This window comes from Heloderma suspectum, chromosome 16, assembly GCF_057233095.1.
Source record: "Heloderma suspectum isolate Gila_16-S chromosome 16, 16-S_ref, whole genome shotgun sequence".
In the NCBI taxonomy this organism is placed as follows: domain Eukaryota; kingdom Metazoa; phylum Chordata; class Lepidosauria; order Squamata; family Helodermatidae; genus Heloderma; species Heloderma suspectum.
Window position 1 is genome coordinate 2,212,983 of NC_139473.1, and position 214,377 is coordinate 2,427,359.

Sequence of the window (214,377 nt, forward strand, 5' to 3'; positions counted from 1 at the left end):
GGCGAATGCAACACTGAAAACAAACCTTGCAGGCCGTGCCTGCCTTTCCTTCAACACTGGAGAAATTGGAAGCAGCTTTGCGGAGGTGGGGTTGGAAAGGAGAACAGCCAGGCCAGGAAGTCGCATCTCATTTTGAGAAATCGGGTGAGGCACAGGGACCCTGCATGCAGCTCCCATTAGCAAGCAATGAGGAAATTAAAAATGAAAAGATCCAGAGGACACACCATGTGACGATACATTACACTCGTTAGATACTACAAGAAAATTAAAGAGGGCCCCCGGGAGACATTATCCTACTCTACATAATGGCCAATTGGTGGGAATCAAATAGCAAAATGCAAAGTTAATCTAGTGAAGGTTTACTGCAATCGGTAATCCCTGGGGTGCAGTAGGGGGAGGGTGTGTGTGTGGGTGGGTGTCTGTGCCGGAGGGCACAATTCTCTTGCTTGTGAAACAAAGTTGGAAGAGCCCCCATCCTTCCTCGCTTAGGAAATCTAGCAGGAAGTGGCCTGCAGCATGAGCTGATGGAGGAGTCATCGTGAGATGGAACTTCCATGTTCAGTGGCAGTATACCTGGAATATCAGATGCTGGGGACAGCAAGTGAATAGGGAGAGCAGCTGGACTTATGTGCCACTTGGAGGAGGCATCTGGCTGCCCCTGTCGGAGACAGGTTACTGGGCTTGGTAAACCCTTGATCCAATCCAACGAGGAACCTAATAAGCCAACACATTCTGGCCACTTAGTGACAATCCAAAAGGGCAGGGCATTTTATGTACACCAGTGGCTGGGGAACATGGGCGGGAGGGTGCTGTTGCACTCATGTCCTGCGTGTGGGTTTCCCGTGGGCATCTGGTTGGCCACTGTGGGAACAGAATGCTGGACTAGATGGACCTTTGGCCTGATCCAGCAGGGTTCTTCTTATGCTCTTAGGTTTTAGGGTCTGCTATCCTCCATTCTTGACATTTCCATTTTATCTGTCTCAGCTACTGAACCTGTGCTGAGATCCAAGCCTTTAAAACAGGGGTGCAGAACATCTTTCAGCCTGAGGGCCCAATCTGATTTCAGAGAAGCTCTCGGGGGCTGCATCCCAGATGTGGGCAGGGCTGAAGCAAAAAGGGGCAGTGCCAAAAATATCAGCACATTTTAGCTTAAACCTCTTACTGCCAGTAACTAAGCTTTGGAGGTGCATTTCAACCTTCAAGAATGGGGCGGAAATGTACCGGCAAACCATCAAATGATTGGCAGTCAGGGGGAAAGGGAAGGGGGTGTGGCCAATTGAGGAATTTGTCCCTCAGGCCTGAAGTTCTGCACCCCTGAGCTAGCAGATAGTTCACAGCATAGGTCCATGGTGGTTCCACATGGACCTATGGCCTGACTGGAGTCGGCCCAGAGAAGAGTCTTCAGTGTGGTGGCCCCCTTTCTATGGAACTCCCTGCCTCTGGAAGTCAGGCAAGCACCAACACTCTGTTCTTTCTCCTGAAAACATATGTACTTCAGAGAGTCTGCCTTGATGTTTTTTATCCAAATTCTGTTTTTTAAAAAATAATAATAATAATTTTTAACATGGAGTTTTATTCTTTTATCTTATCTTTGTATCTTTTCTTGTCCACCACTCCAGAACCTGCCTAGATATGGAGAGGTATATAAATGTTGTAAATAACTAAATACAATAAACAAACATCCGGACACCACTCTCCTTTGCTCCACCCGCCCTCATTCGGGGATGTCAACCCATCTGCTAGACCCAGGAAGAGGCACCCACAACTCAGCACCCCGCATCTTGTTCCCGTTTGCACTGCACGTCGACTGGCTCTGTGACGTCAGATGGGATACATCCATGACCTGCTGATGATTAACCCATCACAACTTGTTCACGGGGGGGGGGCACTTCTTGCAGCAATAGATACCTGCCTGTGTGAAGTTAGTTTGCCTTCTTCCTCCACCCCACAAGCTACCACTGACCCCTTGGGCCTGTGGGGTGTCAAAAACAGCATTGGCTTCAAGCATCCGCTCTGCCGTCCGCACCTCAAAAGGTGGGTGCAATTCGGCAGCATGCTGCCCAACCCCCCCTCCCTCTCCCCGCCCCCACACCCCCCCCTCCACCACTGTGCCGCAGTGCCCTCACGCACTCCTAGAAAGGGAATGGAAAAGGCTTTGCAGCAGCTAAAGGTGCAGGGATCACAAGTGACAGAGAGATTGCGTGAAAGAAATAGCGGCTGCCGGTAATGGAACGTTCTCCCCCATCACCCCGTTGCCCCCTTTGCCGTCACCTGTTTTCTGGAAGAACCCTCTGAATTGCAGTGCAGGTAACATTTCCAGGAGGCTCCAGGCTGCCTGTCAAGGGGTGCCGGGCTCTGATAATTAAAAAGGGGGAGGGGAACACCAACCATTCGTGGGCCGCACCCGCAGGGCCCGCCCAGCTAATCTCAGCTTGGCCAGAATCAGCCAGAAGGGAAATTGCCGGACTCGTATTGCCGGACTCGTATACCTTGCTGGGTTGTTGTAATCTTTACAACAAGGTAACGTATTGGTACCTTCTCACTGGTTCCAGGCAGCTTGCAAGAAGAAGAAAATACAATAGAAACACCATAATACAGAAAGACCAAACAAGAAAAGGCAGCAATAAACTAGGTAAAAGGACAACCGCATTAAGAATTGGCATCATAAAAAGCCAGAGTGTAAAAAAAATCCTCGAAGGACAGCATATTATTATTTAGTTTAGAAAATTTCTACATCAGCCTTTGTGCCCCAAAAGGCAGCTTCCAAAAACACAAAGATACAATAACAATACAGTATAGCAATTCCCATTTCTTTCAAAAGGAGCAAATAAAAAAATAGGAGGAAATTTTAAAATAGAGCAGAAAATTAAATGTACTTAATACTACCTTAATACCACCCCCAACTCTGCCAGAGGCGGGACACTGGCCACTTCAACATGCCTCATGGTAGGGCTGGCCCGGAATATGCTTTTCCTGTTCTGATTCTTCGTCCTTCCTCGGCAAGGCTCTGAGTTTAGGGAAGGCACTGCTCCAGCTCCCCAGGGAGTAGAAGCCAGTCCAGTAAACGCCCAGGAGGGATCCCTTCTGCCCTGGAGGGAGCGGGGAGAGGAGGTCAGGGCAGTCAACCTACCCCAGACAGACAGTTGAGTGAGCAGTGCCGGTTTCACATTTTAGAGGCTCCTTGGGCAAGGCCCCCCACGGGCCCCCTCCTTCACTGCATCGACCTTCTCCCCGCCATGGTCGCCAGCCGCTCTTGCTCCTCCATGGTCGCCAGCCGCTCTGCTGCCACTCTCCTGCTGGCAAGCAGGCAGCCGGGGAGTGAGGAGGCCACAGCATCCACTGCTCCTCCTTCTCACCACCTCCATCACCTGGACCGGAGGGAGAGGCAGGTGAACCAGCCGGTTGCAACAGGGAAGCACAGGAGCAGGTCCAGGGGGCTCTTGGCAGTAGGGATGTGCAGAGCAGCAAACCCGGAGTGTACTGAAGTGCTCCAAATTCCCCCTCAAATCCCGTTCCAACTGGATTCCGTCTCAGACTGCGGCCGGTGTCTTTTTTCTTCTCACATGAAAACCCGTGGGCATTTCCGTGGGCATTTCCCCAAATGCGAGCATCCATTGTGCACAGCTTTGAAATGCACGCATTCTTCTCCCAGTGATGGAAGCGTGTGTGTGTGCATTTTTCAAAAGTGAGCCTTTCTTCACACACCTTTTCCAAACACAGCTCTTTGGGTTTGTAAATTACGTCACAAGCTCAGAAATGTACGGACTTGGGCCACGGATCGCGTCCGAATCCGTGTGCGACCTGGGTACATCCTGATCAAAAACAAACTGAAACGAATTTCTCAGACATCCCGACTTGTCAGTGGGCCCCTGCTGGGGTGCGGGCCCTCGGCTGGTGCCCAACCATGCCGACCCTTGACGCCGGCCCTGTTGGCAAGCCGTGTGGTGCTGGAACCAGACATTTTAGCAACCTTCTTGCGGGATGCTTATCAGAGGAGGACCCTTGTCACTCCAACATTTATCAGAGCAGGAGCTGAATGTGTTCATTTCTGCTGGCCATTTCCATTTCCATTTCCCCTGTGACAGCCAGCAACCCCCTCGGGGCAATTGGCCACCACCAGCCACTTTAATTAAGTTGGCACTTAAGCAGACAATGGATTTGCTTGCTTGCTTCCTTCCTTTGCTGCGGTATAGGTTCTGCTCCCAGTGTATATGCATGTGAGTTATAACAACTGCCTTATTGTCTAAGACTTAAGGACTTTTGACTCCCAGCCAGCCTGATCCTTCTGGGACATTTACAAGCTGGGCGCAAAGACAACAGTTCTCCCATCTTTTTTTGTTTAAACAGAGGTAGACTATTTCTGAACATGGGGTTTCTATTTGGCCACCATGGTTAACATCCTTCAATAGATCTATGTTCTGTGAAAGTGCCTTAGGGAGCAATCCTATGCATGTTTAGACAGAAAACCGTCCTACAACCATGCTGGCTGGGGCATGTTGGGAGTTGTAGGACTTTTCTATCAAAACACATGTAGGATTGTGCCCTTAATCCCACCTTAAAAAGCAAACTGACCTAGAGGCCATTGCCGGATCCTGCATGGCTATGAGATCTCTCCTCTCCTCTTCCCAGGGAGAGCTCCTGACTTCTCTCTCTCTCTCTCTCTCTCTCTCGCTCTCTGATACCCCTTCTTTCTCTATCACTTGCTCTCTGGCACCCCCTTCTCTCTCTTATGCATGCACTTCTTTCTCTCTCTCTCTCTTGCTCTCTCTCCACCCCCGTAGCTCTCCGACACCCCCTTCTCTCTCACTTGCTCTCACTTGCTCTCTGACATCTTTCTTTCTTTTTCTTTCTCCCTCGCTATGACACCCCTTTCTCTCTTGCTCAGTCTCTGATAACCCCCATCTCTGTCTTTCTGGCACCCCCTTCTCTCTCTTACACATGCACCTCTCTTCCTCCCTCCCCACCAGAGGACTGAAATGGAACTGATCCCTTGCAGAGAGCTTTTGAAATGAGACTGAGAGTTGTGGGTAGACCTAGGGGGCAGGTTGCCCATCGCTGTGTCTAGTGACTGCACCAAGACATCAACCCCCAGGGCTGGGCTATGGAGATGAACGCTGGCTCAGCTCTCAATGCCCCCCATTCAGTTCTATGGGGTAACGGTTGCAGTCTGGGCGACACTCCAAATGGCTGATCTTAGTAATTCCACTGAGTGCACAGTTTCACTTTGTACAAAACAGACAGCTGCTGTTCACTTCTATGGGACGGGAAGACATGCCCCCTTCCCAACAGCAGGTAAGTTGTATCTCTTGATAGGTTGCACCTGAATAACGCCAAGCCGGAGGGATGGAGAGGGACCACACACCAGCCAGCTGTAATCTTTAGTCAGACACTGTCTCTAATTACTTGCACATTTTCCAATCTTGCTTGCTTTTTAATTTTATCTTATCTTCATCTCATGTTCACACCCTACAGCATTTGTGAAAATGACTGCCTTTCCCTCAAGCCTCATTCCTTCCTTCTCATCCTCTTTCTGCTACTCTTCCCAAGCTGGTTTTGTTTTGTTTTTATTTAAAAAAATTATCATAGCCATTTTCCCCTTCATGGCCCTAAATTTCACCATTTTTTTTTAAAAAGCAAAATGAAAAAGATGCGATTAAAGCGCTTCTCACCACTTAATAAATTACCAGGAGATTAGCTGTTCAGGGCAAGAGAAATAAATTATGATATTTAACATTTTGTAATAACAACAATTAGTTGCTAAATAATGTCTTTAAAAAAATAAAAAGCAAAAGGCAAAAATAAATTAATTCTTCTAATTAGCTGTCAAGCATCAAAGCAAGAAAAGGGGGGGGAAGCAATGTGCAAATGGGTGCATATACATATTAGCACGCACTGTTGTACTTCCATTCCAGAGACTCACACACTCAAAAGCTGCCCCTTAAGTTTTTGTGGAGAGGGGGAGTGAAGACAGATGTAGCGTAATATTCCTGAACAGTGGCCATAGCTGGTTTTTCGCCTATAGGGTGATCCCAACTTTGCAACTTTTGCCTGGCATAGTTTAGTGCTGGATTATCTCTCAGACTTGTTCCTTTCTACCTTAAGCTGGATGTCAGTCCTGTTTTTAAAAGCATATATCATTAAGTAGCAAATAATTGCCTGCTTTAGTGGGTGGGGGGGGGGGTCACTATAGTATGGATTGCACCAGAGGGCTGGACTAGCTGAAAAGCTGTCCAGCGGAATCCAGCAAAGGGAGGTGAGGAGCTGTCCTAAAGTAATGTTGCTCTAGCAACTGCCACGGAGAGATTGAGGAACCTGATCACACACTCAGCTGCTCTTCCTCAGGTTCAGTGGGGTCCCAGTCATGAGCACACACAACTTCTGGCCTCCTCCTCCCGAGCAAGGCTGGTGGAGAAGAGCGCGGCCAAATGAGCACTGCATCTCGGATGCTGTGCTCTGGCATGGCTCCATGGCCTCTTCTCCTTCCATGGTCTTGGGTCTGATGCTCTAAAGCGCTGGTGGGCAGTCCCATCAGGGGACACAGAGTCCCTCAGCAGGGACTGGTGGGCAGCCCTCCAGGGGCAGGGGGTGGGTGTTTCAGGCTGCCCCTCAATGGGTGTTACCCTTTCATGATGCTAATCTGAGCTATGAACTGTGGCAAGGTTCTGCTCTGGTTCTTTGATGGAGGTCTCATCAGCTCTTGATGCATACAGGTGGCTCCTGGCAGTATCTGTTTGTTCACATATACACCCATTTACTTTAGCTCAAAAAGAAAAGAAAAAAAGTCAAACATTTGAAAAACAGTTACAAAATTGGTCCAGAGACTGGGGCGGGAAAAAATATATTGGTGACAGCATGAACGCTAGCCGATAGGCATCTACTACAGCAGGCTTTTCAAGGCTGGCACCAGGGGGTGAAGAAGAAGTCAGGCATTTGCTGGGGAAAGACCCCCACTCCACCCCACCAGCACCACTACCCTAACATTGCACAGAAGACTCAGGAGTAAGGGTAGGCAATCTTTTGGGGCTGTGGGCACTTTAGGCAATTTGAGAAAATGTTCTGGGCACCACCACAAAATGGCTGCTGTGGGAGGCATGACAAAGGACAAGAAACCTGCCCAAAAGACTGAGTTCAAGGCAGAGCTGGTGTCTGGGCCCGCACACGCTCAACAACTCCTTAGAAGAACCCACAGTCTTGGACACCAACAAAAGTCTATTTCACAGATTTTTACATGCATTTTTCGAATGCATGCATCTTTATACACATTCACTCATCGACTAAAGCATGATTGTGTGCATTTAGAAATGAGCATAGCATTCTTTGTGCATGTTTCAAATGTACACCTGTTAACGGACACAGTTGTTTACTTTGTGGAATGCATGACAAGCTCGGAAACGGACAGGGTTCTGACTGCAAATTGCATTTGGGCCTGCGCTTGGTTCAGGGACGTATGAATCAGGTATATCTGTACAATAAAATTAAAATCTCAACCAAACACATTCCTTACCCATCCCTAATAGAGCGACATGCATGCAATTATGGTTTTAATTGTTGTGAACTGCCCAGAGAGCTTCGGCTATTAGATAGTATAGAAATGTAATACATACATACAAACATACAATGTCCCCCTGTCTGCTTCAGGCGATGGGTTTGGCTATGGGTCAAATTTTTAGCAGGGGTGAGGTTTCAGGTGTGCAAGACAGGAAGATATCAGCACCATGGAAAGCTATATGTGGTGGTGGTGGTGATGATTTATTACATTTCTACGCTGCACCATCGCCGACTCTCTCTGGGTGGTTTACAGAAGTGATGGGGCTGGAAGCCAGATAGGGTTGTCTGTATGTTGCTCCAATGAAGAGCAGATCAAAACTGAGCCTTCAAGAAGAGGTGAGTGCATTTCGGCTGGTTGGCTCCACCTCTACACTGGGACTTTTTTCCTTAAATGGGCCTGTTTTAGCAGCCTCAGGCTACAACAATGTGGGTGTGGCGGTGGCATGTGAGCGTCCTCATGGCTGGAGTCCTCAGGGTCCAAAGATGGTGAGGAAACCTCCTCTAGATGCAGGAAAGCTAGGATTTTTCTTGGAAACTGGATTCTGGGGAGGTGAAAGCCCCATGATGTCTTTCCACAACTAAATCCTCTTCCTGAACTATTAACTCATGAGCTTCTTCTGACGATGGGGGTTTGGGGTTGTGTTCCATGACACTCTTATTATTCAAGCTGGTGTTGCTCACAAGCAATATGGTTTCCTCGCTAAGCATGGATCTAACACAAATGCACATACAGAGAGAGAGAGAGAGAAGAGAGAAGGAGCTACTCCATTTCATGAAATATATAGACCTAGCAGCTGGAAAGAGCACATCTTGGCACAACCCTTGCCAGGTTCAGTTCATAAATTAACCAGTTGGCAGTCCAGAGACGTTGCTCCTTTCATCTAACACTTTTAATTACAGCTCCAAGAGCTTCAAGGTTTGATGGTTTGAGGTTTTTTTGTTCTTTCTCTCCCTCTCCTTTAAAAAAACAAAAAACCCCACCCCTCTTCCCAATAAATTTAGCTTTTAGAGGCCTCACCGACAAGCGCATTGCTCATAAATGCTCCATCACCTGACAACAGACGAGCTGTGTGCTCAGAGGGGTGTGTGTGTGTGTGTTGCATTTTCAACAGTCTCCTGAGGCAGAGCGGGCCAAGATCGCAGAGAGGGAGATTTTTGTACAGGCCTGGTAGTGTGTGTATGGGGGGGGGGGGCGGCTGTGTGGGGACAGACACTTTTTTTCACCTTTTCTTACAACGCTAGGATCAAAATGGATCAGCAGGACATTCGGACTGATGCTTTGATTGTAATTATTGTATTTACTGAGAGACGGTGTGGTGTAGAGATTAGAGTGTTGGACTGGGGCTTGGGAGACCCGGGTTTTAGTCCCTGTTTGACCATGAAGCTCACTGCGTGACTTTGGGCCAGTACCTGACTCTCAGCCAGGCCTACCTCACAGGGTTGTGTGAGGATAAAATGGAAAGGAGGTTGATCATATACAGTACCCTGGGTTCCTGGCAAGAGCAAGCAAAGGCGGGATATAAATGTAATAATAAATTTTAAATATTTCTATTTGGCCCTTCGATTCAACTTTTCCAGGACGCTTTACAACCTCTAATAAAAACACAATTTAAAAATAATGAAAACGTGCACACATACACAGCAACACACTCACAGCTCTCATTTACTGAGAAACAATGACCGAAAACATGTCAACGAAAGGGAGCCCATCTTCATGCCGTGGTTAGTGTCTGGAACTGACAGCCACAAGTTGTGGTCGGGTGTCTTTGAAAAGGGATCAGAGAAATTCACAGAGGAGAAAGCTGTCAATGGCTGCTAGTCAGGGTGGCTGACGATGTCACCCTCCAGTGTCAGAGGCAATGTGCCTCTGTATGCCACTTGCTGGGACTGCTAGGGAACACAAGTGGGACGATGCCATTGCATCACAACCTGCTTGTGGGCTTGCCATCGGGCAGGGGCGCTGAACTCTTTCTACCCCATTCTGAAAGGCTGAGATGCCTCCCCTAAGGCAGTAAGGGCTTTAAGCTGAAATATGATGGCTATCTGAGGTAGTTTTGGCCCTGGCATGACAGCCTTTGCCTTCAGCTCATTCTTCTGCCTGGCTCAGTCTGATCCAGCAAGATCATAGGTTCGATGATGTAGTGCAAAAATCTGCTCTTGGGCCAATCACTCTGTGCACTCCACCTTTCTCCTACAAGGTGGTCCCATCCTCCACCGCCATTCCCATAGAAGTGGGACTCAATCAGAATTGCATCCCTTCCTAGTTGTTTCAGCCCCGCCCCTTTAACTGCATAGCCCTGCCCCTAGTTCCACTTCTTGGTCACGTGAGGGCACCTAGAAAGTGGCCACGATTGCTCATTCTTTTCCTACTTTCCCCTCTGCCTCAGTTTGCCTCAGTTTCCCTCACCTGCTGTTGCCCCTTCTCGCCATTTTTAGATTTAAGCCCCCTGGGACAGAGACCTGTCAGACCAGTCCTTTGCAAAATGTGCATGGATGGATGTTTATCTTTATTTATATAAATCAGTCCATGATGCTCCTCCTCCCCAAAAGACCATCCCTGGGCTGTCCATCTTCTCCGTCTAGCAATTCCATTGTGGAGAAGCTCTCGGGGGCTGCATTCCAGTGGTGGGTGGGATTTGGCCCACAAACCTCAGGTTCTGCACCCCTGTTCTTGCTCTTGGCACAGATCCTGTCTCCATTTGCCTGCCTCCGCTCCTGTCCCATCTCTCCAGCATGCTGTTCTTTTCCTACTCACATCAAAGATAACTGACTTATTTTTCTGTGCCAGGATGGAGACAAATGTTTTGATGCAGGGCAGAAGAGCTGGTATCTCTGCTGAGTCATCAAGCAGAACTGAGGGTGGTGAGCACAGGAGCGACGGTGTCACAGCATGGCAGCAGTGTGCCAACCACAGCATGTGTCACACGCCTCGCTTTGACCTCGGAACATTCCCTCTCTCCAGCCAAGCACATGCCGATCCCAGCGCCCTAAGGGTCGGCTTGAGCTGGGCCAAGTCCAGCAGCAGAGGCTGCAACTTTCTCTCTGGTGGGCATTTAAGCACACAAAACACTGCCCTCCCTGACCTGCCAGAATTGGCGCTTGAACCCAGAGGCTGGAGTGCCAGCATTAGCAGAGACAGCCACGGAGGTGCAAAGACGGCGGCTTCATTTGCTACAGAGTGGCGCTTGCTATTTTATGTCAGCAGCTCAGGCGAGAGGTATAAATATCCAGCAGCCAGGGCCAAGCTCAGATGGGGCTGATCCCCAGTGAGTAATGAACGGCCTTAAATCCAGCAGCCGTTTAAGTCAGCCAAGAGTTATGGCACAGCAGTAGCTGTGCAGCCGGGAAGGCCAGGTCCCAAAAGCTCCCTGAAGGAGGTGTGGGCTGGGGCGGGGGGAGATAGAGACTGAAGCACACACTCCTTGCTTTTGGGGAGGGGGAGATGGTTTTATTGGCTACATTAGTTATGAGTCGTTTTAAAAAGATTACTGCATTTCATCGTCCTGTGTCGTAGCTGTAAGCCCCTTTGGGCAGCTCCTAGGAACTGGGGAGAAAGCAGGATGTTAATTGGGGGTGTTGAACCTCCATCAGACCAAGGGCCAAGTTGCATGTCAGGGAAGCTCTCGGGGGCCACATTCCAGGGGTGGCTGGGGCAAAAGGCAAAAGGGACAGGGCTTAATACCAAAACTACCAGGGTGTTTTCGCTTAAACCTCTTCTTGCCAGTAACTCACCCCTTGGAGAACATTTTGACCTTTTAGAATGTGGGGAAAACTGCACTAAAGCCAGGAAACCAGCAAGCAAGTATGGGGCAGAGGAAAGGGGGTGTGGCCAAGGAGTGGGACATGGCCATGTGATGAACCCTGGGGGGCCAGATTGGTCCCCCAGGCAGCTCTGCTTCCCTGGGATGCATGCTCAAGTCTTTCCCTGCACAGTCACCATTGCCTCTGTCCAACAAAGCCGTACATTTTTTTTGAAGCACTATTTATATATTTTTGAAGAACCTTTGAAACTTTGTTGACCAGAGATGGTAGTGCCCCCCCCAAGTACATGCCCAAGTATTCAATGATGGCGCTTTTGTACCTCCTCCAACTGTCTGGAGAAGGGCAGGGGTAGGGGAGAGAAAGATTGCCTGTTTTCATCCTAACAGGGGATCACGTCCAAGGCAGCCCAAGGCCCATGTGGATTTCAAGTGGGAGACTTGATGGTTCAAACAAAAACAGAACATCAGAAATGGATCAGAACTTATCAGGGCATTGGTGAGCTCTGAGGGTCCCCCCTTGCCAGTGAATCCAAAGCAATGCAGCGGATAAAAAGGGCAAGAGGGAGAGGAGGCGAGGAGGGAGCAGGCGGCAGCATCAAGACGCACTTGGAATCAAATGAGAAGACGACCACAGGCAGAAGGCACTTTAAAGAAAAAATCTCGCTCACAGGCCTTAATCAAGGGTGGAGGTCTATGTCATACAATTGGCCCGATCTTCCTATTTGACACGGGTGGCCTTTCAGAGAGACAGGAAGAATCTCAAGTGCTCATTATATTTAATATCGGTGACACCAAATGAGACATTCACCGAGGCCAAGTTGTAATGAAATCAACTGGCAGGACCCAAAAGGAACAGAGCTTGACGAAAGCGGGGAAGGGAGATGAAAAAGAGGGAGGCCATGGCGCCAAGCAGATGGCCAGTCAATGACCCAAAGTCTTCCAGACTTGAGGCACTGTGTGGAACAGTGGAGGCTGGCAGCTTCGATGTCAGTGGGCTGATGGAGCCGATCCAGGTTTCAGTCAGAACCAGTCAGAACTCTAAAGGAGCCCCCCAAGGTGCAGAGACTGGCATGGAACATTGGAGGGCGCCTAGTCCAAGCACAGGCAGCAATGCAGGTGGGAGTGGGTAGCTCCCCCCCCCCAATTTCTGGGAAATCCTGAAAGATCATCCTCCCATATCAGCTGGCCCCTGTTTTAGGATCTTCTGGGGAGGCCCTTCTCTTGATCCCACCAACATCAGAGGCATGTTTCAGCGGGGATGCAAGACAGGGCCTTCTCGCTGGCTGCTCTCAGGCTCTAGAACTCCCTGCCCAAAGGGGTGGATTCACCCTTCTCTGCTGCTCTTCCACCCACAAGAAAGATGTTTCATCCAGGCTGGCCTTTGGCATGAAAGTTGGTCTGTTGCTGGAGCAGTTGGGTTCAGTGCTGTTTTTATTTCTTTCATCAATATGGTTTTCTAAAAGGGTTTTCTTAATCTATTTGTTCTTACAATTGCTTTCACTCCATTTTATTTTAGCCTTGGTTTTCTTGCCATCCGCTGCCTTGAGCGCCACTTTTTTCCCCAGGTGGAAAGGCGGGGTAGGAATCAAATCAACCAACAGAAATACATAATAAATAAAAGTTAGTGTTCACATACAAGATTTAAGGTGGAGGCCTTGAATCTTCCACCTGCTCACTGTCTTCTTGACAGCAAACCCAAGACGGTGGCGAGGGCGGGTCCACGGTCTAGCCAGGAGCCGGGGGGGGGGTCCTTCCCCTCAACTGGCACAGTTGTTCGGTGCTGCAGCCGGAATTTAGCATTAGGGTTAGTCGGCGGAGGCAGGTGGTCCCCATGTCAGTGGGCGGTGAATCCGCTCCCGGTTTCAGTTGGGCCCAGTCAGAGTTCTAAAGGGCCGTCCAAGGGGGCCGCGCTTCCTAGAGGCCCATTAACACAACTGCTGTTCAGGGCTAGACTCGGAATGAGGCAGGCGCGCATGTCGCCCTGGTCTGCCTGTCGAAGAGCCCAGGGCTGCGCCGTGGATCCTCGGGCACGAGGGCAGGCGGCGGACTGGCACAGACCTGGGCGGCCGCGTGTGCAGGACCGCAGCCAGCAGCCCCGCAGCCCAGGCGTGAGCCCAGGCGCCCAGCGCTGTCGTGGCGTCACTACCGGGGCCGGGTGGGCCAGGCTGGGCCAGGGCAGGGGAGCCCTTCTGGGGCCTCCGCCCCCTTCGGGGCGGCCCCCGGCTTTTACAGTCCCAGCCCCCTCGTCTGCGGCGTGGGCGCCTCCTGCGGGGCAGGCGGGGGGGCTGGAGCGTTGGCCTGGGAGGAGGATGCCCCCCGCCCCCCGGGCATTCCTGCTCACTAGAGGAGTCTCAGGTCCTGGCCGCTCAAGGCCTAATTCAGCGCAGACGTGCGGTGCAAGGATCAGGAACGCCTGGCTCGCAGGGGGGCCGTCCAGCAGGGAGCTCAGCCAGAGCAGTGCTGCTTCCGCAGGGGCTAAGGGCCAACGAGGCCGTTTTTGGGGGAATGCTGCTGCTCCACCCCTTCTCGGGGTGTCATCGGGGCTCCAATCCAGAACATGCTTCCTCCTCACAAGTAGCGCCTTGGGCTCTGGGCTTCTGTCCAGTCATGCTGCTGTCTTTGTTCCTGGGGGTCCCTGGGGGTGATCTTCGTGGGGGTGGGACCAGTCCAGAGGGTTTGGTTGTTCCAGTGCCACCATCTCCTCCTCAAGTGGAGCATCGCTCCTGGGGGTGGCCTTGGGAGTGCTGTTGGCATGGTCCAACCGCTCCTGCCCCTCCGAACCACTAGGGCCAAAGACAGGATCCTCCTCCTCCTCCGAGGTGTCGTCCCTCTCCACAATTCCCCTGTGGGAAGGTCATGGGATAGGATAGGCCCACTCCCCAGATGAAAAGGGCAGCAGCATATTCCCAGGATTTAATGGATGGGGAGCGAGATCCAAGTGGAGGACTGGACCACTTCAGGCCGTAAGTTCTGATGATGCTCTGAGACATAGCTCAGAGTTGCAAGGTTCTGTTAGGGATTAGATCTGGAGCAGGTTGGAGCAGGTTTCTCAGGAAGCAAGGCAGAAAGAGATCAGCATCACAGAAACCTCCGAGTGGTGCTGGAAGCCATACTGGGTCGTCTGTATGTTGCTCCAACAAAGATCAGAGCAAGACCGAGGCTTAAATAGGAGGTTGCTGGCCTCTAGGCTGCTTAGGTCCATCTCTACATTGACTGAGACTTTGAACCTGAAACGGGACTGGCCTGTTTGAGCAGCCTGAGACTGCAGTGAAGAGGGAGTGGTTGTGGCCTGCTAATGCCTTCATGGCTCAAGTCCTCAGAGTTTGAGGAGGAGGATGGAGCCTCCTCTAGACTCATGAGAGCTGCCCTCTGTGCTTCCTCTCAAGAACTGGGCCCCAGGGAGGCAGAAGCCTCATCACGAACATAAGAACATCAGAAGAGCCCTGATGCTGGGTCAGACTGAGGTCCATCTCGTCCAGCATTCTGTTCAGCTGTCGGCCAGGGACCCGCAAGCAGGGCATGAACGCAACAGCATCCTCCCGCCCATGTTCCCCAGCCACTGGTGTACATAGGCTCACTGCCTCTGGTACTGGAGGCAGCACATAGCCATCAGGACTAGCAGCCATGGATAGCCTTCTCCTCATCACTACGTCCTGTGGCAGCGAGTTCCACAGTTTAACTCTGTGCTGTGTGAAGAAGCCCTTCCTTCCATCTGTCTTGAATCTCCCACCAATCAGCTTCATAGGATGGCCCCATTGGGTTCTAGTATTTTGAGAGAGGGAGAAAAATGCCTCCCTATCCACGTTCTCCACACCAAGCATGATGCTGTACACCTCTATCATGTTTCCCCTCATGCACCTTTTTTCCAAACTAAACAATCCCAGGTGTTGCAACCTTCCCTCATAGGGGAGAAGCTCCAGCCCCTGGATCATTTTAGTTGCCCTTTTCTGCACCTTTTCCAGCTCTACAGTATCATTTTTTAGGTGTGGCCTTCCTGTAACTGAATCCCCTCTACAGAACATTCACTCCAGTGTCTCTTCTTCTGAGGACGAGGAGCCAGGATGCTCTGAGGATGAAGGTTCATCAGGGTCCTGGTCTGTGACACCTCCCCAGAATAAGAGGGCAGCAGAAGAGAAGGTTTGAGTGGATGGTGAACATCATCCAAGGTAGATGGCTGTACTTGGGAGGGAGAGCCAACTGGGTCCAACTCCTCATTGGAGCTGTTGGAGAATTTGGACTCAGAGTTCTCCATCCTCGGTCATGACAATGATCTGTCAGATTCTCCCATCAAGCATGTACACGCTGTGACGAACCCGACTTTGCTGCTGCGTCATGTGTGAACTGCCTCCTTTGCAAAACAAAAACAAAACCCTCACACAACCCTCTTTGTATACATGAAAAGGAGAAGAGGAGGCTAATCAATCAGGACTCCTTCCAAAGGAAGCAGTTGACAGCTCAAAGCAAAAGAGCCGAGAAAGGGCCGGCACCATCGGTTGATGGGGATCAAACACAGTTTGTGAAATGTATAAATGTATTATGCATTCCCACCAACGAGCTGCAATGGGGGCTTTTATTAAAAAAGAAAGAAAAATAATTTTAAGAAATCAAAAGGAGAACAACACACACACACATACTGCAGGCACAAAAGCATGCGCCATCTCCGGGGGATTAGTGTGTCTACAAAATTAAATCGGGTTGAGGTTTTTTTCCTTCCCTGTTTTGCACCAACGAGGGAGGGGAGTGAAGTCATATATAAACATGTAGCATTTGTTTCAGATCTTGAAGACTTCAAATCACCCCTGTGCCTGACGCTGGGCGTGCAGGGGGAGGAAACAGCGATGAAATGCTTTATGGACATAATAAATTGCTGTCAAAGGCAGGGGTGGGGTGGGAAGAAAAAAGAGAAACGTTTCCCTTGAAACAAACGGCACAGCTTTCCAGTCTTCAGACAAATGTGCTTCTGGAGATAAAAATGTGAGCGTTACAAACGACCCCCTCATAAGGCCCATAAGAAGCGCAAGCAAGGCAGAGTGCTGAGGAGGGGGAAAGCGGATTTATTGGAATCAATTTACCCTTTTATTTTGGTCACCCACTTCCTCTAATCCAGCCTCCCCCAACCAGGTGCTTTCCAGATCTGTTGGATTACAACTCCCATCCTCCACAGCCAGCATGCCAGCACTCACTGGGGGTGTCAAGTGCTGTACACCAAGATATATGTAGGGCACCAGACCGGAGAAGATGACTCCAATTGCATGTGATTCTCTCCACCGGCAGATCATCTGGCACTTTGCAGCGTCACAAGATTCACTTTTTTTTTTTTAAGCGTTTGCGTATTGTATCATTCAGGTGACAGAACGCGCCCCCCGGCCTGGAACGCTTCCCCCCAATTTGAACATACAGATGCGCGGAAGTTGGCATGGATTTCGGAAGGGGATGCCAAGCCCGTTCGGAAAATCTGTTTGCCCAGTTCCGTACCTGAAAGCGTGAAAAGACATTGCTAGGATACAGGCCCTGGGGGGAGTGGGGGGAGAGAAATGGGATACATGAATTTATACCAGCGGCATATCTATCCATTAATATTTTATGCAGGTCTCGCTGCGTCCTCTTGAAATAAAAGATCTGGAGAAGAACTGGGGAAGGTCCAGAGAACAGAAAAAGAGGAGTCTTCTTTGAGCAGAGGAGAAAGAAAAAGGAGAGAGGTGTTCTTGGAGCCAGGAACGCGACCGATGAGAATGTTTTGAACCTGGGAATGCAGAGATGTTTCCAGGTTCAAGTCCTGGCTTCCCCAGGTAGTGCTGGCAAAGACTCCTCCTAGCCTGAGATCCTGGAGCAGGTGTGCAGGTATGTGGTGGCCCAGCTTCCCTGCCATTTTTCACCCATTCTAAAAGTTTGAAAGACCTTTAAGCTAAAATACGCAGACAGTTGGGGAATTTGGGCCCCAATCCATTTTTGCCTTTGGCTCCACCCATCACCAGAATGCAGCCCCTGAAAGCTGCATCCAAAACGGAATCCAGCCCTTGGGCTGAAAGAGGTTCTACACCTCTGCTCTACACACTCGGCTCACAAGGAGTACTGGAGTCAGGGTCCTTCAGTCTGGTCGGACCCCTCCCACCAGCTGCGGAACTTGCCTCATTGCACCCAAGCAGCAGTAAGTGAGCCATTCGTGTGATGCGGTGGCTAAAATGCCAAATGTGATCTTCAGCTGCGTGAACAGAAGCATAGTTAGAGGAAGTGTTCCATTCTGTTCTGCATTCATCAGGCTGCATTCAGAGTACCGTGTCTAGTTCTGGGTGCCACATTTTAAGAAGGGCATTGACAAACTGGAGCACATCCAGAGAAGAGCAACCAGGGTGGAATAATAACAATAGCAATAACAATAACAATAACAATAATAGTTTCTGCTGCTCATGTCCTAATTGACAGGCATGAACAGCTGCCCGGATCTGTCTGGCCTCATCAGCAGCTTGCTCAAGCCCTAAAATTAGGGATGTTGGAGAAATCCACAATGGATTCAAATGAGTTCAGGTTGCTATTAATCCAGCCTGCAGGTTCTGCATCGGACCGGCTTTTTTCAAGTCACATAGATCCTGCAGACTTGCGGAGCTGTTTTACACTTGTGTGTGTATGTGTGTGTGTGGGGGGGAACTGGTGCCAATTTGCATTAGCATTAATGCGCATCAGTGAAAGTGTGCATCGGCGCTAGTGCGCATCAGTGTTTACGCGAATTAGCACAAGTCGAACAAAATTCTGTTTTAAAAACTCCGATTCCATAGATGAGCAGACAACAGGACGAAAGACACCTGAGTATCTGCGAAACACAGGTGGAACAGATTTAACACAGTACGTACATCCCTAGCTAGAATACACCCATTCTCTGTCCCCTGCAACTGTGCACTGCAGGAGATCATGAACAGTGCTGGGGGTAAACTGCCTTTGGGGCAAGAGCTCTCCCTACAGAACTGTTGCACCAGCTACTGTCAGGGAGCGACTGGCAGTTTTATAGATCCATAATAGTCCACAAGCTTCTGCTGAATGGAGCTCTGGAGCCCCTGAATAAGCTTCTGGGGAACCTCAGCAGTTGAAGGCCACCATTTAATCTGCACGTTGGTGTTTTGCTAAGCTTTGAGGAGTTGGATTTTGTAGTGGTCCTAAGGGGCAGGCCTTGTATGTCTGGTGTAACACACACACGCACGTGTGCACACACACACACACACACACACCCCTTTGCATCATCAGGTGCAGCTGCTTGTAGAAGCTCACCCTGCCATGCTGGCTGGGGATAATGGGAGTTGTAGGCCAAACACATCCGGAGGTCGCCTGGTCCAGGAGGGCTGGTAGCTCCACTTGGAGAGGCGGGGCTCCAGCTGAGCTGCGAGGGTCTTCTGCTGAGCAACCAGTGTGGCACGTCTGCTCCTGACAGGCGGAAGAGTTCTCTCTCTGCTGCCTTTTCCAGCTGGTGCCCTGCTTAGTGATTAGCCGAGACCGGAGGGCGCAAACTCAGTGGTGCAGGGGTCGCTGCTTTCACGCTCAACATCCCACGTCACAAAAAGGCAAAGGGGGAGATTCCCGCCCTTCCAGGGAAGCAAGCGAAAGATGGAGGGCCTGGGGTTTGCAGGGCGGAGGGTTTGGAACCTGTTGGGTGGGGTGGCATAAGAAGGGGCTTCCTACATACAGTCATTCTCTGCAGAATCAGATCAATGCTTCAACTCTCCGGTAAAGAACAAGACCGTTCCTCCCCTCAGGTGTACAATCTCAAAGGCACAGCACAAAAGAAATAAGGGGTGGGGAGGGAGAAGGGAAAAAATCAAGCCCAGGCACCCATTCTTAAAGTCACCATTCTCATAACAACTTCGGGGGATGCGGAAGCCAAACAGCTTTGCCCTTTCCCCCTCACTGCCCCGGTTGCCTGAAACATCCTCCTGGAACACCAGTGTGGCGCTGCCTCTCCCCCTCTTCCTTCAAGTCTTGGTTCCTCAGTTCCAGCCACAATGAACCTGAGACCATCATGTCAACATACGTCTCACATCCACCCCTTGTCACCTTCCGTGTCGACCCCCATTGCATCTTCCCTCCCACTGCCTACATTTAGACAGGTGCTCTCTACTGAATCAGACCACACCTCCCATCATCCCCAGCCAGATGATGGGAGTGGTAGTCCAAGTCGGGGGAGGCTGATTTAGTCTGCAAGCCCTTCAAGACTGGAAGTAGGTTTTTTTCCTTCTTAGCTGTCAAATGCCGTCCTCACTGAGGACGATGCAGAAATAATAATTATCGTGGCCAGATGCAGTGAGTCACGTCTTAAGAGATAGTTGGGTCCAACCCTGGTGTCAGCAGGAAGCATCCTAGGGCAATCACCAAGGCCCCCAGACCTTGGTGGGGGACACTCTGCCTGATCTGGGCCATCTGTCAGGAACGAATCTGAGCATGTGGAGATATCCGGCAGCTCAGATCCTGAATCGGGATGGAAACAGCCAGAACAGAGGGAGGCCCCCTCCCCAGTGAGCCCAGATGCAGCAAGGCTGTCTTCCCAAGTCCTTGACACACAGATGGCCCAGCCTGAGCGCCCCCCTTTCCTCCACCATGAGAACCCAGGTCTCGGGGGAGGAGGGGAGCGACTCGAGGGGCACTGGGGTCCGTCGCAGAGCAAAGCCGGAAGAGCTGGAGGCAGGCTCAGCCGCTCTGCCAGTTTGGCCACTCCTGGAAGCCAACGTGGGGGGAGCCACCCTACGGGGAGGGCACCCTGCGAAGCATGTCTGGCCCAGACATTCTTGCCCAGACTGCTGGCAGCTTATCTAACTTCCACTTCGTCTCCCCTATTGATGTTCGTAGCTGTGTGGAGTAGCTGGTTCTATGCAGTCTGAGAGTTTCCTAGAATCTGCATTTGTAAGGAAGCCAGTCATTTACTAATGAAGTAGTGTTGGCCTGAAGCTTTGTTTCCTGGAGTGTGTTGACTGCAAAGGGAGACACCGCCTAGGCTTGGAGAGCAGCCATTGAAATGTCCCACAATCCCCCCAGGCATAGCGTCACTCTGGGGCATTGTGGGAGATTAACATGGCGGCTCCCAGAGCCACCTGGCACTCCTCAGAACATTGTTCTTGGCCACCGCCGCCGCCGCCACTCCCAAGGAAACCCACCTGGGGGCAGCGGCTCTGATAAAGGAGGGGCCCACCGCTGGCCTCTTTGCCCCTCCCGCCTGAAGCCAGCCTTGGCTGCAGTTCTAGGCCTGCTGGGCCCGCGCCAATGGCGACGCCACCCCTTTCCCTAGCGCCGGCCACCAGGCCTCCCTTCCAGACACGCCACTCGTTTCCATGGCATTTGCCAGAAGGTTTGGAGCTGGCAGGAGGAACGGTTCGGAAGAGAGGGGTTGACCGGGGGCTGTGACCACTCCTCCCCCTCCCAGGCAGCCCACATTTGATCAAGAGCTCCGCTCCCCACACCTGTGGGGCGGCCGCCACTCGCTGCCCCCCCCCCCCCCCGGCCGGGCGTCGGTGCTAAAAATACCCGGCGCCACCTGCAAAGCTGGAAGGAGCGGCGTGGCGGGCGAGATGAAGGACGCGGCAAAGCGGGGCCGACAGCGACAGCCACGAGGAGGGAGCGCTCGCTGCCTTTTTCTCCGCGGCCTCTGGATTTGCAATTGTAATAGCGAAACGCTCGGGAGCCACAGGCAGAGGGAGGGAGGGAGGGAATGCAAAGACAGCGCTGGCTGTCCGAACATTTTTTTCCCCGGAAGAGAAGAAAGCAGCTTTGAGAAGGCCGCGAACTCTCAGCCCTGGTCGCCGGGGCGAGAGGACCGTGCGCCACGGGGGGGTCTGTATTTTGCCAAGGGGGAATTCCTCACAACATCCCGCTGTCTTGAAAGCGAACGGAGGCCGAGGGGGGGGAGGGGGGCCAAGCGCCTCCAGTCCAGTCCCGATGGCACAGGAAGGTGAGGGGGAGCCTGGAAAGCACAGGTGACAGACGTCGCGGCTGCGAGGGCGGCCTGGTGAAGGGAGAGAAGGGCATGGCTTCAAAACGCACCCGCCCACCACCTCTCTCGCGCTGGGTGTCGGTGTAAAAGGGGAGAGTGGGGGACGAGCCCGGGCACACAGACACGAGCGTTCGTGAGGTCAAGGGAGAACTCGGGCTGCGCTCCCCCGCACGTGGGACAGAGGCTGTCGAAGGATCGCGCGAATCCTGTCACTTTGCCAAGGCAGGGTAGGTAAAGCCTCCCACTTCTCAGGGGAAGGAATTTGTGCCTGTGGCATGTAGTGCATTAACCCATTTCATGTGCTTATAAAAAGGTCCCTCACTTTGTTCAATCAGTGAGTTAGTCAGAAATACAGCTGTGGACCAGTACGTGGAAGGAGCTTCCCAGAGAGGCTCGCCTAGCACCTACGTGGCCCTCTTTTCGATGCCTGTTGAAGATCTTTTTATTTTCCCAGGCATTTTAGTTTTTCAGTTTCTGCTTTAAATCCGGTATTGTATTTTAAATCTTGCATTCCTCCTAGGTTTGATTTGGTTATTATTTTTATATTTTATACTGTAGTTTTAAATTTTTATATTGTATTTTATCATCCTGCATTTTATGGTTTGAACTGTTGTGAACCGCCCAGAGAGCTTCAGCTAATAGGTGGTATAGAAATGTAATTAATTAATTAAGAAAGAAAGAAAGCCAGCCAGCCAGCCAGCCTAGCGCGGTTGTGCAGAACCTAGCACAGGGTCCCAATCCGGCCCTCCAAGGTTCCCCAGAAGGCCCCTCCCCCATCCCCCCAACCACCAGTCACACGCTTTTTCATAGCTGGTGTGTGTCCCCTTCTCAAGGGCTGAAACGCCTCCCTTAAGGCTGAGTGGCTGGCAGGAAGAGCTTGAAGCTAAACTATGCTGGTATTTCTGGCTCCACCCCTTCTGTGTTTGGCCCTGCCCACCACTGGAATGCGGCCCCCAAAAGCTTCTCCACCATGGAATTTGGCCCTCAGGAAGAAACAGCTTCAACACTCCTGGGCTAAACACAGGGAGAAACATCCTAATTGTAAGAGCTGCTCAGAAGAGGAACAAATTGCTTCCAGAGGGAGGGAGTTCCCCTTCTCTGGAGGCATTTAAGCAGAGACTGGATGGCCCTCTGTCAGGGATGCTGTGATTGCAAGGTTCCTGCATCAAGCATGGGGATGGACTAGGTGACCTCTGAGGTTCTTTCCGATTCTAAGTTTCTGTGACCAGCACACCTTGTGTCAGGCAGTTCCATCAGTTAACCACATGGGTGTGTGTGTGTGTGTGTGTGACAAAGCAGCATTCTCTCATGTCTCTCGAATGCCGTGCTGATCGCTTTCGCTGGATGAGCTCAACAGCTGCAATACAAGAGCGGGAGAATAATTCCTTTCCGCCCCCTCACCCATTCTTCTGGCTGTCTTCTCTGGTAAACAGGGTTTTTTTTTAATGCTTCAAAATACTCTCACTCACAGACACATTTGACTGGCAATGCCAGCAGGACAAAAGGAGCAGGTTCACCCAGCAGAAGAACCATGGCATCTCTCATGCCACCTTCAACCCTCTTAAAAGCAAGCGTCTTCTCTCCGCAGCTCTGAAGCGAAGATGCAAACACAGCTCCCAGGAGGAAAGCAGGGGCTCCCCCCATCCTCCAAGATCTGGGTCAGCTGAACACTTTCGACCCCCTGCAACCACCATTCAGTGTTTGGGCCCCATCTGTCTAAAGCAGGGGTGAGGAAGCTCTTCCAACCCAAGGGCTGCATCGCTTTTGGAGAAGTTCTCGGGGGCCGCATTCCAGCGGTGCCCACAGCCAAAGGCTAAAGCCTTGAGGGCCATGTCAGTCAAAAGGCTGGGCACAAAGCCAAGAAACCAATAATAAATCAATGAAAGGTGCTGAGGCAAAACACACACACACACAACCCAGCATATTTGAGCTTGAAGCTCTTCCTGCCAGTAAATAAGCCGCAGGAGAGGAATTTCAACCTTTTGAATGGGGAAAAACATTAACACAAAAGCCAGGAAACCACCAAATGCTTGTTGGCTGGGGGAAGGAGATGTGGTCTTCTGGGGAAGCTAGGAGGGGCATATTTGGCCCCCAGGAGTCTACCTATATGAGCCTGCATAAACCTCTGTAGACCAGACATGAATTTAGAAGTTCTGCACACCTGCTTTAAGCTCTTTTCTGGGTCCCAACAGTGATGGAGACATGGCTCATGGGGAGATGGGATAGAGCCTTCTCTGTGGCTGCACCCGAGGCTTACTCTGGAACTCCCTGCCTCAGGAGATCCATCTGCCCTCCACTCTCCTAGCTGTCCACTGTCTAGTTTTCTTTCTTTTTATTCCAGCAGCCATTTGACCTGCCAGGTGAAGGATCTCCAGGGCCTGGCTCCTTGTTTTTAAGCTGTTTTTACCTGCTTTGCTGGTCTTCAGGTTTCGGAAATACTTTTATGGAGATGTTTAAACATTTTATTGGATGGTTGTGTAGCTGCTTTTAACGTGTTTTAAGCCAAGCCCCCCTTGGCCAGTGTGTCTGCCCAGGAAGGGCAGCGTATAAGTCAAAGTGGTTTTGCTCTTTAGTATTTTTAATGGTTTGTGAACTGTCCAGAGAGCTTCAACTATGGGGCAGTATAGAAATACAATAAATGAGATGGTGAGGATGAGGGTGATGTGCATATCAGATTTGTGGGGTGACTGCCTCAGGAGAAGCTTCTGTCCTGCAAAGAGAAGTTCCTGGAAAACAGAAACTACTTCCCCACAACGTCCACTCTGTTGGAACTTGTCCAAGGTCATGCAGCGAGTCAGTGGCAGAGGGGGAGAAAAGGGATATATTATTTTACTCTGGCCACTTCCTAATACGATGGCTGTTGTTGCAGTTTTTGTTGCTGTTTCATTGCTGGTTTTGTTGTTGGGATTTCTTGTTGTTTTCCTTGTGTTTTTATTGCTTTTAATATCATATTGGTTTTAGGTGTTTTACTGCTGTACTTTCTGCCCTGAAAGGTGGCCAAGAAACATTTTAAATAAATAAACAAATTTGGATCCAGGGCTGGAGACAGAAAATAGGGTTGCTGTTTTGTTGAAACAAAACGACACAATCTTGTGTCACCTGATCTTGTAGGTACTACAAGACTATTCGTTGTTTTTGCTGCAGCTTCCTGTCTGGTAGTTGCTGGGGGTTTGTTTGTTCGTTTAAGAGGATCAAAGGTAGTTTGAAACAGGGACTTGCTGCTTACCTCCCTTTCACCCCACTGAACAGTTTTGGCAGGTTTGAACTTGTTTAACCAGAGGCAAAAGTGGAAAAGGAAGCCTCTTCCATGCCTCTTTCAAATCTCTCGCAGAAACATCATTGTCTGTTCTGTGGGTTGCAGTTCAAGGATCCAACTCATCAAACTGATCTTTAAAATTTCCCCGAGGGAGAAATTTCTCTCCTGTAACGGTTCCCTCCCCACCTTCATTTATATTGTCACCCTCATCACCACCACCTATATACTCATATTCTCAAGTGTCTGTGGTAGCTAAAACAGCACCACGCAAGAGGGAGGCATCAGCAGGCAAGGCTTGCAGAAGTCGACCGAACACAGGTGGGAATGGAATTTAGTGTCTGGAATCCTGAGCAGCAACCATTGACGCTGCAACATTTTGGACTCCCAGTCAGAGGACACCTGGTCGGGGAGGGCTGAGACAGAGTGTTGAACTAAGACTGGGGTTGCAGGGGGCAGGGACTTGGGTTTGAATCCCTGCTTCACTGGGGAGCTCTGTGGGCGCACTTTGGGTGGGCACTATCTCTCGGCCTGACCCACCTTGCAGGGTTGTGGAAAGGATAAAAGGTGGAGGGGGAAACCATCTCCACGGCCTCATACTCCTCGTGGGAAATCAATGATAACGTTGCAGTATCGCCTCCACTAGGGACGGGCAGACAAGCAATGTCGGGGATCGCTGGCCTTCTCCAAGCGGTGCCTCGCGACTCGGCTCGGGCCCGGCTCCCGTCCGCGCCTGCAACTGCCGCTCGCTTGGCACTAATGGGGGGATTGCACAAATTGAGCAGCGGTACATGCAATATTTATTATTACTATTCATTTCATTTCTCCGCTGCCCAATAGCTCTCCCCAAATTTCTGCTGCTTTCCTGACTTGCACAACTTTCCCCCACAGACAAAAGCTGGGCTGATTCAGTCTGAGGGGGAAATTTGCACAAAACCAAACTAGGGAAAGGGGTGCAAATTTGAGCACAAGCACATGCCTGGCCGGCCGTGAAGACTTTCCGTGGACACATGCCCAGGCCTGCACCCCTTGCAGGCCTTGTAAGCAGAAAGGAGAAACTCACACACACCTGGCCTTCATGCCCTGTCCTCATTCCCACCTCACCCTCTCTCACATACTATTATTATTGTTACCATTAAAATGCATTAGACACCTTTCTCTTTCAAAGACCCCCCCAAAAATGTCTTACAACAAAATTATTAAAAACATACAAATACAAACCAGCTAAAAACAATTTTCATTGAAATGCCACAACATGAAAAGAGGTCTGTGAGAGCAATCTCATGGCCCCTAGGCAGCATCCGGGAGGGCATAAGATAGCTTCGGTTCCTAGACCCAAGGTCTGAGACAGCGCTCTGACCTTGGACCCAGGAGTCTGCACTCCCACGCCTCCCCCTCCCCCCCCGGCATGGAGAGAACCGCGCTGGCTGCCTCCACGAGCTCATAAAAGCGACCTCGGAGAGGAGGGAAAGGGGGCAGTTCGGTTGGAGGGGAGGAGAGGGAGGACAGGGGACTGGGGAAGCCGGCTTAGGAAGAATCCTCCAGCCTCCCCAGCATATTTCCCTCCCGCTCCACAAACTCCAGCTAGATAGGAGAAAACGCCTGTCTAGCCAAAAGGCAGAGCGGGAGGAACGTGGAGGCAAAGGTGGCCTCCACACTCCTCCCACTCTGCATAGGGTGCCCATCAGCCTCTGAGTTTGGAAGCTGATGGGTGTCCTGATAGGATTGCGCCCTAAAACGTCAGAAGAACCCAAACCTAAACAACTGATGCATAACAAGCCCTTGATTCTGCTCTTGTGTTCTTTTCACACAGAGACTTGGTTCACACAACACAACCCAGAGTATGGGTTGTAATTGAAACTAGGAGTGTTGTGTTGTGTGAACCCAGTCACGCTAAGAAACAAAACATGGTTTGTTACCCACAAACAATCCAGAGTGATCAGCGCACCAACAAATCATGGGTTTTCTTTGTGGGTTGTTCATGGTTAACAAACCATGTTTCATTAATGCAGCTGGGTTCACACAACAGAACAACCCATGATTAGATGACAACCCACAATTCAGCAACAACCCACACTCAAGCCATACTCTGGGTTGTCATGTTGTGGGAACAACCTCACAGAGAGAGGGGTGGGGTATCGGTTTTCTGATGTCACCCTGAAAGAGGAAGCAATAACCCCCATCATGAATTCTGCACAGGTCTAGGATGTTCCATCATTGTGGCATCCTTATTTCCCTCCTCTCTCCTTACTCCCCTGCTGGCATTTAAAAACCATACATGCCAAGCAAAGCAAATGGGAAACTTGCTCAAAGATGAATCTTTTTCTCCACGCACCTTAGTATTGTAAAGTATGAAAGCCATCTCTCTTTAAAAAAAATAGTGAAAGAAAGAAGAAACTTCCATTCCGCCCCCCCACCCCTCCGTGGGCAGGTGCACCCCAGCCCTCCTTCACTGTTCAATTAGACTTCTGAGCCCATTTTGCCACATTCGGGAGCTATTAAGACGCTGATGTGTAAACAAAGGGACAATTGTTCTTCCTTCCTTCCACCTCCCAACAATTAAACTGCAGCATTATAAAAGAGAGAGAGGAGGAGGAGAAAGAGCGAGTAGGCAATTAAAATACAAGTTGCACCACTTACCATTTCCGTCTGGTGAAGCATCGATCCTGCTGCCAGCGCAGAAGCTCCCCCAGGCACACCTTTCTCTTGAAACGTGGCATCATCCCAGGATCGCTGGCAAAAACCGGAGACCCCCGCAATGTCAAGAAGAGCCCCATGGGGGGGGGGGCTGGCCCAATCGGGGTGGAAGGATTGGCTGTGCCACCAAGGGCAAAGGGGTGGCACCCACCCATGCAGGGGGGTCCTGAAAGTGACAAGCCAGAGGGCACATGCCCACATATGCGCTGGAACAAATGTGTGGCTAAAGCGACTGAGCACTGAACCAAGATGTTGTGAGTTCCCATCAGCTGCTTTTCGGCCTCAGCTCCCCTGTTCCCTCAATCTGTAATATGGGTATAATGGTATCGATCATCCCACCTTACAGGGGTATTGTGAGGATCGCCAAAACAATAGCTGCATAGGGCACTACCGAAGCCCATTGAGAAATTCTCCTGCCAAATGCCAAAATGAACACTGAGGGGGGATCCAATCCATCAGTCAATCTGCCAACCTGAATGGCAACCCCCAATCCACGGCTACAGGTATAGCGGTCCACAGGAAAGTCTCCTGCACAACCAGCCTTTCAGTTGGGTTTCCACAGAAGAGCCCCACCCCTGTCCTGCAGGGGCAGAGCTAGAGAACTGCAGACCCTGGGCTTAATGGTCTTGAAAGTGGGGACATTTAGGTGGCTATGTTGTATTGCTTCAGTTCTATAGCACACAACAAATATTTCTCTTCACCCACAAGCACCATCCCATGCTTTACTTCTATGTTCCTAATATGTTAGAGTAATAAACCATCAGCAGTTTGCCAACCAAGATTAGGGAAAGAGAAATAAAGAAATTCTCTGAGCATGTGCAGTTTCACATTTTAAATTCACTTAGGGCACCATCTTACGCATGTTTAGGATTGGCTGGCTGGGGCATGCTGGGAGCTGTAGGGCTTTTTTTCTGTCTCATCATGCATAGGATTGTAGGACTTTTGTCTGTCTAAACATGCATAGGATTGTAGATTTTTCTGTCTAAACATGCATAGGATTGTAGATTTTTCTGTCTAAATGCCAGGGTGGAAACTGAGCCAATAGAGCCCCAGAGCAGTTCTGATTCTGAGGAGGAACAGCAATCCGTGGGAGAGGAGCCAGCTCATCTCTCACAAGCACAGCAGCTGGCAGAGATTCCTCCTGCCAGCATTCCTGGGATAGATAATGACCCTGGCAGTGAGAGAGCGCTGGAGGGGGGCTTGCAGGACGCTCGGTGCAGATGCCGGGAGCGATGACAGATGGAGGGCGAGAAAAGGAGGCATAGCGCTCATTTGGTGCGCAAGCAACGGTCGCGTCCCGTGGACCCAAGGGAAAGAGGGAGGATCTCTCCCTAGCCCATAAGTTCAGGGTCTTCCCATGATTCTCCTTCAAACAGGGACCAACTGCCTTACGTGGAGCGTAGGCTACTCTGCTATCTTTCCCCAGTGCTGTTCCTTGCTTTGGCGCTAGTGATTAGTATTCTGAAAGAGCCATAAAGTAATAAAGGAATAAAGTCTCGGAAAGAATTCCTCGTCATCTATGTCCTGAGTTGGCTATTGGTGGGGACTGCAAGAGGCAGCTAGGGCGCTCTTGACAATAAACATGCATACAATTGCACCCTTAAATCATAGCACCATCATAACTTCAGGAATAAAATGGAGTTTGCTTCTGCTGCCTTCATCACCTGCAGTTCTCTGGGCTGGCAGGGGGTGGGTGTCCCTCGGCCTAGCTGCACCTCTGCCCCCATGAACTGCACTCCATGCTACCTGGATGCGACACACATTTAAAGGCAATAAGTCCTGTTTTGTTGCTGGAAAGGATAATCTATTTTCAAAGTAAAAATCATAAAATGAGCACCTGCAACCAGGTACATTGCTTGGCCAACCATCCCCTGACCATAAAATGTTCCTTTAAAAAAATAGAAGAGAGGAAGGATGCTGTGGTGAGCTTGTTTGCTGCTGCGCCCTTTCCTTGCTGTTTAGGCCCCCTGGACATGAGCCTCTAGGTCCAATCCTAGCTGTGCCGCGGTTCCTCCTGACGCAAAAATGCAGCTTCCCAATGAGGCAAGAGAGGTTTGGCAAAACCCACAATCTGGTTGCAAATGGCCAGTGGTGGCCTTTTAGTACACAGGGGAGAAGGGAGACCTCCCGGCCGCGGCCTGCCTCGGGCCCCCAGAGGTCCCGCACACCACGAAGCCAGTGCAGAATGAGAGGCTTTGGGAACGGCGATGAGTCAGAAAGGCTTTTAAAAGGGTTTTAAAGGGCAACTGTGTGGAACAGCATCCCTGGAACTGGGAGCAGCGAGGCCTCACGCAGGTAACACAGCTTGCCAGGCATGCAGCAAAATGGCATGGGTCGGTTTTTGTGCATTTCCTCCGCCCACCTCCCTGCTTTCTGCCGAACTTCTCCTTCCGGGCTGGAGCCAAGAGTCGCCATGGTCAGGCACCTGTCGAGGGCCCACAACCCTGCAGGGCCCACTGCCAAGAGCCCCCTGGGCTTGTTTCCCCTCTTCCCTGCTGGTTCACCTGCCACTCGCTCTGGCCCAGACAACATCAGTGGTGGAAAGGCGGAGGAGCAGATGCCGCGGCCTCCTTGCCCCCGGCTCTCTGCCTGCCAAGCACGCAAGTGGCAGCAGGGAGGAGGAGGGGAGGGGGAGCATCTGACAATGGCAGTGAAAAGGCAGACTCACTGAGGGAGGGGGCCCAAGCCCCCCCAAACCTGGAGCCAGCACTATTTTCCCTGTGTCTGAAGGAGCCCCCAATCCCTTCACTTCTACAAGCCACTTCTAGGCACCTGAACGGGAGAGCACGCAGAATCAAAGGCCACCACGGTGCATCGGGCTCCGCCCCACCCTCAGGGCCGCCCTTTTAATTCTGGATCCAATTGGTAGCCTTCTACAGGGCAGTACCCCTGCAATAGATCCCACAGCCATGAGGTCCGCAGACCACAGCTCCAGATGACTTAGACCAAGATGCATTTCGCGTTGCACACGCTGTCTCCGACCCATCGAGGACGCCCTCTTTCCAGTCCTGTAATTCAGACCTGAATTGCAAAGCCCTGCCAAAAAGCTGAGTGGCCAAAGCGGGCCAATTCCCCAGCATCCTCCAAGCCCAGCCTCAGAAGGCAGCGAGACGGGCAAGGGGGCGTGATTCGCACCATGGTCCCCAGAGACACGACGGCTGTTGGAACAAGGCAGGTACCCCGCCACCTCCCACATGCCAAGCTGAGAATCCAAAACCTCCCCTCCCCATCAGCACTACCCCCTACAACACTCGGTCATGTTGGAAGGACCGCACAGCGGAAGACCCTGCCGTGCCTGGAACCAGAGGCCAAGAACACGGGGGAATTCACATTTTACCGTCATGCCGCCGCGCGAGGAGGCCTGGTACAATCCTCTCACCTCCAAGTCTCTCGTTGATCTGATTATCTCCTCTGCTCCCAGCGTGCCTCTCCTCCTCTCATTTCTTGCCTGTAACACTGCGTGCAAAATCTTATTAGCTGCCTTTCCAGTGACACCTGAGGGTGGCCGGGGTGGGGGTGGCATCAGAAAGGGTTCTGCAGCCCCTCCCTGTTTTTCATTAAGTTTTCTCATAAAGGCAATCGCAGTTGTTACACGGGCAGCAATGTTAAGGCAGCCACTTTGCCAGTCGTGTCGCAACGCCAGCAGCAAGGCTGAGCCAAACTCAAGCTAAGCAGCGGAGTGGCCGCCAAGACCAGATGCTATGGGGATGGGCAAGCAGAACTCACCCCCTCCCCCGCCACTGCCACTCTCCATTCTCAGGCAGCCATGGGGAGGAACTGGTATGGCCCAGCTGGAATCCAATCCAAATTCTTCCCGGTCAGAGGCCTGCCCTCTCCAAGGACCCCTTCACCGCATGGATGGGACAGATACACTGCGCTAGATTTCTGCTTTGAAATCAAACCAGATTCAAAGCGAAGGTACAGCAGGAAGCTATGCGGATGCTGCAGTTCGACAGGAGTGGGGGGAGGATGAAAGTGGAAGTGGCCCAGAGTCTCAGCATTCATTTAAAACAACAACAAAACCCACCAAGCTCCTAGTCCTTTTGGATGTGAAGATATGCATTGCTGTTGTTGTTGTTCAGTCGTGCCTGACTCTTCGTGACCCCGTGGACCACAGCACGCCAGGCCTTCCTGCCCTGCGCTCTCTCCCGGAGTGTGCTCAAGTCCATATCCATTGCATCGGTGATGCTATCCAGCCATCTCACCCTCTGCCGTCCCCTTCTCCTTTGGCCTTCAGTCTTTCCCAGCATCAGGGTCTTTTCCAGGGAGTTTTCTCTTCGCATTAGGTGGCCAAAATATTGGAGCTTCAGCTTCAGTATCTGTCCTTCCAAGGAGCAGTCAGGGTTGATTTCCTTTAGGATGGACTGATTGGACCTCCTTGCAGTCCAGGGGACTCGTAAATGTCAAAAGGAATGCCTGAATAAAACCTTTAGTAACCCATAGGTAGGCTTTTCATGCCCAGTTAAGGAATGCGAGAAGTGGCCTTGCACTGAGTCAGGCCCTGCACCCATCTAGCTCTGTACTGTGGACGCTGACAGGCAGGGGTTTTTCCAGCCCTAGTTGTAGATGCTGCTGGGGATCCAACCGGGACCTTCTGCATGCACGGCGGGGGCTCTGCCACTGAGACGCAACCCTTCTCCCATGGCAGTGAGCGGAAATCCTAGGGAAGATGCAACCAGAGTGTTGTTGCCTTTGACTTCCCTTTTCCACATGCTGGGCCAAGGTCTGACTTGGCGTAAGTCGGCTTATTATGTTCCTATTCACATCAGTCAGAACCATGAGGGCTGGAATCTTAACTTTATTTGGTGGGGAAGGACGAGAGGTTGGTGTCAGAGCACCTGCAGATTCAAACCCCGGCAAGTCCAGGCAGGGCTGGGATTGGGAAGGATTCCCCTGTCTGGATCTCGGGAGAGCTGTTGCCAGTCCGCGAGGAAGCTATTGATCTAGATTTCCTTCAAATGTTCTGTGCTAGAATCCCTCACACAGCAACACACACACCCCGCCCCAAACAGGCGTGCAGCAAGTAATAAACAACCCTGCCGAAGTTGTGGGCCCAAAGCGCCGACTCCTAGAGGAGGCTGCCCGCTGTCTCTCTCGCTGACTCCCTGTTCTGGGCTTGCTGCCTTTCAAGCAGCCCCCTCCGAGGGTGGGTAATCCTTCCCCCCCTCTGCTTTGAGTCTGATGAGTTTCCAAGGCAGATCCGGCAGAATTCTCTGTCCCGCGCATGCACTGAACACAGAAGGAGGGATACCTCAGAGGGCAGGCACATGCAAAATAAACACTTTTGAGGGGAGGGTGTGAAACTGAAGCAGCAGCACCCCACCCCCCCGCCAGCAGTCAGACATGCGGTGGGGGGAGGGTTGCTGAAGCAAGACCTCTCCAGCCAGCCACACTTTCCCGGGCAGGATGCGTGTGTCTGCATGTCTCTATGTGCCTCTATGTGCTTCTTTCTGTGTATGTCTCTAGGTGTGTGGGGGTGTGTGTCTGAGTCGGTGTGTTTCTCTGGTTGTGTGTGTCTGTCTGTGTTTCTCTGTGTCTCCGCATGTTTCTCTCTGTGTGTGTCTCTATGCCTGTGTGTGTGTGTTTCAATATAGCAGCCACATCCTTTTCATAAATCTCTCCCCTCCCATTCCACTGGGGCTGGGGGGGGGGCTGCTTTTAATTCCTCCCCTTCTTTTTTTCCCCTGCCTTCCTCTCGATATTTTTCTTAACTCTTGATCTTTATCGGGGGCCCTATAAATCAAGAGCCGGGGGGGGGGAGAAAAACTTTATCAGCTCTCATGGGCCGAGGTATCTCAGTGGCCAGCGGTGGGCAGCCCAGCTGTTTAATTTTCTGCCTTGACTTTTATAAATGTGGCAAAGACTATCGGGGGATCTAAATAAATCAAATTGTTTCAGAGAGGCCCGGCAGCCGTTCCAAAGGGCTTTTGCAATTCTGCTCCTTAGCTGCTTTCAGGCCTCCTTCTGCATGCAGCATTTCGAAGGCTCCAGGAGGAGAGACGTGGTCTGAAAAAGCTCTTTCTGTGCCACCCTCCCCACAACACATCCTGTTGTGGAATTTGGACCTCAGGTTGAACGAGGCTGAAAACCCTGGATCAGCCTGGTGCCATCTAGATGTGTTGGCAAAAGCAATGGAGAAAAGAAAATGGAGAAATCCCAGGTGCCTACAGAAAAAGGTTTATTGTAACTCTTTTATATTGGCCTGACACGTTTCAAAAATATTCATTTCCTTCTTCAGGGCCTATCTTGTAGTCAATATACTAAGACAGACAAACCTCGCCCATTTGTATTAGCTAATACAATATAATAGTCAATATAAAAGAACTATAATAAAGCTTTTTTTTATAGGCACCTGGGATTTCTCCATTTTCTTTTCTCCGCTATTTTTTCCTGCACGCATGCCTCTCCTCCTTTTACCCTAGATGTGTTGGAAGACAACTCCCATCACACCTTGCCAGCATGAGCACGAGGCTGTGCTGGCTGTGGATGATGGGAGCTGTAGTCAAAAACACCTGGTTGGGGAAGGCTGTGCTGTGCTGACTGGAAGCAGCTCTCTGGGGCTCAGAAAGGGTCCTTGCTCATTTATTTATTTGATTTTTAATCCGCCTTCCAGGAGAGATGATCTCCCCTAGGCGACTGGCAAACAATCAGTCATCATTGTAAGGCTGCACAAAAATGAACGTTAGAATGGCGACATAAGATTGCACAGGAAAACTGCTGCGACGGCACATCCATCGGCAGCGAGATTGAACCATCTGATCAAAACAACATCAGAGAATCAAAACAACATTAGACTAAGGCAGCAGGTACAAACAGTTACAGCCCCACAATCATTCAAAAGGTGATTTAAAAGGGGGGGGGGTTAGAGCCCACCTAAAAGTTAACAGGGGATGCCTGATAAGGAGGGTATTCCAGAGGTGTGGGGCCCCCATGGAAAAGCCCTCATCTCTGGTGTGCACCAGCAGCACTTGCTGATGATGCAGAGATCAGGGCCTGCAATCAATCGCAATGCCAGTGTTAGGATTCGGGCATGGTGTGCACCAGTGCCAATGAGCCTAGCTGGAGATGCTACCGGGGATCGAACCTGGGCCCTTTGGCATGTGAAGCAGGGTCTCTGCTACTGAGCTACAGCCCTTCCCCTAAAAATAAGCTAAGATTCCAGTCCTCATGGTTCTGAATAAAGGGCTGATTTAAATATCAATATAGGAAGCCACCTTAGACTGAGTCAGACCCTGGGTCCATCTAGCCCAGTATTGTCAACACTGACTGGCAGCTGCAACTCTCCAGGGCTTCAGGCAGGATTCTTTCCCAGCCCTACCTAAGATGCTGCCGGGGATCAAACCTGGGACCATCTGCATACAAAGCAGGGGCTCTGCCCATGAACTGCAGCCTTTCCCCAGTCCACATAACACTCGTCTGCATGTCCTGTACTTGTCTTGGCAGTTGCATCCCTAGAGGATCTGAATTTTGGATGGCAGCCCCCCCATCTCCTCTCTCTCTCATCAGACAACCCCCCTGCGAGCTCGGGGAAAGCAGATTGGCCTTTTCATCTCCCCCACCCCTACCGCGCAATGCTTTGATCCCGGCGTGACTTTGTTGAATTTTTTTTTAAGTCACAGGAGATGTGGAGGATGACTTAAACTCTTGCTGGCTCCCGCCGCCCGGTGGAGACACACAGACCACAACAGAGAAACGTCCCCTTTCCCCCCATGGGGTGGGGGGAAAGAACCAGTTGAGCGCAACTGGGTAGCTGCAGGCTGCCACACAGACTTGGAGCCCATCACAAAGAGGGGATTTTAAAAACTTTTGTCATTGCTTGCTGACATGGCCAGCTTCATTTCTTAATGATAAAAAGAGAGGAGGAAAAAACTGCTGAGCACATTGGTTTGGAGGAAACCGCCTCCCTGCAGTGTGGTGACATCTGTCTTGAAGACTAATTGGAGCGCTGTCCGCGGTGCTGAACACACAACCCTTCTGCTTTTGCCACTGGGGAGAGCGCACTGTAGCGGAGTCTGTCTGTGGAGGCGACTGGGGGGAGAGAGAGGCCGGATCCTGCTGCGGACCAGAGGGGCAGCTCATCCAGGGCCTCCATGCACGCACAGAACCAGGAGCAGTAGAGGTGATGATGACACAGGAAGACAACATGGGTATTAGCCGAGCTCAGGGGTGTACAGCAGCTGCTTTGCATACAGAAGGTTTCAGGTTCAATCCCCGGCATCTCCAGATTTAAAAAGGATCTGGTTAGTGCAGGTGAAGTCCTCTCTAGGGATGGATGAAAATTCCGTTTCAGTTTGGTTTTGACAAGAACTTACCAAAATTTGCAAGCACTCTCCATATTCCAGACACTCCGAGACCCACTGTGGTATAGCGGTTGGAGTGTCAGACTGGAGCTTGGAAGATGCGAGTTCTAGTCCCCTCTCGGTAGGGAGGCGCAAATCAGGAAAACCCAACCCTGCCAAAGTTCTCCAAATTCCATCTTGAAGTTCGTTCTGACTGGAGTTTGTATCAGATTGTGGGCTTTGGGTTTTTTTCTATTCACATGAAAATCCGTGCATATTTTTGTCAATATTTTTTTCAAATGTGCACATCAGTTACGTGCATCTTTGACATGCATGCATTGTTCTCCCATTGATTTAAGAGTATGTGTCTGCATTTTTCAAAAGTACATATTTTTCATCCACTGTCAAATGTGTTTCCTGTGGTTCATGGATTACATTGCAAGCTCAGAAATGTACAGACGTCAGCTGCGGAATGTGTCCAAATCCATGTTTGGTGTGGATGGTTCTCATACATGGCTACCACTCAGCCACAAAAAGTTCCCTGGGTGACTTTGAGCCAGTCACCGCCTCTCAGCTTGGCAGCCTCACGTAGTGAGGATAACACAGAGGAGAGGTAGGCACGCCACCTTGGCCTCCTTGGAGGGAAGGTGGAATATAAATGTAACAAATAAAATAAAATGGAGACAAGGAAGAGCATGTAAACAGCCTTGGGTTCCTTGCAAGAGGAAAAAAAAGTGGGATAGAAATGTAATAAGAAAGAAAGAACTTGAGATCTTAAAGTACTTGAAAGGCTGTTCCAGAGAGGAAGGCCAGCAACTCTTCTCGATCATCCCAGAGTGCAGGATACGGAATCATGGGCTCAAGTGACAGGAAGCCAGATTCCGGCTGAACATGAGGAGAAACTTCCTGACTGTAAGAGCAATACGACAATGGAACCAATTCCTGACAATGGAACCAATTCCCTTGGGAGGAGGTGGGCTCTCCCACACTGGGGGCATTCAAGATGAGGCTGGACAACCATCTGTCACGGATGCTCTGACTTGGATTCCTGCACTGAGCAGGGGGTTGGACTCCATGGTCTTGTAGGCCCCTCCCAACCATACTATTCTATGATTCAATGAGATTTTAAAAACCCGCAGGCGGGAGAAAGTGAAACTGAGAGATCTGCCCATTGTACCTTCAGGCCAGCTGTTAACACCCAAAGGTGCCTCATAAGACTGGTGCTCAGGACCGCCCCCCTGGTCCAAAAAAGCCCTGCTCTGTCATTCCAGATGTGCTGGGGCTAGTTGGAGCTAGTCAATCAGTGGAGGCTGGTGGCTCTGATGTCAGTGGGGCGGTGAATCCACTCTGGGTTTCAGTCAGAACAGATCAGAATGCTAAAGGAGCTATCCAAGGTGTATCTGGAATTTCCTTGGAATTTCAGGGGATGACTGCAAGAGAGAAATCTTTAATTTCTCTTTACAAAATCCAACCCCGTTCCCCCATCCATTACAAACCAGCCAAAGGAACCTGCCCCCTGCAAAAAATACCCCATATGACAGTCATTGGTACAAAACTTATATCTAACATGATTCTACATCTCTATAATATTGTGATTAGAATGTATTGGCTGCTGTTCTACTGGGGGCAGGGGGAGGGGGAGAGAAGTTGACACTCCAGGCAATACATAAAGAGAGGCAAAGAGCAACACACAGCAATATCCCTTTGTTGCACGCATAGTGACTCTACAGTCTTGTCTCCTCCTCCACCCCCCTCCCGGCAGATGCTCCATGCCTTTAACATCTGCATGCTTGGCTGAAGTTCAACAAGTGCACCTGTTGAATATCTACACAGTACACAGCTGCTAACAGCCGAGGCAGGTGTGGGGGGAAGTGGTGAAGCTCAGAAAGAGACCGTTTTGCATTCAAGGGCTGTTGGAGTTCCACAGAGGCTTTTGCCTCTCTGAAACCCCTCCACAAAAAGCCATTTTTGCAGCAAGGCCTTTGGCTTAACCCTTGGATCCAGCTGGAAGACCAACCCATAAAATGCACCTGATCATGTCCATGTCTCGCTGCTGCTATTGCCATTTCCCTTTGATTACTTCTCGCTATCCAAATTCAGACTGTATGTTCCTTGGGAGCAGTTGTTGTTGTTCAGTCATTAAGTCATGTCCCAGTCTTCGTGATCCCATGGACCATAGCACGCCCGGCCTTCCTGTCCTGCGCTCTCTCCCGGAGCATGCTCAAGTCCATAGTCATTGCATCGGTGATGCTATCCAGCCATCTCATCCTCTGCCGTCCCCTTCTCCTTTTGCCTTCAGTCTTTCCCAGCATCAGGGTCTTTTCCAGAGAGTTTTCTCCTCACATTAGGTGGCCAAAATATTGGAGCTTCACCTTCAGTATCTGTCCTTCCAATGAGCACTCAGGGTTGATTTCCTTTAAGATGGACTGATTTCACCTCCTTGCAGTCCAGGGGACTCGTAAGAGCCTTCTCCAGCACCACAGTTCGAAGGCATCAGTTCTTCGGTGCTCAGCCTTCCTTCTAGTCCAGCTCTCACAGCCATACGTTGCTACTGGGAAAACCATAGCTTTGATTATACCTTTGTTAGCAAGGTGATGTCTCTGCTTATTACTATGCTGTCTAGGTCTGCCATAGTTTTCCTCCCAATGAGCAAGCGTCTTTTAATTTCATGGCTACAGTCACCATCTGCGGTGATCTTGGAGCCCAAGAAAATAAAATCTGTCACTGCTTCCATTTCTTCCCCTTCTCTATGCCAGGAAGTGATGGGGCCAGATGCCATGATCTCAGTTTTTTTAATGTTGAGTTTCAAAGTAGCTTTTGCACTCTCCTCTTTCACCCTCAACAAGAGGCTCTTTAGATCCTCTTCGCTTTCTGCCATTAGGGTGGTATCATCTGCGTATCTGAGGTTGATAACTCTCCCAGCAATTTTAATTCCGACCTGTGATTCATCCAACCCGGCGTTTCTCATGATGTACTCTGCATATAAGTTAAATAAGCAGGGTGACAATATGCAGCCTTGTCGTACTCCTTTCCCAATTTTGAACCAATCGGTTGTTCCATGTCTGGTCCTTACTGTTGCTTCTTGACCCTCGTACAGGTTTCTCAGGGGACAGGTAAGGTGGTCTGGTACCCCCATCTCTTTCAGAATTTGCCACAGTTTGTTGTGATCCACACAATCAAAGGCTTTAGCGTAGTCAATGAAACAGAAATAGACGTTTTTCTGGAATTCTCTTGCTTTCTCCATGATCCAGCAAATGTTGGCAATTTGATCTCTAGCTCCTCTGCCTCTTCGAAACCCAGCTTGTACTTCTGGTAGTTCTCGGTTCACATCCTCCTGAAGCCTAGCTTGTAGGACTTTGAGCATCACCTTGCTGGCATGTGAAATGAGCGCAATTGTACAGTAGTTTGAACACTCTTTGGCGTTGCCCTTCTTTGGAATTGGAATGTCAACTGACCTTTTCCAGTCTTGTGGCCACTGTTGAGTGTTCCAAATTTGTTGGCATATTGAGTGCAGCACTTTAACAGCATCATCTTTTAGGATTTTAAATAGCTCAGCTGGAATACTGTCATCTCCACCAGCTTTGTTGTTAGTAATGCTTCCTAAGGCCCACTTGACTTCACTCTCTAGGATGTCCGGCTCAAGTTCAGTGACCACGCTATCATGGCTATCAGGGACATTAAGATCTTTCCTGTATAGTTCTTCTGTGTATTCTTGCCACCTCTTCTTAATCTCATCTGCTTCTGTTAGGTCCCTGCCTTCTTTGTCCTTTATCATGCCCGTCTTTGCACAAAACGTTCCCTTGATACCTCCAATTTTCTTGAAAAGATCTCTAGTCTTTCCCATTCTGTTGTTTTCCTTGATTTTTTTGCATTGTTCATTTAAGAAGGTCTTCTTGTCTCTCCTTGCTATTCTCTGGAACTCTGCATTCAGTTGGGTATATCTTCCCCTTTCTCCCTTGCTTTTCGCTTCCCTTCTTTCTTCAGCTACTTGTAAAGCCTCATCAGACAGCCCCTTGGCTTTCTTGCATTTCTTTTTCTTTGGGATGGATTTCGTTGCTGCCTCCTGAACAATGTTACGGACCTCTGTCCATAGTTCCTCAGGCACTCTGTCTATCAGGTCTAATCCCTTAAATCTATTCCTCACCTCCACTGTATATTCATAAAGGATATGATTTAGGTCATACCTGAATGGTTTAGTGGTTTTCCCTACGTTCTTCAATTTCAGCCGAAATTTTGCAACAAGAAGCTCATGATCTGAGCCACAGTCAGCTCCAGGTCTTGTTTTTACTGACTGTATAGAGCTTCTCCATCTTTGACTGCAAAGGACATAATCAATCTGATTTCGATATTGACCATCTGGTGATGTCCATGTGTAGAGTCGCCTCTTGTGCTGTTGGAAAAGAGTGTTTGCTATGATCAGCGTGTTCTCTTGGCAAAACTCTATTAGCCTTTGTCCTGCTTCATTTTGTGCACCAAGGCCATGCTTGCCTGTTATCCCAGTGATTTCTTGACTTCCTACTTTAGCATTCCAATCCCCTAGAAGAGGACATCTTTTTTTGGTGTTAGTTCTAGAAGGTGTTGTAGGTCTTCATAGAACCGATCAACCTCAGCTTCTTTGGCATTAGTGGTTGGGGCATAGACTTGAATTACTGTGATGTTGAATGGTTTGTAGATACAATAGTCACCTGAATTAAATTTGCCCGTGCCTGTCCATTTTAATTCGCTGATTCCCAAGATGTTGATGTTCAATCTTGCCATCTCATGTTTGACCACCTCCAGCTTACCTTGATTCATTGATCTTACATTCCAGGTTCCTCAACAATATTGTTCTTTACAGCATCAGATTTTCTTTTCACCACCAGACACATCCACAGCTGAGTGTCCTTTCGGCTTTGGCCCAGCCGCTTCACTCTTTCTGGCGCTACTTGGAAATTCCCTCTGCTCTTCCCCAGTAGTATATTGGACACCTTCCGACCCGAGGGGCTCATCTTCCGGCGTCATCTCTTTTAGCCTTGTGATACGTTCCATGGGGTTTTCTTGGCAAGAATACTGGAGTGGGTTGCCATTTCCTTCTCCAGTGGACCACATTTTGTCAGAACTCTCCGCCGTGACCTGTCCGTCTTGGGTGGCCCTGCATGGCATAGCTTATGGCTTCACTGAGTTATGCAAGCCCCTTCGCCACAACAAGGCAGTGATCCATGAAGGGGTCTTTGGGAGCAGAGACCTATCTATTTCTTGCATATGGAATTCTTAAAGCTCCCTTCTCCAATCTGTTGCCTTCCAGATGTGCCAGACTACAACTCCCATTCTCCTGAGGCACCATGCCTATGAATGAGAAGAGGGACCTGTGAAAAATATTGCAGCGCATCCTCCCCCCGAACAGGTGTGCTCCATCTCCAGCCCGCCATGCCATTCTCCAGGATACGGTATGAGCAGTAAGAGCCGCCCCGTTTCAGGCATTTTCTTCTTGCTGGCTATTTTGGCAGGGGTGTGGGGCTTCTGCCAACCTCAGGGCTCCCATGAGCATGCAGAGGCCTCCCTCTTGTTTCTCAGTGAGCCCTGTTTTGGTTCCATTTCCCTCACCACCTGAGTTTGTTATTAGAGGGAGCCATTGAATTAATTAATTAATTAATTAATATTTATTATTAATTAATGAGCCCGGGATGAAAATTAAACCCCGGTGAGATGCCTTTCCTGTTTTATTATTGATAAAATGCAGTAAATGTATGCGGCACAAAAAGCTCACATCTCTGCCCCAAGGTGCTTGCAATCTAAAGTTTGTCACTTGGAAGGGAATAAAGTATATGGGGGGGGGGGAGAGAGGTAAGGATGGGAGTTGGGGGATAGCTATAAGAGATTAATGCAAACCACGCCTTTATACCAGGGGTATAATCCTTCCTTGCCATTGGTTAAATTGGCTAGGGGTGGAGTCCAACATGATCTGGAAGGCTACACGTTCTACACGCTTGCCTTGCACACATGTAGGAGTTGTGCATGTTAATGGAGGAGGAATATTAGAGATGGGGTTAGGCCAAATGCTACATGCACGCACAGATCCCAGCTGAGGAGGCACATGAAGGAGAGGAGAGGCACGACAGCCAGTAAAGCAGACTAACTCAGCCTCCTGCCCTCCAGGTGTCTTGGACTACAACTCCCAACACTCACAGCTGGGGATGATGGGAGCTGACATCCAAAACATCTGGAGGGCCCCAGGCTGGGGGACACTGCAGTAGAAATCGAGCAGTGATCAAACAGCAGATTTGCACAAATTTCCCCAAATTTCCTAATTTGCGCAATTTACCCCATAGACTAAAGTGGGGCTGATGCAGTCTCCAGGGGAAATGTGTGGAAATTAGCAGGTTTGCACAAAATTGAACCAGGAAGTTGCGCAAATCAGACACGCGAACAGATCCGGCAATTTGCGAACATTTCTGTCAGATGCATGCTCACGTTCAGGGCTTTGAACAGGGCACGCTCGCATGTCTTGCGAGCAAAAAATGAAATTCTCATACATGCCTAGCTGGGAGTTGAAGTCTGAACTTCCTGGGAGATCTACTTTCTGCCCAGCCTTCTTTTAGGCAGCTGAGGGAGTCGAACCTGAGGTGTTTGGGTCTGTTCCTTTCCACTGCTATTTATCCACATGGGCTTTATCAATATTTTCAATGTGCAAATGACTTGGCAGACTTAAGGTACAATGTTATTCATGTTCAGAGACGGAGAGAAAAGTCCTACAACTCCCAGCATTCCTCCAGCAAGCTATGCTGACTGGGGCATGCTGGGAGTTGTAGGACTTTTTTTCTGTCTAAACATGCATAGGATTGTGCCCTCTAGGGTGGCTCTTCATTGATCCTGAATGTGGCATTTGCCCATGGACAAGTTCACAGGGGCCAGCTTCCTGCCTTGGGCAGGGCCAGAGGCAAGACATGCTGGGTTTTCATACACAGGCATCCACGGATTCAAACACTTCCACGCATGCACTGAGCATGCACCGGTCCACAGGTCGCAAGTTCCTCTCCCTCCTTGTAAAGAGAAAAGTGACTTGATTTGGCAACTCAATTTTTTCAGGGCAGGGAGGGAACAACGGAGAGGGAAGAGTTAAAGAGAAACCCAAGGCTCCTGCCTGATCAAGGGGGCAGGCACCAATGGGCTTCTGCAGAGCTGCAGCACGTCCACAACGTTGGATGCGCCTCAGGGCAGAGACCTCCTGCACAAACCTGGGTTCTGCACACAGTGCAGAATAGCAAACAACAACACGTCATCGGCCTCCCCACGGAATCACTGGGAATCTGGCAAACAACCCCAACAACAACCACTTCTTCTCTCCAGAGGAGATGTTTGCTGGCATCCCTGCTTGGAGATGGGTTTTGAGTTCCCCTCCCCTCCTTTGTCCCTCTCCACCATGGCAATTTTGTGCTCAAATACACCCCGTGCTCTTTAAACAAGTTCTCTGGAGGAACTTCCCAGCATGTGCGATGCTCCGCAGAGTCTGGAGAATTTTTTTTATTATTTATTTATTTATTTATTTATTTATTTATTTATTAGCTCCCTAGGTCCAGGTAGACTCAATCTCCCTTCAGTTTTTCCTCCAAGCCCCACGTTTGACAGTCAGAAAGCACAGTATTTCCCCAGCATTGTCCGCCCCCCCCACCCCATTTCTCTGCCTCAGGCCACAGACCGCAAATTCCTGACTACAGAAGTGTAGCGCTGTCACTTCCCCCTCCCACCAGAATCATCATCGTTATTACTACTATTCATGCCAAAGAACCCGATTTCAAGGATGTAAAGGAAAGGGGAGGAATTAGAGACACAGAGGGACACTGAGATGGGCAAATACCAGCCAAGAGGCAAATGGGAGGAAGGCGGAGTGGGGGGGAGGATTAGCTTTGTGGAGCAATTTCAGAGACGCTCCCGCTTCCTTTACAGAACTGCAGGTCTATTTTCCCCCAGCAGCATTTACGCATCCAATAAAAATGAGATGAGAAGCATCTTGTTCTGAGCGTAAAGACAAGGTTGTCAAAGTTAGTCCAAGGTCACGGCCTGCCTTGTGGCGCTGGAGGCGTGCAGCTGCCGGGGAGGGGAGGGAGGGGGTGCCTGCGAGCACAGTTCTCAGATCTCCGACTGCCAAGTCCATCTAGGCCAGGAGCGCAGAACCGCTTTCAGCCTGAGGGCCAGATTGCATTTCAGAGCTCTCAGGGGCCGCGTTCCCATGGTGGGCGGGGCGGAAGGCAAAAGCGGGAGGGGGGAAACACCAAACTTCCAGCATGTTTAACTTGCTGGTTAAAAATGAAAGGAATGTCGCCCTGAAGAATCCCAATGGCGGGCCTTCGCTGTAGCGGCACCCGCCCCCTGGAAGGCCCTCCCCTGCGCAGTTCAGGAGGCCGAAAATGTGAATGAACAAATAAACAAATGCTGCCTGTAACTCAGCTTTAGGAAAGGCATTTCAGCCTTTTAGAATGGCACAAAATGCCAGGAAATCACCAAATGAGCAGTAGTCAGGGGAAAGGTGGTAGGGTCAAGGTTAGTTGCCCTAATTCTGAACTCGAATGATCTCTAATTAAGGAATCAGATTTTCTCAATCTGTCCTTTTCTTTCTTTCTTTCTTTCTTTCTTTCTTTCTTTCTTTCTTTCTTTCTTTCTTTCTTTCTTTCATGTATTTATTTGAAATATTTATTTACCACTCCACTTGTTTTGGCTCATTGCTCCATGGAAATCACCTCCCATTGTAATTTCCGCTTCAGCAAAGCACATCAGATTCTTTTTTCCTTTCCTTTTCTTTTCAAAAAGAGGCACGCAATTGACCTGAACGGTGAGCAGGGCCGTATAGGCTGAGGAGATGCTGTGTTCCTGAAATCTCACCTTCCTTCAATTGCACATATCTTCCACCCCTTTTCCAAATCTAGAATTGGCATTAATGGTAATTGCCCCTTTCTACTTCAAGGAACATAGATGTTGCTTATATATTGAACCTTTCAAGTAACAAACATTAATCCTTCTCCTCTGGAAAATTGAATTCTCTCCTTTCTTCTTCAAGAATTAGGCACTTATTATTACTTTTTTGTCTTTTAATGCCACTATTTAAGCTATTTACATCCAGAGCTCAAATTCTCAGTTCATCTCCTGTGCCTTAAACAACAAAACAAGATAGATAATGTCACAAATTATCCCATTCCCTTGAATTTAAGATTCTATAAGTCATTGTAATAGATGCCCTTCTATTTCCATATCCATTATGTAGTGTTTCACTGGTTATTTGTTATTCCCTCATTATGCAAATTGTTCCTTAATACTTCCACTTTGATCCAATGCATCAAGGTTGTTTTGTGTGTAAGACCCCCCCCCCCACAAAGTTATGCAGTTCATCTGCCATCTCCATTTCCATTTAATTGTGCCCTTCAATTGGAATCCTCACCCAGAATGGATCGTTGCCTTGAGTCATCTTTCCATAAAATATTGTAATGAGATTTGGGGGGGGGGGATTTGGATAGAGTGATCTCTCAAAGATCCTCTCCCTCCCCCCACCCCCGCTTGCGTCTATATTTGGGGAAAGCGATTGCTGGAAGCAGTGTCGGGCAAGCCCACGCATGACTGTGGGCCCTAAAACTTTGGAACCGGGGTGTGATTCAGAATCAGACCAGGGTGATTTAGGAATCCAGTGCAGTTGTGGGAGCTGAGGGCCTGGGAGTATGGGTCAGCCTGGCCTCACCGCTGACTGCAGGACGAGAGAGGACGGGGCTGCTTTTCAGCCCCAGCTGCAAGGTCAGGCTTTGAGTCAGTCCTCTGATTTACAGCCTAAAAGGGTGGGAACCAGGCAGGAGGGAGACTCCGCAGGGGAGCGGGTTTGGGGGTGTCACCCAGGCTCAACTCAAAAGCGTGGAGCAAAGATGCCCTGTTGGGCACAGTTCTCGTTTATGGGCTAGATTTCCCTGTCATGATAGGTCGTCAGAAGAGGGGTCTCAGCAGCCTTTCCCCTGTAATTAAGCTGGTGTACAGGCTGAAGAGGCTTTGCTGAGAACGTCTTTGGTGTTCGGATTACTTCCTTGCCCGGATTTCTCATGAACTGTAAACTCTTGCCTGCTGTGACTTTTGTAACATGGAGACTCTGACTTGCAATTGTTGCTAGGATTAGGACTCTGTATGAATTCCAGCCTTGGGACTGTGCCTTGTCCAAGGCACTGTGCCAATAGCTTTTGGATAGGCTGTTTGATTTACTGGGGATTGTGAACGCTATGAGCTCTGCTACAGGACTCTGGGGAGCTGCTCCGTGTAACCTGATCTATTGCAATGAAAGTGTTGTTGTCAACAGTGATCTGTGTCGACTTCCCAGAGGGCGCCCGAAAGTCAAGCCTGACAAGCGGTCGTGTTGGTTGGTCAAGGTTAGCTTGGCCCCCTCTAGATCTGACCTTGGGTGTCTCTCCCATTCACAGATGTGCAAACTGAGGAATCTGCAATTGTGTCTGGGGATAAGGACAAAGAAAACAGGCAAGTTAGAGAGCAGTTGGGGCTCGAACTGAGTCCGAAAGAGAGGCTGGCTCTGCAGAACATCGTAGGGCGCTATGGGTTCCCCTAGAAATCTGAGCGGGAACAGGGACCTCTGTAGCTATGTGTAAATAAACCTTATATCACAGAAACACGATAAGCAATCTCCTTGTGAGGCAGAAGTGTTGAATCTTGTTCAGCTGAAGGGCCAAACTCAATTTCAAAGAAGCTCTCAGGGACTGGAGGAAGGGGGTGTGGCCAGGGCAAAGGGGACGTGGTCACCTGGGGAACACTGGACAGCTGGAATGGGACCACAGCTTGGCCAAATTTGTCCTGTGGCCATGAGGTTCTGTTCCAAGGAAAATGAACCCTGGATAAACACTGGAACCCCTGAAACATCTCACCCTTCAGACAAGTAATAATATATTTCAAGATTCTTTCTTTGATATCACTTCGAATTCTAAGAATCTGAGTGAAACTAGATTTCCTGATCATCAAGGTTTCTGTCTCAAAGACACACTTTGGGGTTGTACTAAATAGCTTCATCTCCCCCAACTTAGGCGTACACTTTTCGCCAACTATTACCCAGCTTGGAATGAAGGAGAGCATGGGAGCCAACTGTGCCCAGTGAGAGAGGGGAGGTGGTGCTGGTAGATCCCATCATGCCCTCTCATGCTGGCTGGGGATTATGGGAGTTATAGTTCAATGCACCTGGAGGGGCACCAGCTTGGGGGAAGGGAGCACTGTAGACTTTAGGGCTCCAAGATGGTCCAATGATTTCTCTCCCCTCTTGTCCCATTTTGCAGGAGACAAGTTCTGGAGAAATCCAAAGCCCACCTGCTCTTTTGTTCTGTTTCAGTTGGTCCCAGTTCAAGGGTTAAGACTCCCTCCAGTGCATTGGCTGCAGACCAGGGTTAGGAAGGAAGGAGGGATTATTTCATTTCATTTCTTACATTTCTATACTGCCCAATAGCCGAAGGTCTCTGGGCAGTTTTCAAAGATTAAAACCTTTAAAATACATTATAAAAACCATTCACATACAAACACATGATCAAACAGCACAGACAGACACACACATGTATTTAAAACAGTTTTAAACAATCAACACCAAAACAAATCCAGGGTTACAACCTCACCCTGTGCTGCCAAATGCCTGAGAGAAGAGGGAGGTCTTCACCTGGTGCCAAAAAATAACAATGCTGGTGCCAGGCGAGCTTCATTGCGGAGATCATTCCATAATTGGGGGCCGCCACTGAAAAGGCTCTCTCCCTTGTTCCCACTTTCTGAGCCCCCCTTGGAGGAGGCACTTGGAGCAGGGCCTTAGACAATGAGCATAGCATCCAGGTAGGTTCATGCCAGGAGAGGCACTCCATCAGATATTGTGGTCCTGAGACACGTAAGGCTTTATAGGTCAAAACCATCACCTTGAATCAGGCTCTGAACCATGCAGGCAGCCAGTGCAAGCGGGCCAAAGTCAGTGTTAATACGTTTGGGTCTCCTTGTCCCGTTATCAATCTGGCTACCACATTTTGCACAACCTGCAGCTTCTGAACTGTCTTCAAGGGCAGCCCCATGTAGAGCACATTGCAGTAATCTAACGTGGAGGTTTGCCAGAGCATTGACAACAGAAGCCAGGTTCTCCCTGTCCAGATAGGGGCATAGCTGGACCACCAACTGAAGTCAGTAGAATGCATTCCATGCCACTGAGACCACCTGAGCCTCAAGCAATAGAGATGGTTCTAGGAGCTACGAACCTGCTGCTTTGAGGGAGGGCAACGCCATCCAGAACAGGCTGATCACCCTCCATCTGGCCAGAAGAACCACCCACCGACAGCATCTCAGTCTTATCTGGATTGGGTTTCAGTTTGTTAGCCCTCATCCAGGCCACTGTTGCAGCCAGGTGAAAGGTAATGAGTGGGGCACCGCAGGGCTCAGTCCTGGGCCCAGTGCTCTTCAACATTTGTATTAATGACATGGAGGAGGAGGTGCAGGGAATGCTGATCAGATTTGCAGATGACACAAAATTGGGTGGGACAGCTAATACCCTGGAAGACAGAAACAGAATTCGAAGTGATCTTGATAGACTGGAGCGCTGGGCAGAAAACAACAGAATGACATTTAATAGGGATAAATGCCAAGTTCTGCACCCAGGAAAAAGAAACCAAATGCACAGTTACAAGATGGGGGATATGTGGCTCAACAACACTTCAAGCAAGAAGGATCTTAGAAATGTTGTAGATCACAAGCTGAATATGAGCTAACAATGTGATGTGGCTGCAAAAAAGGCAAACGCTATTTGGGGCTGCATTAATAGAAATATAGCTTCCAAATCTCGGGAAGTACTAGTTCCCCTCTACTCAGCACTGGTTAGGCCTCATCTGGAGTACTGTGTCCAGTTCTGGGCACCGCACTTTAAGAAGTATACAGACAAACTGGAGAGGGTTCAGAGGAGGGCAACAAAGATGATCAGGGCACTGGAAACAAAGCCCTATGAAGAGAGACGGAAAGAACTGGGCATGTTTAGCCTTGAGAAGAGAAGACTGAGGGGAGATATGATAGCGCTCTTCAAGTCCTTGAAAGGTTGTCACAGAGAGGAAGGCCAGGATCTCTTCTCCATCATCCCAGAGCTCAGGACACGGAATCGTGGGCTCAAGTGACAGGAAGCCGGATTCCAGCTGAACATCAGGAGAAACTTCCTGACCGTTAGAGCAATACGACAGTGGAACCCATTCCCTAGGGAGGCGGTGGGCTCTCCCACCCTGGAGGCATTCAAGACGAGGCTGGACAGCCACCTGTCGGGGATGCTCTGACTTGGATTCCTGCATTGAGCAGGGGGTTGGACTTGTAGGCCCCTCCCAAACCTACTGTTCTATGATTCTATGATCCAGCACATCCACAGCCTCACCTGATGAAGATAAAAAGAGATGGAAGAGACAGCAACCCATGCACGACAGCATGCTGGTGAAGAGGCGGAAACCACCCCTCTTCGGCAGCTCAGTGGCCCGTGGTAACTGGGCATCTGGATTTGTGTCCCTGGCCACTCCTTAAGCTGAGCTGATCACAGAGCGGCAGTGGCGGCTTTGGCCTCTTCTGCCTGGGCAGCGGCTCTGATGCAGCGGTTGCCTGGCACCTGGCTTGCTCTGCCTGGCAGCGTGGCTGGTGCAAGTGCAAGAAGAAGAAAACACCCAGTCCTGGAGCTGGAGTGGATGCGTTAACAGATGGAACGGCAGGGCCGGGTGGGGAGGAGAGTCGACGAGGCAGAAGGGGGGGAGCAATGAGCTCCCCATCTGTCATCTCCTGCGGGCAGCTCCTTGGGACGCTGCCCACACCAGCCCGCCTCTGGGCATATCAGCAGATCCAGAAGCCAGAGGCCTGGGGCTCTTGGCCTCCCCCCACCCTGTTTCCTTGGTCCAGGGATTCAGAGCATCCAAACAGCCCGCTGGATCTGACTTTCGAGGCTTGTCTTGGCCAGCATTCTCTGTGCCACTTGCTCTGAAGTGATCCCAGCTGCCGGGAAGAAAATGCGTTATTATTTTTAATAAAAAGTGGGTGGGCGGGGCACTTTGCAGCACCAAGAAAGGTGTGCGGGGCGCACTGCTGCCTGCAGGCACCGTGTTGCCCACCCCCCACTCCTTGAGGACAAAGACCTGAGGTGCAAGAGTCAGTGTGGTATACTGGTTTGAGTCCAGACTTGCCCTCCAGATGTTTCAGCCTTCAACGTCCATCAGCCCCAGGCAGCATGGCCAATAATCAGGAATATTTCCATTGCACTGTCATTCACAATATTATCCCAGTCAGTTAATGATAAACTTATTTTGCCTTTACATAACCTTTTCCTTTTTACAATGTTCCTAACATATCATAGGTTTGCACCTTATATTATTCCAAATTCCTAATCCAGCTTTCTCCAGATGTTTTAGACAACACGTCCTGGCATTCCTATTGGCTGTACTGCCTGAGGCTGATGGCTGTTGAAGGCTGAAACATCTGGAGGGTGAGGCTGGGCTCGCTGGCTCTGGCATGTCAGGTCTCTGTCCTCAAAGAGTTCCCGATGTGCTAGAACAGGAATTTTTTGTCGACCCTGATTTAAAACGACACAAAACTGAACTCAGAGCATGTGCTGCTTGGCATCTTCAGCTCGCTCAAATCACAGCACCATTGGGGCCAACAGGAATCAAAGGGGGGCTGCTTCTGCTGCCCTCTGCCCTCATCCCTGCTGCTCTCTGGGAGGGCATCAGGGGGCCCCATTGGCTGCAGATCCCTGGACTTTGGCCCTAAAATCCGGCCCTTACTGCACCACTGAACGGGAGGCACTCCAGAGCCTGCCCTTTCTCTGGACGTCAGCAAAAGCAGGGCCTAGCACTGGGCTGCTCTCTTCTGCCCAAGGTTTGAAAAAGGAGACAAAGTCCAGGAGTATCTGCTCTTGGTAAGAGAGAGAGAGTCCATAGGTTGGATTTTGTCTCCTTTCCCAGCTCTTGGCTCAGCTCCGCAGTGGAGAAGCAGGCAAGCCATGGCTGACCAAGAGAAGAGCGACCCTGGCCGCCTCTACGATGCCATTGTGGTGGGAGCCGGGATCCAGGGCGCCTTTGCTGCCTACCACCTAGCCAAGCGACAGCAGAGGACACTTCTCCTGGAGCAGGTACAGGTTTACAGTCCCCCCCCCCCAATGCAATTCCCTCTCCTTGTTCTCTCCCCAATACATAGAGTTCCCCTGACTGTTCCTCTCGGGAGTTTTGCACTGGATATGCAGCATTGCTTTGCAAAGAGGAACCACCCCCGTTTGCACCCATTACTCACCTAGCCACGCTCCTCTTCGGAGGGGTGAAACAGTGGCCAAAAGGCACACGGTGGAATTAGGCGTGGGTGAGGATTTGGCCAAAAAGCTGTCCATGGGAAACCCAGAAGCAGGACATGAGTGCATCAGCAGCCTCCCACCCATGTTCCCCAGCAACTGGTGTACCTAGGCATACTGCCTCTGATCCGGGAGGTAGCACAGAGCCATCAGGACTAGTAGCCATTTATGGCCTCCTCCAGGAATTTGTCCAATCCTCTTTTAAAGTCATCCAAAGTGGTGGCCATCAGTACCTCTTCTGGAAGTGAATCCCATTGTTCAACTCTGCGCTGTGTGAAGGAGCCCTTCCTTTTATCTGTCCTGAATCTCCCACCCATCAGCTGCATGGGAGGACCCCGTTGCCTTCTAGCAATACGAGAGAGGGAGAAAAATGTCTCCTTATCCACTTTCTTCACACCATGGAGAAAGTGGCTGGGGAAAGCAGATATCAAAACATGCGAAGTTCTCCATATTCAGGAGACAAAAAGAACTTGAGAAGTAAAACGTTCAAATGTAGGAGAAAATGAAACAGACGGATTCGTCCATCCAGGCCCAGAGCGCATAAATGCCTGGCTTTGAATCCATGTGTATTCAACCCTGTTCGGGCTGGATTAGGGTTGCCACCTCTTTTTTCCTGGCACGCTCATCTTTTAACAGCTATGTGGCAGGCAGGCAGGCAGGCACACCATCAATCCTCTCCATGTCGGGAACAGCGGCACCTCTCGATTCTGGCTGGTGAGAACTTCAATACAGTTCGTTTCTGATCAGAATTAACCAAACTTCGCAAAATTCTTCCTATTCAAGATGGAAACGACTTGAAATTTAAAAAAAAATTGAATGCAGGAGAAAATGAAACTGAGAGACTCACAGAAAATGAAAATGAAACTGAGAGACTCACAGAATCCTGGAGCTGGAAGGGGCCATTGAGGCCATCAAGTCCAACCTGCTGTAAGGCCCCAGGCCTGAACCAAGCTATCAGTAGTTGTAGAGGGGCTTGGATGATCCATAGTGCTCTGTTACTTTGGTCAGTTGGCTGCTGTCTTCCCCAACAGGCCTCTTGATTTACCAGGATGAGTCAAAGGTCAACAGTAGCGGCCTCAAGCACATTCCATGCGAATGAGCCACAGAGTCTTATCAAGAGGTGCCTGGGAAGTGAAGCTTGTCTGTCATACAGCTGCAGGTGGCTGGGCTGAGAAAGTCTCCGCTTGTTTTCCTTCCCTACAAGCACTGGTAGTCTATGATGGGAAAGTGGTAGACGAATGCTAATTAACCCTTGCTGCTGTCATGCTGCCTCACTGCTGACATGTATGGTATAAAACCCATCTCACCTCTCGGCTCTGGGTTCAGAGAAGCTGTCTGATCCAACCACTGGGTACACCTGCATGCTGATGGTACTCATAAAGTATCTCCTTGTAAGTAAACCTGGATCTGATTTATCACTATCTTGGCACCTCTAAATTAAGAGTCTGAAGCCTACTGCAGGGGCAATACACCTGCTCAGTGCAGGAATCCAGTTTCAAGCACCCCTGGCAGACAGCTATCCAGTCTCTGCTTGAATACCTCCAGGGACAGAGAGCCCCCCACCTGGGCAGCTGATGCCATTGCTGGACTGCTCTGACCGGGAACAAGGTTTTCCTGATGCCCAACCGAAATCCACCTTCCTGTCCCTGAAGCCCATTATTTTGTGTCCTATAGTCTTGGATGATGGAGAACAGGTTGCAGCCCTCTACCCTTTAGGGACTTGAAAAGGCGGTCATCTCCCCCCTCACTCTTCTCTTCGCAAGATTAAACAGGCCCAGGTCCTTCCATCTTTCCTCAGAGAGCTTAGTTTCTTGTCCCCTGATCACCTTTGCTGCCCTTCTCTGAGCTTGTTCCAGTTCATCTGAATCTTTCTCCAAGTGTGGTGATGTGCAGACCTGGACATGGTATTCGAGGTGAAGGCTGACCAACAGAGAGTAAAGTGCGGGCCAACACTAGCCTGGGAACATGGCAGGGATGCTGAAATGCGGCTTTGCACACCCCACTTCTGAGGGGCTGCTTCATTTGGGAGCACACATGCCCCCCCATGTCCTGGGAGGGGGGGAGAGTTGCGTCAGGTCTTGGCAACCTCCGCTCTCCGACGCCTTCCCTTCCCTGCTCTTCCTCTGCAGTTCCCTCTTCCCCACACTCGAGGGAGCTCCCACGGCCAGAGCCGCATCATCCGCAGCGCCTACCCGCAGGACTATTATGTGGCCATGATGGCAGAGGCCTACCCGCTCTGGGCGGAGCTGGAGGCGGAGGCCGGAGCCAAACTCTGCAGGTGAGCGGAGCCGTGGAAGGAGCCGTGGAAGGCTTGGGACCAGAGAAGCAGGTGCGCTCCCCGCTGAGCAGTGCCCCCTCCTGTACTTTCCGCCACCCACAGGGCCCTTTGCGCTGATTTTCGATCCAAAACGCCTCCCTCCCTCCACTTGCCTCTCCCCCCCCCCACACACACAGACACACTCCCTGCCCCGCAGCGACTCAAGACAGATTCTCCCCATAATTTATGTGGCTCTATAAAGGAAGGGCCATTAAGGAAATACGCATCGAAATGATTTTTCATCTCGCCAGGGTCAGACGTAATAGGCCCATCCATCTTTTTAGCCCTGTCGCAACCTCGGCAACACCGGCTCCGTCCCCAGCACCAGCTGCAAGGGGAACGTTGGAAGGTGCCTCATTTCTGGCCAAACTCTGTCTCAGCCAGCACTGTCTGCTCTGACTGGCAGCGTTCTCCCTGCTACCAGTGAATCCTTTTTAAATCCAGAAATGCCGGGGATCGAAACTGGAACCTTCTGCATGCAAACGCTGGTGGCTCCAACGTCAGTGGGGCGGTGAATCCGCTCTGGGTTTCAGCCAGAACCAATCAGAACTCTAAAGGAGCTTTCCAAGGTGTGAAGAACCTTGGGGAGCTCCTTTAGAGTTCTGGCTGAAAGCCAGAGCAGATTCACCACCCCACTGACATCGGAGCCACCCGCCTCCACTGCTCTAGCACTAATCTACAGGACCCGTAGGAGGTCAGGCGATCGGTCTTTCTATCAGTGTGAGAGCCAACATGACAGACAGTGTGGTGTAGTGGTTAGAGGGTTGGACTGGAACTTGGGAGATCCAAGTTTGAGTCCCCACTCGGCCGTGAAGGCTCACTGGGTGGCTTTGGGCCAGTCACTGAATCTCAGCCTGATTTACCTCATAGAGATGTTGTGAGGATAAAATGGAGGGGAGGAGAACCACATATGCTGGAATATAAATGCAAGAAATAAAGCCTCAAAGCCCAAGCTCTTCCCATGCTTCTTGCACACAAGAACTCAAGCCCTCTTCTACAGAGCGATGCCGTTGCTCGTCCTGGGCCACCAGGAGAACCCAGAGTTCCAAGGCTACTGGAAGGCCATGGAGCACCACCGAATCCCAAGGGAAGTGTTAAGCCCTGAAGCCCTGGCCCAGCGATTCCCAGGGATGCGCCTGTGCGGTGGGGAGATGGCGGTGGCCGACTTGACCGCAGGGCTCCTGCATGCTGACAAGGCACTTAGAGTTGTCCAGGTAACAAGTGCATGGAGGGTGGGGAAGACGGGTTTTACTCCTGACTCTCTTCCATTTCCCCCTTTCTGTTTTCGCTTCCTCTTGCCTCTCCCTTTCCTCTGACTCCTCTGTTGTCTTCCTCACTGTCAAAATGGTGTTTGTAAGCTCCTGGGGGGGATGTGCACCTGTCGGTTTTGCTTACGCTGTAAAAAAGAAAGGAGGAATAGAGGGTGGGCCACCTGCCCTGCAGTCCTTGGCCTGGTTCCAAAATGCAGCTCTGCAAGCAAGCCATGATCTGGCTGTTTCCCCAGGCAGCCCACAGGGTGGAGAGGGAGAGAGAGAGAAGGGGTGCGAGAAAGACAAAGAAGTGGGTGGCAGAAAGACAGAGAGAGAAAGAAGGGGTGGCAGAAAGACAAACGGGGGGAAGCAAAGGGGTGGCAGAAAGAAAGACAGACAGAGAAAGAAAAGGGGTGGCAGAGAGAGAGAAGGGAGTACCAGACAGACAGACAGACAGACAAGGGGGTGGCAAAAAGACAGACAGACAGACAGAGAAGTAGAGACAGAAAGAGAGAGAAATGGGAGTGGCAGAAAGACAGAGAGGAAGGCAAGCAGGCAGGCCTTGGCCACTTTGGGGTCTGCTCCCCCCGCCCCAGCGGCATGTGAGCCCCAACAGATTACTCCTAAGGAAATATATCCCTTGACAGGAAAAAGAAATAGATTTCCCCACCCCTGCTGTAAAGCATCATATTCAGGGGTACTGCGTACATGAATACAAATTAACAAACAGAAAGAAGAAAACGGCCACAGATGCCGATAATCAAGTCGTCAAGTGTCATGAGAAATTTCTACACCTGGGAGAAGCTCTCAGCACTGCACCTCTCCCAGCAGCACGGGTGGGGTGGGGGGCTCAGAGCTGCAGCCCCTCATTTATGTTTCCTCTATTTTTATTTTGTAGGCTGCTTTTCCACCTGAAGGCCTCCAAAACAGCTTACCAAATTTAAACAAAACCCAAGTCAAATCCAGACACAACAATAAAACCCCATAGAAGTCGAGCAACATAAACCAAAAAGTGAATGTCGCTCAAGACCAAAGGGGCCCTCCAGAGGTTTGGACTTCAGTTCCCATCAGCCCCAGCCAGCATGGCCAATGGTCAGAAATGCTGCGAATTGTGGGCCAAAACAGCTGGAGGGTACCAGGTCAGGGAAGGCCGGCTTAGACAATCCTCAAGGGAAAGGGAGTTCCGGAGCCTTTAAGAGAACCGCAGCCGAAATCCCAGGTTCTCATTGCTCAGTGAAAGAGCTGATCCAACTCCCCCCCCAGGACCAGTTCCGAAGCCACGGAGGGACCGTGTGCGATGGCGAGAAGGTACTCCACATCCTTCCTGGGGCTGTGGTCACTGTAACAACCAGCCAAGGGGAGTACCGGGCTCCATGCCTACTGGTCACAGCAGGAGCCTGGGCCAGCCATCTTCTGGCCCCGCTGGAGCTGCTGCTGCCTCTCCAGGTAAGTGGCAGGCCCTGCTGGGGGCAAGCTGGAGGGATCTGGGGCAGATGCAAGGCTGGGTTGGCAAACAGTTTTCCCTGCCCTACCTCACCCCGCCCTCTCTAATATATCAGGGATACAGACGGAGTTCTAAATAGGGATGTCAGAGAAATCCGCAATGGAATCAAAGGAGTTCGGATTTTTATGAGCCCAACCCTGGATTCCGCAGAGGACTGGCTTTTCCCAAGTTGCACAGATTCCATGGACTTGTGGACTGTTTTTTTCACTTTCAAAGATTTTGCGCACATTTAGTCATTGAAAAAAAATACATAAAAGAACAAAACACCAGCAGAAAAATGTGCATTTGCCCCATTGGCTAAAGCATGCAATTCGGGGGGGATTTCCACATTTGGGGGGGGGGGATTGCCACATTTGCACAAATGCGAATTACACAAATCCAGGAAATTGGAAACAATCCAATTCAACCAATCAGCAGACAACAGAATTAAAATCACCTGACAATCCACAAAACGCAGATGGAACATATTTTACACAACCCACGCATCCCTGCTTGTAATGCGTGGCATGGCAGTCGGAGGTGAGGAGGAGAGAAACATTAGCCGTGTGTTTCGCAACTGAAGTTACACACATGGCCGTCTACACAGGGGAACCCTGTAAGACCACTGTGTCCTGGGTCTAAAATGGCCTCAGCGCACTCCTTATGGAAGAGCAAGGCTTCTACAGGTCTCTAGTGTGGAAGCGCCCCCTCCCACCAGCCCCGTGAGAACCACCAGAGAGTAGCATGATTCAAGGTGATCTTGATAGACTGGAGCGCTGGGCAGAAAACAACAGAATGAAATTTAACAGGGATAAATGCCAAGTTCTGCACCTAGGAAAAAGAAACCAAATGCACAGTTACAGGATGGGGGATACTTAGAATCATAGAATAGTAGGGTTGGAAGGGGCCTACAAGGCCATCGAGTCCAACCCCCTGTTCAATGCAGAAATCCAGGTCAGAGCATCCCTGACAGATGGCTGTCCAGCCTTGTCTTGATGCCTCCAGTGTGGGAGAGCCCACCGCCTCCCTAGGGAATGGGTTCCATTGCCATACTGCTCTAACACAGACAGGACGTTTCTCCTGATGTTCAGCCGGAATCTGGCTTCCTGTCACTTGAGCCCATGATTCTGTGTCCTGCATTCTAGGATGATCGAGAAGAGATCCCGGCCTTCCTCTCTGTGACAACCTTTCAAGTACTTGAAGAGCACTATCCTATCTCCCCTCAAGGCTAAACATGCTCAGTACTTGGGTCAACAACACTACAAGTGAGAAGGATCTTGGAATTGTTGTCGATCACAAGCTGAATATGAGCCAACAATGTGATGTGGCTGCAAAAAAGGCAAATGCTCTTTGGGGCTGCATTAATAGAAGCATAGCTTCCATATCCCGGGAAGTACTAGTTCCCCTCTACTCAGCACTGGTTAGGCCTCATCTGGAGTACTGTGTCGAGTTCTGGGCACCACACTTTAAGAAGGATGCAGACAAGCTGGAGAGGGTTCAGAGGAGGGCAATGAACATCTTCAGGGGACTGGAAACAAAGCCCTATGAAGAGAGACTGAAAGAACTGGGCATCTTTAGCCTTGAGCAGTAGGCCCTTTCCAACCCTACTATTCTATGATTCTATGAAGTCCCACACTGCAGAGCTGGCAGGGTTGATGCCCCTGTACAGATGGTGATGCTGTCCCCATCTCGGGAGGGGTGCGCAGTAAATGTTGACGTGCAGCGACACACTCCAAGGACAGCCCCCAAATGCAGGCAGCTACGTTGATCCGTATTAACAAACCAATTTTAGCAGGGGTGTCGTGGCACCAGGCTTGCAACAGCACTTTGTTGTTAGCAGGGACACTGACATCAACTGCCACCCCCCCAGACTTCCCTCTCCCCTCTGAGCTGAGCAGCAGTCTACACAGTATCTGGGGAGGAAATGGCTTTTCCCAGCAACAATAAATGTTCCATTGTCCCCTGTTGGGACGGAAAATATTTATTTTGGGGGGGGGGTTCTGGAATGGACAATTATCATTGGCTTTGCCAAAGACTTGCTCCTGGTGGAGGTGAAGACAGCTAGAACGGGTTGGTTGAGATGAATCCACACAGCTGGTGGCAGTTCTGGACCCCCCTTGGAATGGGGACTTTCGTGAGCAGCACCTGCCCTTCAAAATTTACCATCACCCCAATGAATTCTAGCTGTTTTCATCTATATCAGGAGCAGGTCCTTTAGAAACTTATGGGATCTTAATTGCCCATTTAAGACCAAGGGCACAATCCTATGCATGTTTAGACAGAAAAAAGTCCTACAATCCTATGCATGTTTAGACGGAAAAAAGTCCTACAATCCTATGCATGTTTAGATGGAAAAAAGTCCTACAATCCTATGCATGTTTAGACAGAAAAATGTCCTACAATCCTATGCATGTTTAGACAGTAAGAAGTCCTACAACTCCCAGGGTGCCCCAGGCAGCACAGGACTTTTTTCTGTGTAAACATGCATAGGACTGCGTCCTGAGCCACCCAAAAATACTTTGCATTACAACAGAGGAAAATATATCACCATCGGGGAAAACCCATCTATCTCCAGCTACTGTGAGCAAGCTCAGAGGGAACGGTGCTAAGCAGCTAAGCTCAGAGGGAACGGCGACATCTGAGGGGGGTGGCAGGTGACATCAGTACCCCTGCTGATAAAAGAATCCCGGGGCTTTGGCCCTGAAAGCCCAGCTTCTGCTACACCACTGAGCCTCAACGTCTCCTCCCCACAGCACAGCATGGATGCCTTTCTCCCTCTCTAGACAGGGACATTGTCAGATGCAAGGCGAGCATCCATTTTCCTTTTATTGGGGGGGCTCTTGCCTTCCAGCCCCTGCGGATCAGCGTCTGCTACTGGAGGGCCAAAGACTCCAGCGACCACAGCGACCTGGAGCAGCTCCCTTTCTTTCTCGGCATCAACCTCAACGGGGGCAAGCACCATGTTTTTGGGTTGCCGGCAGCCAGCGAGTACCCTGGTCTGGTCAAGGTGAGAGGGAGAGCGGAGGGCAAGGCATGATCCGGCATGCAAGGGCCAGCGCGGCGATGACGTCACAGGGAGGGGGAAGCTACGCTTGCTACATGACTCCATGCCAGGTGGCTGTGGAGCATATAGAAACGGGGTCAAGAAGCAAAGCGGACACCCTGCGTAGGGGGCCCGTTGGGCCACTGGGCAGGGAAAATTGGTAGCCACACGAGTCGGCTCAGCCTGCTACATTGGAATCAAACTAATAAGATTGCAATTGAATGGTGCTGCGGATGGATTGTGTCTGCCGTCAAGGCCTTATCCTGAGTCCACTGAGCCCAGTATTGTCAACACTGACTGGCAGCAGCAGCTCTTCAGGGTTTCAGACAGGATTCTTTCCCTGCTGTACCTGGAGATGCTGCCAGGGATCAAACTGGGGACCTTCTGCCTGCAAAGCAGGGGCTCTGCCACTGAGCTATGGCAAAGTAAGATTCTAGTCCTCATGGCGCTGTATAAGTAACTAATTTAAATGGGAGCATAGGAAGCTGCCTGATCTGGAGTCTGGGCCTGGATTCACCTAGCGCATGTTTGTCTGCATCTGGACTGCAACTCCCATCGGTCCCAGCCAACTTAGCCAATGGCGAGGGAAGCTGGGAGTTGCAGACCAACAGCACAACAGTTTTCCCGCCCCGGTCTACACTGATTGGCAGCCGTTCCCCAGGGATTCAGGCAGAGACTGTCCCAGCCCTGCCTGGAGATGCTGCCGGGGATCAAGCTGGGGATCGTCTGCCTGCAAAGCAGGGGCTCCGCCGCTGAACTGCAGCCTGACTCTCCACTGTCTCCCCAGATCTGCTACCACCACGGCTCCCCGGTGGATCCCGAAAAGCCCGACCAGCCAGATGGGGCCTCTCCTCCAGTCCCCGACGTCCAGGTCCTACGGGATTTTGTAACCAAGTATCTGCCAGGGCTCGATCCTGAGCCAGCCTTACAGGAGCGCTGCTTATACACAGTAAGAAGGGGGCAGAATGCTGGTGGTGCAGCCGTGGCATTGAGAGGGACGGCAGCGTGGCATAGCCCTGTGGCAGCTTTCCCCAAGGGGGCGCCCTCCAGATGTGTTGGACTACAGCTCCCAGCATCCCCAGCCAGCTTGCTGGCTGGGGATGCTGGGAGCTGTAGTCCAACACATCTGGAGGGCGCCCCCTTGGGGAAGGCTGCAGTATTGCATGAGTTTGGAAGGCCCTGACCTTTCGAGTTTCCTTTCCAAGAACATTTTACTCTACTGGAAGCTTAGAGACTCCCCCCTTTGTTAAACAAGAACAATTCAAATTCAGCTATACCCTTGGGGGACCGAATTCCGGTGGCAGCGGGGCCGAGGGCACAATGGGCAGGGCCAAAACGCCAAACGTGCCAGCGTAGTTTAGCCTGAAGCTCCCTCTGCCAGTAACGAAGCCTTAGGAGCGGCAATTCAACCCTTTAGAATGGAGGAAAAGCTGCGTCAAAGCTGGGAAACTACCCAACAATTGGTGGTTGGGGGGAAACGGGAGGGGCCAGGGGAGGGGTGTGGCCCTGTGGGAAATCCCAGAAAGCTGGATCAGAACCCCAAGCAGGCAGGATTAGACCCCTGGGTCGGAGGTACAGAGACATATGTCTGGAGCAAGTACGGTCGCAATTGAGGTGCCGTAACAGGAGATGGCTTCACCGGCTGGATGTCTGCCCATTACGCCACTGTTCAAAGCCATCACGAGATGGAAACCTGTCTCCCCCATGTTACTCGAACTTGGATCACCCTATGGAAAATGATTGACGGGAGGCTCAGCCGGGGCTGATGAAGGACGCACTTCTTCAAACGGCGGGTAATTAACTCCCGGGCCTCGTTTCCACAGGATGGAGCGATTGCCGATGCCTCAGAGAGCTTTTGAAGGCGGGAAACAGACAAAAAGCAGGAGAAAAGGGCTATTAGCCATGCTAGCTAAGTGGAACCACCATATTCAAGAGGCTGTCTACCTTTGACAGCCAGACACTGGAGACAAGGGGATCCGCGTTTTGCCAGAAACAAAAGGGGGCAATCTTATCTGGAAGGCGCAAGATGGAAGATGTGAAGAGAAATGGGGGGGGTCTTTGACACCCCCCCCACACACCCAGTTTGGGAGGGGAGCTCTGCAGAGAAGCTGGGGGAACAGGGGAGGGGGTCTTAGATCATCAGCTTCCAGCTGTAGCTCGGGACGTCGATGGAAAGGACAGGCTGGGGCGGGCTGGGGTGTTGCCCAGAAGGAACACACTTCTTTACTTGTCTCTGCTCTGCAGCCTTTAGCTCAGGGGTATTGCACCTCGTGCCTGGGGGACAAATCCAGCTCTCTGAGGCTTCCCAGATGGCCCCTTCCACTGGCCCAGAGCCAGCTCCAGGTCTTCAGGGCCCTGGGGCAAGATACCCTCAGTGGCCCCCTCCCCTTCCCCTCAACCTTCTCACCACCACTTTCACCAGCTGCTCTTGCCCCTCACCCACTTTCTCACCATCGTGTCTTTGTTTCCGTACATCAGCCTGCCAGGAAAAGGCCGCCCAGCAGCGGGGGCCAGTTTGAAGAGGAAAAGCCAGCAATCCAGCCTGGGGCAGAGGCAGCTGGGAAGGTGGATCTGGGGCGGGATGGGAGCGAGCAGATACGTGCATGCAAAAGAGCTCAAGTTCCTTACGGCAGGGCAATGTCTCCAGGGTCTCCCCTGCCTCCAACCCACCACTGCCTCTAGCCAGATCTCTTCTTCTCCTGAGCTGTGTACCACCCAAATGGCACTGTCCAGTCAAGTGGTATATAAATCTAACAAAGCAATAAATAAATAAATAAATAAATTCTGGGTCCCACGCCTGCGGGTGCTGCAAGATCTAAAAAGAAATGCCTTAACGCTGATCTTGTTCTATTCTCTTTCCCCGCCACCCTATGTCTTATCGTCATCTCAGAACACCCCAGATGGGGACTTTGTATTAGACCGGCACCCGCGTTTTAGGAATATCATCATTGGAGCAGGGTTTTCGGGTAAGTATGGTTGAGGAGAAGAGGAAGGAGCTTGTATGATGTCAGGGTGGACACTGAGCCCATAGAATCCCAGAGTAGTTCTGATTCGGAGGAAGAGCAGTCACTCCTGGGAGAGGAGCGCGCCCCTTTTTCCCAGGGCCCACAGCTGCCAGAGTTTCCTCCCACCCACATTCCTAGATTAGAAAGCAGTCCAGGGAGTGACCCAGCACCGATAGCAGACTGGTTGGATGTGCGGCGCAGACGCAGAGAGCGGCGCCAAATGGAGAGCGCGGAAAGGAGGCGTAGCGCCCGGTTGGCGCTCAAAGAACGGTTGCGCCCAGAGGATCCAAGGGAAAAGGGGAGGGATTCTCCCTAGTCCTTATATTCAGGGGTCTGCCAGTAATTGCTTTTCAAATGGGGACCAACTGTTCTAACTTAGGGCATAGGGATGCTGCTGCTCAGATGTAGTTGCTACCTGTAGAGCTGTTAAGTTGTAAAAGAAGAATAAAGCTTTGAAAAGAATCCCTTTGTCTGTGTCTGGACTTGGCTACTGGATTAGACTGAGAGCCCTCCAAGGAGCCCTTGACATATACTTGGGGAGACCGAGGCAGTGGGACAGAATTGAATTAAATTATTACAACAGACCAATAACAATCGACTTAAATAGGGGATCAGGAATCGGGGGAGAAGCAGTCTATCCAAAGCTACTAATCACAACGGCTCCACAGATAGCAATAGGGGAGAAATTCATTCGGTTTGCATTTGAATGCCAACTTACCTCGTTTTGCACTTTCGAACCAAGACACAAAGCAAAACTCGACTCTCCTTTGAAATTTGCCCTTCTCCGAATTTTGCAACGGAGCTCTCCAATGGAAAATGTGTGTATCAGGCAAAAGCGCACCAAAAAATGCATACATATTTGCAAAAAGAATGCTCACAACATGCATCCTTTCACAAAAGTTGCTTGCAAAAGAAGTGTCTGTTAGGCCAAATTGCAGACAAACAGGCATATTGTCAGAAACATATACCAGGTTTCATGCTCCCCCACCCCACCCCCCGGTTCAAGGCAAGCTGAACTTAAGACTGGAAAAATGAGAAACCAACATGGAGAGATTGGCCTATCACCATCTATGGAACCTCCAGTTTTGGAGGAAGTCCACCTCTGAGCACTAGTTTGCTGGGGAACAGCAATGGGAGAGGGCTGCGGGCTTCCCTGAGACATCTGATTGGCTCCTGTGGGGGGGCAGGATCTGGGGCCAGGTGGATGTTGGCTCTGTTCTGGAAGAGGTCATCTCTGTAGGTTCTTGCTGATACTTAAGAGCCTAAGAAGAGCCCTGCTGGATCAGACCAAGGATCCATCTAGTCCAACATTCTGTTCACACAATGACCAACCAGATGCCCCAATGGGAAACCCACAAGCAGGACAAGAGTGCAACAGCACCCTCCTGCCCATGTTCCCCAGCAACTGGTGTACATAGGCTTGGTTGCCTCTGATACTGGAGATAGCATAAAGCCATCAGGACCAGAAGCCACTGGTAGACTTCTCCTCCTCCAGGAATTTGTCGAATCCCTTTTTAAGGCCATCCACACTGTTGGCCATTGGTACATCTTGCTGCCCTTCGTGCCTTCCTTTTATCTGTTCTACATCTCCCACCATTTCGCTTCAGGGGATGAGCCCTGAGTCTAGTATTATGAAAGCAAAAAAAGGTCTCCCTCTCCACTTTCTCCACACCAGGCATAACTGTGTACACCTCGATCCTGTCTCCCTTTACCTCTTTTCTAAATAACATCCCGGTGTTGCAACCTTTCCTCATAAGGGAGTTGGGAGTGAATACTTCGTTTTCATCTAGGGATTGAGAGCAACACTTTGCATGCAACAGCCCTGTAGAGCTGGACAGTATTATTAGGCCCATATTGGAGATAGGAAGGCTGAGAGCAGTCAGCCAGGGAGTTCATGGCAATCACACATTTCCCCATTGGTAGCTCAGTCAATTACCCTAAATGTCCCCCCACACACATCACCCTTTATCTCCCTTGTGGTTAGGAACATCGGAAGCTGCCTTAGACCGACTCAGACCCTTCATCCATCTAGCCCAGTATTTCCAACGCTGACTGGCAGCAGCAGCAGCTCTCCAGGATTTCAAGCTCTGCCTGCCAGGGCTGGGACCTGGGACCTTCGGCATGCAAAGCAGGGGCTCTACCACAGAGCTACAGTCCTCCAGCTAAAAATAAATTAAGATTCCAGTCCTCATGGTCCTGAATAAAGGGCTGACTTAAATATGAACACAAAAACAGGCTTTATACTGAGTCAGACCCTGGGTCCATCTAGCCCGGTATTGTCAACACTGACCGGCAGCAGTGGCTCTCTTTCAGGCAGGAATTGTTCCAGCCTTACCTGGATGGAACCTGGGACCTTTGCATGCAAACAAGGGCTTTACCACAGAGGTACAGCCCCTCCTTTCCCCATCTGTAGGAGGTCAGAGGAGAGACCGAGTGGGACTTTGCATCTCATCTTTCTTTCTGTCTCTTCCACAGGACACGGGTTCAAGTTTGCGCCTGTTGTCGGGAAGATCCTTTGCGAGCTGGGCCTGGGTGAGGAACCTGCTTACAACCTGGCACCATTCCGGATCAGTCGCTTCCCGGCCCTGCCGAAAGCCACCTTGTAAACAGCCAACGGCCACGCAACTACGACCAGGAAAGAGGGAAACCTAGGGCTTGCTCTTCACTCTGGCCAGCCATCCCCTTTGGGGGCTGAACAGTCCCCATTGGGTTGATAAACGTGATAAGAGGATCGCAGACTCAGAGATCCACAATGGACATCTGGCCCAAGCCAGTGCCAGACTGCACCTCCCATCACCCTGCCTGAAACCCTGGCGCACTCCCAGATTCACAAAATGCTATGGGGAGGCAGACGACAAAATCTTTCGCTCATAACCTTCCTGCATTTCCCCCCAGTGCTTCTACTGTCTTTTTTCTTACCACAAGAAGATCCTTCAGGAAAGATGGAAGAGACGTGTGTTTGGTAGCACCAGGAGCCCTTCTGAAAGCACCCAGAAAATCAGAATCGTCCCCACGACTTCAAAGTCCCCCCTCCCGTTAGTGCTGCTCAGAGTAGCGCTATAAACTCTCAAAGTCATTTAACATTTGAATTCATTAAAAAAAGAAAAGAATGAGGCAACGCGGGCTCACCCCCACTGCACACTTCACGGAGTCGAGCAAAATGTTTTAAAGTTAAATGTGCCATTTTATTATCATTAGATAGCTTAGCTTAATAGAGGCGCATTACTGCCACGCCAGCTCCATGGCTCCAGGCCGGAGAGGGGGGAAGTGCCCACAAAGTAACTCGGGTCGGGCTGAGGAGCTGCGACATCCTCACAACCTCACGATCACCAGAGACGATAGTGCGCATGTCATGGGCAGTCCGTTGGCTGTGCATACCTTGCCCCCGGACTGCCTCCTGTTCTGCCGAACTTGCGAAGCTTTTCCTCGAATCAGCCTTCCCCAACCTGACGCCCTCCAGATGTTGGACTACACCTCCCATCAGCCCTAGCTGGCATGCTCAATGGTAGGGGATTATCAGAGTTGTAGTCCAAGACCAGTTCCCCACCTGTGCTATAGCCCCAAGAGGTAGGCCTCTTTGCAGCCTTGAGATAAAAGGGGCCACAACATTGATGTCTCTGCCCTCAATTACCGCTGCATTTTCTCTCAATCCAAATTCAATGTGAAATTTGGAGCTTCCTGGGAGTTTTTTGTCCGGGGGGGGGGGTGTTGAACCATTTGTGTGGGAAGCCCAAAGTGTTTCAGTAAGTGACACTTCTTGGTGGGGATGTTTGTATATCCCTTATTTTCCACAGACTGTTACCAAAAGCAGCATTTTAAAGCAAATTCCAATTCCTGCACAGTATTCCCAAGAAATCTGGGGTGTGGGGGAAAAGGGATTCCAAAAGCCATAAGAAAAAGCTAACGTGATTGTTTGGGGGGGGGAGCGCGAGATTTTACACGCTCCTAATTTGCCACCTAATGTCACCTAAAGCAAAATTAGAGGCCAAGTTTGGGAGGCATCTGGTCAGCCAAGGGAATTGTGTGTGGGTGATAGGTAAGAGAAAAAGGACTGGTGGGATTTTGAGGGTGGGGGGTAAATTTCTCTTGGTCACACTGGCCAAACATCATGGCCACAAAGGCTTGCTTGCATTCACCACCTCTTGCTTTAAGCAAAAATAATAGGTTGTGCACTCCTGCCAGAAAATCATCAGGAGGTTTTTTGGGGACAGCGTGTGTGAGACTGACGAGTCCGAGGCTGTTTTGCCTGGGGGCGGGGGTGCTTGAATCATTTATAGGCCTTAATAAATATGCAGATGAGATGCAGAGAATTGGAGCCCTCGAGCTGTCCTCATTAATTATTGAAAGTTATGGTAATGGGAAGGAGCCTGTTCACTTGCATAAATCTGTGTCCTGCATCTCAGCAGCCCTGCGTGAGAAGGTATTACCCCCGCCACACCCAAAATAAAAATCCCTGCCCCTTTCTGAGATGGGAGGAGAGAGGCAGATTGACAGAAATGCAGTAGCAATAGGCATTCTCCTGCGAACCATCCGATTTCCTCGAACCCCACTTCCCATCATTTGGGGTAGGGTCCACTCAAGCAATTTGGGCACCAGAGGCAAATCAGCTGAATTCTCCCCCTTCACACAGAGAAATGTAGAATGATGGATTACATAACAAACACATTTTACTAACCTAATTACACCCCAAATATGCTGCCTGAGGCAGCTGGTTCACTTAACCCCATGGTCGGGCCAGCCCCATTGTGAGATAGTGTTGTTTTAAACCTCTCCTTTTTCGGGAGTGGGAGGGAGAAGTCAACGGTCTGAAGGAGGAAATTGGTTGCCTGTGGGCCAATTTACCAGGCAGAAAGGATTTTTTTTAAAAAAAATCCCGGTCTCAAAACATTGCATTTTTCAATTAGCAAATACCGATGCAAAGGTCCCCAGAGCAGCTGCTGTTTTCGCCCATTGCCGAAGGAAGAAATTGGTTAATTTGGGGAAATGCAATAAACGTAAATGGAGAATAGCATTTTTAAAGCCGGTGTTAACAGTTTTCTCTAGGCCTGTTCACACATTATGGATTTTTTGTAAAGGTGCAAAGGCCCTAGCATGGATGTTTCTTTCTTTTTTTTTTTAAACGGCATACCGCACTAACAATGTAAAATGTGAATGCAGCATCCCAGTGTTGAAAAGAAGTATATCCTCCAGGTACAATCCCCCCGAGAGCTGGACTTGGCCAAGTCTGGTTTGGGGGGGTAGACACTGCAGCAAAATCAGGTTGGTTGTTGCGTCATGTGTGAAATGGGTCTACCTGGTTGTTTCACATTATACTGATAGACGACAGCCCTTGGCCAGACAGATGTGAAGGGGACAGCTTGGATTGCTCATGACTAACTGAAAAGCACTCTCCACATGTTCAGAGGCAGAATGCACCTGCCGCTTTATGTGCTCCTCCCCAAAGGCCCGTTCTCTCAAAATGCTCTCTCTTGCTGTCCGCTGCACCTTGGACGTCTCTCCCTGGACACCCCTTGCCAGCAAGCATCCTTGAGAAGCATCTCTGTCACACCCCGTGTCTATTTATGCCTTGGCGTCACTCTTGAGAGCATTGCACTGCGCAGCAAAGCAGGTGGGGGGCCCCTGGCGCCAGAGCACTCAAGCCCGCACCATCTGTTCTAAACGAGCCAAGATTTGTGGCCTAGACTGGCTGCCTCCTCGCTTTCTCCTCCCTTCCGCCCCAGTTCAAAAGCGGCACTTTCCACTTCCCTGCCCAAGGCACAAGGGACCCTGCCGAGGCCAGGAGAAGCAGAGGCTGCAGTACCCGTCATGCAGAAGCTGCTCCAGGCGGTACTTGCAGATTAGCTGGGAGAGGGAGCAAAATACTAGCTGGGGAGGAATCACCCTGCACCCTGCTCCACACGGTGTATCACCAAGCCCTTAAGCATCGCTAAGCCAAAGTGCAGAAGGCCTAGCCATGGCTGCAAGTCAAATCCTCTGCGCCAGCAGAAACTCTTCCCTAGCTCCGTAAGAGCTGGGAAGAGGCATTCCTGTCAGCTCTGTTATTTATTTGCTTAAAATGATTTTTAGGCCACCTTTAGGGGTTGAACATGACCCTTAGCGGGGGACAAGAGTTGCAAGGGTTATGAAAAAGAAAAAACTACTCTTGGTTACACTTCAAGATTTAATTGCAAAAGAAACTCCCAAATTACTTGCAAGAGCAACTGCTGCGATTAGAATCGTTGTTATGGGATACTGAGAAGTAATATTACCACCACGGCTCAATTGCACTTTTATTGTATTTTTAAAGCAAAGAGATTTGTGCTTTTGGCCTGGACAATTGCTTAGCTGAACAGTTGCCATGTGGGGAGCAGGTGAGTTGACTAGAGATGAGTTGGGGAGATGAAGCAATCGTGCTAGCCGCTCTTCTTCTGTGTTATAAAAGATACTCTCCGAAGCAGCCTTCCCTGAGTCTGTGTCCTAGAATCATAGAATAATAAGGTTGGAAGGGGGCTACAAGGCCATCAAGTCCAACCCCCTGCTCAATGCAGGAGTCCAAGGCAGAGCATCCCTGACAGGTGGCTGTCCAGCCTCGTCTTGAACACCTCCAGCGTGGGAGAACCCGCCACCTCCCCAGGTAATTGGTTCCATTGTCATATTGCTCTAACAGTCAGGAAGTTTTACCTGATGTTCAGCCGGAATCTGGCTTCCTGTCACTTGAGCCCATGATTCCATGTCCTGCACTCTGGGATGATCAAGAAGAGATCCTGGCCTTCCTCTCTGTGACATCCTTTCAAGTACTTGAAGAGTGCTATCCTATCTCCCCTCAGTCTTCTCTTCTCAAGGCTAAACATGCCCAGTTCTTTCAGTCTCTCTTCATAGGGCTTTGTTTCCAGTCCTCCTCTCCAGTTTGTCTGCATCCTTCTTAAAGTGTGGTCCCCAGAACTGGACACAGTACTCCAGATGAGGCCTAACCAGTGCTGAGTAGAGGGGAACTAGTACTTTCCGGGATCTGGAAGCTATGCTTCTATTAATGCAGCCCCACAGAGCATTTGCCTTTTTTGCAGCCACATCACATGGTTGGCTCATATTCAGCTTGTGATCGACAGCAATGCCAAGATCCTTTTTGCTTGTAGTGTGGTTGAGCCACGTTCCATCTTGGAACTGTGCCTTTGGTTTCTTTTTCCTAGGTGCAGAACTTGGCATTTATCCCTATTCAATGTCATTCTGTTGTTTTCTGCCCAGCGCTCCAGTCTATCAAGATCACTTTGAATTTTGTTTCCGTCTTCCAAACTATTAGCTATCCCGCCCAATTTTGTGTCATCTGCAAATTTGATCAGCATTCCCTGCACCTCCTCCTCCAAGTCATTAATAAGAATGTTGAAGAGCACTGGACCCAGGACTGAGCCCTGCGGTACCCCACTCGTGACCTCTCCCCAGTTTGAGAAGGTCCCATTGATAAGCACTCTTTGAGTCTGATTCTGTAGCCAACTGTGGATCCACCGGATCATTGTTTCATCTAGCCCACTTTGAGCTAGTTTGCTCATCAGGATTTCATGGGGCACTTTGTCGAAAGCTTTGCTGAAGTCGAGGTATATGGTGTCTACAGCATTCCCACGGTCCACAAGGGAGGTGACCTGATCAAAAAATGAGATCAGATTCGTCTGGCAGGACTTGTTTTTGACAAATCCATGTTGGCTTCGAGTAATCACAGCATTGTTGTCAAGGTGCTTCCAGATGGATTGCTTTATGATCTGCTCCAGAATTTTCCCAGGGATTGATGTCAGACAGACTGGTCTGTAGTTCCCAGGTTCCTCCTTTTTCTCCCCTCAGTCTTCTCTTCTCAAGGCTAAACATGCCCAGTTCTTTCCGTCTCTCTTCATAGGGCTTTGTTTCCAGTCCCGAGCATCTTTGTTGCCCTCCTCTGAACCCTCTCCAGCTTGTCTGCATCCTTCTTAAAGTGTGGTGCCCAGAACTGGACACAGTACTCCAGATGAGGCCTAACCAGTGCTGAGTAGAGGGGAACTAGTACTTCCCAGGATTTGGAAGCTATGTTTCTATTAATGTAGCCCAAAATAGCATTTGCCTTTTTTGCAGCCACATCACATTGTTGGCTCATATTCAGCTTGTGAGCGACAACAATTCCAAGATCCTTCTTGCTTGTAATATTTTTGAGCCAAGTATTCCCCATCTTGTAACTGTGCCTTTGGTTTCTTTTTCCTAGGTGCAGAACTTTACTAGGAACAGGGGTTGGAAACAGGTGCGGGGATTAAAGTGGGGTGTGTTCTGCCTCCTACTAATGGCTCTTGCACGTTTGTGCTCCTCTTAACAAAAAAAGGTTACTTTTTATTTAGCTTGGCAAGGGTGCATTTGACCAAAAAATGGTGGAAACCAGCTGCAGCCAAAACATCAAATGTAGCTCTGGGCCTGAATGCAAAGTTTCTTGTTTTCTGCATTGCAATACTTCTGCCCCCTTCTAATGTGGGAGATTGTGCTTCTGGTGGATCATGCCCTGTGGTCTCCAGAGGTTGCAATCCTGACGGGCGGCAGCTGGTGGCAACAGCGTGCAAGGCCCAATTGTTTGGCTACCGAACAGAAAAATCAGGGTGCGTTCCAGGTCGCTCAAATCAAAACTGTCCACAATCCGAAAAGGGAGGCTGCGCTGAAGGTGGCAAACCTGCCAGGCCGGGTCCATGAGATCGGCTCTCCCAGTTGAGCAATTTCAAGCCGCAGTGCCCAACACTAAACTTCCCTCCGCAAACCAAGGCCTGGACCCAAACCCAAAAGACTGTTTGTGCCGTCACTGCCTCTCCAACACCACTGGAGCAGTGGGCATCCATCAGAAAAACTGCCATGGTTCCTGCCCCCCAAAACAGGAGGTAGCTTTCCCCCCCGTCCTCAGCAGCGAAGATGGTACGACAGAGACACCGTTGCCAGGGCATATGTGTTTGTGAACAGACTCATCCCATCACCGCCTCTGCCTTGCAGGTTTTCATCGTGCTTGCTTGGTTCACATCTTCTTTCTGCCTTCACCAAGAAGCTCCTTGCTTGACTCAAGACTCAGCTGCATACCTGAGATCTCACACCAGTCTTCCGCAAGCTGGTGCCCTGCTGGCTGGGGATGCTGGGAGTTGTAGTCCAACACATCTGGAGAGCACCGGCTTGCAGAAAGGCTGGGGAAAAGCCTTACCAGCCATTAAGGGACACCCCCCGCCCCAATCTCCTGAAAATCATTTCAGCATCCCAGAGTTCCCTAAATCTGTACTCTTTCCCACTCTAGAAATAAACCCTTTCGGAGTACAAGAAGGAAGCATGCTCCTAATTATAGTCCGCGGAGGAGTCAGGAGGGAAGCATGCCTCCACTATTGGAAATGTGGGTAACACGCTTCCCCCTTGGCCAAGAATTCCACTATGCTCCCTCCGAGAGAAAACGTTGACAACCAGGAGGCATTCACCAGCTGCAAATGACATTTATTTTCTTGTTTAAAGTCGACAAGACAGGGAAGGGGCAAAAATAAAAATTAAAACGCACAATTGAAGTAGTGCAAAAAAATTATAAACCAAACCCAGGCAAAGGGGGAGCGAGACAGTGCAGGAAGCCCTCCTTTCAGCCTCCTTCCCCCCAAAACCTTGTTGAGTCCAGTCTTGTGTAAGTTATAGCAAGGGTATATGCGAGTGTTTGGGGGAGGGGGGTTGGGGGGAGCTCCAGGCTAGAGAAATGAGGTGGATTGTGTGTTTTTGGAAGAGAGAGACACACACAGACACACACACAGGCCAGGGACGGGGGCCGAAGAGACTTCTTTGGAAGTCTGCCAGCAAAGCAAGCAGCAGCAGGTAAGTACTCATGCAAAAAAAAAAAGTCAAGGAAGTGGGTGCGAATGATCCAGCCACTTTTGGCCACTGCACCTCCTGCAAGTAAAAGAAAGGGGGTGGGTTTGGTCCAACTCTGGACCTCATACACAATGCAAGAGAGTGGGATGTGCATGGTTATGGCAGAAGGCAGGGAGAAGGTATTTTGCTCCCAGGATCCTTTAAAAAAAAAAAAATTCATGGAGATTATCAGAGATAATCGGATGGCACCTCCTGGAAACCAAGTGCAAGGAAACGTGGGGAGAGAAATGATGTGGCATGGCGCAATGCAACGGTGCGGGCTCCCCATGCACAACGACCTGGCAGGCAGAGCATATGAGTGCTTGGGGGGCAAACATCCGTTTCCACTTCTTTTTGCACTGGGAAAAACAAAGGGGGTGCTGGGAGGGGGAGAAAGCGTGTGTGTGTGTGTGTGTGTGTGTGTGTGCGCGCACGCGCGCTCTTTTTGGTTCAACTTAAGAAAAAATGTTTGCAACAAAAGAATACGAGGGGCCAGTCTCCTTGGACACCACACGGGGGTCAGGCTGGACTTCAGTGATGATGCAAGATGGGCAGGCACTGAGAAGAGAGCCCCCCCGCCCCATCTCCCCAATATGCATTCACACACATACTTAAACCAAACAGAAGGGTGCCCCCCAACCCGCTATCAGTGGAACAGTCCTGCAGCCACAAACAGGGGCCAGGAGAGGTGAGCTATTCGGGAGAGCTAAATCCATCCAGCACATACAGGTCAGCCTGGCTGCGGAGCACAGCAACTGCGCAGTGGTCAGCCCCCCCCCCCCCCTTCGTGGGGAGGAGAATGAGGGGCCTGACAGGTTCACCAACTTCCTCCATGACACAAAAGGACAGCGGTCACACATGGTGGCTCCAGCTGAAGGCGGAGGGCGCTTCCCCAGCTGCGCACTGGCCGAGGAGCAAATCCAAGGGGGGCACGCCAGGGCTTGGCATGCCCTGCCGCCTCATGAGAGGGGAGGTAGCGCTCCTGCCTGGGCTATGCTGTGGTTTCCGCTGGCTTGGTCTCCGAGTCACTGTCGCTCAGGTAGCTCCGGGAGGAGTACTTGGACCTGTGGGCGCTGTCAGAGATGTCTCGCTCCTCGTCAGATTTGTCGTAGGTAAAGGATTTCCGATAGCCAGGGGGGCTGCAGGAGGGAAATGAGAGATGTTAGAAAGGTGGCTTGGTGTTCCCTTTTCGCAAGTGATGCTTAGGATTGGGGGTTGGTGCTTTCCAAGCTGGCCATCCACACCCCAAACCTACTCTGGCTGGCACATGAACAAAAGTTGCCTCTCTTCCGCTTTTTTAAAATCCCATCTTCATGACATCCACAAACATGCAACAGCGAACAGCATGCAAGGGCGGCTGGAAAGCCCTGCTAGTGTTACTTGTGTGAACAACCTTCTCTCCTTGCTCCGCTTTCCCCCTTGGAGAGGCCTGCACTGAAGCATCCCATTCAAAACCCAACCTAGCTGGAGCTGTGCCATGAAACCAAGGCAGGAGCGACTCAGCAAGCCCCAGGCTGTGTTACCGGAAGGCCAGCCCTGAGCTCTCCGCGTAAATTAGGGTGAACGCGGGTCCGCCAGAAAGCATGATGCTGTTGCCTTTTTGTGATGGGCTTTGGGGTCTGTTCCCATTGCCTCCGTGAAAGTGAGGAAAGAGGAGCCGAGAACATGAACCTGTACAATGCTGGGAAACCTGGACACTGCTGACTGCCACCTCCTCCAGAGCTGGCTTAAGGAGTCAGACAGACCACCAACCCAGTTTAGCAAGACTATTCCAACGGGGGCTGTTTGAGGCCAATTTCTAAGCTGACCCCCTCTCCCCTGGTTAAAAGACTTAGTCTACCCAGCCCAAGTTGTCCATTCAGGGTGAGAGGGTCGGGAGGTTCTGCCACTGACGTGGGGTGGACATTTTCATACTGCTTCATTCTTCTGTGGAAAATTTTTCTGTTTTAGAAGGTGATTTATAACAATGAATGGATGCCGAATGCAAATACAGTATCAGGCAAGCTTGGTTTTTAGGTGATTGTCCCTAGCAAGTATGTAAGAGAATACATGTATGGCACTGACATACATATACATCTCTGTGAAATGGAACTAATAAATAGTGGCAGCGAATCTGAAGGGGGCCCAACAACCGCCGTGGAAGAGGGTTGAGCTCTGCGGGGACAGATGAGTGGTTCTCAGCATATCATGCACAGTTCTTTGGACTGCTAAAATTAATTAGGGCCGCCTTTTCCAGCGTGGTACCCTTCATGCCAACTGAAGTATGCTGGGCATTGTAGTCCACTATACCTGGAGAGGACCTGGTTCGGGAAAGGCTGAATTAGCGTTGTCAACCGTTTTCAGTACCTTTGTTTCTTTTTTTCATTTAAACAATGAGGAAAGTAGACGCTATTGTCTTAAATTTTTTTAAGTACTCCAATAAAAATGTCTACATAATATAACATTTAAATCACATTTATGTGTGCTTTAATTATTTCCCTCAGATACTTCAGGTCACATACTCATAGTGTATTGAGACAAAAAATTAACGTGGGGCACTTTTCAGCTGTTGTCTATTTGACTTATATTTAGTAAACTTGATAAATTAGATCACTCTCTAGTGATTTTTCAATGCAAATTGAAATGGTTCTGATGCAAATGACCCTAGGCAAATAAGCCTAATTTTCCAGAAATTTTTCCAATTCAAAATTTTCAAGAAAACCCTACTACACCTTTTTTTAAAAGTGAAATGTTTCTGTGCCAAAGTAACTGACATTCCATGGCCAGAAAAAAAGCCTGCTTTCTGCAGTTTCCATAAATAATGCATGTGGCACACGGACATCAGCTTATTTTGTCTAAAACCTTCTTCTCTGACAAGTTATGGGGTGGGGGGGCATGCAGGGCCATGGAGATCCTCACCAGGGGCTATCCTGTGCCATCTTCCCCTCTGGCTTGAGGTTTCACTAGGAATCGCACTCATGCTTGCAAGTCTATCTTAGGGACTAGGCACTGGCTGAAAGAAAGAAAGAAAGAAAGAGAGAAAGAAAGAAAGAAAGAAAGAAAGAAAGAGGAAAGAGAGAGAGAGAGAGAGAGAGAGAGAGAGAAAGAAAGAAAAAGAAAGAAAGAAAGAAAGAAAGAAAGAAAGAAAGAAAGTTTCTCAGACAGCTAAATATTGTGCCCTTTCCTAATTTCTGGACTCAGATGGTATGATGATGGGAATCCTTATAGTCCTACAAGTTGAACCAACAACTGTCACGGGGATGCAATGTACCAAATAATAGGTTTGATTTAAATACTGCTTTTCAAGGAGGTGGTGTCAGGGTTATCTGCCCAGCTCTCAGATGTGGCCCCACATCTCTCCTCTGGGCCCCGGGCCACCTTGGCGAACAGGCAAGTCAGCCACTGGCTTTCACGACAGCTCATCGTTCATTTTATTACATTTTTTTCCCAGACATTTGCAGGGGCATTCAGCAGTGATTTACGCTCCCCCATAGTTAGCAGAGCTAAGCAAATAATCTGTGGCAAATCAGGCATTTGCTGGAAATTTCACCCCTATCTGTTGCAAGCCACGCTTGGGGAAAAAGCGAGGAGAAGAAATAACCTTGCAAACTTGCTCATTACGTGGAGCCATTTGCAAATTCCCTCCCTGCATGAAGAATTTGCTGGAGGGAGGATTCGCGACTGGAACCTTGCGATTGAGCCCCCACCTGCCGTCCCTCCAAACATGTGCGCACACACACACACTCACACACACACACACATTAGTTAAGTCATGTTCACAATAGCATTTCTGGCTTCTGTTAGGAGAGCTCTGCTGCACACACAATGCAAATTTAAACCCTTCTGAGCCCAAACAGATGGCTGGGAATCCAACTCTTCGATCTTGCCAGGATTTTTGGTGAGGCTCATGCTGAGCAGCCAAATCATTTTGGGATCCAAGTGGATCTAGCTGCTTCCTCTCATGGTTTGGAAATCTGGTACAGATCTCTGAATCCTCGTTAGATTTAGGGCTTTCTCCATCCCCAGCTTTAGGGATGGGGGGCTCCATCTGTACCTGTTCTGAGATGAAGGAGCAGCCCAGACAGATGCAATTACAGGTTGGAGACGGGGGAATGTCTCCCCCCACCCCCAAGGTGAAGATGGTACAAGAGAGATATCGCTGTCCATGGTGTACGCATTCATCCTGCTGTTCTCTTGTTGAACAAGGTTTTTTAATATATACTTTTATGTATTCAGAGAACTTACGAGCCACCCTTCTGCATATGCCGTTAAGCAAGTAACTCAATACAATACTATCCAGCAAAAGAACATAGAACACAGAAAACAGTGGTGTCCCTCTACAATAAGCCCAGCCCAAACATAAAATCAATTAAAACCAATTACTCAACAATGCCTGGACAAACAAACAACTTGGGGCCAAAGAGACATCAGGCAAGCTTCTCTGGGGATGGCGTTCCCGACGCAAACCGCCAAGGACAGAGAAGGCCCTTCTTTCTGGAACGCTTTGAGCAGAGGGGCCAAAAAGCACAGGATGCTTTGCACATACAGAAGGTTACAGGTTTGATCCCCGGCATCTCCAGTTAAAGAAGATCAGGTAGGAGGTGACGTGAAAAACTCTTCTCTGCCCGAGACCCCCTGGAGAGAAGCGGCCAATTGGAGGAGACGAGACTGAGCTAGATCAAGTGGCAGCTGCTGCTGCTCCCCATTTACCCAACATCACCCCCTGTGACTGGCAAGCAGTATGAAACCCCCCAACTAGCTAGGCCTGGTAGAAACACACAACCTTCTGCCTTAGGCAAGTCAATGGAACTGTGCCATCCACCTGATGCATTCAATACCTCCACTTTGGATCCAGTGACTGACCTCAGAGTAAACACACACACACACACACACACTCCTAGCCCATCATGAAAATGCTACCTCAGCTTTTAACCCCTTGGTTCCTGCGATGGCGGTCTGGATGACAAATGGGCATTTCCCACAATGCATGTTGTTCCAGCCATATTTACTGTGTCTCCCTCATACACACAATCACACACACAAGAGGACAAAACTGTGTGTAACCTGAAGAAGTGACCACAGAAGAGAGGGGGAGAAGAGATGCGAGAGCCTGGGTAACAGACACACTGAATGATCTCTCTGATCGCTCCTTGCAGCTCTGTGATTCTACACCCCGTTGCACAGTGGCTCGGAGAAAAGCACACACTCTGTATACTTCTGCCTCCATCTCCACCCCGTTTCCAATTCCACCCCTCCCAGATCCATTTCTGTTATGTCAGCTGGAGCGTTAAGTGCATTAAGAAATCCAAAGCACAACATTCCCCCAGCTGCAGGAGGCTGCTATAGCAATTGAGCATTTTAAAAAGAAATTGCTTTAAAAAAAAAGAAGGGGTGGGGGGAACCGCTCTCTCCTTTCCAGATAATTCTCCCATTCAAAGCTGTCGGAAACAATTTAATACACAAATAATTTGGAGGGGGGAAGGGAAAAGGAGACACACAGACAGACACACATGCTCTTGCCTCTGCTGCAGTAGATTCTCCTCTTCCATTGCTTGCTGCAGAGGCAACCCTCAGCCTGCCGCCCCCCACCCCGCTCCTGTCACTCGCCTTTCCCTTGTCACATCTTTGACGTGGGCAAACAAAGGCTCCCAAGTGCAGGCGTGAACAGCTGCCAAACACAGCACTGCCTCACCGGGGAGGGCTCAGATCCAGCAAGCAGCGTTCTGCAAGATGGAAATTGAGGCGGCTCTTTCAGGCTTCTTTTCTCTCTGGATCTTGGTCTCCGGCCCGGTACGTGCACGGTGACGAGGCTCGTGCAAAGAACCCGGTGGCGGATGGACAGAGAAGAGAAGGTGAACTTGGCAGGAGAGAGACAAATGCCGGCTGCTGGGGTGCAGAAGGCAAACACGTTTCCTTCTCTGGCCAGCCCCTCCAAAGCTGAACACAGCCCCACAACAGCCGTGGTCAGCGGGCCCACTGGGGGCTTCAAGAACTTCCTGCCCTCTGCTCCTTGCCTGAGACTGCAAAGCGCAGAAGGCAGGGGGACTATCAGACTGCAGGGCGAGCCATGATCCGTGGCTGCCGGGCTGCCATACCTCTCCGTTTGTGGAGGCATCCTCTTATCGCAGGTGGGAAACGTGGCCCACCTGACCTGGAACAGTCTTTTCAGACAAGACTGTACACACACAGACACACACAATGCTCAGGTTGGATTTCAACTTAGATACAATTGTGCTCAAGCAGGTTCTGCATCTACTGGACAGAATTTGCTCTGGTTTAGCCCCCACCCATTAAAACCCTCTGGCTTCTGAGACTCACCAGGCACTGCAAACACACTTTGAAGGCTCTCTTTGCAACTTAGAAGGGTGAGAAGCTGGCTTCAAGAAAAGGAAAAGCACGAAAATTGAGGCTCTCACTTAAGTTTCATAATTCTGTAGCCAGTCCCACATTCTGCAGTTGTTCTGTGCAGTTGTAGAATTGTGCGTGTGCACGCACGCACATGCACCCACACACACACACAGAGCACGCCCTGGTCGTTTGTTTACCAGCTTTAGACACCCAAAAAGGATGAGAGTGAACAAGCTGAGATTAAATCCAGACAAGACAGAGGTGCTGCTGGCCAGCAGAAAGACTGGCTTGGGAACTGGGATTCAACCTGCTTGGGAAGGGGTTGTGTTCCCGCCAAAGGTCAGGTTCATGGCTTGCTCCCTGACCCTACACCATCCCTGCATGTCCAGGTGGTGGTGGTAGCCAGCAGTGCATTGGCACAACCAAGTCTGGAGCACAAGCTTCCTGATCTGGCAACAGCTACCCATGCCTTGGTTATGTCATGGTTGGAGTGTTGCAAGATGCTCCATGTGGGGCTGCCCCTGAAGAGTGTCTGAAAGCTTCCGTCACACCAGCTAGGCTGCCCAGCGGCACATGTTATCACAGTCAGATCGCCTCCGTATCAAAGGATGTGCGCTGATTGCCAGTTGTTTTCTGGGCTCAATTCAAGGTGTTGCTCTCGACCTTTACAACTTTAAACCGCTTAGGGCTTGGCTATCTGAGCGACCGCCTGTCTCATGATGAAAATGCCTGGTTATTACGGTCTGCAGGAGACACTCCCAAATTGTGGAATGCTCTCCCTTCAGAGCCAAGATGGGTCCCCACTGTATGGGGGAGTTAACACGCACCACTGGCTTTACTTTGGCCTTTCAAACTGCAAGCGGTAGCTTGGATATCATGTTGATGTTTTATATAGCTTTACTGCTTTTACATTTTATTGTTTTTATTGGAATTGTGGCTTCATTTGAATTGTGGCTTCATTTGAATTGTCGGTGGCATGTGTGGAATGCCAGTATATAAATATTATAAATACATATTAATGAATGAAAAACCAAGCAAAGGAAGGTAGTTGCCTCGTTACTGTGTCCTGCCCTTTGATAGGGCAAAAAGAACAGCTACTGCCAACACAGGAACATTGGAAGCAGGCTTCTACTGAGTCAAGTCCATCTAGCCCAGTATCGTTGACACTGACGGGCAGCAGCGGCTCTCCAGGGTTTCAGGCAGGAATTTTTTCAGCCCTACTTCGAGATTTTGTATGCAAAGCAGGGGCTCCAGCACTATGGCCCTTCCCAGTTAGAGCAACCATAAGGGTTGCAACCTTTAGAGCTTCTTCCAAAGAAGGCCAAAGCAGACCAAAGGGAGAGAGCCACATGGAGGGAAGGAGGGTCCTTTTGGAACTGGCCATGGCCTCCTATTTGTAAAACCAACGGAGAAGAGCAAACAGCCCCCTGTCTGCCTCACAACCACTCTCCTGGTCGGGGTGGTGCTGGAGGCACACAGAGGCACTCTGAGGACCATGAATTGTGTGAGAAACAAATACAGCCAATTCTTGAAAGGCTTAAAGCTTCTCTGTGTCCCGTTCCCTTCCGCGGCTAATCCTTGCAGGAGGCAAGGGGACAAAACGCTGGGCTAGATAGACCTTCGGTCTGATCCAGCAGGGCTCTTCGTATAAAGACATCAGCAGAGGAGAAAGGAAGCGGGACAAGGCCCATGCGCCATGGCACCTTCGATTCCCATCAGCCTGCTTCCCCTTGCCTTGGACTGCCAAGGAGGAAGGGGCAAGCTACACAAGGGAAAATGGCAGAGTCACAGGTATGGGTGGGCAGCTCAGCTCCCACCGTGAAGAGAGAGGCCTGGGTTCAAAACCTACCCCTTTTGCCACACAGGCTCACTGTGGTGACCCCCAGCTTCGCAGCCACTTGGAAGCTCCGCCGGTGATACAGAAATGGTCTCTACCTGCCAACAGCGAAGTGTCCAGGAGGACAGGGTTAGTGACTGTAAAACACACAAATTCATGCTTCCGGTGGGGCTGCACACCCTGGGCAACCCACACTGTCCATCCGCTGCGAGCATGCAGGGAAGTGCCTGGAGCTGCTTCCAGCTGGGTTACGTGCAGCACCATCCCTTCAGGGTACGAACCGATCCAGTCACGAGCCCCCACCTCCCCCGTCCTCGCCCCCAGGTTAGAGGTTAGTCGGGGACGCCGTGCTCACTCCATGCCACCTGCCTTAGTCGCTCTCCGGCCGGTACAGGTACTTCATCATCAGGCTGTCCACCTGCTTCTTGCGCTGCTTCTCTGTTTTCTTGAGCTGCTTGCCTGACTTCCCGGCCTCGGCCCCCTCCTTGGGGGTGCTGGCGCCCTCCTCTTCCGAGAGTGGGCCCCCACGCTTGGGGCCCTTCTTGACACTGGAGTTGCTGCGGTACGAGACGGTAGAGCCTGATGATGTGTCAGAGGAGGACTCCGAGGAGGAGCCGGGGCGTGACCGCTGATTCTTCTTCTTGGACTTCTTCTTGGACTTCTTGGAATGCTTCCGGGAGCTCTTCCGCGACCGCTCCGGAGAAGAGGAGGAGGAGGAGGAGGAGTTGTCGCTGGAGGAGCTGCGACTCCTCCGCCGGCTCTTGCCCTTTACGCTGTGAGGCCTGCAATCCAAGGCAGACGCCGACCTGCGCAGGCTGCTGGCCGGGTGCTCGGCCGTCTCCAGCAGGGCCGCGCTCCTGGAGCTCCGGATGCTCCTCTGGTCGTCATCCTCCGAGTCGGGATCCAGGCTGGAGCGCTTGAACTTCACTGGCTTGTAGCTCAACACCTCGTTGATAGCCGCCTCGAGGGCTGGGTCGAGGTAGCTCCGGTGGCCCACAGGCCGGATGTCGGGGTCGTTCGCCTGCGGCTCATCGGAGGTGGCGGTTCGAGGCCGAGGGGGCACAGAGAGACTGCGGGAAAGCGAGTGCTGGCTGTAGAGGGAGCGGGAGTCGCTCAGGGCCACGCTGGCAGCATCGTCAGGCGGAGAGTGACCCAAGGAGACGCGTGAGCCCGGGCGGCTGTAGGACGGGCTCAGGTCATCCAGGCGGGACGTGCTCCGCCGCAGGCTGCCCGGGCTGGAGAGGGCGAAGCTGAGGGACGACCTGGCATCGTCTTCTCGGCCGCACCAGGAGGCCCCTCCAAGACTGACGGGGGCAGAAAGGACCGAGGACTTATCAAACTCGGCTGCGGAGATGGACCAGCGTTTCTCCAGCCCCCTGTGGAGATGGCTGCCAGCCTCGGAGAAGGGCTGAGAGAGGACCGAGCCCCTCTCGTCTGGGTCGTCCAACCCTCCAGCGGGCTTCTTCCATGAGGCAACGGAGCTGCTCTCGTCCAAGCCACTGGCAACAGAGTTCCGCTTGGCTTTGCGGAAGGAGCGGTCGGGCGAGGCCGGGCGCTCACTCAGAGTGGAGAAGAGGGTCTCCTCGTCCCCTTGGCCCCCGATGGAATCCTTGAGGTTGGCCCGCTTCCTGTAGCTCAGAGAACTCATGACCGATGCAGGCCTCTCCTCCGCCTCCTTGGCCTCTTTGGCCACCGAGTTCAGGCTGGGCCTGACGGAGGGAGGAGAGAGAGCAAGTGACCACAGCAAGGGTTGATGGGGGGGGGGGGGGAGAGAGAGAAAGTGAATTCAACAGGTAGTGCGTGTGTATGTACAAGAGAGAGTAATGTGTATGTGTCTGTTGGTGTGTATAGAGAGAGAACAGCTTCACAGGAAGCATCATGCAAATTAAGGCATTGTTCTACATCACTGCTCCTACCCAAAAGAGAGAGAGAAAAGCTGCCACTGATTTCAATTTATTTTGTTGTCAACTACCTGGAAAACGCTGGCGGCTCGTAAGGATTGATTCCCAAGCACTGGCAAAAAGAAGGGGCATTGTCTTCCAAAACAAAATGTTTTACATCCATGCTGACGAATAAATTAAACCAATTATGAGTGCGCCTCAGATCTCCCCCCGCCTGGCATTCACATGCATGCGGGGGGGGGGGGGGGAGAAGACGCCTGAATCCCCAAAGTGGCAAATGGCTTTGATGCAAAAACGAAACCTATCCTCACTAGGCAGGCGCGGGGAACAAGAGGATGGAGGAGGGGAGAGCCGATGTGGCGCTGATCCCACAGCCCTCTCTGCGTAAGCTCAGCGAGGGCAGCAGAGAGAGCAAGGCGGGGGGCCGGGGGAGGAGGTGCTTGCCAGCACACACCAGAGGGACCCTCGTCTCCTGCCGCTTCCGAGGAGCACAAAAGGCCCCTGTCGCCCCGGCAGGCAGGCTTGGCCCGTGCCGCTGGTTGCCATGGCAACAGGTGTCCTATAAATAGCCCCGGCTGGTGCCTGGTCACTTCCGAAGGCAAGGGGAAGGGTGCGGAGCAGAGAAGAGAGAGGGCTGGCCGCTGGGCGACTCCGACACGGCTGTCCTCCAGCGGGCAGTCTGGAGGCCTGTCTGGGAGCCTTGGGAAGGGCCGCCCGCCAGACGCGCACCGCCCTGGCACAAAGCGGGCAGAGGCGCGATAAGAAGGGGCAAGGAAATCGCCTTCATCTGGCGCCCTCAAGGCTCAGTGACCCTGAAGAAAGATCGGGGGGGGGTCTGCCAGAATTCCACCCCCAGCGCCCCCAACAAGCGAGATGATCCATCTCTTGCCTCAAGCCACTCTTGCCAGACAGGAGGTACGGCCTTTGCCCCCAGACGCAGGTCCTCCCCTGCCTGCTGCCTGCTGACCCCAGGGAGGTGCCTGCCCTCAAAAGGGTGCAGGGAGGCACCATTCCCGTTGGGGACCCAACACCCACTCCCAAGAAAGTGGGGTTCGAGAGCTCAGCTGGGGAGGAATGAGGGGTTGTCACTTAGCAGCCACCTGGACGCGCAGTCTCCTCCTCGTGGCAGCTGGCCACAGTGGCACACAGCACCGGCCCAGAAGTGGCCCAAGGGAAGCAACGGGTGCGCTCCGCCCCCAACCATGCACTATCCCACCCCAGACAGATCTCATGGGGCCTCCATAAGGAAGAATCACTAGCTGGAGAGGCCAGCGCTGCTGGGGACTGCAAGGACTTAAAATGGCAGCTATACCTGTCCACGCCACATGTGCGAGCGCGCGCGCGCGCGCGCACACACACACACACACCCTCCCGGGCCTCTGGAGCAATCAGACAATTGTTCAGGAGCACTGTGCGTGGCTGGGGCTGGCCACGAAGGAGAGCGGACTCTCTTGCCGGAGGCAAGCAGAATTCCATCGAACCGCCTCTCTTGTGCTAGCAGGATACAGGGATCTCCCGGGGGAAGGGAGCACTGCGGCTGAGATGCCTCAAATGGGAGGGGGTGTTCTTTGTGTGGTGGGAAACCAGGGGAACGGGAGAGAGCAGAGTAGAATTGATGCGCTGGACTGCAATTCCCATCATTCCCACCCAGCTTGGCCATTGGGGAAGGCTAGAATAGATAACCTACTCCATCGCCCTGATGGGGGTGTTCTTTAGCAGATAAGGTGGCATATAATACCGTTAACTGGTTAATTAACTGGATCTGGCAGCGCAGGACCCATCTCATGAGACAGACCAAGCTCAAGCTTTAGTGAAGCATTCTGCACCACCAGGAGGGGAAGAAAAAGGTCGCTGGGCTGGCCACCACAGAGGCTCTGGGGCAAGAAGCAGTCATGTCCCAAGCCAAGGGACAGAACTTTGCACTTACAGGGCACTTTACAGCGTTCCCGGTGCTCCACTTCTTGCAGTCTCAAACTCAGCCTGACGGTGGTAGCAGCCACGGGAGGATCATTCATGGGTCTGCCCCATCGACATGGAGAGAATGGGGGGGGGGGCCCGAGTGTGTGTCCAATGTTTAGGTTGCAAGGGGAGTGCGGACGAAGGAGTAGAACCGCCTCCCCCACTTTGCCACATGGAAGCCCAAAATTCTTCCCACTCCTTCATCCGCATTTAACCCTTTTCATTTTGTTTTATTGAAGGGCGGGGGGGGAGGGGGAGGGGGAGATGCCCTGGGCACCTACTGAAGTACAAACCCCTTAAATAAATTAAAATCCCAGCTCCAATCCAGAAAATGAACCAGGCGAAAGGTGCCTGGATGACCAGAGGGAAATGAGGGAGCAGTCCCCTCACCCACACACGCCTCTTGGTGTCAAAGTGCGCCGTCCAGGCCGCTCCCTTTATCCATGAAAGGGGCAGACGCGTGAACAAACGGAAGCGGGCTTGTGTCTCGTTTCACTCTAGCCCTTTTCGACACCCCCGCAATATCTCCCGCTAACGCAGAGAAAGAGGGTGGGGGAGTGAGGCTGTTCAGATAGCACCTGACCATCAGCATCGACATAGTTCACCTGTGAGCTGGGGGGGGGGGGAGATTCCTACTTCACAGCTCCGTTTCTTAGCCAGGAGATCTCACAGGTACCGAAAATTCTTGTACACAGTGACCAGGTCCTCCGGGACAAGTTTTGGCCTCAAATACAGCCCAAACGAACTGCGGTTCAGGATCCTGGCACGCCACAGTTGCTTCTGAATATGACCAGTGCAGAAGATTCACTGCAGCAACACGTTTTCGTGGCTGAATGAAACCACCCCGCATTTAAAAAGCTGAAACATGGACGTGGGGAAAGCCCTCTCTTCCTCAAATCCTGTTCCACCGGGAGAGGTGCCAAGGGATGGGTGAAGTAAGGAGCAATGCTCAGCCCCCCCCCCCCCCCCCCAGGGAAGAAACCCAAGTTCCCTGTGCTGACCTGCTGCTCTTCAAGCTGCCGTCCTCAGAGACCGTCTTGGAAGAGCCTTTGTTCTTGGAGAGCCACGACTTCACGCCGTCCACTCGGTCTTCGAGCTCCGAATCAGCGTCCGAGTCGCCCTCACTGGAACGGGGGGGGGGGGAGGGCGGGGGAAGCAACAGAAGGATCAGGAAGATTGTCCAGGGGAGCCCTGACAGAGTCAAAGTTGACGTGCACAAGTGCTTAGGAGGTCCAGCCAAGAAAGGGTTAATCAGCACTCAAAAAGTCAAGGGGTCACTCCCTGCCCCACCTCTGCCACTTAATAGAGCAGCCTTCCCCAACCTGGTGCCCTCCTGGTGTGTCAGATTATGGGAGTGGTAGTCCAACACACTGGGAGGGCACCAGGTTGGGGAAAGCTGTAATACAGAGACCCGGATTTACACCTCTGGGGCCCCGTATCCTTGGCCAAGTCAGTCTCTCAGTCTGGAGAAAAAACAATATGGCTCAAGAAACTCGACTGGGGCTGGAAAGAGGATGTGCTGCCCGTGGTGCACCCCGCCCCCCGTGTCTTTGGTTCCACCTCTGGGCAAGAAGATTTTTGAAATGGTTAAAAACTTACAAAACGGTGTTTGCCAGAGGCAAACGCAGGAGGAGCGCATGAACATTATATGGCTTTGGCTCTCAGAAAAGGGAGTGAAAAGGGGGGGGGCGTAGCTCAGTGGTAGCTGAGCGTCCCCACCCCACTTTCCCCTCGCCGCCAATGGATTCCCAGCTTTTGCCCCGTTTCCCCCCACCCTGAAAGACTGAAATGCCTCTCCTGAGGCTTTGCTACAGGCAGCAGGAGCTTAAAGCTACAATATGCTGGCATTTCTGGCCCTGCCCCTTTTGCCTTTGGTCCCACCCACCCCTAGAATGCGGCCCCCGAGAGCTTCTCTGAAATGGGACTTGGTCCTCCGGCTGAAGGAGGCTCAATGCCCCTTGTTTCTTCAGGGCTTCAGGCAGGAGTGTTTCCAGTGGTAGAGCCCTTTCTTCAGAACCATGAGGACTGGAAACTTATGTCATTTTTAGGTGGAGGGCCGCAGCTCCCTGGCAGAGTCCCTGCTTTGCATGCAGAAGGTCCCAGGTTCGATCCCCAGCATCTCCAGATCGGGCAGGAAAAAACTCCTGCTTGAAAGTGTGGAGAGCCGCTGCCAGTCATTGTCAACAAGAGTAGCCTAGATGGACCTGGGGTCTGCCTCAGTTTAAAGCAGCTTGCCATGTTCCTAAAACGAACAACACACAAACCACTGGTCATCTTCAGCATTCATCCCCCAAGACCTGATGGCGAAGGCAGCTTTGATACAGCTTGCGCCCGCAACGCTCCTTCCCTTTGCAATTGTCAGGGGAGTGCGCAAGGGCAGGTGAAGGGCGTCTCTCTCTCTCTCTCTGCTGCTCCTCCCGTTCACACCTGCCCCTCTTCAGCTGGAGAGAGACGCCTGCACTGCTCGCAGGTCCATCCCTGCCTCTCACGTAAGATCCCTGCCTCTCAGTAAGGGTTTAGCCAGCTTCACGCTGGTTGGCAATCTCCCTGTGAGAAGGCTCTTTCAAGTGTCTCCGACCATCAGCTTCAACCTATTTTTGTAAGCCATCCCTCATCACTGCCACGTCGTTCTCAATTCTCACAATATGTTCCTGTCCTTGAGGATCTGCTTAAAGCTGCAGTGTTTACAGACCACAGCGGTACCCAGGCCGACGGTGAAAAAACTCTCTCAGCTACCTCAAGCTACCCCAATGATGACAGCTCTTTCCCCCTCCCAGTCAAAAAAAAACCTCCCGCAAATCCCTCCCCAAACCTGGCCTCTTTCACGAAGCCCACTGCAACCTCTAAGCACAATGAAGTCCAAGGACAGATTTATATTTCTTTTAGTTTGTTTGTTTGTTTATTTATTTATTTATTGCATTTATACCCCGCCTTTCTTCCTCTCGCAAGGAACCCAAGGCGGCTTACATTATCCTCCTCCTCTCCATCTTATCCTCACAACAACAACCCTGTGAGGTGGGTTGGGCTGAGAGTCTGTGACTGGCCCAAAGTCAGGCCTTCTCTTCTGCCTCCCCCCTGCCCCCAAAAGATTCCTAGGACTTGCAGATTTGGCAATTGTAAGAATTCTCTTTTTGCACTCCCAAGACCCCCTTCCCCTACCCCCTTTCATATCTCTACAAGGCTAGAGATCTTCAATGGAAAGACCTCAATATCCATGCCAAGCTCCAGCGCTTCAGAAGGGAGGAAGCCAGGGTAGTTATTAAACTGGTATAAATAGCCCAGATACAAGCTTGTATTATAGATTTACACCCACAAGAGCAGGCAGAGCTAGGAGAACTAGGAGGGGTGGGTGGGAAACACAAACGCTGGAGAAGGAATGAAAAAACAAATCCTTTTAAAAAGTGGTGCAATGTAAAAAAAAAATTGAATTAGAAAAAAGAGCGATCCTCAAGATGAGGGTGGATCTGAGAGGCAGAACAGCAATGGGCTAACCCCATTAAACTCTTCAATCCCCAAGGGGTTGGCTGTGCCCTCTGGAATTAAAAACTAAACTGCTCTTCCCAGTGGCAATTTGATGTGCTTGGCTCATAAAATAAGAAAAAAAGAACATGGCAAAGACACCCTCCTTCCCCCACAATTCCTGGCACCAATATTTTTTCACCTCAGCATTGCCAGAAGAGAAAACCTCTCCCCCAGAATTATGGCCCTGAAAAGATCATAAATGGTAGAATGAGCTTCCCCAACTTGGCGCCCTCCAGGTTGCAGTCCAACTCATCTGGAGGTTGGAGAAGGCTGCGGTAGAGACAGCAGGTGACAGAAACAGCAGGTGACTGAGGAAGAGAAGGGGAATTTGTGGAGCTGCTTGGCACGGAAGGGGCCGTGAGGGGACCGGTGCAGGCCTCCCATTTTACAGCCCTCCTCGGCCGAGTGTCAAATTAAGGCGACGGCAGGCGAGAGTGATGCTGCTGTCCCTTGGTAAACCAGAGTTTAGCGGGCCGTATGGCAGAGACTCGGCTGCGTGAGGATTTACTGCCCCGAACCTCACTTCACAACGGGGAGCACACGGCCTGATTTATATGCGCGCATAAACGCAGCCCCATCCGGCTTAAAGCTACTAGATTTATAAGTGGCGTTCATAACTGTATTGATTGCCTTGAGGATGAAAGTGCCGTTATGCATGGGGGGTGGGGGGAGGACACAGAACCTATTCGTACACACTTAAAGCCATTCCCGTATAAATCTCTCCTCTAATACAGAGCTGTTTACTGCTTGCATTAGGATTACGGCAATAACCGCTGTATCTATAAGTAAATCGGGAGTGTTATTTCTCTTCCCACCTCACTGGGCTCAATAACTCTCTGCCCGGCGTCCCATGGCGCTAAGTGGAATAGCTGTAGTGGACCCCCAGGAAACTTTGCAAGAACAGCCTGCCCACCCCTTAACAGATATCTAATGTGATCTTAAATGAACACTCTCCTTCCACCTCACCGCAGGCTTATTCTCTGTCTGGGGGTGCACACACGGACAAACATCTCTTCTGAATCTCCCTTGTTAAATTCAAAGCAACCAACTCCCCTTGATCAACCAAACGTCATCCTCTCTTGGAATAAACGCCGGGAGGCAGTTTGTTATTTTTTTTTTTTTGCCTTGAGAAAAAAAAAGCCAAGGAGACCCGTAAACAAACTCAGGGGGCAGCTGAGATTTTAAATTGTCGGAATTAAACCTCACGTCAAAGGCAATTTATGTCCAGGCTTGCGTGCCATTAGTTAACTGGGATCCAAATCACCAGGGAACGAGCAAACGCAGACTGAACTGTGGGGGACATTAATTGTGTGTGACAACAAGGCTCCAGCGGCCCTCGATCACTGCTACACACGATTACATTTATCATTAGCCAGTATAGATCCTGCCATGGCCCAGCCAGGCCCATCTCGGCTCAAGGAAGAGACTTCACAATCAAAATCATTGCAGCGAGAAGTTCAAGATCCTAGATTCAGGGAGCAGCTGTGCAACTCAGAGAACAGGGCCGTAGCTCAGAGATGGATGCAGGAAGTCCCTGGTTCGATCCCCGGCATCTCCAGGTAGGGTTGGGAAAGAATCCTGGAGAGCCATGACTGCCAGTCAATGTCAGCAATACTGGGCTAGATGGATCAAGGGTCTGAGTCAGTACAAGGCAGCTGCCTCTATTCTTATGTAAAGGGAATTTTTTTCAGGCTGTCAGATTTGGGGCTTCTCCTCAGTCAACCGGTGGGTATTCCGGTTCTTGACAAGTGGCTGCTCAAAAGCCACACAGAAATATTCCTGGTAGTCCTTTTGGTTCCCCACATCCCATCCACCCCGAGAGCACCTAGTGCTGGGCTGTGAAGCGATCATTTAAAAAGAAGTCCGAATGACATGCAGACTTGGTTCGCATGTACGATTAAGCCACCATGGATTAACTAACTCGGGGGGGGGGGGTCATGCATTGTTCTGTAATCTGAGGGTTGTTTAACCCTCAAGTAAGCCATGACGCCCGGGTTCACACAACACGACCAGCTGTGGTGTGCGCCCACCGTGGCTTGCGAAGTCAAAATGGCGGCCCGCACACATCTTGGAGCCCTGTGGGTTAATTAAGCCACGGTGGCTTATCATGATGTGCGAACTGGCCCACACATACCGCTTGTTTAGCACACCGCTTGCCACAAAACCATGCTTCCCTGACAACAAAGCCTATGGTGTTGCTCTCAGGGTCATTTCACATATTACATAGCTGGATACTATGGAGGGACTCTCGACAGGGAGCCAAAGTAACCAGTGTGGAAGAATGCACCTGTACAATTTGCATCTCTGCACACCACTGTGCCACATTCATAATTTACATTTTGACTAGTGCTATTTAAACTTCTAGATCGCCCTTCATCCGCAGTGCACAAAACATCAAAACCGGTGTGCACACCACCAAGGCGGTGTGCGCAACACCAAAAACAGACAACAAATCCAATATAAAAACCATACAATTACACTCTAAAAAGCAAATGAGACAACAGCAACTCCTCAGCCAGCAAACCAAACAATCAATACCATTTAAAGTAACTGAACTTTGCATTAAAATGTATATATTACAATTCTAAATAATCAATGTTAAAATGCCTAGGCAAAAAGACATGTTTTAACTTGGTGCCAATCGGATCTCCTTTGGAAGGGTGTTCCAGACTTGGGGGGCCACCACAGAGAAGGCCCTCTACTGTTCTGGATAGATAATATATATCTTCCACTGATGGTATTTGGAGAAGGGCTTCCCCTGGACACATGAATGCATGTACAGGATAGCGTATACGCAAAACATCTCATGTGTAAAGCGTACCTAAGGCTCTCTTTCCTGGGTGCTATTTTCCAGTAAATAGGAGCAACTTAGGGCCCTTGCCACAATCCCAGTGTCACGGTGTTACCCACAGACAGTTCTGCAAAGCAACAAGGCAAACTACACTCCACTTTAGGAAGTAATTTCCCCTCCCCTCCTGGGAACAACTGCAGAAACCTCCGCCAAGATGCCCTCGGGAAAGCAACGCACTCGAAATGAAACGTCAACCATGTATCACCAGGGTCGTTACCCTAAACCACTAGCTAGGAAAGACAAGGTTATTTTGGTTTTCCACTCCCAAGCAAACCCCTTTATTCTCCCCTCCCCACAAACATCGGAATCCAAGCAAGGCTCAGCACAGATTTGCTGTGCATGTGTCCCTCCCCCTCCAATCCTGTTGTTATTGAGTTATGCTGGGACACAGCAAAAGTGAGATAAATGCTGGTTAGAGGTTTAAGGTCAATGCACATGCACGAAGGGGCATGCAGCTACATGGGGGCGGGGCACTGTGGGCCCCACCTCCCCTGCATGACATGCTGGAGGTTAGGAGTAACAAGGTGTTACTGGAAACCGGGAAGAGAAACTCATCCTCACAGCTTATTCCTGCGCTTCTGGTACTTTGTCACCATGTCCTGCAAACTGGGAGAAGGGGAGAGGGGGGAAAAACATATACAATGTAAAACACAAGGAAAGGGCCAGGTTGGCTGGGGGCGGGGAGAATAAGTCCCGATAAGGATGGGGAGGAAGGAACGGACCAACAGAAATCAAAAGTAGAGGTGGGGAGGAAGGAAAGAGTGGGCCAGTTTGCACGACACAAGGGTAGTTAATAAGCCACGGTGGCTTATTAACCATCCTGTGCCCACCAGTCACTTGCTGGCCCAGTTTACATAATTACCCTTGCCAGGCACGGCTTCTCATGTCATCCGAACCCGGCAAGAGTGGATTGTTGGGATGGTTGAGCAGCCACCCAGAACCCAAGGCCTGTGGTAGAGTGGTGGGGTGTTTTGTTAACCACCTCAACAAGCCACCCTCACTGGGTTCAGACAACACAGGAAGCCACGGCGGGGTGGGGTGGGGGGTGCAGCTTGAACAGGCAATCAGGTGCCACAACTCAATTGCCAATTTAAGCCCCAACCCTCCACCCCCGCTGTGGCTTCTCATGTCATCTGAACCCGGCGAGGGTGGCTTGCTGGGGTCGTTAAATAAGCCACTGTGGGCTGCGGTGATCATGTGAACCAGATCACCGTGATAGGGAAACGTTGTAGAACAGTCTTCACCAACCTGGCTGGCTGGGGGATGCTGGGCGTTGTAGTGTGACGCATCTGGAGGGAGACAGGTTGGGGAAAGCTACTCAATGACAAATTTTGATGGGGACTGCAGGGGCAAGACAGGGGGGACTGAAGGCAGAGAGAGGGGAGGACAGCTGGGAGAAGAGAGATCTGTTCCTAGCTCCCGAAAGTAGCATGGAGGGCCACAGAGGTGTGCCGGCCACCAGCCCAGATGGCTTTAAAAGGGGATGGGTGTGTTCAAGGGCCATTAGCCAATGGATCCTCTCTGCCTAGAAGATGTCTACCTTGCACTAATAGCTGGCCCAGCCCCATCACATCCTGCCTGTGGGCTTCCAAGAGGCCTCCAGCTGGCTGCTATAAACAGGGTGCTGGACTAGGTAGACCTTCAAGCTGACCCTGCAGGACGTTGTTCCCATGCAGGATGAGGAAGGCGACAGGGGTGGCTTGTGGGAGCATGTCCTTGGCTGGGCGTGGCTGTTCCCTTCCCCTGCTTACGCCCCACCTGTTGATGAGGTCCTCGTTGTCATCGCTCTCCATCTCATCCTCGATGGCGGCCTGCAGGTCCCCAATCCGCTTGAAGGCCAGCTTCAGATCCGACTGCAAGCTCTGGTTGGCAGCTTCTAAGCTCTCCAGATCCATCTCCTGGGAAGGGGAGGAAGAGGAAGAGAAGAGTGGCAGTTGGGCAACAGGGATTTGTTACCTTTGCAACTGGCCTGCAAGGAACGTCTACGATGATTTAAGTTAGAAGGAAAGGCAAGTAAGGGGCCACGTGACAGAGGTGTACAAAATTCTGAACAATGCAGAGAAAATGGATAGGGAGGCTTTTTTCTCCCTCTCTCATAATACTAAAACCGAATGGGGTCCTCCCATGAAGCTGATGGGTGGGAGATTCAAGGCAGACAAAAGGAAGGACTTCTTCACACAGCACGGAGTGAACCTGCAGAACTCACTGCCACAAAATGGAGTGAGGGCCGCCGACTTGGATGGCTTCAAAAAGGGATTAGACAAATTCATGGAGGAGGAGAAGGCTATCCATGGCTACTAGTCCTGATGGATACATGCTACCCCCAGTGTCGGGGGCAGTGAGCCTGTGTACACCAGCTGCTGGGGAACAGAGGTGGACAGTGCTGTGGCACTGCAGAGGGCTTCCCACAGGCCTCTGGTTGGCCTCTGTATGAGCAGAATGCCAGACTCTATAGATCCAGCACAGCTTTTCTTACGTTATGGTATCCATAGGCATGCCACTGGCCTGTCCTGCCACCGCCACTGCCACCCCAGCTGTCCAGTCTGAGTGCTGCGTGCTTGTGGCGTACGCTTTCAAGCAGCCATTTTCTAACTGCAATTTGGGAAAGCCTGGATGGGGGAGGGGAGGGGAGGGGAGGGGAGGGGCAGGGAGGGGAGGGGAGAGAGGGAAGGGAGAGGCCACCAGGGCCCCACTGTGAGAAAACAAGTAACGGCAGGAAAGTGATGGCAGGAAAGCTTCTCTAAAAGACAGCTTGCCTGCCACTACCAGGCGTCATGCAGTGACAAGCATCCAGGGGCATTCTCAGTTTGCAAGAAGCAATGGTGAAGTCTGGAAGAGAAGGTCCTGTACAAACCAAGCATGCGCTCCCAAATGGGGATGGGGGCGGAGACAGCACGTAGACCTCTGGGTGCTTTACAGTAGATCTGCAAGGTTTCTGACTCCCAACCATTTGGCAACTGTTATGGCGTTTCTTTCCCTCTTTCCTAAATTAGGCTTATAATATGAAACAAGCTGAGGAGGTGAGGAGAGGCCAGGAGTGGATTTTTATCCAGCACCCTCCTGCCCATGTTCCCCAGTAACTGGTGTACATAGGCACACCGACTCTGATACTGGAAGTAGCACAGAGCCATCAGGACTAGTAGCCATTGAGAACCTTCTCCTCCTCCATGAATTTGTCCAATCCCCTTTTAAAGCCCTCCAAAGGGGTGGCCATCACATCTTGTCATGTGAAGTGAATTCTGGCCATCGCTGCATCTTGTGGAAGTGAATTCATGCAGAGCCACCAGGAGCGCCTCATCCGATGACCTCAGGCTGGTAAGGGAGAAGACATGCCCTCAAAGGAGAACTCAGACGTTGGTCAGAGCTTGCACATGCAGGCTGACCCACCCTGTGGCTTGGGGGTGCCGAAGGCCATAAGCGCCACCATTTTGCGCCTGGGCTGGGTAGGTGGACTTCAGCCAGCCTTCCCCAACCTGACATCCTCCAGATGCACTGGGCTGCAACTCCCACCATTCTGGAGAGCGTCAGGGTGGGGAAGGCTGGCTGACGGGTTCAAGTGAAAAACGAAACAGGCGGGGGGGGTGGGACGGGACGGGACAGGGGAGAACAGGGTGACGACAGCTGCACTGAAGGGTCCCGGGTGAATCAGGAGAAGGTTTCTTGGTGGCTCTGGAGAAGAAACTCAACCCTGGGATGTGCCTCCATCCCAGCTAGCGGAGTGCCAAGGCTGCCTCGCACTCCAGCTCCCCCGCTCCCCTCCTTACCAGCTCATGCTTCTTCCGGCTGGCCTCGGCCTCCTTCTTGGCCAGCTCGGCCAGCTCCTCCTTGGTGTCCCGCAGCTGGCGCTGCAGCCGCTTGTTCTGCTCCTTCTCCCGGTTCTCGGCCGCCGTGCGCTGATCGCGCTCTTCCGTCAGCTTCTCCATGTTCTCCTTCAAGCGGGTGGCCAAGCTCTGTGGAGGGGGGCGAGGGAGGGAGGGAGGGAGAGGCAGAGGTGGCGCGTCAGGCCGGCGTCTGGTCCCTCTAATCCAGGGGCGTAGAACCTCTTTCAGCCCAGGGGACGAATTCCTTTTCAGAGATGCTCTTGGGGGCTGTGCGCCCAACATGGGTGGGGCCAAAGGCAAAAGGGGCAGGGCCAAAGGGCCAAAAACACCAGCCTATTTTAGCATAGAGCTCTTCCTCCCAGTAGCTAGCCCTAAGACAGGCAATTTGACCTCTTGGAATTTGGTGGGAGTGGGGGAACTGCATGAAAGCCAGGAGACCACCCAATGGCCAGTGGATGGAGGAAAGGGGATGCAGCCAGGGAAAAGGGGCATAGCTACCTGGGGAAACTTGGAGAACTGGATTGGGATGCCTGAAAGACCAGATCGGGGGCCCAGCCTGAGGTTCTGCACCCCTGCTCTAGCCCGGTGTTGTCTCCTCTGACAGGCTCTCTTAGAGCAATACGACAATGGAACCAATTGCCTAGGGAGGTGGTGGGCTCTCCCACACTGGAGGCATTCAAGAGGAGGCTGGACAGCCATCTGTCAGGGATGCTCTGACTTGGATTCCTGCATTGAGCAGGGGGTTGGACTCGATGGCCTTGTAGGCTCCTTCCAACCCTACTGTTTTATGATTCTATGGTCCCTGGCAGAGAGGTCTTCCTCTCTCTCCCCCCTGCCCCCGTGACATCTGTTGTGAGACTGATCACCCCATCTCCTTTGCTTTTAAGAGAGGGAACCAAGTGGGCAGAGAGAGACTCGCCCAAGGCCGTTCCAGGCATAGCAACATAGAATCAGGCCCCAGGTCCATCCAGCCCAGTGTTGCTGACAAGAACTGGCAGCAGCAGCTCCCCAGGGTTCCAGGCAGGATTCCTTCCCAGCCCGACCTGGAGAAGCTGCTGGGGATCGAACCGGGGACCCTCTGCATGGCGAGCAGGGGCTTTGCCGCTGAGCCACGGCCCGTCCTTAGTCATCTCATGTCCTGCCAGCTCCTACATCCAAGTCCTCTCTTTCCTTGGGTAAGGAGCAAAGCTTAGTAGTAGAGGGCCTCCTTTGTGTGCAGACAGCCCTGGGTTCAACCCCTGGTGTCATGTCCAGGTAAGAGCTGGAATGGACTCCTCTCCGCCTCAAGCCCTGGAGAGCCCTGCCGGATGGTGTAGACCAACCTTCAGCTGGGGACTGCTGGGGGTTGCAGTCTGACACATCTGGGGGGCGCCAGCTTGGGGAAGGCTGGGGCAGACCAGAGATGGGCCACTTGTGACCCTCCAGATGTTTGGGCTGACACCCCCATCAGCCCTAACCAGCACAGCCAACAGCGAGGGGTCATGAGAGTCGTAGGCCAAAACATCTGGAGGGCAGCAACTCTGCTTCCATTTGCCCACCACTGGTTGTTGACAAACCTTGAGCTAGATGGGCCGAGGGTCTCAGTCTGCCTAAGGGGCTTCTGCAGGTTCTTCACTGGCTACAGCAGCAGGCCCCGATCCTACAGGCCAAGGCCCTTAATTCAGCAGGGGGCAGGCAGAGTAAAACGTGAAAGCCTACAGAATGCTGCCATCCCCACTGCAGCACTCGCTCTGGAGGACACCCTCCAGAAGAAAGCCCGTCTCTCCCCCTGCCCCCCACGAGTGTGTCTGGCTACACCAGAGAGACCGTTGCCAGGGACCCCTGAAAGCAAAGCGCACCCTGGAATCCCCCACAGTGTCACGGATGCCTCCGGGGCTGCTAGGCCAAGAGCTAGTGCCAGAATGCTGCGTCGGCAGTCACTGGGTAGGCCCCAGCAAGCGCCCGACCTCACCAGCTTTGACGAGGGGGCTGCGGCACCGTTCCCCCACCCCCGCAGCTGTGGCAGGTGAACAGGAGATGGGGGAGCACCCAAGGAAGGGCCGGAACATCAATATTCATCTGCTGCTCATAATGGTGGCAGACAGCAGCAATTACGGAGGCCGGAGCTCAGAAATGGGCACTGCCCAATCACTCCCTGCCGAGCGCTAATGGAACAAACGAACCTAGCACTATGAATTTACATGGGGGGGGGGGCGCGGACTGGTTTGGGGGGGAAGGAGAGCTTGGGGGGGCTGCAGAGTTCTGCCTTTGAGAGGGGAACTTTTCTCCCCAGGCGTGGGCAGAATATTCAGGGGGGGCTTTGGTGAATTGGAAAAATAGATTTAACTTTGTGTGAAGTAATTACAGCATGTAATGTAGGGAGAAAAATAGATTCCATCCTTTCGTGGCAGCTGAGCGCCGTCTCCTGCATATTTATGGGGCTGGTGGGGTGGGGGGGAAAGGGGGGAAGCGAATAATGGTATGGAAATATTAAGAGGGAGCTCTAAAGCTTCTCAGCTCCCTCGGCGGAAGAAGGAGCTGCGACGGCAGAATGTAAAGCAGGGCATTTAACAGGTGCAGCGGAGAATGCCTGGCCTCCCAAGGTGGCCGTTGTGGGGCCAGGAATGTGTGGGGTTGGACCAGGAGTGTTGGACCAGGGCCGTGGGGCAGAGGAAAGGAGGAGATCTGGTTATTTTTTAATCCAGAATTCTGTCTTTGCTCAGCCAGCCTGTCACAGCCCACAAACGCTATGTATTCCCACTAATTTGAACCCTATTGTCCTTTGGCCCTGTGTGAGGCTTTTCCCCTAGCTGTAGATGGAGGGGGACCCACACCTGTGCTCTCTGGAGGGTTGCCCTCCCTCAGGGGCAATCTTTCTGGGGGCCCACACCCAAACCAGCCCCTGCCCGTCTGCTTCCATCATCGAGCTTCTGTGACGTCACAGCAACTGAGTCAACCAGGGGAGGGAGGGCCCACACAGGGTATTGGGACGGTAAAACCTAGGCGCTGCCAAAGCCTGGGAAGGCAGAGGCAGGCGAGGACAGCCTTTGCACTCCAGCCCATCTGGAGGGCAGCAGCATGGGGTGCCAGCCTCCCAAGGGGAAAGCATGAAGACAGCACAGCAGCTGTGAAGAATTATATCCCTAGGTAAGGCAACGACCGCCTTTTAGGAACCCTCAGAAAGCGGCCACTGGGGAAGGGGCTGGCCTCCAGCTCCATGCATTTAAAAGAAGGAACGGGGCAGCTTACACACCCTCCCTGACGGGCCACAGCACACATCAATTTTGCACTGGGCTATTTGCACCTCCGCCCAAAAACGCAGCACAAAATGCTGCCTTTGGATGGCGAGCCAGGGATCTGGGAACAAGCAGCAGCTGCAGATGAGGCTGAGATGGAGGGGTGGGGAAGGGGACAAAGCATTCAAAAGCTGACCTTGCAACTGCTGGCGCCTTTCCGCAGCCCAGTTCTCCAAAACCTCCCCCAGAATCTCCCTGACGCTGTTTAAATTTTATTTTCCGCAATGAGGACTTGAAAGGCTTCTCCCTCCCTCACAGGAAAAGATGAGAAGCTGAGAACACCACATTCTGTTGCTGGTTTCTGACTCCAGAAGGGAGTATGTTTCACCCAGCCTTGTCCAAGAAGTAAACGAGGGCGCGAGAACACAGCAGGAAGAGACTGTGGAGCTGGGTAGCAACATGTCAGATCTATAGAGCCTGGTCTGCAGTGCCCCACGGAGTTATTTTGCCTCCTAGGTGCCAGGGTTGGGTTTCTGGAAGGCTAGAGAGAGTTTGGATTCTCCCAGCCATGCAGCAAGGGCAGACACGCTTGCGAGTAAGGCCCTTGCAGCAGTAAGCAAACCCTGCTTCCCAAAGAGACGTTGTCACACTCACACGCACATGTGCACACACACACACACACACACACACCACCAAACAGCCCAAGACAGCTCCCGGTTCCTCACCTCAAGGCGCTTGACTTGCGTCCTCTCGAACTCCAGCCGCGTCTCCAGCTCACGGATCTTGGCCTCCTGCCTGCTGACCAGAGACTTGTCCACCATGGATTGCTCGAGGAATTCCAGCTGGCTCTGGAGGCCTTGCAGCTGGCAAGACAGGGAAAAAGAGAAAGGAAAAGAGAGAAAGAAGGTCGTTACTTGTGGTAAGTGATAATGGGAGTGCAGGCAAGCACAGGCCTTGTGCAGGCTGGAGAGCAATTGGGGGACTGGCTCCCCCGCAAGTACCTTCTCCTGTAGCTCCTGCTTCTCCTTATTGGCATCTTCCAGCTGCAACTGGAGGTCGTTGATCTGGGCCAGGTCCCGGGAGGCCTAGAGTGTGCACAGGGTTCAAGGTTAGCGAGGACCCAGAAGATCACACTGGAACAGGGACTGGCCACAGCCCAGAGAACGAGAGATGCCAGTGATCACCTCTGCCTCCCCGGTACCCCCTTACAGTCCCTGCTATGGGGCACCATCCAGCAGACTGTGCTCTACAGCCATGCCGTGAGGCAGACTGCCTGAAGTCTGAAGGCGGCTTTGGTTTCCCATTCTCTGTTCCTGGGTTGCACCTGCTCTAAGACAGGGCTCATCTGTTCTGGGGAGGCGGGGAGGGGACTACACTGACCACAGAAGCCCTGTTTCCTGGATCTTTTCCCCAACCAAACCCACCTCTTTCCTTCCCTCCCTCCCTCCCTCCCGGAACTGGGCGGGCAGGGAGGCACACACCAAGGACTAAAGCAGCCTTCCCTAACCTGGTGCCCTCCAGATGTGTTAAGACTGGCAGGCACCAGTCAACTGCTGGCTGGAGGATGCTGAGAGTTGTATTCTGAAACAACTGGAGGGCACCAGGTTAGGGAGGTCAGGACTAAAGCAACCATCACCCTGCCTCACCCATCGCTGCAAAGACAATAGAGTTTTGTGGCACCTTACAGACTTCCAAATGTATTTGCAAGGTTGTTAGCCTTTAAGGTGCCACAAGACACTTCGTAGTTTCTGCTGCCACAGACTGATGTGGCTCCTCCCCCCAAAGTGTGGGACATCCCTTCCCACCCTCCAAAGGGTCGCCTCCTCCTTAGGCCAGCTGCACCGAAACGAGCGGTTGAAGTCCGAAAAGGACTCCTGGGCCGTACCCGTTCAGGATGCAGGTGGGGGCTGCATTGCTGAACGCTTCCCCATCGTTCTTTGCCCTTCAGGGGAGGGCTTGGTGTCACCCTACTGGTTTTCTAATGTAGCGAGGGGTTTCGTACAGCATGGAGGAGCATTCAGCCATGAGACAGCCACCCTGCAAGTTGGAAGTGGCACAGTCCAGGAACAACGCCACCTCTTCATCACTGCTGTTTGCGTGGGAACAATGGGCCGTTGCTACTCCAGCTGCGCGAGCACAAAGAGCGCACTCAGCGGAGCACGCCAGGACTCGCGGCGCCAAATTATCGGGGAGCACAGGGCGGGGCCCCTGGTGGGGCTGACGGAGAGGATGCTGGCGAAAGGGGGCAGCGGCACGGGGGACGGGCTCACCTGAGCCACGGCCGCCTTGTGCTTCTTCATGAGCTCGTTCATGTCTTCTTGGTCCTCCTCCAGGCGGCTCTGCGCCTCGTTCTTCTCCCGCTGCAAGCGGCTCAACTGTTCCTCCAGCTGGGGAGGGCAAGAAGACACGGAGTGGTGCCTACAGCAGGGGTGCTGAACCTCTTTCAGCCTGCCTTCCACCAGCGGGCAGGGTCAAGGCAGCAAAAACCCAACCAGCCTATTTTAGCTTAAAGCTCTGACTGCCACTCACCAAGAATTAGCTGAGGCACTTCAAACTTTTCAAATGGGGGGAAACTGCACAAAAAAAAGGGGCCCATGTAGGGACACCGGAGAATCCTCTTCAGCTCTGAGGCCTCGGGGAAGCACTGCCACGTGGTGCAAACAACGCACAGCTACATGTACTGCTGGTCCAATGCAAGCTCTTTCTGTTTTCTACACGTTCTAGACCAAGGCCCTATATCCAGCGGTGTAGCAAAGACAGGGCTGTTCGTTTCTTAGCAGGGACCCTGAGATCATCCGCCACGCCAGCCCTGCTGGAGGCGGAGAGGGAGTGGATGGATTTTCCCAGCAACAATACATTGTTGAGAACTATCCCGGTTGTAATGCAGAGTATTTTGGGGTGGCTGGGCCTTGAATGGGCCATTAAGACCCGTTCGCTTGACCAAAGACTGCCCCTGGGAGTGATGAAAACTGCTGGAACTGGCTGGGTTGATATGGATCCACACAGCTGCCTGCATGTTGGGGGTCTCCTGGGGGTGGAGGGCGATAGGGACTGTCATGATGAGTGCCTGCACTTCAACATTTTCCACTACACCACTGCCTGTATCTTGAAGCAAGTGGCATCTGAAGCTTTGGGTTGGAGGAGCGGCATAGCTGCAAAGCCAAACCCGGTATTTGCGTCCCTGTGTCGCCTCATTAACGCTACTTGTCTGGGCTGGTGCATGACAACAGGTGCACCCTGTCCCCACCCTCACTTGTGTGGGAAGTGGGAACTCGGCTCTTGCCAAGACCTGCCTGCCTCTCTCCAGACTAGATGGGGAGGAAATGATGGCGAAGACAAATGCCACATTTTGAGCACAGTGGGGCTGGTTTGGAAGCAGCCCTGCTCTGTTCAATCAAAAGGTGGGTTTTTTTCTCCCTGGTCCCAACCTCTGAAAACTGGGCCTGCAAATTTGCTGTAGGAGATCGCTGTGTCTGGCACCGACTGGCTAGAGTCCATGACGTCTCCAAGACATTTCACGAGCACACACGCGCACACACGCCACTCCTCTGAACAATTATTGCATTTATAAGGTGCTGTAAGCACCCCAGTTGGGAGGACAAGGTGGTATATAAAAGATTTTACAAATAAAGGCATCAACAGCACTGAGGTGTTAGCCTTCGTGGAAGGATGCACGGTATGGAGGATATCCCACTCCCTTCTCTCATGAGGGAGGAGATCCTGGGGAAGCAAGGATGCCGCGGGTGCTTACCCCTCCCTTGGCCTTGGAAAGGTCATCGATCTGCAAATGCAGGTCCTCAATCTCCACTTCCATGGACTTGCGAGCTTTGACGGCGGCCGCACATGTGAACTCCGACTCCTCCAGCTGCAGCGAAAGCCCCCACGCCCCCAGGAGAAGCAACCATTAGGACATCCACTTCCCAGAGTGGCTTGGGCCCTCCCCTCCCCAAAATTGGCCCTCCTCAGCATATTGGCAAATGGCCACAAAACCCTTGCCAAGCCTTGCTATCTGCTTGGGATGCCCAGGCCTGGTTCTGCCTCTTATTTATTATTTTATTTTATTTATTTTCGATATTTGTAGGCTGCCTTCCAGGGCAGGAGCCCTTCCAACAACAGAATTCCATATAACAAAAACGATACAGTAATAAAACAGTAGAGATTAATAAAAAGCAATGAACACCAGGAATTAATCATCTGGCCTAGACAGTACTGAAAACCTACAATAGCATTGCAGTTACAAACCAGAACAGTCCAGTAAAATATAATCTGGGGAAGGCCAGAGAAAACAACGGCATATTCAGAGTCTTCCTAAGAGCCTTTGATGATGGGGGCCTGATGGACCCCTGATGGCAGCTCATTCTAGAGTTGTGGAGCTACTACAGAAAAGGCCCTCCCTTGGGACCTTGCCCACTTAACTGACCTCAAAGGTGGGCAAGTGAGGAGGGCCTCTGTTGCGGATCTTAAAGAGCAAGCAGGCTGATATGAGCGAAGGCGATCCTTCAAGTAATTTGGTCCCAACTATTCAAGGCTTTAAAGGTCAAAACCAGCACTTTACATTAGGCTCGGAAACACAGCAATGCAGCAGGTGCAGTGTAGGCGTTATACAACCCAACCATCTCGCCTCTGAAGGGGTCTGCTTGGAGGCTTCTAAAACAGTCTTTGCCAGCCCAGCCCTTTGCTAGCAAAGTAGCCCAACCCCTCTGGAGGGCACCAGGTTGGGCCAGGCTGCTCTGAAATGAAGGGCCTTTGATGCACAGCAACACAGGCCTGAAACGGCCACAGACAGCACGGATAAAAACTCTGCAGGACAAGGAGTTCAACTGCTCCCCCACCCCAAGCCTTCAGAAGAAGACGCCCCCCAGACCGAGGCACCTGATTCTTCAGCTGCGCAATCTCCCGCTTGCTGGGCGCGTTGTTTTTCAGGTGATCCAGCATGACTTGGGCGTCGGCCAAGAGGGCCTTGGTGCGCTTCAGATCCTTCCGCAGCCGCTTCTCCATCTCAAAGTCCTGCTGGTTGACCTGGGGAGGAGAGACCACAAGGGTGAGAGACACCAGGAGCACTGGAGCAAGTCGCCCTTTGCACAGCCCTTCCGGAGATCCTCCGCCACCGAGGAGATTCCTTAGGCTGCCCCACCATCAGTGGAGCGGGTCAGTAATTTTAGACCCTGAACGTAAAGGTCTTACGGGCAGTGGAGGCTGGTGGCTCCCACGTCAGTGGGGCGGTGGATCCACTCCAGCTTCCAGTCAGAACTCTAATGGAGCTATCCAAGGTGCTTCACACCTTGGATGCCTCCTTCAAAATTCTGACTGGTTCTGACTGAAAGCCGCAGCGGGTCTACCGCCCCACTGGCATCGGAGCCACCAGCCTCCATGGCTGACGGGGGCCCCTTTCGACGGCCACGCTGCATGACCTCAGCAGCCCTAACGGTCCACCTGCCTTCCAACCACCCCCCCACACTTTACAACTGCTTCTACATTCCTGAGGCATTAAAACAATGGTAACAACAAAACCGTTTGCCAACCCTGATTTAAGAAAAAAACAAAAAGCAACCAAGCGGGTGCCAGTTTGCATCTTGAGCTCCCTGAAATCACAGCACCAGCAGGACAACAGGGATAAAAAGGGAGTTTGCTTCTGCTGCCCTGCTGCCCTCATCCCCTGCCGCTCTCTGGGTGGTCAGTTGCCCCTGCGCCCCCATCCAACCCTGGCTGCACCACCGCCTGCCATGCGGCTGTACCTGGTCGCTGACGGCTGCCAGTTTCCCCTCCAGGTCCCGCTTCTCACGCAGCACCTTCTGCTTCTCCTCGTACTCCTCCTCCAGCTGCATCTCCAGCTGCTTCAGCTGCCGTGCACACACAAAGCAAGCAAAGGGGTTCGGATCGGGACACGCCCGGTGATGGGGAGAAACTGCTGGCAGGCTGGGGACTGTGCCCCATTTCTGGAGGGCATTTCCCCCTCACCCTGGGCTGGTCCAACATGCCAGGACAGCGCTGTCCAGCACCTGCCAAGGCCCACAGCCTGCCAGGGCCTGGAAGCCCTGCTCCGCTTCCTCGCCACCTGTTCATTCAACCCCCTTGAAGCGCATGAGCAGTGACGAGAGCTTGGCATCTGGCCAGCCATGAGAACTGGGGCTGGGGGGGGGGAAGCAAGTGGATGGGCAAGGTAACAGTGGCAAGGAAGCCAGCCTATGGCAGGGGGCAGCTATGGAGGGCATCTTGCCCACGGGCTCCCAAAATCTGGACCAGACACTGCATCGCTCCCTCCCAGAAAATATAAATTAGAAAAGCTTTGGAGGCCAAGTCCATCTCGCTGTCCCATTGCCAGGGCTAAGGAAAGATATGTCTGCCTGTCCAGCTGGCTTCGGTACATGGAAGGGGAGCAGGGGAACACACACCATCTTGTTCTTTGCCTCAAGCAGCAAAACGCCTTGGGTTGTCCCTGGCTTGGATGCCCTGCGCCAAGAAAGAGCTGGAAGGACAGTGCAGAGCTGAATGGCCCCTCGAGGGGTCTGTGCCCCAAACAGGTCGGCCACAGGTGCTGGACATGGGGGAACAGGGCCCTTGGAGCAGAGGCGGGCCAGCCTTCGCTGCTGCCCTTCCAGCAAACAGGGCCATGACTAAGAGCTGCCTGCAGCAGGCTCTCTGGACAGCTGCACAAGGAGCTGGCCCAGGAAAACGTTCATTTAGATAATTGCAGGCTTGCGCCAGGCAGGGCTGAGCCACTCGGCTAATGGGATCACAGCACTGGGAGAGAGCAGCCAGACACGCTGGCCAGGGCTGGGAGGGGTTCAGCTGGGCCAAGGAGCCATGTTCAGAGGCACCGACCTGGCAAAATCTCTCAGTCTAACAGCGCAGAGAGACCTGGGCCCTTCTAAAAAAAGAAAGAGGGTGAGAGAAAGGTGCCAAGGCTTTCCTCCCCCCGGACCATCCCAGGTGTGCTGAGCAAGGCTGGAGTTTCTCAGGGGTTAAGGAAATCCATTCTGCAAATGGTCCAAGGCACTCTCTTTCCTATCTGTACTTTGCATGTTCCAGGATGGAACAGTGGCACAGAAAGCAGGCCCTAGGCCCAGCCTGGATTCAAATTTTGGTCCACCCGATTGAGCAGCCTCCCACCACCTCACCAGGCATTTCCGTCTCAAAGCGTTAAGCCCACCCTCACCCCCTGCTGCTAGCCAACATCCTACCAATGTCCCTTGGGTTTTATTTCTTTCGAATGCACCAGCTTTGGGCCTGAAGGGCTCTTCAAAAGAGTAAAATTATTTTCAGATGAACTGAATGAACAGTGTGGATGAATCATAAAGGCATTATACCCGGGCTGTCAATGGATTAGAGAACTTCTGAGTTGGTTAATCATATGCACGTCAACCGATTAATTAATCTATTAAAATTAAATAAATTTGCCTTTCAGAGTTACTGAAGGAAGTATAAGATATCTTACAGTTCAACAAACAGAAACCACAATTGTTCAGAAAAATATATAACTTTCCTTGTTTTTCACCTTCCCAATGTCAGTAACACACCAGAAGCAAAACAGCCTCCAAACTGAAACAGGTGTACCCTGAGCTCACTTAAAATTGGCCCCTAACAATGAAGCAGTTATTATTTAAGAACATTTCTGTCCCGCCTTTTGGCCCCCAAGGTGGCGAAGGCTGCCATGCTAGCTGGGGGATGCTGGGAGTTGTAGTCCAACACATTTGGAGGGCACCAGGTTGTGGAAGGCTGCGTTAACCTTGCAGCCTGCCCTTGCCCTGGATTCCTCGCATGCACACCCCAGCTGTTTTCTGCAGCCAGGAATATTAAAGCCCTAGGCAAGGCCCCAACGCAGCAGTTTCCTCCTGCAGCCCGTTCCCTTGGACAGCTCATTATGGATTGCCTTGAGGTCTCCGGCAAGGCTGGGGGTTTTATCTCATTTAGGGAAGTTTTCTGCCTCACCCAAGAGTTTAATGTTACCCTGTATTGACCTGTTAACAGACTGCAAAATTTCATGCTTTTTAAAAATTAAGTTGAAGTGCAGGGGTGGGGGGTGAGGAATGGACCTTGGCTCAGGGACTGAGCTGTGAGCCAGGAAGTCCCCAGTCAAAATCTTTTCTCCAGGGCAAGTACACTCCCGAGCTCAGCTTCCTCCCACACTCAAGGCAACATTAGAGAGCTTCTAAGGACCAGCTTCTTGTAAGGACTGCTGAGATTCACATCATCCTCTAAAAATGCGCAGCGGTGTTATGATGCACTATTGTTTTTCATCTTTCTGAGACTGCTGCATTGTTCTCTGAGACGAAGGGCGGGGATATTACACAGTTTTAAGTTGTGTGAATCAAGCGAGAGAGCCGAAGAAGGAACAGGTGTCAGGGAGACAGGAATGCCGCCCGTCCTCTCTGCACTTCCTGCTGCCGGCTGCCCCGGGGGCGGCTGCTCCTTTCCTGCTAATTGGGAAGGGAGGTCAGTCACCTCAAGCTCTGCCCGATGTCTCAGCTCAGAGGAGGCAGTGGAAGGAGACCTGGCTGCAAAGGAGCAGGACCCAGAAGGCACACAAGTATGGCTGACTGTGGGGATGCGCAAGCTAAGCCTCTTCACCTCCTCCAAGGCCTTCCGTCCCCCTCCCCACTGGTGCCACGAGGCTCCCCTTACCTTCTTCTGGCACGACTGCCTGATCTCCTCCACTTCCTCGTCGCGGCTCTCCACCTCCTTGGAGTGCATCTGCCGCAGCCTCTCCATTTCCATCTCCAACCGGAGCTTGGCCTGACGGGGAGAAGAACTGGTGAGGCTGAAGATGAAGGGGCTCAAGCTTTTGCCTCTCCTTGCGGACTGGCAAGGGCCCTGCCGCGACAGGGGGAGCTAAAGGGACCGGATGGAAAAAGGGGCAGTACACAGCCTCGCCGGCTTCCACCAGGCCAACCGTCTCCCTCAATGAGACCATTTTTACAACGGGCTGGCAGAAGTACAGCAGACAGGCTGGTCTGAGAGGAAAACAGAGAAGTACGTCTTCCATGGTCACCATCCTTCCTTCCACCTTGGCCGGAGTATGCTGCCCTGCCCTGCCTAGGACTTCGGCTTCTTTGTTTGCCTGTCCCTCTGTTGACAGGGTGGACTAACAATGGATGATTGCTCTGAAACGTAAACATGTCAGCGAGCATACCCAGTGGCAAGGGATTGTGGGAGTAGTCCAAAACATCTGGAGGGCAGAAGGTTGCTGACTTCTGCTCTACCGCATACATGGAGTTAAAAGGAACATAAAGGAAGAAGCCAACTGATCATTTCTCTGATATGACTATTTGGCCTGGTTGTAAGAGTGGAAGAACCATGTAAATAAGAATTCTCTATTTAGTTGTGAGTTAACATGGTTTAGGGATCAGATTTGCACCATATGAATAAGTAGCAGAGGGAGACTTGATTTAAAACCAGCCCTTTTTCTTGCTGATTTAAATAGCCTTGGTTTAAAAATCCATCAATTCACCTTGCCTGTGGATTTCACATTCTCCAAGTATCCTTCTACCCGCCCAGAGAGGAGGCAACTTGGTGGCCTCCAGATGTTTTGGACTACAGCTCCCCACAAGCCCCAGCCAACATGGCCAACGGTCAGGGACAATGGGAGCTGTAGTCCAAAGCATCTGGCTGGTACCAGGCTGCCTACCCCCACACTAGGGACTAGCACCCTGAACAGTCCAGAGTCCAAGTCCTTCGGGGCAAGAAGCCAAGGGCAAAACCATGTCGCCACCTCAGTAGCAGCCGATCATCCCCGTGCATCCCTGCAAAACCCCGGAGGACTCCCAGAGCGGTTTCCACCAGGGACATCCTGGCTTAACCCTGAGCACTCTGCTGGCTACCTACCATCGGAAGCACAGGAATTCTTGGCCCTGCCTCTATCTGCCGGGCCCTTTGCCCCCTCAGCGGCCATCTTCCCTGCCCGCCTCCCTCGCACCCAAGAGCCAGTGTGGCGTAACAGTTGGGAGTTCTGGACTAGGACTGGGGAGACCAGGTTCAAATCAGCCACAAAGCTTAGTGGGCAACTCTGGGCCATTCGCCCTCCCTCTCGCAGCCTAAGACACACCACAGCGACAAAGCGACGCTAAAAGTGAAGGGGACTGGGCACCCTGCCCTGAGCTCCGTGGAAGAAAGGCGGGATGTAAATGCAAGCAACGACATCATGACGGAGCTCTTGATAGGACCCCTGCTCTGTGCGCTTGCCTCAGTTCAGGGATCACAGCCCAAAGTTGCCTGCACAGGCTGGGCAGCTTTGCTCACTGACCAGCCTCTTCTCTGTCCACCTCTGTCGCTCACTTGCGTGCCCGCCCAACCTCCCACCACAACCACTCAGGACCCACACACATGGCCAGCCTTACATCTCCCTCCCCACCTTTACATCCTGATCTTCTTTCCCCTAGCCTTGCATCCTGTGACTACAGATCTACAGGCCAGCAACAGGAGGTCTCCAGGGACAAATCGGATGCCCAAAGAGATGATCTTGGCCCACCTCAGTGTTAAACCTAGAGGTGAAGCTGGTGTGGGAGAATTGGCACCCATGTCCCTGGAACCTGCTGGCAGGGGAAGCAGGGGAGCCAGAGGCCCTCTGATGCTCACTCCCATCTCTGCTTCATCCCTCCAGGAAAGCATGAGCTGCTGTCCTTGGGGCGGGGCCTCTGCAAGCTCTGTCCAGAGTGTAGCAGTGTCACGAGCATCATAAAAAATATTATAATTCAGCTTCCACACAGGTGACCACATTAGTCTGTTGCAGCAAAAACAACTAAGTGTTTGCGGCACCTTAAAGACGAGCTGATTTAGTTTGGCATAAGCTTTCCGCATCTGAGGAAGTGGACAGTGTCCACGAAAGCATATGCTGGAATAAACGCAATAGTCTTTAAGCAACCACACAACTCTTTGTTGTTATAACTCAAGGAGCACAACGCAGCCTCACAGTCCCACCTGCACTTCGACTCGAGTACTCTGCCACTTGCTGGCACAGATCTCCAACCCATCCACCAGCTCTATCGAAGCGGCAGGCAGGAAGGCCGCTGCACTCATATTAATCGGGTCTGTCTTGCCAGCTGCTGCCACCTCTTCCTGCCCCCTGCCCACTGCCACTTGCTCATGCTGGGCTGGGCAATACTTAGAGCCAGCAGCTGCTGGGACGCACAAGTGGCTGGCAAAAAAGGACCTGGTGTGGGGCCATTTCAGGGGTTTGCCACTGGGAACACCGCTCTGGATCAATGGGCCTCGAAAGGCAGTTACTTACTCGCCTTGCTGCCACGGCTTTCACAGCCTGCATGGCCAGGTCTGTTAGCCAGCACCTCCCAGGATGCACGGTGGCCACCTCACCCCCTCTTTGAGCTGGCTGCCAGAGCTCTAACCTGCCAAACTAGAGCTGCCTTCTCTGCAGGTGCCGGGAGACAAGCCACGGCAGCTGGCTCAGGTGTGAGCCCAGATGACGGGATGGCCCACGCCCCCATGAAACCAGCACGCCCAGAAAACCGGCAGAGCCAGAGCCTGTAGGGAGAACGTGGAGTCCCGCCCCGCCCCGCCCCGTACGCACCTGCTCCAGCATCTGGATGGTGCCCGCCTGCTCGTCCAGCTCCTCCTCCTGGTCCTTGGCCTTGGCCTCCAAGTCCCGGAGCTGCTTCCGTACTTTGGCAAGGGACGCCTCATCTTTGGACTCCTGCGAGGAGAGGTCCTGCAGCTCGGCCTCCAGGGACTCCACCTTCTGCGTGAGGGTCGCGATGCTGGAGTCCTTCTCCTGGGGAGGGAGGGAAAGAGGAAGGTTGTTGGCAGGGGGAGCCTGGAACCAGACTGGCCACACCTCAGCCAGGGAGACTGCATTTGCTGCTGCTCCCGAGACCCAGGAAGGCTGCGTGAAGGAGACGGGGGGCAGAGGAAGAGGAGGAGGAGGAGGAGGAAGAGGAGGGCGAGGGTGCCTCCCTTCAGGCTGCAGAGCTTAGGGAGGCAGGAGACACCGGAAGCCACTCAGTTTAGGGAGATCTCTGGCTGGGCTTTTGGGGAGGGGGGATCCATGGTGGGACCACCCACCTCGAGCTGCTGCTTCAGGCTGAACACCTCGGCGATGAGCACGTCCTTCTCCCGCCCCAACTTCTCGCGTCCCAGCTTCTCATGCTGGGCCTCCTCGTGAGCTTGCGAGAGCTCGCTGTCAAACCTATGTGTGGCAGAGGGAGGGAGGAACACACACACATCAGACTCTGCTCCACTTGTGGAAGGCACACAGCCTGCCCGCGCTGCCCCCCGTGCTGCCCACTCGCTCTACAATTCCATCTGCTGTGCACTTTTTATTTTGGATGAATATTTATATGCTGCTCTTTGGGCCTACGCAGGGCCCCCAAAGCAGCTCACAAACATAATAATAATTTGTTAAAACCCTTAACAATACAATCAATTAAAAAAAAACAATTGAAAAAGCACAGTATCTTGTCAAGAAAACTCTGGGGAGCAGATTCCATCAAGTGCATGTTGAAAGAGGACAGTTTTGGCCATCTTTCTGAAGGCTGGGCTGAACGGGCCTCCTGGGAGAGGGAATTCCAAAGCCGAGGGGCCAACACCAAGAAGGCCCTGCCCCACACACTCACGAACTCAGATGGTGAAGAGACACTCTGGAAGTTCTTAACAGGTAGGCAGAAACGTACATGGGAAGATGGCACTGAGGCAGCGTCAACAGAGCTATGGATGGCACTGGTTCTCATAACTGGGGCGGGGGGAGAGTGTTAGAAAGGCAAAGGTTCCCTCTCCCACTCCCATTCTAAGCCTATTATGAGTCAGGCCCTAAACCTTCTAAGATAGCCTTGCCCAACCTGGCGCCAAGAGGTTTTGGACTATGACTCCCAGCATCCCCCAGCCAGGCCCAATTCATACTAGTCTCGCTCCACCACAAGCCCTCCACACAATCACCACAACCCCTTTCCCACCTAAACAGACCTGGGTAGGGCTTCCAGTAGAACTTCTGTTACGCCCTACACGTCCCAAGGCTCCCAATGCCCTGGATGCTGCCAAGTGTGGTCTTAGCACTCTCTAGAGCCTGACAAGAGATCCAGATGGGAGCTGCTGTTGCCAGGGATGGAAAAGGGACGGTAGGCATCTGGTGAGTAGGCCCCTGAACCCGATCATGCTCTCAGAAATGTTAACTGGGAGCATGTTGGGCCTGGCTGAAAGATGTTCAGACAGGCCCAGGCCAAACATCAAGGAACATCCACTCGGCCTTGGCCCCACCGTGTGCTTTCTCCAGGCTTCGCTCGCCTGCGTTCGACCTTATCTTGGCAGCCGAGAGAGCTAGGAATTTGCTGTAATAATGACGATGGTAATCATAACCATCTTTAAAAGGTTTCGCATAAAGCCGCATCCTGCGCTCGCAAACAGATTGGCTGCAGGGTGCGATGGAGGAAGAGCGACATGCACGTGGCGCTTGACACACGGCTGTTGGTTCCCTATCTGTGTTTTAATCAAGCCACGTCTGGGAAGGCCAGGACGCTGCGCTTCAGCCGTGCAAGCCCCACAGAGCCCCGGCTGAGGCATCAAGAGCTCCTGCCGCCTCCTCTCCTCCAGTTTGCCTCCTGAAATTTCCACTGCCACCCGCTAGCTTGGTCCCCTGCCAACAGCTACCAGCCCTGCCCCCCCTTACCCCCTCTGTCTTAAACCTGCTCTCAGCAGGGAGGCTCTCTTAACTCCACTGTTTACAAGCCTTTAATTTCCACCAGAAGAGCACAAAGCAGGGAGCAAATTGCAGAGAATCCTCCTGGTGCCTTTCCTGAATTGCTAATCGACAGATCCTGCCTTTTAGTGTTGTGCAGGGGTGCGGGAAGAGTTAAGGGAGGCGTGAAGGACGCAAGGGCAGGTGGAGGCAAGGGTCTGCTATTGCGGGGGGGGGGAGGGGGGGCACTTAGGGCAGTAAGTGAAGATAAAAGCCTGAGGAGCAGAGAGGGCTACCAGGCACACACACACACCCATTCAGATCCAAAGGGAGGCCCGATCAGTTGCGTATCTCAACAGACGGCCTGGCATTTGACCAGAGTACAGCCAAAAGACACACACACCTCACGGTCACAGACAGGCACCAGCCGGCAGCCCCCTCTTCCACAAATCTCGGGAGAGGGGCTTGGGGCAAGCAGCTTTTCCAAAGGAAGATGGCTGTGTCTGACCAGCCCAAATTGCACTGTGGCTGGCAGCCGTCCCTTCCTAGCCTGTCACTACATGCACCACAAAACTCACTTATGGAACTCTCTGCCACAAGATGCAGTCAGTGGTGGCTGCTAGTGCAGACGGCTTTAAAAAGGAGGGGGGGTCTATTCCATGGAGGAATGGGTCTACCGCAGCTAAACAGAACCAGCCATGTGCAGAGGGCCTCTATCATAGCTGGTGCAGGAGGAAAGACCCAATTCCAGACTTGTAAAGCCTGGTTTGAATCCCTACTCAGACATGAAGCTCAAAAAGGGACAGCCTGGAAGAGCCATCATCTCTGGGGTGTGGGGTGGTTGTGTGGCTAGAATGGGAGTACCCCCATGAGCCTTGAGCTTCTTGGAGGAAGGATGGGAGAGCCACCTGGCTAAAAACAAGTGAGCAGCACTACCACCAACAGAAACGGGGGCAAGCAAGAAGGGAGAGTGACTGCCTTCCTTGCCAAGTGGGCCGGCTTCCCACAGGCATTTGGCTAGCCAGGGTAGAACACAGAGCACCAAACAGGGGCCTCAGCCTGACCCACCGGGGCCCTTACATTCCTCTGGGCCAGTGTGAAGTTAGCTGAATCCAAGGACCTCCTTTGCCCTCAGTTCTAATCCATGGTTAACCCACAGCTTGTTGCCCTATCCAGGGTTTGTCCAGCAGACAATTGAACAAACCATGGTTTGTTTTCTCCATCCTTGAGTTGTTTGTTTCCCTCCTCCTACGCCTGCTCCGTCCATTTGTCCCAAATGGAGGGAGCTCCTTTGCAGCACTGTAGTACTGGCATATAGAGTGGCTGAGGGTTTGGGTTTTTTTTTACCGTTCTTGCCCATCTCTTCTGTAGCCTGGCAAAACAACCCACGGTTCTAGGTTCACACAGGATGACAACCTATGGTTTAAACAACCCAGCATTCCCAGCCCAACAACAAACCGTGGTTTCTTTCTGAGTTGTTCATGGTTAACAAACTATGGTTTGTTAGCATGCTGCTGGGTTCACCTATCTCAACAACGCAGAATTCAACAACCCATACCATGGGTTAGCATTATGTGCACACCCAGCCAAAGCATCTGCCATCTGGCGACCAAAGGAGCTTGAATGGTATTGTGAACCCCCCAATGGAAGACATCTGTGTGGGGCCTAGGGGGTCCTGCTCTACATTTTCACGGGAAGCCTTGGGTACTGTGCAGGATGGGAAAAGCCAAACACAGAGTAAGCCTGGATCAAGCTGGTGCACACTCTCCAATTTCCATCCTGCCTCAGCAGCAAACAGCAGTGTCGGTTGCCCGTTTATTTAGTGACCCATGTTAAACGGCCAGTCAACTAATACCCATTCTTCTTTGCGCTGGGTAATAAATAGCAGCATTAACGCCGGCTCTGCTCTTCAGAAATTGAAATTAATTAGGTTGATTCTCTCACTAGCCGGGTCTCCTCCCCCCACCCCGTTTTTCCTTCTCCTTTTGCTGTGTGATCATTACCATAATGAGATGAAAGCATCTCCACTGCTTAATAACATTTTTTAAAAAGCGAGGAGAGTCTCGTAATGGAAGAGGAGATGGCACAGCAAGCAAAAGGGCGGGGGATTGGAGGGCACAGCCTGGGGCTGGCTTTCATGCTAACTGCTCTCCGGACAACTTCTAGATTCCTTAATTGCTCATCATTAGGTGGAACTACCTGGATTTGCGGCAGCAGTGGCAGAGACGTGATGGCTCTCTTGGTGCCAATTCCACCCCCAAAAAGACGAGCGGCAAAATGAGATGCAGACTGGCAGGGCAAGGGGAGGTGGAAGGAAAGCAACAGAAGCTGTGGCACATCTATGCGTGTGTAGACACAAACCCAGAGCATCTTCCGGGCAGGGGTGGGGCTGTCCTAGAGATCAAACTTTGCCAAACTGGCACCCTCCAGATGTGTTAGACTATGATGCCCATGACAGGCATTGCAGTCCAGCACATCTGGAGGGTGCCAAGTTGGCGATGGCTGGTCTATAGGGTAGTCCCATCCCTGCCCAGAAGATGCCAGAATCCTAGAGAGGCAGGAGGGGTTTCTCCTGGGGAAAAAGCACTGCAGCCTGCACAATTGGCAACTGTGGGATACTGCAAATGTCCGATAACAGAGGATTAAAAAGATGCCATAACAGCTACCCAATAAACAGTGTGTTGGGGGAGGAGGGCGGAGCTGCAGCTTTCCCCAACCTGGTGCCCTCTTGATGTGTTGGACTGCAACTCACATCATCCCAGCCAGCAAGGCTCTGTGGGAGTTGTAATCCAGCACATCTGGAGGGGGCCAGGTTGGTTCACACTGACTCAGAGCCAGGGTAGGCATGGCCGGACACTTATTTTGCTTTAGTGATGGAGTGTGAGAAGCGGGGCCATTCCACCAGCCCAGCTGAAATACTTAATTTTCCCCCTCTTCCTTCCCTGTTCCCTTTTCCTTGCGTGCCACATCTTTTTAGTTGTAAGCCTGTAGGCGGGGACTGTCTTCTTTTACTGATTATACGTAAGCTACTCTGGGAGCCTTTTTGGCTGAGGAGCAGGATAAGAAATACTTTAAATAAATAAACAAACAAACAGTTGGTCCCAGGGCCTGGTCTGAGGACAGGTGATGCAGCCACCTTGCTGAAGCTAAGCAGATCCAGGTCTGGCCAGTGTCTGGATGGGAGACCACCTTGAACCCCTCTGTATGCAATCTAAAATGTTACTATCTACTATCTAAATGTTACTATCTACTATCTAAAAAGATCCCTTGAGTTGCACGATAGAAGAAAGATGGGATAGAAACATACTGAATAAATAAACAGAACAAACCAAACTCAGAAACAGCAAAGAAACTCCCAAACGTAGGCTGTAAGAATTCCCAATTCAGGTTTGACCTTTGCATATGCAGGTCATCACGGCCTATGCCTCAAGGGCTGTGATCCCATGTTGCCACCATTTCGCATCTGGTTTGTGTCTTGCTCCATTTGTTGACCTTTCTAATGAAGCAGAATTCTGACCTTGCCCCAGTTACCCCAAGCACAAGCGACGCCCAGGCTGGACTACTGTAAGGCACCCTAGGTGGGGCTGCCTTTAAAAACAGTTCGGAAATGTCCACCGGTCCAGACTGCAGCCGCCCGAGAGTTGGTGGGAGTGAGGCGATCTGTTCGTGCAACGCCTATATTGCGCCAGCAACACTGGCTGCTGATGTGTTTGTGAGTGCTATGCAAAGCACTGGCTTTGACCTTTTACAAGGCTGAGTTTATCCTCCTTCTGCTCTGGACACCCCCCCCCCCACACACACACACACACTGCCCCTGACTGGAGCCACACTCTCCCCCTCACCTGCGCTGTTTCTTCTCCAGCTCGTGATTGCGCCCCTGCTGTCCTTCTAGGTGCAGCTTGGTATCCTGTAGCTCGGCTGTCAAACGCTGACACTTCTTCTTCAGCGTCTGCAGCGCACGCTGGCTCTCCTCACTGTCAGCTTGCAAGTCAGTTAGCTACAAAAGGAAGGAGGACGGTGGCTGTCACAGGATGGTGGAGGGCTGGGGGGGGGCGGGGCTGGTAGGCCAGACTACTCCAAAACCCTGCCTGCCTGCCCGCCCACCCACCCCGCAAAAGCCAGAACCAGCCCTGAACACACACAGACCCCAAAACGATCAAGACTGAAGGTGTGCCACCAGCAGAGGCCTCCAGAAGTGTTCTCATCAGGGGTGAGGAACCTCGTTCAGCCCACGGGCTGGGTTCAGTCTCAGAGAAGCTCTTGGGGGCACCATTCCAGTGGTTGGCAAGGCCCAAAATAAATGTAAAAAACAGAATATTGTAGCTTAAAGCAATTCTGGACAGTAACTAAGCCTTAGGAGAGGGTTTGGGGCGGGGGCAAGGTGACTGAGCGGGTGGCGGCGATGCAGCTGAGGGCACACTTGGAAGAAGCCGATTATCTAGATCCATTTCAGTCGGGCTTCAGGCCTGGGCATGGGACAGAAACGGCCTTGGTCGCCTTGGTGGATGATATGAGAAGGGCTCTGGATAGGGGCAAATGCTCCTTCCTTATTCTCCTCCATCTCTCAGCAGCTTTTGATACCGTTGACCACAGTATCCTCCTGGACCGCCTGGAGGGGCTGGGCATTGGAGACACCGTATTGCGGTGGTTCCAGTCCTTCCTCTCCGGCAGGTACCAGAGGGCAGCACTGGGAGAGGAGGTTTCAGACCCGTGGCCGCTCACTTGTGGGGTGCCACAGGGTTCCATCCTCTCCCCGATGCTATTTAACATCTATGTGAAGCCGCTGGGGGCCATCCTCAGGAGGTTTGGGGTGTGGTGTCACCAATATGCGGATGACACGCAGCAATACCTCTCGTTCAAATCTTCACCAAGGATGGCCGTAGAATCCCTGTCCAAATGTCTGGAGACGGTGAGTGGCTGGATGGGGAGGAATAAGCTGAACCCTGACAAGACCGAGGTACTTTTGGTGGGAGACAAGAGGAGGCTGGGAGATGTTGACCTGGTGTTGAATGGGGTACGGCTACCCTTGAAAGACCAAGTCCGCAGCCTGGGGTTCATTTTGGACTCTCAGCTGTCCATGGAGGCTCAGGTGTCAGCTGTGAGCCAGACAGCGCTGTACCAACTCCATCTGATATGGCGGCTGCGCCCCTTCCTTCCCGACCATCTGCTCCCATCAGTAGTACATGCCCTGGTCTCCTCTCATTTTGACTACTGTAATGCACTCTATGTGGGGTTACCCATGAAGACGGTTCGGAAGCTGCAACTGGTACAGAACGCGGTGGCTTGCCTGATTAAAGGCAGCCACCAGCAAGATCACATCACTCCAGTGCTGAAGGAGTTGCACTGGTTACCAGTTGTTTTCCGGGCCAAATTCAAGGTGTTGGTTTTGACCTTTAAAACCCTATATGGTTCCGGCCCAGCCTATCTTAAGGAGCGCCCCCAGCAACACCAAACAGGCCGTTTAACAAGATCAGCCTTGGATGGCCTTCTCTCTGTCCCATCAGCCAGGACAGCTAGGCTGGTGAGGATGAGGGAGAGGGTCTTCTCTGTGGTGGCCCCCACTCTGTGGAACTCCCTCCCTAAGGAACTCCACCATGCCCTCTCTTTAATGAGCTTCCACCGCGCATTAAAAACATGGTTGTTCAGGCAGGCATTTGGGGTGGGTTAGGGTATTTTTTATGATGTTTTTAATGTAGAATTTTATTGTTTTAACTGTTTTGTTGTACATCACCCAGAGTGGCTGGGTGACCAGCCAGATGGGAGATTAATAAATTTAATAAATAAATAAATAAAATTTCAATCTTTTGAAATCGAAGAGGGGGAGGCACAAAAGCCAGGAAAGGGGGAAGGGGCAGGAGGCATTTGGCACCCAGGCCTGAGGTTCCCCACCCCTGGTTTAGAGAGCAAATGAGTCCCAGAAAGCTTGAGATAGCAAAGCCACAAGACGCAGGGGAAGGCACGAGGTCTCTGCAATGACCAACTTGGAATCCTCCCTCACCCCCCAGTGTCCAACCCTTGCTGATGAACAATTTGTGCCCACACACCCCATGCAACACTTCCCCACCACCACCACATGCTCCGTTTTAGGATGCACGCATACTAGGAGGGGAGGAAAGGAAGGAAGGGTTGGATTGTGCCAAAAGGCAAGTAAAATGCTAGCAACAACCCAATTCTCTAAAGTGGAAAAGACAAAGAAAACATGAAACAGTTTAAAAAGAGAGTAAAAGCCACAGTTATAAAGACTCAGAGCCTGCTAATAGGTCACACAAATGTAGCAGGAGCATGCAAGTTGACCCAATCCGCCTGAAACATCACTTCATGCATGGGTGGGCAACCTCTGATCTGCAGACCTAACCTGGTCCCTGGAGGCTGGGCTCCCTCCATGGGCCCTGCCCACTCCCCTCCCCAAACCCTACAGGTGCCGGGCAAGTGCCAGCCACTACTCCCCCAATCCCCTTGTTATCTCCGATTTGTGGTCGGAGATGACCAGAGGATTCCCTTACATACCACTCCCCTCCCAACGGGGGCCAGTTGCCACAGAGGAATCCTTTCGTTATCTCCAGCGGCTGTGCCCCTTTGCTGTCATTCAGCCAACAGAGGGCTGGGTGGAGGCGGGGCCACCTGGCCCCCACCCAATTCTGGTTGCCCACTCCTGGCTTAAAGAAAGGGGCAGGGCGTTGGCAGAGGCAGGCCAGCACACCAGTGTGGGAAAGACGGGCATGCTGGGAGCTTGGGAGGAATGACAGAGGATGTGGCTTGGGAGCAGAGAACTGGAGCTTCTGAGCAGCATCCAGTAAGGGGCTGCCCAGGACTCATCTATCAACAGCGTATGAGTGGGAGGAGACGGCACATGAACGTCCCTGCGTGTGGACGGCAAGCACAAGGCAGAAATCTCACCCGCCTCTCCAGCTGCCTCTTGCCCTGCTGCTCCTCCTCCAGCTTGTCCTCCAGCTCCTGCTGCATGCGCTTCTTGGTGGAATCGACCTCACGCATGGCACGCTCGTACTTCAGCCGCCACTCGCCACCTGCAGGTTGGGGAGGCACAGAGACAGAGCTGGCGGGCAGCTTCTGCTGCTAGGGATGGCCCAGGAAAAACACGTCCTCACCCCGAGCCAAAGCCGAAGGTTCCCCTTGTGAAGCAGGGGTGGCAGATGCGTTCGGTTTGGAAACACTCCCCGTTCTGACCCCAGACTTGCCTCTCCAGACCACGAGGCCTAGAAACTTAAGGTAACTTTCAAGAACTAAGCGCTGGAACTACCGGACACCTGTCCGTTTTGCATCCTTCATTCTGGCTCCAAATAATCTGGAATGATCTTTTGGCAAGGCCTGGAGGCCTGGGCAGGGAGAGAGGGGACCAGGGGGTTACAGCCAAGAGGAGGGGCGGGGAAACCCACCAGAGTCGTCGTCGTCCATCTCGCCATTGAGCTCAGCGGCCCGGATGAGACGGGCCTCCATCACCTCCATCTCCATAGAGTCCATCTGCTTCTTGAGCGCGTCATACTTGGCCTGGAGGGAGAGGCAAGGCGCTTCAGGACACTGGAGAGGACCAGGCAAGGCAATCGCCCTGACTCCGCTACGCCGCGCTGGCCAGAAGGGCAGGATGCTGCTGAGCTGTGGCTGAGCTGGAGGAGTGTGCATGTCCTTGAGTATGGATGCAGGGAGGCAGCTCCAGCAGGGGAGCAGGGCCAGAGGCAGCTTGCTCTGGAGGGTGCTCTGGGCTTTGTTTTTATGACCACTTCTCCGCTCGCCCAGAGCAATGCCACGGACCCACCCTCCGCACAGGCAAATGTTAACTCTGCCATGCGCTTAGGGGCACCAGACCCGCTGTCTTCAGGAGCAGAAGAGGCCTCATCAAGCAGAAGCCACATCCAGAAGCAGCATTTCTTGGCAGTGACAAGGCAACTCGCCTGGCACCCACGCTGTTATCTTTTTGGTGCCAGGTGAACCCTTTTCTGATTCTCTCAGGCATTTAAAGCTATTTCATACTGCTTTTGATCGCTGTCTTGTAATTGAATTTCACCTTTGGATATCATATTATCTTGTTGCAATTGTTATTATTAATTATCCTTAATCATTATCAATCGTTATCTTCAAAAATGACCCTAGAAACCTCTGCTGAAGAAGAGAATAGAAATACATTAATTAAACAAACATGAAGGCAATTGACAACGGATAATCTGCCTTTTTAAAAGAAGAAAGCCCGGTGTTCACATGAACAGGGTAAAGCAGCACCCACCAGAGGTTGTAGAGGAAAGACCAACATTTGTGCTTTGCCATTCTTAGTGTCACTTGTGAGCCTGACTGTTCGGGGCTCAGTCAACAATGCTAATGGGATGTCAGGGCTCAGAGATCGGAGGCTAAGGGGTCTCACACAGTCTTGTGTAGGGACGCTGAGTTAGGACTGAGGGGCATTTGCTCAAAGCTCTCCAGACCCCACCCTCTGTGCATCACCACAGCATCACCGCTTCTGGCCCGCTCAGCTGAAATTGACTGACCTGTAGATCTTTCATCTCTTTCTCTGCTCGCAGCCGCTCTGCTGTCTCAGCGTCCAGGAGCTGGGAAGCTGATTCTCCTGTGTTCCTCTCGTCGGTCAGTTCCGAGGTCAATTCTGTAATCTGGAAGAGGGCAATGACAGAGATGGGACAGGCAGCCAAAAGCAGGGGGCACAGGACCCGCCCTCAGGGAAGTGACACTCAGGAAGAGACAGGACAGCAAAAGCCACTGGTAATGAATGGGGGGGGGGGCTGCCCCCGAATCCTTGACTGCAGGGAACAGCTCTAGAGCACGGAGGATGTCTCCTGCCCCAAATGATGCCTCAGGTTCAAGCAGAGTTCATGTGGCAGCCAATCCTTTTTAAAGGACTCTATCACTAACTACCCCTTCATATAGCTGTCTTCCTCACTTTGCCCCCAAATAAGCTTGTTTGACAGCTTCCTTTGTCTTCTCCCCTCCCACAGCCATCGTAATACACCCCCTTTTGGTCAGGCCACTTCCCTCACTGTTAATGTCCCACTTCTTCAGCAAAGAGTCCCCTTAGCTGTGCTTCCAGAGGAGCGAAGGGGAGAGACTGTTGCATGGCGGTGGAGCCCTTGCTTTGCATACAGAGGATCCCAGTTTCAGTCTCCTCTTAGGGCTGGGAAAGTCCCCATCTCAAACCCTGGAGAGACGCTGCCACGTCAAGTAGACCGGGGGAAGGGGGGGGTAAAACAGTGATCCAGATGTTTTGGACTTCAGCTCCCAGAAGCCCCTGCCAGCACGGCCAATGCTCAGGAATGCTGGGAGTTGACGTCCAAAACATCAGGAGATTGGCTTTCTGCCCACCCGCTGTAGCAGGGAGTCCTTGACTTTTCCACGTCCCAACCTCATGATCTTCTTGCCCACCTGAGCCCTCTAAGTTACGGGCTCCTGTGCCCTCTCCCTGCACCCCCTAGCCCAGATCCGGGGCTTGGAGATCAAGCTTTCAGCACCAGCACAGGCATTTTCCAGGGCCGCACCTTGCTCTCCAAGCGGTCGCTGCTCAGGCGCAGTTCGTTCCTCTCCTTCTCCACCTTCTCGAGCCGGCTTTTCAGCTGCTGGATCTCCTCCTGCGGAGAGTGCAACGCAAGGTCAGGCCAGAGGAGCACCTGTCACGTTTCAACCATTTTGTCTTGGGATCTGGAATGGTAGCTTAGCAGGCAGGAGAGCCTCCCTGACCTCCTTGGATTCTTGCTTGTAAGGGGCCTCTTATGCTCAGAGAGCAAACAGGTGGTGACAATGGCTCTGGGGTGGAAAGGGAGTCCCCTAAAGAGAAACCCGGTTGCCCGGAGGCTCAGGTAGGGCCCGACCCAACGTGAAGCTTCAAGGTTTCTAGAGTCACCATATCGCTGCACGGCCCCTTGACAACCTCACAAGGCCCACGCCCACACTGGTTTGAGCCCTGTATGCCTGAATCGCATGAGATAAAGGGCTTGCACTCGCAAAAGTGTTACTTCAGAGGAAACCTTGTTTGGACAATGGTTTGAAGGCACAGGAATGCAGTGCTGTGCTAACACTAGGGAGCCACAGGTGGAGTACATGCTTTACATGCAGAAGGTCCTGGTTTCGATTCCTGGCATCTCCAGTTAAAAGGGTCAGGTAGCAGGTGACGGGAAAAGACCCTTCTCTGCCTGAGACACCCTGGAGAGCTGCTGCTACTTAGAGGAAGCAGTCTTTCTTGGGGAAAAGGCAGCTTCCTATTCCTAAAGAAAGCAGGTCTCGCCTGGCAACCACCAAGAATCCATACGGCAGCTGCTCACATGGAAGCTCTTTGGAGGAAGCCAGGAAGAGGAAGAAGACAACGACAGAAGGCCAGGCCCAGCTCCAAGGAGCTTCTGATCAAAGCTTTGCCAGCCAGGAAGATGACAGAGGCTCTCTGCCCACTATGATGACAGGCAGCATCCATTTGGGGCAGCCCCTCACACAACAGGAGCTTCTACCTTTGGCGCACCCCTTGCGCAGGGCAAGCAATTGGGGCACGTCGGCAGGATGGATGCCTTCTAATACACAGGTGAAAGGTAAAGTACCGTGTAGGCCAGGCTTTCCCGAGCTGGTGCCCTCCAGATGGGTTGGACTAGTGCTCCCATTGACCCCAGCCAGCACGGCCAAAGACCTTGAATCAGAGCCCCATTGTAGGGGAGGAGCCACAGCTGGCAACAGGGCACCTGCTTTGCACACAGATGCAGGGCTGGGCTAGGCGGTCTGGCTCTGAGCAAGGCAGCTTCATCCGTTCCTTTTAAATGTGCGCGCTCCCCTCTCCGGGGCAGGTGCCCCCTTCCCCCTCCAGCGCAGGGACCCATACGCACATCTTTGCCCCGGATCTGGTCCTCGGTGAGCTGGGCTTCGATGAGCGGCCTGACGGTGGTGAAGAGCTTCCACCAGGGCCAGTCCTTCACCCCCTTGTTCTTCTTGATGTTCTTCTGCACGCAGCGGATAGCCAGGTCCTGAATCTGTGTTTGGGGCGAGGGACAGAAGAGAGCATCTGGTCAGGAGAACCTCCTGGTGCCTCCAGGTGAGCAGCAGCCAAACTCAAAACGCTTCCCAGAGGGGGTGCCGCTAACTCTTGTGAGGCTCCAAAGCAGGGCTGGCATCAGGGGTAGGCCCAGCCGGGCACCTGTCAGGGCCCACAACCCTGCGGGGGGCCCTGTACACCCCAGAGCCCCCAGCCCTGCCTGCCCCCGCTTCCTCTCACCACCTGCTCACTTGCCTTCTCTAAGGGTGGGACCCGACAGAGCCACTTCCTTCCCTCACCTCGCACGCTCCCGCCAGACGGTTCCACAGATTGGGCCGAGAGGGAGAAGACAAATGCGTGGGCAGTGGGAGGGGAGCGGGACAGGGGTCCACTGAGGACCTCCCAAACCTGGAGCCAGGACTGCTTCAAAGCCCAATGGAGGAGGCCAAGTGGGGTTCCTCTATTCTTCTGCAATGTTACACAGGGTGTGGAGTGGAGGGAGGAAGAGAATCCAAACACCAGGACGAAGCAGTGCACTTTCCCATAAATTAGTTATCACTTTGTCTTTTTTATTATTTTTATTTGTTGCTCGCAAAAGCGCCTTTTCCCAAAACCAGCCGTAAAGCCTAATCTCGCCAAAAACGCAGGGCCCTGCTTGGATGTCTCTGTTTTATGCGCTCAGTAATAAGCAGAGTAGCTGACACAGCTCTTTAATCTTAACGTAACAGCTCTGCCCCCACCCCGCTGCGTGGAGAGCTCCTCCACCTCCAAACCCAAGCGCAGCGTGAAAGAGGTGCAGCAAGGAGAGAGAAGCAGGGAGGCATCCTGCGACGAGAACTGGGTCCAGGGTCTCTCTCTAGATTTGACCCTAACTGTTCTATCCTTACCACTATGGCTTGGGTGGGGCAAGGTGGGGGGAATTCAGGGCTGTTTTAGCAGTTCCAAATCTAGGAGGATGTGGAAGGTGCTTCAACCTCCAAAGCAGGAACAAAAACTCTCCATCTCCCACCCACCAGCCATCCCAAGGAATGAGGACGGTGCCTTTCTAAAGCACCCGCAGCATGCCTGGCACTGCATAACAGCAAAATATGGAACAAGGCCATGCTGAGAGAACGCCACAAGTGAAGGGGGAAGAGTAGGTGAAGGAGAATGCTGCAGACCGGCCCACAGAAATGAACCAACCCTGGAACACAGCAAATAAATGGAACTCTTCAGAGGAGACTTGGGAGGGGGAAAATAGATAGGGTTTAAGAAGAGAATTTTATGAAATAGGAGGAGAGGGGAGTGTAAATATGCACTAGAGCAGCCTTCACCAGCCTGGCTGGCTAATGATGGGAGTTGTAGTCCAACACATGTGAAGTGGGGCATGCTGGGGACAGCTGCTCCAGAGCAAAGCAGGGGAGGGAAGCAGGAAGCCATGCTCCACACCATCGTACCCTAATGGAGCCTTGACCAAGGAGCTCCCCAGAAAGCTGCCACCCCACAACAGCCCTGCAAAGCTGTACAAGAGGGAGAGAGGCAAACGCACCCGTTTCCTTCAGAGCCCTACCCGCCTCCCCTCAATGCCCTCACATCCCACCCAGTGGGAAGCTGCCCTCACCTTCTCCCCGAGGTGAAGGGGAAGCCTCACGGCAGCTCCTCCACCCGGGCGAATGCTGTGGAAGAGGCACCCACACGCCCACACACGGATACGCATACACACCCTCTGTACCTGCTGGGAGTTTAAAGAGCCCTCTTCCCAGACTGGGGGAGTCCTAGTGACACTCTTCGCGGAGTCTGTGATTCTGGGCCTTAGCCCAGTGTTTGAGGGAGGCAGAACTGCCCATTTTAGGCTACGTAAGAGAGCCAGCAGCAGGAGATGTAAACGCAACAGGAGCGGGGAGCGAGTGAGTGTGTGTGTATCTACGTAGGGAGGGGATGACTCACTGTATTTCCTCCTCCCTCTACTTCTAAGGGCTTCCTTCCCCACCCCCCACCCCCCAAAAGCATACCTTTCTCTTCTTGAACTGCTGGCGTGCAAGGAAACCCCGGCAGGCAGCCTGGAAAAGCGTAATGTTCCTGCTCATCTGTTTATCACGTTGCTCCTCCAGTTTGGCCAGCGTTCCTGCCCGGAAAAACACCTTTTTGGGGTGGGGAGAAGATGGGTAGGGAAGTCACAGAAAAGAGGGAGTCAGTTCCTAGCTCCAGGGCAAGCATAGCCTGGGGCCAGCTCTGGAAGGGGTGAAAAGCTTGCAGGTTAGCAACAACCCATGCCGAGTGGACATTTGTGGAGCTCTGGAAAACACTTTTCACTGACATCCAACACAAAGTCGGCAAAATATATCCCACCACCCGCCACGGACTGTCTTTTCCAGACTGGCCGATGCTGGGAAGTTCCAGGTGCGTCATGCCTGCCCTCTCAAAAGCACCTCCGTCTTGACGCCAAAGAGAATCAGCAGGAGCTTATTCCCCCAGCAGCACTGTGGACAGTACGGAACAGAAGCCATTGCTGAAGTTACTGCTGGGGTGAAAAGCATTACTGTTTTGAGAGTGCAAACAGGCGGGCAAGGCTAGATCACAGAAAGAGAAGCATCCCTATCTCAAAACTCCCACCCACCATCTAAGGATAGGAAAGTGGGGGCGTTCTTCACAAATGGCAAAGAACAGACTTTTCCCTCTAGCCACAGAAGCAGCGGGTCAGCAGAGCTAGCCTCAGGGGCCACTGTGGCTAGCCAGGAGCCCAGGAACTGAACTTTGGGATTCATTTATTACATTTCTATACTCCCCAATCGTCAAAGCTCTCTGGGCAGTTTATAAAGATTAAAACCCTAAAAACACAATATAAGAACTGAATAAAAAAACCATCTGCATACAAAAATATTTTTAACAATTGCAGAAGCAACAATAAAAATCCCAGGACCTGTTAAACATCTTATCATATGCTGTCATATGGGAGTAGAGGAAAGTCTTAACCTGGTACCAAAAACATGCCAATGCTGGCGCCAGGTAGACTTCCCTGGAGAGAGCCTTCTAAAATCAGGGGGCCACCACCAAAAAGGCCCTCCTCCATCACCATCCTCTGAACCTCCCTCGGAAGAGGCACCTGGAGGAGGGCTTCAGATAATGATCGATTGTAGTGTTCTGGTAAGCTCATACCAGGATATTCACGGCAGCTCCCAAGTTCAGGGCCTCCTCAACTCCATATTTGGCAGCCCGCCCCAATACACAATAACTTGAGGGGTCTGATGGCTTCTGTCAAAGGCAATATGTACAAAGCCTCTACAGACAGGAGCTGAGCAACCACCTACCATGAACACAAGCACATCCCACCACCCACTCCCTTTCCAGGGGGGGGCATGCCTCTTCCTCTGTGGTGCCCCGCCAGGCCGATTTCACGCTGGAGCATTACAGAGTGGGGGGGGGGCAGGCAGGGGAAAGGCCAGAAGTGCGCACACAGAGCTCAGCCAAGCCTTCCTCTGTCCACTTTTAATCCACAGGCTCCCGGAGCATGCAAGATTGCTGTGACAACCCTTCTGTTCCTCCCGCCCCAAGGCAGACTGTCCCCTTGCATTAGCCAATGGTGGCATAGCTCTGACTGAGGAGAGATGAAACAGAGGCCCTCTCAAAGCAGCCAAACCACCACCGCAGTGGCAGCAGCTGCATCCTCCAGCATGTCGATGGCTCCCACCCAGGGTGGTACCTTGCCTGACGCACCAGCTCGGCCCTAAAGGCAAATCGCCCCATGAGCTGGGCTGCCCATTCTGGGAGGGGACGAAAAGGGGAAAGACACAGAGTGTTTGACTGGCCTCAGAATTCCGCTTTGCAAGGATCTCCACTTCCATAAAACAGAAAAGGAAAAGCGTTTAGCCCTCATGGCTATAAAGATACGTTTGAAACAATCAGGCAATACCTACTGAAGTGACAGGGAGGGAGACAAGGGGAATAAGGATTTGTCATCCCACAGAGCTTCTCGCCTCCATCACTAGCAGAAGTGGAATAAATTACACAGGAAAAAGCAAATGTATGCATGTGTGTGTGCGTGTGCGTGTATATATACATGGATATGTATCAAGAGTCTAGTGGAACCTACACCTACAAAGGCAGTCTATATGTTGCTGAATATCAGAGGTCAGAGATGAACGACAGAGCCGAGGCTGCCACTTCCACACAACGTGCTTGTGAGCGTCCCCCAAGGCAACTGAGTCGAGTACCACTGAAAAAAAGAGTGCTGCACCCAGCAAGGCAGTTCTTCGTTTTGCCAAGAAAAATGGCAAAACAACAGGACAAAAATCAAGCACCTTTTGTTCAAGTGTGCACCGTTTACACAGGGTTCAGAGTTCACCTCTTGCCACAGTGTGAGTGCGTGCATGAACACACACTTTTCAGCACAGGGTTCCCCGGAACAGCACGCTGCTGCCTTACCCTCCTCTCCTGCTCTGGGCTGGCTCCCCTTCCCTGCCTTCTCAATGGAGGGGGCACAACCCACAGACGCCAGCCACAGGCACTTCCCTGGGCCGGGAGAAGGGCTCCCCCGAGGCAGGCCGCTCTTACCCGGCTCACGCCCATGTGGTGGCTGCTCTTCTCCAGTTCCAGCGATTCCAGGAGCTCCTCTGCCGCCTGGGAGAAGAGGAGGAGAAGCATCAAGCGCTCACCACCATCTCAGCAAAGAACGTGCTCGGAACTGGTGCAGGCACCCACTGCGCTCCCCCCCCCCCCCCGCAGGGATACAGGCTTCGACTTGCCCTGACCGTGGAAACCGTGGGAGGGGGCTGGCACTCCCCTGGCAACGGCACCTCTTCACTCCCAGCCATGCCAGGGCACAGCTGCCCCAAAACATTGCCCACATGTCTGCCATGGAAGCCTGGCTCCTGTTTCCCAGTCCCTCCCCCCTTCTTCCCTCCCCACTGTCTGGCAGTCAGCACCTCGGTGGCGAGACACGCCTTCCAGCTGCAACCCCCGCCCCCGGCCTACGTACCCGCCTCTCGTCCACGACGATGTAATTGCGCCCGTGCTTCTTGGTCAGGTGAGGGGCCAGGACATCGAAGCGGCGCCGGAACTCCGCAAAGACCATGTGATCAGGGTAGCCTGTAAAGCGTCACAGAGAAAGAGGCGTTACAAGAACACACCTGGCCTGGGAAGAAGAACCGAGGGAAGGTGGTTGGAGGGCGTTGGGGAGCATGACTGATGCTCCCAAGCCAATATATGGCCAGGGGCAGGTAGGGACGATGACTGCCGGCAGGGCAAACTGCGGCAGCCGCTCCATCCCTTGGGACCACACAGAACACCAGAGCTGGAAGAGGCCTTGGAGCTTGTTTAGTCCAGCATAGGGTGCAGCTACAGCCCCACAGAAAGAGGGCCGTCCAGCCTCTGCCTGAATACCTCCAGCGAAGGACAGCCCAGCACCTCCCAAGGCAGAGTCTGCTCCACCGACAAACAGCTGTTGCCGTCAAGATGTTTCTGCTAACGCTGAACCGAAATCTGCTCCCCTGTCGTTTGCACCCCTGGGTCCCAGCCCTCCCTCTGAAGCAACAGAAAACGAGCCTGCTCTGTCCATTGGAGGCGGCTGGCTGAGCAGGGCATCCCCGCCCCACATATAGGATATGCAAGGCAGGATATGCAAGGTTCTGCATGCCAAGCCCACCACTGAACCGGATTCTGGGGGGAAATTCCTTGGAGACAAGAGACACGCAGGATCCCTGAGGAAGGTGCAGAGGCTGCCTGATACCGCAGTGATCTGTCCCTATCGTCATCATCGTCATCGTCATCATCTCCATTTGTTCACTCACAAATGTATACACTGGCTGCATTTGCACATAACACTAAACCATGGCTTATCTTAACCATGGCTTGTTGCTTGAGCCATGAATTGTATTGCAGATGAGCAAGAGGTGGGGTGGGGGGTAACCTCTGGATAAAACATGATTAGGGGAGAGAGGAAAACGGGTAATGACAGATACTGGTAAGAGAGTGGCCAGTGTGAAGAGTGAATAGGAAAATCAAATGCTGTGTCTACTGAAACGGATGGGCAGCAGGCCTGTTGAACCTCAGGCCAATAGGTGAAAATTGGTCCACCTGGGGTCCCAGTCCAGCTTTCCAGGGTGTCCCAGGTGGCCACACACCCCTTTCCTAGCCACATCCCCTTTCCCCTAGCTGCTAGTGGTTTGGTGGTTTCCTGACTTAGGCGAGGCATTTTGTCCCCATTCTGAAAGGACGAAATGCCTCACCGAAGGCTTAGATACTGGCAGGAAGAGCTTTATGCTACAATATTCACCCTGCCCCCCCCCCCACGGGAATGAGGCCCCCAAGAGCTCTCCAGAATTGGGTTGAAAGACATTCGATACCCAAGGTATATAGGACGCTTCTTTTTTAGACAGTGCTTGCCATCTGCAGTTTTTCTATGCACTATATTAAAAATGATATGTATGTACAACGTGCTGCCCAATCAGAAGGCTTCAATGAAGTACCCTAACTGATTAATCGATTAAACGTTGCAGCCCTACTAATAACCAAATCGACAGACCTGTCTTTCACATGAAAGAGGAAAAAAGGATCAACTTTGGCACAATGCAGAAAATGAACCTACAGAATTCACTGATGAAAGATTCTACCCAAACAGACACACAAGGGAAATGGATTGTGTGAGCTGGACTTGCTTGCTAACTTCTGCAGATGGGCGATTGGTTCACCCCATCCTGGCATTGCTTGAGTTCCAAATATGGCAACAAGGAGGGAGAAGACATGAGAAATCTCTGGCACACAGAGAAAACTTGGCCGGTGCACCGAGATCAGGAGGGAGTAATTTGAGACGCATAGAGCCAAAGAACAAACTCCCACAGGCGTCACTACAAGACTGTGCTTTAGCGCACGAATGCCATGTTTGGTTGCAGAGTTTTCTTGGCCGGAGCCAAGCGGGAGCTGAGTTTGCGGGGGAGGCCTGCCGGCGAGGTGCCCTGAGGTTTAATAACTCCAAGCTCAGCATGGAAGGAAGGCAACAGGCAGAAGTCTGGAGGGGGCAACTGTCCATGTATACAGCACTTGTTTAGAAAGGAGAGACATTGTGGATGGCATGGCAACAAATGTACAATTCTCAGTTTACAATTCAGAGTTGAAACAGTGGAACGGTCCCAAATGACCGGCTTCAAGATTTCCAGGGAAGATAAAAACACGAGTGCTCACGCCACACTTCAGTATATATACAGCTCACCAGAAGAAAAGCAACTGAGAGCAGCTGGTGATGGACAATTGTTTTCAAGATTGTTGGAAGCGGTGTGAAACAGGTTTCTCCCGCACCAACCCCAGCATTCACATGCATTTCTTTAGCTGCGCTGTTGCATTCGGTCAAAACAGGCTTTGTGGGTTTCTGAAACAACCTTGTTTACTAGAGATGAACCCACATGCAAAGAACCCTTCTTCCCCCACCCCCCAAACTCTCTTCAACTCCCGGAGGGTGAGGGGGGAACGCTACACCCTCATTTCCCACTGTAAACAAGCCAGACTTGTTGGCTCCTTGCCTGTGTTTGGAGCGGCTCTTTAGGACAGACTGCCAAGGATGGGAGGAGATGTGCCAGAGAGACCCAACTACCCCTAAAAGGTGGCCCTCCTTGTAGAAAATGGCCCAACATGCTGCCTGGCCCCCTCAGCTTTGGAGGAGATGCCAGAGGAACTCGCCTTCCTGCACCTGCAGGCAGAAGGCCCAAGAATAGATCCTGCTATTGACTATGTACGAATTGCAATTAAATTTATGGCCAAAGATAGTGGTGTTGATTCTTCAGGTCTTAATTAATCATCAGCATCATCGATCAGGCTCCTGAACCACCCCTCCCTCCCCTTCCCCACTGGGAAATTGATCCTGGGTCCTGCACAAAACATTGATCTTGCTTCAGAGCACTAACAATCTGGTTTTGAAATAATAAACACCAATTCCGCTGCATGTCTTTCGGAAGGATGAACACAGGAGTGTGCTTACTTGGGAAGTCTTCCCAAGGGGCTGGGGTAGAGTGGAATACCAACACAGGCTGTCATTTGTGTTTGGGGAGGGAAGGAGACAGAGGAGACAGGAAGCAAAACCAGGTTGAGAGGGGTTGAAAGATGCTGATTTTCATTAGGGCCAAGGTAAATTACTCACAAGTTTGCAAGTGCACCTCTCCTTGCAAAACACATTTATTTACATTGCCCTCACTTGTATTCCCTCTCAATTGCCCTCACTTGCTCTCAGTGATGTTATCAGTCATCCAAAACTAATTGGCTACCTATTATCACCCTGCTTACTCTATGGTCCCTGACTGGATGGACTCACCCCCGCTGCCAGGAGAAACAGTGCTGATCAGAGCAAAAAGTTGTCTGTTCACACATTCTTACAGGTTTCTTGGGAGAAATTTTCATCCCTCTCTCTCTCACAAACACTCAGATGTGCCCCCCATGGCTTCAAATTGCCCGCAACATGGCCTACAGCTGAATGGATTCCCCTACAGACTCAGCAGGACCAGGTGCAGGTTAACTCATCTGGTAGCAGGGCTTCCATTACAGGCAGAGGCCAGAAGACCCCATTAAATGCCCATGCGCAGTCACACACAGACACGCGGGAAGAGAGGCACCAACCTTGGCGGTACATCCGCAGGGCGTCCAGGAGACGGGAACCCCGGACCTGGGCCCTCAGCAGGGGGACGTCCAGCTGCATGAGGCCAGCCTCACAGTGGTCCCCGTGCAGGTCCAGCTCACTGGTGCTCACCCGCCGGGTGCACGACCCCCGGGAGTCACCACTCCAGCCGTCCGCCTTGGGCAGGAAGCAGTGCACGAAGTGGAGCTTTGACTTCTTGAGGGCATCGATGAGCGCATCCTGAAGGGCAAGGGAAGAGGCTTCAGTCCCGGGATGACAGGAAAGGCAGGGCCTCTGCCTCGATCGGCCCTCTGCCCCATGGCTGAGACATTGCTGGGGCTACAGGGTCCCCAACATTCACGTGAGCTTTGAAGAGACTGATCCTGTTGCAGTAGTTGGGAACTGGCAGCCAGGCCAAATCAGGCTGCCAACAGGAGACCATAAGAAGAGCCGTGCTGGATCAGACCAAGGGTCTGTCTAGTCCAGCCTTCTGTGCCCACAGTGGCCAACCAGATGCCCCAATGGGAAGCCCACAAGCAAGACATGAGTGCCACAGCACCCTCCCGCCCATGTTCCCTGGCAACTGGTGTATATAGGCATACCGCCTCTGGTAATGGAAGTAGCACATGGCCATCAGGACCAGTAGCCATGGATAGCCTTCTCCTCCAGGAATTTGTCCAACCCTCTTTTAAAGCCATCCAAAGTGGTGGCCGTCACTACGTCCTGTGGTAGCGAATTCCATAGTTTGACTCGGTGCTGTGTGAAGAAGCCCTTCCTTTTATCTGTCCTGAATCTCCCACCCATCAGCTTCACAGGATGGCCCCATTGGGTTCTAGTATTTTGAGAGAGGGAGAAAAATGCCCCCCTCTCCACTTTCATAATTCTGTACACCTCTAGCATGTCTCCGCTTCCTCGCTTTTTCTCTAAGCTAATCAGTCCCAGGCATTGTAACCTCTCCTCGTAAGGGGGTTGCTCCAGCCCCTTTGTCATGTGGGCTGGTGTCTCCTGCGCCTTTTGCAGCTCTACTGTTTCCTTTGTGAGGTGAGGTGACCAGGACTGTGGCCCACTGGCCCACCACTCACCACCGCCCTACTCCGCCCCACCGCCCCAGGAGGAGCCTTGTCAGGAGGAGGAGGAACTGCCAGATGCACATGCTGCGACATCCCTCTTCCTCGCCAAGTAAGGATCTTCCAGTTACAGACGCAACTGCGTAGCAAAGGAAGAGGAAGAGAGCCGGATGGAGGTGCCAGGACCTGCGCAACACCTCCACCGATGCAGCTGCCAACCTTTCTCCATGGGGGAGTCGAGGCTTCCGTGGAACTGTGTCGCCTCCCACGAGAAGGGAGCTGAACCCTGTGGCCTGCACCACGGGGGAGAAGCAGCACTGGCAGCATGGAGCTTGTCCAGCCGACCGCAGAGACTCACCCGTCCTTCGCTCTCTCCTGCCCCTGCCCCCCCTCCCCCGGCAAATAAGGCTCAGTCCAAAAGTGTGTTTTCAGCTCTGGGCCACACAAGCAGCAGCAGTTCCTCTGAGCATGCGCTGAGTGCCTTTTCTTTCTCTCTCTCTCTCTCCACACATCCGACTGGAGCTGGAAAGAGACTCACCACTTGCAGCTTGATCTGGATGCACGATGACTTCTTTTTCACCGCTGCCACCCCTGTGGTGAATGTCTTCCGCATGCTGGTGGCCCTGCGCAAGGCCAGCTGGGAGCCTCCCTCCAGGCCAGCGATGGACCCAGACAAAACCACGGCGGCCCCAGCTCGGCCCGCAAAGAGGCTGCTGATTATTTTCCTGAGACAGGCAGAGGAGGGGGGGAAGGAAAGACTCAACACCTTTCCTGCAGTTTGTCTCCCTCCCAAGGCTACCCAGAGAAGAGCACAGCAGAGCAGGGGCAAATGCTCTCTCTTTCGCTCGCTCGCTCGCTCTCTCCCCAAGGCTGGTGGGGCGAAAGGTGGGGGGGACATGCCACGGCTTTTGGGAAGGGGCCTCCTGACTGCAAGGATGATCCTTCCAGCCACCAGAGGAAGTGCTAGTTAATTAGAGACATCTCAGAGCAAGGAAGTGAAAATAAGGCCTGTCCTGATGCTGGAACGATGGAGCAAGCTGTGCCCAGCATCAGTTAATACACCAGCAGAGGGTAAAAAAGGCCTGATGGCAAATGAACCAAACACTCCTCCCAGTACTGCAGCCAGAAGCAAGAGGCACACCCACACAGCGCCCTGTCTCCAGCGAGAGAGAGGCCTTCAGGACAGATGGGGCTTGGCTTCCCCCACCACAACCCTTCCCTGCCTGGGGTGACTTACTTCTGGGATTCCTGCAGGAGAACCAAGGTGTTCTGGGAGGCAGGATTCTGCCGGACATAACTCAACCAGCCCGTGGTGTCATACTCCACCCAGTTAGTGCCGTAGCTGTGGCCCAGGAAGAAGTGCCGTGGCTTGTTGCTCCGGAGCAGGGGGCTGTGGCCTGCAAGAGAAAGACGGGGAGTGCCTCAGAGGACCGTGCCTTGCCCCTGGCAGCCTTTTCCCAGCGTGCCCGAGAACAGCCTCTGCCATGGGTTCTGGACGCAGAAAGAGACGGGTGATTCTGAATCTGAGCTGCCAGACATCTCCATGCACCCTGATTCATTCCTGACACCGTTTTGACACAAAATAAAATGAAGAAAATTTAACATCACCCTCTTAGCCCAGGTGGTAGTTCCAGGCTGTAGGCACATGGCGCCTCTCACCCCGTTACCTTTCTTGTCTCCATCCTGTGGCCCGTAGTAGGTGAAGAGTCTTTCCAGCAGGGTGTCCTCATTGCCTCCAGGCTGAAGGGACTCCTCCTCCAGCAGCCACAGCAGTCCGCGGGCCTCGTCAGTCCGGGCAAGAGAGCGGACCTGCGGGAGGCGCCCAAGAGCCCCTGGTGTTACTGCAGCCCTTCACTCCACCGAGAAGCTGGGATCCCAGGGCGGGAGGGAGAGGACGAGGGCAGGCTGTGCATCCTGCCCAAGGGGGCAGCCATGCCAAGGAACAAAGCACCTATGTGCTGCTAGTGCCCCCACCACCTCCCTCCCTCCATGCAGGTGAGCCTGGGCCACCAGCCTGCCCGGGAAAGCCTGGCCCTTGAAGCAACCAAGCAGTGAAAGCAAGTAGCGGCAGAGGCGGCCTTCACTCAGCTTCAGCTTACAAAAAAACGATACTTTGCCCAGGCCGAATCAATACTTAATACCAGAGACAGGAGAAACACACATTGTCTAGTAAAATGTTCCAGCACGAGACATTTACTCGGTAGAAATTCAATCTGGAGGCTTAAGCAGCAAAATTACTCCCCGCAACTCAGCGGGGAGCGATTGGAGGGAGCAGCTGCTCTCAGCACACACGCACACACACACACGCAGGGGCGCACACACGCACACGCCTCAGTCCTTGCTGCTGCTGCCCTGCTGCCTCCGGGTCGCAGAAGTCAGGAGAAAGGAAAGGGTGGGCCTGAGTTTTCCCAGCTGCACAGTGGGAGGCTTTTCCAAAACAAAACAAAACAAAAAAAGGCCGTCCCCAACTGAGCCTCTTTCTCCCTGTGCAGGTGACAATCCTGGGCCTTCCCCATTTTCTGGTCCCAACACAAGAAGAACAGTTATTCCAACTCCCTATTCCCTGAACTGCTGGTTGGAAGGGTGGGATGCACCTCTCAGAGGCAGAAGGTCCTGGGTCCAAGCCACGGCCTCTCCAGCTCGGGAGCAGGTGAGGAGAAAGACCCTTCTCTCTGCCTGAGCCCCTGGAGAGCTGCTGCCAGTCAGAGGAGGGGATGCTGGGCATCGTTCTATGCTGGAGAAGGGGGCCACAGACAGCTCGAGACGAGATATGGAGCGGAACCTTTGCAGGGATGCGGCTTCAGCCTGCTTGGAACAGCTCCTGGCTCAGCTGTGCTCCCTCAGTCCGCACAGCTCCTTGCTCGGAGGGCCACTTGGCTGCTCCTTTGCATTTCCCGGCTTGCTGCCTCCCGCAGCAACCTGTGGGATTGGTCCCCTCGCTTGCTCTGCCCTGCCCTTCGGGGCCCAGAACGTGGCATCTGCTTGGCTTCCTAGATGTCCTTCTCCACTACCCAGTTCCGGTGGCCCTCCGGTCACTGGGGCATGGCTGCCTGTCAAAGCACCCCAGAAAAACCCCTTCCGCTTTCCATGGATTTTCTTAAGAGACCTATAGATGGAAGCACCTTGCATCCAAATAAAAAAACCTGTAAGTTTTACTGTTATTTTTAAAAAGAGGAGAAATCTTTGAACAGGAACCAGCTCCTGGACGCATTTTGCAGCTATTCCATGTTTCCCGCCTTACTGGGTTTTCTATGACAAGAAAAAGGACGGAAGCAGAGGTGGGAAAAACCATGGAGGGTTATGAACGGTAATGTATGGACACACACAGCACCCGGAAAATGAATGAGGCAAGCCAATTGCATGATAAAAGCTTCTCCAGGAAGTGTCCATAATTCAGGGCTGCGCTCCTGTGATCATAATGCACAAGTGTGGTTATTTTAAGCCATGCATGGGACTTGCTGTTCTGAGATGCTTGGTCTTTAATTGAATAGGGGGCAGGCAGAGAGGGACGACACACGTTTCTAGGCCTCATGGCTGATGAGTTAAGACTGGTGGCAGCACAGGGAGGAATAGGCCGTGTTTAGTGAAATTCCAGTTGCTGCCACAGCATAGACAGAACTTCCAGTTATCAGGAGGCAACGTTGCCATGCGCTGCATAGCTTGTACTCTATCCCCCAGGAACAGACAGGAGAGGAGTGTGTGTTTCAGCTAGAGTACGTTCAACCCAGGTTCTTATCCTTTTCATGTATCTTTGCAAAGAAGAATAAGTAAAAAAAATACAACCTACTATTCCCCTCATTTCAAAATCTCTCCCACAGTAGCACAGGAACCAGAACTGGAGCCAAATTCCACATCAGAAGTGGAATTAGCAGCGTGCCTAAGCAGCAGGAAAAACCCATCTTCGATGACCTACCACAGGGGGTGCTGAAACCTCTTTCAGCCTGAGGGCCAAATCCGATTTCAGGGAAGCCCTTGGGCATCACATGCCAGTGTGAGGGGGAGGGGAAAAGGGGAGGGGAAAATACCAAAAATGCCAAGCTACTGTAGCTTAAACCTCACAGTTCCAGTAACACAGTCTCAGGAGAGGCATTTCCACCTTTAAGAATTGGGAAAACTGGCACAAAGGCCGGGGAACCACTGAACGAGTGGTGGTTGGAGGAAAGGAGAAGGGGGCATGGCAGTCTGGGAACCCCTGATCTACCGAGTCACTCCTGTTTCAATACCACTTAATTTCCAGAAAGGCTTGCTTTGGTCGGTTTTGATTGCCAATACCCTTTGTTGCTGTTCTTGATCATTTTGATGCTCAGGGATCTGCAACTAGGAAGCTCTGTGTATTTTCGATTTTGTTTTAATGATTTTTTAAAAACTTTAACCACCCTGAGAAAGTGCTGGGGGGCCAAAAGAGTGGGATATCCATTTGGGTAGGGGAGAGAGGCCAGAGCGGGGTGGGGCGGGGACTCTGCGGCCACAGCTCTCCTGGGAGAGTCACAAAGGAGGTGTTTTAGAGCAGGCCGCTCTTTGCAAGTGTGTGTGTGTGTGTGTGTGTGCACGCATGCATGCGTGTGGGGGGGGGAAAGCGCCTTCCCTTGCAAAATCATCGCTGCCGAGAGGACACTGAAGTGGGGGGGGGGGCAGGGTGCTCCTCTCTCTGCCTCCTAATGCGACACAAACTGCCGAAATCCATCAGCACCGGAGCCACGCTGTGCTAACAGGGCCCCTCTATTAGAGTGACAAGCGGCAGCTGGGACTTTCAAGCCTCGTCGCCTCCCTGCTTCTTTATGGGCCCAACCCTAATGGAAAAGAGAAAGTATGGGCACGGAGGGTGGCAGCCGCAGAGCGCCCGCTCCCTCCAGGGGGCTTCCCACCACCCACCCTCAGCAGACCTCCCTTCTGAGGTCACCATACACTCTAGCACAGCTTCTCCCCAACCTCGTGCCCCCCCAATATGTTGGACTGCAACTCCCATCTGGGAATGGTGGAAGCTGTAGTCCAACACATGCAAACGGTGCCAGGTTGGGCCAAGGGCCAAATTCCAGCAGTGGGCAGGGAATTTGGGGAACCCTGGAGGGCCGGATTGGGCCCCAGGCCTGAGTTTCTATGCCCTGGTTCTAGAAGGTGCTCCCCCGAAATGCATCCTCCCCATGCACCATCAGTAGACCCAGCCCCATTGCATTCCCTACTGGGCAGAAAACAGGAGCCTTTGCATATGTTTCAAGGAGTAGAATACGGTTGTAGCACGTGTGCACATGCGTGAGGTTGTGAGACACCCTGAATTTGAAATCTCAGCTTGACGTGAATTCAGTGTCATGCTCCAGTTCAGCTCAGGATTCCAGTGCAGCGCAGATTGCTCAGGACCGGCATTCTCTCTCTCTCTCATGCACGCACGCACGCACACTCACGCACAGATGTGTCCCCTACTCATCAGGCAGATCAGAGCGAAGCCCTAACTCGCCCTGACAACCATCTCCCCACCTGGAACCAGAGCTCTCTCCTCGTTAGCGTTGGCTAATTGGAAGGATAAACGCTCTGCCAAGGTGCAGCTCCCCCAGAAAGGAAGTCAGCTCCCTCAGCTCGGGCTACAAGGCCCTGAAATCCATATCCAACTCAGCATCCTCCCTCCCGCAACGCATTCCAGGCGCAGCATCTCCCCCCACATGCACATCCCTCGGCACAGGACGGCAAGCCAGGGGTAGGACGCATGCTCAGAAAGGCACCCAGAGCTTCCCGGAAGAATCCGATTGGCCCCACTGCGTATCTTTTGCAAGCATACCTCTTGCCCTGTCCGGGTACATGCATTTTGAACTGAAAGCAACCAGAGACCATCTAGTCCAATTCAGTATGGTAAATCAGGTCCATCCTCGTCCACCTCAACCGTCCCCAATTAAACTCCACGATCCAGACCAGAAGGCGTGCTACCAGCTGCGAAGCTGCAGAAGCATTTGCAGAGTAACAGCTTGGGAGGACTCAGGTTAAGGGAGCCTCCAAGTTCACAGAGGGCTACTGACAGCCACACAGAGCCTCTGTGTAGAAGGACAGTATCCCTCTGAATAGCAGACACAGGGCACAAGCTACAGGGACGCCACTGCCACCACGTCCTGCTTCTCGGCTCCCCAGAACCTAGCTGGTTGCTTTTGCAAACAGACACAGGACTAGATGGGACTCTGGTGCGACCCAGCCTGGCAAGGCTCGTGCCTTTCATTGCCACACACTGCAAGGGAACACTTTGAAAGCCCTCAAACAAACCAATAGAAGCTTCCTGGCATTGCTGGGCAATCAGGCACAAGTTCCTTCCTTGCCATCCTTGAGATTAAAACTTCCCCAGTCTTCCAATGCTCCCAGTTTCCACCACCGTAGGCTTTTGCTCCGGGTTTCCTTGAAAGCGTGCCCAAATGTTTCAGGACTTGCCTTCTAAATGCCACAAGGGCGAGAGGCATGCTTGCCACCAAACTGTTGCCCTCCCATTTGGGGAGCATGAGCAAAGGAGGACTCCTTGCTGCATTACGAGGGAGTCCCCGCTGCTCGGTCGAAAGACAAGAGGGTGGAACAAGGTGTCTCTGCCCCCTGTCCCAGCGGCATCATGAAAAGCATACACGCACAGCTGCATAGTCAGAAGGCAGGCACGCAGCAGGCATAGGGAAGGGAGCAGAGGGAGGGATGGAACAGAGCAGAGTGGCGGCCATCCCCCGGAAGAGCCCTTGCATGCAGCTTACCAGTGCCTGGTGGGATGCTTGGTCTACTGTGGCTACAGAGCCCGATGTATTGGGCTCTAAGGCATCTAAGGAAAGTTCTATGTTTTCCTAGAGAGGACGGACAGAGGAGGCTTGATTAGTGGCATGTGTGGCTACAGATTACAGTTAAAGGCACCCAGAGAGAGAGAGAGAGGTGGGTGGGAGTGGAAGACAGACTTGGTCAGTGCATTAGTTAGAAGATCTACAGGGCAAATTCACATACACAGCAGGGGTTTCTGGTTAGCCCTGTGGCGTGTACTCCCCACCTACTCCCAAAAGTTCCTGGATGAAAGGAGATTCCTACTGTGAAAAGAGAATTGGGGGGGGGGGGGAGAATTGGGACCAACACTGGCAAAAAGCTCCTTGCATGGTTTGAGGGGAGAGTTAGCCTACCACATGGCTTTTGGCAGTGTGTCTCCCTCGCCCAACTGCAGGGCCTGAAGGTTTGCCCAGCTGCCCCACAATATGACATCCTGCAAAAATTCAAATATTTTTTTTTTAAAGTGTGTTCCTAGCTCTCAAGAATAGCCAACAGAAGCTTGGAAATATCACCCATGATCTCGCCTCCCACCCCACCCTTTGCCAGTTCACTCTACCAAGTTCCTCCTCACAGAAGAGTTTTAAAAGAAAGATATCCAGAGAGTTATTTGGGGGGTAAAAACACTGGCTCCCCTACATGCTCTGCGCCGCTGCACCAGTCACTAATCTGGGCGTGGCTCCTAACTGGAAGTATGTCCGGCCTGAGCAGCGCCTCACAAAGAGATTCCACGGGCAGCCTCCCTGCAAGGGCAGGCCATTCTGGAAGGGTGCCATCATGCCTGCATTGGGTGAGGGCTGACTGGGAGGAGGGAAGCCCAAAGGAGCCTCTCACACAGACATGCGCATGGAAACCTTCCCTGCAGGTGAGGAGTCAGGCTTTCCGTACCTCTCATGCCATGCTAGCAGATTGAGGAATGAGGGGATAATGTGCGCCAGAAGACTACAGTGGGAACCTCTCCACAGGGAGACTTGGAATCTTAGAATCATAGAATAGTAGGGTTGGAAGGGGCCTACAAGGCCATCGAGTCCAGCCCCCTGCTCAATGCAGGATTCCAGGAAAACAATGCAGGAAAGCAGGAAAGGGATTGAGGTTTTGCAGCCACTGGGGGAATACACCCCATAGCAGCCTTCCCCAACCAGACAGCCTCCAGCGGTGTTGGATTGCACCTCCCATCATCGCCAGCCTTACTGGCTGGGAATGCTGGGAGGTGTAGTCCAACACCGTTGGAAGCCACCAGGTTCAGAAAGTCTGGCCCAGAGCAAGGGGTTCTAACTGCATTAGCCCAGCCAAATTTTAGCAGTGGGGAAAGAGAACGACCAAGAAGACCCCCACGAAAACCCCTGCTTCTAGGAGGCCGGCTGATCAGAAACTACTGATTAGGGTTAATGAGGGCATCTAAGAGAAGGCTGCTCCCTCCCGTTTTAATCAGCCGAATTCTACAGGGTCTTGATTAGAAGGCAGTACAGAAAAGAGGATTAGCCGGGGGAGAGCAGGGGCTCCCTGGACACTACCTGGGCACCCTGCCTCCCTGTGACTGCGGCAGAGAGCCGACTTGGGCACTGCCGCTGCCATCGGGGACTGGGCTGCTGCCATGAGTCCCTCTGGCCCAATGGTGGAGGAGGTCACACCCAGGAACCGAACCATACCTCCTTGTACCGCTCCAGCTCCTGCACAAAAGTGCGTTCGTGGAAAAGCGTCTGCAGCCGCTCCTGGGCATAGTTGTGGCACAGTTCCTCGAACGTGGCTCCACGGCTCTGGCCAGCCATCTCAGGGTTCTGGAAGCCCGGCGTGTCTACAATCATCATGGAACACAAGGAACGCTGGCTGGACTTGAGAGCCCTGGGCAGACGGAGAGTGCGGGAAGTCAACTGCCATTCCGCTGGTAGCTTAAAATGCAGGGGTGAGCAACGTGCAGCCCTCGGGTCACATGTGCCTCCCGCTGCCAAATTTCACAGTGGACAAAAGCATCCGTTTACCACTACAGAGTAGTAATTGGGCCAAATTTAGCTTGAGAACTAGCTAAATTTGACCTAATTACCATTCCATAGAGGTTTGTCCCTCAATTTCAGTGGCAAACCTCTAACTTTTTTTTTTTTAAAGGGCACAGGGGAAAGTCTATACATCACTGGGAGGAGTGCGGCCAATGCAGGGGTTGAGGGGAATGTCCCCCAGACTGCCCAGAGTTGCCCACCCCTCTTATAACGAAAAGACAGTGATAGGGTAGCATTAGAAGCCAACCACCTAGAAACAGCCCATCTTTCTCCCTCCACTCGCAGCCACGATCTGTTTTACGGAGAGAGCTCCGCTATCTTGGAGAGGCAAAATGCACAAACAAAGAGGAAAGAAACCACCCGCCTCGCAGCCCCTGCTATGCTGGCTGGGTGGCCCAAGGGGCGAGGGGCTGCCTCCTGCCCTCGGCTCTGCAGAAGGAACACAACTGGGCTGTAATGGGGAAGTTCTCTTTGGTGTAAAAAGCTTTCCTTGTCATTAGCTCAGCTAATGCACTCGGGGTCTAGAAAGGTTCAATGCAGTGATGGAGCTCATTAATATTTGTGGATGTGGTAGGGTGGGGGAAGGAAAAAGAAGGTTTTATAACTGGGGTAAGGAGACACAGCCCTGGCTCTTCCATACCTGTTGAGGAGCGAGATGAGCAGCGTGAACAGCTCCGAGTACAGGCTGGAGGCGAGGGCTTCCAAGCACTCCAAAGCAGATGTCTTTGGACCTGGGGGACAGAGTCACAAGTCAGTAGCCACGTAAAACAACAAGGGTGCTGTGCCGGCCCAAAAGGAAAAAATCCCCAACACCCACGGTTGGGCAATATCTTTATTAGGACCAACCAAAATGCCACAAAAGTTGCCTATGAGTTCTCCAGAACCCTTCAACAGGCTAACCCAGCCTTCATCAACCTGCTACCCTGCAGGACCACAACTCCCATAATCCCCCTGCCAGCTATGCTGCAGCCCAACACATCTGGAAGGCAACAAGCTGGGCAAGGCCGGGCCAGGAGGTAAAAAGAAGAGCATGGGGGAAGAACAGACACATCCAGCCACTGGGCACAAGGGGGCCAGGGAGGAGGCAGGCAGTGCTCCCCAGAAACAAGCCCCCACACCACTGGGAAGCTCTTCTGCAGGAAATCAGGGAGGGAATTATGTGCACCAAAAGGGCCCAGAAGTTCCAGGCGATGCCCCAGAGTTGCATCCCTCTTCTGGGCAGAGGGAGGCAACGGAAAGCTGTGCTTAAGTGGAAAAGCAAGCATTTCTGGTTGGCATAACAAAGTCTGGGAAGGACTTACAAGGGACAAGATAAGACTGTCTAAATGCAATATCCAGCCTTAAATATACAAGGTCAATCTGGGTGGGGCAGCGGGGACGGGAGTTCCCTTTCTACTCCCAAAGTAAACGCTGTAGGGTAGAAGTACACACCTTGAAACAGACTTTCCTCAGTCCTGCACTACTAATGCAACATCTGGATTCAGACTGGGCTTCCCTTTTTTAAAGCATTTTAAAAATAACCACTTCTACACTTAGATGTGTCTTCCACTTTATCATGGAAACCCCCTTTGTTTCTGTTTTGTTTTTAGTTGTTTCATTACTTATTATGTGTAAATGTTCCCTTTGTTCATTATGGGACACTCTATGGCAGCCTTTCCTCAACCCAGCAGCGCCCTACAGATGTCTTCAACTACAACTCCCATCATCCCCCAGCCATGGGAGTTGTAGTTCAGCATATTGGGAGGGTGTTTCCCCAAGGCTGCTCTTTGATTCTGTACCGTAGTTATATCAATGAAAATGTTTTCAAATAAAGAGTTGTGCATGTGCATTTTTAAAAAGCCGGATGGGAAGGACTGAAAAGCCATCTAGCTCTGGACCCCGCGCACCTGAGCCGTCTGCCAGTGCAGCTTCCTCCGGTCCCTGGAGGAAAGAGGTGGATCTCTGCAGCGTCCCTTTGGGCTGATGCTTGAAGATGGATGAGGAGAGTTCCTCCAGGGTGCAGCCCAGCAGGTAGGCGGCTTTCTGAGCCCACTCGTGGCGAGCAAATTGCTTCCTCCCCGCTGAAAAGAGAAGAGAGAGAGCAAGTGTGTCAGGGCCAAGCCGGGAAGGGAGGAGGCTTCCCTGTGCCAGCTCAGCAGGGGGAGCCATTTCCGGAGAGGCCCCCAGGGTCTATCCATGAAGAGGCAGCACCTTGTGCAAGTCTACACTCATCCCTCCCTTGCCAGCCGAGCCCCCGGCCCCAGGGAGCGCCGGGGGGGGGGCTCCCAGGGAGAGAGCAAGCCTCTGCATCTCAGCATGAGCTGAGGAGGAAGGGGAAATTTCATTAGGCGAGGGATTGCGCTTTATCAGGGCTCACCATGGCAGGACCCCACCACATGGCCTTGTCATTATTCATGCGGCATGGAATTAAAGAGCACAAGGAGGGGGGAAAGGGAGGGTATGAGGAGGCAAGGAGACATAATGAAAATGTATTTAGGAATTTGATGAGAGAAGATTGGGGGTCAACAGCTTAGTGCCTCTTGCCAGGCTAATCATGGCAGTGAGCCATTGTGTAAGGGGGGAGGGGGGAGAAAGAACAGTGGAGAGGCATCCCTGCCTCCGCCTTGCCACAAGAAGGCCAGGGGAGGAGAGCGCCTGTGGAGACGCAACGGAACAAAGAAACAAAGGGGAAAGGGGTCCCTTGTTTCGGAGGGGGGTGACTTTTCTCCATGACAGCATGGTGGCCCTTTCTATTTGAACTCTGGACATGCGATGAGACAGCCTCTTGCTCTCCCCGGAATACCTCTGGAACGTGGCAGGCACAGGGGCAGACAGGTGAGCTGCCATCTCCGCCACTTCTCTGCGGTGTGGCAGAGCACTTGCAAACACAGCCTGCTTCCGCACCAGAGAAATATCACTTTCCAGTAGCCAGGGGAGGGGGGCATAGCTCAGTGGCAGAGCCTCTGCTTGGCTTGCAGAAGGTCCCCAATTCGATCCCCGGCAGCATCTCCAGGTAGGACTGGAAAAACGTCTGCCTGAGATCCTGGAGTTCCGCTGCTGCCACTCAGTGTCAACGATTCAGGGATAGATGGGCCAGGGGTTTGACTCCTATGTTCCTTCACCATCCGCTGGTCTCTCTCCCACCCCCACCCCCATCTCATTGCCCACCGTCAAGAAGACTGAGCAAGAAATAACCCCGGTCGACCCATGGAGGCAGGCTCAGTTTCTTGAGGTCATCAAGAGGGGTCAGATTTTCAAAGGCTGATTAAAGAAACAAAGGTTATGGGAAGAGGGAAGCCCACTTAAGATACCAAAAAGTCATAAGCTACCCAGGGAGTGATATTTCTCCTTGGCACACAGAGTCATAAAAGACCAAGGGGCGTCCAGAAATTAAAGCTAAGGAGGTTATGCTATATATGACTGGCTACTTCAGCAGCCCAGCTCCAGTGCGGAGGCAACAAAAAGCAAGAGGAGACATACCGAGAGACAACACAGGAGAGTCACAAAGTCCAGCAGCCACACAGAGGACCACATGGCGAGCACTGGAGTTTCAGCTCCCTCCTCCAGTATATAAGTTTTAGACCACTGTGTACATCAAGGGGGAGGCAAGGGAGGGGTAGCATAGGTGGCTTGACAAGTGGCTGGTCTGGAGAGACTCACTAAACGTGAACCCCAACCTCTGAAGAGATGCTAACATGCTATTCCGGCTAACGTAAAACAGACAAAGCTTCAAGAGCCCACCTCCTCTGACATAACCCAGGCCAAATGCACACTGAGCAAGGAAAGACTAACAAAGAATATGCTCAGGCGAGACGTTTGGACAGCCTCCAGGAGTAAAAGGACCATCTTAAATGTGCAACAGCTACCAAAAATGTCTCTCCACCCAGGGCATTTGGATAGTTAAGACAAGACAGGGGTGGGCAACTTGTGGCCCTCCAGATATTTTGACCTACAGTTCCCATCAGCCCTAGCCAGCATAGCCAATTGTGTGGGATGATGGGAGTTGTAGGCCAAAACTTCTCGAGGGCCAAACGTTGCCCGCCCCTGTGTTAAGAGGACACTCTCGGTCCAGAAGGATCATCGTTCACTGGTAGAGCCCCTGCTTTGCATGCACACGTCCCAGAATCAATCCCTGGCATCTCAAGGAAGGACTAAGAAAGACTCTGCCTGAAACCCTGGGATGCTTCCAGATGAGGCTTTGATCATGCAGTCACTCAGCCTCCTTCACAGAATTTCATGGAGGGTCCAGACACCACCGTATTCCACTTGTAACCCTCCCATGTTTTCCCACCACCTCTTCTGTCTTTTTTCCTTTCCACCCCCCAAAAAATCAGCTCCGGAGGAAAAGATGGAACAGCTGCACAGTGTTTTCGGACTGGCAGCACTAGGAGCTGTCCGCCTGGAAGCAGCCCGGGAGCGCTTCTGACACTCGGTCTAGACATGTGTAAGCCCAATGGGCCCAAGGTCTCACTCCTTACAAGGCCACTTCTTATGCTCCTTCCTACACAGGGATGGCACCAAGGGTAGGCACAGCCTGCTGATGCCCCACACTCTTCCAGGGGACCACTGACGAGCCTCCTGGACATGCTCCTCCTCTTCACCTGCTGGTTCGCCTGCCTCTCGCTCTGGCCCAGACAGTGGTGCTGGTGGTGAGGCAGAGCAGTAGAAGCCACAGCCTCCTGGCTCCCCGGCTCCCCACCTGGCAAGCAAGCCAGTGGCAGCAGAGAGGAGGAGGAGGAGGAGCAAGAGCGGCTGGCGATCATTGCAGACAGAAGGTCGACTCACAGAGGGAGGGGGCCCATTCAGGGTAACTTGCCCAAGGGCCCTCAGAAACCTAGAGCCTGCACCGTTCCTATGAAGGAACGGTCCCTCACCTCCCCGCTCACCTGCGCCAATCAATTCACACAGAAAGGTGGGACTCCCAGAGCCACGCTGGCAGCCACTCCCAAAAGCACTGGCAAGAAGCATGAGCTCAAGGCAGTGACTCCATGCCATCTTCTGGCCCATCAGATCAGGCCTTAAGTTCCAAGAGCAAATTGCTAGGAACAACAGGGGACCAAATCAACCAACCATATGCACCAGAAAGCGACAAACACTGGTGTGAAGAAAGGTGTGCATGGGGTTGTGGGGAGAGAAACAGGCAGAGAGAAAGAGGTGGATTTCACTGGGGAATAAGGAAGCGGAAGAGAGCTTTACCTTCGTCGCCGTCTGCATTGCAAAGGGAACAGCATGCACCATGCAAACACAAAAAGAAGGAGTTAGACTGCAGCCATGACATAGAAGCTTCCTGCAGAGACATCTGGTGGGACGAGGACACGTGAGCTATACACACACACACACACACACACACACAGAAATGCACCCACATTCAAAGTTGGGGGGGGGAAGCTATTTGCTAAGGGTTCCAAGGTTTGAAGGAAAGAGGGATACATGTCACAGTTTGTCCCCAACAGACGGGGGTATCACTCCAGGTTTCAGTAGGAGGTTGGGAGGGGAGGTATGGAACAAAATTCACAGCAAGGGTCAAAGGCCTGCTCAGGATTCAAACTGCAAAAAAGCGCAACACACTTGAAAAGCTTTTGTTGTGGTTCCTTTTTGCACCAAGCACAGATCCAGGCGCTGCGAGGAATGATCACAGCTGATCTATAACAGGGGGGATGGGGTTTACGCACCCCTGCCATGGCAACCTTGTCAGTGTCATCTCTAACCCAAAATGCTGACACCTCTAAAGATAAAGCACACACTCTCTCTCTCGCTCTCACTCACACACACACACACACAAACACAGACTATTAAACCATTCACACGCCCCTCTTGTGTCAGCAGCAGACACGCTGCTGCAAACCCCCCACCCCACACAGAAACCGTCACTAGCGTCCAAGTTGCCCTGCTTCCCTTGCATGGCAGCAGCGCCTGCGGCACCAAGCCCTGGGGCTGAGCTGCCCTCTCGTGGTAGCATCTGAGATGGCCAGCTTTGGGTAAAAGCAGATGTACTGTTGTTGTTTTTAGAGCAGCGGGTTCAGTAGGGAGGTGTTTGATCCACATGAACCTTAGGGGGTGGGGAACACCCATAGCTCTGCACCTTCCCAGTAGAAGCTTGCTATATAGACAGCACAGACTGACTCGATGGGTGTTCATGGCGACACCAAGAAGCCTCCCCCAACATTCTCCTCATCCCCAGTGCAGCTCTAAACTTCAAAAGAGAATGGGAGCTGTAAGCAAGAATAAGCAGGATAAATGTACACACGTGCTTTTTAAAACTTCAGAGAACCATCTCATCTGGCTCTTCCTCAACCATCATTTAACACAGTCTTTCTTCTAGTTGCAGCAGAGGGAAAGAAGGGAAGCAGGGCCCACTCCATCGGCTCTGCTGACAGACCAGCTCTGTCTGGCTCCTTCTCCTCCCTTTCAACTGTTTCCATTCAAACTGGCCACTGCTAGAACTTCATTAATTTTAAGACCTGGTGCCTGAGTTGGCTTGTTTCCTCTTCCCTCCCTACATCCCTTCCCCATCCCACCTTTTGTGCCTTGACTTTTAGACGGCAAGCCTGCAGGGAGGGACTGTCTTGTTTGCTACTGATCTTACGTAAGCTGCCCGGGGAGCCTTTTTGGCCAAAGAGGGGGGTAAAAATGCATTCATTAAATAAATAACGTGAGCAGCCTGCCTGAAGCAAGGGGGAGGAGCAAGACTGACAGCTAAGCCAGGGTTCAAGCTGCTGGCAGGCCCATCAGCCTTCAATTTGCAAAGCCAGGGGGAAGGTGGGCTCACATCATGGCTGAGCCCCCATCTGCAGTACCTGGTGAGGTTTTGTTATCTTCTTGGAATGCTGTTGGGTGGGAACGTACACAGGAACGGGAGCGGTTTCTTAAGATGTTTTAACAATTCCCTATAATGTTATTGATGATTCCCTATAATGTTATTATAGTCTCTCTCTATATGCTGCTTTATTATGGATGCTGGTTTTATTTTTGTATTTTATTGACGGCAAGCCACTTTGAGGGCTGCTGAGTCACAGAAGAGCAGCGTGTCAATGCCGTCATTTTGCATCTATCCATCCACCTCTTCTCCCAGACAAAACAAGGACCGCATGCACCAAATCCTGCTAGGGTGTCTGGGGGCGACTCTAGACTCTGGGTGGGACACGTGGCCCTCCAGATGTTGCTCAACAATGCCTGTCAACCCCATCCAGCAAGATCAGGGGGTGATGGGAGTTGCATTCAGCATCATCCAGAGGCCCGCAGGTTCCTCATGCCTGATCTAGAAGCTCACAGATTAGAAACCAGGAGGCAGGGAAGAAATGGAGGCATCGCTAGAAGAGGCTGCCAAACTGGCAAGGGAAGAAGACCCTGTTAATTTGGTCCTGTTTAGCTTCAGGACCTATATCAATTGGGTTCAAGACCCAGGGTGAGGTTTTAAGGGGAGGCGGGCAAGTTCCCCTGCCTTCACCATCTCAAGCGGCCCACCTCTCCAGCCGAGGCCTAGCCCCACGCAGAGAAGCCGCTCCTGGCCCACAAAGCAGAGGGCTAAATCACAGCCGGGCTACTTACCCTTGGTAGCTCCTGCCGCCCCCAAGTGATAAACAGCCCCCAGGACAAGCCAGAAGGCCTTCTGCTCATCCCCAGAAATGCCCATCACTTTCATGGCTGCCTGGAGCTTGCTGAACTGCTGGGCTGCCTTCTGCTTCTCCTCCGGCTGCAGCCAAACGGAAATAACATAAAGGACAGGATCAACGGGTCTGCATGACAGCACAGGATGCCTTTTTATCACCGCTCAATAAACACCACCTGCAATGGGCCAAGAGGGTTATTCCCTCTCTTGGCTGGCCTGGCATGAGGGTTAAGATATGCCTGCTCAGCATCTCCCCCCTCCCCCTTACTGCTCACTGGGCGAGCAAGAACAAAAGCCAGTTAAGCTTTTAATTAAAAATCAGCATACAGTCCTTGGGAATGAGGGGAGACTTTTCCCCTCCCCACCCTTCTTGGCAGGGTGTTTCCTTTCTGCTGTGTTCCACGAAGCCGGTGGACTGCAGGCCTCAGTGGCAGGATGTGCCCCTCATGGGATGAAGACAGGGCCTGCGGAGGCCTGTCTGAAGCAGCCTCTCCTCTCCCTCCACCCCCAGTGATGCTGGCTTTGGCCAGGACTGACAACTGGAACCTGTCCTGGTCAGCAGCAGCAAAGCACTGCCACAAGGAGAACTCCACCCCTTCTGCCACGCAGGTTACCTTAGACAGAGGCACAATCCCAAAGACGTTGTTTTCGGCCAAGTGGTTGAAATGGAGCTCTGTCCTGGGAAGGGGGAAGAGGGGGAAGAAGTGAGAGAGCATCAGAGGCAACTGCCTGGCAGAAAAAGGCCCACTTCACCCTCCCCTCCAGGCTGGGATGCCTGACCTAGGACCAAACCAAATCAGAGGGTACCTGGGTCAAGAGAGGCACACAGACATTCACAGCGTCCGCTTAAACTGCCCACTGGTCTGGAAACCCCTGCGCCCCTTGCTTCAGGGGTGGGTGCGTTGTGATTCTGCAGTGGGGACGGGCCCTTCTGACACATGCGCTCAGAGACATGCCAAGTGTCCCAGCGCTGAGCATGCTGACATCCAAAACAGATCCCATCTCTGGAAAGCCCTTCTCAGGGAGATCCACCTGGCATCTTCGTGGCATACATTTAGACATCAGGTTAAGATCTCCCTCTTTAAGCAGACATTCAACCTTTAATCTGTTACTCTGATTATTAACTTTACTGACGGCTCCTTTATGTTTCTAATGTTTGGGGATGGATTTTTATGTTTAACATCGTATTATTTTGATACTTCTATTGTAGAGTGTGTGCATGTGTGTTATTTTGTTGTTAAATAACACACATTAAACTGAACTTGTCTGTTCTGGGGCCCAGCTCAACGCAGAAGGGGATTCTGCTCAGGGCAGATGTGGCACAGAGGCATCCTGAGGATGACCCCTTCCTCCTCACCTCCTTTCTGCCTGAACCTCATTTTGAGAACACCAAGCCCTACATCAGGCACACACAGGACGTGCGACCAGGCCGACCTTTCCTAAACAGGCGCCCTCCAGAGGTCTGGGCTGCCAGAATCTGGGAGGGGAGTTCTGGGAGTTGCAGTCCAACGCATCCCAGGCTGAGGAAGGCTGGAACAGGCCCTTGCGCTAGCAGCGGCGGTGGCGGCATCCTTACCGGAGGGCACTGTCTGGACAGGCCAACAGGTAATAGAACACGTTGAAAGTAGCTTCGTTCGCAGGGCGCTTGGCAACCCTGAGTTTCTCCAGCAGCATCGTCTGAGGGACACAATGAGAGAGGGGGAAAAGGGTGCTTGGAGCACAGCTGGAGGGCATCCATCTTGACCTCAAGAACCTCCCATGACAGCCCAGCTTCTCTCTGCTGCCAAATCTAGCCAGCTCTGTGAGGCTGGGGCCCAACAGGATGGAGCCCTGATTAGTGATTGAGGCAGCAACATCGCTGATGAGCCCTGCTGCCTCCAGCCGCTGGAAGAGCCACAGCCGACTGGCAGAGCCCCTGCTTTGCATGCAGAATCCCCAGCATCACCAGGGAGGATTAGGAAAGAATCCTGCCAGGAACCCTGGAGAGTCCCTGCTAGTCAGTGTGGACATTACTGGGTGAGGTGGACCAAGGTTCTGGCCGGGTATATAGCAGCTGGCTATGTTCACTGCTGCAGGAACACCACCCTTACTGTTCCCCCCCAAAGCACTTAACATTCCTGGCCCTTCAGTGATGCTTCTGAGAGATCAGCAGTCCAGAAATGTGCAGCTGTTTTCCAGACAGAAATGGATAGATAGACAAAGGTAAGTAGGTAGGTAGGTAGGTAGGTAGGTGTAAGAAGGGAGAGATGGAGATGGGGGGAGAAAGAAAGAAAGAAAGAAAGAAAGAAAGAAAGAAAGGAAAGAAGGAAAGAAAGAAAGAAAGAAAGAAAGAAAGAAAGAAAGAAAGAAAGAAAGAAGCAGAGACAGATGGAGGACACGCAAAGATAGAGACAGACAGACAGACAGACAGACATATACATATATGCACAGATAGATGACCATTAATATAGGAGGTGGAAGCACAACACCCCCCTCACCTGCACAGAGGCGGACGCCACCTGCCCAGCCTGGTCGAAGTCCAGCGAGATTATCTGTGAGAAGCGCGTGGCGTTGCCATTCAAGCTCGTGCCACTGTTGCCAAAGGCCTCCAGGATGGTGTACAGCGCCTGCCACTTCTCCACTGCCAAGGCACAAGCAACGAAAAGCATGCAGCAAGGCACACACACATGAATCAACTGGAGAGCAAGTGTGAAGTCCCACTGGTCGTCCTTGGGGCCAAGAGAGGTACTTAGCACCTCCTACCCGACTGCCCACACACGCACGCAGAGCTGTGACTGAACTGCAGCACCGTGACATGCAAAGTTCTCAACTCCGAGTGAGGGATGTTGTTAAAGTGTGCAAAACGTCCCGTTAGCTAGTATCACTGTGAAAGTCATGCCAATGGCGTCAACTGGTGGAAGACTGCAAAAGGAACAGGGTCACATCCAAATGAGCCACGAACTAAGGAGAAAGGAAGAACCCCAGTTGCTGGAAGGTTGCAGAGGCAGGCTGGGAATGACACTGCAACTGTGCACAGCAGCTAGCAAACCAAAGATTGGGGGGAACAGGGATGAGATTATGACTCTGTTTCTCCAATGGAGAGCAAGTGAAGGGTGCTCGTTGCAGTTTCAAGGCGTGCTTGAAGTGATGGAGTCGGGGGAGAAGAGAGAGACTTGTGTTCTGGGCATGTCAATTCAGAATAGCCTCTTCTCTTATACCGGCTTAATTCAGCTTTGTAATAAGATTAATACCGCCCACCCAGCCCTCCACCTGCAACATCCTCTTCTTTGTATGCTCACCGCCCACCCCTCTCTGCTACTTTACACCATGTCCCAAGAAGGGAGCACCATGGTGCTATTGCGGCCAACTCTCCCCCGCTTCTCTGGCCAGAAATGGTGGTGGCAGCAGCCTAGAACTTACAGCGGCCCAGTGAGTGCTGCTTCCCCCTGGCTTGGGTCAGGCATGAAGGTCTGGCCTCTCTCTTGCCTAGGCAGAAAGCGAAGGCTCCTGGGATTTTTGTGCCTTCGCCACTGCAGAAAGGGGTGACAGATGCACCTGTCCCAGACTCCTCTCCTCAATGAACAGCCCTGACCACATCAGCATATCTGTGTCTGCCAGAAGGCAACGGGGCATCCCTCTTTTTCCCCCAGTAGCTGCAGAGGCAGGTAAGGACCAGAGCTCAGGGTGGAGCCCCTGCTCTGCATGCATAAGGTCCCTGGTTCAATCTCCAGATAGGGCTGGGGAAATGCGGGAGAGCCACTGCCAATCAGTGTCAACGCTGGCCTGAAGGGGCCACGGATCTGACCTACCCTCCCAACAGGAAGGGGATGCAGCTCCCTCCTTGCTGGGTTGCCCTGACTCATAGAGTCACAGGATCATAGAATTGTAGGGTTGGAAGGGGCCTATAAGACCCTCAAGTGCAACCCTTTGCTCAGTGCAGGAATCCAAGTCAGAGCACCCCTGACGGATGGCTGCCCGGCCTCGTCTTGAATGCCTCCAGTGTGGGAGAGCCTGCCACCTCCCTAGGTATGACTCCATGAACATCATTCTGATTGGAGGGCAAAGCACAGCATGGCAGGAAGGTCCTGATTCCCACGTGTTCCTCCATCATCTGCCTCCACCCCACTGGCCTCCAGAAGGAACTGGAGCCACACACCCACCTGAGAAGACTTTCCCGGAGCTGCCGGCCACAGTGGCCAAATACTGCACCAGGTGCTGGCAGTTGGTGGTCTTGCCACTGCCACTGCCCCCCAACAGGACAATGGACTGGTCCTGGCGGCTCATCAGCATGCTCCGGTAGGCGGCCTGGGCCACAGCATAGATGTGGGGGGAGGTGTCCTCCTTGCGGCATCCCTTGAACATGTGCATCACCTGGAGAGGAAGTGGCTGCGTTAGTGTGGTCTTGGCGAGACGGGAGAGGGCCAGCGAATGAGAACGAAGTGAGCATGGCTTCCAGAATTGGGTCTTCTGGTGCCAGAGAGAAGGGGAGAGAGGGAGTGAGACCCTGGCTCAGCAGCAGAGCCCCTGCTTTGCATGCAGAAGGACCCAGGTTCAATCCCTGGCATTGCCAGTTAAAAAGGACAGGTGACAGGTGACGGGGGAGCCCCTGCTCTGCTTTAGACCCTCTCAGTGCTGGCAACACTCACCTTCTCTGAGTACATGGAAGGAGAGCTGAGAGGGTTGATGACCACCATGTTGGGCCCAGCATACGTGTGAATGAGGTTTCCACCGTAACGCTGGCGCAGCGTGTGCAGGACGCTCGACTCGTTGAGATAGACGAGGCTGGCCAGGTCCTCCACACGGTCGCACGACGGAGGATTGGCCTAGGTCAAGAGAGGGAGGGGGGAAATGGGTTCGCGTGGGAAGACCCAGGGGCAAATCCAACATCCGCTCCCGGCAGGATGCAGCTGACCCTGCCAAACTCCTACCTTTTCCACATCATCTTCGTCCACCTCCAACACAGCCCCGTCATAGTCCAGCTTCACCTTAACTTTCCCCTCGGGCAGGAGGCCAGTGGCATCTGTCTTTAGCTGACTTGCTGTAGAACAGGGATGCAAATGCTAATTGTATGAGGCAGACTGACCTGGTTTGCATGACACAACAGCCCACCTGCACGTAATTTACTCACAGGGGCTGTTGCAGTGTGCTGGGAGCTGGCAGGCAACCGGCTTGCCATGACTTGCTGTGTCGTGCGAACCAAGCAGCAGGGGTTTTTGAGGGTTAGACAACCTTCAAATAACCCATGGCTTGTTTGAGGGTTATCTGACGGTTGTCTAACCCTCAAACACTCCTACCTCCTGGGTTTGCACAACACGACAAGCCATGGCTAATCAGGCACCCACACGCACTGTGCAAAAATGGCGTCTGCAGGTGCCCAGCACAACATGACAGCCCCCGCAGGTAACTTAAGCCAAAGTGGGCTGTCGGGAGGTGCAGGCAGGCTCACACACATGCGCACACACACACAGCAACCTCAGAGCCAAAGCAATGCTGCCACCTGGTGGCCCAGCCAAACACAGAATGGTTTCCACAGGTTTTCCCCAGGACACCCACCCACCCCGCGAGTCCCACTCTGCTTTCCAAGTTAGTAGCCATCACAATACCCAGAGGCAATGGATTCGGGAGGTTCCATGTAAATTTCATATTGCATGAGGGGAAATTACTGGTTTTCCCTCTCTCCCCTGCAGATACCTGAGAGACTTAGATTGAGTGGCAATCCATTACTCTACATTTTGAAAGAGAATGTCTCCCTATGCTATCTATCAAAATATTTTTATCCTGCTCCTCCCGGAGCAGTTTACATGCAATCAGCGAAACAGGAAAGGCTTACAATCTGAAAAGACACAACACTCAAGGAAAAAGGGATGGTGAGGGAAGAAGAAATAATTAAGTATTCTTTCAGCAGGGCTGGTGGAATAGCTGCACATCCTTTCTCGTAGCCCTCAGTACAGCCTCCTGGAATGGCTGATGATGCTGAGGACCACAACGCTATCCTACCACATGCCCACCCCCCTCAACCCAGCCCCAAGAGAGGAAGCCGAGGGGAGGAGCTGTAGCTCAGCAGTGGAGCAACTGCTTTGCATGCAGAAGGTCCCAGGTTCCATCCCTGGCATCTCCAGGTAGAGCTGGGAAAACACCTGCCTGAAACCCTGGAGAGTTGTGCCAGTCACCCGGCCACTTTGGGCGATGTACAACAATACAACAGTTTCAAAACAATAAAATTCTACATTAAAACATCATATTTCAATAAATACCTAACCCACCCCAAATGCCTGCCTGAACAACCATGTTTTTAATGCGCGGTGGAAGCTCATTAAAGAGGGGGCATGGCCGAGTTCCCGAGGGAGTTCCACAGAGTGGGGGCCACCACAGAGAAGGCCCTCTCCCTCGTCCTCACCAGCCTAGCTGTCCTGGCTGATGGGACAGAGAGAACGCCATCCAAGGCTGATCTTGTTGAGCGGCCTGTTTGGTGTTGCTGGAGGCGCTCCTTGAGACAGGCTGGGCCGGAACCATATAGGGTTTTAAAGGTCAAAACCAACACCTTGAATTTGGCCCGGAAAACAACTGGTAACCAGTGCAACTCCTTCAACACCGGAGCGATGTGATCATGCCGGCGGCTGCCTTTAATCAGGTGAGCCGCTGCATTCTGTAGCAGCTGCAGCTTCTGAACCATCTTCAAGGGTAACCCCATATAGAGCGCATTACAGTAGTCTAGACGAGAGGAGACCAGGGCATGTACTACTGATGGGAGCAGATGGTCAGGAAGGTAGGGGCGCAGCCGCCATATCAGATGGAGTTGGTACAGCGCTGTCCAGCTCACAGCTGACACCTGAGCCTCCATGGACAGCTGGGAGTATAAAATGACCCCCAAGCTGCGGACCTGGTCTTTCAAGGGTAGCCATACCCCATTCAACACCAGGTCAACATCTCCCAACCTCCTCTTGTCTCCCACCAAAAGTACCTCGGTCTTGTCAGGGTTCAGCTTCAGCTTATTTCTCCCCATCCAGCCACTCACCATCTCCAGACATTTGGACAGGGATTCTACAGCCAACCTTGGTGAAGATTTAAACACGAGGTAGAGCTGCGTGTCATCCACATATTGATGACACTGCACCCCAAACCTCCTGAGGATGGCCCCCAGCGGCTTCACATAGATGTTAAATAGCATCGGGGAGAGGATGGAACCCTGTGGCACCCCACAAGTGAGCGGCCATGGGTCCGAAACCTCCTCTCCTGATGCTACCCTCTGGTATCTGCCGGAGAGGAAGGACCAGAACCACTGTAATACGGTGTCTCCAATGCCCAACCCCTCCAGGCTGTCCAGGAGGATACCATGGTCCATGGTATCAAAAGCCGCTGAGAGGTCAAGGAGAACAAGGAAGGAGCATTCGCTCCTATCCAGAGCCCTCCTCATATCATCCACCAAGGCCACCAAGGCCGTTTCTGTCCCATGCCCAGACCTGAAGCCCAATTGAAATGGATCTAGATAATTGGCTTCTTCCAAGTGTGCCTTCAACTGCATCGCCACCACCCGCTCAATCACCTTGCCCAAAAATGGCAGATTCGAAACTAGGCGAAAGTTGTTCAGAACTTGGGGATCCAAGGAGGGCTTTTTTTAAAAGTGGTCTTATCATTGCCTCCTTGAGAGCTGATGGCATCACTCCCTCAAGGGAGGCATTCACCACCACTCTGATCCCCTCACCCAGCCTCTCTCTGCAGCTCATAATGGGCCAAGATAGGCAAGGATCAAGTAAGCAGGTGGTCGGCCTTACCGATGAAAGCACCTTGTCCACTTCATCAGAAGGAAGAAGCTGGAACCGATCCCACAAAACCAGTTTGCCACAGGCCGCCTCTTGCTTGCTAACTGTATCCACGGTGCACGGAATAACATTCCTGATCCAATCAATTTTATCCGCAAAGTGCCTTGCCAAGGCTTCATAGGAGGCCTTAGAATGCTCCAGAGGTTCTGGAGCAACTGGATCGACCAGGCTCCAGACCACTTGGAACCGCTTCCTGGGACGGCACTCTGCAGACGCAATAGAGGCAGTATAATATTCCTTTTTTGCTGCCTTCACCGCCACGTGATAGGCTGAGGATACAGCTCTAGCCTGTGTCTGATCGCCTTTGGGGCCAGACTTCCGCCACCGGCGCTCTAGCCGTCTCAGAGCTTGTAACCATGGAATGAACCATGGTGAAGTCCAAGCCCTGTTCAAGGGGAGAGGGCATTTCGGAGCCACCCCAACTAATGCCCCAGTGATTGCGGCATTCCACCCACCCACCGGGGTCTCGACCAAGTAGCTGTTTAAGAAGAGCAGTGCTGGACCAGACCAAGGGTCCATCTGGTCCAGCATTCTGTTCCCACAGTGGCCAACCAGCTGCTGATGGGAAACCCACAAGCAGGAGAAGAGTGCAACAGCATCCTCCTGCCCATGCTCCCCAGCAACTGGCGTACCTAGACATACCACCTCTGATCCGGGAGGAAGCTAGAGCCATCAGGACTAGTAGCCGTTGACAGCCTTATCCTCACTTACCTAAGGAGAAGCCATCCTTGTGAACCAGCCACGCTTTATCCGTCTCATACCAGGCCTCTTCGGCAGCTATTTGTTCCTCCGTCTTGGCCTGCCATGTATGTTTGCAGGGGGGAGGTGGGGGAGAACAAAAATGGACATATCACTGCGCAGGCCCCTCACATTAGCAGCACAGTTCTGTAGGATTTTGCCTCCCCCAGAGCCCAGAACCCAGAACCATTCACTCATGGAGCAGCTATGCCCTCTCCCTGGTCAAATCCTGCACACAACACACACACACACTCTCTCTCACTCTGCAAGGGCTCGGTTGTTCTCCTAGCCAATGCAGAAACTCTGGAAGTCTCAGCATTGCCTCTCTCACGTGTCTCTGACCAGAACCAGTGAGCCTGACCCTAATCAGGCTGGCTGGGGTTTAGCTCCCATCCCAAAAAAGAACAAGACAACACCACTAAGGGAGGGGACAGCGTGCTGCATGCCATTCTCCCCCCCCACACACACACACACACATAGCCCCCACCATCCTAGAGATGCAGACAGCAACAGGGCTGTGGGAACAAAGGACAAAACACACAAAACCCTCAGCCTAAACCAGCCTTCCCCAAGCTGGGGCCCTCCAGATCTGCTGGACTACAATTTCCAGCATGCTGGAGGGCCCCAGGTTGGAGAAGGATGGCCTCACCTACCAGGATGAGAAGGACAAAGCAAACCAGGGACTTTTCTTGGATTGTAAATCTCAAAAGCCCCCCCCCCCAGATACTTTGCCCCTTCCCACATGTTCACAGAGGACAGCTCCATGCACATCCACCGGCATTTGCAGCTGGGGAGTGGTGGAAAAGCAATGACGAGAAGGGTCCGTTCCAAGGAGAAGGCCAAGAGAGGTGAAGAAGAACTCTTGAGAGCCAGTGTGGTTTAGTAGAGTTTTGGACTGGGACTCAGAAGATCCAGGTTCTAGTCCCCACTTGACCATGAAGCACACTGGGTACATTTGGGCCAGTCGCTGACTCTCAGCTTAACCTACCTCACAAGGTGGTTGTGAGGATAAAATGGAGAAAAGGAGAAAGACCATGTAAGCCGCCTTGGGCTCCTTGGTGGAAAAAGGGTGGGATATAAATGTAACAAATAAATAAACTCTTCTAAGTGTGGTACCTAGGGACTAGGTTCTAATCCCAGCTCAACAAGAGTGGCCCATTCACATCCTTGGGATAGAGCAGGAAAGACCCAACCTCATATCTAAAATGGCTCTCCTTTTCCCAGAGTCCCACTATGGAGCACTGTCTCAGAAGAAACACCCTTCACGAAAGAACGTACACATACACACACACCCATGACTGCATTTACAGACACCGAGCGCAATTCTCCCCACACCCACCAAGCTGCAAGCCACAGGCACCCACAAGCTACAGAGTTGTGAATGGAGCAGCCAAACCTGTGGCTGAGAGATAGCAGAGACCAACCCCAAAGCGGCTGCCGGAGCATCATCCACCTGACCCTGTGGGAGCCAACAGGAAGGGAAGCAACATGGGCCAGGTTACTTTCTCTGGATCACTTGCCTTCAGCCAAGATGGAGGAACTACTGGCACAGTACAACCTCCAACCCCAAAGAACTTCTTGGCCCCAGGATCTCCCCCAAAGAGATGCTCAGTGTTGTTGTTACAGAAAGAGAAGGGGTGCTAAGGGAGAGAGGAAAAGTCTGCTTGGCAGCACACAGGAAGATTGGAGCAGCCCTTTAGCAATACAGGCAACACCCGTCCTTAACGGGCTGTGCTTGCTCCTGACTGAGCCGCCCTCACCACCCTCTGGGATCCTTCTCACATGGCCATTCCTGGGGATGCAGTCCCACTTGGATCCAAGGCGAACATCTTTGTAACATCTGAATAGTCTGATGGGAAGCTGAGCGTGTGTGTGTCCCGAGGCACAACACAGGTCGATCGCAGTTATTGGTCACTATAGCTAGAACGGAGCCTTCATGTTCAGAGGCAGTGAGACTCTTGAGTGCAAGGTGCTGGAGACAAAGGTGGCACGAAAATTGCCTTAGTACCCTGCTTGTGAGTTCCCAGCAGCAACTGTCTTGGCCAGTGCTAGACACAGAAGGATCAACTAGTTGAGATGGATCTTTGGTCCACCTCTGTGGCACCACCTTTCCCTCTTCCTTCAAACCTCTCTTCTTCCATAAAGCTTTTGGCTCGACTGCTAGTTCCTCCCTGCAAACATAAAGCCTACATCAGCTTTTCCCAAGCTGCGGCCCTCCAGATATTTGGGGCTACAACTCCATGCTGGCTGGGGGTGATGGGAGTTGTAGTCTGACACATCTGGAGCGTGCGGCCTAAGTTGATAGCCTTATCCTCTGGCCTAAGTTGTTGTAATTTATTTCCTGCCTCGCCTCTGTTGTCATCTCCCCTTCTGCTGAAATGTAGTTTGTAAGCTCCTCAGGTCAGGGATCCTCCTTAATATGCTCCTCCTTAAAGTGCTGCATGCGTTGCTGGTGCTGTACACAAATAATAAACAACAACCATCATAAATTTAGTGGAAGGGTGCTGTTCTTTCGCAGGAGTCAAATGATTTTGGGAAATCAATTGGGAATTAATCTTCCCCCAGACTGATTATTGATCTGGGGGGGGGGGGTCTTCCTTCCCCTGCAGAAAACCGCTTGGCTCCCTGCTCCCCAACCTCTGGGATTCCACTAGCAGTGCTGGGATTCCACTAGATCGATCTGGTGTGTGTGTGGAGGGGGGAGGGTCTGAACGATACTGTTTTTGGGTGCTGAAAGCAAATGACCTTTCGCCTTCCAAAGCAAATGCTAGCAATGGCTTAGGAGCATGACCCAGAGACTTCCATTGCCCCCCACTCTCGCTCTCCCCACCCCTGCTCAGCAAAGGATGAGCAAAGTCTAGTCTAGCGTGATGGAAAGGGAAGGGGGACCAGGCCAGACACAAGAGGTGAAGAAAGCCTTACACTCCAGCATGTGGCGCGAGCACAAACATCAACCCAGAGGCAGACGGGAGATGGAGGGAGGTCCGACGCACTGGGGTACAGTACCTGGCTGAGTGCAGCCGTGGAGGTCGCAGGCTCCAGCTAATGCAGCAAGGTGAGAGGAGAGAAAAGAGAGAGGTAAGCAGTGAGGTCGAGGAACCAGCAGCAAAGGGGGGTGTCAAACACACACATACCCTTGAGAGAGCAGCAACAGCAAGGGGGGAAAGAGAGACAGAAAAACCCTCAGCATCATCTTCTGTAGCCTCCAAAGCACAGTGTGTATTTTTCTCAGCAGCTGTTCCCTAGTGGCTGTAGGAACTGACCAAACCCATTTCCCCTGACCCGAGGCCCACCCAACTGTCCAGAAATGCAGCAGCATAGAATGTGTGGCACCAAAGCACTATGTCAAAACTGGGCACTCCAGCAGAATTGTCTTGCCAACCCCTCGTCGGTTTACTGGTCTGATCAGTAAATATGCCCTCAAGGCAGGTAACCAGGATTGGGCTCTGTAAAGCCAATATAATTCTAAAGCCTAACTGAAAAAGTTGTTGCTTTCCTTGGAAAAACTAGTGACCCCATCCCAGACGCAGCCAGGTTCTAGCCTGTTCTCCAGGGCAAGAGTGGCCGGAATTTTTGAAACCAACGTTGGCAACCTATGCTGAGAGAGAAAGCCACCGGCTGTGACCAAGAGTGTCATGATTCCCTTAGCCCCCACTTCACTTCAATGGCCAAACATACACAGAGGAGAGGCTTCAGTCTACAGCTTTTAATCCATTACTTCACAGGGTCATACAGATGCAAATTCTCAGAGAAACTCTCCATCTACAAGGAATGTCTTCAGGGGTTCCAAATGGAATTTACAACATTTGAAGGGGGAGGAGGTCTCGCTAGCCTAACTTAATGGGGGGAGGTCCCTCCCTTCTCGTGAGGCCTCTAAGCACAGCTTCTCACGCAAGGCCAACCAGGCAGACTGTCTAAGTTCCGCCCCTGCCTTCTCTCTCTTTGCTCTGTGTCTTCACCTGGCATCTATTAGGTCAACCTCCTGTTCGCTGCCTCTGACGGGGCGGGGGGGACCCTCAAGTTCAGCCATCTGTACATTTGTAGCCTGAGAAGCAGTCCTACTCATATCTGGACTAGCCTGGGAAAACACCTCCCCCATGTCTGATGGTTCTCCAGAATCTGAACTGCTATCACACTCCCTGCGCTCAGAAACACCCCAACAAAGGGCACCAGCTGCGGCACAAGCCGCTTAGCAGCACCCCAGCCCGATCTCTCAGTTAGGGCTCCTCTAAGCCAACGGATCATTTCTCCGTGCTTCCAGATAGCTTGTGAAAATAACACACATGGCTCTGGACTGATCCTTCAGACCTGTACTGTGGAGGGTTGAATGGAGGCCTTTGGATGTTGTCGTAGCTTCTGAAGGAAGCCTGTAGCAGCAAGGTCCTGAGCATAGAGCAGGTGGATTACGGCTACTTCTAACTCTCAAATAGCAAACAGGATAATTTAGAGCATACAGCAGCTTTCCCCAACCTGGTGCCCTTCAGATGGGGCAGACTACAACTCCAAGCATCCCCCAGCCAGCTACTGGCTGGGGATGCTGGGAGTTGTGGTCACCACATATGATGCTGGGAGTTGTAGTCCACCACATCTGGAGGGCACCAGGTTGGGGAAAGCTGCCATACTGAGTCTACAAAGCAATCAATCAATTGGGATAAGTAAACTGGCAAAAAAGAGCAATATCCAAAAAAGCCTGATAATGTAACCTTATCTCTACAGGCTAAACTGAGTCCACAGACATGCTCAAGTGACAAATTTGGGAGAGGAACATTCCCTCCACCCCATCCCCTGAGGCCTAAAATGGAAAAACTGGAAGTTTTTTTCAGAATGAGGAGTGAAATGCTTTTTAACATTTTCAAGTAATATTGTGACACCCAATCTGAATGTCTGCAAATGTCTTAAATCCAAGATATAAAAGGAGGTAATGTTAAGTGAAGGTAAGTGTCAAACTGCATTTTGCTGGGATTACTAAAGCAAGCAACTGGCTTAGGACTTGATGCAGGGTAAGTACTTTCAAGTGTTCCAGAATACAGGGCACTTTGAGGGATTTAACCTCATCTGGGAGTCTGCCAAGGCCAGATTCTTCTTGCAATCTGGGCACCCTCCAGATGTTTTGGACTACTTCTCCCAGCATCCCCCAGCTCAACACACCTGGCGGGCTCCAGGCTGGGGAAGGCTGGCCATGTACGTTGCTCCTACAACATGGCAGCAAGCCCACCAACTCCTCTGCTCACTTCCCCCAGATTCCTCAAGGAAAAATAAACTGAAGTGTATTTCAGAGACATGTATGCCATCAGGGAACAAGCCTCACATGGGGAAGGTTTCAGAACCTTGGGATTCCGTTCATGCAAACCACCCCAAAGTGCACAAAGTTCATATTGGGTGTACAAAACTGGAAACTATGGATGTTTCAGAGAACAGGAATTTGGACCAGACACCCTATATCCTAGCAAGGAGCTCATTTGGCAGCCTTTGGCCCCATCTGCAATGGGGAAATGACAACACCATCCTTGGTGAGTTGGTTTAAGAATTACCAAGATAATGTACATGAAACATTTAAAATGAACAATATAAATACAAGAGTATTATTAGAATCATCTCTGTATGAATCAACTTCTGCTGAGGCAGGTGCATGCCAAAGTTTGAGTTTTGCAGAATGCAGAAGAGAACGCCTTGTTCCTTATGACACACTAGATCAGCCTTCCCCAACCTGATGCCCTCCAGATGTGTTGGACCACAACTCTCCTCATGCCCAGCCATTGGCCATGCTGGCTGGGGGCGATGGGAACTGTGGTCCAACACATCTGGAGGACAGTAGATCAAGGGAGCCTGCTCTTGATGCCCCTTTTATGTGGGACGTGCACAGAGTTTTAGGGAAAGAAAGCTACACTCTGGGCAACTAGAAAGACATGCGTTTCTAACCAACTTTGCTCTGCAGATAGCTGAATAGCAGCTACATCAGGCAGAACAGAAAGGAAGTGAATGCCCTCACCATAACCAGCACAGTGCTTCACTTACGTTGTTGCTCATTCAAAGAAAAAACAGCCTCATGAGAGGCTGCAAAATGCCTGTTCCTCCCCTTCCAGAGGCAGAAACAGACCCCTGCAGCCTTCTACATCCAGCTGAGCCCCTGGACAACTGCATGTTAGTCTCACAAACATGCCCTCTGGGTACCTCTCATCACGTCACAGACTTGCGCCAAAGTCTCAGTGCCAACACAACACCAACACAAGCACGGACTGTGCACACAAAAGCAGGCACTTCCAGCACCTTTGCATTCAAGACACACCTGATGGATGGGTCTCTCTCCAGGGGTCAAGGAAGGCAGTGGCTTCTCTGCAGGCTTTAATGGGTGGCGCGTCTCCTTTGAAGGAGCCAGGATGACAGAGACAAGCAGAGCAGGTCATAGTGGGATTAAGAAACCCAATAATGCATGCCTACACACACACACACAGCCCCAGGACACCTACTGCTCATGGGAATGGAATGGAACACAGGATAGGGTGAAGAGGGACATCACGTTTTGGAGCCGTGAGCCTATTCTAGATGCACCTTCACTGCATTCAGTCCAAATGGACCAATCCCTCACCAAGGTCAAACTCAGGGGAAAAAACAGTTCTGTACATTTGAAACAAAAACTGGCTAGTCTTATGTAATTTCACCAAGGAGTGCCCACCACCTCCTCAAGTGGTTTTGCACTATATAAGAAAAAAATTCCTTTAAAAGAAACTTAATGAAATGATGACTGAACGGGCACACTCCACACCCAAAGACGGGCAACACACCTGAGATGTAGGGTTGGGGCAGGAAAATGGACAAGACAGCATTCAGTTTGCTGGCATGCATGTCTGTCATTTCAGTTCGCTCTCAGCACATTATGTCTGTGTTCACCCCTAAGTTAATCGAGCATTTCACACCACACACTGTTAGTGCTTTCTGGCATTCCAGCAAAACCGAAATGAGCCCTCAAGATGTTGATATAGAGGCTTCTTCACCCTCTTGGAGTTGCAAGGCAATGTGGCAAAATTATATGGGGTTCAATCACACTGCAAGATTGGAGGAGGTGAGAGAATGCAACACTACAGTCTCCACAGCCAAAACACAAGAGTTAGGGATGGCTCTCAGTCCAAGGAGGTTCTCCATTCCTGTCTTTTCAGGGGTGCTGTGTAAAGAGTGAACACACCACATCTTACAACACTGGAAAGATTTCCCAACCTAAATTTTGCAACCTGGATGAGCTGTGAACATTGACATTCATTTGGTCTAATTTAACCAGGTTTGACTGCCCAAAGGGAAGGGTAAAAAAAATATTACACCCACCTTAGATCACTCTGCAAATCTTGCTCAACTGTCCTTATAAGAAGGTAAGAAGAGCCATGCAGGATCAGACCAAGGGTCCATCTAGTCCAGCTCAGTGGGAAACCCACAAGCAGGACATGAGCGCAATAGCACCCTCATGGTCACGTTCCCCAGCAAGTGATATGTTGCATGCTGTCTCTTATACTGGAGGTAGCGTATAGCCATCAGGACTAGAAGCCACTGATAGCCTTCTCCTCCAGGAATGTGTCTAACCCCCTTTTAAAGCCCCCCACCCCAAACTGGTGGCTATCACTACATTTTGTGGAAGCAAAATCCATAGTTTCACTATGCACTGTGTGAAGAAGTCCTTCCTTTTACCTGTCCTGAATCTCCCACCAAATCAGCTTCATGGAATGACCCTGTTGGGTTCTACTATTATGAAAGAGGGTTAATAAAGGCCTCCCTATTGTTTAGCTTCTAGGTCTTCGCCTGGAATTGCCTACTCTTGTTCAAGATCATCTTCACAGCCAGAAGGGATAGCAACACTTTTTTTTCTTTTTTCTTTTTTAGGAAGGCTAGGATTCTCATAAGTATTTCGTGTGATCACAGAAGCAAATGGGCCACTAAGTAGACCAGTTGGTACAGACCTTCACTCCTGGAATTCCTCTGACAGGGGAACAAAATAACTGTCTGGTACTAGCTTGGAAGGGGGGAAGAAACACTCACAAAGAGCCGTGCCTTGAGGTGGTAAGATTAGCAGCACACTCCATGCATTGAGAACCAGCCTTCAGCCACCATTAACCAAAGCTCAGGGGCCATTCTGCTCATCCCTCCCCAGATGAGGAACAAAAAACACTGGCATCCTGGCATCCTCATGCACCCACAAGGCTGTGCATTCATGCATCAGTACCTTGTCTGCAGCGTTCGCTTTGGGCACTGCTGGCTTCACCAGAGCCTCAGACTGTCCCTTTGGCTTCTGAGTGCCTGTGGCATCCGCAGATTTCCCTTCTGCAACAGGTGGGGTCTTAGTCTTCTCGGGGGGTTTCGCCTCCTCTCTCTTCTCAAGCAGCCTGGAGCGAGGCCGGTGCTCTTTCGTTTTAGCTCTTGACATCAAACTTCTCAGCCCCATCGAGAGGTCGTCCTTGGGGGCCGCCTCCTTGGGCTCAGACTTCAAGGAAAATGGTGGCCGAGGGGGTGGAGACAGCATTCTTGGGGTGGGGGAGAGCACCTTTGGGGGAGGTTTCGCCTCCTTTTTGCTGGGCTCTGGGGACTTGACATCTCTAGGTAGCTCCTTGGAGCTGCCTGAGTCCTCCCCCGGTAGCACCTTGCGGACCACCTTACGCACTACCCTCACCACTCTTTTATGGGAGAGGCCCTGGGTGTCGTCACCAGGTGGATCAGGCTGAGCTAATGAGCCCTCTCCTCGGGGACGCTCCAGGCTGTTCATGGCTTCACTGGGAGAGCAGGAATGCTCAGTGTCTCCGTTGAGCAGTGGTTCTGGGCTCTTCACTCTTCCAGGACGCTTGGGGGGCTCTGGACTTTGGAGATACTGGGCTTCTTCCTTTCCTGCACTTGGGGCGTCTGACTGCAGTCACAGATATATTGAAGACATTACAAGAGGGCAGACTCCCCCATCCCACAAAAAAAAAAAAAAACCCAGTAAGGCGTGCCCCAAGGACTTGGCCAGCCACAGGCTTATATCTCTGTACTGTAGGACCAGGCCAGTTCTTCCATCCCTTCCACACACCCCTAGGACCTGCATTCACACAACAAAGCAGTAGCTGCCTGTCCCAGTGCATAATTTGGAGGGATCTGTGCTCTTGCCAACAGCAGAAATAACCCGAATTCAAGAGAATTAGTTTGGTTACAGACATGCGAGAAAGCCAAGACAAGTTTGTGCTATTTTTGGAGGGGTGTGTGTGTCTAGTCACAAATGGACAGATGCAAACCAGCCACTGGTTAGCATGGAGACAGAGGGCTCTGTAAGTGGGTAAGTCTTCCCTTCCGCTGTACCACCACCATGTTACTATTCTCTTAACAATTGCAACGCCAGAAAGAGGCAACAAAACCTCTGCAGCAAAGGGCCATTAGCTCAGTTCTACTGGGGAAACTGAACTGATTAGACTTGTCCCCATTCCTGCCACAGAGGGTGGGGCAGGACCAGAAAAGTACTCAAACCAGCACTTGGACCTAGCAGAGTTCCAACATATGGACCAAGCTCAGCTTGATGGGCAACCGTAAGGACAGTCAGCATGACCACGATCCCAGCTCGGTCAGGGCAATTTCTGCCTACCACCCTCATTGGAGCCCCTATGAGGGTGAGAGAAAAAGAGGCGAGAGAAGCCCTGCCACAACCCAGTTCCCAGTCCCACCTTTCCACATCTTCCATGCAAGTCTAGATCTCAAAGCCCATCTGCTCCAGGCTTGGAGGTTGAGGAAAAGAAACAAGTTTGCCCCAACAGCAACAAAAACCGAGCTCCCATGTCCCTTTGGCTTTGCCATTCACATAGCCTCCCTACCCCACTTTCCAAGGCTGGCCAAAACCTTTCCTTCATGTACATCCATTCCATGGGCCCAAAGGCAGGCCTGAGTCCCCCACCCACCACTTCCAAAATTTGGAAGGCAGGAGGGTGTGCAAAAAACACAGGGCAGGAAGCGAAGTTTCACTTTGAGGGCATGCACAGATATGAGAGACCAACTGATTCTGATTAACTCCCCCAGCAGAGTCCCCCTCACGGTTCTTTTTGGAAAGGGTCCATCCGTGAAAAAAACACTTCACAGCCTGGCCTCATCTTTAGCAGCCTGCAGCACAGCATACACCAGAGCTCTGCGGTTATGCTGGGCAAAGACAAATACAGGGAGCCAGCTGTCTGGAATGAACTCACCTGAGGGGAGGGGTGCAGGGGTCACCTTACCCTTCGCGTCCCAGCCTAAAGGGAGGATTGGAGCCAAAAGTGTGGCTCAAAGACACCAGTTGCGGTAGTCCTCTTCTGGACACCCTTCCCAAGAGAGATTTCTGACAAACCAAGCTACAGGAAAAGCAGCCACTGCAACAGGTCTGGACAGCAGAGAGCTTGCCAGGATAGCGGAGGCTTCCTGGATGAGCTCTTGCCTCTGAGGGGGCCAAGGCAGCATTCAGCAGCCTCGAGGTAGGAAAGCAGAGCTGCAGCAGGCTTGGCTAAGCCAGTTCACGGGGAAGCCTGCCAGGGTACAGCATGGAGAGAAGGAACCCCTCTGCGCAGAATCAAGGAATATGCAGAGTGCTGGTTATAGCTTGACAAGTCAGGCCCAGGGACCAGAAGGCCATGCCTCCTTCTCATGGCCCCACCCCCATTCCCTAGCCACGGAGCATTTGGTGGTTTCCTGACTTTTGTGCATTTCCCCCCCATTCTAAAAGGTTAAAATGCCTCTCCTAAGACGTAGTTACTGGCAGTAAGAGCTTTAAGCTGCAAGATACTGGGGGGGTGTTGACTGGCCCCACCCACCGCTGGAATGTGGCCCGAGGGCTTCTTTGAAATGGAATTCAGCCCTCAGGCTGAAAAGGGGTTCTGCACTCCTGACATAGGTGATCTCCAGAAAGCATTTCAGAACCAACTCTATTAGAACTAGAGTCACAAAAGTTCTAGGGCTCCAAAACAAGAGTGGGTTTCAGTTGCGCCCATAGTCCATCCACTCACATTTCTCCCAGCTGATAAACTGCAGCCGTTCAAGGCCACCCATCAATGGCATGTACCTGGCAGCATCTTGGATGGAGCCATGACGCCACACAGCTCATGGACAGAGCAGTTCAAGATCAGCTCAGAATTAACATCTTAATGAGATCCAGTGAGTCGCAGTGCATAGAGTTGGAACCTAGGACTCGGGAGACCTGGGTTCAAATCTCCACTTAGCCAGGAAGCTCACTGGATGACTCTGGGCCAGTCAGTCCCTCTCAGTCTAACGTACTTCACAGGATTATTGTGAAGATAAATTGAGTGACTGGGGAGACAAAAGGCAGATAGGTGTTACAGCTGGCCTGTGTGTTTTTAGAAATGGAGATAAGCCATTACTTCACTATGCCAAAATGCACTGCTAGGTGTAACATGCTACATGAGACTGCGTCTGTCTATATTGCAAACCTCATGGCCATAACACCTGGCCAAATTTTTAGACTTTGCTGTCTCTTCCCCCCATTATCTGCTTTTTGTACCACTGAGCCTGATGAAGAGTTCTGCAGAACTCAAAACCTTGCACACTTTTGTGGGATTTGGGTTGGTCCTAATAAATGTATGGGCCAATTGTGGGGCTAACTATAGACACTCTTCCTGAGTTCCAGGGGAGGAAAAGCAAGATATAAAATGTAACAAATGAAGCCTCATTAAGGTCTTCAAAAGGAAAAACAAGAAGTGTCTAAAAGGGGATCCTCTATGCAGAAGTAACAACAAAGAAACAAAAGACAAAACTGTTCTGAAAAGCAGGCACCAGATCAGCACATCTATGGAGGGGAGGGGATTAACTAGTTGCACAAATCAGAGAACAACCTACTCCCCAGGTTCCATTCAAGCCCTGAAAGAAGAGATTGCAGTCAGGCTGAATCTGCAATGATGTGAGTCAGGACAAGAAAGAGATGGAGAAAAAAGAAAACATCATGGCCAGCAAGCAACTATGGGACCAGAAAGAACCATGTGAGGGGGGGCAGGGTGTGAGGGCCAGACAGAAGTTACAAGCCCCTCCCTTGCCAGCCTCAGTGGCTGCAGGGGCTCTCGCCCCTCTTTGTTCTTGCCAGATCCATTCTCACAGAACTAGGGCAGAGCTGTTCAGGAGGCATCTTCCCATGGCGATCACTTTCAAAGCTGCTCCACGCAGCCAGTCAAGCAGAAGCCAAGTTCAAATGCAAAGGGAGCTCCTCTCTGAAAACCAGCAGGCCCCACCCACCCAAGCATACAGGGGGGTGCAGTCCAACATATCTGGGGGGCACCAGCCTGGGGAAGGCTCCTACTTTCTGTCCCATGGGCTCAGAGGGTGGCCCCACGGCAAGAACTACTAAGCAGCCAAGCTGCTCAGGGCAAAGTTGAGGGCTCCATAGCTCAGGGCCCCCCAAATGACCACCCAGAGAATGGCAGGTGTTGGGGGCAGTGACAAAGAGGCCCGGCATCAACAGCTAGGCCAGCATATATATTATCCTTTTCTATGAAATATAAAATAAAACCGGTGCTTATTGCCAAGTAACTGAGTTTGGCATCAGGGCAATCAGTCACGATGGTGCTATGATGTAAGTGGAGTTTAAAATGCAAAACTGCATGTGTGCAGAGTATTTCTTTCTTTTCTAATCAGGACTGGCAAACAATTTCTTGTTGTTTTCCTTGTTTTGCTCAATAGTATCAGGAATGCAGAAGCAGTCATAGAGCGCAGAATGGCAGTGTGGGGCTGGAGAAGAGAAATGTCAGTTGCGTGTTTCATACGCATGGCTATACGCATGGCTGCCTGAACCCCCCTCGCCCAAGTCCGTTAAGCCCAGGGCCTAAATTTACCTGGCTGCACCTCTGCTACTAAGATCAACAGATTTAACCTCATCAGACCCAGGACTCACCTTTCACCCCAACAGGCCACACAGGATGCAATTTTTTTTACTATAGACGTCGGTGTTTTCCCTTCTCCTTTTCTCTGCCTCCTACTGTCTGTCGCCCAAGCCTGGTCTCTCTTATTCTCTTTTTTTAAAACTCTACAGTGGGGCGGGGGGAGTAAGTAAAAGGCAGCTCAACTTCAGCTCCCAACATAACAGCTGAAGATAATCCACTGGCCTTCTTTCAACCCCACAGTTCTACGACACTGACTCCCTAAAAGAGGGTGGACAGCCTTGCCCTCAAAACAATTCACGTGGACTGCACAAAACCAAAAAGGGCCCAGCTCTCAGGTCCCGCATCACATGCAAATTTGTCCCGACCTAGATGTTAGCCCAAGCAAATGCCGTGCTCAAACCCAGAGACAACTTACAGCCCCGTCCTCTTTCTCGGGTTTTTTCGCTAAGGGTTTGTCTTCATCCTTAACCTGAGGAAGTCAAATAGAGAAGAGGCAATATTTCATTCACGCACGGTTGGGCAGTTTAAAAATAGCAACACACACACTTTTGCACTAGCACATTCCAACCCCATTGCCCCCATCAAGACCATGGCAGTTTTTACAAGCACTGACGAAGTCAAGATGCTCCCAAAAAGGCCTGGGTTGGTGATGCTCTCGGAACAGGGGCCCATGCTGCAGTAAGCTGATATACAAGTTCATCCCTGCAGGACAGGGGAGAAACAAAGCATTCCAAAAGACTTTTTAAAAAGTGCCTTAACAGGAAAACAACCAGGAATCACCTTGTTCAAGGGAAACCTAGCCTTACAAGAACTGCACACTATTTGGCCAACTGTGTCTCCGTTTAATTCCTTGCACCTACAAGAGGCTCTTAAGCAACCCTGTAAGCCACAGAGACTGGGAACTGTGGGCCAACACATCTGGAGGGCAACAGCTTGGAAAAGGCTGCTATATTGGGATATGCTCCCATCAAGCAGGAGAACAGGTTGGTACATTTCCGTGCAGTTTTACAGCACAACACCATATTGCTTGAAACCTGGATCGTGAACAGACACAGCAAAGACATCGCAATAATCAACACCCAGAAGGACACTGGTGCCACTGTGTGTGGGGAGGCATTGGCTCCATTGGCTCTCAAACCACTCAAGCCAGGTGTTAGTGCAAGGGGAGGGGAAGTCAGGCTCATGCAGGCAAAGTTACTACAAGCCCAGGTTTCTGAGCTCTCTGCCCCTTGTGAGACTTGAACTTTTGACTGCTTCTAAAATCTGCATCCCAATCCCCCAGAAAACACAACTGCTGCCTCTCCTAAAGGGGCTGGAGGCCTCCTCCCCAACTTGGTGTGTTCCAGATATGCTGAACTGCAAGTCCCATCATTCCCATAACGCTGGCTGGGAATGATGGGAGTTCCAAGCCAAAACATCAGGAGGGCACTAGGCTGTGTTAAACTAAGAGCTCCCTACTGAGATCAAACCCAGGTTGCAGTAACAGCGCTCAGGACCACCAGAGGACCATCTAGTCGTTCTGGAAAATGGTGGGGTTAGTAAGCAAGTTATTTCGCAGGCAAGTTATTCCAAACAGGTTCTATGCAAAGAGCTAGGAGGGAGTGGCTGCCAGTTTGCTCAGTCTACCGCTGGCTGGGGAAAGGACAGGTAGATTTCTCCCCCATGACCACTGCTATTCACTCAAGCCAGAAGGGACCCAACAGAAACACCCCTAGTCTCCAGCACAGCCAGCAGCACACCAGAGCCAACTCCCTCCTCTGCCACAACCACGCGACACCCAGCCCCCTTTCACATGCCGTTGTGTCTCATACACAAAGTTTCAAGGTGCCCAGTTTAGGAGAAGGAAAAGGGCTAAGAACCACAACAGCAAAGAGACTTCCCTTTTGCTCCCAGAATGCAAATCGTGATGAAAAGGCCATGGCTGCAGCCGTGCAGAGGTGGAAGCCTGCAACTCTGACTGGGAGGAAAAAGGGGAGAGAAAGAAAAGTAAGATGGTAGCAGAGACTAAGAGCCTGCAGGGACAGGCCTCTTGGTTTCAGGCTTGCAGTCGCACACAAGGAGAACCAAGGAACCACAGCCAAGTGAACGTAGGGGTGAAGGATTCACACATTGTCAGTCAACAAATTCCAGCTTGGCAGAGAATTGTTCTCTGAACCTCAGGGCACTGAAATGGAAACAATACTCACCCTCTAACTTTGCAGGGAGTTCCCCCCACCCCCAGCCCATTAAACATGCCTCTACAGCACTTGCTTTACAGGCAATGCAAGGCTGACACTGTTGACAACCTTGGGATAGTGACTTCAGCAGGCCCCTTCAAGCACACCCTCTTGCCACATGGAAACACCCAATCTAGTTATGACAACATTAACTTGGCTCTTTGTACTTCCCAGCTGCATCAGCCTTTAATTAAGGCTCTTTTTTCATCTGCCATTCACATAACACCCAGCATCCTCCCTGGCTACTTTTTTAGACATAGTTTCTTAGTGACTTTGAGTTAACTGGACGACGCTAGAGTTCATTGAAATGCATTGTGAAGTCAATCCTTTTGGAGGCTGCCATCTTTAGCTAACTCCAGGTTTAAGAGCAGCTTGAGACTGGCAGGCAGATGCTGATAAGCACAACTGGACTCCCAAAATGCAGATGCTGCAGCCTTTGTAGAGGACACAGCTATCGAAGTGAAAGGGTGAACTCATTGACTGCTATTAACATATTCTTTGGTAGTCTCATCATCATTTTGTGAACTGAAGTACAGATTAAAAATGGAGGTAACCTGCAGCACCTTATGTTCCTCCTGCCCCGCCCATTATCACAGCCAGCGTGGCACAAACTCCTAGTGCTTATAAACTTCGCCACAAGTGAAACAACCACCTCAGCCTTTGCACCAGGTGTGCATCTCGAAAACTGCTCAGGGATGCAACTCCAGCTACCTCACATTTCCTTTTCAATGGAAGGAGAAAAGTGTTTCAAGCCAGATCCAGAGCCACCCTGAAAACGCACAAGAGCGAGCTCATCTATCACTGTAGTTGCCTCAGAGGCTTTGCAGACGGTACTGAGACTCCAAAGTCTCCATTTATGCGAAGGGTGTACAATGAATAGTACAAACACGACACCATCATTCACCCTCTGGTTATAAAATGTCACCGTCACCCAATGAACCTGTCAGCAAGATTTGTGAGAGATGAAAGGGAACCGCTTCTCCAGAGACCACATACCTGGTGGACTCTGCTGCAAGATGCCACGACAGCCCCGAGCGGGTTACATACTTGTATAAAGATATAGACTTTGGCCTCACTGACTGGCTCATCTCATTTATGGCTTACTGCGGATGCTGGGAGTTGTAGTCCAACACATCTGGAGGCCACCAGGTTGGGGAAAGTTGGTCTAATCACTTTTACAGGCATATTTACAAGACTGATTTAATCTATTACAAATACTTGTCTCCTGCCTGTCTGCCTCAATCAGAGACACTCAAAGCAGCTCAAAACCCATTTTAAAAGTTAAACAACTAACCCCAGTTCAGCTCAGCCCAGCAGTACAGAAACCAGGCAAGTCAGTCTGTTCCCAACGCAAGCTCCTCATCCTCAGATCCATCAGGAAAGGATCAAACGTGGCTTCTCTCCATCCCTGGGGTGCCAGGGGATATACCGAAATCCCCGTGCTAAAGCTCATTTCATGGACTTCCCTCCCCACATCTCTTGGGCTGCTGACATGAGCTAATGGGCTTTGGCATGGTGGATGCAGGAACATCCCTAGTAACAAAGGCCTCCGTGGGCCCTGCAACCACCACCAGATCAGCAGATACAAAGACCCAGATAACTCTGCAAGGAAACCAGTTCCTCCCCAGAGGAGAGCAGGTGCTGCAGAAAGTAACCTGAGGCAACTGGGCTCTTGGCAGACCATCCCTGGCCCAATTACTTATTTATTTTATTTAATATTATTTTTAGGCCGCCTTTAAGGGTAGAACCCTCGCAAAGGTGACCATGAAGCCCAGAGACTAAGGAGGGGGCTTATTTTCACACAGCGCATGCCTTCCTTCGCACCTTGCTCCAGACAGGCAGAGGCCGTTACTCAGCAGTTATTCTAAGGTGTTGACTCCGTGTCAGGTGCCTGATGCTGGCTGGTTGGCCGGCTAACCCTGCTACGGCTTAAACAGCTTAAACAGGGAGATGAGTGGCCCACGACTCAGCTGCTGCTTTTGTCACTCTTAACTGCCGCTGTCATTCGACCCAAAGCACCACCTATCCCAGTGTCTGCCAACATGCAGGAGCAGCCTTCCATCAGGACTCTGATGTAACCTGCAGGGTCTGCCTATCCTGTGATTCACAACCTCCCATGGCTACCAACCTGCTAATCATGGAGCAGGGCAAGGGACAAGGCAGGGCACTGAATCCCTACCCACTCCACCCCACATCCCGAATCCTGAAAAGTCCAGACTTCACCAGGCTCTCCCTGCCCACCCATTTTCACATTTCTCTCAACAGCCCATAAGGACTAGGAACTTGCCTTTTATTTAAAAAAGAAAATGTATGTTGCGATTTTCAGGCCACATAAACATCTAGTCCTCAATATGGTATGACCATGGAAGACCAGAATGCACACAGTTCAGTCTGCTTCCTCTACTGGGAACAGTTCTCTAGCTCAGACCTAGGAACTCACTGATTGCTCCCCGTGAAGGGGACTGAAGACTCTACGGCAGCAGCACTTACACCCAGCCACAGCTGCCTCATCCAATCCACACTTTATCTCCCACCCAAGGGGAGATGAACTCTAGACCCTTAAGCAGCACATCCAACCCTCTAGGGATACACCCAAGCCATTAACGCCAGGCCTTTGCAAGAGACTAGCTCCCAGGGGCAAGAGGGATAACAAAACGGATCATCAGTTTAGAGGCTTAACTAGACATTATAAGCAAGTTGAGGTTAGAATTTCCCAGGCTGGTTAGCTTCCCTGCCTCCACCAGTAAATCACACTCCCCACACGGCATACAGAGCAATGGAGCCACAAGGGGAACGGGGGCTCCCTCACACCTCCAGATTTGCCACACTGGATACCTGCCAGGGTTTTGTTGACCTTAAAGTGGGCAGGAAACCAAGTAATTTGTCACTACAAAACCAATGGCAGTTAAACCTCAGCAAAGCTGTTTCCAACTCCCTGCTACTATAAATAGAGCAGGGTAACAATGGTAGCCCACAGACTCCTCTCTGCTTTGTACATTTAGAAGAGCCAAAGCGCGCGCGCACACGCACACCCCAAACCAGCCCTTCCTCCTCCTCTCTGCCACACTGTCACCCCCTCCAACCACGATGAGACAAGGCACATTGTTGTGGCAGAAGAGACACTACCTTACCGAGAGCTGGGGGAAGCCAAAGGCCCAGAGAGAAAGTCAGAGGAGGCAGCAGCAGAGCGTGTGCCCCGGCGGGGCTTCGTTGAAAAAGAGCAAGCGAAACACGATAGGTAAGCCAAGTGTCACTTCCCTGTGCGCGGCCAGAGGCAGAGGGACAGCTGAGCAGATATGGTCTGCCTAAAAATAGCAGAGAATGCGAGGCAGGCCTGGGGAGGGGGTGCTTGCTTGCTGCTGTCCAGCTGCCCCTCGGCCTCAACTTTAAACAAGCAGAGCTTTTGCCACTGCTCATGGGGAAAGTCACATTTGGCAGGGAGGTGGGGGCAGTTGAAAGGAAGAAGAGCCCAGAAGACTCATGAGAGGAGAGGAAGTGATGTGGGTGTTTGGCAGCTAAGCCGTTAGTGCTCCTGCACAGCAGGAAACCAACACCCTCAGTGTCTCTCCATCTTTCCAATACCTCACCCACAATACTGATCTTGGAGCTCTGTATACATGGCCAAACAGCACAGCTAGCCAGGGAACAGGGCCTGAGGTTATTTCTTCGTGTGCGCATAAGCGTCCACAAGAACAACCAACCTCCACCAGAAACACAAGAGACAGACCAGACATATGCCCAATGAGGGTTACATTACTCTTGGCTTTTCACACAAGCGTCCACAAGAACAACCAACCTCCACCAGAAACACAAGAGACAGACCAGACATATGCCCAATGAGGGTTACATTACTCTTGGCTTTTCACACAGTTTATTCCCAAATTAAAACTTCAACAGTCTGTCTATACTGCTCAGTTATTTCAATAAAATAGTGTTTTCTACATTTTATATGCATGTCTTTACGTTTCCTTCACAGTTGTTGCTGTTTGGTTTGCGCAATGTGGGGCTCTTGGTTGGTGAGCATTTGCACTTCACCAGCGGGAAAAAAGTTGGCACTTTGCTTGCACCCTGCTGCAGAGTGAAGGAGATAGCAACATTCAGAGGAAATTATTACGCCACTTGCCTCTGGCCGATCACAACTTCGGAGCCCTGCCTGAGCAGTCATCAAGAAAAAGAGTTGCAGATGCTTTAATCATACAACATATTCAGCCGTCAAGCAGGAGGCTGGACTAGGTGATCCCCTGGCTCCCTTCCAACTCAAACTTTTATAGAACCATGGATGCTGCTACAAAGCCACATGGCAAACTTGCAACTATTGCCATAGCAACCCACACACAGCACCAGGAATAGCAACATGATCAAGGGCTTCTTCCCACTTGAAGGGATGCATTTCAAAAGAGATGGCATGTGCCAAGAAGATGGGCTCGCCATGGCTAAACATACGGCACTCCTGGAAGCACCAGTAAGCTATACTGTCAGATGAGCCACTTATCCTGGAGAGAGGACACGCATGGGGCGGAGACCCGTGGCTTGCTACGTCTTCCCATTTAGAAAGGTCCTGCTAAACATACATGCAGTTTGACAGCTCCATCGGGCTTAGTGAGGCGCCCGACAAGGTTCCCTTGGCATGACGTGGCAGGTGAGATTTTGCAGACAGGAAACCATGGCCAACGCAGTGGCAACTTGCTCAAAGCCGCTCACAGCAAAGAGAGAGCAGCTGCTATTCAGACTGTTCTCTTTTTTTAGATGATGTTTCAAAGGGACAAGACAAATTCGTGGAGGATAGTCATCGACAGCCGAGACAGCTAAATGGAACTACCACGTACAGTGGCAGTATGCCTTTGTGTGTAGACAACAGGGTGAGCTGTTGTGCTCCATTTCTGAGCTTCCTAAGGGGGCGCCTGGTGGAACGCTGAACTAGATGGACCTTGGCCAAATCCAGGGAGGCAAATCTTACGTTCTTAGCTCAACTTCTACTCTGTTTGCTAGCTCTCTCTTCTCTGAGACAATAACCCAGCCTTCCCCAGCCTGGTGTCCTCCAGATGCACTGGACTGCAACTCCCATCATTCCCAGGGAAAGATTGGATTTGCAGTCCAACACATCTGGAGACTTCTATAGTCAGACAAACAGCTCCAAAGTGCTGTTGCCCCACCCACACGTCTCTATAAGAGGCCTGTATAAAGTCACATTTCTCTTGGCAGGGACAACCTCCACTCCATAAGACCTGCATACTGACTGCTGACAAGGACGTGCTATAAATAGTCATACTGAATCAAGGAAAGATGCCAAGGGGGGGCGGGAGGTGGAGAGAGAGAGAGAGAGAGAGCGCATAATTCAGGGGCTCAGTCTGCCTAGGTAGACTACCGTCTTCCCCTAGCTAAGTTGAGTCTCACCTCTCCCCTCCTAGCATCGCTTCTATGTCCGAAGAGGTGCTCCCACCTGCAACACAAACACTTTGAATGTAGATCCACCCTAATGTGCCTACAAACAGACTGGGAAGGAGCTTTTGTAAAGCAGACAGCAAGTGCTTACAGAACCATCACTCCACCCGATCCACACAAGCAAGCCAAGTCAAACAATGAGAGGAAGGCATATTTTCAGCCAGCCACATCTTGACTGGGTAGACCCCTGGCCAACTGACCAAGGGGAAGGCAAACTCTGCTATTCAAGTACCACCAAAGATGCATTAATAAAGATGCAAGCCCTGCTTTTAAAACTCATGCTCCTCCTTCTCAATAAAGCTTGTCTGCATAAGAGCCCCAGTAGCCACAGAATGCAGCTAGTTCCATACATCCCTGTCTGGAATATATGCCATTTTTTCTTTCAGAGTGTAACAATCCAGCTCATCCAACCCGTCCCTTATCCTGAAAAACCCTGAAGAGGACAACTACAGATTAGACCAGATAGGACTATGGATGTGTGAATCAGCAAAACTCAAGCTCTTCGAGGTTGTCAGAATTCCACTTTGACACTCATCCTGACTTGTCTGTATCAGATTGCAAGCTTTGTTTGTTTTCTTTTCACATGAAAATTAATGCATATTTTTGTACACGTTTTCTCAAATATATGCATCAATTGTGTGCATTTTTTTAAAAGTCCACATTTTGCTCCCATAGATTTATGCGTCTTTATGCACATTTTTCCAAAGTACGATTTCTTCCATGCACATTTTCCACATTTTAAATAAAATGGATGGAAGGATGGATGGATGCATGGATGAAAAGAATAGAATAGAATACAACAGAATACTTTTTCTAAAGGAAAGATTAACGTATATGGGAGATACCCAGCTGAGGTGGGAGTTAAATCTGCTTGCCACCCCAGGGAGCACCATCAGCCATTATGAATCTAGCCTACCCCTATTTCCACAGCTCCACCCTGGGTAATCTTTCCTGGACACACTGAAGTGCACTGTGCCCTAGAGTAATAAAGGAACTGACAGAAGAACTCTCAGAGCCACTATCTATTATCTTTGAGAAATCATGGGGGATGGGTGAAGTGCGAGATGACTGGAGGGCTAATGTTGTCCCTATCTTCAAAAAGGGTAAAAAGGAGGAACCTGGGAACTACAGACCAGTCAGTCTGACATCAATCACTGGGAAAATTCTGGAGCAGATGATAAAGCAATCCATCCGGAAGCACCTTGAAAACAATGCCGTGATTACTCAAAGCCAACATGGATTTGTCAAGAACAAATCCTGCAAGATGAACCTGATCTCGTTTTTTGATCAAGTAACCTCCCTTGTGGACTGTGGGAATGATGTGGACATAATATACTTCAACTTCAGCAAAGCTTTCGACAAAGTGCCCCATGATATCCTGATGAGCAAACTAGCTCAAAGTGGGCTAGATGAAACAACAATCAAGTGGATCCACAGTTGGCTACAGAATCGGACTCAAAGAGTGCTCATCAATGGGACCTTCTCAAACTGGGGGGAGGTAACGAGCGGGGTACCGCAGGGCTCAGTCCTGGGCCCAGTGCTCTTCAACATTTGTATTAGTGGCATGGAGGAGGAGGTGCAGGGAATGCTGATCAAATTTGCAGATGACACAAAATTGGGCGGGATAGCTAATACTTCAAAAGACAGAAACAAAATTCAAAGTGATCTGGATAGACTGGAGTGCTGGGCAGAAAACAACAGAATGACATTTAATAGGGATAAATGCCAAGTTCTGCACCTAGGAAAAAGAAACCAAATGCACAGTTACAAGATGGGGGATACGTGGCTCAACAACACTACAAGCAAGAAGGCTCTTGGAATTGTTGTCGATTACAAGTTGAATATGAGCCAACAATGTGATGTGGCTGCAAAAAAGGCAAATGCTCTTTGGGGCTGCATTAATAGAAGCATAGCTTCCAAATCCCGGGAAGTACTAGTTCCCCTCTACTCAGCACTGGTTAGGCCTCATCTGGAGTACTGTGTCCAGTTCTGGCAACTGCACTTTAAGAAGGATGAAGACAAGCTGGAGAGGGTTCAGAGGAGGGCAACAAAGATGATCAGGGCACTGGAAACAAAGCCCTATGAAGAGAGACTGAAAGAACTGGGCATGTTTAGCCTTGAGAAGAGAAGATTGAGGGGAGATATGATAGCGCTCTTCAAGTCCTTGAAAGGTTGTCACAGAGAGGAAGGCCAGGATCTCTTCTCAATCATCCTAGAATGCAGGACACAGAATAATGGGCTCAAGTGACAGGAAGCCAGATTCCGGCTGAACATCAGGAGAAATGTCCTGACTGTTAGAGCAATACGACAATGGAACCAATGACCTAGGGAGTTGGTGGGCTCTCCCACACTGGAGGCATTCAAGACGAGGCTGGACAGCCATCTGTCAGGGATGCTCTGACTTGGATTCCTGCATTGAGTAGGGAGTTGGACTCGATGGTCTTGTAGGCCCCTTCCAACTGTGCTATTCTATGATTCTAAGCGTGACAGTATGGTGGAGAACTGGAATAACAGATCCTCTCTTTCTCATCAAGACTTCCCCAACCTGCTACTCTCTAGATGTGTTGGACTACAATTCCTATAACAATTGTAGTTATTATGGGGATTGTAGTCCTACATGCCTGGAGGGCACCAGGTTGGAGAAGCCTGTTCAAACCAGAAAATAAAACCTGCTATATGCTAGTGCCACCTTCTGGACAGAAGTGTGAGCAGAGAAATTTTTTAAAAGATGACTAAGCCAAGCAGAACACAAAAAAACTATGAGTTAGGGTTCAGAAACACAGCATGCATGCTATCAATGCAGCTCTATATAGAATCACAGGAGGGGGACAGACCCCACAATTCTCAAGACCAATTCCCTCCTGCACAATGGAATGAGACCTGCTTAGATCCGCCTATGCAATCCAGACCACAGCGAATCACAGAGAGGACAAAAGCACCACAGAGAACAGCAGCTTTGGCTGACCAAAGCAGATGAGCCCAGCCACGCGCTTGCCAGAAAAAAAGCAACATCTGCACCGTTGTTTTCACAGGTTGGTCTCTGGAAGTCAGGGAACGGGGGCTTGGCCATCAGCTCAGAAGAACACTTCACTAAGTCAGCGGGGTGTAAGGGACAGCGTGCTGGACTTCGATTAGGAGGCCAGGGTTCAAACCCCAGCTCAGTCTTGAAGCTTACTTGGGAGACTTGAACAAGTCTCTCTCTTGTTCTCTCTCTCTCTCAGCCCAGTCTTTCCCAACCGGGTGCCCTCCAGATGTGTTGTACAGCAACTCCCAGTTGCAGTCCAATACATCTGGAGCACGCCAGGTTGGGGAAGCCCATCTTAGCCTAACCGCTCTCAAAAGGCATTGTCATAAGGACAAAACAGGATAGCCTGTGCGCCTAAGGAGAAAAGTGGAGTACAACTATGATTAACTAAATTGGCTTGGGCCCCCCATCCCCCCCCCCGCCTGCACTTCCCCTTTAACTTCCACAGGAGGACCATAACAGGAACCCAAAGAGAGAATAAAGAGATGAAGAACTGGAAGCACTGAGGTTATAACACTGCACAGGCACAGCAGGGGGGCTCAATCCCACTAAAAGCTGGCCATTCCAGTCCCTGTTGCCCCAAGGTATCTGGCTCTGACATAAGTAACCCTCGCCTCTTTCTTAACTTCCTGCTCTCATCTGGTTCTTTGTGACCTCCTTTTCCTCCAGTTGCTACAAGTCTGGACTTTGCCCTCCTGAGCACAATCGGTTCCAAAGCCCAGGCTGTTCCCTGGAAAGCAGAAAAATGCAAGAGACAAAGGATTGGATCTAAGAATATGCCTGGCTCCAGAGCGTCTCCCAAAGGCCAGGGACTCATCATCATCATCATCCAACTTTCCTGTTTGTCTCACATTCCAGCCTAAAGATGTTGCTCTACAAAGGAAATTGTGCACAGCAGGATCTGAGCAGTGGACAACCTCCCGTTTCCTGTCCCTGCTGTGAATTCACTCCACAAACAGGCCCTCTGAGGAGCCTCTGGGGAAAGACTGGAGTCAGAGAGAGAAAGAGAGAGACACAGACACACACACACACACACACACTCTCTCTCTCTCTCTCTCCTCTTTCTTAGCCAGACACAGCACTGCCAAGAACCGAAATCACGCACATGGAGATTCAGCGGGGATGATGTAGGCCAGGAACCCAGAGAAGCAGCTGCTATGACCAGAAGGCACCCAAAGCAAAAGCGTATGGGGAGAGGAAGGGCGGCCTGGTGTCACAGCTGCCCCCTCTTGACCCTGATATGTTTGTGGCAAGACTGGGCATGTATCTTCTCCCTGGGCCGCAGCCACAAGCACCAACCCTCCTGTGCTTGAATGCCACTGGACAGAGGACAGGGGTGGGGAACCCAGATGGCCACACCCCCTTCCCCCCAACCACTGACCATTTGGTGGTTTCCCAACTTTTGCACACATTCTAAAAGGTTCAAATGCGTCTCCTATGGCTGAGTTACTGGGAGTAAGAGCTTTAAGCTATAGTATGCCAGTATTTGGGGGCCTGCCCTTTTGATTTTGGTCACAGCCCTTTCCCTTCAGCCCTGCCTACCACTGGAATGCAGCCCCCAAGCACCTCTCCAAAACTGAATTCAGCCCTTGGGCTGAAAGAGGTTCCCCACCCCCGATGTAGGAGGACATATTTAGATATATTTATTACCCACTTTTATGCTCAGGGCATCCCTAGAAACTGCACATGGTAAGCGGTGTTTGGAAGGGATGCAACGATCCTAGGGGACCAGCTCCTCACGTGACACTTCTGTTTGTTGCAAACAGAAACAGCTGCAAGGCATTCTTTCCTGCCTTACCGATCCTTTTGAGGCGAGCAAGTGCAGCTGTAAACATAAGCTGGAAATGTGATGGACTACATTTCCCGGCATGACCTGAGCCTCCCAGGCTGCACTGCATGCTGGAATCTGCACCTCTGATCGCCGTGTTTACAACAGAAACAGCCTTCCGGTGACTGTTGGAGCCACCACGGATGAGGAGTTCCATTAAAAACAGCTCGGTTGGTTTTAATTGGAGGGAGAGGCAAGGTGAGCTGAGGCAGCAGGATCAATTTCTCCCCCTACACACAGCCACACAGATAATGGAGAGATACGCAGTTCTCGCACCAGGGAGTGCATCGGGCAGATGGCGCTGGCCTGCCGCAGACTTGCTACAAAAAGCCCCAGACAAATAATTCCCCGGGAGGTGATTTGTAAGGACAGCATCTGCCAGGGAAACATTACAGCCCTTCTCCAACATGGGAAGAGGACACACTTGTGGGGCATTTGCCTACTCACACGTCAACTCTGGCAGAAAAGGACTTCACTTCTGTACTGTACACATGGCCATAAACCACTTCATTTTGCCATGAGCACAAGAAGTAGTACCATGCCAGGGGCTGCTCCTGGAACCAGCGCTGTGCCTAACTACCCCTGCCCTGGACGACAGGAGGTACGTTCCAAGTATGCAAGAGCCCTGCTGCTGGATCAGGCTCACCTAGCCGAATGTCCTGTTTCTGACAGGGGACAGCCAGATGCCTCTAGGAGGGCGTGAAGGGAGAAACCTTTCCCTGTTGCAGTGGCCCTCCAGCGGTACGCTGCCTCTGTATACAGAAGTTCTATGTAGCTGCCATGGGCAACAGCTGGCAACATGCCTCTCCATTGTGGATTTATCTAATCCTTCTTAAAGCTATCCAAGGCACATGGGAAAAACCACTGACTTGTCCAAATGCTGTTGTGCCTTTATAATGATGTGTTGTTTTACAATTTGCTTTAAACCCTTTTGGGATTTTTATAATGGGAAGTGGTATATAAATATTCAAAAACAAATATGAAAAAATAAACCTTGTGGCAACAAATCCCACATATTAATTCTATGTCATATGAAGAACTGTTTTCTTCTGTCCATCCTGAATCTACTGTCCCATCAATTTCACCAGGGAAACCAATTTCTAGCAGTGTGTGTGCATGTATGTGTGTGTGTGTGTGTTGTGTATAAGAGAGAGGGAGAGAGAGACTCACCATGAGAGTGCAACCCTCCACCATATCCCCTTTCAGTCATCTTTTGTTTCTACTTCTAAAAGCCTCCAAATGCTTCAGTCTTTTCTCAACGGATGGTACACCAACCCCTTGGTTTTTCCAATTGCCCTTTTCTGCTCTTTCCCAGCTTCACTCCCCAAACAGCCTGTACACCAGAGCCAGTGTAGTGTAGTGGTGAGAGTGACGGACTGGGAGCCGGGAGATCTGGGTTCTAGTCCCCACTCGGCCATGGAAGCTCACTGGGTGACTTTGGGCCAGTCACAGACTCTCAGCCCAACCTACCTCACAGGGTTGTTGTTGTGAGGATACAATGGTGAGGAGGAGGAGAATGTAAGCCGCCTTGAGTTCCTTGCGAGAGGGAGAAAGGCGGGGTATAAATGCAATAAATAAATAAATAAATAAAGCCTCCATCAAGTGTCCCACTTAATCTCTCCCAAAAGATCTGACAGAAGTTACTACAGAAGGGCTGTCAATCAAGTGAGAAGCCCACAGCACTAAGGTCCTGGCAGATGACCAGCAGTAGCTCCTGTAAACACCATGCAACATTTGCTCCCTTCTCAACTCCCACAAACAAGGAGAGGGGAGAGGTTGAAACCCAGCCAAGGATGTCAAGGGGCAGATGTGGGCAAGGAAGCAGAACCCAGCTGTGGAAAGGGCAAGCACAGCCTTTCGAGAGGACACCAACATACACTTCAGCTAGGAAAAAAGGCGAGGTGATAGAGGTGTGCAAAACTATGCATGGTGTGGAGAAAGTGGAGAGGGAAACATTTTTCTCCCTCTCTCATAATACTAGAACCCAACGGGATCATCCCATGAGGCTGACTGGTGGGAGATTCAGGACACATAAAAAGGAAGGACTTCTTCACACAGCACAGAGTTCAGCTATGGAATTGGTTAACACAAGATGTAGTGATGGCCACAACTTTGGATGACTTTAAAAGCAGATTGGACAAATTCACAGAGGAGAAGGCTATCAGTGGCTACTAGTCCTGATGGCTACATGCTACCTCCAGTTGCTGGGGTACATCAGCAGGAGGATGCTGTTGCACTTGGGTCCTGCTTGTGGGTTTCCTTTCTGTGGGCAGCTGGTTGACCACTGTGTGAACATAATGCTGGACTAGATGGACCCGTGGTCTGCTCCAGCAGGGCTCTTCTTATGTTCCAATAACGCTGCCTAATAACCAAGTACGCCCACTGTTCTGGCTATCCCAGGGCTATCTTTTCTGACTAGCAGTCCTTCTCCAAGCTCCTAGTTCAGAGAAGGGGTCTGCTTTGCCAACTCTGTTACCCAAGGTCTCCTGGGACCTTCTCCATGCTAAGTATGCGCTCTACCACTGAGCGATGGGCCTCCCATAGTCAGCGGATAATAGCAGCAGGCCAGGCCAGCAAGAATCCAGAGCCAAAGGAGGATGTTTTAATCCTAGACTCTGGATAGATCCCAAGAGACAGACTCTCCCAATCCCAGTGGCATCATTACTTCGACCCACACATCTACCTCTCGCTAGCCCTGCAGATTTAGGGTTTTACTTAAACAAGAGTCCACAACAAAAGCATGCCTTTGGGTGGGTGGGTGCAGACTGGTCTGGTTGAGGGAGGCTGAAGAAAGCAGCATCTGGCAAGCAATCACAGCCCCCTCGGCTGCCCTGCTGAGCCTCAGGAATCCGGTTCTCTCTATGCAGGCCCCCTGCAAACATCTGGCTCATTGGCAGCTGGAGGGTTTTATGCTCTGCCAGCGGATTCCACTCATTCCTCCTCCCAGAGTCTGCAGAGGGAGATTTTCAGTCTGAGCCTGGAGGCTGTTTCCTGCCCTTGCAAACCCCTGGCCACAAAACTCACCCTCCCAAGTGCCAGCGATGGCCCAGGTCAGGTCCCAAATCCTGGCACACAGGCAAGCTGAATACCCGCAGGGTCTACATGTGTGTGTGTGTGGGGGGCTTGCTAAGACTTCATGGTCCACAACCATATTTTACATTTACAGGGCAGGAGTGCACAGTCAGGAGCACTTAAGGCAGAAACCAAACCTGAGTATGCGTAACATATTCTTTCCCTGTTTACTCTACCTGTCTCCACTCTCCACCTCCCATTCTTTTGTTGTTTCATCTGTGTAGAATTTTAGATTGTAAGTTTTTGGGGGCAAGGACCTGTAGTCTGTAAAGCACTATGCACAACCTATGGCACAACAACAACCAACTTATGTGGGTTAAACTATGGAATTCACTACTACAAAATGTAGTGATGGCCACCAACTTGGATGGCTTTAACAGATTAGACAAATCAATGTTGGAGAAGGCTATTAACAGCTAATAGTCCGGATGGCTATATACTACCCCCAGAATCAGAGGCATGTGCACCAGTTGCTGGGGAACATGGGTGGGAGGCTTCTGTTGCACTCATGTCTTGCTTGTAGGCTTCCCATTTGGGCATCTGGTAGGTCACTGTGGGAACAGAATGCTGGAATAGGTAGGTCTTTCATCTGATCCAGCATGGCTCTTCTACATTCTTAAATAAATATTCTTGCTCAAAATATTTGCTGGGTGAGACTAAGGCTGGGTGAGACTTTAATCCAGAATTCTGTCTCCCATAATGATGGATTTGGGAAGCCACGCAGGCACCACTTCAGACACTAGATGATCTACTGGAATCTAACCAGTGGTGTATGATTTACCTTTTACTCACCCCTGGCCTAGAAGCAACTTGCATGAGCCATGTACTAAAAGCCACAGGTGGGCCTTTTCTGCTGTAGCACCCCAACTGTGGAATGAGCTCCCTATAGAGGTTTGCCTGGCACCTACGTTGTACTCCTCCCAGTACCAGGTGAAGACCTTTTTATTCTCCCAGTATTTTAGCATTTTAGCTTCCTAGACTTTAAGCTCTGGTGTTTTAAATCTGTATTTTAAATCTCTGCATTGCTGCTACGTTTTATTCTGATTGTATCATTATATTGTGGTTTTAATGCTTTCATATTTTATATTGTTTTATCCTATGCTTTTTGGCTTTAATTTCTGTGAACCGCCCAGAGAGCTTTGGCTATTGGGCAGTATAGAAATGAAATAAATTAATTAAACAAATAAATAAAGGTAAGTACTCAGGGGCTAAGCATATATTGCAATTCCACAGAAACACAGAATATGTGGTGCCAGGCACAGGTTTCGGCTTCTCAAGAAGCTCAGTTTTCTTTACAAAGCAAGTGTCTTTATCTTATAGAGCAAATATGCATTTGCTTGTGTGGGCTCGCACTGGCGAAATCTCAGAAGGAAGAGTCACCGATAGGCTCCCTAATAACGCACTGCTTATTCAAACGAGAGTACTACCCAGGTGTGTTGGCACTTACACTACCTCCCACTATCATCACCACCCCAGAAAAGATGAGGGAGCTTATGCAGGGCTGTGTAGTATGCCATGCAGAAAATCCACAGGGGGTGGCACTGCACACATAACTCTGCTTCCTAAGAAGCTCAGCCACCTTTTTTTTTTTTTTTAAGAGGAGCCAGTTTCTAGTCCTTATGAATACAAAGAGACACTGAGAAGCATGTGAGTAATGCTTCTGTGAGCCAGAGGGGCAGGCGGATGAGATTTCAGAGGGAAGGGAACTGCATAGCTCCTCACACTTCCCTGTGATTAACAGAAGCAGAATTATGCCAAACAGTAAACACAGCAGAAATATGTTATGCAAACTGAGAAAAATGCATAAATTATGCAAAATGAGCAACTTTCCACAGTCCACGTGACAGATCACAGAACAATTTTTTTTTCCAGGGGGAGAAATTCTCTTTTGTTTTATTTAGCATGGAGGACACTACACCCCTATGCTCCGGTTCGGAAGGCAACTGTCCACCCCACCTAGGAAAGCCCACTTATACAGGGCTAGATCCATATGAAGCGAGTTAATCTTAGGAGCCACTGAAATCATTAGGAGACATTAGCCATGGCTTAAGTCCCATTGATTCCAATGAGAACCAAGTGTAACTAATTTAGCCTGGTTCCAGTCCACTGTACAGAGCACCAGGAACAGCAGCTGTTCTTCATTGCTGGCTCTGCCCTTGGTGCTGAGTGGAATTTGGGCTCCCCCAAGGGCTGATAAGACAGCTCACGCTGCGGGAATATTGAGAGCCGCCTCAGGAACTGCCATTATTTTTTACTTCTCCCAAGACAACCTTTGTCTCTGTGGACTGAAGGTGGTGAAAGAGCTTCCTCATTATTTGATTACATGACCACTGTATAATCATCCACGTATAATTTACCTAAGCAAGGTAACGACTTTTGCAGTGCATTGGCTGGTTGGGTTTAAACTGAACTAGGCTAGGAACCTCTGATACAGTTGTAATTTTAAACAGAGCACTCTGTTTAAAGAACCTTCCTGAAACAGCTTGGACTACAGCTCCCATCATTCCCAGCCAGTCCCAACACATCTGGAGGGCACCAACTAGATGAAGGCTGATGTAAAGTCTGTGGGTACAATTTGGTTTGTACCATTTGAGAACATTTATTTATTCATTCATTCATTCATTCATTCATTTTGGGGGCTGCCAAGGAGATAGCAGTGGTTAAAGGTTGTCATTGCTGTGCATTTCATTCCCAAGCTTTATACACTTATTATACACTTTAACTTCTCTCTTTTTTATTTCACATTTTGTGATCATTGAAAACATTGCATGCTGTCTCGATGTTTATAATGGCCATTGGCTATACAGTAAGACAGATCAATTAACTGCCCCACCTATGTAGTGCTAAGACTAGATATATGAAGATGCTGCTGAGTGTTTGTGTCTCTTGCAATTGTTTCTTTTCATCTTACCTTTGTTATTGTAAGTTGAAACTTTTAGTGTTATGTTGTATTTTTAACTGTGATCTAAAAAATATTTTTGTATGTAAACCGCTTAGAGATATTACATCAAACAGTACACAAGTATGGCTAATAAATAAATAATAAATGAAGAGACGTTGGTGAACAGGCAGGTACAGCAATGGCAGAATTGGAGGGTCATTTTGGTTGCTGAAAGTTTTAGGAGTTGTTACATTTCATGAAATTTTGTCCATAAAACTGGACCACAGCTCGGCAGCAGAGCACATAGCTTGCGTGCAGAAGGCCCCAGGTTCAATCCCCGGCATCTCCAGTTTGAAAAGGTTCAGATAGGAGGTGATGGGAAAAGGCTGTTCTCTGACTGATATCCTGGACAGATGCTGCCTGTCAGAGCTGGCAATACTGGGCTAGGTGGACAAGTAGTATTTCCTGGGGAAAAGGCAGCTTCCAACTTTCTACATTTTTATGACTCCTTTCAAGCTGAAATCGACCACCAGTTTTCCAGTGGGCCCAGGGGAGATCATATTTTGAGACAGCTTATCCCTCCCCCCTTGCCCTCCAGAGCCACCCATCAACTGAGTTATCTTCCACAAACAGAATTTTTGTCCAAAACTATTAGACTGCAGACATCTCTGCCGTACAAAGGTTAAACAGCCGATCTGTGCCACAAATGTAAACAAATCCACTACAGCTCCCATTTATTAAAAAGAAAAGAAATCCCATCTACCAAAGCTCATTAGGTCTGGGAGCAAACAGTACGAAAGGAATGCAGCACAAATAAGGGGCCATGTATTAGACCCATCCCATGGACAGAGGGCCTCCTTCTTCCCTTCTGTTCAGTCCATAGCTCCAAGGGGCCGGAGGGCCAGAGGCTGGTGAGGGCGGGTCTTCACAGCCTCTTCCCTACATTTGCAAGCTCTCTTTTAAAGGGGAGGGGGGAAGGTATCTAAACCTTATACTTACAGAGATAAGGAAAAACACAGAAGCAGAACGCAGTGGTTTTCCAACGGTGTTCCAGGGAACCATGGGATTTCTCAGAAGCTTATCAATGTTAAGATCAGTAACAGCAGACGAACTTCCCTGAAAAACAGCCCGCCCACCAATACCCATAGGCGATCCTCTCAGTTCAAATGGTGCAACAGGACCGCCCAGGGCCCTCATGAACTGACTGTACAACTTAGAACATGCTCATTAATCTTCTATGGATTCCTCAAGAGACCCACAGAGGGTTCCTTTGCAATGTGACCGTACTTCCTTTTATTTCTTTATTTACAGTCTTGTGATCCCACTTTTCAGTCAAAAAGGCTCTTGATGTGGCATACATGCAATGGATAGAACAAGCCAGTCCCTATCTGCAGGCTTACGATGTAAAAGAAAGACGTGGCACACAAGGAAAAGGGGATGGAGAAGGAAGAGGGAGAAAGATGAAGCAGCCTTTCTGCAGGGCTGGTGGAATGGCGTCACTCCCCCTCTCATCTCCCTCTCTATAGCCTGCTGGAACGGTGGATGGTAGCTAATTTAATTCCCGCTACTTCTTGCTTAGGAAGCCTTCTTATAAGAAGTCAGGCTATTTGCCCATCTAGCCTGGTATTGTTTATTCCGATTGACTGTGACTCTCCAGAGTCTCAGACAGAGAGGATGTGCAAGGGATCAAATCTGGGATCTTCTATATGCAAAAAAGGTGTTCTACTACTAAGCCACAGTTCTCCCCCCAAAGGCAGAGAAATGTAAAAGCCACTCCTCTGTCCAACCTTTCAATATCACCCCCCCGCCACCACCACCCGACCAATGATGGCCAAGGCACTGCTATGATTGACAAGCAGAGGAAGTATTAATTTCCTACTGATCTCTTAAGAAAATCAGTTGGACTCGATGGTCTTGTAGGCCCCTTCCAACCCTACTATTCTATGATTCTATGATTGAAAAGCAGAAAGGGAATATTTACCCTTCCTCTTCTTGACAAATACAGCAGTCATTTTGCCTTAGCTTCTGTTCCTGGTTTTGGCTGGGTTCACACCGCACACTAACCCACACTTAGCAGCTGTTGAACTGTGGGTTGTTGTTGAACCGTGGGTTATCGTGTTGTCTGAACGCAGCACATTTTCCTCAGGGTGGCTTGTTAACCATGCTGTGTGGCTTATTTTTCCCCAACAAGCCACCTTAAGAACCAATGGTTTATTGCTGGGTTGTTCAGGGTGGTTAACGAGCCACCCTGCATGGTTAATAAGCCACCTTGCGGAAAATGTGCTGCATGTTCAGAAAACACGATAACCCACCCTGCGGAAAACGTGCCATGTTCAGAAAACACGATAACCCACCCTGCGGAAAACGTGCCATGTTCAGATGACACAATAACCCACAGTTCAACAACAACCCACACTCAACCACAGAGTGTGGGTTAGTGTGTTGTGTGAACGCAGCCTTTGCTTCACGTCTGCATTTAATTCATGAGGGAATGCTTGTTTCCCACCAAGCAACGAAGAAGAAAGGAGAAGGTAGAGATGATGAGGTTCACCTTACTTTTCTACAAACTGGCAGGAAACATGCCTAGCGGCTTTCAAGTAACACCCACCACCGCCATCCCAGAATGATAGACTGGGGCCGAGAGCACATGCCTTCATCCTGCAATAACTTCTCCTCTCACCAGCATTATAAATCAAGGCGCCAAAAAGCCCGAAGTGTCTGTCTCCATACACATAAGACGTACAATTCCCTAGCACGAGAGAGAAAGGCATTGTTCCAAAGCAACAGCCCAAAATATGTATATCATTTCCTGTTTTAAAAAACAGAGGGGATAATTTTAATTTAAATCAGGACCAGAAACATTCCAGGCTGGTTAGGTGGGTCATGAGGAGAAATGCCATCCCACTCACCCCCTCCAGCACGTTTGCATCTCAAGGGTTAAGAACGTGTGGTCTGTCAATACCCCCTTGGAAGATATTACAGCAACACGTGCTCCCCTCTCCCTCAGTGCCCCTCCCCAGAGAATCAAAGATGACACATGAGTTTTGTCTAGACTGATGTATTACCTGTCATGAACCTGCACCTTGAACTCTGTCCTGATTTCCCAAGACATGGTATGACATGGAGCTAAGCTGACTCTCTGGGTTTACCCAGAGGTAAGAGAGGCTCCTCCTTTGCAGTTATGATTAGCACACAACCACAGAAATAGGAAACTGGCAGGTTTACTTGTAGGTAGCAGATTCTTCTGATGCAGACTTCATCAGTGCAAAACGGTGCATCTTGTTCTAGTTCTGGGAGAACTAGAACAAGTTAGGAAGCAAAACAAGGCCCAGCCTGGAATAATTCTGAAGGGCATTCCAAAACCTGGCTGGAAATCACAAGTATACAGGTTCTACAACCTTTTCAAGGTCAGGTCAGGCCATCTGCATGGTCAAAATTACTACTACTCTATTCTCAGTTTTAACCTGCCTCTCTTACTCTGGCTCCAATTTTTCCTTACCAAGTGTTGGCATTCCTACAGATTTGCCTGCCTGGGTTTTGATCTCTTGGACTCAGCCTCCAGTTCTGCACTAAAATATCAAACCAGGGACACAGTTTGCTCCTATGCAGACATTCCACTAGGCCTTTTTCCTTGAAGAAAGCTCCTTTTTATCCAAAGCATCCTCATCCATCTGGCCCAGGGCTCTGCATTTTTGCCAGCAAAGGGGGCGGAGGGGAGACACAGTCCGAATTCTGCACCCAGAATGAATTACGAAATGATACTCATTTGCATGTGTGACCTTTGCATAATTATTCTGTTTCCCAGATCTGAGCTTTCAAATACTGAAAACATTTTTTTGTGATGACTCCTTAGCCAGAAGGCAAGGAGAGAAAAGACGACAATGGGGTTTCATCTTGGTGAGGCACTGTAGTTCAGCAAGCAGGCCTAAACATTCAAGGGGCATTCTCCACAAACAGAAATCTCTCTGCATTGTGGGGACCTAATTTTGCACTACTGCTGGATCAGGACTAGAGATAAGGATAAAATCTGTTGCTTTGCTGTCTTCAAAGGCCCTCTTTCTCAAGAGGAAAAAGCAACTAGCTGCAAGGAAGTCTCCCAGTGCAGAAGAGGGATTTGCCAAACTCTCATGCCTAAGCTGCCATAGCTGTTGGCGGCAAATCAGCCAGGGGAACTTCTCAAAATCCTTCAGCAAAGGAAGAAGGATTCCTCATGACAGCAAAGGCTTTTACTTGACCTAGGCCACATCTTCATTGTTAGATGACACCACCTTTCCACAGCTGTCAAGCCTCAAGATCAACTATTTGGGGGCGGCAGCCTCTCTGGAAGTATCTTCCAGGGCAGTCATCTGCCCCTCAAGGGCAGAAAGGCGCACCCTCTGAGCCATAAACTCTTTGGCGAGCCATTCCACATTGGTGGCAAGGCGGCGCAGCCACACACCTATCGTTGTCAAGGGAGGTGTTTTCACCTCTGGGAGGAGCCCCAGGTAGGATCTCAGCTTCTTCAGCAGCAAAAGTGGCAACCAGTTTGTCCAGAGAGCCTGCCATGGCTTCTTCACATTCCCAAAGGCAAGTGGTACAACAGACCCGCTCCGTTTCACCTATGGCAAGCCAGCAGAGGCCCCATCCTATTCTAGCCACAGGTAGCCCAGTACATGCAAGGTTCCCTCCTCCTGAGGAAGTTGTGCAGCTGAAAGGACGAAAATAGGAACTTCCAACCTAAGCTGCTGTAATTCTTGCTGCGTAAGAGTAATAGAAAGGGGTAGGGCGGGGGAGAACCCAACAAGGGCCCTTCTGTGAAGCTACAGACTAACAAGAGTCCTGCTGCCTCAAAGCACTTTATGTTCAAAATCCTCTCTGAACAAGGAGGAAAAACAGTGCCTGAAAGGTGGACAGATGCAGAATGCAAATTCAAGTCAGAACCCATTAAGTACCAGCAAAGGACAGGTGGACACCTGCTGGCAGGTGGGCACTGCAGGAAGAGAGGGAGGGGAGAAGTCCTTGGCAACTGCAACCGCTTGATCCCTTTACTGGATAGCAGGCTGAAGAAAAGAACTGCCATAACTACAGACTGGATGTTGGGTACAACTGAGGTTTAGAAGGTACTCCCAGATGAGGCTTTTAATGTGAGATGGCTAGGCCTCCTTCACACAATTCTACAGGGGGTCCACGTGACGTCGTAAGCCTCCCATCTTTTCCCACCACTTCTCCCATGTTAAGCTTGCCATGGAATATCCCTTAAGGAGGGACAGAGCTGAAGGGCAGCACAATCTCTGCACAAGCGTGGAGAGGAAAATGCATGGTTGAGATTGAGGCGCAGTGGGAGGAGTTGCCCCGGGGAAGCTGGGTGATGTCTTGGGAATGCCCCTCCCTTGCTCTACTGCTTGCCATGCATTTCTGGTTTCAGGGCCAGGCCATTTCACATACTGCACCGCAAGTACTTTCACCTGATCTACCTGCCCTCAGCCTTAATGAATTACTTCCTGGAATGAGGTTTCCTCAACCCAATGGCCAGCTGCGAATGCTGTGAGTTGGAGTCCAACCTGGAGGGCACCAGGTTGGGGAAAGTTGGTCTAGAAGCACCACAGTGATCAGTACCACCCAGTGCCAACTCTAGGGCTATTTGAGAGACAAATGGACATCTTTTATAATATTTCGATGCTTTGGGCTACAGTGGAATTAGCAGAACTACTTGAACACAGTTGCTCCTTTTACACCTGACAAATACCCCTCTGCCTGTAGCTGGCTCCCTAATCTGTCCACCAGGGCAGGAAACTCATTTCACATCATCAGGCACGGCAGCAAATTCACCAAGAGAAGAGCTGCAAGAGAGCCAGGAAGTCATTGCACAGTTCAAACTCACCAATTAGCAACCAGCCATCCAGATGGTGAATAAGCCACCCAATAATCAGGGCTGCTTCCAGCTTTCTGCTTCTTGGCATTATCAGAGAGGGTATGGCTTGGCAGAGACGGGAGCAGGGGTCACCTGAAGAACTGAGCCCAACAAGGGGTAATAGGAAGGCCTCTTCTACCCACCCACCCACCCTGCAGTCCAGAACGATTGTTCTCCAATCGGGCCAGGGAAGCCCACACACACATGCTATTCTCACAGCCCAGCCCATCTCAAGGTTAGAACAGGGATGGGGTTAACTTGTGGCCCTCCAGATGTTTTGGCCTACAACTCCCATGATCCCTCACCAGTGGCTGGTGCAACCAGTTGCACTTTTTGTTGTTGTTCAGTCGTGTCCGACTCTTCGTGACCCCATGGACCATAGCACGCCAGGCCTTCCTGTCCTGCGCTCTCACCCTTGGCTTAAAAGAACAAACAGGAATAGTGGTGTACCCTAGGTCTGCTATGCACTTGCAGTGGGGAGCAAAATCCCAAAGGAACTGTTCTTTCCCCCTGCCCCTCAAACTTATTTGTCTGTCGACATCCCATTATTTAATGTTGACCCGTGCACAAAATGATAGTTTAAAACAGCCTTCTCCAACCTGGAACCCTCCAGATGTGTTGGACTGCAACTCCCACCATTGCCTAGCCACAATTGGTGGTTGGGGTTGATAGGAGCTGTGGTCCAACACACCTGGAGGGTGCCAAGGCAGGAGAAGACAGATTTTTTTTAAAAAAAAATCTCCCTGGAGGTAGGGTGAAAGGTTGTAGCATGACTCTGTCCCTAAAATGTTTACTTTACTTGCAGGGAGTTTTTCAAATGTTTCCTCTTGTTAAAAGATAACACATCCTCACACACCCCAGCCCACAAGGTACAGTCCATGACCGTTCATCACACGGCAACTCATGCTGGAAGATGCTAGTCATGCTGTCAATGCGGCCAATAAGATGACGAGACGAGAAGGAAAAACTACTAAGAGCTCGGCTCGTGGCTGGGACAAAGGGACGCCTGTTGCCTGTGGCTGTAGGCAGGGCTTCAGTCAGCCAGAAGGTAATGAGGGAGGAGGGGCTGGAGTGCCCACCCTTGCAAGGCGGCCTTACGCTCTGGCGTGGGGTGTTCCTGCCCCTCCTCCATCACTCCACACAACAAGATCTTGTGTGTCCCCTGCAGAACTGCTTTGTTAGAGGAGGCTGCTGCACTCGCGAGTGCTACACATTGTCCCACAGCAGCTGACCTCATCAGCTCTATAAAGGCAGGTGCTGTTCATTGTCAGCTGCCATATTCTAGAAAAGAAACAAGAGGCAGACGGGCCAAAACCACCACAACCCCTTTGAAAACAAAAAAAGCAAAAGCGCTGCGTTAAGTTTTGTGAAAGCTGTGGACTACACAAAGAAGCAAATTCGCATTTCGAGTCTCTCTCAGGCTTTCCCTTTTCTCTCAAATGAACAAGCAGCACTGACCACTAGCAGCTCGAGTCCAGCTCATGTAAACTACCCCACAGTGTGACACAAGCAGGAGCAACAAGGAGGATTAATTTCCAGAGGCGAAGCCCCTGTGCAAGTCCACTGCAGCAAAAACAACAAAGATTCTTGTGGCACGTTAAAGACAAATTTATTTAAGCACAAGCTTTCCTGGACTATAGCCCACTTCATCAAATGCAACTGATGAAGTGGACAGTGTCCACAAAAGCTTATGCCAGAATCAAGAAAGATTAATGAATCACTTTTCTCCATCTACAATATGATTGTTTATATATTATATATTTAATAATATATCCCACTCTTCTATCAACAGGTATCCAGAGTTGGTTACAAAAGCAATGGAAAACAAGCAATAATACATTAAAGATAAAACAAACAGCAACTAGCCACAAAAAGCAGCACTTCAAATAAATAAAAACAGCAGCTGAAGTAGATGTTCAAGGCTTGTTTAAACAGAAACATTTTCAGTTTCTGAAAACAACAGGGAGGAAGACAGGCAAATCTCTATGTGGCGAGAAATCCAAAGCCACCATGCCACCATCAAGAAAGGCTCTGTTCCCATGATGATGACAGAGAGAGCAGTTTCCACAACAGATCGTAACAGGTAGATATGGAAGCATAAACAAACAAACAAACAAAACGGGATACAGCAGCTGCCAAATAACAATCCAAATAGCCAGACAAAATAGATTCTAGTAACAGAGCCATAAGTTCCACAAAGTCAGTGCCACAACTAAGAAGGTTCTGATCCAGGCCCATGCAGATCTGCAAATGACGGGGTCTGGAGCAGGGCGCCACGTGCTCAGCTAAGAGGGTGGGGAGGGATATAATGGAGGAGGCACTCCCTAAGGTATGCAGGGCCCAAACCTTTTGAAGTTTGGAAGGTAAGAACCAGCATCTTGGAATGGGCCCAGAAGCTATCTGGCAGCCAGTGCAAAGGAACATAAACCAGCCATTATAGAATATCTCCAAGCCATACATGTCAATAAACAGGTTGCTATATTCTGCACCAGAGCATAGAGCACTGCAAGTCCAATCAAGTGGTTTCTTAAGCATGAGCAATGGTTACAAATCCCTGATTAGGAAGGAGAGGGCATAAATTGGCTCACAAGCCAAAGATGGTAAAAAGGTTCCTGCAAAGCTCTGGGTGATTCCAGCAAGTGAGCCAAGCCACTCGTCCCAGGGAAAGACAACCTGACATGGAGGCTGGCCACCCTACCCTCAGTCACTTTGTTCCAAGGGCTGTTCGCCTATCCTGCACCTCTGCTGTTCACAGCAGCTGCCCTCCAGATGTGTCAGACCACAACTCCCATCAACCCCAATCAGCTTGGCCAATGGAAAAGAAAGGAAACTTTGCACCAGGAGTAGAGCATAAGCAGAGAAAGGTGCTGCTGCAGCAGCAGCAGCAAGAGACAAGCAGAAGCTTAGCAGAAACAAAATCCTAATGCCTGGTGTTTGTTCATTGATCTCTTAAATTTATATCCCATCTTTCTCCAGTTTAGATAGGCCAAAGGTGGGTTACAAAAGTTACAGCTTAAAAACAATTAAATAAGAATCATCCATAAAGACTGGGGCAGGGGGACAACGACATTAAATTATGTTCTTAAAACTATTTCATAAACTTTCTGAAACACTTAGCAAAAGCATAACTGGTGTTCACTCAGCTCCATATCAATCTGGTTCCACAGCAACTTGTGCAAAAGTTAGATCATTAGCACCTCAGCCCCTTTTTTGCAAGCCCAGGTATCAGCAGACAACCCCAGCTGGGAGCTCTTAGCTCTTCCTGCCTGGGCTGGCTGACAGACTTTTCATACTCGACATAGTCAAGAATGTTTTTGGTTTTTTTGTGATGGCAGCTCTGAAGCACAGTGTGGTTGACAGCTTGTTAGGAAGGGTCTAGGGTGAAAAGAAAGAAAATGGAGAGGAAAAACAGGCTTAGGTCTAGCAGTTCTTTCTCTGCGGAGATAAGAAAAAGCCAGGAGCCCTTGGAAGCTAAAGGCAACGCTTTGTCTTCATTTCCAAGACAAAAAGGACACATTTACACGAACAATTTAGTTAAATAAGCTCTGAACAGGACACAGGCTATTCACCTGTGCAATCTTCATGCAAGGTTTTTATTCTGTAATTGTTAAGTTTTACCTGCATTGTAATGTACTGGTTTATTGTTTTATCCAATTTTAACTGTCTCTGTAAGATGCCTTGAGTGCCATTTTTTGGTGGAAAGGCGGGGTACAAATCAAATAAATAAATAAGTTATAGGAAACCTAGCAGGGATAAGTGGGGCTCCAGCAGCCACGACAACATTGAGAGAAAGGTGAAGGGGTTTAACTGATGGATGTGAATGAGGAAGACTTGGAGAGACAGGCTAGACAGGCTGACTGCAAGCCACCTACGAAAGAAAAGACTTGAGCAGCCTTGAAAATAAGTCTGCAAAAGACACCAGTACACATTTCTTTCTAGCTAGCCTGTCCACATCTATTTATTTCTGCCATATATAGCCTGAAAATAAAAACGTCCGTAAGAGTTTCTAGCCTAGTTGCTTGGAGGCTATTTCCACTCACCATAGGTGAGCAGGCAAGTGGCTCTCTACAAGTGTAGATATAACAGGTTCTACTAAAAGATCCTTTAACAGCATTCTGCAGCAAGACATATTTCAGTTAACTGGAGTCTTGTGGAAGGAACAAGAAACAAAAACACTCTTGATTGAAAGCGAGGCTTAGGTAAAGCTGCTATGAGTGCAAGCCAACAACCTCTCTGAAAAGCTTACTTCTGCATTTTGTACTTCGCCATTTACTCTTCCAGGATTTGCTTTGGCACCTCCCATGACAGTTCCAAGGCAACCCCAAAGCAGTCCCACTGGCTCAGGTGCAATCCTGGCCTGTGTTTACGTTTTGGGAAGGTGGTGGTGTGGAAGCAGGAATTCAAACCTAGTGCCCCACAACTGTTTAGCTCAACCTCCCCCAACCTGGTTTCCTGCATCTCCCATAATTCCCAGAATGATGAGATGGCATTTGCAGTCCAACATAACTGGGGGGCACCAGGTTGGAGAAAGCTTTAGCTGCACATCTCCTATTACATTTCAATTCCTGCAAGGAAACAGAGAAATATAGTAGCTGCTTGGAACAAAACAAAGGTGACCAGGCTGCAAATCCAGATCTGTTGAGAGATGTTCTTGCAGGCGCCCTCTTAGACAGAGCTCCTAGAAGCCAAACAGCTTGAAGCTTTCCTGCTAGAGAAAAAGCAGAAGTGGCATTTCAAGAATTCTCACCAGTTATTTTTTAAAATAGCCAAGACATTTGCAGGATACTAAATTCCAAGCCAGAAACTGCATTCCACATTCTGTGCTGTGTTGTTGTATGCACATGGCATGGTATACACACAGCCCGGAATAAAGGGAGTAGCCAAAACCCCACCCAGGGAGCGAGCAGAGGGCTGTCTGTCCCAGGCACATTTGGCCTCCATTCTCAGTGATCTCAAGGAAAGCTTCCTGTCCACTTAAGGAGTTTTCTTAGAGATTCTGCCAGTTTCCACTTATGCCTCATATTTCCATAGTGCTTCCTCCCCAGCACCTGCACCATGAGCCCTGTTGGCAGCTTATCTGGCATCCCATTTTTTAACGGCCTCAGCTGCATGCTCAACTTGAGAGCTGTAAACACCATGTGCTTCCCTTCCGTTTGAAAACAGGGCATATTTATTCGTGCACCAGGAATACATGCTCCAGTGGGCTTCTCCATGCCACAAGGCTGGCTTCTCTCCCAGGGGCCTTCAGGGCTTTTGATGAGATTTAAAATGATCCCACTGGTAGAAAGACACACACACACACACACTCAAGCAAGTTCAGCTATCAGTAAGGGGTAGGTGCTGCAGTCAGCCAGGAGAATATGGGTCACCTGCCTATTACACTGCTACTTACTGCTCTTCACAGGCACTCTTAAAGCCTTTATTGCTTGCTCCACAGCTTCACACACACACACACACACACACACACACACACCAGTAATCCCTCTATGGGGCAGTGCTCTCATAGGGCACACGTGTTTACAGGAAAAATCACCACAGCTATGGTCAAATGATCACAACTTCCACCCCTTTTTGGAAAGCAGTGATAATAGAACAAAGCCCCTAGCATCAAGTAAAATGTAATGTGTTGGGACGAGGGATTGGCTCAAGCAGAAAAATCTGTACCCTAAAGGACACTTATCACAGAGAGGGAGAAAAAAATAAGGGTGTTTCTAGACAAAGCTTTTATCATCCAATCGCCTTGCCTTATCCATGGAATTGGGGGGGGGGGGGGCAGACAACATCTTCCGTTTGCAACCCTTGTTTCCCTACCACTCCTCCTTTTTCTTTCCACACACACACAAAAATCTGTGAAGGAGGAAAGGATAGGATAACTGCACAATGTATTTTGATTGGTAGTGCAAGAAGCCCTCCAGTCTGGAATGAATAAAAGATGCACACAAATCGCAAAAACTCTACATTACCAAACCATTCTATGATGCCAACCATGTTCTAGGATGCTGTATATAATACAAATGCCAAAACAAAACAAAATGTTATGCTCTCCCCACCCCCAAAACATCAAAATGACCAAAGAATATGAACAGCCAGCAGAGTCTGGTGGAAAAAGTCACACTACAATCTGGGCTCAAGCCTCATCTTCTGCCGCAATTATTACTAAACTTCAAACATAAAATTTCATCTCAGTGATAAATGCGTGTTTTGAATCAGAATATGTTCCAGGAACATTTAAACTTTTTCCTAGAACATTATTCTGGAGGAGGGGGAAACACTTTACATCAACCTTTCTAAAAAAGCTATTTCAGGAATGGAGAGCAAACAGCTCTTTTACAGGAGAAATATGGGGGTTTAAGGATGGCACTGACTCGGTTTGGATGTCACGACAACCAGATTTATTTTAAACCCTTGGCTGTTGTGAATGAAGTGGGAGCGAGTGAGCAAGAGTGCTAGGTCATGCCACCTGATCAGTCCCACTGCAAGCGGGAGGAGCTAAACAATCCACAGATGCTCCATCCCTGGGTTGTTAAGTGTGATGTGCGAACCAGGGATTCTGGGTTGTTGCGGAAGGGAGAGACAACTCAGAATTGCAGCCCATGGTTCACCCAGAGAGAGAGAGAGAGAGAGAGAGAGAGAGAGAGACCCTTTCTTTGTTTTCTTCACAGTTCCCACAATCAACTTGAAATACCAACTCGTACAATTTTCATTCTCAGCTACCCTCCTTCCCAGCTGGTCTAAATTTAGTGGAGCCTCTTTTGGATCTAACTTCTCTCACTCTCTTGTACTTTAAAATCATCTGCTATATACTCAGGGCTTGAAAAATAAAAACAGTTCAAATCCCAGAATGTTTTCAAGAGCTAGTATCATATTTTTAGGCACCTGGGCAACAACCAACCAGCCAGGTTGTTGTTTTTTCTCCCCATCCTTTGCAAAACCAGGAAAAATGGTCATTCCTTTATAATTCTCTCCTATTATGAAAAACTTTGCTTCTCGGCAGGTCTATGGCATTTACAAGCATCCCCTGTCCCCTTCTCATCCATGCATAATAAGCAGCACAGTAATGACCACAGCAGCCAATTTGCTGCCAGCCACACAAAAAAGGCAGGACTGATCCTACTCTACCATGATCCTGCTCTACCATGATCCTGCTTTACCCACCTGGCTCTCAGCCAGAAGAACCCCAGAAAGTTTTAGGCCTGTTGACCAGGATGCTGACAAGAACAGCCTCATGTATTCTCTACCCAGCTGTGCTCTTTAACATTTTTAAAACTGATTTTAAAAATGACATTTTCCAAATAAAGGAAAACAACAACAAAGGAACAACACAGTAAATAGTCAATTTATACCATCATTTCCACATACCAACACACATGGTTTATCAATCATTGTAATTTGGTGAACATTCCAGAATGGTTTAAATTGTTGTTGCTCAAGCTTAGCACAAGACCTCCCTTCCCTGGCTAGCTCTAATAATCCAACAGCACAATCCTATGCATGCTTAGATAGGAAAAAGTCCTACAATTCCCAGCATACCCCAGCCGGCCTTGTTGATCCTGGCTGGAGCGTGGCTGTACGGGAACGAGCAAACACACTGCCTCCTGTCCACTCACCACTAACCCAACCATGGGTGATTGTTGGGTTAACTCTAAGTTGTTTCGCCCCTAAACAACCCAGAGTTCTGGGTTCTGATGTCACAATAACAACCCAAGAACAGGGCATTCCTGGATGGTTGGTTGAAAGCAGAAGCACTGAGCGCACAGGAGGCTGCTCCCTTGCTGCCGTTCAGCCCCGACAATTCCTGGGTTAAACAACTCAGGAATTGTTGTGACGTGAGAACCGGGTCAGTGTACATTGATCCACCTGTTTACAAAGAGAATTCCATATTCTTAGCGGCACTCCTGTTCGAAGGTCCTTGTTACCCCACTTGCACTCCCAAGTAAAGCGGCTACTTACATCAAAGGCTGCTTGGTGGAGTCCTTCCCTGCTCCTCAGCCAGCAGCGGCTTAGCTCGCTCAGCTCCAAGATGGGTTGCACTTTCAGGCGCACTGTGTCCCCCGACTGCCGGATCATCTCCACAATCTCGTCCCGGGACTTATTTTCCACATTGCGCCCATTGATCTCAACCAGCCGGTCACCCGGCACCAAGCCAAGGGCCAAGTCTTTGGTCCCAGCACCAGGCTCAGCAAAATGCACCACCCGCCGGTACACCTGCCCATCAGCGGCCCTGTCCAGCATGGTGGTGCGGCGCAGCGAGAAGCCGAAGTCACCCGTGTTACGCCGCTGCAGCTCCAGCTGCCTGGGCACGGGAGGCTTGGGGGGCACCACCATGGGGAGCTTCAGCTCAGCAGGGAACCTCTTGCTGACCACCTCGGGCAGCCTGGTTTGTGAGGCAGATGCCAAAGGGGCACACGGCGGTCCCGGTGTCAGGCCATGTTTGGCCAGCTGAATCTCCAACGTCCGTGTTTCCACCAGCGGGGAAGGGGCAGCCGAGTGCTCAGAAGGCGTGGAGGTCTCCGAGGCGCTTTCGTCACGGCTCTTCTGCGAGAAGGAGAACCTCTTGACGATCATCTGGGAGTTTTGCTTGGCCAACGAGCCAAACTTGGCGGCCCGCTGGAGCACAGAACCCTTGAAGTTGCCGTCGTCCACCTTGAGGTCATCGCTGGAGCTGGCCGTGCTGAGGTGCCCAGAATCCAGGATCACGCTCCCCCGATTGCTGTCTGAGTCAATGTCAGTCAGGTGGAGGTCAGAGCCACTCGGCACCTTGATGGGGATGGGGTTGGAGATCTCCAGCCGGCTCTTTGAGTCCCGCTTGGAGGAGCGGTTGAGGTTGAAGAAGCCCCGGCGCATGCTCATCTCCTCCAGGCTCTTCAGCTCGGCGGCTGACATCCGCTCCTTCTTCTCCTTCTTCTCCTTCTTCTCCCTTCGGGACCCATCTCTGTCCTTTTTTATCAAGTGAAACATGGTGGAAGGCAATCCTGGGAGGCACTCAGGTTCAACAGTGACCAGCTGCTGTCAGCCAGTGACTCCAAATTCTTGATCCTGCCCGTCTCCCTGTGGGGAAAACACAAATATATCTATTTTAAAAAGTGCCTTGTAAATGGGTTTACAAGAGTTACAAACCTCCTAGCCACGCGTAACTATGCTGCATGTTTGTGGCACACTGAGAGCCTGACAGAACCATCCAGCTCCCCTTTCACTTTACAGCAGCCTTCCCCAATATGCACCTTCCAGATGTGCCGGACTATAATTCCCAGGATCCCCCAATCAGCTCTTTACAGAGGTTCGCTGCTAGGTCCCCTGCAGGTGATGCTTTTTATTTACAAGCCTAGGTAACCAAACTAAGAAGAGAAACGGTGCAGCAAAACAGCCCTCTCCACCCCAAAAATTAAGCACTGTATTAATAACAGGAGAAAAATTGTTATCCCAAAAACAAGATTATTCTTTCATCTCTCTCTGACCCAGCTTCTCTGTGTACATACAGACAACCTGCACCCACAAGGACATATGTGAACTGCGGTTTTGAAAGGACCTGAACGTTTCTTGAGGCACCACCAAGCCTGGCACAAAACACACAACACTGTACCAATGCTGCATGGGTTTCCCTTGACAGTCCACAACACAGGGGCAAGACACTGGGTAGCTCCGTTGTAGAGCACCTGCTTTGCATGCAGAAGGTCCCAGATGCAATTGGTTAAAAGTAGCAGGTGATGGGAGGAAAGACCCTTCTCTGCCTCAGACCCTGGAGAACTGCTGCCAGTCAGAATACACAATTCTGGGCTACGTAGGCAAACGGTCTGAACTGGTATACGGCATCCTCCTATGTTCCTAAGATCAGCTAGTTATTAATTTGGTCTATGAAGTTTGCAGACCACCCAGCTTTCCAATCAAGAGAGAACAAGGTCTATTCCAGACTTGCATTTAAGCCATAACATGGTAGCCATAGGCGTCAAGGAATTACATGCAGGCAATGGAGCACACTGGCAGAGGAGGGATGGGGTGCTCCCGTCCTACCTCTGCGCCCAGCATAGAAACCAACTGGGCTGTGAAAGGAAGGAAGCCCCCTCCTCCGCATTTCTGCAAAACAGATGCAGCATCCTTCCTCTTCCAGTCCTCAGCATGCTAGTATTTGGGGGGCGGGGGCAGGCTAGTAACTTTTATGGGCTTATTTACAAGGCTGGCCTATTCTTTACCAAGGGACTGTTTCTGCACTTCTCTTTTCAGCCCGAGAGCAGTTAATCAACAACCTGGGATTTGTTACAGCATCACAAACAAGCCAAGAAATGTTATTCGTGCACATACATTTTTACAACCCACCTGCCCGCACATAACTGTATCTGTCATTTAGTAAACTCTTCCCAGCCTAGTTGCCTAGCGGCTGTTTTTACTTGCCAAAGGCAACCAGGTGAGAGGCTCTTTGCACGCCTGGTTTTTATTACAGACAAATCCAAAGAGACCTACAGCTGAATACCCAATGAAGTTTGGGATGCATGCTTCGCAAAACAGCAGCTCTGGTATGCCACATGGCAAACTATGTTTGCAACGGTGGGGACTTTCAAGAGCAGGTCACTGATATGGCACTGATGGGTAGCAGGGAAGAATGTTGCTGTTACACAGGAAGCTGCCTTCTGCTACATCAAACAGACCACTGGCCCTTCTAGCTCAGTAGTAACTAACTACAACAGGGGTTGGGGATGTGTGGCCCTCTACATGCTACTGGACTGTCAGCATCCCTCGCCGTTGGCTATGCTGGCCTGGGCTAACGGGAGCTGCAGTCCAACAACATCTGGAGGACCACACGTTCCCCACCCTGGTCTACATTGACTGGCAGTGGCTCTCTTGCGTTCCAGGCAGCAGCTCCCAGCCCAACTTGGACATGCTGAACCTGGGACTTTGTACCTGCAAAGCAGGTGCTGTACCACTGAGCAATGACCCTTCCCCCTGTTGGGCATACCTGAAGTAGATCTTCATCTCTCAGATGACACTGTTATCCCACCCTTTCTCCACAAAGCTCAGAGTGCCTTTTAGGCCGAGAGAGATAGCCACTTGCCTATGGCCACACAGAGAGCTACAAAGCTGGGCTGGGGTTTCATCTCCTCCCTGTCCCCAAACATCCAGTGTAGTTTAGGGATGCTGCTTCAGCAGAACACCATTCCTGGATGTTTAAAAGAAAGTCTTCTAGTTGTCAAGGCCCCCCCTGTCCTTATTAAATAGCTCTTAAAGCTGAGAGGGTTTGTGGGTTTGGGGCCCTGCTCTACGCAAGCCATTCTTGGAGTTCCAGCTAGAGTCATCCAGTCTCACACTTGCTCACAAAGGCCCTTGTTGAAGGAACAGAGGCCTCTCTGAGGCCAAGGAAAAAGCCCTGCCCCTCTTGGGTTAGTTGGAGTAAGCTGTCTCTCTCTTCTTGTCCCATTGAACTTGGAAGCTCCATCAACCAACTCCCACCCCTGAAGGGAAGGGTCAGGGCGACAGGAACAGTCCCTGAAGACCATGTCGGAAACAGTCCATTCATTAGCCACTTTAGCTCCACTGCATAGAGAATTATGAGTTTGGAGTGGGGTGAGGAAAGAAAGACAGAGAAACTGCATCTCCCAGTGCAAAACAGCAAATCTCAAGGAACAGTGGCTCTTTCAAAAGCTTGCATTTCTGCAGCAGCAGGAAGGAACCTTGCCTGCTAGGAGACGCCTGCAGAGCCAGCGTTCACAATTCTATTGGGATTCTGCCTCCCAGGCAAGCTTGAAAGTCTCCCGAGAATCTCATCTGAGGGCATTGTTTACATTAACAACACACTTAACACACTTTAAACACCCCAACAGGTTCACTAGGTGGGCATTTTCCTCTCAGTGTTGCCCCCTAAAGCTACATCCGTACCACAAATATAAACTCCTTATAAACTAATGTATATATTATGGATGCAAAAACACACAGCCCCTCCAAGAACTCCAGGAATTATACAAATTAGCCAAAAGCCACAGAAGAGTTACACCAGCCTTCCACAGCCTGGTACCCTCCATATGTGCTAGACTGCAACTCCTATCACACCCGGGGGACTTGGGAGAGAGAAAAGGCTGACCATGATGTTGGAGCCCCAAAGTCTATCGTTCGTTAACAGTCCTAAGATGGAGCGCAGGAGGTGTGTTAGGCAAACATAATTACATTAGCCTTTGCAAGGTGCAAAAATGATTTCAGGTTGTGCCTGGGATGACGATGATGATGATACATGATGGCTGCCCACCTCTATTTGGAAAATATAAAATCTAGAAGTTATTTAGATCCAGCAGCTAGTCAGAAGCACAGAAGCAGGGCATGATGGGCGGGAGCTTCGGCTATTGGGCGGTATAGAAATGAAATGAATGAATAAATAAATAAATAAATAAATGATGGGAGATAGCCATCCCCCTCCCCACCCCCTCCCCATCTGTCATCAGCATCTGGTATTTAGAGCTATACCATGCCTACACACAGAGGCTCAATTTAACTACTGTGGGTAATAGGCCTACACTCTATTAATTGTGTAGCTGCCGACAGACCTACACTCCATGAACTTTCCAAGTTCTATAGAAGGGCTGGTGGATTACTAACAGGAAATCCTGAGCCCCTTGCAAAATGACAAGGAGTATGTTCAGCGCTGTATAACATCCCAGGATACTTTCAATATGGCATAACACTGAAACAGAACGCCCATGTTCAGGAGCAGTCAACCTCCAAGTACCAGATGTTGGGGACAAAAACAGGGGAAAGCAACACATACCCTGCCTGCAAGCAGGGCCAGTGCCAAAGGTCAGCATGGTCAGGCACCTGCCGACGGCCAATTCCCCAGCAGGGGCCCACTGACAAGAGACCCCTGGAGTTGCTCCTCCTCTTCTGCATTGCAACGTGCTTGTTCACCTGCTGCCTCTCACTCCGGCACAGACAACACTTCTTCAGTGGTAAGAAAGAAGAGCAGCAGATGCTGCGGCCTCCTCGCTCCCCGACTCTCTGCCTGCCAAGCAAGCAAACAGCAGCAATGAAGAGAATGAGGAGGAGGTGCAAGAGCAGCTGGTGACAATAGCAGTGAGAGGGTAGACTCACTGAGGGGGGGGCCATGGGGGTGTCTTGCCCAAGGGCACTTTGAAACCTGGAGCACTGCCTGCAAGCTTTCCAGAAACCGAAAGAAAAGGCTGGGCCAGAAGAAATTTGATGCAATCCAGCAGGACTGTATTCACATTTATTTCACGTTTACTTATTAGTTCCTCATCTCCCCCACTACCCCTGATTCTTTGTTCGACAAGATAACAGTTCAAGGCCTCCTTCCCGGACAGTAGGTCCTCATTACAGCACACACAGCAACTGCCTATACATTTCCTGGCACTCAAGAGAACCATCTCCTGCACCAAGCCCAGGCTGGAATGGCTACAGCAAGACAAGGTAGCACCTCAGAAACAGTGCATAATTAGAAGAGGTTTGCAGAGCCTTCAAAAGCTGAGTTTGGCTCTTACCAATCGGCAAAAGCCAAGAATATTCCTGTAAGAGGCCCCACCGATCAAACCAGACCTGGATTTGATACTAGGCAGCCAACTAACACTTGGCTAAGGTGGTTAAAAAGGGCCACCCAACCCCTTAGAAGCCGCCTTCACCCAATCAGGAACATCAGCTCCCTGAGCAGGGGAGTTTAATCTGGAGGCTTTACAGACTGTTTGCACACCGGGACTCCACCCTCTCCAAGAAGGCCCATATGTGGTTGCAACCTTCCGTCTGCTCTCATGCGCAGGCTTAGTTTGCAATACCTGCTCTGGCAAACCAAGGGCAATTCCTTGTGAAACAGCTCCATTGAGTCAAGCCAAGAGAGAGGTTGCACGGGAGAAAACACAGGCACAACCGGTTGCAAGACAGAAAACCCAAATCCCACACCCCACAGCTGGAACTCGCTTTCCCTGATTCAGGCATTCGGATCACACCCCCACCCACTAGATGAACAAACTCACCAGGTATGTTATGACACAGCAGAAGCACAAGAGGTAGCTCAACCCGACAGGCGCAAAGAGAACCTCCCATGCAACGCGTGATAAACTCACTCCCGTTTAAAGGTCAAGAATCAGGGAGGAGAAACAGTAGACGCAGTGGAATTAGACAATGATGCACTGGCCAACAGTAGCAAAGAACCTGCCCCAAAGACACACCTGTCTATCTTGTGACAAGACAAAAGGGGACTGGGTCAGACTCTGTTTGCTCTCCTCACACAATTTGCTGGGTACATAAGAACATAAGAAAAGCCATGCTGGATCAGATCAAGGGTCCATCTAGTCCAGCACTCTGTTCACACAGTGGCCAACCAGCTGTCGACCAGGGACCCACAAGCAGGGCAGGAGACAACAACACCCTCCCACCCATGTTCCCCAGCCACTGGTGTACACAGGCTCACTGCCTCTGGTACTGGAGGTAGCACATAGCCATCAAGACTAGTACCCATGGATAGCCTTCTTCTCCAGGAATTTGTTTAACCCCCTTTTCAAGCCATCCAAACTGGTGGCCATCACTACTTCCTGTGGTAGCAAATTCCATAGTTTAACTCTGTGCTGTGGGAAGAAGTCCTTCCTTTTATCTGTCCTGAATCTCCCACCAATCAGCTTCATAGGATGGCCCCATTGGGTTCTAGTATTTTGAGAGAGGGAGAAAAATGTCTCCCTATCCACATTCTCCACACCAGGCATAATTTTGTAGACCTCTATCATGTCTCCCCTTACCCTCCCTTTTCCAAGCTAAACAATCCCAGCTGTTGTAACCTTCTCTCATAAGGGAAATGCTCCAGCCCCTTGATCATTTTAGTTGCCCCTTTCTGCACCTTTTCCAGCTCTACAATATCTTTTTTTTTTAGGTGTGGTGACCAGAACTGTACACAGTATTCCAAGTGTGGTCGCACCGTAGATTTGTACAGGGGCAGTATGATATTGGCAGTTTTATTCTCAATCCCTTTTCTAATTATGCCTAACATGGAGTTTGCCTTTTTTACAGCGGCTGCACTGAGCTGTCCACCACAACCCCAAGATCCCTTTCTTGGTCAATCAACACTAGCTCAGATCCCATCAGGCTATACCCAACATGCATCACTTTCCACTTGCTTACATTGAACCGCATTTGCCATTTAGATGCCCATTCTCCCAGTTTGAAGAGATCCTTTTGGAGTTCTTCACAATCCCTTTGTGTTTTAACCACTCTAAATAATTTGGTGTCATCTTAAACTTGGCCACTTCATTGCTTACTCCTAATTCCAGATCATTTATGAACAGGTTGAAAAGCATTGGTCCTAATACAGATCCCTGTGGGACCCCACTATTTACTTCCCTCCATTGGGAGAATTTATCATTTATCCCTACTCTCTGCTTTCTGTTCTTTAACCAGTTACTGATCCTTAAGAGGACCTCTCCTCTTACTCCATGACTACTAAATTTGCTCAGGAGTCTTTGGAGAGGGACTTTGCCAAAAGCCTTTTGGAAGTCCAAGCCCAATGTGACTGCTGAAGCTAGGCTCACTACACAGTCCAAGTGAGGCCTTGTTCACATGAACAGCTTAACTGCTTTAACAGTGCTTAATGCTCTTTAACTCCTGTCGTGTTAACACCGAGAAGAATTTGACAGAGGAAGGAAGGAAGAGACAGGGAAATGCACTCCTCTCTAAACTGTCCATAGGAATATGAACTCAATTTTCTCCTTCATACGGTTTCTCTGTCCACCATGGGAAGCATGGTTATTCGCACATGTAGAAGGCGGGACTAAGCAACTCTAGAATAGCCTCAATTTATTTGAATTGATGTTTAAAGGAAAGATATAATTATAGGCAATATAGGTGGCTAACCTATACCATATCAGACTATTTGTCTATCGAGGCCAGTACTGTCTACTGTGGCACCTGATCCTTTGAACCGGAGATGCTAGGGATTATATCTGGGATGCTGTTTACGCATGGCAGGTGATCTCTCACAGTCCCTCCTAAAAGGAATTAAAATAACCTGACATGTCTTTGCTGAATGTAATTCCTGTTTGCAAAATACATGCAAATATTAAAGGAAATAAGACACACCTTCTTGAATTACCATTAGAGGAGAACTTACCGATCTGCTTTGCTCATGTGAATGCTATTACTGTAACTCCTCTGAAATGAGAAGGCAGACACATACACCCACCAGTTGCTTTCAAAGGCCTCTTCACACATTACATTTTTGGGTACAAACATTAAATATTTTAAGCGTGCACCTAAAAATGTGAAGAGTGAATGCAACCAAGCCACATTAGCAAAAAGGCACACCTTTTTAGTAGGGTTTGCCCTGCTAAAATGTAGAAAGACCCTCTAAGTATGAGGTAAATAACAAACATAGCTGTATTGGCATTAGTGCCACTTAATACATGCCAGGAGTCTGTTGAAAGAACTCCCTGTCCCATGCACCACGTATGCGTACACTGGGCAAAAGTAGGGGAGGAGCTGTAGCTCAGTGGTAGAGCCCTTGCTTTGTATGCAGAAGGTCCCAGATTCAATTCCTGGCATCTCCAGGTAAGGCAGGAAAAAACTCCTGTCTGTAACCCTGGAGAGCCAATTATGCCAGTCAGTGTCGACAATACTGGGCTAGACAGACCAGTGGTCTGTTTCTATGTCATCTCCCCTGATAACGCATGTTTTTAGCATGTGCTCTGAAAGCATAACTTGCCAAGTGGCTCTTGGTCACCCCTGGTAAAACAACAAGTAAAAGATTAGCATCACAAAGCCTGCTCCCTGCAAGGTATCACTGACAGCGTTAAAGCGAACAGAGAGAGAAGCCTTTTGCTGGGCCCTGGAAAAAGCAAGACCAATTGCAGCCAAAGGACCAACTTCAAGGCAGGTGCACTGGGGGAAGCTGATACCCCCGGGCCCCCACACGCAAGGTTTCCCCCTGGAGATTACCCCAATTACAGCTCTACAACCTTGTCCTACTTTGTGTTAAATGCCTCAGGACAACCCACCAAAACCTCACTCCTTTCCCAACTGTTGTGTTCCCACAAAGGCACACACGCCCAACCAAGAAAAAAAAACCACGACCCTCACAAAGAATTAACACCAACCCACCCTCAGAAAGGAAGGGAGGGAACAAACCTCATTCCTTACATACATAAAGCAAAGCGAGAACATAAGCAACACTTCTCTAGCCACAGCCACCTCACCAAACAGCATAGCACACACATGCACGCACCCCTACCTCCATAAAGTTGGAATATGTCACATGCCAAATTGAGCACACAGGTGTGCTATGCACAGAGAAAGCAGCACCAAAACCTGCAGGTGTGGCTCATGCACACACTGCACTGTCACATCAAAATGTTTGCACACAAACACCGTCTCCCTCCTCAAGTCAAACGATTTAGACACTTCTGACAGAAATGCAGAAGCATTTGCACACGACAAAAGCTGGCACATTAACACACACCACTTAAAATTCTCTCTGTGCATGCACACACACAAACACTTGTGTGTTTGTATAAGAATGAGAAATATCCAGCCAACCCCTTCCCTAAATTTATTCACACACAAGCACCATTAAACCCAGGACTTGCTTCCCACTCACACCCAGATGGAGGTATAAAGAGAGAGAGAGAGAGAGAGAGAGAGAGAGAGAAACACAAGATTGGCTTATTCCATCTGTCCATAACATTCAGTTACACAAACACACCTCTAGCTCACAATGCAACTGAGGGAACTTCAAAGGGATGGAACTGGGGACAAAACTAGGGCACAAAAGCAAGAGAAGAGAGATTTTGACACCTCCTTGGGTCAAAATCTCAAGAAACAACTACAAATCAATTTAACACTACATTGGATCAGGCTATTCAAAACACACAAGCTTTGGTCAAGTGCCCCCAACAATCCCCCATCCACCCCATTTACACACCTGTAAAACTTAAACCCGTGATCTGCTTCCCATCCCTAGCAGGCTGCACACACAGTACACCTAGGCCAATTCAGAGCTGGAAAGCACAGCTGGATGTGTACATATTTTGAGGCACATATTTTGACATGTACACAGAGGGTGCAAATGCGTGCGTATGCATACTGAAGGGTGGGGGAGTGTGGAACATTCAGGAAGCTCACTCATTCACACACACACACACACACCCCATGCAACCTTTCACCTTTAAACCCAGGACCTGCCTTTCACTCACACCCAGGGTGGGCAGATAAAAACATGTGTGAGAGAGAAATACACAGAGATTGGCTTATATTACCTGTGTTTACAATTCACACCCATACACACATACTCCTTAAACTCAGGACCTGCGTCTCACACCCAGAAAGCTATGCAGACAGCACACCTAGGCCAATTCAAAGAGGGAGAAGAGGAAGCTGAACCACTGATGACACACCTGTACCTGCTTTGTGTGAGTGCTAGGGAGGCTGAGCCACACACACAGCTCACTCATACATCCCTACACCCTTTTGCACAAATGTACCTCGAAACTCCCACTCATATAGGGATGGACAAGCAAACGGAAAGCACATTCCTCTGTGTGTGTGCACATGCATGCACAAGAAACACACACACAGTTGGGCTTATTCCACCCTATATCACTCACACACAGACAGTCACAGGCATGCTAGAACCTGCTCACTTCTTCTCTCCTCAATGCACACAACACACCTGAGCCAATTCAATAGGGGGAACTAAATGCGTGCGCGAGCGCGCAAAAGCTGAACTTGCGCGTGCGTGTAAAAGACCTGAACTCGAATGTGTGTGGGTGTGTGTAAAAGCAGAACTCGTGTGTGCAGAAAGAGCTGAACGTGTGCATGTGAAACACACGTATCTGGATACACATACAAAGACCGTGTGCGTGCGTGCGCGCGCAAAAGGTGACCTTGTGTGTGTGTGTGTGTGTGTGTGTAAAAGATCTAACCTCGAGTGTGTGCAAAAAGTGAAGTTGTGCGGACGCAAAAGCTGGACGCGTGCGCGTGGGTCTGTGCGTGTGCAAAAGCGCCGGCCGTGTGCGCGTGAAGCACGCGTATCTGGACACGCGTAGGGAGACGATCTCCGCGTGCATCAAAGGCGGAGACACGCGCCGCCGAGCTCGCGCGCCTCCCTCCCTTCACGCGGCCAAGGCGCCCGCCACGGTCACGCGGCGGGACGCGCCCCCGAGACGCGCCCCTGCGGCGGGGGCGCTGAGGCGGCGCCCCTCCTCCGCCCCGGCCCGGCCCGGCCCCGCTCGGCCGCCGCCCGCGCCTGGGCCGCCGGAGCGATGGGCCCCATTCAGCCCGCGCCCCTCACTCACCGCGGGCGCCGGTGGGCGGCCCGGCCTGGCGCTGCGGCTGCTCCTGCGGCTGGCGGCTGCCTCCTCCCTCCGGCGCTCCCGGGCCGGCGCCGAGCGGCGAGCGCGCCAGGAGGCGGGCGGCGCGGGGCGGGGCAGGCGGGCGGGCGGCGGCGGCGGGGGCCGGCCTAGCAGGCCGCGGAGGCGGGGCGCCGGGCCACCCGAGCGGGGCGAGGCCTCCCTGAGGAGGCAGGCGCCCGGGCAGCCTCCCCGCGCCTGGCGGGCCGCCGCCGCGGCCCTGGGCTGCCGCGCCCATCCGCGCGGCCGTCGCCGGGGGTGCTGGGCGCTGTGGGGTGGGCCGCCGCCTGGCGCGCGGGGCGATGCTGAGGGCCGCCGCACCGCAGCCCTCCCCCTCCGGACTACGGCGCCGCCCGGCCGGCGCGGACGCGGCCCGGAGCGCGGGGGGCGGCCGCCCAACACGCCCGCGAGAGCGGGAGGCTGAGGGGCTCCGCTCAGCCCGCGGAGTCGCCGCGCGGAGTCCGCCTCAGGAAATGCTTCGTCGCGCTCGTCGGTCCCCCGCGCCCGGCGGCGGCCGTACTGGCCAGGGGGTGCCGGGAGCTGCAGCCCCACGCACCCCGGGAGGGGCCCAGGTGGGGGCGGCCTGGCGCGGAGGCCCCTAAAGCACCGAAGCGCCGCGGGTGGGCAGGCGCCGCCCTTGCTTGAATTGGCTACTTATTTGCTGCCCGGCTGCAGGTGTTCAAATCACGAACAAATTAGGAGCGGCCCAAATGCCGCAAAAGGGCGAGCGAGCTTTGGGTTCTCCGGAGCTCTTCCTCAGGCAGCTGGTGGCCCCCCAAAAAACGAAACGTGGAATGGGGGAAGAAACAAACGTGGGGAATCTTCCTCTGGGGGTAGATCCATTACTGCGGCTTCTTACCACTTACTCAGAAGTAGTCCCCATCAGACGCCTGGGCCGGCGGGCGGGCTCACTTTCCCCTCAGGAAATACTTCATCGTGCTTGTTGATATTGTTGCAAACTTCTCTGAGAGGGAATTCCGTCAGTCCCAACATCGCATGGGGCTTATTTCAAAACTATCATCACCCTTATTGCTACCTACTTGGAAGTGAGGTCCAATAGATGCCATGGTTGACTTTCCCCTCAGAAAACATTTTGTTGTTGTTGTTACAGGGTTATATGAGGGGAAATTCCGGCAGTCCCAACATCACATGGGGCATATTTCAAAAAAATTTATTATTACTATCATCATCACTACCTACTTGGAAGTAAGATCCATTAGATGCCCTGACTTTCCTCACAAAAACCATTTTGTTGTTATTATTATTATGACCTCTGAGGGGAATGTCAGTGTCAATGTCAAATGGGGCTTATTTCAAAATAATCATTACCAATTATTGTTAGTACAATTATTATTACAATCATACAATTAATCGACTATTGTTTCTTTAATCAGGGGGATGATGAGACCCTACTCTTAATTTCTTTTTTAAAACCATGCGATGTATGAGAGTTATCATAATACAGCAGCTATTTTAGATTTGAGGGGTGTTCACCAGAACAATCTCCTTCCAACAGCAGACGCATTGGCCTCTGTG

The 214,377-nt window shown here is 51.1% G+C and overlaps 2 protein-coding genes across 11 annotated transcripts; one reads left to right on the forward strand and one right to left on the reverse strand.

Annotated features, from left to right (window-relative positions):
- Positions 1–53,072: 53,072 nt before the first annotated feature.
- On the forward strand, positions 53,073–66,242 carry PIPOX (pipecolic acid and sarcosine oxidase). The gene is made up of 7 exons (XM_084823033.1): positions 53,073–53,162; positions 54,151–54,364; positions 55,664–55,846; positions 58,735–58,890; positions 59,714–59,875; positions 61,817–61,892; positions 64,407–66,242. Exons 2-7 carry the CDS (start codon positions 54,155–54,157, stop codon positions 64,535–64,537), a joined length of 918 nt encoding a protein of 305 aa, XP_084679159.1. The 5' UTR covers positions 53,073–53,162; positions 54,151–54,154; the 3' UTR covers positions 64,538–66,242.
- A 5,119-nt stretch (positions 66,243–71,361) lies between these two features.
- Positions 71,362–213,260, reverse strand: MYO18A (myosin XVIIIA). 10 transcript variants are annotated; one of them, XM_084823131.1, is made up of 46 exons: positions 212,788–213,260; positions 201,479–202,576; positions 169,590–169,643; positions 164,527–165,201; positions 162,607–162,681; positions 159,243–159,362; positions 156,294–156,381; positions 152,691–152,800; positions 152,409–152,585; positions 151,923–152,133; positions 150,261–150,403; positions 149,360–149,460; positions 148,398–148,461; positions 147,723–147,867; positions 142,082–142,255; positions 140,836–140,926; positions 139,851–140,043; positions 138,147–138,233; positions 133,104–133,245; positions 132,674–132,833; positions 131,975–132,161; positions 130,372–130,609; positions 126,749–126,858; positions 126,325–126,390; positions 123,786–123,914; positions 121,649–121,792; positions 120,323–120,412; positions 119,324–119,443; positions 118,223–118,334; positions 117,726–117,853; positions 114,671–114,825; positions 109,223–109,346; positions 108,732–108,932; positions 105,833–105,943; positions 102,946–103,050; positions 102,083–102,229; positions 100,962–101,075; positions 99,481–99,597; positions 98,212–98,295; positions 97,936–98,073; positions 93,939–94,124; positions 91,933–92,072; positions 90,736–90,780; positions 84,803–84,925; positions 79,954–81,650; positions 72,846–72,916 (listed from the first exon to the last, which is right to left on the reverse strand). In XM_084823131.1, the coding sequence occupies exons 2-45, from the start codon at positions 202,484–202,486 to the stop codon at positions 80,312–80,314; spliced, it is 8,271 nt and encodes a 2,756-aa protein (XP_084679257.1). In that variant the 5' UTR covers positions 202,487–202,576; positions 212,788–213,260; the 3' UTR covers positions 72,846–72,916; positions 79,954–80,311. The 10 variants fall into 10 exon arrangements, with proteins under 10 accessions (XP_084679252.1, XP_084679254.1, XP_084679253.1 ...); XM_084823126.1 differs by lacking the exons at positions 79,954–81,650; positions 162,607–162,681; positions 164,527–165,201 and having other exon boundaries at positions 71,362–72,916; positions 159,327–159,362; positions 212,788–213,252; XM_084823122.1 differs by lacking the exons at positions 162,607–162,681; positions 164,527–165,201; positions 169,590–169,643 and having other exon boundaries at positions 159,327–159,362; positions 212,788–213,257.
- Positions 213,261–214,377: the final 1,117 nt, after the last annotated feature.

What these genes read in the sequence shown, in the direction of transcription:
- PIPOX (XM_084823033.1), top strand. Translation starts at nt 54,155, where the DNA reads ATGCCGTTGCTCGTCCTGGGCCACCAGGAGAACCCAGAGTTCCAAGGC. An exon ending in AGCTGCTGCTGCCTCTCCAG is followed by an intron (nt 55,847 to 58,734) that starts GTAAGTGGCAGG and finishes CTTGCCTTCCAG; the next exon opens with CCCCTGCGGATCAGCGTCTG. An exon ending in AGGAGCGCTGCTTATACACA is followed by an intron (nt 59,876 to 61,816) that starts GTAAGAAGGGGG and finishes TCGTCATCTCAG; the next exon opens with AACACCCCAGATGGGGACTT.
- MYO18A (XM_084823131.1), bottom strand. Translation starts at nt 202,486, where the DNA reads ATGTTTCACTTGATAAAAAAGGACAGAGATGGGTCCCGAAGGGAGAAG. An exon ending in ACCAGATCCGGGGCAAAGAT is followed by an intron (nt 120,413 to 121,648) that starts GTGCGTATGGGT and finishes CACTCTCCGCAG; the next exon opens with GAGGAGATCCAGCAGCTGAA. An exon ending in TTTCCAAGGCCAAGGGAGGG is followed by an intron (nt 99,598 to 100,961) that starts GTAAGCACCCGC and finishes TGCCCTCCCCAG; the next exon opens with CTGGAGGAACAGTTGAGCCG.